This window comes from Coturnix japonica, unplaced genomic scaffold (assembly GCF_054131305.1).
Source record: "Coturnix japonica strain WE unplaced genomic scaffold, WE-NBRP24 Scf078, whole genome shotgun sequence".
In the NCBI taxonomy this organism is placed as follows: domain Eukaryota; kingdom Metazoa; phylum Chordata; class Aves; order Galliformes; family Phasianidae; genus Coturnix; species Coturnix japonica.
This window is the reverse complement of record NW_028188981.1, coordinates 68,559-305,170: the sequence shown is the minus strand read 5'-3', so window position 1 is coordinate 305,170 and position 236,612 is coordinate 68,559. Positions and strand designations below refer to the sequence as shown.

Genomic DNA, 236,612 nt, shown 5'->3' with positions numbered 1-236,612 from the left:
TTTGTGGGCTGGCCTGACAATCTGAAAGCGGAGAGAGACAGTGCTGTAAACCTCATACACCTGCTGTCACTGCTCACTCTGTGACAGCAGTCACTTTATCAGAGCTCCTCGCTCTCCTGTGCTGCACAGTAAAAGCTTGGGTGAAGCACCCATGGGGGATATGGGGTGGGGATGGAGGTGATTGGCCACAGGGGTCCCTGATGCCAGCGTCTTTCTCACTCCCTCTCCTACTCCTCTCCCCACAGCCACCTGTGCAAGTGCCGGACTTGGAAGTTGTTGTGGTGAGTGCCTGGGCAGCCACACTGATTGTGCCCAAGAGTGGCTCTGTAGAGAGCTCCACAGGGGCAGCTGGGGTCTGTCCCTGCCCATTAGAGGCCACCCCTCAACTTGGCATATCCAGATTTCCCACATTTGCACTCTAGTAATCTTTTCTTTGGGTCCCCCAAATCCCTTCTCTTTGTGGCTCCAAATGCCCTCTCTTTGGGTCTCCATATCCCATCCTTTTGGAACCAACAGGTCTCCTTTCTTTGGCAGCCCGATTCTCATCTCTTTAGGTGCCTAACCCCCTGTGTTTAATTTTCCCCCATTCTCTTCCTTTTCAGATCCCCCTTCCTCTCTATTTGGCACCCACCAGTCTCTGGGCACACCTATTCCCCTCTGGGCCACACAAACCCCTGCTCTGTCCCTATGTCCAACGCCAACCCAGTGTGTCCTACTGTCCCTAGCGTGTCCCACTGTCTCAGTACATTTGGTGTGTCCCTAACAGCCCCTTTCTCCCCAGGATGTGCTCAGCAGAACAGAGGAGAATCCCCTGCGCCTGAGGTGTGTGGCCCTGGATCTGCATGTCCAGGTGAGCAGCACAGGGACACCTACAGCCCCACAGGGCACTTGGGGGACCCTGGGTGTCTCCACAGCCCTGAGGACCAGGCATCAGGAGCTGGGAATTAATTGATGGCATGGAGGGAACTGTCCGTGGAGTGTTCCAGGGAGACCTGGGCACTGTCACCTCCAGCCCTTCCCTTGCGCTCTATGGGGCCGTGCAGAGGAACGGATATGGAGGGGGCAGTGCCCTATGGATGGGCCAGAGCCACCATGCAGCTGGGACAGAGGCTGTGGCTTCTGTCCCCAGGGGACTCAATGTCCTGCCCCGGGTCTCTTGGCTGATGCCTGTCCTTCTCCTGCCCTGAGTCCTTGGGACAAACCATGCAGGGGCAAGGCTCCTCCTTGCCAGTGCTGCTTTCTGACATCCTCTGATGACCAGTGCTGCCCTCTGGTGCCCAGTGAAAATCCCGATGATCAGTGACACCCTCTGATGATCAATTAATCCCTCAGCAAAGTTACACTCTGTGTGTCTGTGTCCTTGTTCTCATGCTCAGCAGGGACTGCTGGGATCTGTCCCTGACTGGCAGTGGCTATCTCAAAGTGTTGGGAGGCTTCCCCAGCTCCATGCCATGCACACCATGTCCTGAATCCCTGTGGGCTTCCCCACCCTCTCTCATTATCTGCTCCAGAGTCCTAAAGGATGGAGCTTCTCATGCTGCCAAGCAGCCCCAGTAAGTACAGGTAGGAGCTGGAAGCCATTGTGCGTGAGGCAAACTAGGACTTAGCTGCCATTAACGAGACACTGTGGGACAATTCTCATGGCTGTATTTCTGCAGGGAAGGGCTATAAACTCTTCAGAAGGGAGAGGCAAGGAAGAAGGGGCAGACTTGGACTTCCCTGATCTATGCTGGAAATACAGCAGAGTGCAGAAGCAGCAACCTAGGAGGTTTCTTGAGTGTGTGGAAGATGTGTGCCCCAGAAGGGGGCTGCAGCTGCCAGTCTGGACTCCTCCATGTTGTGCGTTGGAAACACTGCACCCCGCTGGAGTCAGGGCCAGAACCCAGCTCAGCCTGAACCGGGCTGTGCGGAGGAAGGAATGGGTTGGGTGCTGGGGAAGGGAAGCCCTTGGATCCAGGCCCTAAAGCTGCCCACCTCGGGAAAGGCAGAGAAGAACTAAACTGACAGTGGCATGAAGGAATTAAGTTTTCTTGGGATGGATTTGGATGACATTGGATAGGAAGTTAACATCACCAGCCGTCCCTCCTACAGCATGAGTAGGGCCGGCTGGTGATGTTAACTGATATATAGGAACAGCTGAAACATTGCTAACTGTCTATCACAGAGTGCTTTTGGCCATGGGTTTTGCTTATTGCACTTGGTGGGCGGAAGCGCCTGGAGCAACCCCGGCCTTTACACTGCATGGTACTACTGACACTGCGAGTGATTTGTAACAAAGCAAAACATGACACAGAAATAGGGTGGGGAAGTTTATTAGGTAATATAATAAATAAATATATAAAAATAAGATATAACTAAATAATATTATAAAATATTATAAAGTAAAAAATATACATAAATAATATAATAATATATGGAAACAGCTGAAACATTGCTGTCTATCACAGAGTGCTATTTGTCATGCGTTTTGCTTATCGCACTCGGTGTCACAGCTGTTGAGATGGTCAGAATCATGAAGGCTGGAAAAGGCCACTGAGGTGTCAGGTCCAATGGTCCACGCGGGCGCTGGCCTGTGAGAACTCTCAGTGAATGGTGCTGGACTCTGAGGATCGGTGCCAGCATGTAGGTTGCACGCTGCTACTCCCGCGGCATCAGCAGGGCCGGCTGGTGATGTGCCGGGCCCGACGTGGTACCCGGGAGCGGCTCCGCCCCTGGGCTGGCCCTCGCCGCCTGGACCGGCTCGTGCGGCGTCTTGGGGGCCGGCTGTTGGTCTCGGCAGCCCGACGATGGAGAGGCGAGCGGCTTCGAGTCCTGGCCCGCCCTGGATGTATGGACAGTGGCTCAGGTACCTGGGAACTGGGATCTGGACCCGATGGTGCCTGGCTGGTGCTGCCGGAGCTGCTGCTCTCTGTTGTCATAGAGCTTTGAGATGCCTGCAGCCCGTGCTGGCTGGTGGTGTTGGGGCCAGCGCTGTCCAAGTTGGTGCTGGGAGCTGTAAGGAGAGACAGAAGGTGAATGGGACAGATCTTCAACCACGGGGTGGGACAGGTTCCCATCTGTCCCGGGCCAAAGGGACTTGAGCAAGGCCTCGCCTGGCCCCAGCCCGGCAGCACGAGGCTGTTTGCCTCTTACCGGTGCCCTCTCCAGCACAGCTGTCGCACTCCCAGCTGGTTGTGACCTGACTCAAGTTGGAGCAGAGTCGGTGCGTGCCTTGTGCAGCACAGGAGCTGCAGAGGAGCAGCTGCCAGGGCCTGTGGAAAGCAACGGGTTGTGGCCGTGAGGACAAAGTGCCCTGAGCCAGGGAGTGCCCGGCACAGCTCTGGTGCTCAGTCTGTGCTCCCCCAGCCCGTGGTGAGGCTGCGATGCCACGCAGAGCCCCAGAGGGCAGCTGAGGTCACTCACCCCTCTCCTGACTGCTCCCTGCCTTGGGGGTAAAGGCAGCTGCTGGCATCGCAGCGTTGGTGCCGATCTCCCAGTGCTGCATAGGCATTGTTGTCCTCCCATGTTGGTTTTCTGCCAGAGAAGAGAGGGAATGGGATGAGCACTCACTGGCCCAGGACTAAAAGTAACCCATGAAATCCATCCATCCCCATCCACCTTATCCCTGGTTCCAGCTTCCCAATGATGCTGAGGCCCATGTGAATGGCTGCCAAGGGCCAGGCATCTCAAGAGCTGTCTGAAGGACACCAACCTGAATGGGATTCGGATCCCCATAGTGAGCATATCTGTAACAAACCAGTCCCTGTCTCTGCAGAGGGGGCACTGGAAGCAGTAAATCCCTGCACGCAGGGCCTGTTCCTGCAGCAGAAACACAAGCAGTGTGGGTGTGAGCCGGGCCTGGTGCTGCTGAGCGCCTGCAGTGCCCGTGGGGCAAGAGGAGGGCTCCTACCTGGATGCAGGCCCGGTGGAACCAGGCGTGTTGGCAGGCTGGACATGACATGGTGGTATACGACCTGCTGTCATCCATGGGCTCCATGCAAATGATGCAGGTCGTGTCCTGCGCTGATGCTGGTTCCAGTGCTTGATGTGGACGATGGACCCAGCAGTAGGACCTGGGGGAAGATGGAAGGGATGGTCCAGGTGAGAAGGGCTGCGAGGGGGGCAGAGGAACGGGAAGGAGCCCCAGGCCTTGGCTCTGGCTCTGTCAGGCTGCAGGGAGGTGTCACAGCACGTTCCTCACTGCTTTGGCTGATGCTGACAGCAGGGTTGGAGGCCCACAGGACACACCTGGCAGCTCTTACCTGAACTCTCCAAAGTATTGGGTGACACATTCACCCCCAGAGGTGCAGGACAGGTGGAAACTCCTCTCACATCCCGGCTCTGCACAGGTGATGCTGGCCCCCAGTTTGCCACAGACGAAGCAGAGCTGGAAAAAGCAGAACAGCCCCCATCAGCTGCAGGCTCAGGGCCTATGCAGCGGGTGCTACGCAGGGCGCAGGATGCAGGCAGGGCTGGGTGGCACTCTGCAGAGCTGCCTGGTGAACAGGGCTGGTCTGCAAGAGCAGGGATTTCTCCTGGAGCTGGGAGGAGGGGCTGGGATTGCTTTCTTGGGGCCAGGCTCAGCTCTCCTGGCACCAAGCTCCCTGTTCCGGTCCAGTGCTCACCGTCTGCTCTGCCTGCCTGATTGCGCGTATCAGGTCTTCTTCAAAGCAACCTGCATTTCCAGGTTGACAAAGACCAGTGGAAAAGATCTGTATGAGAAGTAAAACCATGACCTTGTTAGGGCAGAAAGGAGGCAACCATTCCTTGGATGAAGATGGCAGCAGCCATGAGGGAACTCACCACACAAAAAGTATGGAAGCTGAACCCAAGTTTCTCATGTTTGTGCCCATATATGCTCAAGTCCTCCTCCACTTGACCACAGAGCACACATGCTGGAGAGGAGAGAGGAACAGCAGTGAGCACCTTGCAGGGCCAGGTGCCCCAGAAGCCATGGAGGGGAAGGGACACCGTAGGCCCAGCAGTGCCAGCAGTCAGCCACAGCCCAACTGCAGCCCCCCTGGCCAAGGAACACAGGGGCCCTGCATGGAGCAGATGTGAGCCTCTATGTTCCCCCAGCTCCCCTCTCCACCACAGGCAGAACCCCAGCACCTCTCTGCCCAGTGTCGGGGAGCTGCGTGCAGGAATACTTTGCTCTCACCTGGCTCTCTTGAGCCGGTGGCCTCCTGTGTCCCCTCGGACATCATGTGCTTCACGGTGAGCTCTCGCAGAGTGTCTATCCCAGCAATACCAGGCTTCGTCCTCTGCGTGTCAACCTATGGGAGAAGCAGGACGAGGCTGAGTTGGCAGCTCAGGCCCCCAAGTGCTGGGGAACCCTCCTCCCTCAGTAGCCTCAGGCAGCCCCTTCCTCCCTGCTCACCTCACAAGTCGCACTGAGCTGGGCCTGAGCCCCGCAGCCTCAGCTCTGCTCCACACCCTGCAAGTCACAATGGCCGCTCTGTGCCACCCCCTGTGGAACCATCACACCTCACAGGGCTGGGGGCACCCAAGCAGGGGGGAGGCAGCTCTTGCAGCAGCGCACAGTCAGGGTCCCGGTGCCGGACACAGCCCTGCTGGAACCCGGCGTGTTGCTGCTGCCGAAGGCACTGGGCGACACATCCACCATCCTGGCCCCACCTGAACGCTGCGGGGCCTGTGGCTCCAGCAGTTTCCCAGTCGAGCGTTTACGTGTTGCCATCATGTTCTCCAGGCTCTGCTTGTGGGCTGTTGGCCGCTGATAGTGTACCTCTCATTCCAATAAATGACTCTAAACGACTCACATAATCACAGAATCTCAATGCTTGGCAAAGACCTCTGAGATCACCAAGTCCCACCCCCCAGCTTCCCACTGCCCACGTCCCTCAGGGCCACATCCCCACGCTTCTGGAGCACCTCCATGGATGCTGACCCCCCCAGCTCCCCAGGCAGCACATTTTCTGCTAAAGTTGACAGATTTTGCAGACTAGAATATATGCTGGTTTATTTCCAAATCAACTTTTATTGTGGCTCAAAGCCGCAGGTGAATCAGTTTATGAAGGTTTTGGGAGTTTATGAGGCTGTTCTGAGATCTAACAGGTCCTTGCTGCCCTTTAGGGGTCAGTCTTAACCTGCATTTGGTTGACATAGCAGAAAACTGAAAATCCTCAGGAACTCCCTCAAGCTTTCCTTCAAAACACCCATGTTAATTTTGGGTGAGCTCTGCTCCTTTGGGTCAGAGTTGCTCCAGGGAAGGGGCTGCAGAGAGGAGCTCACATCCATGAGTGTGGTGGGTTTTCAGTCCCAGGATATGGGCTCTCTGTGATGACAGAGGTTCATGGTGGCAGCAGTCAGCTTGGAGCCATTCACCATAAGTGTGGCATCCAGACTGCATTGCTGCCTTGAGCACCTCTGCATTATTCTTTGCTTATTCCAGCACCAGCCCTACTTTTGCAAAACACCACTGTGCAGAGGCTGGGGAGGCCCAGGAACGTGGATCCCACAGGGACTTGTGCCAAAGCTCAGAAACCTAGAAGCAAAGCTTTCCCCCATTCCACCACAAAGCCTTTGCTTCTCACATCTGAGAGGGGAGACGTGATGCCTCTGCAGTATTTTCTTCTGCAGCTTCTGCTTCTTGTGCTATAAAAATAATAAAAACATATTAAAAAAGAAACAGCAGAAGAGGATCGCATTAAGTCCTTCCTTGGAAAAGATACTTCTTGGTGTGTCAGAGACAGTTTGATGGCAAATCTGATTGCTACTTCCCTGGAATCAGTGAGCAAGTGAGCTGCTGGGAGCCAGTCACTACTGCATGAGGGCTATTATGAACTCAGACCAGATCCGAACCTTTGACACCAAGCTGGTCCTGGTGTATCTACTGAGATGGAGGCAAGAGTGCTGCCTCCTAGCACTTGGGGAATGATGGATGGGATTTGAGGCACTGCATGGGGCTGGGAAAAAATTCTGTATAATATGGCATTAGGTAGGTATTACCTCCTCGCTTAGCCCCAGCCAGGTAACAATCTGGCTTCTTGGGAACAATACAATAAACCAGAGTGAGAACCACAGCAAAGCTGCTGTGCATTCCCAGATCCTCAGTTTGGGGCCTTGTTAGAACTTCAAATGAAATCATCTGACATCCAGATAACAGGGAAATAAGGCACCATGTCCTGGCTGGGAAGGCAGGCTGCCTTGATGCTTAATTGCTGTCACATGCCTTCCAGTCTGAGGCAGCACTTCTCACTCCATTTTTCTGAGGCCTAAAGAGTGAATACGTGCAGCTCACAAGAACTGGATCTGAACTGTATTTCTGAAGGTAGAAAGGCTGCACCAAAGCATCTCCCAGCAGATAGCAGGAAAAGCTGAATTTAGCAACATCACAAAAGCTTCTGACTCAGAACCCGTCCTGCCCGGCCATGCACACTGCCACATGTCCCAGCCCACACTTTGCCACCAGCAGCCAGCAAGCAGCATCATGTGAAGAAATCATTTTTCCTTCAGGGTTGGAATTAAGCCACACTTTGTGCCCCTGCTGCTGGCCAGGGCGGGAAGGCTGCAGATCAGCTTGGGGTTCTGCTTCAAAACACTCCACACCGGCTCGAGCTGACCTCAGAGCAATCCATCCCAGGTTTTCCCTCATAATGAAGAGTTGAAGACCCCGCTGCCAAAATATTCCCCCTGCAACCACCTTCTCGGGCCTCCTGCTCCCTGTCCCCGCAGACTGGTTGCTGGGGTTTTGCACTGTATTGGCACACAAATCATGCCTAGAGGTAGCCAAGACGCACTGTGCACTTTCAGGCCAGCATCCACCTGTTGCAAATTAAGACTGACGCTATCTCTGGGAGGGCCACCAGCAAGCAAGCTGGGCTCTGCTTGCCAAGGCAGGCTGTGGTGAGCTGGCAGCTCCTTCCTCTGTCACACAGCACCTAAAGCAGCCTAGGATCTGAACGGGTCTCACTTGGGACAGAGGACATTACATGTTTTCTCTCATCTTTCCACATCTCCAGCATGGTTTCCCAGAAGCACACAGATGCCCAGGAGCCCCCAGCCCAGCACACTGGCAGCAGAGCATGGCCAGCACACCCTTCCCCTTGCAGTGGTGCCAGCACACTCCAGCCCCCCCACTCAGCTCCTCCACAGATGTGTCTCTCACAATAAACCCCTCGATGGAACTCTTCCAAGTGTTTGCAGGAAAAGAGATCAGATAATCTTACTCTGAATCACACCAAATGTTAATTTGAAATACCACACTGTACAGCTGAAATCTTCTCTTTATATTCTACACCTGGATGCTTTGCAAAGCATTAAAAGATTCCTCTGTAGCAGCAACGTTGCAGGATCCCCTGAAAAACCTTGACCTGCTTTTTGTATGCCCTGCTCCAAGCAAAGAGCCAAAGTTCTGGATAAAAGCTGCCTTTGTGCATCAACTGAACTCCGCCGGTCTCACCTGCTGCCTGTAGATTCTTCTGATAGGGTTTTTCATGTGATTAATTCTCTTCACATATGCCACAAGGTACAACTTGCTCACTTCCACTGCATTTTCCTGCCCTAGCTGTTCCCATGAACCCAAAGGCAGCAGAATATCACGTGCAAGCTTAAAGCAAAGGCTCTATGTAGGTGTGAAAGGAGCTGCATAATCATAAATTGTCATTCAAAGCAGCTTCCCACCGAGGTGTGAGTGAAAAGGGTTGTGCGGAAAAGCAAATCACACGCAACAAAATGAGAGTGATATTTATGGAAGGGGTTTCAGAACTGCCCTGCAAACCCTCTGCTGAGCACCGCAGCTCGCCCCCGCCTGGAGGACAGCGGTGCTGACCCCCACAGCGCTGTGGGCCCATTGCAAGCTGCTCAGCTGCAGAGAGGTGCAGGTGGGCTCAGGGCTGCAGTCAGCCCACAGAAGAATGTGAAGGGATGGGCCCTTGAGGCGGCTGCTTCCTTCACAGCATCAGACAGGCAGCTTGCTTTCCCGGTATCTGGGACAGGCGCAGGGATGAAGTTTGCTGCACTTGGCCTAACTGCTGTGTTTCCTGGGAGAGAGGAAGGAGGATGTCCTAGATGGGAGAAATAGACCACATCTTGGTTTGGACTCTGCTTCTTTCATGGGTTTTCATGTTGGGTACATTGGGAGAGTTCCCATTTGCAACACGGGAGGTCCCCGTTGGATGTTAGGAAGAAGATGTGTGCTGAAAGAGCGGTCGGGCACTGGCACAGCTGCCCAGGGAGCTGGGGAGTCAGCGTCCATGGAGGTGCTCCAGAAGTGTGGGGATGTGGCCCTGAGGGACGTGGGCAGTGGGCAGCTGGGGGGTGGTTGGTGGGACTCAGTGATCTTAGCCTGGTCTTGGCCAACCATAGAGATTCTGTGATTCTGTGAGTCGTTTATTGGAAGGAAAGGTAATCAGAGGCCAATAGCCCACAAGCAGAGCCTGAAGAACATGACAGCAACACGTAAACGCTCGACTGGGATAGTGCTGGAGCCACAGGCCCCGCAGCGTTCAGGTGGGGCCAGGAGGGTGGATGTGCCGCCCAGTGCCTTCAGCAGCAGCAACACACAGAATCACACAGAATCACACAGAATGACCCGGGTTGGAAGGGACCTCAAGGATCATGTAGTTCCAACCCCCCTGCCTAGCAGGGCCACCAAACAGACACATTTACTAGATCAGGTTGCCCAGGGCCCCGTCCAACCTGGTCTTGAACACCTCCAAGGACGGGGCATCCACAACATCCCTGGGCAGCCTGTGCCAGGGCCTAACCATTCTCCTAGTAAAGAACTTCCCCCTAACATCCAAGGAGGCTCCAGCCCCCTGATCATCTTCCTGTCCCTCCTCTGGACCCTTTCCAAAATCTCCATGTCTTTTTTGTACTGAGGGCTCCACACCTGGACACAGTACTCCAGATGGGGCCTCACAAGAGCCGAGTAGAGAGGGACAATCACCTCCCTATCCCTGCTGACCACCCCTCTCCTGATGGAGCCCAGGATCCCATTTGCTTTCTGGGCTGCCAGAGCGCACTGCTGGCTCATGTTGAGTCTTTCGTCCATCAGGACCCCCAGGTCCTTCTCTGCCGAGCTGCTCTCAAGGACCACTCCTCCCAGCCTGTACAGGTGCCTGGGGTTCTTCCGGCCCAAGTGCAAAACCTTGCACTTTGCTGTGTTGAACCTCATTAGGTTCACCCGAGCCCAGCTTTCCAGCCTGTTGAGGTCCCTCTGAATGGCATCCCTTCCTTCCACCGTATCGACCGCACCACTCAGCTTGGTGTCGTCAGCAAACTTGCTGAGGGTGCACTCCATTCCCTCATTGATGTCATTAATAAAGATGTTAAAGAGCACCGGTCCCAAGACAGGTTCGGCACCGGGCCCCTGACTGTGCGCTGCTGCAAGAGCTGCCTCCCCCCTGCAGCCCCTCCATCTACAGCTGCAGCACCATTCCCTCATGGCCAAGGGCATCTAGAAATGGTGCCTGCCACACCCACACCGGCCTGAAGTGACCTTGGTGCTGCTGCACACTGAGGGGCAGGAAGACCCCAACAAGGTGAGTGCAGCAGAGGGGGGTGTCTGGGACACCCCATAGAAGCAGAGTCCCCAGTAACCAGATCTGTGTGCAGGATGATGAACACAGAGAAGACTGGAAAGGCAGAGAAGAACTAAACTGACAGTGGCATGAAGGAATTAAGTTTTCTTGGGATGGATTCGGATGACATTGGTTAGGAAGTTCACATCATCAGCCGGCCCTCCTACAGCAACAGTAGGGCCAGCTGGTGATGTTGACTGATATACAGGAACAGCTGAAACATTGCTAACTGTCTATCACAGTCTGTGCATGCGGGGTGCAAGGCTGAGCTGGGCCTGCCCGTAATGGTGGCAGTCAGCAGAGCTCGACCAGGCGACGCAGAGCGGAGCCTGCAGCTGTGCTGCTGTTACCGACAGCCTCTGCAGCACACTTTGCCTCTACTAACACTGCCATCTCCTGGGCAGCACTCTGCTGTCTGCTTCAGCCTTCCCCATGAGCAGGGCTGGTGCTTCCTGCCAGGCCTTGAGCCGTCTCTGCGGCAGCGCCTGGAGCAGCCCCGGCCTTTACACTGCATGGTACTACTGACACTGCGAGTGATCTGTAACAAACCAAAACATGACACAGAAATAGGGTGGGGAAGTTTATTAAGGGATATAATAAATAAATATATAAACATAAGATATAACTAAATAATATTATAAAATATTATAAAGTAAAATATATACATAAATAATATAATAATATATGGAAACAGCTGAAACATTGCTGTCTATCACAGAGTGCTTTTTGCCATGCGTTTTGCTTATCGCACTCGGTGTCACAGCTGTTGAGATGGTCAGAATCATGAAGGCTGGAAAAGGCCACTGAGGTGTCAGGTCCAATGGTCCACGCGGGCGCTGGCCTGTGAGAACTCTCAGTGAATGGTGCTGGACTCTGAGGATCGGTGCCAGCATATAGGTTGCACGCTGCTACTCCCGCGGCATCAGCAGGGCCGGCTGGTGATGTGCCGGGCCCGACGTGGTACCCGGGAGCGGCTCCGCCCCTGGGCTGGCCCTCGCCGCCTGGACCGGCTCGTGCGGCGTCTTGGGGGCCGGCTGTTGGTCTCGGCAGCCCGACGATGGAGAGGCGAGCGGCTTCGAGTCCGGGCCCGCCCTGGATGTATGGATGGGCTTCCGTCGGCTGTTGTGGAAGCCCTGGAGGACCCCGGTGCTGCCGGTGTGGTGTAGCTGCAGCTCTGAGCACCTGGGCTTGCTGTCTGCCTGCTCCCAAGGTGTCTCTGGGGCCGGCTCGGAAATTCTGGGGCCCGGCGCTGCAACGGAGAGCGGCTTCTTGTCCGGGCCCGCTGTCCCTGCCTGCACCTGAGGTTGTAGCCCAGTGCAGCATTGCGGTGGAATGGCCGGCAAGGTCTCCTCCGTTCTGGCCTGTTCTGGCTGGACAGGCCACTGCTCTCAGGCACGCTGGAACTGGGAGCTGGCTCCGATGGTGCCTGGCTGGTGGTGCCGGAGCTGCTGCTCTCAGGTGTCACATACGATAGAATCGGCTGCAGTCCCTGCTGGCTGGTGGTGCTGAAGCCAGCAAGACTGGAGCTGGTGCTGGAGGCTGTAAGGGGAGGCAGGAAGGTGAGCAGGATGGAATTCCAGCCATGGGGTGGAACTGGCTCCTGTTTGTCTCGGGCTGGAGGGACTGGAGCAGGGCTGCTCTGAACAGCCGCTGCCAGGCCTAGCCTGGCCCCAGCCCAGCAGCACGAGGCTGTTTGCCTCTTACCGGTGCCCTCTCCAGCACAGGCGTTGCACTCCCAGCTGGTTGTGCCGTTACTCAAGAAGGAACAACGCCGGTGCGTGCCTCGTGCAGCACAGGAGCTGCAGAGGAGCAGCTGCCATGGCCTGTGGAAAGCAATGGGTTGTGGCCATGAGAACAGAGCACCTGAGCCAGGGAGTGCCCGGCACAGCTCTGGTGCTCACTCTGTGCTCCCCCAGCCCGTGGTGAGGCTGCGATGCCACGCAGAGCCCCAGAGGGCAGCTGAGGTCACTCACCCCTCTCCTGACTGTGCTCTGCCACGGGGATAAAGGCAGTTGCTGGCATGGCAGCGTCGGTGCCAAACTGCCAGTCCTTCATAGGCGTTGTTTTCCCACCATAATGAAGTGCTGCCAGAGAAGGGTGGGAATGTGATGAGCACTCACTGGCCCAGGACTAAAAGTAACCTGTGAAATCCATCCATCCCCATCCACTTTATCCCTGGTTCCAGATTCTCAGTGACACTGAGGCCCATGTGAATGGCTGCCAAGGGCCAGGCCTGCCGGGGCAGTCCTTGGGCAGGCACAGCTCTTGTTCCCTCACACCTCAGGAGCTGGCTGAAAGACACCAACCTGTTTGAGATTCGGATCCCCACAGTCAGCATCTCTTGTAGAAATGTCTGTTGGTCTCTACATTGGGGGCACTGGAAGTTGTGAAGCCCAGAGCACAGGGCCATTCTCTGCAGCAGAAACACAAGCAGTGTGGGTGTGAGCCGTGCCTGGTGCTGCTGAGCGCCTGCAGTGCCCGTGGGGCAAGGGGAGGGCTCCTACCTGGATGCAGGCCCGGTGGAACCAGGCGTGTTGGCAGGCTGGACATGACATGGTGGTATACGACCTGCTGTCATCCATGGGCTCCATGCAAATGATGCAGGTCGTGTCCTGCGCTGATGCTGGCTCCAGTGCTTGATGTGGACGATGGACCCAGCAGTAGGACCTGGGGGAAGATGGAAGGGATGGTCCAGGTGAGAAGGGCTGTGAGGAGGGCAGAGGAACGGGAAGGAGCCCCAGGCCTTGGCTCTGGCTCTGTCAGGCTGCTGGGAGGTGTCACAGTGCATTCCTCACTGCTTTGGCTGGAGCTGACAGCAGGGTTGGAGGCCCACAGGACACACCTGGCAGCCCTTACCTGAACTCTCCGAAGTACTGGGTGATGCATTGGCCCTGATAAGCGCAGGGGAGATGGAAGCTCCGCTCACATCCCGGCTCTGCGCAGGTGATGCTGGCCCCCGAAATGCCACAGACGAAGCAGAGCTGAAAAAGCAGAGCAGCCCCATCAGCTGCAGGCTCAGGGCCTACGCAGCAGGCCCCGCACCTCTGGGCAGGGCACAGGATGCGGGCAGGGCTGGGTGGCACTCTGCAGAGCTGCCTGGTGAACAGGGCTGGTCTGCAAGAGCAGAGATTTCTCCTTGAGCTGGGAGGAAGGGCTGGGATTGCTTTCTTGGGGCCAGGCTCAGCTCTCCTGGCACCAAGCTCCCTGTTCCGGTCCAGTGCTCACCGTCTGCTCTGCCTCCCTCACTGTGCGTGTCAGGTCTTCAAAACCAAAACGTGCCTCGTTGGTACCTTGCACTTGTTCACAAAGACCACTGGCAAATCTCTGTACAGGAGGAAAGAGCACAGTCTAGTTAGGGCAGAAAGGAGGGAATCACTGATTGGAGGAAGGTGGCAGGAGACACGAGGGAACTCACCGCACAAAATTCATGGAAATACAATCCGTGAATGCTCTGTTTGTGCCCAAGGATGCCCGAGTCCTCATCCACTAGGCCACAGAGCACACATGCTGGAGAGGAGAGAGGAACAGCAGTGAGCACCTTGCGGGGCCAGGTGCCCCAGAAGCCATGGAGGGGAAGGGGCACTGTAGGCCCAGCAGTGCCAGCAGGCAGCCACAGCCCAACTGCAGCCCCCCTGGCCAAGGAATAGAGGGGCCCTGCATGGAGCAGATGTGAGCCTCTATGTTCCCCCAGCTCCCCTCTCCACCACAGGCAGAACCCCAGCACCTCTCCCAGTGTCGGGGAGCTGTGTGCAGGAATACTTTGCTCTCACCTGGCTCTCTCGAGCCGGTGGCCTCCTGTGTCCCCTCGGACATCATGTGCTTCACGGTGAGCTCTCGCAGAGTGTCTATCCCAGCAATACCAGGCTTCGTCCTCTGCGTGCCAACCTATGGGAGAAGCAGAACGAGGCTGAGTTGGCAGCTCAGGCCCCCAAGTGTTGGGGAACCCTCCTCCCTCAGTAGCCTCAGGCAGCCCCTTCCTCCCTGCTCACCTCACAAGTGCCCTGTGAGGTGTGATGGTGTCACAGAGGGTGTCACGGAACGCCCATTGTGATGCGCAGGCTGTGGAGCAGAGCTGAGGCTGCGGGGCTCAGGCCCAGCTCAGTGCGACTTGTGAGGTGAGCAGGGAGGAAGGGAGGGAGGGATGGAGGAGGGTTCCCCAGTTCTCGCTCGGGGGCCTGAGCGGCCAACTCAGCCTGGTCCCGTTTCTCACATAGGTTGGCACGCAGAGGACAAAGCCCAGCAGTGATGGGACAGACACTCTGCACTTGGTTGCGGTCGATGCGCACGGCGTGTGCAGAGACACAGGAGGCTGCCAGCTCGGGAGAGCTGCCAGGTGAGAGCCAAGTATCCCTCCATCCACGGCCTGTGGCCCTGCCCCCCAGCTGGCACAAACGGCACATAGCAGCCCCAGGGACACCCCCCGGGGGCACCTGGCCCCGCAAGGCGCTCACTGCTGTTCCTCTCTCCTCTCCAGCATGTGTGCTCTGTGGCCTAGTGGATGAGGACTCGGGCATCCTTGGGTGGAAACAGAGCATTCGCGGATTGAATTACCATGAATTTTGTGCGGTGAGTTCCCTTGTGTCTCCTGCCACCTTCCTCCAATCAGTGATTCCCTCCTTTCTGCCCTAACTAGACTGTGCTCTTTCCTCCTGTACAGAGATTTGCCAACGGTCTTTGTGAACACGTGCAAGACAACAACGAGGCACGTTTTGGTTTCAAAGACCTGACACGCACAGTGAGGGAGGCAGAGCAGACGGTGAGCACTGGACCGGAACAGGGAGCTTGGTGCCAGGAGAGCTGAGCCTGGCCCCAAGAAAGCAATCCCAGCCCTTCCTCCCAGCTCAAGGAAAAATCCCTGCTCTTGCAGACTAGCCCTGTTCACCAGGCAGCTCTGCAGAGTGCCACCCAGCCCAGCCCGCATCCTGTGCCCTGCGTAGCACCCGCTGCGTAGGCCCTGAGCCTGCAGCTGATGGGGGCTGTTCTGCTTTTTCAGCTCTGCTTCGTCTGTGGCATTTCGGGGGCCAGCATCACCTGTGCAGAGCCGGGATGTGAGCGGAGCTTCCATCTCCCCTGCGCTTATCAGGGCCAATGCGTCACCCAATATTTCAGAGAGTTCAGGTAAGGGCTGCCAGGTGTGTCCTGTGGGCCTCCAACCCTGCTGTCGGCTCCAGCCAAAGCAGTGAGGAACGCGCTGTTACACCTCCCTGCAGCCTGACAGAGCCAGAGCCAAGGCCTGGGGCTCCTTCCCATTCCTCTGCCCTCCTGGCAGCCCTTCTCACCTGGCCCATCCCTTCCATCTTCCCCCAGGTCCTTCTGCTGGGAGCACTGCCCGCAGCAGGCAGTGCAGGCAGAACCGGCGGCGAACACGACCTGCGTCATGTGCATGGAGCCCGTAGGTGACAGCAGGTCGTACAGCACCATGGTGTGCCCAGCCTGCCAACACGCCTGGTTCCACCGGGCCTGCATCCAGGTAGGAGCCCTCCCCTTGCCCCGCGGGCACCACAGGCGCTCAGCAGCACCAGGCCCGGCTCACACCCACACTGCTTGTGTTTCTGCTGCAGAGAATGGCCCTGTGCTCTAGGTATCACAACTTCCAGTGCCCCCAATGTAGAGACCAACAGACGTTCCAACCAGAGATGCTGACTGTGGGGATCCGAATCTCAAACAGGTTGGTGTCTTTCAGCCAGCTCTTGAGGTGTGAGGGAACAAGAGCTGTGCCTGCCCAAGGACTGCCCCGGCAGGCCTGGCCCTTGGCAACCGTTCACATGGACCTCAGCGCCATTGGGAAGCTGGAACCAGGGATAAAGTGGATGGGGATGGGTGGATTTCATGGGTTACTTTTAGTCCTGGGCCAGTGAGTGCTCATCCCATTCCCACCCTTCTCTGGCAGGATTTCTTTATGGTGGGAAAACAACGCCTATGAAGGACTGGCAGTTTGGCACCGACGCTGCCATGCCAGCAACTGCCTTTATCCCCGTGGCAGAGCACAGTCAGGAGAGGGGTGAGTGACCTCAGCTGCCCTCTGGGGCTCTGCGTGGCATCGCAGCCTCACCACGGGCTGGGGGAGCACAGACTGAGCACCAGAGCTGTGCCGGGCACTCCCTGGCTCAGGTTCTCTGTTCTCATGGCCACAACCCATTGCTTTCCACAGGCCATGGCAGCTGCTCCTCTGCAGCTCCTGTGCTGCACGAGGCACGCACCGGCGTTGTTCCTTCTTGAGTAACGGCACAACCAGCTGGGAGTGCAACGCCTGTGCTGGAGAGGGCACCGGTAAGAGGCAAACAGCCGCGTGCTGCTGGGCTGGGGCCAGGCCAGGCCTGGCAGCGGCTGTTCAGAGCAGCCCTGCTCCAGTCCCTCCAGCCCGAGACAAACAGGAGCCAGTTCCACCCCATGGCTGGAATTCCATCCTGCTCACCTTCCTGCCTCCCCTTACAGCCTCCAGCACCAGCTCCAGTCTTGCTGGCTTCAGCACCACCAGCCAGCAGGGACTGCAGCCGATTCCATCGTATGTGACAACTGAGAGCAGCAGCTCCGGCACCACCAGTGAGCACGGACTGCCGCCACCCCAAGGCTCAACAGCACCAGAGAGCAGCAGCTCCGGCACCACCAGTGAGCACGGACTGCCGCCACCCCAAGGCTCAACAGCACCAGAGAGCAGCAGCTCCAGCACCACCAGCCAGGCACCATCGGAGCCAGCTCCCAGTTCCAGCGTGCCTGAGAGCAGTGGCCTGTCCAGCCAGAACAGGCCAGAACGGAGGAGACCTTGCCGGCCATTCCACCGCAATGCTGCACTTGGCTACAACCTCAGGTGCAGGCAGGGACAGCGGGCCCGGACAAGAAGCCGCTCTCCGTTGCAGCGCCGGGCCCCAGAATCTCCGAGCCGGCCCCAGAGACACCTTGGGAGCAGGCAGACAGCAAGCCCAGGTGCTCAGAGCTGCAGCTACACCACACCGGCAGCACCGGGGTCCTCCAGGGCTTCCACAACAGCCGACGGAAGCCCATCCATACATCCAGGGCGGGCCAGGACTCGAAGCCGCTCGCCTCTCCATCGTCGGGCTGCCGAGACCAACAGCCGGCCCCCAAGACGCCGCACGAGCCGGTCCAGGCGGCGAGGGCCAGCCCAGGGGCGGAGCCGCTCCCGGGTACCACGTCGGGCCCGGCACATCACCAGCCGGCCCTGCTGATGCCGCGGGAGTAGCAGCGTGCAACCTACATGCTGGCACCGATCCTCAGAGTCCAGCACCATTCACTGAGAGTTCTCACACGCCAGCGCCCGCGTGGACCATTGGACCTGACACCTCAGTGGCCTTTTCCAGCCTTCATGATTCTGACCATCTCAACAGCTGTGACACCGAGTGCGATAAGCAAAACCCATGGCAAAAAGCACTCTGTGATAGACAGCAATGTTTCAGCTGTTTCCATATATTATTATATTATTTATGTATATTTTTTACTTTATAATATTTTATAATATTATTTAGTTATATCCTATGTTTATATATTTATTTATTATATCCCTTAATAAACTTCCCCACCCTATTTCTGTGTCATGTTTTGGTTTGTTACAGATCACTCGCAGTGTCAGTAGTACCATGCAGTGTAAAGGCCGGGGCTGCTCCAGGCGCTGCCGCAGAGACGGCTCAAGGCCTGGCAGGAAGCACCAGCCCTGCTCATGGGGAAGGCTGAAGCAGACAGCAGAGCGCTGCCCAGGAGATGGCAGTGTTAGTAGAGGCAAAGTGTGCTGCAGAGGCTGTCGGTAACAGCAGCACAGCTGCAGGCTCCGCTCTGCGTCGCCTGGTCGAGCTCTGCTGACTGCCACCATTACGGGCAGGCCCAGCTCAGCCTTGCACCCCGCATGCACAGACTGTGATAGACAGTTAGCAATGTTTCAGCTGTTCCTGTATATCAGTCAACATCACCAGCTGGCCCTACTGTTGCCGTAGGAGGGCCGGCTGATGATGTGAACTTCCTAACCAATGTCATCCGAATCCATCCCAAGAAAACTTAATTCCTTCATGCCACTGTCAGTTTAGTTCTTCTCTGCCTTTCCAGTCTTCTCTGTGTTCATCATCCTGCACACAGATCTGGTTACTGGGGACTCTGCTTCTATGGGGTGTCCCAGACACCCCCCTCTGCTGCACTCACCTTGTTGGGGTCTTCCTGCCCCTCAGTGTGCAGCAGCACCAAGGTCACTTCGGGCCGGTGTGGGTGTGGCAGGCACCATTTCTAGATGCCCTTGGCCATGAGGGAATGGTGCTGCAGCTGTAGATGGAGGGGCTGCAGGGGGGAGGCAGCTCTTGCAGCAGCGCACAGTCAGGGGCCCGGTGCCGAACCTGTCTTGGGACCGGTGCTCTTTAACATCTTTATTAATGACATCAATGAGGGAATGGAGTGCACCCTCAGCAAGTTTGCTGACGACACCAAGCTGAGTGGTGCGGTCGATACGGTGGAAGGAAGGGATGCCATTCAGAGGGACCTCAACAGGCTGGAAAGCTGGGCTCGGGTGAACCTAATGAGGTTCAACACAGCAAAGTGCAAGGTTTTGCACTTGGGCCGGAAGAACCCCAGGCACCTGTACAGGCTGGGAGGAGTGGTCCTTGAGAGCAGCTCGGCAGAGAAGGACCTGGGGGTCCTGATGGACGAAAGACTCAACATGAGCCAGCAGTGCGCTCTGGCAGCCCGGAAAGCAAATGGGATCCTGGGCTCCATCAGGAGAGGGGTGGTCAGCAGGGATAGGGAGGTGATTGTCCCTCTCTACTCTGCTCTTGTGAAGCCCCATCTGTTGTACCGTGTCCAGGTGTGGAGCCCTCAGTACAAAAAAGACATGGAGATTTTGGAAAGGGTCCAGAGGAGGGCCACGAAGATGATCAGGGGGCTGGAGCCTCCTTGGATGTTAGGGGGAAGTTCTTTACTAGGAGAATGGTTAGGCCCTGGCACAGGCTGCCCAGGGATGTTGTGGATGCCCCGTCCTTGGAGGTGTTCAAGACCAGGTTGGACGGGGCCCTGGGCAACCTGATCTAGTAAATGTGTCTGTTTGGTGGCCCTGCTAGGCAGGGGGGTTGGAACTACATGATCCTTGAGGTCCCTTCCAACCCGGGTCATTCTGTGTGATTCTGTGTGATTCTGTGTGTTGCTGCTGCCGAAGGCACTGGGCGGCACATCCACCCTCCTGGCCCCACCTGAACGCTGCGGGGCCTGTGGCTCCAGCACTATCCCAGTCGAGCGTTTACGTGTTGCTGTCATGTTCTTCAGGCTCTGCTTGTGGGCTATTGGCCTCTGATTACCTTTCCTTCCAATAAACGACTCACAGAATCACAGAATCTCTATGGTTGGCCAAGACCAGGCTAAGATCACTGAGTCCCACCGACCACCCCCCAGCTGCCCACTGCCCACGTCCCTCAGGGCCACATCCCCACACTTCTGGAGCACCTCCATGGACGCTGACTCCCCAGCTCCCTGGGCAGCTGTGCCAGTGCCCGACCGCTCTTTCAGCACACATCTTCTTCCTAACATCCAACGGGGACCTCCCGTGTTGCAAATGGGAACTCTCCCAATGTACCCAACATGAAAACCCATGAAAGAAGCAGAGTCCAAACCAAGATGTGGTCTATTTCTCCCATCTAGGACATCCTCCTTCCTCTCTCCCAGGAAACACAGCATTTAGGCCAAGTGCAGCAAACTTCATCCCTGCGCCTGTCCCAGATACCGGGAAAGCAAGCTGCCTGTCTGATGCTGTGAAGGAAGCAGCCGCCACAAGGGCCCATCCCTTCACATTCTTCTGTGGGCTGACTGCAGCCCTGAGCCCACCTGCACCTCTCTGCAGCTGAGCAGCTTGCAATGGGCCCACAGCGCTGTGGGGGTCAGCACCGCTGTCCTCCAGGCGGGGGCGAGCTGCGGTGCTCAGCAGAGGGTTTGCAGGGCAGTTCTGAAACCCCTTCCATAAATATCACTCTCATTTTGTTGCGTGTGATTTGCTTTTCCGCACAACCCTTTTCACTCACACCTCGGTGGGAAGCTGCATTGAATGACAATTTATGATTATGCAGCTCCTTTCACACCTACATAGAGCCTTTGCTTTAAGCTTGCACGTGATATTCTGCTGCCTTTGGGAACAGCTAGGGCAGGAAAATGCAGTGGAAGTGAGCAAGTTGTACCTTGTGGCATATGTGAAGAGAATTAATCACATGAAAAACCCTATCAGAAGAATCTACAGGCAGCAGGTGAGACCGGCGGAGTTCAGTTGATGCACAAAGGCAGCTTTTATCCAGAACTTTGGCTCTTTGCTTGGAGCAGGGCATACAAAAAGCAGGTCGAGGTTTTTCAGGGGATCCTGCAACGTTGCTACTACAGAGGAATCTTTTAATGCTTTGCAAAGCATCCAGGTGTAGAATATAAAGAGAAGATTTCAGCTGTACAGTGTGGTATTTCAAATTAACATTTGGTGTGATTCAGAGTAAGATTATCTGATCTCTTTTCCTGCAAACACTTGGAAGAGTTCCATCGAGGGGTTTATTGTGAGAGACACATCTGTGGAGGAGCTGAGTGGGGGGGCTGGAGTGTGCTGGCACCACTGCAAGGGGAAGGGTGTGCTGGCCATGCTCTGCTGCCAGTGTGCTGGGCTGGGGGCTCCTGGGCATCTGTGTGCTTCTGGGAAACCATGCTGGAGATGTGGAAAGATGAGAGAAAACATGTAATGTCCTCTGTCCCAAGTGAGACCCGTTCAGATCCTAGGCTGCTTTAGGTGCTGTGTGACAGAGGAAGGAGCTGCCAGCTCACCACAGCCTGCCTTGGCAAGCAGAGCCCAGCTTGCTTGCTGGTGGCCCTCCCAGAGATAGCGTCAGTCTTAATTTGCAACAGGTGGATGCTGGCCTGAAAGTGCACAGTGCGTCTTGGCTACCTCTAGGCATGATTTGTGTGCCAATACAGTGCAAAACCCCAGCAACCAGTCTGCGGGGACAGGGAGCAGGAGGCCCGAGAAGGTGGTTGCAGGGGGAATATTTTGGCAGCGGGGTCTTCAACTCTTCATTATGAGGGAAAACCTGGGATGGATTGCTCTGAGGTCAGCTCGAGCCGGTGTGGAGTGTTTTGAAGCAGAACCCCAAGCTGATCTGCAGCCTTCCCGCCCTGGCCAGCAGCAGGGGCACAAAGTGTGGCTTAATTCCAACCCTGAAGGAAAAATGATTTCTTCACATGATGCTGCTTGCTGGCTGCTGGTGGCAAAGTGTGGGCTGGGACATGTGGCAGTGTGCATGGCCGGGCAGGACGGGTTCTGAGTCAGAAGCTTTTGTGATGTTGCTAAATTCAGCTTTTCCTGCTATCTGCTGGGAGATGCTTTGGTGCAGCCTTTCTACCTTCAGAAATACAGTTCAGATCCAGTTCTTGTGAGCTGCACGTATTCACTCTTTAGGCCTCAGAAAAATGGAGTGAGAAGTGCTGCCTCAGACTGGAAGGCATGTGACAGCAATTAAGCATCAAGGCAGCCTGCCTTCCCAGCCAGGACATGGTGCCTTATTTCCCTGTTATCTGGATGTCAGATGATTTCATTTGAAGTTCTAACAAGGCCCCAAACTGAGGATCTGGGAATGCACAGCAGCTTTGCTGTGGTTCTCACTCTGGTTTATTGTATTGTTCCCAAGAAGCCAGATTGTTACCTGGCTGGGGCTAAGCGAGGAGGTAATACCTACCTAATGCCATATTATACAGAATTTTTTCCCAGCCCCATGCAGTGCCTCAAATCCCATCCATCATTCCCCAAGTGCTAGGAGGCAGCACTCTTGCCTCCATCTCAGTAGATACACCAGGACCAGCTTGGTGTCAAAGGTTCGGATCTGGTCTGAGTTCATAATAGCCCTCATGCAGTAGTGACTGGCTCCCAGCAGCTCACTTGATCACTGATTCCAGGAAAGTAGCAATCAGATTTGCCATCAAACTGTCTCTGACACACCAAGAAGTATCTTTTCCAAGGAAGGACTTAATGCGATCCTCTTCTGCTGTTTCTTTTTTAATATGTTTTTATTATTTTTATAGCACAAGAAGCAGAAGCTGCAGAAGAAAATACTGCAGAGGCATCACGTCTCCCCTCTCAGATGTGAGAAGCAAAGGCTTTGTGGTGGAATGGGGGAAAGCTTTGCTTCTAGGTTTCTGAGCTTTGGCACAAGTCCCTGTGGGATCCACGTTCCTGGGCCTCCCCAGCCTCTGCACAGTGGTGTTTTGCAAAAGTAGGGCTGGTGCTGGAGTAAGCAAAGAATAATGCAGAGGTGCTCAAGGCAGCAATGCAGTCTGGATGCCACACTTATGGTGAATGGCTCCAAGTTGACTGCTGCCACCATGAACCTCTGTCATCACAGAGAGCCCATATCCTGGGGCTGAAAACCCACCAGACTCATGGATGTGAGCTCCTCTCTGCAGCCCTTTCCCTGGAGCAACTCTGACCCAAAGGAGCAGGGCTCACCCAAAATTAACATGGGTGTTTTGCTGGAAAGCTTGAGGGAGTTCCTGAGGATTTTCAGTTTTCTGCTATGTCAACCAAATGCAGGTTAAGACTGACCCCTAAAGGGCAGCAAGGACCTGTTAGATCTCAGAACAGCCACATAAACTCCCAAAACCTTCATAAACTGATTCACCTGCGGCTTTGAGCCACAATAAAAGTTGATTTGGAAATAAACCAGCATATATTCTAGTCTGCAAAATCTGTCAACTTTAGCAGAAAATGTGCTGCCTGGGGAGCTGGGGGGGTCAGCATCCATGGAGGTGCTCCAGAAGCGTGGGGATGTGGCCCTGAGGGACGTGGGCAGTGGGAAGCTGGGGGGTGGGACTTGGTGATCTCAGAGGTCTTTGCCAAGCATAGAGATTCTGTGATTCTGTGAGTCGTTTAGAGTCATTTATTGGAATGAGAGGTACACTATCAGCGGCCAACAGACCACAAGCAGAGCCTGGAGAACATGATGGCAACACGTAAACGCTCGACTGGGAAACTGCTGGAGCCACAGGCCCCGCAGCGTCCAGGTGGGGCCAGGAGGGTGGATGTGTCGCCCAGTGCCTTCGGCAGCAGCAACACGCCGGGTTCCAGCAGGGCTGTGTCCGGCACCGGGACCCTGACTGTGCGCTGCTGCAAGAGCTGCCTCCCCCCTGCTTGGGTGCCCCCAGCCCTGTGAGGTGTGATGGTTCCACAGGGGGTGGCACAGAGCGGCCATTGTGACTTGCAGGGTGTGGAGCAGAGCTGAGGCTGCGGGGCTCAGGCCCAGCTCAGTGCGACTTGTGAGGTGAGCAGGGAGGAAGGGGCTGCCTGAGGCTACTGAGGGAGGAGGGTTCCCCAGCACTTGGGGGCCTGACCTGCCAACTCAGCCTCGTTCTGCTTCTCCCATAGGTTGGCACGCAGAGGACGAAGCCTGGTATTGCTGGGATAGACACTCTGCGAGAGCTCACCGTGAAGCACATGATGTCCGAGGGGACACAGGAGGCCACCGGCTCAAGAGAGCCAGGTGAGAGCAAAGTATTCCTGCACGCAGCTCCCCGACACTGGGCAGAGAGGTGCTGGGGTTCTGCCTGTGGTGGAGAGGGGAGCTGGGGGAACATAGAGGCTCACATCTGCTCCATGCAGGGCCCCTCTGTTCCTTGGCCAGGGGGGCTGCAGTTGGGCTGTGGCTGACTGCTGGCACTGCTGGGCCTACGGTGTCCCTTCCCCTCCATGGCTTCTGGGGCACCTGGCCCTGCAAGGTGCTCACTGCTGTTCCTCTCTCCTCTCCAGCATGTGTGCTCTGTGGTCAAGTGGAGGAGGACTTGAGCATATATGGGCACAAACATGAGAAACTTGGGTTCAGCTTCCATACTTTTTGTGTGGTGAGTTCCCTCATGGCTGCTGCCATCTTCATCCAAGGAATGGTTGCCTCCTTTCTGCCCTAACAAGGTCATGGTTTTACTTCTCATACAGATATTTTCCACTGATCTTTGTCAACCTGGAAATGCAGGTTGCTTTGAAGAAGACCTGATACGCGCAATCAGGCAGGCAGAGCAGACGGTGAGCACTGGACCGGAACAGGGAGCTTGGTGCCAGGAGAGCTGAGCCTGGCCCCAAGAAAGCAATCCCAGCCCCTCCTCCCAGCTCCAGGAGAAATCCCTGCCCTTGCAGACCAGCCCTGTTCACCAGGCAGCTCTGCAGAGTGCCACCCAGCCCTGCCCGCATCCTGCGCCCTGCGTAGCACCCGCTGCGTAGGCCCTGAGCCTGCAGCTGATGGGGGCTGTTCTGCTTTTTCCAGCTCTGCTTCGTCTGTGGCAAACTGGGGGCCAGCATCACCTGTGCAGAGCCGGGATGTGAGAGGAGCTTCCACCTGTCCTGCGCCTCTGGGGGTGAATGCGTCACCCAATACTTCGGAGAGTTCAGGTAAGAGCTGCCAGGTGTGTCCTGTGGGCCTCCAACCCTGCTGTCAGCATCAGCCAAAGCAGTGAGGAACGTGCTGTGACACCTCCCTGCAGCCTGACAGAGCCAGAGCCAAGGCCTGGGGCTCCTTCCCGTTCCTCTGCCCTCCTCACAGCCCTTCTCACCTGGACCATCCCTTCCATCTTCCCCCAGGTCCTACTGCTGGGTCCATCGTCCACATCAAGCACTGGAACCAGCATCAGCGCAGGACACGACCTGCATCATTTGCATGGAGCCCATGGATGACAGCAGGTCGTATACCACCATGTCATGTCCAGCCTGCCAACACGCCTGGTTCCACCGGGCCTGCATCCAGGTAGGAGCCCTCCTCTTGCCCCACAGGCACCACAGGCGCTCAGCAGCACCAGGCCCGGCTCACACCCACACTGCTTGTGTTTCTGCTGCAGGAACAGGCCCTGCGTGCAGGGATTTACTGCTTCCAGTGCCCCCTCTGCAGAGACAGGGACTGGTTTGTTACAGATATGCTCACTATGGGGATCCGAATCCCATTCAGGTTGGTGTCCTTCAGACAGCTCTTGAGATGCCTGGCCCTTGGCAGCCATTCACATGGGCCTCAGCATCATTGGGAAGCTGGAACCAGGGATAAGGTGGATGGGGATGGATGGATTTCATGGGTTACTTTTAGTCCTGGGCCAGTGAGTGCTCATCCCATTCCCTCTCTTCTCTGGCAGAAAACCAACATGGGAGGACAACAATGCCTATGCAGCACTGGGAGATCGGCACCAACGCTGCGATGCCAGCAGCTGCCTTTACCCCCACGGCAGGGAGCAGTCAGGAGAGGGGTGAGTGACCTCAGCTGCCCTCTGGGGCTCTGCGTGGCATCGCAGCCTCACCACGGGCTGGGGGAGCACAGACTGAGCACCAGAGCTGTGCCGGGCACTCCCTGGCTCAGGTGCTCTGTTCTCATGGCCACAACCCATTGCTTTCCACAGGCCATGGCAGCTGCTCCTCTGCAGCTCCTGTGCTGCACAAGGCACGCACCGACTCTGCTCCAACTTGAGTCAGGTCACAACCAGCTGGGAGTGCGACAGCTGTGCTGGAGAGGGCACCGGTAAGAGGCAAACAGCCACGTGCTGCCGGGCTGGGGCCAGGCGAGGCCTTGCTCAAGTCCCTTTGGCCCGGGACAGATGGGAAGCTGTCCCACCCCGTGGTTGAAGATCTGTCCCATTCACCTTCTGTCTCTCCTTACAGCTCCCAGCACCAACTTGGACAGCGCTGGCCCCAACACCACCAGCCAGCACGGGCTGCAGGCATCTCAAAGCTCTATGACAACAGAGAGCAGCAGCTCCGGCAGCAGCAGCCAGGCACCATCGGGTCCAGATCCCAGTTCCCAGGTGCCTGAGCCACTGTCCAGACATCCAGGGCGGGCCAGGACTCGAAGCCGCTCGCCTCTCCATCGTCGGGCTGCCGAGACCAACAGCCGGCCCCCAAGACGCCGCACGAGCCGGTCCAGGCGGCGAGGGCCAGCCCAGGGGCGGAGCCGCTCCCGGGTACCACGTCGGGCCCGGCACATCACCAGCCGGCCCTGCTGATGCCGCGGGAGTAGCAGCGTGCAACCTACATGCTGGCACCGATCCTCAGAGTCCAGCACCATTCACTGAGAGTTCTCACAGGCCAGCGCCCGCGTGGACCATTGGACCTGACACCTCAGTGGCCTTTTCCAGCCTTCATGATTCTGACCATCTCAACAGCTGTGACACTGAGTGCGATAAGCAAAACGCATGACAAATAGCACTCTGTGATAGACAGCAATGTTTCAGCTGTTTCCATATATTATTATATTATTTATGTATAAATTTTATTGTATAATATTATATAATATTATTTAGTTATATATTATTTTTATATATTTATTTATTATATCCTTTAATAAACTTCCCCACCCTATTTCTGTGTCATGTTTTGCTTTGTTACAAATCACTCGCAGTGTCAATAGTAACGTGCAGTGTAAAGGCTGGGGTTGCTCCAGGCGCTGCCGCACACCAAGTACGATAAGCAAAACCCATGGCAAAAAGCACTCTGTGATAGACAGTTAGGGACGATGGCTTCCAGCTCCTCCTGCTTGTTGCCCATCCTTTGTGCTTTGGTGTAGATGACTCAGCTGAGTCATTGGCCTCCCCCAAACCCATCCTTACTCTGGCTTCAAGATGTTTTTCCTCCTGCGTAGCTTTGGCCATCTCGATAGCTTTTTCAGCTCTCATATGCTGCTGTTCACAATCCCCTCTTTGTGGTGCTAGTCTGGACCTGCTCCAACAGGTCCATGTTTTCCCTGTGATGGCTTTCCCAGGCCTGGGCACAGTGTACCAGATGGAGCCTTCAAAAGGCAGAGTAGCATGGTGCAATCACCTCCCTCTCATTGCTGGACACCCCTCTGTTGGTGCAGCCCAGGATACCATTGGCCATCCAGGCTCCAAGAGCACAGTGCTGGCTCATGGCCGGCTCTTCATCCACCAGGGCCCTCAGTTGCATCCACTTTCCACAATGGAGAACCTCTGAGCAATAGAAAAGATCTTCTCATTGTGTAAAACACTGATTTCCAGACCCTCCAAAACACTCACTGCCCACGTCCTTCTTGGCTGCTATTTCATCTGAGACACGATGAAGCTGTGGTGGTGTTGTGATTCCTGTTGTGGCTATTCCACATCAGAACATCATGAAGGACAGTGGCAGTTAAAGAGTTCGTGTCCTGGTTCCATGTTACCGCTATTGTAGGCGTTTTGGGTTCCTGGAGGGTCACGGACTGACATCCCGGGGTAACCCCGTGACAGAAGCATATGCTGAAATCACAAGCTGCCTAGAAAGAAGGAGGGAAAGGAGCACTGTTAAAGGATTTGAGGGGAACAGAGGAAACACAAGGAGTTAGAAAACACTGAAGAATTAAAGTGCATTAAAGAAAAAAACATGCTAAAGGAAAACAACAGAGCACAAGCCTGGAGTGGGATACATTAGACGTCACCTGGGGAGAGAGATGGAATCAATGAATCCTTACTGCTGTGTAATCTGTGAATGCAATGATGACACGATTAAGAACGTACAGAAGAGTTAGGCTAAGTTGTGTGGTTTTCAAAGGAATAGATGGTGCTTACACCTATCCTGGGCTCACTGAAAGCCTCCACAAAGAGCAACCTCCAAAAGAGATCCTTTCCCAGTGATAATCAGCTCAAAAATGGGATCTAGGAGAGGTGGAGCCGGGCTCCACCCCTTCTGGTAGCACAGGAGATTGCCTTCACCTGTACTGCTAGTGCTGACTTACTGCTTGCCTCATGGGGTTTATCAGAGGTTCAGGCCATGATTCAGCAGTTCCCATACAACTAAAAACATCCTTACTAACAGTTTCCAAATGGCGTCCTTCAGTGCCTGGTTTTACACTGTAGATTATTGGGTTCACTGCTGGAGGCACCACCAAGTACAGAACTGCTACCAACACATCCATGGCTGGGGAGGAGAAGGACTGGGGCTTCAGATAGCTAAAGGAGCCAGTGCTGATAAAGAGGGAGACCACAGCCAGGTGAGGGAGGCACGTGGAAAAGGCTTTGTGCCGTCCCTGCACAGAGGGCATCCTCAGCACAGACCTGAAGATCTGCACATAAGAAAGCAGAATGAACACAAATCACCCAAAAAACAAAGATGTGCTGAATGTCATAAACCTGAGATTCCCGTGGCAGGGGTACGAACAAGAGAGTCTGAGAATATGCAGGTTCTCGCAGAAGAACTGGTCCAGAGCATTGACTCGGCAGAGAGGTGGTGAAAATGTATTGGTAGTGTGCAAAAGAGCATTGAGCAGCCCAGTGCCCCAGGCAGCTGCTGCCATCCAGGAGGGTCCCGTAGTGCAGGGGCTTGCAGATGGCAACGTAGCGATTGTAGAACATGATGGTGAGAAGGGAACACTCAGCAGAGAGGAAGAAGATAAAGAAAAAGAGCTGTGTAGCACATCCTGCGTAGGAGATGGCCCTGGTGTCCCAGAGGGCGTTGGCCATGGCTTTGGGGAGAGTGGTGGAGATGCAGCCCAGGTCGAGGAGGGCCAGGTTGAGAAGGAAGAAGTACATGGGGCTGTGCAGGCGGCGGTCGCAGGCTACGGCTGTGCTGATGAGGCCGTTGCCCAGGAGGGCAGCCAGGCAGATGCCCAGGAAGAGCCAGAAGTGCAGGAGCTGCAGCTGCCGCGTGTCTGCCAACGGCAGCAGGAGGAACTCGCTGATGGAGCTGCTGTTGGACATGGGTAATCAACCCAGGAGAAAGAAAGGCAAGTTAGATGCGACTTCTCTTGGCACAAACCTGTACCATTCCTTGCTGACCTTCCTCCTGCTGTATAACCCAGTCCTTTTTCTTTCTGTGAGGGAAATGTTGGTTCAGATCCATGGCCTAAGACTGTTGTCATGAGTTGGAATATGAATGGAAGAGGAGAGGTCTCTCCCTGTGGGCTCTGGAGAAGGCGATCCTGACCCTCCCAGCTGGGTCCACTGTAAAGTAGCAAGAGTGCTCAGTTTTACTTATACATGCTATCCCCATGCTGGCTGTACCTCCCTCTCCCTGACAGAGCCACCATCTGTGTCACAAGGGCTGTGCTGCACTCGGTGACATCTCTGACACCACAGCACAACTATTGCAGGTTAGTTAGGGTTAGGGTTAGGATTAGGGTTAAGGTTAGGGATAGAGTTAAGGTTAGGGATAGGGTTAAGGTATCATTAGCGTTAGGATTATCGTTATGGTTAGTGGTAGGATTAGGTTTAGGTTGCGGTTAGGGTTAGGTAAGGTTTTGGGTTAGGTTTAGGGTTTAGTGTTAGGGTTATGGTTTGGGTTTTGTCTTAGGGTAGGTGTTAGTTTTAGGGTTAAGGTTCAAGTTAGGGTTAGGATTTATGGTTAGGGTTATGGTTAAGGTTAGGGTTATATTTAAGGGTTAGGTTAGTGTTAGACTTTGGTTTTGGGTTATGGTTAGGGTTAGATTTATGGGTTATGGTTAGGGTTAGATTTATGGGTTATCGTTAGTGTTAGAGTTTGGTTTTATTTTTATAGTTAGGGATAGGGTTAGTGTTAGGCTTAGGGTTAGGGTTAGGGTTAGGATTAGGGTTGGGGTTAGGATTAGTGTTAGGGTTTGGGTTAGGGTTAGGATTAGGGTGAGGGTTAGAGTGAGGGTGAGGGTGAGGGTGAGGGTGAGGGTGAGGGTGAGGGTGAGGGTGAGGGTTCGAGTTAGGATAAGGTTAGTGTTAGGCTTAGGGTTAGGGTTGGGGTTATGGAATCATTAGGGTTAGGTTTATCGTTACAATTAGGGTTAGGGTGAGGGTTAGGGTTAGGTGTCGCCATACAGCATTTCAAAAGTGAAGTTATGCAGGTCGCTGTTGTTGGGTGTCCCTCATTCCTGCTGAAAATTTCACCACGTCCGGGCTCTCAGAATCCTCCTCATCGATTGCCTCCTTCATGCCTAATTATTGAATATAGTTTTGCAAGTCCTCCATAAGTACCATAGGCCAGTATTTAATGATATATCACTCTTGTTTGTCCATGTTGCACAACATTAATCATGTAATCAAGGAATAACTTTTGTCATTATGTTGGATGGCTGCATATTCTCAAGTACTGTGTACATCTCTGTTTAGACTATTGAAATACTCATCCAGGTGGGCTGGGGACTCCTGAACATTTCCTCTGTCCCGCAGGCGGCCCCATTTTTCAATGATAGAAGCGATCCTGTGATATGGGAATCCAAGGAATCAGTGCCAAGCTGCGGGATGGACACCAAGGGACAAACCAAGGCAACTGGACCAATCAAATGAACTGATGCCCAAGAAAACTGCTACCATGCTGGCATACATGAGCTGCACAGGCAGTGACCTCTAGCTGCTGCTATGGATCTCTGCACTGGAGCACCCCCTACTGCTTTCCCAAGTCCTCATATTCCTCCCAGCCCACCCAGTGCATGTCAGTGACACTCAGACCCCTTTGGGGCCCACCAGTGCCTCCCAGTGCTCCTCAGAGACCCCCAGGGCTCACAAGGGCCCCTCAGTTCACCCCAGTGAGCCTCAGAGCTCACCAGTGCCCTACAAAGCTTCCTGGTGCCCCTCAGAGCACCCCAGAGCCCCTAAACGCTCTCCAGTGACCTTCAGAGCCCTGCGTGGACCCCCAGAGCCCACTAGTGCCCCCTGTGCTTTTCAGATACCCCCAGGGCTTTCTAATGCCCCCTGTGCCCCTCAGAGCCTTCAGGTGCCACCTAGAGATCCCCAGTGCATCCCAACTCCCCTCAGAGCCTTGCTCTGGACTCCAGTCTTCCTCAGAGCCCCCTAAAGACCCCAAATGCCCCCATGCTCTCCCCAGGGCACCCCAGTGCCCTTGAGAGTGACTCAGTGCTCCTCAGAGCCCTACTGAGTCCCCAGTGCCCGTCAGTTCCCCGCAGAGCCCAGCAGTGCCTACCAGTGTACTCCAGGGCCTTTCAGAGCCACCCAGATCCCTCTAGCTCCCCTCAGACCACCCCTCACCTTTCCAGTGCACTCCAGTGCCTTGCAAGGCATCACAGAACCCCTGAGTGCTCCTCAGAGCCCCTCTGGGCTTCCCAGGGCCCCTAAGACCCAACCACTGCCCCTTACTGCTCTTTAGAATTCCTTAGTGCTCCCCAGTGCCTCCCTGAGCCCATCAAACTCACCTTGGTCACTCCAGTGCTTTCCAGTGGTCCGCAGTGCTCCTCAGAGCCCCAATGGGCTCCCCAGGGTTTCTTAAGACACAATCAGTGCCCTCCAGAATCCCCCTGTGACACCCAGTGCCCCTCTGACCCCCCATCTCAAGGACCCCCAATGCTCACTGTAGCTCCTCAGAGCCATCCAGTGCCACCCACTGCTCCTCAGGGGTGCCCAGAGCAACTCAGCACCCCCAGTGCCTCTCAGTGCCCCCCAGTGACCCTCAGAGCACCGCATGACACCCCAGTGCCCTCCAGTGTCCCCCTGAGATCTGCAGTGCTTTTCAATGACCCCAGTTCCAGCCCGGGCAGCGCAGAGCCCCTTTGAGTGCTGCAGGATCCCCCAGTGCCCATCAGAGCCCCTCAGCTCCCCCCAGAGTCCAGCAGTGTCTCCCAGTGCCCCCCAGGGCCTTTCAGAGCAGCTGTCACAGAGTCATCTAGATCAATGTCTGTGACAGGGGGGGACAATAGGCCTGTGGGCCCCCCCGGCTTCCCATAACGGGAAGGGAAAAGGGAAAAGGGGTAGGGAGATGGAGGCTGGGCTCAAGGAAACAAACAGAGAAGTGGCAACGATCTAAGGAGGAAAAGTTATTTTACTAACTATGATATCGGAATACAACATAACACAATATAATACAATCTAATTGAAATTGAGGCCAATAATTCAAGTAAAATAAGAGAGAGAGTTTTCCGCAAACCAATAAGCCTACATTGAAACTGAAGGCGCCACGGCTTGGAAGCACACCCACATCTGCTGCCAGGAGTGAGAGAGAAATTCACTTCCATGTCATGTTTCCCATTCTCTTCCCTTCCCATCCATTCTCCTCCATTCTCTTTCCATCCCTTCCCTTCCCCTCCTTCCCTTCCAATTCCTACTTTTCCTATTCCATTTCCTATTCCATTTCCTATTCCTTTTACTTTCCCGTTTCCTTTTCCCTTCCCTTCCCTTCCCTTCCCTTCCCTTCCCTTCCCTTCCCTTCCCTTCCCTTCCCTTCCCTTCCCTTCCCTTCCCTTCCCTTCCCTTCCCTTCCCTTCCTTTCCCTTCCCTTCCCTTCCCTTCCCTTCCCTTCCCTTCCCTTCCCTTCCCTTCCCTTCCCTTCCTCTCTTTTCCCTCAGCTGCTCTTAGGTGCCTTGCATGGCACTGATGGGCTCTAAATGGCACTGGAGGGTCCTGGGGGACTCTGAGGGACACTGGGGGGCTCTGAGGGTCACTGAAGGTTCCTGATAAGGCTCTGGGGGAATCTAAGGTTCACTGGAGGTCACTGGGTGCCCTGGGATGCTCTTCGGGGCACTGGGGGGCTCTGGCAGCATGGGGGTGCTCTGAGGTACACTGGGACTCACTAGGAGGCTCTGAGTGGCACTGGGGGGCACTGGGAGGCTCTAAGGGCTCTGGGGGGCTCTGAGGGGCACTGAGTTGCTCTGAGGAGCACCGAGGGCCATCAGGGGGCTCTCAGGTACACTGAGGGTCTCTGTGATGCACTGGGGTGCACTAGGAGGCTCTGGGGGGCCCTTGGGAGGTTCTGAGGGGAACTGGGGAGAACTGGAAGACACTGGGAGGCTCTGGGGGTTCTGGGGGGCACTGGGTGGCACTTTGGGGCTCTAAAAGGCACTGGGGATCTCTGAGGTGCACTTTGGGGCTCTGGAAGGTTCTGGGGGGATCTAAGGTTCACTGGAGGGCACTGGTTGGCCCTGAGGAACACTAGGGTGCTCTAAGGGCACTGGGAGACTCTAGGGGACACTGGTGGGCACTGGGGTGCTCTGAGGGTTACTGGGATGCTCTGCAGGGCTCTAAGGGGCTCTGAGGGATCTGGGGGCCATTGGGAGGCCTTGGGGTTCTCTGAGGGGCACTTGGGAACTCTGGGGTGCTCTGGAGTGCTTTGAGGGTCACTGGGGAGCACTGGGGGGCTCTGGGGGACTCTGGGGAGTACTGGAAGGCACTGGTGGGTTCTGGGGGGCCCTGAGGGGAACTGAAATGGGCTGAGGGGGGTTGGGGAGCTCTGTAGGGTTCTGGGGGGCTCTAGAGGGTACAGGGGTGCTTTGGGGGGCTCTGAGGGGCACTGGGGCACACTGGAGGGCACTGAGGTCCCTGAGGGGCTCTGGGGTTTCTGAGGAGCTTCAGTGAGCCCTGGGGTGCACTGGAAGGCATGGAGGGCCCTGGGGGAGTCAGAGGTGCTGTGGGATCACTGAGCGGCTCTGTGGGAATCTGGGGGCTGCAGGGGGCTCTCCTGAGCACTGGAGCGCACTGCAAGGCTCTGGAGGGCTCTGAGGGACACTGTGGGGCCGTGGGTGACTCAGGGTGACTCTGAGGGGCTATGGGGGGCCCTGGGGGACAATGGGGGACAATGGGGGTCTCTGAGGGGCACTGGGAATATGGGGGGACCCTGGGGGGGGTGGATCTCAGGGAGTCTGAGAGCTCTGAGGGGCTCTGGGGGAACTGGAGGGCATTGGGGGGCACTGGGAGGCTGTGCAGGGCTCTGTGAGTCACTGTGGGGCACTGTGGAATGCTGGGGGTCTCTGAGGGGCACTGGGGGGCTCTAAGGGGCTCTGAAAGGCACTGGGAGGCCTTGGGGGGCACTGAGGGACCAGCAGCAGTGGGGTCTGCCTGCCTGGCAAGGGGAGGTTTAGTGATGGATGAGCTACAGCAGCCCAAACATTTTGATCCCAGGCTGTTCTCAAAGTTAACAGGTGACATTTCTAATAGGCAGCGGAGCACAGGTTCAATACTAACAGCAGGATGCTGAGCTGTGTGCGCAGCCTGGGCAGCAGCGCCTTTAGGTGACCAGGGTGAAGGAAGCTGGGGGCAGCTCATGGCTCCCAGTGAGAAGAGGGTTTTACCTCCTGGCTTTGCAATTAAAGACCCGGGTGAAAATATTGCAGGGTTTGGTGTCTGCAGTGGGTGAAACTGGCCACCTGCCCGTATGGCAACGTGTGGCCTTTGGGCTCCAGCATCAGTCGAAAGGAGACGGAGGGGCTGAATTAGCTGAATTACCTGTTTTGTACCCAGCCGTAAGATAAATCCTGCTTATTATCAAGACTTGTAATGGAACTTGCTTTGCAGCCAGTGGATCGTTAGTGGAAACGTACTGTTAGAATACAGAAGACTTGCTTAGAAGAATAAGCGACACATTCAGAGTCACAGCAGGTTCGGAGCAAAGGCGGATCAGCGAGAGGAGGCGATAACCATCAATTGACGCTCCGTTACCGGTGCCTGGACGCTCACAGCCCCGCCGGGCGCCGCTGTCCCAACCGCAGCCGTAGGTGTAACAGGGACCTTCCTTATGGTTCCCTGCAGGAGGAGGATCAAGGACGGTTCTTTCAGCTGGAGGGACTCACGCGTTTCTCGGACCTCGCGGGGCGCAGACGCTCCCCACTGTCGCTCCCGCTGCACGGACCGAACTTTGACGGGCGGTTTTTCACCGCCTCGGGTCGAGAAACTGCAGCGCTGAGGATCCAACGGGACGAGCCGCCCCGAGGAGCCGGGGCTGCGAGTTACGAGTCCGGGGGTTTATGGGGAGCCGGGGCCGTGACGTCCTGCGGGGACGGGGGGAGCAGCGCGGGGGGTCAGCGGGGCGTCCCCATGAGGGGACGGTGAAGGGGGAGGGGCCATAGGGCAGGTCCGACCCCTCCCTCCCGTTTCCTCCCCCTCCCGGGCGCTTCGGACGGGAAACGGCGGCAGCGGGCGGAGCGCGGCCCCCCCCCCCCGGACAAATCGCCTCCCGAGAGCCGAGCGTGGCACCGCCATGAACCCACGCGGGGCCGTAGGGAGTCTCCTGCGGGTCTTGGGGCGGAGGGAACCCCAACCGGTACGGGGCAGAGAGGGGGGGAGCGTGGGGAGGGAGGGGGGCGGGGACACGAGAGTTTGGAGAGTGGGGTGGGGGTACGGGGAGGGTAAAGGAGTGAGGGGTCGGAGGGGGTGAATCGCACGGGGGTTGGGGACACGTGTCGGGTGGGAGCGCCCCGTGGAGGGAAGTGGAGACACGCGTGGGTGTGGGGCGGTTGCGGGTGGGCTGCGGTGGGGCGGATCTGCGGGGTTTGGGGTCAGGAATGGGATGGGGAGCGGGGCCGCAGGTTGGGGCCGTGGGTGAAGGGGGATGGGTGACTCTTCGGATCGGGGCTCCCCGGGGGGTCGGGACACGCGTGGGGTGGGGCGGGTTGGGTGAACATTTGCGATCGGGGTGTCCCCACTGGGAGGAGCGCGCGTGGGGCGCTCGCCCCTATTGCTGAGTTCCCGCTTGCGAGGCAGACCCAGACCCATAGCGGGCACGGGGAGAACGACCCACTCACCCCACCCGGCCCGTGTCCTCCCCACCAGTGTCCCATGTCCCCCCCCCTCTCCCCCCCCCCGGCTGTTTCCCACGCCCGCCCCCCCCCCCTCCACGGCCATTTCCTGGGTTGTGCCCGAATCTCTTCCTGCGGCGGGACGCTGCGCGGGGGGGTCGTGGGTGGGAGACACGGGGACAGCGCGCGGGTGGAGGGGTGTGGACGGGACGGGACGACATGACATCCCCATAAGCCGCATCCCCGTCGTGTCCCCGCGTTTCACGCCGTCCCTCCCTCCCCCCCACAGCCCCCAGCGGCGCCGCCCCACACGTTCCAGGAGAAATCGTTCCGGAAGAGGTCGAGATGCTGCGCCGTCTGTCACGACAGTGTGGGCGCCCAGGGGCTTCTCTGTCGAGGTGACGCAGCCCCACGTCCCTCTGTCCCCACATCCCTCTGTCACCGCATCCCCCTGGCCCCATGGCATCCCCATGTCCCCACTGTCCCCGTGTCTCCATGTCACTGTATCCCCATGTCTCCCTATTTCCGTCCCCACATCCCCATGTCCATAGGTCCCCATAACCCAATGTCCCCATGTCCCCAAACTCCAGTGTCCTGGTGTCCCCATAGATCCACAGTCTCACGTCCCCATATCCCAGCATCCCCAAATTTCCCTGTCCCCACATCCCAACATCCCCCTCCTCACTGCCACCCTCCGGCCGTGGGGTCTGGTGGGGTCTGGGGGCAGCAGAGGTGACCCCCTGATGTCCCACTGTGTCCCCACAGTCTGTAAGATGGTCTCCCACAAGCGCTGCGAAGCCAAGGTGAGGCTCTGGGGGGGGGAACACGTGGTGGCCCGTGGGGTGAAATTTGATGGCCTCCCCCACACCGTCCTCTTCTGACCCCCAGAGTCACAGGGACGTGGTGGGGAGGGACCAAGCCCATGTCTCCGTATCCCCACATCCCCATCATGTCCCTCTGCCCCCCCCCCGCATGCAGTGCTTGGCTGCGGCCCAGGGGCTGCAGCTGAACAAACAGCAGAGGGACGGATGTGGGGGGGAGGAGGGGGGTAGTAGGGTCAGTACTGCCCCATGCCTCTGTTTCCCTCTGGGGGGTTGGGATGGAGGACACGGGGGGAACATTAGTGGGGCTGGGTTCTTTCTATGGGGCCTTGGTCCCACTTATGGAGCTGGGATCCCACTTATGGGGCTGGAGTCCCTCTGGGTGCTGGGGTCCTGCACCCCCCATGGGCCAGGTTTTCTCTTTGGAGCCACAGTGACTGCTCTGCCCCGGCAGGTGACATCCCCATGCCACCCTCCACCCCCTCCTGAGCTGGTAAGTTATGGGGCTGGGACCCACCCCTGCCCCACAGCAATGCTGGGGTACCCAACAGCACCCCCTCAACTCTGTGTGCCCCACAGCGGAGGAACACTGCCCCAGTGAGGCACGTCGAGAAGATGGTGAGGGGAGGGGCAGGTGGGATTGGGATTGGATTGGGGTCGGGGTTGGGGCTGGGATTGGGATGGGGTTGGAGTGGGGATGGGGTGGGGATGGGGTTGGGGTGTGAGATGCAGTTGGGATGGGGATGGAGTTGGGATGGAATTGGGATGGGGATGGGATGGGGATGGAGTTGAGGTGTGAGATGGGGTTGGGATGGGGATGGGGTTGGGGTGGGGTGGGGATGGGGATGGGGTTGGGGTGGGTTCATGGTGTGGACTGGAGCTGTGTGCCCCCAGGATGGCAGCCTGCCCTTCAGCACAGTCCGGCAGCACCGCTCCCTGCCCAGGTATCACGGGGAGGGGGGACATGGGGGGGGCTCTGTAAGTGCTGTCCCTCTGTCCCCATCCCCAGCTCCCCACATCCCCTGCCCTCCCCACCCGGAGCTGGACCCCACGTCCCTGTCACCCCATAACCTTGTGATCCCCTGACCCCACATGTGTTCCCACACCCCCCAGGCTGCCCCCCCCGACCCCCCCCGCGGAGCTGAGCTACGTGACGGAGCGGATCATCGCCGTGCGCTTCCCGGGAGGGGGTGATGAGCGGCGCTTCCGCGGCCACCTCCGGGATGTGGCAGCGCTGCTCCGCGCCCGGCACCACGACGGGTACACGGTGAGTGGGGACAGTGTGGGGGTGTGGGGCAGCACGGGGGTGATGGGGCTGGGGGGAGAATGCGGGGTGTGGGGGAGCTACAGGGGCTGAAGGGAGGATACAGGGTGCTGGGGGGTACAGGGCACTCATGGGGGGTCTGGGTGGGCGCGGGGGTGGCTCAATGAGGTGTGTTGAGTGGGAGCACTTTTAGGATGCTATGGGGGGGAGGGAGGGGAAGAGGGGAGTGGTGGGGTGATGGAGGCTGTGGGGTGATGGAGGATATGGGGTAACAGGATGGGGGCTGCAGAGGGGGATGATGGAGGGGGGCTGGAGCGTGGGCAGAATAGAGCGTCCGTGGGTCAGGATGGGGGCCTGGATATGGGGACTCTGGGGGACAGGATGGAGATGGGACAGATGGGGGCAGGACACGGGACATGGACCCTGGGATGAGATGGGGACAGGACGTGGGGTCCTTGGGGACAGGAGTGGGGATGTGGGGGCAGAGTGGGGACACGATGCAGGCGTACGAAGGGACAAAGCGGGGGGGGGGGGGGGGGGGACCAGACGTGGGGGATCCGCTGGGGCAGCACGTGGGGTCCTTGGGCTGGGGCAGGACGTGTGGGGGGCAGGGCACTGTGCCATAGGGCTGTGTCTGAGCTTCCCCCCCCCAACTGCAGCTCTTCAACCTCTCAGAGAAGCGTCACGACCTCGTCCGCCTGCACCCCACGGTCAGTGCAGGGGGGATCAGGGCTGTGGGGTTGGGCCATGGGAACGGGACCGGGGGGTCCTGGGCCGGGGGGGGGTGTGGGGTCCCATGCGGGGCAAAGTGTGGGGTTGGGATGTGGGGCCATGGGGGCTTAGGACTGTGGGTTCAGGGGGGTGGGGTCCTGGTGTGGAATCCTGGGGGGGTCAGGGCTGTGGGGTTGGGGCCATGAGAATAGGACCGGGGGGTCCTGGGGCAGGTGGGGCGTGGGGTCCCGCATGGGGCAAAGTGTGGGGTTGGGATGTGGGGTTCCAGTGGGGTTGGGGATGTGGGGCCCTGGGGGCTTGGGGCCGTGGGTTCGGGGGGGCAGGGTCCTGGTGTGGGATCCTGGGGGGTTCGTGGCTGTGGGTCACACGGTGGCTGCCCACAGGTGCAGGAGTTCGGCTGGCCGGACCTGCTGGCCCCCCCCCTGGACACGCTGTGCGCCATCTGCAAAGCCCTGGAGCGCTGCCTGCGGGCGCTGCCCCCCCGCGTGGCCGTGCTGCACTGCCGGGTGTGTGTGTGGGGGGGGGCGTGGGGTCACAGGGCAGTGTGGGGTTGGGGGCGGTTGTAGGGTTGGGGGTGTTCGTAGGGTTGGGGGGGTTATGGGGTCTTGGGGCTGGGGGGTCTCAGGGGGGCAGGGGGAGGGTCACAGGGGGTTGTGAGGTTGGGGGGCTGAGGAGTGTGACCCTCAACTCCCTCAGGGCAACAAGGGGAAGGTGGGCGTCGTGGTGGCAGCGTACATGCATTACAGCCGCGTCTGTGCCAGGTATTGGGGGGGGGGGGGGGCTATGGGTTGGGAGGTACCGCAGGGGGGAGGCTGTGGGGGGCTGTGGGGTGTGGGGGGCTATGGGGTGGGGTGAGGTGTGGGGTGAGGGTTCTATGAGGTGCAGGGGCTCTGATGTATGGGAAGGTGGGATAATGGGTCACAGCGAGATTACAGGGGAGCTGTCAGTGTGGGGGTTGTGGGGAGTTATGGGGTGATGGGGCTGTGGGTGGTGTTAGGGCAGTTATGGGGTCTGGGGGCTACAGGAGGCTGTGGCTGATGGGGAAAGGGAGAGCTCTGCAGCAAGGGGCTGTGGGGGTCTGTGGGGGGTTATGGAATCTGTGGGGATCTATGGGGCTGTGAGGATCTGTGGGGCTATGGGGGGTTATGGGATCTGTGGGGATCTATGGGGCTGTGGGGATTTGTGGGGCTGTGTGGATCTATGGGGCTGTGCTGACCCTGCAGCGCCGAGCAGGCTCTGGGCACCGCCACCATGCAGCAGTTCTGCGAAGAGAGAGTGGGGGGCGACGTGCAGCCATCACAGCGCAGGTAAAGGGGGGGCAGAGGGGGGAGATGGGGGGTGCCCGGGGGGGGAGGGGGGGGATTTTGGGGCGGGATTTAGGTGTTTGTGGCTGCGGTTGGTGCCGCTGCTGAGGATGCTGCCCCCCCAGGTACATGTTGTACTTTGGGGCGCTGCTGTCGGGCACCGCGCGGGTCAACAGCCGTCCTGTGTTCCTGCACCATGTGCTGCTGCCAGCGCTGCCCCGATTCCAGCCTGGTGAGCGACACACGCTGCCCCCAAACCCCGACCCCACACCCCGACCCCACACCCAGACCCCACACCCCGACCCCACACCCCGACCCCACACCCAGACCCCACACCCAGACCCCACACCCTGAGCCCACACCCCGACCCCACACCCCGACCCCACACCCTGCCCATCACACCATTGGGAACCCAAATCCCCTCATTTCTGACTCTGTGCCCCCCCAGACTTCCAGCCCTTCCTGAAGCTGTACCAGGCTCTGCAGCTGGTTCACACATCAGGCGTTTAGTGAGTGCCCCCCCACCCCAACGGGGGGATCCGACCCCCGACCCCTCCCAACCTCCATCCCACTCTGGGCTTCACAACCCCCCCCCCTCCCAGCTCCCCCGGACCACACAGTGTCTGCATCAGCCTGGAGCCAGCACTGCTGCTGAAGGGCGACGTCCTGGTGAGTGTGTGAGGGGTGAGTGTGCAAGGGGGGAGCATGCAAGGGGTGAGTGTGTAAGGGAGGAGTGTGCAAGGGGGGGGAGCGTGCAAGGCAGGAGTGCAGCAGGGCGTGCAGTGCTCCCGGTGGCGCAGTCCCCTCGGGATGTTGCACACTCGCCATGTGTGACGCGTGGACACGCGGATGCCGCGTGCTCCAGTTGTGTGACCCGTTGCACACCCACGTGCAGGTGCAGTGCTACCAGCGCTGTGGCTCCGGCCGTCGCTCCGTGTTCCGGGCGCAGTTCCACACGGGGGCGCTGCAGGGGGAGCGGCTGCGGCTCGGCAAGGAGGAGCTGGACCTGGCGAGTGGGGGTGGGGGCTCCAGGGGGGTCCGGGGGTGTTTATGGGGGTTGGGGGCTGGGGGGGGTCATGGGGTGGTTGTTGTTGTCATGGGGTCGTTGGGGGTCAGAGCGGGTTGGGGGGTTGGGGGGCTTGGTGGGGGTTGAGGTTTGGGGGGGTCAGAGGGTATGGGGGGGTCAGGGGGCGTCCCATGGTGTTGGGGTCCATGGGAGGGGGGGGCTCGGCGGGGGGTGGTGCGCCCCCCATTTCCCACCACCCCCCATTTCCCCCCCCCCCAGATGAGCGCTTCCCCCCCGACGCCACCGTGGAGCTGCTGTTCTCCTCTGGCCCTGACAAGGTGGAAGGTGAGGGGGAGGCGACCCCACAGCCGATAATAACCCCACAGCCCACCCCCATAACCCCCCCATAACCCCCCATAACCCCACACCCCACACGTCCCCCCCAGGCTGGGCCCCCCCTGGCGGCGCTGTCTGTGTTGATCTGTGCACGTGGGACCCCGCGGTGCGACGTGATTCCTTCCACGGCTTCAACCTGCGGCACCAGGACAGCAACGACGGTGAGGAGGGGGCAGCCCCAAATGGACCCCAGACCCCATTGCGACCCCAACCCCACAGGGCTCCTCCCCAACGCTGCTGTATTCCCACAGACCTGACGCAGGTGGGGGGGCCACAGGACAAGAGTCCCCACCCCCCCGTGCAGGACAGGGGGGCTCCCGGGGGCACCCCATGGGAAGAGGAGCCCCCCACGGCACCGCAGAGCCCCCCCGGGCACCGCCCCCCCCCCACAGCCACCGAGCGCTGGGAGCTGGAGCAGCTGCTGGGGGGCTGCGGGCTGGGGGGGGGGCAGGAGGACAGCCCCCCCGGCGCCCCACAGGGAGCCCCCGTGCCCCATAGCTGCCCTGTGCCCCATCGCACCCTGACACCCCACAGCGACACAGAGCCACACAGAGACTCTGTGCCCCATAGCATCATGGCACCCCACAGTAGCCCTGCGCCCCATAGCAGCCCTGTGGCCCACAGAGACCCTGTGCCCTATAGCACCACGCCGCCCCATGGAGGTTCTGCACCCTATAGAGATCCCGTCCCCCATAGTAGCTCTGCGTCCCATAGCACCACAGCATCCTATTGCAGCATGGTGCCCCATAGCGGCGCTGTGCCCCATTACGCTGCCCCACCCTATGGCACTCTGCCGCCCCACAGAGACTCCGCGACCCACAGCTGCCCCGTGCACCACAGCGCTGCAGCGCCCTATAGCACCGTGCCACCTCGTAGCGGCCCCGTGTCCCACAGCTGCTTTGTGCCCTATAGCACCCTGCCGCCCCACGGCGACCCTGTGCCCCATAGCACTGCCGCACCCTGTTGCTCCCTGGTGCCCCATAGCACCCCAACACCCCACAGCCACTCGGTGCTTCATAGTGCCACAGCACCCCATAGCAACCCCACAGCCTACAGCACCCCGAGCACACCCCACAGCCCCCCAACATCCTATACCCCCCCAACGTCCTATACTCCCCCAACATCCTATACCTCCCCCGCATCCCATACCCCCCCTGCATCCTATAGCCCCCCCGCACCTTACAGCCCCTCCCCACCCTACAGCACCCCCACACCCTATAGTACCCCGATGACCTGCAGCCCCACAGCATCCTACAGCCCCCCGTCACCCCACAGCCCCCCGACACCCTATAGCCCCCCACCTCCCAGCCCCCCAACCTACAGACCCACAGCATCCTATAGCCCTCCCATGCCCTATGGTACTCTGACGACCTGTAGCAGTACTCTGGCACCCCATAGCTCCTATAGCACCCACAGCACCTATAGCACTCCCGTGCCCCATAGCCACTCAACCCCCCACATCACCCCGGCACCCTATAGCAGTCCATCACCCCACAGCACACTGACACCCCACGGCCGCACCGTGACGCCCCATAGCACCCAGACCCCCATGGCACCCTATAGCACCCAGACCCTCACGGTGCCCCATAGTGCCCAGACCCCCATGGCACCCTATAGCACCCAGACCCCCATGGCGCCCCATAGCACCCAGACCCCCATGGCACCCTATAGCACCCAGACCCCCATGGCGCCCCATGGCCACGGCCACGCCCACTTCGGCCACGCCCTGCAGCGCCGCCCCAGTTTGGCCCCGCCCCCTCATTGTCTGTGCCCGGGGGGCGGGGTCGAGGCGGGGGGGCGGCGGCGCGCGCAGCGGTCATTGTCTGAAGGGGCGGGGTCTGCGCTGCCCACGCCCCCATGTCCCCTCTGCGGGCCACGCCCCTTCATCATTGGACCCCCCCCAAAAAATGGAACCCCCGGGAGCCCCGGAGAGGACGCGGAGGGTGAGTGGGGGGTGATGGTAAGGGGAGGTAGGGGGCAATGGGGCTGGGGGGGGATACGGGGTGTGGGGGAGGTACGAGGGGCTGGGGAGGGGATATGGGGGGCTGGGTGGGTGCGGGGGCGGCTCTGATGGGGTGAGTGTTGAGTGGGAGCACTTATAGGATGCTATGGGGGGAAGGGGTGTAAAGAGGGGAGTGGTGGGGTGATGAGCGATATGGGGTGATGGGGGATATGGGGTGATGGAGGATATGGGGTGATGGGGGATATGGGGTGATGGAGGATATGGGGGCTGTGGGGTGATGGAGGATATGGGTTCATGGGGGATATGGGGTGATGGACACTGTGGGGTAACAGGCTGAGGGGCTGCAGAGGGGGATGATGACGGGTCGCTGGGGGTTCTTATGGGGGGATCAGATGTAGGATGGTCTCAGTCTCTCACTGCCCCCCCTCCCCCCCCCAGAGCCCGGCAGCGCCCATGACCCCCTGGCTCAGGACCCCCCCCAGGGGGAGCCCCCCCATCCCCCCCCCTCCTTCCCCCCACTCTCCTCTTACTCCCCCCCCGCCGCCTCGGGACCCCCCCGAGAGGAGCGCAGTGAAACCCCCCCTCCCCACCTGACGCCCCCCGCGGCGGAGCCCCCCACGTTCGCCCAGGACACGTCCAGGTTCTGGTACAAACCGGGGATGTCTCGGGAACAAGGTACGGGGGGGTCATTGGGGGGGGGGAGGTCATTGGAAGGGGGCGTTAATGAGCGTTACACCCCCGTGACACTCTGTGTCCCCCCCAGCCGTGGCGCTGCTGAAGGGCTGCGAGCCGGGCTCGTTCCTCATCCGGGACAGCACCTCGTTCCGGGGGGGTTACGGGCTGGCGCTGCGTGTGGCACAGCCCCCCCCCGGCTGCCCCCCCGCGGGGAAAGGTACGGGACCCCCACCCAAAACGTACAGAACACGGAGCGACCCCGGGAGGGGTGAAATCACAGACACCCCCCCCCCGTCCTCCCATGCCACTAAATTGATGTGGCCGCCCCAAGTGACTGGGATCCCCCCCCATAAGTTACCAGGGTCATTCTCCCTACCCAGGGGACCCCTCTATGTTGTACAGCACAGCCCCCCCCTCCCAGTCCCACCAAATCATTGTGGGCCCCCCCCCCAAATAAATCACAGCCCTCAATCACAAGGACACCCCCCCCCCCAACAATGCCACCAAATCACTGCGACCCCCCCCCATAAATTGCTGGACAACCCTGAATATCCCATATTGACCCACTACCACCACTGCGCCCCCCCCCATCACGGCATCCCGGCCGCATTTTGCCCCCCCCAGGGGACCCCCGTGAGCAGCTCGTCCGCCACTTCCTGATCGAGACCGGCCCGAGGGGCGTGAAAATCCGGGGGGGGGCGGAGGAGCCGCACTTCGGTGAGGAGGGGTCGGGGGGGGGTCCTGGGGGGGATTGGTTCCATTGAAGGATGGGGGTCGGTGCGGGAGGGGGCGTTGATTGGAGGGGCTGATGGGGGGCGGTCCTTGAGGGTGGGGGGATCCATGTGATGGGAGAAGGGGTCCGCCGGGGGGGGGGCGGTTAGTAAGTGATGGGGGATACTGGGGAGGGGAGGGGGGGCTTCTTTTGGGGTCCGTGGATGGGGGCGCGGGGGGGTCCGTGTCTGTAGTTGTCGCTGTGCCCCCCCCAGGCAGCCTCCCCGCGCTGGTGCTGCAGCATTCCATCCGGCCCATGTCGCTGCCCTGCGCGCTGCGCATCCCCTGCCACGGTGCGTGACCCCCCCACCCCGCCACGAGTGTCGCTTCCCCCGTGAGGGGGGGGGGGCACCCACGGCCTCACCCCGCGTCTATTCCAGACCCACTGGAGGAGGGGGGGAGCACCGGGACCCCCAACGTCAGCACCGCCGCGGAACTGCTGCGGCAGGGAGCAGGTGGGGGCAATGGGGAGGGCAATGGGGGCGGTGTGACGGGGGGGCAATGGGATGGGGGGGGTCCTGGGGACAGGGGTGGTGGTGGGGGAGGTAGTGGGGTGGGGGGGGGGGTCAGTGAGAGGAGGGCAGTGGGGGGGCAGTGGGTCATGGGGGCAGGGGGGCAAGTATTGGGATGCGGAGTCAGTGCGAGGGGGGCAGTGGGGGGCGGTGTGGGGTGCCGTGTCGTTGCGGTGTGGTACCGGTGCCGCCGTCCCGCAGGCTGCTCGGTGCGGTACCTGGGCTCGGTGCTGACCGAGGCGCTGACGGGGCCCCGCGCGGTGGCGATGGCTGCGGCCGCGGTGCTGGGAGCGCCGCCCCCCCCGCCCTGCACCGCGCACTTCCACGTGTCCGCCCGCGGCATCACCCTGACTGACAGACAGCGCAGGTGGGACCCCCCCCATTGACACCCCCCCCACGACCCCCCACACACACACACACGCTCTCATCGCTCTGCCCCCCCGCTGCCCCCCCAGGCTGTTCTTCCGCCGCCATTACCCCGTGGCCAGTGTCACCTACTGCAGCACGGACCCCGAGGAGCGAAGGTGACAATTTGGGGGGGGGGGGGGGGGCACACATTCCTGGTGGGGGGGGCATTAAACAGCCCAACACGGCTCTGTGCACACAGGTGGGAGAACGCAGACGGCAGCACCTCCACGTGAGTAACGGGGTGGGGGGGAGCACACCCGACCCCCCCCTCACATTGCCCCCCCCTGAGCACTCTGTGCCCCCCCCCCCCCCCCCCCCCGCAGGATCTTTGGGTTCGTGGCCAAGCAGGCGGGGGGGGCGGGGGGCAACGCGTGTCACGTGTTTGCTGAGCTGGACCCCGAGCAGCCGGCGGGAGCCATCGTCAGCTTCATCACCAAAGTGATGCTGCGCGCCCCCCCCCACTGAAAGACCCCCAAAAAGGAACAGCACCTGGTGAAGGAACACCCCGAGACACAGAACAGCCCCCCCAAAGGGAGCAGCGTTATGGCCGGGGGGGCAGCACCCCACAATGGAAATCTTGCTATACCGGGGGCAGCATTATTGGGGGGGGGCAGCATTACTGAGGGGGGGGGGGCACTGAAGCAGTTTCTATCTTTGCAGCAAAGGAGCGAGAACAGCAGTTTCAATATAGAGAAATGTTTTATATTGGGGGGGCATAGAGCTGTACATTGGTATGGGGGGGGGGGCAGTCTCCCATCTCCATGGGGAGACACCCCCCCACCCCCACCTTCCAGGTGTTTTACATTCAGCAGAACAGGGACAGTAACAGTGGGGGGGGCTGAGGGCAGAATAACGTGCCCCCCTCCCCAAGGGGCTGGGGTAGCAGGCAGGTGGGGGAGAGGCAGAACAGGGAACCCAGCCAACATGGGGGGGGGCATCCCAACATGCTGGGGGGGGAGGGGGGATGTTAAAGTGCGTGAGGGGTGGGGGGACCCCCCCTAACCCCCCCTTACCCACTGAGGGGGTGCAGGTCCACCTTCACCTTCTCACCACTGCTCAGCATCCCCACGGTGGGGAAGTACCCCCCCGGCGGCACCCGCGCCTCCTTCTTGCCGATGATCTGCCCGTTGCGTGTGAAGAACACCTGGGGGGGGCAGGGGGGGCTGAGGGCACCCAGAACCCGGCACTGTGCCCCGTGGATGGGGGCAGTGTCAGTGCAATGGGATGGATGCGGTGCCCCCACCCCCCCCAGGGAAATAAAAGGGGTTATGCCATCCAACTCACTGTGCCTTTAAGGAGTTCATGGCTGGGGTGGGGGGGGTATGGCTAGGGGCTCTACAAGGGGCACAACCACTTCCCCACCCCCACACACCCCACACCCCACAGCTGGGGGGCAGCATGCTGCCGTGGGACTGATGTCACTGCCCCCCACCCAAGCGATAACTAACTAAAGGCGGGTGCTTCTCCCCCCAGCCCTCACCACCACTTTGGTGCCACTGCGCTCCTGCTCCGTGCCCCCCCCCTCGTCTTCTTCCTCCTCCTCCTCCTCTTCCTCCTCCTCGTCCTCAGGGGACACGTAGGTGAAGTTGCGCAGCCGCCTGGCGGGCAGTGCTGTGTCACACGGCTCATCACTGTCCCCTGGGGGAGGAGGGCAGAGAATGGGGGGGGGGGTAACCCCAAACTTCCCCTGCCAGCACCCCCCACCCACCTTCACTGTCCAGGCTGTAGTCGCGGGGGAACATGATGCCACAGCCCATCGTGTCCCCTTTGTAGCAGCGAGGGCCGAATGGGTCCCCCACCCCACTGCCATGGAAGATCTTCCCATCATCTGTGGGGTGACAGACACAGAGCCCTGTGTGACACAGGAACCCCACGTGCTGTGGGACCCCCTTGTGGGCCACATCCCCCCCCACCAACTTGGGGCTTTTGGGGTGGGGGCAGTGAGGGGCACTGACCCGCATGGTAGGCCACCGACCCCCTGCTCCAGCCAGGATGGCGGTTCTTGGGGTAATCCTAGGAGAGGACACAGACCCCTCAGTGCTGGGAAAGGGGGGGGGCACATGGTGGGACCCCCAGCTCCCCCACCCCTCACCTTGCGCGCCAGCCCCAGCGCAATGTAGCACTTCTCACCCGGGTCCACGATCTCCACCTCGAAGTAATGGCTGCGGGTGCTGAGTGGGCGCCGCGCCTGCGCCAGCCCCACATCCACGATGCTCTTCCCCTTACCTACGTACTCCAGCAGCTGCAGGTCGGGGGGAGAGGGGATGGAGGGCAAAGGGAGCAGTGAGTTCAGTGGGGGGGATCCTAAAGGAAGGAGAGGGCACCCCCACGGCTCCCCCAGAGCCCCGCTCTAGGGCTGAGAATGCTATGGGGCCAGGCATGCTCAGCTATGGGGCTGGGCATCCCCCACTAGGGGTCCTCACCGTGCCGCAGGCGCGCACGTCGTGCAGGCGGCCCCACTCCTCCTCGTGGCTGTCCACCATCATGGCACTGTCATCCTCCAGCGCAGCGCGGAGGTGCAGCCGAACCTCCTCCCCCAGTGAGTGCAGCCCCACGGCCGGGAACAGCCCCTCGGGGGACAGCGGCATGGCCGAGCAGCCCACCTGGGGGGGCAGAGACACGAGGGGTCAGGGAGGATGGGTGGGGGGGGACAGAGGGGGAGTGATGGGGGTCTGGCAGGACGCAGCAGGGAGGGGAACGATGGTGGGGGTCTGGGCAGCAGACGGAGCTGGGGCTGGGGGGTCTCTCACCCTCTTCCCGTTCTTGGTGAAGAAGACCTGAGCCGTCTGCACCTCGAAGGAGACGCGCTCGATGCCGCAGCCGATGCGATCACCAGAGCTGCACTTGGTGCCGAACTGCCGCCCCTTGGCGCGGCCACTGTACAGCCTGGGGGGGGGGCACAATGGCACCGGGTCCCTCCATCTCCCCACCCCACCAACCCCTCACTCACTTGCCGTCATCAGCGTGATACGCCACCGAGCCGGGCAGCCAGCCAGGGGGGTGCTCCAGGCTGTAGTGCTGCGGCACCAGCCCCACCGCGATGGCACCGCGCACCCCACTGTCCACTATGGAAACCTGCGGGGAAACGGGGACACGCTGTGGGATGGGGACAGCAGGGAACAAAAGGACGAGGACACCTGGGAATGGTGGGACCCCAAATGGCAAGAACAGCACCGAGGATGGGGACAGCAGCAGGAATGGGGATCCCCATGTGATACCACAATGGTTGGGAACCCCAGTGAGGATCCCATGACAACAGGGATCTGAAATAAGGACGGGGACCCCCAAAGGACCCTGAGTGACACCAGGGATCCCAGTTGAGGCCAGTGCCCCCGAGCAGCAGCACAGCCCCCACCCGCTCCCTGCTCACCTCAAAGTAGTTGTTGTCCCGTGTCAGCGGCCGCGGTGCCACGTAGCAGCCGACCTCCCCCGAGTCCCCGTGGTAACTGCGGGACACAGGAGCCCCGTGTCACTCTATGTCACCCTTCAGCCCCCCCCCCCAAAGCCCCCCCCCAACCTGAGCGTGTCCCCGTCCACCAGCACGTGCTTGGCGCGCTCCTGGTACCGCACGGCGCGAACCTCCCGGATCTCCCGGATCCGCCGCCGCCAGCTCAGGAAGCGGTAATGGAGCCGCAGGTCATCCATGGCGAGCGAGCACCTGCGGGACAGCCCACACTGCGCCCCACGGCCCCATGGGGGACCGGAGCCCACCCCATAATAACACCCCACAACAACAACACCCCACAGCAACACCCCACACCAACAACACCCCACACCAACAACACCCCACACCAACAACACCCCACAACAACAACACCCCACACCAACAACACCCCACACCAACACAACACCCCACACCAACACAACACCCCACAACAACAACACCCCATAACACCCCACAACAACACCCAACACCCCACAACACCCCACAACACCCCACAACAACACCCAACACCCCACAACACCCCACAACAACACAACACCCCACACCAACACAACACCCCACACCAACACAACACCCCACAACAACAACACCCCACAACAACAACACCCCATAACACCCCACAACAACACCCAACACCCCACAACACCCCACAACAACACAACACCCCACAACAACACAACACCCCACAACACAACACCCCACACCAACACCTCATAATAACACCCCGCAACAACACTCCATAACACCCCACACCAACACCCCACAACATTAACACCCCACACCCCCCCCGCCCCCATCCCGGCCATGCTGGCGCCCCACGCCCCCCCCTCGTGCCCCGACCTCTCCTTCCCCACCCCGTTCCCGGTGGCCGCCCCACATGGGACCCCCGGCAGCCCCACAGCCACCCCTACAAGGCCCCATTGACCACCGCGGCCGCCCCTCACAGCACAGCACAGCACAGCACGCCCCGCCCCATGCCGTGCTCCTGCCCCCCCCGCTCTCCTCACCGCCTCCGCCGCCATGGACTCCACCATAGACTCCGCCGCGGCCGCCCCCGGCCCCGCCGCCCCGCTCACACCCGGAACTCCGCTCCGCACTTCCGCATCCTCAGCCCTCCTCTTCCGGCCCCGCCTCCTCATCTTCGCCAATCGCGGAAGCGTCTTACCGATGGACGTGAGGCTGAGCCAATCGGAATCGGGAGGCGGGGCCGGGATGGGGGGCGTGAGCGACGTACAGAGAGCGCGCTTGACCCCGCCTCGAGCGGCTGCAGCGCCCCCTGGCGGCGGGGCGGGGAACTGCGCCTCGATGGGGGGCGGGGGGGTGTGAGATAGAGCGGGCCCCGCCCCCTTCCACCCACAAGCCCCGCCCCCGTCGCCATGGTAACCACGGGCTGATCTCGGCGGGAAACTCGCGGTTCCGACCCGCGCGGTGAGCGGGACCGGGGGGAGGGAGGGGGGACACACCGGGAACCGGGCGGCACGTGGCGCTGGGTGGGACCCCCCGCGGTCGGGCCGGGTCGGTTGGGGTCGCCGTGTGCTCATCCCGACGTGCACCGACCCGTGACCCGCCCCCGTTCAGCCCCATGTCCGTCCCGGAGCGCGAGGTGCTGCTGTCGGTGCAGCGGGCGCTGCCCGAGGAGCAGTTCGAGACGTTCAAGTATTTCCTGGAGGAGCAGCTGCCGTTGTACCGGCTGCGCGCGGCCACGCGGCCCGAGCTGTGCGCGATGCTGCTGCAGCACTTCCCGGGCCGGGCGCTGCACGTGGCCGCCGATGTGCTGCGCAAACTGCCCCGCCACGACCTGATCCAGCGCTACCGGCTGCCCGGAGCCGGACACGAGCAGGTGCGTGGCGCTGCGGGGTCACGGCGGGTGGCGCTGCGGGGCCGGCGGTCGCCAGCGAGTTGCTGCCGGTGACGCTCCGTGGCACGTTACCGGTGCAGTCCCGCACGTTACCGGTGCTGTCCCGCATGTTACCGGCACTGTCCCGCATGTTACCGGTGCTGTCCCGCATGTTACCGGTGCTGTCCCGAATGTTACCGGTGCTGTCCCGCACGTTACCGGTGCTGTCCCGCATGTTACCGGCGCTGTCCCGCACGTTACCGGTGCTGTCCCGCATGTTACCGGTGCTGTCCCGAATGTTACCGGTGCTGTCCCGCATGTTACCGGTGCTGTCCCGAATGTTACCGGTGCTGTCCCACACGTTACCGGTGCTGTCCCGCACGTTACCGGTGCTGTCCTGCATGTTACCGGTGTTGTCCTGCATGTTACCGGCGCTGTCCCACATGTTACCGGTGCTGTCTCGCATGTTACCGGCGCTGTCCCGCACGTTACCGGTGCTGTCCCGCACGTTACCGGTGCTGTCCTGCATGTTACTGGTGTTGTCCTGCACGTTACCGGCGCTGTCCCACACGTTACCGGTGCTGTCCCGCACGTTACCGGTGCTGTCCCGCATGTTACCGGTGCTGTCCCGCACGTTACCAGTGCTGTCCCGCATGTTACTGGTGTTGTCCTGCATGTTACCGGTGTTGTCCTGCATGTTACCGGTGCTGTCTCGCATGTTACCGGTGCTGTCCCGCACGTTACCGGTGCTGTCCCGCACGTTACCGGTGCTGTCCCGCATGTTACTGGTGTTGTCCTGCACGTTACCGGTGCTGTCCTGCACGTTACTGGTGCTGTCCCGCATGTTACCGGTGCTGTCCTGCACGTCACCGGCGCTGTCCTGCATGTTACCGGTGCTGTCCCGCACGTTACCGGTATTGTCCTACACGTTACCGGTGTTGTCCTGCATGTTACTGGTGTTGTCCTGCACGTTACCGGTGCTGTCCTGCACGTTACCGGTGCTGTCCCGCATGCTACCGGCGCTGTCCCACACGTTACCGGTGCTGTCCCACATGTTACCAGTGCTGTCCTGCACGTTACCGGTGCTGTCCCACATGTTACCGGTGCTGTCCCGCATGTTACCGGTGCTGTCCCGCACGTTACCGGTGTTGTCCTACACGTTACCGGTGCTGTCCTGCATGTTACCGGTGTTGTCCTGCATGTTACCTGCGCTGTCCCACATGTTACCAGTGTTGTCCTGCATGTTACCTGCGCTGTCCCGCACGTTACCGGTGCTGTCCCGCATGTTACCGGTGTTGTCCTACACGTTACCGGTGTTGTCCCGCATGTTACCGGCGCTGTCCCGCATGTTACCGGTGCTGTCCCGCATGTTACCGGTGTTGTCCTACACGTTACCGGCACTGTCCTGCATGTTACCAGTGTTGTCCCGCATGTTACCGGTGCTGTCCCGCATGTTACCGGTGTTGTCCTACACGTTACCGGCACTGTCCTGCATGTTACCGGTGTTGTCCTGCACCTTACCAGTGCTGTCCCGCACGTTACCGCTGCTGTCCCACACGTTACTGCTGCTGTCCCGCAGGTTACCGGTGCTGGTGCTCAGGATGCTGGTGTCCCTCAGCACGTCGTCGTTGACCCTCCAGAATCTGCCGCGGACCCGCCCGGATGCGGTGAGGGCGCTTTGGGACGCGCTGAGCTTTAGGGTCGGGTCGGGACACTCGCTCGGAGCCGCGTCTCCCCGCTGACGTCCCCCCGTGTCCCCAGGTGGCGGCCGGCTGCTGTCGGAGCGGGACCTGCTGCGGGTGGCGCAGCTGCTGGGCCACGAGTGGCAGGAGGTGGGAGTGCTGTGCCTGGGGCTGCCGCGCTGCCGCCTGGAGCAGATCCGAGAGAACAACCCGCACCGCACCGCGCTCTGCAGCTTCGAGATGCTGCGGGACTGGAGGCGGAGGGAGGGGGCTGCGGCCACGGCCCCGCGGCTGAGAGACTGTCTGCAACACGCACAGCTCGACCCCGAGGTGTTCGATCTGCTGCAACAAATGTAGGACGGGACTGTGAGGGAGTTGGGATGGGATGGGAATAGGAATGGGATGGGATGGGGGGAGCGGGGATGGGATGGGAGTAGGAATGGGATGGGATGGGATGGGATGCCATGGCATGGCATGGCATGGCATGGCATGGCATGGCATGGGAATAGGAATGGGATGGGGGGGTAAGACCAGATTGGGATGGGGATAGCGGTGGGAATAGGAACAGGATGGGATTGTGGTGGGGTCGGGGTGGGAATGTGCTGGTTAAACAGCCTGTTTTTTTGGGGGTTGTTTTATGTTAAAAAAAAACAAACAGCAACAACGCAGTAAAGTTGTATTTGTTCCACCCACTGGGGTGTTTCTGGAGCTGCAGGGTGTGGAAGGGTTCCTGGTGGGTGGGGTCACCTAGTGATGCCCAGGGCTGCAGAGGGTCCGGTGGGATATGGAGGGATTCTGGGATCCTGAGGGGCTCCTAGTGGGGTTCTGAGGAGCACGGAGGGGGTCTGGAGGAGTGAGAGGGCCTCTAAGGGTCCCATGGGAGTCTGTGCAGTGGGTGATGGCTGGAGCGCAGCCATGGGGCTCTGCACGTCCCCTCTGTGTGCAGGGCTGGGACACTATGGGGCTGCAGATCACCCCCAGAGGGCCTGCAAGGACCCTCAGTCTTCCATTTCAGGTCCCACAGGTCCCCCATTCCCACTATTCACCACATTTAGGGCTGCGGGGACCCCCACACAATGGGGTACAGCGCTGCACACCCAGCACTGACGTTCCTGGTGCTTTGGGCAGTAATGAGCAACGTCTGCACTGCCATGAGGTCACCCCCCCCGCAACAAACACTCTGGGGGGGGGGGGGCACACGTGTGACCCCAGGCAGCAGGGGGGCACCCACCCTGTACATGGGCACTCATTGAGGGCCTGGGGGCTGCAATGCCCCATTGTGGTGCTGAACGTGGATGGCATGAAAACATGGTGCCAAACAGCAAATGTCAAATGCCACCTTATTCCCTCCCCCTCAGAAAAGGTGGGGGATCTACGGAAACACTTTATTTCCTTTACAGAGCATAAATAGCTGCAGAGGTATGCACTGCTCCCACTGTGCCATACTTCCCCACCACCACCAGCACCACCCTCACAGCTCAGGGCTCTCGGGGGGTCCCTGGGGGGGCGGCAGCCGCAGCTCTGGGTCATGGCGGCCAACAGTGAAGAGGCGGCCAACAGCGAGCAGCGCCAGCAGCATCAGCGCAGCACACAGAGCGAAGATGCTGCGTGTACCGCTGCGATGGTCACTGCCGTGCAGCAGCAGCAGCCCCAGGCAGGCCAGCAGGTTGAGCGGCACTCGGAACCAGTGCAGCACGCCGGCACGCTCCTTCTCAGGGATCACTTTGCGTCGCAGGAAACCCATGGAGGGGAAGTAGAGCCCGCAGGCCAGCTCCAGCAGCAGAAAGGCCAGGAAGGACTCGGACGGTCTCTCCTGCCCGGGCACGGTTGAAAACGTGAGCATGAAGAGCGAGAGGAAGGCCAGCAGCACGGCCAGCGCCAGCAGGTGCACGGGCTGCAGGCGGTACCGCGCCGATACGGCCACGCGCTGCAGCGCCGAGCCCAGCATGCTGGCTGCCATGAAGCTGGAGAAGACGATGCCCAGCGGCGGCCCGTGCGGGTCCAGCACTGGTGTCCAGAGGAAGATGAAGATGTAGACGACGCTCTCGAACAGCGCCTGCACGGTGCCCAGCAGCAGCACGCGCCCATCGGCCAGCAGGCAGCGCAGCCCGTCCCCGCACGTCTTGGCCAGCGCGCGCGGCGGCCCGTGGTTCTCCTCCCAGTCCTTCAGTGCCAGCACGGCCGCCATCGCCAGCAGCGGGATGGCCGCCACGAACGGAGCCACCGGGCCCATCCCCAGCCACTCAGCCAGGGCCGTGGCCACCACGCCAGCCCCCACGGCCAGCGCATTGTTCCAGAACGCCACCCGCGCGAAGGTGCCGGCCAGCCACTCAGCGGGGAAGTCGTGCCGCTCCATGTGCTCATGCACGTACCATGCCTCATAGGCGGAGAAGAGCAGCGCGGTGGCCAGCCCGCCCAGCACGCGGCCGGCAGCCAGCACCAGGTAGTCCCGGGACAGCTTGGTGAGGCAGCAGGCAGCGCAGCTCAGCGAGAACAGCACGCAGGACGCGCGTCGGCCCAGGCGATCCACCAGCGAGACGGCGGGGGGGCCCAGCAGCACGGCTGAGGCGAAGCCGCAGACATAGAGGATGGCGATCTGCCCCTCCACGAAGTGGTAGTGGTGGTACAGCTTGTACAGGTAGGGGCCCTGCAGCCAGTCGGCCGCCAGCGCGGGCAGGTAGGCGCGCAGGAAGCGCTGCTGGAAGCGGGCGAAGGCCGGGTTGGTGGCGGGGCTGGACGTGCGGCGGGAGAACAGCTCCAGGCCCAGCGCGGCCGCCAGCAGCACGGCCAGGGATGTGTAGGCAGCGAGCAGCATGGCGTGGGGCCGGGCATCACGGGGCTGTGGGACACGGGCGGGGGGTCAGCAGACAGAGGGAGCAGGGCCGGGGAGATGGAGGGCAGGGCGGCCCTGTGGGTTCCACAGCCCACAGAGACCCCACGTTGCCCTTGTCATCCCTGCAGCTTGCCCCACACATCCCCCTCCCCACACACACCCAGCCCTGACTCCCACCACAGCCCCAACCATCCCCTGCACTGATCCCCAACACTGCAGCCCTACACGTTGCCCTCGTTGACCCCACATACCAGCCACCAGCTCAGCCCTACGTGTCCCCTGTGCAGGTTCCCAACCTGGTCCCTACATTTACCCCTCAACCCCCAGCTCAGCCCTACACGCCTCACACACTGACCCAGCCCGGCCCCACTCTCAGCCCCACGTATCCCTAGAACCTCTCTCCTATTCCTGCCCCACAGAGGGGCCGCTCCCACAGCGCTGCTCCCACCCATCCGGCCCCTCCTGGCCCCACAGACGCTCCTCACCCCTCAGTGCCATATACAGCCCCACAGAGCGCCCAAAACCCAAAGCACATCAAAGAGACCCTAAAAGAGACACCCCCCCTCCCCGCCCGCACACACAGCATCTCCCCGCACCCCCACAGAGACACCCCCCCAAACCCTCATAGCGCCTCACAGAGCCCCATATATCGCCCCATATACCGCCCCATATATCGCCCCATATACCGCCCCATATACCGCCCAACAGCCCCCCCAGCCCCACCTGCTCCTCAATGGGGGAAGCGGCGGCGCGCCCCGCCGCCTCCGCACACCCACTTCCGCACGCCCACTTCCGCTTCCGCCCATCGCCGCCATGGGCGCCGCCATCTTGGCGCACGTCACGTGAAGGGGCCTTGCCCGGCGCCGTGCAATTGCCCCGGTCCTCGTGCAAATACCCCAGCCCGGGGCAAATACCTCGTGCATCTGCCCCGGCCCTCGTACAAATGCGCATCCTGAACCAAACGCCCCGGTTCTCGTTCAAATCCCCCCCCTCCGCCCCGTGCTTCGGTTTCCCTCACTCACCTGCCCACGGGGTGGGGTTGGGGGGGGGCGTCACTTGATGCTGGGCCGGGGGCGGCGGGGCGGGGGGGGGCACTGGGGGCAGAACCCCGAGGGGGAACAGCACCGGGACGGACGGGGGGGGGGGGCACAGGGAGAACGGCAGCGGGGGGGGGGACAACAGGGAGGGGGGCAGCAGCCGCAGGGGGGGCAGCACGGGAGGGGACAGGGGAGGGGGGCGCAGCAGGGGGGGGGGCAGCAGGAAGAGGGGCAGTAAGGGGCGGCACAATATGGGGTGTGACAGAAGGGGGGGGAACAACAGGGAGGGGGACCCGAGGGGGGGCAGCAGGGGTGGGGGCAGCAGGGGAGGGGACCCGGGGGGGGGCAGCAGGAGGAGGGGCAATAGGGGGCAGCGCAATATGGGGTGTGACAGAAGGGGGGGGAACAACAGGGAGGTGGACCCGAGGGGAGGCAGCAAGGGAGGGGGCAACAGGGGGGGAGGCAATATGGGGGGTGGCAGCAGGGGGGGACCTCTGGGGGAGCGCACAGGGGACAGGGGGGGTTGTGCAGCCGCTGTCCATGCCACGCCAGCCCCATGGTGCTGCCTCCCACCCCCCCCCGCGTGCCCCGCCGGTATTTATGTATTTATAGCCCAAAGCCGGCTCAGTGGGGGGGGCTCAGTATTGGGGGGGGGGGGGGTGATAGCAGCGCGGGGGGGTTCACGTGGGTGTGCCCACGCGTGCACGCGGCCGGGCAGGGAGGCTGCTGTCCCCACCCCCTTCATCCCATCCTCCACCCCATCGTCCTCGTGTGACCCCTCCACGCGGGGCGCCCCTGGGAGGGGGAGCGGGACGTGGGGAGAATAAAGTGTGGAGTGATGGAGACGGGGGGATACGGGGGGATATGGGGGGATACGGGGGGATATGGAGGATATGGGGGGATATGAAGGATATGGGGGGATATGAAGGGCCGTGGGGACTTCAGGTATAATTGGAGACACGGAAGACGGGGACATGGAGAGACACGGGGACACCACGGGGGATATGGGGACAGAAGGAACATTGAGGACATGGGGCAGAGACATGAGGGAAGGGGACACAGGGGCCATAGGGGTGGGTGGGCACGGGGGGGGGGTGAAACACTGGACGCGGGGCAGCCCCGCACAACCGCGTCCGTGCCAATGCGGGCACACGTGTGCAAGCAGAGCACCAGCCCCGTGCAGGCGTGAGCACACACGTGTGTGAGGCACGCATGGGGCGCCCCTCCCTGCACACCCCCCCCCCCTTCCCCAGGCGGGGGGTGAGGGGGGAATGCGATCATGGAAAAAAATTGGGGTGGAAACGCCTGAGCTCAATGGGGGCTTTGTTCTGCGCTGCAGCAGCGGGGCCCCAGCACAGCCCCCCCCCATCCCGCCACACCCCGGGGCTGGGGGTGTGCACAGGCGTGCCACGCTGTGCAAAACCGTGTGACGGCCGCGATGGAGGCGTGCACTGCAACGCTGCACGGAGCTGTGCAAAGCAACGCCGTGCAACGCCGTGCAACGCAGTGCAAACCGCGGACTGCAGGACGCCGCGTCCAGCCTGGAGCTGTGAGACCGCACGGCAAGGTGTGAGTGCCGTGCAACGCCGTGCAGCATCATGTAACATCACGCAGTGACACGGGAAGCCGTGCGGTGCACCGGGACACGCGGGGGACGCGCACCGAGGGCAGCGGGCAGCAGGAGGACACGAGTGGGACTCAGCGCTGTGCACCGCATCCGTGCCCTCCTCCGTGCCCGCGTGTCCCCACGTCACAGCGCGTCTGATGGTCCTTTCCCGTGTCCTCCCCTTGTGTCCCCGTGTCACACCGCGCATCCCTACAGCCGTGTCACACCGTGTCCGTGATGTCCCCACGCCCCCCGTGCCGGCGTCCCCGCGTGTCCCCAAACCTTCGTTCCACGCTGTGCCCCCCTGTCCGTGTCCCCCCACGTTCCCTCCTCTCCGTGTCCCACATTGTGTCCCCGCAATCCGCGTCCCCCCGTGGCCACGTCGCTGCCACCCGCGTCCCTTTCCCCTCGTCCCCGTGTCCCTGCTTATCCCCGCGTCTCCCCGTCCCCACGTCCACGTCCCTGAGTCCCTCTGTCGTCGTCCCGATGTCCCCATAGCCTCACGTCCCCCCGTCCCCATCTCCATCTCCATCCCCATCCCATCCCCATCCCACCCCAACGTCCCCCCGTTCCCATCCCCATCCCCATCCCCATCCCCATTCTATCCCAATCCCAATCCCAATCTCCGTCCCCGACCCCATCCCATCCCCATCCCCGTCCCCATCCCCGTCCCCGTCCCCGTCCCCGACCCGACGCCCCCCGCTCCCCGTCCCATCGTGTCCCGCTCCGTCCGTCCCCGCCCCCCTCTTCCTCCCGCCCCCTCCCCGTCCCCACCCCCCCGTCCCCGTATCCCCACCCCGGGGCGGTTCTCTCCGCGGCTCCGCCGTGGCGGGGCCGTGCCCGGTTGGGGCCGCAGCCGCCGCGGGCCCGTCCCGCGCCGCGTGGCTCCGGTGGTTCCGCGGGACGATGTTCGACTGCGTGGAGGCGCTGCCGGTCCCGCGGCGGCTGCACGACGTGACCAACCGCGGGGCCTGCGCGCCGCGCAAAGCGGGCTGCGCGCCGGGCTGCGCGCCGCGCTACGGGCCGCGCTGCGGGGCTCTGCCGTGCGCCTGGACCGGAACCGCCACGCACGGTGCGAACCGGGAACGGGACGGGACGGGACGGGACGGGGCGGGGAGGGGGGCAGAGCGGGGAGCGGAGCGGCGGAGATGGATGGGGCCGGGTCGGGACCCGACGGGAGGGACGGGGCGGAGGGAGCTGCGATGGAGGGGGGCGGCCGCGGGGTTCGGGGCTGAGCCGAACCGGGTCGGGGTTGAGCCGGGTCGGGGCTTTGAGCCGCGGGTTCGAGACCCGGGCGGTGCGGGTCGCGCAGATTTGGGGGGTCTGAGCGCCGTGGGTTCGGGCAGCGGTTATAGAGGGGGGGTGTGGGGGACGGGTCCGACCCGTGGGGGTCGTAGCGGGAGCCGTCCTGTCCCGTCCCGTCCCGTCGCGTTGGTGCGGGGCCGCCCGGGCCCGCGGGGCCGCCCGGGGCCGTGATTCAGAGCTGGGGCGGGGCGGGGTGAGTCAGTGCGGGGGGAGAGTGTGAGAGCGTGAGTGTGTGAGAGCCTGAGTGTGTGAGAGCCTGAGTGTGTGAGAACGGGAGTGTGAGTGTGTGAGAATGGGAGTGTGAGTGAGGGACAGATGTGAGTGTGAGCGGCGCTGTGTGCCCGTCAGTGTGTGTGTGTGAGTGTGAGAGTTGTGTGTGTGTGTGTAACACTGCGCAGTGTGTGAGTGTGAGCTGCGGGTGTGCCAGGGGTGAGTGTGTGTGAAGTGTGAGCGCTGTGAGGGGTGACCTGAGTGTGAGTAGTTGTGTGTCCACAACGGGGCTGTGTGTGCAATGAGTGTGAGCTGCTGCTCAGTGTGTGTGTTGTGTGCATGAGACTCGTGTCACATGTGTGTGTGTGTGAGGGGCTGTGTGTCACCGTGAGGGTGACAGTGATGGGGTGTGAGTGAGGCTGTGACACTGAGTGTGTGTGTGTGTGTGTGTGTGACCGGGTCTGACGTGACGTGGGGGGGGTGTGGAAACCGGTTGTGTGTGTGTGTGATGTGGGAGGGTGTGGAAATGTGGGGTGTGCGAGTGGGGGTGTGTGGGGCGGGGTGGGGGGGTGTGGGCTGTGAGCACACCCATATGGGACACACACCCGTCCATTGGGATGGGGGTGCAGGGGGTGCAGAGCCCCTTTTGGGGCCTGCTGTTGGGGAGGGGGCCCCATTGCCACCCTGCAGGCTGTGCTGGTGATGGGGGGGATCCCGGTGGTCCCGTATGACATTGAGCCCTGTATGGTGTTAACTCCTATGGGGCTGCCCCCCACCTCGCCTGCACCTGAAGTGGGGGGAGAGGGGAGAGACGATGTGGGGACTGCCTGGAATAAAGGGGGGAAACTGAGGCACGAAGAGCCCAGCGCTCTGTGCCACCTCTGTACGCTGTCCGAGATGGGGAGGATGCCCATAGAGAGCCCCCCCCTCTTGAAGCAGAACCCCATGGAGTGTAAGACCTGTACAGAAGTAGGAGACCTTGGAAATGCCCCCCCAGGAGTCAGGATTCCCCCGCCAAGAAACAGAACCGCCCCCCCCCCCCCCCCGGAATCAGACGCCCCTCCCTCCAGCCCCCCCCCCCCCCCCCCCCAGTGGTGCCCCTCCTCGGAATCCCCCCCCCAATGCAGGACCCCCCTGGAGGCACCCCCCGCCCCCGGCCTTGCGGCCCCCCCGTGGGCACAGCGCCTGCGCGGGGGTGCAGCAGGGTGTGGTGCGTGCCTGCGGCTGCGGCTGGGTTTCGGGATGGGGGGGTGGGGGGGGGTGGCTGTTTGTTGTCGGGCAACATGGCAGGGTGGGGGCGGGGGCAGGAGGTTCCCCCCCCCCCCCATGGACTTGAATTGTGCCCCCCAAAAGTGAAGGTCTGGGGGGGGGGGCGGCGCACAGCAGGAATGTGGGGGGGGCCAAGACCGAAGCCAGGCTGAGCTGTGTCTGCTTCGGCAGTTCCGGCCCTTCCTTTTCTTAATGCGCACACTCAGCATTACACACACACACACACACACACACACACACACACACGTGCTGAAAAACACACGCACACAACTCCCCCCCCCAAAGCACTTCCTGCCCAGGACTCAGATGGCTGCGGGGGGCACAGGGGGGTCTCTGGACCCCCAGGTCTGTCCGTGGTTGGCACTGTAGGGTTGGCACTGCTGCATCCCTCAGTGTGTCCCATCCCCCCTGACTTCCTGACCTGCTGCGCCGTGGGGCTGGGGGGGGCTCTCTGGGGTGGGGGTGCTGTATGGGGAGGGGCATCACGTTGTGCCCCCCCCCAGGTGCTGAGACGCAGAGCAGCAGCTCGGAGGAGATGGTGCCCAATTCTCCGTCGCCGCCACCACCACCGCGTGTCTACAAACCCTGCTTCGTCTGCAGCGACAAGTCCTCGGGGTACCACTATGGTGTCAGCTCCTGCGAGGGCTGCAAGGTGGGCACTGCAGGGGGGCATGGCCTTATCCCATGTACCTGCTGCCATGTACCTGCTCCCATGCACCTCCTTCCCACCCCCTCATCACATCACCCTGTTTCTCTGCCCCCCCTGGTCGCAGGGTTTCTTCCGCCGCAGCATCCAGAAGAACATGGTGTACACGTGTCACCGCGACAAGAACTGCCAGATCAACAAGGTGACGCGCAACCGCTGCCAGTTCTGCCGCCTGCAGAAGTGCTTCGACGTCGGCATGTCCAAGGAAGGTGTGTGTGTGTTGGGGGGCTCTGCCTCTGCCCTTACGATGCCACTTACAATGGGGGGCTGCAGCCTCATCCATGTGCCCTCTGTGCTGTCCCCTGCCACCCTCAGCACCTCCAGGCTGTGCCCAGCTGTGAGCATTGGATGGGGAGCTTTGGGATGGCTGTCCCCACTCTATTTGGGTGTCCCCAATCTCAGACACTTTGGGGCCGTCCAGGTGTCCCCACACTCCCTGGGGATGGGGCAGCGTGTGCTCAACCCCTCGTTGTGGTTGGAGGGCAGCGCGGGGCCACCCCCTGTGTGTCTCCCCATCACACTGTGCTATATGTGGATATCCTGCTGCTGCCGTATCCTGTCCCTGCGCCCCGGGGGGGAGGAAGCACCGCCTGGGGAAGGGATGGGAGCAGGGGGCACTACTGGAGCACCCCCAGCATGGAGCTGTGACTTGGGGGTGGCAGCAGCACCGACATGGGGAGCCCTATGGGAGGGATGCTGAGGGGTCCCACTGGATGCTGCTGCCCCACGGTGTCCCCCCCCACAGCCGTGCGCAATGACCGCAATAAGAAGAAGAAGGAGGTAAAGGAGGAGGCAGCTGATGGCCCCGAGCTGAGCCCGGCACTGGAGGAGCTGATCCAGAAGGTCAGCAGGGCGCACCAGGAGACATTCCCATCTCTATGTCAGCTGGGCAAATACACCATGGTGAGTGCAGGGGGGAACCGGGGGGGCTGTGGGGCACGCTGTGAGGCTGTGGGGCACGCTGTGAGGCTGTGGGTCACACTGTGAGGCTGTGGGTCTCACTGTGGGGCTGTGGGTCACGCTGTGGGTCTGACAGTCCACCCCCACCCCCCACCCCGCAGAGCTCGAGCGCTCAGCACCGCGTGCAGTTGGACCCGGGGCTGTGGGACAAGTTCAGTGAATTGGCCACCAAATGCATCATCAAGATCGTGGAGTTCGCCAAGCGCCTGCCCGGCTTCACCGCGCTCAGCATCGCCGACCAGATCACGCTGCTCAAAGCCGCCTGCCTGGACATCCTGGTGCGCTGGGAGGAGATGTGGGGCGCGATGTGGGGTGCACAGAGCTCAGTGCTGAGCCCCCCCCCCGTTGTCTCCCCATAGATGCTGCGGATCTGCACGCGCTACACCCCCGAGCAGGACACCATGACCTTCTCGGACGGGCTGACACTGAACCGCACGCAGATGCACAACGCCGGCTTCGGGCCGCTCACAGACCTGGTGTTCGCCTTCGCGGGGCAGCTGCTGCCGCTGGAAATGGACGACACCGAGACGGGGCTGCTCAGCGCCATCTGCCTCATCTGCGGGGGTGGGGGCAGCGGGACGGGATTGGGGGGGTGGGAGCTGGGGGGGAGAAGGCGGGGCTATGGGGGCTGGGGGCGTTGTGGGGCTGCCGAATGTGGGGCTGGCTGTGACCCCCCCTCTGCCCCCCCCCCAGACCGGCAGGACCTGGAGGAGCCGGAGCAGGTGGAGCGGCTGCAGGAGCCGCTGCTGGAGGCGCTGCGGGTTTACGCGAGGCGGCGGCGGCCGTCGAAGCCGCACATGTTCCCCCGGATGCTGATGAAGATCACGGACCTGCGCGGCATCAGCACCAAGGGTGCGGGGGGACCTGGGGGGCGGGGGGGGCGATGGAAGGAGGGATGGGGGGGATCCTGGCAGCGGGGACCTGAGGGGGGAATCATCATAGGGCTGGGGGGTGGGGAACTTACAGGTGGCCACCCCCCCCCCCCCCCAGCCCGGGGTTCCTCACGTTGCTGCTTGTAGAGGGAGGGGGAGAGGGGGGGAAGGCTGCATGGGGGTCCTGGGTGGGGGAGGAGGTTCATTTTATGGGGAGGAATGAAAATCTTACGGGGAGAGCGTACAGGGACAGGGCGGGGATGGAGCTCGAGGGTTGGGGATGGGTTTTGGGGGGGTGATGTGAGGTGACCGGAGCCCCCGCACCCCCCAGGCGCAGAACGTGCCATCACGCTGAAGATGGAGATCCCGGGCCCGATGCCGCCGCTGATCCGGGAGATGCTGGAGAACCCCGAGATGTTCGAGGAGGAATCCCCCCCCCCGGACCCCTCCGCAGCCCCCGCTTCGCCCTAGGCCAGGGGAGGACCCCCCCCCCTCGGCTGCCTTCCAGCCCCCCCCCCCAACTCCCGCAGCGCTCTGCTTATGGGGGGGCTCCGCAGACTGATGGAGCTGCCCGGGGCGGGGGATGGTCCCCGCGATGCCGCTGATGCCTTAAGCTGGGCCCCCCCCCGTGTGCTCCCACCTCAGCTTCATGCCAAAGTGCTTCGGGAGGGGGGGGCAGCGATGGACAGAAATCGCCCCCCGCAACTGAACGCCCGCTGGGGGCACCCCCTGCCCTTATTTATTCGAGATGAGGTGGAGGGAGGGGGGGTGTATCCCGCTCAGCCCCCCCCCAGTTTGGGGCTGTTCGGGGGATGCAGGTTGGACTGCCCCCCTGCCCCCCCCCAATCGCTGTACGAGGTGGGGCCGCATTTTTATTGCTGGGTGATTTTATATAGATATAAAGTGGGGGGTCGTGGGGGGGGGGCTCCTGGGTTCTGCTTTTCTATGCTGGTGGGGTGGAGGGGGTGGCACAACTCCTCCCCGTCTCCCGTTCCTCCCACCACCCCTCTCCCCCTCGGGCACAGAACACTATAGAGACCAAAGAGGGGGGAGCATGCGATGCTCCCCCCACTACCACTCCCCCATTCGTGGGGGGGTCCTAAGCCATAGGATAACGCAATGCGGAGGGGGCCCTGTCGTCTGTCCCCCTGTCTTCCTTCCCAGGGCAACTTACAATGGGGGGCGCCGCAGTTGCCCCCGGGACCAGATTGCCCCCTCCCCCCCCCCCTCCTATCTGTTACCTACAGCCCCTCTGGGTTTGGGTGGGTGGGTCTTTTTGCCTCCCCCCCCGCCCAGTGCTGGAGCAACCCCTCCCACCCCCCCATTTTGGGGCTCGGGGGGCCAGTCTGTTACACTACACCCGGGAGTGCCCCCACGGGGCAGCACTTCCCCCTCCCCCCCCCCCCCGTTATTTATTCCTTTGCGTTTACATCTCCCCTGCCGCCTCCTCCCCCCCATTGTGCCCGAGCTGCCTCCCCCTCCGGGGGGGGGCCCCGCCGCCATGTTTACAGCCCCCCCATCCCGGGGGGGGGGGTCGGGGCTTTTCTATTTTTGCAAAATAAAGTGATGGAAACAAAGGGGGAACGCGTGGTGCTCGGGGACAGGGCAGCCCCCCCCGAATAATGGCGGACAGGGGGCACCCCCGGGGCATTGGGGATAATGGGGGAGTGGGGAAACCTCCCTGGAGACAACGGGATCATCGGGGGGGGGGCACATGGAGCTACTCCGTGGGGTCACGGGGGCAGGAGGGGGTGGCCTATGACCCCCCCCCGACATCGTGGGGTCACCCCGGGGGTCACCCCTTAAGGGCGAGTGGCCGCGAGGGGGCGCTCCGGGTCAGCGCCGCTCCTCCCCGACCTCGGGACCCCGCAGCGCTCCGCGTCCTCCCCCCCCGCCTGCACCCCCCCATCCCTGTCCCGCACCCCGTTATGTCCCTCGCAGCCCCCGCGGCCCTGTGCCCCCATCCCCACATACCTTCTGTGCCCCCCCCGCCCATGCCCCCTATAGCCCCACACCCCGCCCTACTCCCCCCACGTGCCCACCGTGCCCCTCATCTCCCCCCACACCACCTGTACCCCTCATTGTCCTCCCGGGCCTCCCCGTGGGCTCCCCACAGCCCCCAATACTCCTCTACGTCCCCCCATGCCTTTCTATAATCCCCCATATCTCCCCGCGCCCCATTCCGCCCTAAACCACCTAGACACCCCGTGTCCCCCCCCCGCCCCGTACTTCCCTATTCGGCCCCGCCCCGCCCGGGGTGCCCCATAACCGCCTCCTCCATCGGGCAGCGCTGGGCGATGGGCCGGGGGGGGCTCCTGCTGATGATGATGATGATGATGCGGGCGGCCCCGACGGGGGCAGAAGGTGAGGGGTGGGAATAGAGGGGGATAATGGGGTCCCCCCCCATGGACATCCTGACCCCCCACCCCCTCACTCCCGGCAGGGTCGTGCCGCCCGCAGGCGTCCTGCGAGGAGTGCATCAGCTCCCACCCGCGGTGCGCGTGGTGCGAGGAGCCGGTGAGTGCGGGGGGCTGAGGGGGGGGTGCGGGACTCCCCCGTGGGACACCCTCTGGGACCCCCCCCGTCCTGGGACACCCCCGGCTCCTTCCCCAGGGACCTTCCCATGAGCTCCCCCCTGGGAATCCTTTTGAGACCTCCCCACGGGTCACCCTCGTGACCACCCCGGGACCACCACCCAGATCTTCCCGTGGGACCCCCAGCACTCCCCCCCCCAGGGACACCCTTCTGGCCCATCCCATGGGACCCCTCTCTCCCCACCTCTCCATCCCCCTTTGCCTTCCTCAGCACCACCCCGGGGACCATCCCAGAATCTTCTCTGAGATCCCCCCAGAATCACCCTCTGGGACCCCCCCGAGGACTCGAGACCCCTTTGGGACCCTCCGGGACCTCCCCAGAGTCCAGGACCCCCCCCCCGGGGCCCACAGGAATCCCAGTCTCTTTAGGAACACCCCCAGGACCCTCTCTGGGATCTTCTCCCATCACTCCCCTTTTCCCCCCTCAGGACTGCCATAGGTTCCCCCCCCGGACCCCTCCTGTGTCTCCCCCCCAACCCGTGACCCCCGCAGGACCCTCTCTTAGAGCTCCCAAGACCCCCCCCCACCACCCACCCCCCTTCCTGCGCTCTCCCAGAACCTTCCCCTGGGATCCCAACTGTGAGAGGGGTTCACATCCACCCCATCCAGTGGGGGCAGATGAAGCCCCCCCCCGTGTCCCAGGGGCAACCCTTTGATTTGGGGGGTGGGGGGCAGTGCTGAGGTGTGGGGTCACACGGTGACATGGGGGTGGATGCTGGAGGTGCCGGGGGGGTTCACCACGTCCTGTGGGACACTCAGCATCCATGGGGACCTCACTGTTCCATTGACCCCACTGTGCCACGGGGCCCCCACTGTCCCCAGGGGTCACCGTAGGTCCCATAGTGCCCCCTGCCCCCATAATCCCCATTGCCCCCATCCCGTGGGAGCCCCCGGCCTGGGCTGCCCCCCCACCGCACCCCCTCCCCGACACTGCTGGTGTCACCAGGAAGCAGCGAAACCACAGAGACAAACAGCACCGGGGTTGGGTGGGGGGGCTGCAGCTGGGGGACACGAGGCCCCACAGGGATGGGAGGGTGTGGGGCGATGGGTGCGGTGTGCAGGGAATGGATGGAGTAGGGGCGTGGGGTTTGGGGGCAGGAGGTTGGGGGGGTGTGGGGCTCCTGCCGGGTTTGGGGCACAGGGTGACAGGCGCTGGCCCCCCCCCCCCGTGCCGGTTCCGTTCCTGCAGGAATTCCCAGGGGGGGCACAGATAGAGACGTCGCGCTGTGCCCCACGGGAAGCCCTGGAGCGCGCCGGGTGCCCCCCCGGAGCCATCGTGGATCCCCATGGGAGTCTGCGGGTCCTGAGGGACACAGAGAGGGGGGACGGCGGGGGGCAGCTGAGGCCCCACAGTGTGGAGATGGAGCTGAGGGCTGGTGAGGGGGGGAGAGGCAGAGGGGAGGGATGGAGGGGAGATGGGGATGGAGGGATAGTGGGGAGATGGGGAGGAAATGGGGATGGGGGAGTGGTTGGGGAGAGTGGGAAGGAGGAAGGGAGGGGGTGGAGGAATGGATGGGGATGAAGGGAGGAGAGATGGAGGGGAGATGGGGGAGTGGGTGGGGAAAGGTGAAGGGAGTGGGGGGGAGATGGGGAGAACATGGGGAGGTGGTGAGACGGAAAGAGGGAGAGATGGAGAGATGGAGGAAGGGATGAATGGGGAGAGGGAGGGGTAGGAGGGGGAACACACTGAGATGGAGTGAGGGAATGGGGGGAGAGAGCAGCAGAGGGGAGAGGGGATGGATGAAAATGGGGAGGGGGGGGGTCGTGAGGGACTCTGACACTGTCCTGCAGGCGAGGAGCTGAGCTTTGCTGTGCGGTTCCGGCGGGCGCGGGCGGTACCGGTGGACCTTTACTTCCTGCTGGACCTGTCCTACTCCATGCGCGATGACCTGCAGCTGCTGCAGCGCCTGGGCACCGAGCTGCTGCACGCCCTGCACAACGCGTCCAGCGCCGCGCGCATCGGTGCCACGCTCAGCCCACCCCCACCCCCTGACCCCACCCCAACACCCACCCCAATGCCCCACACTGCCCCCAGCATCCCACCCACGACCCTGATACCCACCGCTAACTCCAACTCCTGACCCCCAACGCCCAGCCCCAATACCCCACACTGCCCCCAACGTCCCATCCACGATCCCAACTCCTGACCCCCAACCCCGTCCCCAGGCTTCGGCTCCTTCGTGGACAAACCCCTGCTGCCCTTCTCAGCCGTGACCCCCCAGCGCAGCCCCTGTCCCGCTGCGGAGCCCTGCGCCCCCCCCGCTGCTTTCCGCCACCTGCTGCCCCTCACCAACGACAGCGCCGAGTTCCAGCGCCGCGTGCGCAGCCAGCGCGTCTCAGCCAACATGGATGCACCCGAGGGCGGCTTCGATGCCATTGTGCAGGTGGCGGTGTGCCAGGTGGGTGTGCGAGGGACGGGGGGTGTGCAAGGGAGCAGGGCTGTGCAAAGGGAACGGGTGTGCGAGGGGCTGAGTACGGGTGTACGTGAGAGCTGGGTTGTGCAAGAGATGGTGCATGCAAGAGGGTGGATGTGTCCTCAAGAGTGTGTGTGTGTGTGTGTGTGTGCAAGAGAGTGTGTGCAGGGAGCGGGGCTGTGCAAAGGGAACAGGTGTGCAAAGGGAAGGGGTGTGTGCAAAGGGAAGAGGTGTGTGCAAGGAGCTGAGTGCGAGTGTGTGCCAGAGCAGGGTTGTGCGAGAGATGGTGCGTGCAAGAGGGTGGGTGTGTCCTCAAGAGTGTGTGTGTGCAAGAGGGTGCATGCAGGGAGCAGAGCTGTGTAAGGGGAGGGGGCGTGCCAGGGGTTGTGCAAGTGCAAAAGGATGAATACGTGCAAGGGATCAGGAGGGTGCAGGGAGGTGTGCGAGGGATTGTGCAGGTGCAAGAGACAAGGTGGGTGCAAGAGGATGGGTGTGTGCACATGTGTGTGCAAGAGATGGGGCAGAGTGGGGGCACTGGGGGATGTGGGGGGACATGGGGGTCACTGAGGACATGGAGGGATGTTGGAATCCCAGCGGATATTGGGGTGGCGGATGTTTGTGATGTGGGGGCAGAGCAGGCTGCAGGTTGCGGTGACACGGGGGGGCGGTGGGATGTGTTGGTTATGTGGGGTAATCCCCCCCCTCTCCCCACCCAGGAGCACATCGGGTGGCGCCCCGTGAGGCGGCTGCTTCTCTTTGCGTCAGACGACACGTTCCACACTGCGGGGGACGGGCGCCTGGGGGGCATCGCGCGACCCTGTGACGGCCGCTGCCACCTGGACGTGCACGGCGAGTACAGCAGCAGCCACCTCTATGTGGGTCTGGGGTCTGCGGGGGTGTGGGGCTCAGGCAGGGCTGCGGTTTGCAATGGGGCTGCGATGCTCACCCCATAGGATTACCCGTCAGTGGGACACCTGGCCCAGGTGCTGTCGGCCGCCGACATTCTGCCCATCTTCGCCGTCACTGCGCCCGTGGTGCCTGTGTACAGGGTGAGGGGGGCAGGGGGGAAGGTTATGGGGCCATGGCGGGTAGGGGGGGTGACGTTGTGTTGTCCCCCACCCAGGAGTTGAGCCGTCTCATCCCCGGAGCCGTGGTGGGGGAACTGCGGGAGGACTCCAGCAACGTGGTGCAGCTCATCACTGACGCCTACGAGGTGGGGGGACATGGGAGGGGGACTGAGGGACTTTGGGGGCATGAGGGGCATTGGGAATGTTGGGGACATGGGGTGTGGAAGGGAGTGGGGGTCTGAGGGTCGCTGGGGACGTTGGGGGCATTAGGGATGTCGGGGATGCAGTCAAATGAGGGAGGCATTGAGAACATGGGCGCAGGGGGCCGTGGGGGGCACTGGGGGTGGTGGGGGTGGGACACAGACGGGCTGTGGGGTCCATGGGGCCGTGGGGAGGTGACTGTTGTGGTGACGCAGTGGTGGGTATCCCCAGAGCCTGACCTCCACGGTGGAACTGCGGCACTCAGCGCTGCCCCCCGGGCTCAGCCTCAGCATCCAGCCCCACTGCGGCGACCTCCCCGGCCCCCCACAGCCCCACAGCGCCCACTGCACCGGAGTGGGCATCAATCAGGAGGTGGGGATGGGGGGCGTGGGGGCGGGGGGGAGTCCCTGTGGTCCCGTTGGTCGTGGATGTCCCCAAACCTCAAATGTCCCCACATTGCGGGTGCCCCCTTACTGAGGGTACCCCCACTCCACACGTGTTCTCCTTTCCCCCCCCCCCGTGTCCCCAGGTAACCTTCACAGTGCGGGTGAGGGCAGACAAGTGCCTGGGCCCCCCCCAGCGCGTGGGGCTGCGGGTGGTGGGGGTCCCCGAGGAGCTGACCCTGCTGCTGAACGCCCCCTGCTCCTGTCCCTGCGCCCAGCGGCGGGGGGGGGCCGCCCTCTGCAGGGGAGGGGACCTGGAGTGTGGCGTCTGCAGGTGGGGAGGGGGGGGTAGGGGGAAATGGGGTGAGATAGGGAAAGTGGGTGGAGGATGAATGGTGGGGTGGGGGGGGAAAGGGGGTGGGCAAAGGGTGGGGTGGGGGAAATGGGGTGGAGGAAGTGGGGTAGGGGGCAATATGGGGTGTAACAGGGCTTATGGAGTAGGATGATGAAACGAGGGTGGGGGGAGCGGTGCGGTGGGCTGCGGCTCTGGGGAGTTATATGGGGGTCGACAAGATGGGGGGCTTAAGGACTGGGCTTAAGGTGGGGTGACCCTCAAATCCCCCAGGTGCCCCAGCGGCCGCCGTGGTCGCCGCTGTGAGTGCGAAGGGCCGGAGGAGGCGGGGGGGGGCTGCCGGCCCCAGAACAGCACGGCCCCCCCCTGCAGTGGGAGGGGGCGCTGCGTCTGTGGCTCCTGTCTGTGCCCCCCCGGGCTGAGCGGCCGCTACTGCCAGTGCGAGGAGGGGGCGTGCGAGCGGCACGACGGGCTGCCGTGCGGAGGTGGGGAGGGGCGCAAGGGGAGTTGGGGGGGTGGCTGCCGTCCCGTGGGGTGTCCCGCCTGTGGGGTCCTGTCCCCACTGTCACTGTCCCATCCCGTGGGTTACACCAGTGTCGCAGGTCCCATCCCATCCCTTTGAGTCCCATCCCCCGGGTCCCGTCCCCGTCCCCACCCCATTGGTCCCGTTCTTTAGCTCCAATTCGGGTTTCACGCCGTGGATCCTTTCCCGCACCTTCTGGGTCGCGTTTTCTGGGTCCCGCCCCCTCCCCTGGATCCCGTCCCACCCTTCGGGTCCCGTCTCTCCCCCCCCCCACACACACACAAATCTCCTCGTGCCCCCCTCGCTGTCCCCCGCCCCATCCCCACGCGTTGTCCCTCCGCCCCCAGGAGAGCAGCGGGGTCAGTGCGTGTGCGGGCGCTGCCGGTGCCGGCCCGGGTTCGGCGGCCGCGGCTGCGGGTGTCCCATGGCGCGGGACGGCTGCGTGCGGGACGGCACCGAGTGCAGCGGGAACGGACGGTGCGAGTGCGGGCGCTGCCGCTGCCAGAGCGGGTTCGTCGGGGCGTTGTGCGAGCGATGCCCGAACTGCGCCGGGCGGTGCGAGAGGATGCGGTGAGCGGGGCAGGGGGGCGTTGGGATGGGTCGGGGTCTCACGGGGTGCGGGGCGGCTGTAGGGGTGGGGTTACACGGGAGGGCAGCGCGGATGGGGTGGGATATGGGCTCGGGACGCTGCGGGGATGCGGTGCCCTGACGGGGGTCCCTCCGTCCCAGGGACTGCGCGGACTGCGCCGCGTTCGGGCGGGGGAACTGCAGCCAGGCGTGTAACGGGACGGCGCTGCGGGTGCTGCCCCCGCCCGCGCCCCACGGAGCCGCGCTGTGCCGGGAGCTGAGCCCCGACGGCCGCGTCCTCGTGTTCATGGTGGGGAGCGGGGACGGCGGTGAGGACGAGGAGGGGGCGGACACCGTCATCACCGTGTGGGCTGAGGAGGGTGAGTGTGTGTGTGGGGGGGAGCCCACACCCCGCAGGGACCCCAAACCACAGTGATCCCGTGAGACCCCCAACAATAAAGCACCTCACGGCCGGGGGTCTCTGCACCCCAAGGGACCCTGGGACCCAAAAGACCCCACGGATGGGTGGAGGGACTCCTGGCAGCCAAGAGACCCTAAGGGGTGGGAGGGGTGGGTCTCCGTGCCTATGGGACCTCTGGCACTCGTGGGACCCCAATAGGGTGGGACCCCATAGAGTGGACTGGGGGGCTCCTGGTCCCCGTGGGTTGGGTCCCGGTGCCCCCCGGTCAGGTGATGGGGGAGGGTCTGGCGTCGCACTGACCGCATCCCGCAGCTCCATTGCGGCAGACCCCGCTGCTGGTGGCGGTGGTGGCGGCGGCGGTGGCCGCGGGGCTGCTGCTGGTGGCCGCGTGGGGCCGCGTCTCCGTGGAGCTCCACGACCGCCGCGAGTTCCGGCGCTTCGAACGGGAGCGGCTCCGCGCCAAGTGGGATCAGGTGAGCGCCCAACCCCGGGGCGGAGCGGAGGGATACGGGGAACCGGGACACGGTACAACCCCATCTGTGTGTCCCCCCCCTCCCCAGGACAACCCTTTGTTCAGGAGCGCGACCACCACCACCGTCAACCCCAACTACCTCGGGGCTGACAGTGCAGCCGGGAGCCTGCAGTGAATCCACAACGTCCCCACGGTGCTGGGAGAGGTGGGGGGGGGTGCACACCAGTGGAGACCCCCCCCCAAACCGAGAAGCAGAGCCAAGGGTAGAAAAGGAGAATGACATTTATTTAAATACCCTAACGAACACCACCAAGGACCGACACCACTACTGGTAAAAAGAGACGATTTTATGACATCTTATAAAAACTACAGCTTAAAAGTGACGCCCCCCCCCTCACCTCCCGGCCCCAACTCCCCACCCCAAGTCCTTCCCCTTTCCCCATAGCAAAATAAGTATATTAAAAACAAAACAAATCCCCCAAAACAAAACAAAAATAACAGAAAAGTGAAGCTGTGGGGCTTTCCAGGCAGCGTGGAGGGGGGGTGTCGGTGTGGGCAGGGGGCTTCACTCCCCTTTCGTGTCTCCCCTGCAGTTCATGAAGCCCCCGAGGGGCCTGGGGTGACCCTGCCCCACACCGACCGACTCTATGGCTGCACCAGGGGGGGTTCCCGTGTCCCCAGAGGGCCCCCCCAGCCCCCAGCAGTGCCAGGGTACAATAACAGGGTCACCGCAGTGGACACTAGTGGGGCTGTGGGCCCCTTCCCACCCCCACCCGTGGGAACGCGGCTCCTCCTGCTGTGAGGTTTCAGTTTGGGGTGAAGTTTCCGCTGCCCCCCCCCGGCCCCCCCTGGCCATTTCCAGCAGTTCCGTTTGCTTTTAGGGGCAGGTGGGAGACAAACAGGGAGTGGGGAGGGGCTACAGTGACACTGCTGGACTCCTTCACAGAGGGGTGGACTCTCTAAGTTCTCAGCTGTAGGGCTGCCAGGCTCTCCCTGGCCCCACTGCGATGGTTTTTGGGCCCCCAGTCAGGATGGGTTTGGGGCTCCCATCCCCCCAGAGGCAGAGGTGACCGTGGTGAAATGGCGCAGAAAAGGGCAAAAAGAACAACTGCAACGAGAAGGAAAAGCACCACAGCCCCAAGAGCCTGGGGAGGGGAAAAGGGGGAGTTCTGCCTTCTGCTTCTCTTTTCTTGCCAAATGGGGGGGGTTGGGTGGAAGGGGGGGGTTCCACCCCACCCCATGTCCTTCCTGCGGGCTGAGGGCCGCTCTGGAGGTGCTCAGAGCCGACCCTGAGGCAATGGCGGCGGTGGGAAGGGGCTGAGGGGGTCTGGAGGCAGGGGGTGGGCAGAGCCTCCCCCACTGCTGCCGCTGCACGGGAGAAAGGTTCCAGCTCATCCTCAGCCTCCTATGTACAGTGTCGGGACCTGGTCGGGAAGTCCGGGGGCGGCGTGGGGGGACACGGCCACCTCCCAGCACTCGGCCCTACAGCAGCAGCTGCGCCTCGGGGCCTTTGGTCTGGCAGCCTTGGCACATGCGTTTGTGTCGCAGCAGCCGGTCTGTGCGGGAGAAGCTCTGGGGTGGGGGGGGGGGGAGGTGGGGCGGTGAGGAGCGTGGCAGGGTGGGCGCCGTGCCCAGCCCATGCCCCCACACGTACCTGCATGCAGCGCTCACACTGGTAGGGCTTCTCGCCGCTGTGCACGCGCTTGTGGCGCTCCAGGTGGTACTTCTGGATGAAGCGCATGTCGCACACGTCGCACTCGAAGGGCTTCTCACCTGGGGGAGCACAAGGATGGCGTCACCAGGAGCAGCCCGTGGCCCCCATGCCCCATCCCCATACCTGCCCCACATGCCCTGCTGCTCCACCTCCCCAGTTTCCCTTCTCCACCCCATATCCCGCGTTCTGTCACTGCCTCACATCCCGTGTCACCCCGCGTCCCCCCGCCCCACATCTCCCCCTGCTGGGAGCTCTGCTGCTCCTACTCAGGCTCCTCCACCCCCTAACGAGCTGCGGGACGTAATTAAGGTGGCACAGAGCTGGGTACTGAGTGGCCTGCAGCAACGTGAGGGGGTTTTCTGGGCTGCCCCATCTGGGTGACTCAGGGAACACATCCCCAGAGAGAGCACGTTTCGGGCACCCAGAGCAGTGTGGAGGTTTCAGCGCAATGAGAGCGACTGCGGGATTCCAGCTTGTGCTTTTGGGAAGCCCATCACCACTGCAGGCATCTCTTTGGGTGCCCTTTACCCCAACAAGGTTGTGCTTTTAGGCACCCCCTCACCACAGGGTACTCATTGACCACAGCAGATGGTGCCTCTCACCACTGGGGGTACTTTTGGGTGCTCCCTGCTCCTCTCAGATATTTCAGGGTGTCCCTCACTGCTGCAGATGACCTGGGGTGCCCCCAAGCAGCAGGTGCTGTGCTGCTGCCCCCCGAGCACAGGGGATCATTTTGGGGTGCCCCCACCCCACCGACGATGACCCGGGGGCTCCCCTTACCGGTGTGGATGAGGATGTGCCTCTTGAGGTGGTAACTGCTGCGGAACGCCCCGCAGCACTGCTCACAGATGAAGTTCTTGTGGATCCTCAGCTGGAAGGAGCAGTTCTGCTTGATCACCACCACCTGCAGGGTGGGGGGCGGCCCCGTCAGCCCCCCTGTCCCACAGCCCCTCACCCAGGGGCGCGCCACCCTCCCCCCCAACCCCAACCTGCCTTTTTAATGGACTTTTTGGGCTGTGACGCCTCCGCCGTCTCCTCCTCCTTTCGGCTGCGGGATTTCTCCCCATCCTGACGCAGTGCCTTGGCCCGCAAAACCAAAACCCCACAGTGAGCCGCCCCCCACCCTGAGAGGGACCGGTAGGGGGTCGCACCGCCCGACCCACTCCCCCCACATCATACCAGCACATCAGGGCTGCTGCCCCGCTCCCTGCCCTCCGCCTGCTTCGAGCTCTGCTTCGGCATCATCTTCTTGCTGGCCACCGTGGGCACTAGGCAGACACCGGAGAGCCCCTCGCATGCCAGCAGGCTCGCCTGGATTTGGGGGGGGGGATGAGGAGGGGGAGGTGGGGGATAGAGAAGAAAGCAGAACAACACACGAGGCCGGCGAGCTGCAGGAGCCGTCCCGCTGCACCCCAAGCCCGATCCCAAAGTGGAGATCAATTAACCGAGGACCTAATCGCTAATGGGTGGGTGGCGGTGGAGATGGGGGGGCGAAAATGGGGACGTCGGGGGCCCCGGGGGCTGCAGTGGTCTTGGGGTATGGGTGTGAGCAGTGGGGCTCATTACCTGAGCCATCTTGGGTCTGTCTGTCTGTCCTCGACAAAGGGATTGTAACAATCCTTTGGCCTTAACGCTCTCCCAGGGAAGGATTTTACCGTTAGAAAGCCGGGATTTATATAACTTTGGTTTCAGTTAATCATTTTTTTTTGGCCGGCCTTGCCCAGTACCCTCCACTTCGCCGACATCACGGGATCGGGGTGCCCGGTGGCTGCAGTCCTCCAAGGTCGCCCCCTGGCTGTGGGGGGGGCAGCGGCAGCGGGCGGGAGGGGATGGCGTTGTCCTCAGTGAGGGGACATCCCCAGTCCCCCCCCACCCAACTCTGGGAGGAAGATGCTGCTGCGGGTCTTGGCCTGGGGGGAGGAAACGCTGCTGTGTCCTCGGCTTGGGGGGGGCAGGGGGGGCAGAGGGACCCCCCGGTAGGAGGTGAAAGGCAAAAGGGAGACGGCACAGGGCGATGCAGGGTATGACAAGGGGTGGGAGGATGGGGGGTGAGTATTGGGGCGGTATGAGGTGGGGGGGTTATATGGGGTATGGGGGGATGATACGGGGTGTGGAGGTGACCGGGGAGGGGACAATGTAGCAATGGAGAAGGGTGTCAGAGTGACAGGTGATAAAGCAGAGGGGGGGACTTCATGGGAGTGACCATGGAGAGAGGGGACACTGGGGGGGTCTGAGAGGAGACATGGGGACATGGGGACAGTGCGGGGGGGTCCTGAGGGGGGAGGTGACACGGGGACAACGTGAAGGGGGCACCTGGGGGGGGGAGGGGACACGTTTTGTATGGAGAGGTACAGGGGAGCGTTGGGGGGTGGGGAAACAGACGGGGACGTTGCGGGGGGGTGACACGGGGACACAGCGGGGGGGGGATGGATGAAGCGGGACGGACGGGGCGGGATCCCGTTACTGGGGGGATGGGCCCGGCCGGTGGGGGAGGGGCGCGCGGTGCGGCCCATCATTGCGGGGCTGAGGGACGGGCCCGCCCCGCCCCGCCCCCATTTCGGTGCCCCTCCCCCCTCCCCGTCCCGGTGCCGCCCGGTGGGTGGGGGCGGGGCCGACGGAGGCTCCCCCCGATCCGCCGCTTCCCCCCGCCCCGCCCCGCAGCCGGTATCTCCGGGGCCGCCCGTGGCTCCGCGGGGCCTGTACCTGCGGCGGGCCGTCCCCGTGCCGCTCCGCGCCGCCCCGGCACTGCACCAACAGCCGCGGCCCCCCTGCTCCGGCCGCAGCCGCTGACCCGGAACCGGAAACGCCCGTCCCTCCCCCTCCCCGGTCCGCCTCCTCCGGCACTTCCGGCGAGCGGGGCGGTATTGCGCATGCGCAGGAGCGCTGCGTGAGGCGGAGCGCGGAGCCGCCATCTTAACGCCGGGCGGGAGTTGCCCGACAGACCGAGGGCGGGTGGGAGCGAGTTGGAACGGGGCGGGCCCGCACCCCATTACTGTGTTCGTTCCCCGGTTCCCCCTGCGGGCTCCTCTCACAGCCGCGGCCCATCGGGGCCTTGTCGCCCCTCCCGGTCCCTCGGAACCGTCCCGGTCTCTCGGTGACCCCGCAGCCCCCGCCGGCGTTGTGTCCCGCCCCGGTTCCTCGTGTCCCCGTCCACGTCCCCGTGGCTTTTCGGTTCTATTTGGGGTCGGGGCCGGCCGGCCGTTGCCCGCTGTCCGCCATGGGGCGATGCCGCATCCGACCCCCCCCTTCAGTCACACACACGCCCCGACCCCCCCGGCAGCGGTTCCCGACCCGCCGTCACCCGGTGCCGGCCGCGCCGCGGACTTTGTCCCCGTGTGAGCAGAGCGCGGCTGGGAGCGGCACGGAGCTGCCAGGGGTCGGTGAGACGGGATTAAAAAGGGGTGGGGGCTCCGAGCACTTGAGCTGAGCCCGACCCGGGTGAGCGGGGCCGGGCCGTGATGGAGCGGTGGGGCGACCTGGAGCGGCCGGCGATGGACAGAGCGGCCGGGGAGCAGTTCCTGAGTGCGGCATTCCAGGTGCTGCTGGAGGAGGCGGTCAGGAAGGGCACGGACGTGGCTCAGAAGGTGGGAGCGGGGCGTGGGGGGGCTGGGGGCGGCTCTCGGGTGGGGGCTGAGGGCCGCGTGCCGCCCGCAGGTCTGCGAGTGGAAGGAGCCCCACGAGCTGCGGGAGCTGCTGGACCTGGAGCTGCGGAGCCGCGGGGAAACCGAAAGCCGCCTGCTGGAGCGCTGCCGGGATGTCATCCGCTACAGCGTCAAGACCTGTGAGAGCCGGGAGACGCCCCGACCCCCACCCCGACCCCGAGACCGCAAACCCCAAAGCCCTGATCGCGTCCCTGCGCGCCCAAAGGTCACAACGGCTGCACTGTGTGTCCCCACCACCCGCACAGCTCCCAGCAGCTCTGCTCGAGTCCCTGCCCCCCCTACAGGTCCCAGCTGCCCCATTTGTGTCCCTGTCAGTGCCCCTGCCACCCCAATAGACCCCAGCAGCCCCCCTCATGTACCTGCTATCCACACAGGGGCTGGCTCCCCTCCCAGGTGATCTTCTTCCTCTGGCAGCTGTGTCCCCATGTCCCCAGGGCCCTGCTGGGGCTGTGTCACCATCTCCACTGCCATGGTGTGCATGGTGCCTCTCAGCCCCTCCACCAACTGACACCCCTGTCAACCCCCTTCATCCCCCCAGGCCACCCCCGCTTCTTCAACCAGCTCTTCTCGGGCCTGGACCACCACGCGCTGGTGGGACGCCTGCTCACCGAGACCCTCAACACCAGCCAGTATGTGCGTGGGGGTGCGGGTGGGGGTCTCGTTCCAAGGGGTGGCTTCATTCCCCCCCACTGTGCCCCCAGGTACACCTATGAGATCGCCCCGGTGTTTGTGCTGATGGAGGAGGTGGTGCTGGCCAAGCTGCGCGAGCTGGTGGGCTGGAAGAGTGGTGATGGCATCTTCTGCCCTGGTGAGGAGGGAGGGGGGGCTGCTGTGGGACCCCCAGCTTCTGGCCCGTCCTTGGTGTTAGTGCTGCTGTCCTTGTGCCTGGGCAGGGGGCTCCATCTCCAACATGTACGCCATGAACGTGGCCCGCTTCCAGCGCTTCCCTGAGAGCCGTCAGCTGGGCAGCCGGGCGCTGCCACGCCTGGTGCTCTTTGCCTCAGAGGAGGTGGGCACAGTGATGGGCACGGGGGGGGGTGGCAGTGGGAGCAGCACTCTGAGCCTGTTGCTCCCACAGTGCCACTACTCCATCCAGAAAGGAGCCGCCTTCCTGGGCATCGGCACCGACAACGTCGTCCTGGTGCGTGCAGATGAGAGGTGGGAGCACTGGGATTGCACCAGGTTAATGCTGGGGTTGTGCTGGGACCCCCGGCCCCGCTGCTGACCCCGGCCCCGCTGCATCCCTCAGGGGGAAGATGATCCCCGAGGAGCTGGAGAAGGAGATCAAAAGGGTGAAAAGTGAGGTGAGGCCAGGGCAGGAATAACTGCCAGGGGAGCCCTATCCCCACATGCTATCCACTGACCTTGATTTATGTCCCCCCCCCCGTGCTGTCATGTCTCAGGGTGCTGTGCCATTCTTTGTCAGTGCCACCTGTGGCACCACCGTGCTGGGCGCCTTTGACCCACTGGGCCCGGTGGCGGACGTGTGCCAACGTCACGGCCTCTGGCTGCATGTGGATGTGAGTGCCTGGGGGGGCCCTGCTGCACACCCCCAGGCCCCCTTCCCCACATCCACCCTGCTCTGCCCCACAGGCTGCCTGGGGTGGGAGTGCTCTGCTTTCCAGGAAGCATCGGCAACTCCTCGCCGGCATCGAGAGGTACCAGCAAATGGGAGAAGGACGTGTTTTGTGGGGACATGGGACCGTATCCCTTGGAGTCCCCCAACCTTCTCCTCACTGTAGGGCTGACTCGGTGGCCTGGAACCCTCACAAGATGCTGACGGTGGGGCTGCAGTGCTCGGCCTTCCTGCTCCGAGATGACTCTGTGAGTCCAGCGGCTGCTGGGATCCCACGGGGACCCCCTTCTTACCCCTTGGGACTCTTCAGGACCCCACGGGGAACCCCTTGGAACTTTCTCTAGTCCCTTAGATCCTACAGAAACCCCCTTGGAACCCTCCAGAACTCAATAGGAACTTCTTGGGGTGCCCTGAGACCCCTCAGAACTCGCTGTAACTTCCTGGGGCCATCTCTGACCTTCCCAGAATACCACCAGGATCCCCTTGGGACCCCAACAGCAACTCATCAGAGCCCCTCTAGACCCCAATGGGACCCCCCTGGGACACCCTGGCACTCCTTGAAGGCCCTCAGAACCCAACTGGGAACCCCTGGAACTCTCCAGTTCCCCCTCGGAACCTTCCAGTGCCCCAACAGGACCCACACAGAACCCCTAGGACCCCAGATATCCTCCAGGATCCCCTGTCACTCCCTGCACTCCACTCGGACCCCCCTGGGAACCCCTTGCATCCCTCTGAGCCCCTGCTGGGACCCCTGAGGAACGCCCACAGCCACACTTGGACCCCTGTCTCCCACAGGGGCTGCTGCAGCGATGCCACGGGGCGGGTGCCACGTACCTCTTCCAGCCTGACAAGTTCTACGATGTGACCTTGGACACCGGGGACAAGACGGTGCAGTGCGGCCGCCGCGTCGACTGCCTCAAGCTCTGGCTGCTCTGGAAGGCGGTGGGGACCGAAGGGCTGGAGCAGCGTGTGGACAGAGCCTTCGCCTGCACCCGGTGAGCGCAGCAGCCACCGCTGGGTGTCACCACCAGGTGCCACCACTGGGTGCTCACACTGCTCTCCATCCGCAGCTACTTGGCTGCCGAGGTGAAGAGACGGCCCGGCTTCCAGCTGGTGTTGGAGGTACGCTACGATGCGCTGGGTGGGCATTGAGCCCCGTGGGGGATACAGCGGGGAGCATCACCCCGTGATGTACACAGCAGCTCCCAGAACGGAGCCCCAGTGCTGTTCCCCATTCTCCTTTCTCCACAGCCCGAATTCCTCAACCTCTGCTTCTGGTTTGTGCCCCCCAGCCTGCGGGGCCAACAGGGCCGTGCTGATTTCGAGCAGCTTTTGGGGAAGGTGAGCACAGGCTCCGGTGTGTCCCCCACCTTCTGCTCAGTGCCAACCCGCACACAGACCCCCAGCGCCTGTTTCCCCGCAGGTGGCCCCTGCCATCAAGGAGAGGATGATGAAGGAGGGCTCCATGATGGTGGGCTACCAGCCCCACGGCACCAAGCCCAACTTCTTCCGGCAGATCGTCACCAGCCCCGCTGTCACCAGGGCTGACCTTGACTTCTTCCTGGATGAGATTGAGCGGCTCGGACATGACCTGTAGGGTCCTCCCTGCCCCCCCCAGCACTGTGGGGACACCAGGGATTAAAGACACTCCCACGTGCTGCACACTGCAGCTCAATAAACACTGAAATGGGTAAAACACGTAATGTTTTACTGTGTTGTTTTAGTATGAAATAACCCCCAAATTTGGGATGTCCCATCAGAGCGTCCCCATCCTGAGTGCTGCCACCACCATTTCGAGCATCCTGAACACCACCATGGGCAACCCGAGAGCTGCCAGCAGCAGAAATGGAGCAGAACTGGCAGGAGCCCTGCAGGGAGTGCTGCTCCTTGTGTCGTGCTGGGTCCGGCCTCCTTCAACGTCTTCATCAGTGCCCTGGAGGAAAGGGTAAAGGCTGCCCTCAGTGAGACTAGTGATGGCACAAAGCCGGGAGCAGCGGCTGCTGCAATGGAACGCCGTGCTGGTATTCTGGTGGGCAGGGAGGAACCTGGTGAGGTTCAGTGTGGGCAGTTGTAGGACCCTACAGCTGGGGAAGAGCAACTGCACGTGTCAGTGCAGGTAAGGCTGAGCTGCTGGAAGGGAGCTCTGGGGTCCCGGTAGCCACCAGGTGACTGTGAGCCAGCAGTGGCCAGGAAGGTTGCTGGTGTAATGGTTGAGCCACGGTCCCGTTTTGGGACCATTCTGGGGCACTTTGGAGATGGTGTCACAGCCCCCTTGGGTCCCTATGCGATCCCAATGGCACTTTGGGCCCCCTCGTGTCAGTGTCACAGAGTCCCCAAGAAACTCTCAGTGTCCGTATGTGATCCTGTGGCCCCGTCCTCCATGTCCCCGCTGCACCCCCACATTTTCCCCATGTTATCTCCATGGGAGAGGTGAACCCTCTCCATCCATCCCATAGAGGCATGGCCTGAGATACCCCCACCCCTCACACTTCAATGATCCCCGGTGGGTTGGAGCCTTTCTGTGTCACTGCTGTCATCACATAACAACTGTCATCATGTCACTTGTCACAGTTTTAATTGTCTCACAATTATCACCATGTCCAATTACCTCCCCCCCCACACACACACTCTCTGTGTTTCCCCAGAGCACCCCATAAACTGACAGCACCTGTGCAGCGTCACTGAATTTATTGCAGCAGTGGGGGCTGGGAGGGGCTGCTCCAATGCTTCCAGGAGTACCTTTATGTGGCATTCTTCACCATGCTGTCCAATATTCTCAGGATGGGAATGACCACGCCTAGGAATTTCAAGAGCCTGGAGCGCCAGGAGGGCTCCACCCACTGCAGCGCTGCCGCCTCGCGCCCATGGCCCTCCTGCAGCTGTGCCTCCAGCTCCTGTATGATGAGGAGCCGTACAGACAAGCTGTGCTGGTGCTACAGCAGAGCATCCCCATGCACCGTTGTGGCACCATCCCTGCGCTCACCTCCCGGTGCTGAGACAGCACTTGGTTCTGCTCCTCCCGCAGCTGCTGCGCCCACTGCTGCCAGCACTCCTCCAGCTGTGCCACGGTCACGTATGGGGTGGCTGTTACCTCGGCCAGGGCCACCCGCTGCTGCTGCTGCCGCTGCTCCTCCAGCTGCTTCTCCATTGCTTCCTTGACTGCTGTCACCTCAGCCAACACCACCTGCTGCTGCTGCCGCTGCTCCTCCAGCTGCTTCTCCATTGCCTCCTTGACTGCTGTCACCTCAGCCAACACCACCCGCTGCTGCCGCCGCTGCTCCTCCAGCTGTGCCTCTGCTGCCTCTTGTGCAGCTGTCACCATGTCCAGGGCTGCCTGCTGCTGCTGCTGCTCCTCCACCGCCATTTTGGCCGCTGGCACCTCAGCCAACATCACCTCCTGCTGCTTCTCTAGGATGCAGATCCGCAGCTCCACCGCCTCCTTCAGCTCCCTCAGCTTCATCAGCTCAGCCCTCTGCTGCTGTCTGTGCTCCTCCAGCCGCTCCTCCAGCCGCTCCTCCATCACCTGTGCTGTGGCTGTCGCCTCAGCCAGCACCGCCTTACACTGCTGGTCCACCCGATCCAGCCACATCTCCATCATCTCCATTCTCTTCACCCGCAGGAACTTCTCCAGCACCGCCTCCGCCTGACGGTACCACCGTGAGGCACGGCCATTGCCCCGCACCCACTGCCCCCACCCCCTGCTCACCTTGACACCCTTGTCAGGCATCTGCTCGAACTCCTCCACCACACGCTTCAGCTCCTCCTGGAACAGCCGCATGCCCCCTGGCACCGCGTAGTGCCCACACTGCATGTGGATCTCCCCGCCCCTCCACAGCTCCTGCAGCACCGCGTGGCACCGCTGCTCTGACGCCTCCTCGTTGCGCCGGCAGAACTCCTCCTTGACTGCCTCCAGCTTGTCCTGTGCCGAAAGGCAGCACTCAGTGCACAGCAATCACCCCCAGCCCCACGCGGTGACGGTGACGTACCATCAGCAGTGCCTGGTAACACCGCCTGGTGTCGGTAAAGGCGTGGGACAGGAAGAAGGTGCCGGCATGTTGCTTCCAGTCCTGATGCATGGCCACCAGCGTAGCGTGCGAGGCCGTGGGCAGCACCAGGCCCTGCTCCATGCCCCGCTGATATTCAGCCACCGCCTCCTCCACTGCTGTGCTGTTCTCAGTGTCTGCCACCACCATGAGCGCGCTCTCCACGCAGAGCACGGAGCCGCTGGTGATGGCGGTCACGTACGTCTCCACCAGACACGCCAGCACTGAGGTGACAGTCACCGCACACGTCACCCCCATGCATGTCCCCCACATCCCACCCATCCTCATGGTACCTGCTCACCTCTGCCTGTCACCTGGCTCCTGTTCAGCAGCACCTTCACTGGTGCCTCCTTCCAGATGTGCTGGCAGAAATCCTCCTCGTGTTGGCGGAATTGTGGCCGTAGCTGATCCTCCCGCAGCGCCTCCAGCCGAGCCAGGTCTCTGTCAGCCGCCGGCTCCTCCAGCATGAAAAGCTTGCGGTGGGGGAAGAAGCTGTACAGGTAGTCCCGCAGGTTTCTGTGCTTCATCTTAAAGATCCCTACAAGTTTGAGGGGGTGTGGAAGAAGACACTGAGAACAGAGGCTGCGTCCAGGGGCGTATAACCCCCATGGGATGATGACCCTGACTGGAGAAGAAGCAAGAGTAGAAACAATGTGTGGCTCTGAGTGTATGAGCATTTGCACGAGCAGTTATTGCCTGGACATAAAGGAGACAGTGTTCTGTCGGCAGGTTGCGGGGATGGCAAATTACAGGAGGGTGCTTGGAGCTGCATATAAGGGATGTTAGAATCTGCAATAAAGGATTTGGATCGCTCATATCCAAATCTGTGCCTCGGGTGCTGCATGTCAGCACAGTGCCGCTGCTCTTAGGGACACACAGTGGCAGATGGGGACGCACAGTGACTGCCTTACCAAGACCTGAGTGCAGGATCTGCCGCAGGTACTCATCCCCACTGATGGGCTGCTGTCCCTCCTGCAGCCTAAAGTCACGCACGACCCACACAAAGCCAGGGAAGATGCGGGCGAACTCATCGGCTGGCTCAGCTTTGTTCGCCTTCACTCGCACACGCACGTGGTGTGTCAGATCCATCAGCAGCCTGTTGGACATGTCATTGTGTCACTGCTCACACTGTCACCACCAGCAGCATATCACCATCATCAGCACATCACCACCCTCCCAGCCATCCCCATACCACAGCTTCTGCAGCATCGAGTCGTTGGTGCTTTGCTTGCAGTTGAACACGAAGGTGCTGGAAAGGAGCAGCGCCAACGTGAAGATCCAGATGTCGCTGTGGCTGTCACCCTGAACCCACAGCTGTGTTAGGGGGGAGGTAAGAGAGCATGGGGGGAGGTTTGGAGCCACCCCCCCACACTCACCTTGTTGGCCTCTCCCAGCCCCTCAGTGTCCAGCAGCACCAGTGCCACGCCAGGTTTGCAGGGATGGGGCAGACACCACATCCAGATGCCCTTTGTTTGTGTCTGCGCCGCACTGCCTAGCGGGGAGCCTGTGGGCACAGAGCCATCAGAAACCCCCCCAAATGCCCCCAGAAGGGACGGGATGCCCCCCCCCCCCAAACACACACTTTACCTGTGCACTTCTGTGCCAGTCGCTTCATCAGGAAGGACTTCCCAGAGCCTAAAGGCCCAACCATGGCCACCACCACCACGGGCTGCGTGACACCACGCAGAACTGCCAGCGCTGCGGGGTTGAGGGACAGCTTGCAGTCTTTGTTGTGCACCAGGCAGAGCGGAGCTGCCATTGGGGGCACCGCAGCCTCCATGGTTTTACTGCTGTCTACAGCAGCACAGGAAACCTTCCCCCACACCCCACGGCCCGTCCTCAGCTGCTGCTTCCTGTGCTTCCCAGAAAACCCCGCGCTGCCCCAAATTGACAACGCCTGGCTGCTATCATGGGATGTACTGCGTGAGCCCTGATAGGAAACGAGCTGCAGCGTGATGCTGCTGGGTGATGGTCCCCACCACCTTGATGGCCACACCGGGCAAGAACAGCATCCACTGCTCTGGGGGGCAGGGAGTGGGTTGGGGCAGCCGCCATCACGGCCGGCTTTTGGTTTTACTTTCGGTTTCGCCGAGTCCCGCCCACCTCCTCGTAACTCGCTGCTGATTGGCTCCGAGGGGGGACAGGAAGAGCAACGCCGCCTCCCATTGGACGAGCCACTCGTGGCAGGTGAAAGACGCGCTGCGATTGGTCCTAGGGTGGCATCAACTCTGATCGCTGCATCTCGGTTGGGATGAAGTTCGGAGCTCAGTGACCTCGAGATCAGGCATTTCCAAGCGGGACAAGAGTTCGGCCGGTTGTCTGTCAGATCATTGTCTGTCAGATCATTGTCTGTCAAATCATTGTCTGTCAGCCCATTGTCGGCCCATTTTCAGCCCATTGTCAGCCCATTGCCGGCCCATTGTCAGCCCATTGCCGGCCCACTGTTGCTCCTCCACCATCACCCCCAACACCTTATTCCGAACCCTCTGATCCCCCACAACGGCTCCTCTTGTCCCAAAGAGAGCCGTGACAGCCAGAGAAGCTCTTAAGGACATAGAAGGGGAACGTGCCGGTGCCCCCTATTAACGTGTGGGTGCCCTCTGTCAGCCTCTAGTCCAGTTCTGCCCGCTGTGTGGATCCCATCTCACGGGCTCCACCAAATCAGTGCAGTTTTCCTGTTGTTCGTGTTTCTTTTCATAGAATCATAGAATTTCCCAGGTTGGAAAAGACCTCGAAGATCATCACGTCCAACCTCCGCCTAATCATAGCACCATAACTAACAACCCTCTGCTAAATCATATCCCTGAGCACCACATCCAAACGGCTCTTAAACACATCCAGGGATGGCGATTCAACCACCTCTCTGTTTAGCCTATTCCAGTGCTTAACTACCCTTTCTATGAAGAAGTTCTTCCTAACATCCAACCTAAACTTGCCCTGGCACAACTTGAGGCCATTTCCCCTCATCCCGTCACTTGTTGCTAGTGAGAAGAGACCAGCCCCACTCTCACTGTAAGCACCTTTCAGATACTGGAAGAGGGTGATAATGTCTCCCCTCAACCTTCTTTTCCCCAGCACAAACAGCCCCATCTCCCTCAGCCTCTGCTCATAGGGCTGATTCTCCAAGCCCTTCCCCAGCCCTGCTGCCCTTCTCAGGACCTTCTCCAGCACCTCCATGTCCTTTTTGTACTGAGGTGCCCAAAACTGAACACAGCACTCGAGGTGAGGCCTCACCAATGCTGAATACAGGGCAGGATGACTTCCCTGGTCCTGCTCACCATTCCTGGTACAAGCCAGGATGCCATTGGCCCTTTTGGCTCATATTCAGCCCACTGTCCATCAGCACAACAAGGTCCCTTTCCATCTGGGAGCTTTCCAGCCACAACACCTCAACCCTGTAGGGCTGCCAGGGGTTGTTATGACCAAAATGCAGGACCCGACATTGGTCCTATTGAAACTCGTGCCGTTAACCTTGGCCCATCCAGTTCCCTCTGCAGTGGATACAGCAGCACACGCTGATAAGGACACGTTATCACACGTTGTGTGCCCGTTCCTCCCGTCCGGGCTGTGTGGGCAGCGCTGAGCAGCGACAACATCCCAAGGACGGAGCAGCGCAGGGGAGGGACGGGGCGGCAGCGCAGCCCCATAACGGCGGAGCTCCGTTCCGTTCTATTCCATTCCGGTCCGTTCTGTTCCGGTCCGTTCCGCAGCTCCAGCCTCACACAGCCCCTCCTGCCGGGCCCGACCCGCTCCGCTTTCCTCGGTCCCTGTCCCGGTCTCGGTCTCGGTCTCGGTCTCGGTCCCGGTCCCGGTCCCGGTCTCGGTCGCGGTCCCGGTCCCGGTCCCGGTCCCGGTCCCGGTCCCGGTCCCGGTCTCGGTCTCGGTCTCGGTCTCGGTCCCAGTCCCGGTTCCGGTCCCGGGGCGGAGCTCAGGACTACAAGTCCCGGCGTCCCCCCGTTGCGCGCTGATTGGCTGCGGGACAGACTTGAATGGGGCGCGTGGCGGGGCTGGAGCTCAGTTAGAGGCGGCGGCGGCGGGGACGGAGTGAGTCCGAACCGGGGGGAGCGGGGGGTTTGGGTCCCTATAGGGGGGGTGGGGGGAGAGGAGGGATGGGGGAGAAGGGATGGAGGAGCCTGCGGGGCCCTGGGGGCTGGGAACGAGGAGTTGGAGGGAGCGGGTGCGGGGGGAGTTTAAGGAGGCCCCGGGGTGGGGGTGGGGGGGGGCAGTGGGAGTCTGGGGCGTTAGGATGCGGGTGGTGTAAGAGTGGGGCTGGGTGTGGGGCTGCGGTCAATGAAACGGGGAGCTGATGGCACAGAGGGGGCTTCAGTCCTTGGGGAGGCTGAGGATTGGGAATGGGGGGGATTGGCGAACCTTGGGGGGGAGAGAAGAGCCTGCTGGGTGGATTGATGTGGGGGGGATGGATGTGTGCCCTAAGGAATGGCTTTTGGGGGCGAGAGGGGGGTCTGATACCTGAGGGCCGCTGGGGGGCTGTGGGGTGGTGGAGAGGGGGGGTGGGAGAGAGGGGAGAATGGGGCTCAGGGGGTCCCTGAGCACTGAGAGGGCGGCCCTTGAGTGGTGGGAAATGGGAGCTCAGGCTGGGGGGGTTTCACGCAGTGGGGCATCTCTGCCCCCCCCTTCCCCTTCCTTCTCACCTCACCCCCCCACCTCTGTCCCCCCAGTGCTGCCATGAAACGCCTCAAAGGTGCCAACTTCGTGTCCCGCACCGCCAGCCTGGAGAGCACAGAGGAGCTGCTGACTGAGCTGCTGGTGAGCTGAGGGGGGTTGGGGGGGGTCCCACCTCTTTGCTGAGCGACCCCTGATTGCACACTCGTTCCCTCTTTCTGCTCCCCTACAGCAATGCCTCTCCAGCAGCACAGCAGTGCAGGGCAGTGCACAGAGCACAGTGTGCGACCGCATCCTGCGGGCCTGCGTGCAGCGCGTGGGGGAGCCCAGCTGCGACCTCACACACACCAACGCAGTGATGGCCTTGGCCGAGGCAGCCTGCAGGGGCTTTGTCAGCAGCAGCACTGCCCCGCCGACCCCTCTGTACCTGGAGAAGATCCTCTTCCACCTGCTGAAGAACATGGCTGCCCATGGCTATCGTGACGCCTGCAGGAGGGCAGCGGAGCTCATCCTCGCTCAGCTCCGTGCTCACCAGCAGCACCACGCGCCGTCACCCAACTTCAGTGCTATTGCCCACAGCTGCTTCTCCACGCTGTGGGGCACCAAGGGGACGCTGCGGGACCGCCTGCAGGCCCTGCGCTTCGTGCTGCTGCTGGAGGATGAGGAGGGGGCCGCGCTGCCCCTGGTGCCGCCCTTCTTCACCTCACAGGTTGCCCGGCAGCTGGTGGCTGTGGCCTCCACTCTCTCCAAAGCCTCCCAGGCTCCGTCCTTGTCTTGCCTTGGCCGTGAGCTGCAGGGTGTCCTGACCTCCCTGCGTGAGGACATGGCGCGGCCGCCCTCTCTGCCGCAGGCCCTTTGCTTGTTGGAGCTGCTGTTGGAGCAGTGCCGGCAGCTCTGCAGGGGTGGCTGCTATGGGGAGGCGGAGGCGGCTGTGAGAGATGCACGAGGATTCCTGGGGGGCTCCAAGGTGTGCAGCGAGGCCCTGGCCCTGCTGGAAGCTGGCGTGCAGCTGAGCCGGGTGCTGGCCCAGAAGGTGGGCTCAGCAGGGCCGGCCCTGGCGCAGGCAGCGGCAGCGCTGGGTGGTGCAGGGAAGGTCTCGGGGCGCATCCTCAGGGTGCTGGCTGAGGGCTGCCAACTTGTCACCATGTCCCTCAGTGAACGTGCCAGGAGCAGCCAGCAGCAGCCGCTGCCTCCGGAGGATGTGTTGCAGCTCTGTGCCTTCGTGGAAGGGCACTGCCGTGTCCTTGGCCTGCTGCTGGCCATGGTAAGGCTTTGGGGGTTAATGAGAGCTCTCCTGTTAATTAGGAGCGCTGGAGGCCTTGTAGCCCCGCCAGCAGTGTCCTGCTCCCCAATGGTCATGCTGCTGTTGTGGCCTCGCAGTTGACTTTCTCCTTCCTCCTTCAGGTTCCTCCTGATGGCACAAAGCAGCGGCTTGTGCTGAAGCAGCTGCTGCACCGCAGCCTCCAGCTCTTCACGAGCTTTGCCTGCGATACCTTCCGCTCCTCCCAGGTACTGCTGGTGATGGGGGCAGCATCCAATGAGGCTCACAGAAGCTCCTGGAGCTGCCCCAGAGATGTGCCCTCAGTCCCTGCAGGGCTCTTCATGGGACCCCCATCCCTCTGACTGCATCCCTTTCAGGTGTCTGGGTGGTCGGGGCAGCAGCAGCTGACATCAGGCTGCCGGGACACCGTGATGCAGATGCTGGATGTTCCGGAGGGGCTTCCTCAGGGGGAGCAAGTCAAATACCTCGACCTTACCGGTCAGTGTCCTCGTGGCACCAAGCCTGCTTCCTTGGCATTGGGTTGGGGCAAACACTGCACGCAGCTCAACATCTTCCCCTGCTTGTTTGCTGTGGAGCACCAAAGGAGAAGAGTCCTCCTGCCTCCCAACACGTGTGGCTGCGGGGCTGGTCTGCAGCTGGGAGAGGAGCAAGTGGGGTAGTCCCTTCCCAACACATCTTCAATTGTTCATATTTTCCCCTCAACAGCATCGTGCGTGTTTAAGCTGACGTACATCTTCTACAGCCAGAACCTTCATAAGGAAGCCAGCTCCATCTCTGAGCTCATCTGCAAGAGGCTGAAGAAAATAGATGCCTTCAGGTTTCCAGAGATACCCCCCGAAAAGGTGGGCAGTTCCGTGCCAAAGGGTTTGAGCTGCAATAGGAGCAATGGAGAGGATGGGAACCAACTGCTTCCCCCAGGAAGGGGAGCAGCCACAGGGCTTGCTGGACATGCAGGGCTCTGAAGCTTCTCCCCTGTGCTCTCCCTGCAGCTGCACAGATGCTTCAGGCTGCAGGTGGAAAGCTACCGCAAGCTGGGGCAGCTGCAGAACGCGTTGGCATCCTGTGTGCTGTGGCTGACATCGCTGCGGGGCCGCATCGGGGAGCTGCTGGCGGAGCCCATCAGCTTCTGGGCCAAAGTGAAAGTGGACAGTGTGAAGCAGGGAGGAGCGGAGGACTTGAGGCTGAGGTGAGGAGCGGATCAGTGGGCTGCACTGTGTGTGGGGGGGCCACGCTGTGCTGAGCATCCTGTGCGTTTAAAGGCTGAGGGAGCTGAGGTTGGGCAGCCTGGAGAAGGCTCTGGGGACACCCGAGGGTGGCCTTTAAGTGTTAAAGTGGGGCTGTGAGGAGGAAGGGCACAGTCTGGCTTTGAGGTCTCTTCCAGCCCAAACCGTGCTGTGATTCTGTGATTAAAGTGATACAGTGGAGCTCTGTACCACATCCCCATGCAGCTCTGCTCCCCAGGACCCTGAAGGAAGAGCTGTCTGCTCAGCACCTGGACACAGACACCTTGGTAGCCGTGCTCTTTGCTGAGCTGAGGGCCTACAAGAGCATCCGTGCGGACACGGGGCAGGAACGCTACGACGTGCTGTGCGACCTGCTGGAGATCTGCTCCGAGGACAGCGGCCGCCTGCAGGAGCGCGCTGCCAGCCTGGTGGAGCTGGCTCAGGTCCTGTGCTACCACAACTATGCCCAGCAGATCAACTGGTGGGTGCCACGGGCGTGCAGGGTGCCTGTGTCCTGTGTCCCTGTAAAACCCTTTGGGAGCTTTGGAGGGATCTCAGTGGGACTGAAGGGGTTGGAGTATTAAGGGATGGGAGTAGTGTTGCTCTGGTGCTTGCTGCTTTTGGGGTGGTTTGGGTGTAGTGTGTCATTTCTGGGGGCAGAAGGCGATGTTTCAGCTCTCTTCTCCAACAGCTCTGCGTTGGACTCTGTCCATGAAGCACTGCGGCTGTTGGACTTGGTGCCCAGGAATGATGAGAACCAGGAGCAGCTCCTCGATGACCGGGCGCAGGCTTTGCTCTGGCTCTACATCTGTACCCTGGAGTCCAAGCTGGAGGAGGTGTGTGGGGAGGCTGCCCAAACGTGTCCCCATGTTTCGCAGGGGGTCTGCAGTGCCCCTTAACTTGCATCATTGCTGCCTGTAACCCGCTGTAGGGCATAGCAAGGGAGCAGAGAGTCAAAGCTCTGGGACAGAGGATCCTGGAAGACTTTGAGCCCAATGACCTGAACTATGAAAGCAAGCTGCAGGAGGACGCCTTCCTGAACAGTGGAATCTCCTTCAACCTGGTCACAGAGTTGGGTGAGAGCGCAGTGGGTTTGGGTCACTTGTGCTGTATGGAGGGCACCTCTGGGGTGCCTGGATTTAGGCTGGGAGTGAGGTTAACCCCCTGAGGAAGGGGAGGCAGTGGGATAGATGTGGGCGGGGAGGAGTGTGCCAGGAGGTGCTCTATGGTGAGCAGGGAAGGGTGCTCTGGGTGGTGGTGGCATTGCTGGAAGTGCCTTCCTCCTGCACACAGCGGCGGTGCTGGTGGTGGCTTAGTGCTGTGGCAAAGCTGCTCAACTCCATACTGTGCCCACAGCTCAGTCCAAGAACCTGGACGATGCCTTAGCCCTATGGAAGCAGCTGCTGGCATCTCAGGGTGTCCCAGCTGTGCGCAGCCTAGAGCAGACCGTGGCCTCTCTTTGTGTCACAGCAGCTCTCTACAGGCTGATGGACAAGGTAATGCTGCTGGGGCTGTGGAGGCACAGGGTCAGCAGTACAGCAGCATTGTCCCTGTTCATACTGTGGGTTTTTCCTGCCTCCAGCCCCTGCAAGCCATGGAGAGCTACCTGCTGGTACGAGCCCTGTGCACAGCACTCGGGGACGATTTGGGCACAGCCAGAGCTCTCTGCCAGGTCACCAAACTGCTCCTCCAGCTGGAGTGCCCCGGCTACGCCAAGGCAAGCACCATAGGGAGGATGACAGGGGGGCAGCTGGGCTTGTTCCTGCAGCCCCAGCCCTCATACTGACCCCTTGGCTTCCAGCTTTTCCTGGAAGAGGCAGAGTCCTGCTTGCAGAGAGCAGATAGGGACAGCGACTTCTACCTGCTGCTGCAGCAGACCTGTCTCGTGCTCCGCAGCCAGCTGTACTGCGCCAGCCACCGCGTGAGTCTCCCCAAAGCCCTTTTTTGTCTTGTCTGCAAAAGGAGACCTCGGCAACTTTGCCTGGTAGTCGGTGCTTCTTGCTGCTGACCTGGGTCAGCCTTAGGCCACGGAGGATCCCTGGACCACAAACAGTGACTTTCTCCTTCCACTGCCTCCTGCAGATCAAAGATGGCACTGCCCTCTTGCTGGAGGTGCTCCAGAACCCAGCTCTGCAAAAGACTTCCAAGGTCTGGTACATGCTTCAAGCACAAGCCCTGCAGCTGACCGCCACCTACCTGAGCCTGCCACCCACCCAGCTCTTGCCAGAGTTCAGGCAGCACATCTTCGAGCAGGGTGAGCCTCCGAGGTGCTGGGAATCCTCTGGGACTGGGAAGGAGAGCTGGGTTTTGTGGCAGGTAATTGGTGCCAGTGCCCACAGCAGCTCTCATTGCAGGCTGGAAAACGCCCGAGACAGCTCTGAGCGAAGCCTACAAGTTGTTACGTGGCATCACCCTCCTCCTGATGGGCAGCAACATGCTGGGCTCCCACAAGTCAATAACAGACATCCCGTTCATAGACTGTGGTGAGTGGATGGGTGCTGTGGGCCACGGAACAGCTGGAAGGACACGTGTGCTCCTTCTGCATCACTGGGAGGAGCAGCTTTGTCAGCAGCGTGTCCCTCCTGTCAGGGGAGAACGTACTGCAGAAGTGGCAGGTGCTGGCTGACCTGCTGGACTGCTCCGAGCGCCTGGTGGTCCTCCTCAGCAGGGTGGAGGTGATGTGCAAAGCCAAAACCTTCTGCTTGGAGGCCTTCAAGCTGGCTGTGAAACTGCAAGCGGTCCGATGGTGAGTGACTGTGGATGGGGGCAGCCCCATCCCTGGGCATGGGGGGTACCCTTGGGTGAGGGGTTGGTCCCTTTGCAGTTGGATCTGGAGCAAGCAGCTCCTCTAATGTTTGCCCTGGGGCCAGTTGAAACTGAACAGCACTGGGAATTGAGCTGTGGCTTCCTGGGGCTCTGAGGGCTGTTTTTCCCCCCTCTAGGTGTGCTTCCTTTCTGGTGCTGAAGGCTCAGCTGGAGCTGCAGCAGAACGAGCTGGAGCTGAGCCGCTGGAACCTGCAGCAGGCTCTGTTCCTCCTGGAGTCCGGCACCAGTGAGTCCCTGCTCTGGGCTGAGGCAAAGAGAAGGAGGGCTGCTACTGGGGCTTAGGTGAATGGGGGGCTGCTGGAGCATCTCCCCAAATCACCCTCATCTCTGTCTGCAGAGTTCGAGGCTGATGAGAAGCTGCGAGGCCCTCTGAAGATCTTGCCCAGGAAGGGCAAACTGGAGGGTAGGAAGCAGCAGGATGAGGGCTCTGAGCAACCTGCGGAAGATGAGGGCTTTCTGAAGGGCCCTGCGCTGGAGTTTGTGGCCACGGTGAGTGGCCTGGAGAAAGCAGATGAGCTCAGCTCCTCACCGCAACTGAAACCCAAGAAGAAGAAAAGACCTGCATTCCTCACCCACCCCACCGCCTGCCCCTGCTGCCTCTGCTCTGACCTGACCCTGTCATCCCTCTGCCTCCGCTGGCTGCTCTGCTGTGCGCGGGTCGAGCTGGCGGCCGGCAGTGCAGCAGAAGGGCTGGGGCTGATCCAGGTCACCTTGCAGCGCTGCGGCACCGTGGGCCCTCGCTTTGCTGTCCTGCTGCAGGACAAGCTGGGCAGCAGTCACGAGGCACCTGCACTGAAGCTGTTAGATGATCTGGTGGCCACTAGTTATGCCACGCTGGCACTTCACAGCCTGTCTGGTGCCTGGCCCGAGGAGAAGCTGCAGGAGCACCTGAAAGCCGCTCTGTCTTTCCTGGCATCCTGCAGCCCCCACCTGCCCAGTCTGGGGGTCTCCAGGGCCAGTCTGCTGCTTGCCAAAGCCACGGCTGCCGTTTGCTGCTTGGCTGCCAAGCACAAAGGCTCCGTGGATAGTGTCTTTGCCTCTGCTTGGGCTTGGCAGCCGGCCCTGCTGAGCCCCACCGAGCCCAAAGCAGCAGCGGCCGTGCCCAAGATGGACAAAGCTCAATCAAAGAAGCTTAAAAGCAAAGCAGCAACCACAGCAGCCCCTGTGCTTAAACCCAAAACCAAGAAGACCCAGAGAGAGAAGCCCCCCTCGGTGGGAGATATCAATGATGCCTTTCTTGCGAGCAATTCCGACACAGAACTGCCCGCTGCTGCTGCTAAGGCAGTGACAACGTCCTGCACCCTGCACCCCAGTGCCAGTCCCCGCAGCAAAGCACGTGCACGGGGCTCTGTGGCATCCCCTGCATGTAAACGCAGAGGGAAGAAGAGCCAGAAAGCCAAGACCACAGGCAACAAGGATGTCTTTGCTGTGGGTGACTTGGACAGTGAGGTGCCTCCCATTGTGATCCGGCCGGCAGTGGAGCCCAGCACCCTGCGCCACAAGCCATCCTGTCCTCCAGCCAAGACGTGCACCCAGGGGGCTGTGATGCCCCTCCGCCCCAGGGCTCCCTTCACTGTGTTCAGCGAGACCTCGCTGCCACCCAGCAAGTCACAGCTCCTGAAAGCACCCAAAGCCCGTGGGAAAACCAGATCCCGGCTGCCAGTAAGTGGGGCAGGAGGAGGCCGGGTAGCCTCGAGTGCAGCCCTGCCACCTCCTTGTCTCCCTCCTGCAGGTGACGTTTGGTGATGACAGCGATGAGGGTCTCAAATCAGTGCTGAGCCCCATTGCCAGCAAAGCACCTGTAACCAGCTGCAAGATGCCACGGTCAGTGAGCTGCTCACAGAGAGCTCTGCGCACACGGGCTGTGGAGGTGGGGGGCTCCCAGCTGGGATCCTCCATGGGCAGAGGCAGCAGGAGCAGCACCCGGCCCCAGCGGAGGCGCAGAGTTGAGGGCACAGAGAAGAAGGAGCAGGTGGCACACAGGGCTCCGAGTGGGAAAGGAGACGAGGAACAGGAGCTGCTGAGTGCCATCAAAGAGGAGGAGAAGGTGGAGGAGCAGATCAGCGTCAGCTCTCTCCAAGCCTCTGAGGATGGAGCCAAGGGTGAGCTGGGGAAAGGGGGTGGGATTGCTGGGAGCCTTCACTGCACCCCGAGCTGCATGTTGTCCCTGCTGGCCCCAGCAAGGGGACCAAGCATCTGCTTTATCCCACAGGCAGAATCCAATGCAGGCAGGAGGGCATGGACACGGAGCTCGAGGGGCTGCGGCAGGAGGCTGGTGAACAGGTCCTGGCACAGCCGAGGCCGGGCAGTACAGAGCCCCTGTGTCTCAGCTCCCTGCACGAAGTGCTGCCAACTGTGGATGGTGAGCAAACATGGGGCTGCAGGGTCGGGTTTTGGGAGCTCTGGGTGCACTGTGAGGTGGGTGATGTGGCACTGAGAATGCCAGGGTCGCTATGGGGCTCGCTGCCTGATCCCAGATTTGCTGCTCTGTCCCTTCCAGACACCTCCTCACTGGACACAGCCCGTGGGTTCCTGAAATCTGCCTTCAGCTGCATCAGCCACTGCCCTCCTGGCACACTGTACAGCCAGCTCTGCCAGCTCCTGGCTCTGGCCACGGGTGATCAGGACCCCATCACCACTGCCTACCTGCTGGCTGAGTCCGTCTCTGTCACCACACGCCATCAGCTGCTCACCATCATCCACAAGAAGCTTAAGTAGGTCCCACAACTCCCTGCCATCATCCCCAGGGCATGAGTGGGAAGGGGCTCAGCAAGGAGGGGTGGTTTACGGGGTGGCATTCCTCCCTATTGCCTTTGCAGCAAGGAGAAGAAATCAGTAGCAGAGATGGCCGAGCAGCTCCAAGGGCTGACCCTGCAGGATGAGGACACTACTTCACGTCACCACCACCTCACTGAGCTCCAGGACCTCTTCAGCTTCAGCCCCACAGGTCTGGGGCCCCAGGCGTGCACCAGCTTCAGTGAGCAGCTGCAGCAGATCCCAGCTGGTGAGGATTGATGCAAACAGAGCCCCAGACGGTGCTGCCTCCTGCCTCGAAACCTTAGCGCTGACCTGAAGGTTTGTGGGTGACTTTTTCAGGGGTGACTGTGTGTGTGTTGACCCTGGTGAGCATCCAGCCCACCTCTGTGGGGGACACGCTGCTGCTGACACGGCTGGAAAGGGGCAGCGCTCCCATCACTGTCCGCATCTCAACTGCACACAACAAGGTGAGGGAAGGGCTGGATGAGAAGCAGTGGGGATGAGCCCAGGGGTGAGATCACAGCTCCTGTCCTCTTCCAGACCACACTGAGCTCAGTGCTGAGAGACTTCGACTCCATCCAGAAGAAGCAAAAGGAAGCCAGCAGCTACACTGACAAGCGGGACTGGTGGCTGTGCCGCTACAACCTGGATCAGAGGATGAAGGCAGGCAGAACCATAACATCACAGTATAGTTGGGTTGGAAGAGACCTTAACGCCCACCCAGCCCCTGCAGTGGGATGGTTGACACCCACCAGATCAGGTTGCCCAGGACCCCCCACCCATGGCCCTGAGCACTGAACTTCCTTGTGCTGCAGTGCTGGGGCCTCGCTGCCCTCTGGGAACAGAATTTCCTCCTCGCATCCAACCTGAATCTCCATTATTTTAGTTTAAAGATACTCTCCCTTGTTCTGTGACTATTTACTTGTGGTAAAAGTTGTTCTCCTCCTGTTTATAACCTCCCATTAAATACTGAAAGGTTGCAGTGAGGTTTCCCTGGAGCCTTCTCCAGGCTGAGCAAACCCACCTCCCTCAGCATTTCCTTGTAGGAAGGGTGTTTCAGCCCTCTGAGCATCAAAATGCACCCCATGCCCACACCCCTGGGGGGCTCAGGCTGCCCATGACTCCATGTGTTCTCTTGCAGAACCTCATTGAGACGCTGGAAATGCAGGTGCTGGGCTGCTGGAAGGCTGCACTGCTCCCTGCAGCCCAGGATCCCCTGCTGGCTGAGGAAGCTGCCCATTTAAGTGCTCAGCTGCAGCAGTGTGGCTGGAGGGGCAAAGATCCGAACCTGCTCAAGGTATGGAGCTCCTAGGGCTCAGGGCTGGGATGGAAGATGGGCTTCCATCCCCTCTCACACCCATCCCTTGCTGCAGGTTGTGCTGAATGCTGCTGCCCTCCTCAGCCCTGCTGATGTGCAAGCCCTGGCTGTGGGGTTGTGCCCAGCTCAGCCCAGCAGAGCCCAGCTCCTCTTGCAGGAGGCTCTGGACAAGCGGAAAAACATCAAACGGGAGCCTGGCGGTTCTGTCATCCTGGTGCTGGACAAGGTGAGATCCCAGCGCTGCTGCTGCTCACGTGGCTCTGCTGCTTGCTGCATTGCTCTTACCTTCCTTCTCCTCCTGCAGCACATGCAGAAACTGCCCTGGGAGAGCATAAAGTGCCTGAAGGACCTGCCCATCACCCGGCTCCCATCCCTGCGCTTCCTCCTCAGCTATGCCCTGGCACAGAAGGTGAGAGACGTTGACCCAGTTCTGCATGAGGCTCAGTGTCCCCTGGCTGGGCTGGGGCTGACTTTTCTTTCTCCATCCTTTCTGTTCCTCCTCTCCCTCCCTGGAGCAGCGGACAAACTCTGTGCTGTGCCGCGGTGTTGACCCCAGCAAGACCTTCTACGTCCTCAACCCTCAGAATAACCTGTCGAGCACTGAGCAGTCCTTCCGCAGCTGGTTTGAGAGGTGAGGAACCGGGGGGTGAGGGAGGGCTGGGGACATCTGCACTCCCACCTTTCTCACCTCCTGTCTCACAGTGAACCAGGCTGGAAAGGGGTGACAGGCTCAGTCCCCAGCCAGGAGCAGATGCAAGCAGCGCTGCTGGAGCATGATCTCTACATGTGAGTGCTGGGGGTGCCAGGGGGTGGCGTTGGGTGCTGGAAGTCTGTGTTGGGTGTTGGGGTTGGGTGTTGGGGTTGGCTTAGGTGTCATTCTGCCTTGCTCACCCCGCTCTGTTCCCTCACAGTTATGCAGGACATGGAGCAGGTGCCCGCCTGCTGGACGGGCAGACCATTGCCCAGCTGCAGTGCCGTGCTGTTGCTCTGCTCTTTGGCTGCAGCAGCGCCGCGCTCGCTGTGCGGGGCAGCCTGGAGGGTACAGGCATCGTGCTGAAGTACATCATGGCTGGCTGGTGAGTAGCGGGGAGCTCCATCAGCAGCAGCTCCACCTGCCCCAATCCCACTTAGCGTTGCTGTAGTGGTGTATAATCACATATGCAGGGTGGTGTGGTTAGGCTGGTACCTGCAGATCGTATAACTAGGAAGATTATCAGGGTAGAAAGGGATAATAAAAAAAATAAATGAGAATGCTCATCTGTGTGTGTAGGATCCAGAAAGAGATCCTTCCTCGGTGGTAGTCAGCCCTTAAATGGGGTTTAGGAGAGGTGCAGCCAGCCTGAATTGCCTTCACCTGTGCTCCCATGGCTGGCTCCGTGCTCAGCTCAGGTGGTCAGTCAGAGGCTCAGGCTGTGATTCAACAGTTCCTGTACAGGTGGAAAGCCATGAGAAATCTCCTCCCTGTTATCTCAACCCACAAGCGTTTCCAACTTGGTCTCTCCTGGTTTTGGGTCATAGGTGACGAAGGAAAGGTATTTTTTAACTGGCAGTAACTCAGTCTTCCCTAATTCTGCTGTTTTGCCCAAGGCAGTAAGCAGCACTAAGAGACCTTCTTTACCCACAACCATTTTCTCTTTGCTGTGAACTCGACTCACAGTGTTTTCTTCTCATTCCCTTCCTGGTTTGGGTCTCAGAGTGATTGAGGAGAAATGGGCCCATTAGCAATAACTCAGTCTTTCCCTGTTCCTCATTGCTTTGCTCATTCTATTGCTGACAGATCTCATCACTGTCTCATCCCACACCATTTTCTTCCTGGTTTCTCCCCATTTTTGGGTCAGGAGCAGCCCAAGGAAGGGCAGTTTTTATCTCAGTCATCCCCTGTTGCACCGTTCTGTCCATGATGGTGCATGGCAGGAGATGCTGTGGTTATCTCAACCCACGGGTGTGTTTTCATCTCCTTTTCTCCCAATTCTGTGTTGTGAGAGAGGCTGAGAGGTGGTTCTTAATTGCCAATAACGCTCTTTAACTCTGCTCTGTGTTGCCTGTTCCAGTCAGCACAAAGCACTCACTGTGCAGCATTGAGACCAGATATTTTCAGCTGCTTTTCTCCCCATTTTGGGGTCAGAGTGGTGCCAGCTGCCCCTCACCCCTATTCTAACACTGTGCTCCCTGCAGCCCCCTCATCCTGGGCACCCTATGGGACGTCACCGACCGCGACATTGACCGCTATGCCGAGTCCTTGCTGCGGGCCTGGCTGGGGGCTCCTCGCCCCGGGGCTCCCCTCCTCCGCTACGTGGCTGAAGCCCGCAATGCCCCCCGCCTCCAACACCTCACTGGGGCTGCCCCCGTGGCCTATGGGCTCCCTGTGGCCCTGCAGTGACATGGCGGGTGGTGCCCGACTCCTATTGCTAATTGCTGTGTTCTTATGGTCAGAGGTAATAAAGCTGTTCTTTACTGAACGTGGCCTTCCTGTGCCTGCTTGGGGCAGGGTGGGCTCGACCTCCCCACTCCCTCTTTTTTCCTCTTTCATATCCCTCATTCTTCTGCTGTGCCTCCTCCTTTGGGGCTGTGGCTTTCCCCTATTGGGCTTTCCCCCTAGTGGGCTGTGGATTTCCCCTTATTGGGCTGTGGATTTCCCCCATTGGCGCAGCATCAATGAGAAATAATGGGGTTCCTGCTCCCCTTTTTGGGGAGGGGGCGATACACGATGCTGGTGGCGGTGGTGGCGTCCTCCTGCCGCCAGGGGGCGCTATACGGAGATCACGGAGTCCTCCTGCCGCCAGGGGGCGCTGTACAGAGATACGGCGTGCCGGAGCGCCGCGGCGTCCCAAGATGGCGCAGACCGTGAATGTGGCGGAGCTGTCGTTGCCGCAGCTCGAGGTGCTGAAGAACCAGCTGGACCAGGTGGGGGCTGCGGAGGGGGGGCTGGGTGGGCCTCGGGTGGTGAGAGGGGTGTCACGGGAGCGTGGGGCCGTGCTGGGGTGGGAAGAGTTAGGGGGGTGCGTTAGTGAGGCCTAGGGACGGCAGGTGGGGCCTGTCTGTGGTGGGCGATGTGCGGGGGGAGGTTCGGGCCTTGGGGGGGGGGGGGGGCTTTGAAGCGACACCAGTTGGACTGTGAGGAGCTGGAGCTGGAGCTGGAAAGTGATGGAGCAGCTGGTGCTGGGTGTCAGCTCCAGACAGGGGGAAGAAAAGGGGGTTGTCAGGAGTGGGCAGCGGGGGGTCACCGAGGGGAGGTCGTGCTCGATCAACCTGGAGGCTTTCTATGATGCTGTCACATCCTGGTGGATGGGGGGAGGGCAGTGGATGTCGTCTGCCTTGATTTCAGCACGGCATTTGATGCTGTCTCCCATGACATCCTTATAACAAAGCTGAGGAAGTGTGGGATAGATGAGTGGACAGTGAGGTGGGCTGAGAACTGGCTGCCTCACAGAGCACAGAGGGTCGTCGTTGGCGGTGCGGTGTCTGGCTGGAGGCCTGTAACTAGCGGCGTCCCCCAGGGGTCTGTGCTGGGTCCGGTCTTGTTCAACATCTTCATTAACAACCTTGATGAGGGGATAGTGACCACCCTCAGCAAGTTTGTGATGACACGAAGTTGGGAGGATTGGCTGATACACCTGAAGGCTGTGCTGCCATTCAGCGAGACCTGGACAGGCTGGAGAGCTGGGCAGTAAGAAACCAGATGAGGTTTAACAAAAGCAAGTGTAGAGTCTTGCATGTAGGGAGGAATAATTGCATGCACCGGTACAGGCTGGGGGAAGAGCTTTCAGTGCAGCCTTTCAGTACCTGAAGGGAACTTACTCCCAGGAGGGGAGTAAACTCTTCGAAAGGGCTGATAATAGCAGGACACGGGGAAATGGTTTTAAGTTGAAGGAGGGAAGATTTAGGTTGGATGTTAGGGGAAAGTTCTTTACTAGAAGAGTGGTTAGGCCCTGGAACAGGCTGCCCAGTGAGGTTGTGGATGCCCCGTCCTTGGAGGTGTTCAAGACCAGGTTGGACGGGGCCCTGGGCAACCTGATCTAGTAAAAGCGTATGTTTGGTGGCCCTGCTAGGCAGGGGGGTTGGAACTACATGATCCTTGAGGTCCCTTCCAACCCGTGTCATTCTGTGATTCTGTGATTCTGTGAAGAGCTGCTGGAGAGGAGCTCTGCTGAGAGGGACCTGGGCGTCCTTGTGGATGATAGATTGACCATGAGCCAGCAGTGTGCCCTTGTAACCAAAAAGGCCAATGGCATACTGGGGTGTATTAAAAAGAGCGTGTCCAGCAGGTCGAAGGAGGTGATCCTCCCCCTCTACTCTGCCCTGGTGAGGCCTCATCTGGAATACTGTGTCCAGTTCTGGGCTCCCCAGTACAAAAAAGACAGGGATCTCTTGGAGAGAATTCAATGAAGGGCCACAAAGATGGTGAAGGGCCTGGAGCATCTCCCCTATGAGGAGAGACTTAAGTGAGCTGGGTCTGTTCAGCCTTGAGAAAAGAAGGCTGAGAAGGGGATTGGATCCAGGTCTGTAAATATCTGAGGTGTGGGGGCAAAGTGGTGAGGCCAGACTCTTTTCAGCAGTGTGTGGAGACAGGACAAGGGGAAACAGACAGAAACTGGAGCATAGGAAGCTCTGCACGAATGTGCAGAAGAACTTATTTACGGTGAGGGTGACGGAGCACTGGAGCAGGCTGCACAGGGAGGTGGTGGAGTCCCCTTCTCTGGAGATATTCAAGACCTGCCTGGATGCTGAACTGTGCGACCTGGTGTAGGGAACCTGCTTTGGCAGGGGGGTTGGACTCGTAGGGGTTGGAAGGGACCTCCAGAGACCATTGATTCTGTGAGATGGGGGTCTTTGTGTGGGTCCGGGCTGGTCCATAGGCTGCTCTGTGGCAGGAACAGTGCATAGACTGGGGTGTTGTGGTGGGACTGGCCAGGTGATGCACCCCATCTCAGCCTGGATCACTCAGCAACACTCACAGCTCTGTGCCTTCACACGGCTGTTTCCTGCTGTTCCCCCATCACACACCCTATGTCTGCCCCCCAGGGGCTGCAGGGCTCACTTCTTGCTCTTCCTACATAAAATCTGGGGCCATTCCACATCCCATACTGCGTACTGTAGGGACCACCCCAATCAGGGTCCGCTTGGTCCTGGGGTCCCCTCTACCCATTCCCCCTGATGTGGGGCTGCGCTCTTTCCCCAGGAGGTGGAATTCCTCTCGTCTTCCATCACCCAGCTCAAGGTGGTGCAGACCAAGTATGTGGAAGCCAAGGACTGCCTCAACGTGCTCAACAAAAGCAACGAAGGCAAGTGAGACTTCTGAGAAGCTGCAGGTTCTGCTTCCCTCCTTCCTGGCTTTGCTGCCCAAAATTACCTGGGAGTGAGGCGTGCCACCCCCTGCTTTTGGGTGGGTGACTGTGAGCTCCACCTCCTGCCCCTCTCAATTCTTTGGGGCTCTGGTTCCCTTTCCCTTGGGGTGGAGGAGCTGGCCAGGTACATTGCACATCTGGAGGAACAGCTGTGGCTGTTAACGCCATCCCCGGATGCTTTGAGTTGTGTTTTGGCCCTGGGGGCTCCCCTTGCTCCAGTACTCACACATCTCTGCTGGCTCTTCCACAGGGAAGGACCTGCTGGTGCCGCTCACCAGCTCTGTATCCTTTGCCATCTCCATGTTATTAAGACCTCCAGGGCCTTTAGGGTTGGTCATTGCAGCCCTTGGTGCCTTTGGTCCATCACAGACCCACACCAGCAGTGTGGTGTAGCCTTGCTGACACCCGGGCTCTGCCCCAGCTCCCAGAGCTGTGTAACCATCCCCGCGCCCCACTTTCCCTGACCACCCCTGCCAGATGTACGTCCCTGGGAAGCTCTCGGATGTTGAGCGTGTGCTGATTGATGTTGGAACCGGCTACTACGTGGAGAAGGTGAGGGCTGTGAGCCCGCATTGCTGCGGGGCAGCTTGGCAAAGGCAGCGTGTTCCCTTTGGAACCGCTCCTCCTGTTGGTGCCGCAGGGCGCAGGCAGGGCTGCTGCTGCTGCTGCTGCTCCTCCTTCCTGATGGCGCACCCAGGGCGCAGCTTTTGAGCCCCGGGAGGGGAATGCAGCTCCCAGGGCTGCTCTCTGCCTTTTTGCACCCGGGGGCTGCGCTGTGGTTTGCAGACAGTGCGGGCTGACCCCAGAACAGCAGCCTGTTGGCACTGGGTGACAAACAGAGCTGCCTCCAGTCGGGCCTGCAGGGACTCTGCACCGCTTTTGCCCTTTATCCGCTCAGACTGCAGACGATGCCCGAGAGTTTTTCAAGCGGAAGATCGACTTCCTGACCAAGCAGATGGAGAAGATCCAGCCTGCATTGCAGGAGAAGCATGCCATGAAGCAAGGTAAGGGCTGGCACCGCTGTGGCTCCACACTCGGGGCTGTCAGTGGCCCCTCACCACCCCCCTGTGCCTCTTCCCACAGCTGTGGTGGAGATGATGAGCCAGAAGATCCAGCAGCTGACGGCGATGGGGGCAGCACAAGGGGCCACCACCAAGGCGTGACCTTCAGCCTCAGCACCTGCCTTCCTCATCCTGCTAGGGAGTGAACCAGAGAGCACTGCAGGGACACAGAGGGTTCTTCTCCATGTTGTCTTCACATGGTCACTCCAGTCTGAAGTTGTGTGGCACCACGATGTGAAGCGTGGGCCAAACCTTTCCTTATTGTTAAACTGCACTGTTGCCAGCACACAGAATAAACACAACATGGGCACAGCCAGCCACCCTCTGTGCTGCTTCTCCAACTATGGGACTCGGGGTCCTGCTCCCTCAAAAAATACTTTGCTATGAGGCCATGTGATCCGAGCCATCGCTCCCAGCCCCTCCACCTCCCTGGGCAATGGGGTGAGGACATGGCGGAGCCCCCCAACCCCGACACAACTCACCCACGTCCCCCAGACAGAAGTGCTTTATTCTACAGCTGTCCATCGCGCCCCACATCCCAGCCCTTTGCATTGCTGGTGGCGCGGCACTGCTTCTACTCTGCACACCCCCACCCCACGCTATATACACCTATAGGGTCCAACCCTACACGTTCACCATGGGCTCATGGTCTGGGGCTCGTATCCTGAGCCACTCCGTCCCTGGGGGGGGGTGAACCCCCCACCACCCCCAGCTCAGTGCATGAAGACCGGCTTGTGGACGCGCTTGTGGCGTTTGAGCGTGGCGCTCTTGGCGAAGCTGTCCCCGCACTCCACGCAGATGTAGGGCTCGTGGCCGTGCTCCTGCGCCCGGTGCAGCTCCAGCTCGGCCCTGTCGCAGCAGCTCAGCCCGCACTCGGGGCAGGCTGTTTGCTGGCTGCAGGCCGCGTGCACCCGCTGGTGCTTCAGCAGGTTGGTGCTCTGCGCGAAGCCGCGGCCGCACTGCCCGCAGCGATGGGGCCGGGCCCCTGAGTGGGTGCGTTGGTGTTTGATGAGGTTTTTGCTCTGCGTGAAGCTCTTCCCGCACTGCCCGCAGCTGTAGGGCTTCTCCCCGGTGTGGATGCGCTGGTGCTGGATGAGGTTGGAGCTCCAGCTGAAGCTCTTCCCGCAGTCCCCGCAGCGATACGGCTTCTCCCCGGTGTGTGTCCGGCGGTGCTGCACCAGGTGTGAGTTCTGGCTGAAGCTCTTCCCACACTCCCCACACGTACTCGGCCGCTCCCCGGTGTGAGTCCGCTGGTGTCGCAGCAGTTTGGACCAGTGGCTGAAGCTCTTCCCGCACTCGTTGCAGATAAAAGGCCGCTGCCGCCCCCCCCGCAGCCGCCCCCCGCTGCCCTCCTGCTCCTCCTCGTAGCCCCCCATGGCCGACCCCCCGGCGCCGCAGTCCCCCTCTGCCCCCCGCTTCTTGCCCTTGGGGGTCAGGGGGAGGGGAGGGATGACGGTCTGGATGATGTCCTGGGGCAGCACCTCCTCCTCCTTGCAGTCGCTCACGATGCCGTCGTCGACTGTGGGGCGGATGGAGAGAAGCTGGGGAGGGGGCTAGGACCCCCGGATGCCATTTGTCCTTCCTTGGTGCTCTCTGGCCCCCCCGGGGCTGTTACCCCCCCATCAAGACTCTCTCTTTGGGGCTGATTGATGGCCCCCACATCGAATCCCTGCCCCTTCCCCCATCACCCCCCCCACCCTTGGGGCTGTTTGCCTCCCACTCCAGCATCCCCCACACCCCATCCTCACCAATGCAGACCCTCCGCACCATGCCCGCCTCCTCCGGGTCATGCAGCTCCACCACGCAGGGCTCATCCTGCTCCATGGGGACAGCTGGGGGGGCCTGGGGGGCACACAGACCTCAGTTGAACACAACGCTCCCCACTCCTCCCTTTATAACAACACAGGTCCCGTTGTGCCACCTCAAATCCCACTGCTCCACCAAACCCCCCACATCCCTCCCCAGAATCCCCTTGTGCCCCCCCCCAAACTCCTTTGGGACACCCAAAAGATGCCTTCCTGTCCCCCCCCACCCCAAATCCCCTTATGATGCCCCATATCCCTTTGTGCTGCAGATCCCAATGTGCCACCACCTTCCATCTCCTCATGCAACACTATGGTCCCTTTGTGCCCCCTGTGTCCCTTTGTGCCCCCCCACCCCTTCACGTCCCCCTACTCACCTCTGCTCTGGGGAGGTCAGTGGCTCTAAGCAGACAGATCTGGGGACTGGGGGGGGGAGGACACAGGTGGTGGCAGCCTGGGGACCAAAGGGGGGGGGTGTTATGTCCTTGAACCCCCTCCTTCCATTGATGTACCAGACCACGACTGGGAGGGGGAGACACGATCCTGGGTGTTGGTGGGCAGAGCAGTGGGAGAGGCAGATCCGAGGGGGATGGGACTGAATCCGATGGGGGGGGTGGGTAACCGGATGGGGGGGGGGGGGGGGGCGGCGTATCCCGTGGTATTGGGGGGGGGATGGATCTGGATCTGGAGGGGGATGAAGGGGGTTCGCTGAAACTGGGGGGGGACCGGATACTGGGAGGAGGAACCGGATCTTAGCGGAGAAGAAACGGATCCCGGGAGGGGGGTCGGGGGTGGGGCGGACCCCGGGTGGGAAACGCACGGGGCGGGAGGGGGGACAGCGATGCGACAGAGGTGGGGGGGGGGGCAGCACTGCGGGCGGCGGTCGGGGCCATTTTGACGGAGCGGCAGCGCCGGGGGATGTTGGGGGGGGGGGCACAGCGCGGCACTACATCCCCGCCGCCCCCCCCCCTTCCCCGTCCCGCTTTCCCTCCCCCGCTCACCGGGCTCCGACGCGGAGCCACCGCCGTCGCTTCCGCCGCTTCCGCCGCCCGGCCCGGCCCGACCCGAGGGGGCGGCGGCGAATCCGCGCCGGCGCCGGGGGAGAGAGGGGCGGGGGCGGCCCGGAGCCCCCCACCCCCATCGCCCCCCCCCCCACCGAGCGCGGCCCGGAGCTGCGGGAGCGGAGACGGACGGACGGGGAGGGGGTCGTGGGGCAGCGCAGAGCGACCGCACAGCGCCCAGTGCGGCTCCCAGTGCGCCCAGCGCATCCCATTGCGCCCGGTGCTCCCGCAGCGCTTATCAGCGCAGTTCGCTCAGCTCACCCCAGAACCGCTCCGTTTCCCCCCATTTTCCCAGTGCCGCCCCCCATGGATCCCCACCCCCCCATGGATCCCCGCTGTATCCTCCAGTTTCCCCATTGCACCCCAGAGCTGCCGTTCCCAGTTTGCCCAATGCCCCCCCATAGCGCTCCCCCCGGTTTCGCAGTGTACCCCAACACTGCCCAGCACCACCCTCCCCCCAGGCTCCCCCCAGTCTGGGGGCAGCAGGAGCCCGGGGGGGGCGGCGGAGGCCTCTCATATAATGGAGAAACTGAGGCAGGGCGCGACCCCCCCCTCCCCAAACAAACCCGGAGCCCCAAACCGGGCCCAGCGCCCCCAAACCGGGGACCGGGGCTGCGGGAGGTGGGTGGGGGTCAGCCCAGGGCTGGGAATACCCCAATGCCGCCCCCCCCACCCCTCTCTGTGCCTCAGTTTCCTCCCCCACACGCGTTTATTATGGGGGGGGGGGCGGTGGCCGCGAGGCACAAAGGAAAACCAACTCGCTCGCCCCCCATCGTGTCACCCCCATTCTATCGAGCGAGAAAAAATGGAGGGGTCCCTAAAGAGCATCCCCCCCCCCCCGCATCGCTTACCTCTGGGGATCGCAGCACGGCTGGAAAGGGGGAGGGGGAGCTGGAAGAGGGGTGGGGGGGGCGAGCGTTTTTGGGGCGTTTTCCAGCGGTTTCAGGGCTTCGGGGGAAGGCGGCGGCGAAGCGGCGGTGGCGGCGATGGGGGGGGGGGGGGAGGGGGGCGTTGGGGGGGGCCGGGAACAGGAAGATCTCAGGCGCAGCCCGGACCCCCCCCGGCCCCGGGGAGAGGCGGGCGGATGCGGCGGGGCCGGGAGATGAAGGGGGGGGGGGCACGAGGCGGTGGGGGGGGGGCAGCTGCTCATATCCCCGACCCCTCGCAGTCATTGGGCAGAGAATACCGCTGCCCCCTCTCCCCCCCCCCCCCCCCCCCGGCATTTTTCCACATTTATTTATTTATAATTTATTTCTCCAAAGCTGCCATAGGCTGAGAGTTGAGGTTTCTTTCCCTTTTCCCTCTTATTGTTATTTCTTTTTCTAGGGGCTGCCGCACCGTTTTGGATGGGGATGGGGGAAAAACACGCAGCCCTTCCCCCCAGCCCCACGTTCCAGCTTTGTGTAACGGCTCCGGATCTGACCCCAAGCACTTCCCCGTCCCATTAATTCGTGGCTGGAAATGATGCAATGAGGGCAGCGCCTGCTGAGCACTCAGCGAGGCCTTAATCCCCCCCTGACCCGGGGCCCTATGTCCCCATCCTATCCCCATCCCCATCCCACCCCCATCCCTATTTGAGCCCATCCCATCCCCATCCCATCTCTATTTGAGCCCATCCCATCCCCACCCCATCCCCATCCCTATTTGAGCCCATCCTGTCCACATCCCCATCCCTATCTGAGCCCATCCCATTCCCATCCCATCCCAATTTGAGCCCATCCCATCCCCATCCTGTCCACATCCCCATCCCTATTTGAGCCCATACCATTCTCATCCCCATCCCATCCCAACTTGAGCCCATCCCATCCCCATCCTGTCCACATCCCCATCCCTATTTGAGCCCATCCCATTCTCATCCCCATCCCATCCCTATTTGAGCCCATCCCATTCTCATCCCCATCCCATCCCTATTTGAGCCCATCCCATTCTCATCCCCATCCCATCCCTATTTGAGCCCATCCCATCCCCATCTTGTCCCCATCCCCATCCCTATTTGAGCTCATCCCATTCTCATCCCCATCCCATCCCTACTTGAGCCCATCCCATCCCCATCCCATCCCCATCCCTACTTGAGCCCATGCCATCCTCATCCTTATTCTCATCCTCATCCCCATCCTGTCCCATCCCCATCCCTAAACCCAACCCATATCATCCCCACCCAATTCCCATCCCAAACCCATTCCACTCCATCCCCATCCCGCAATGCCAGCCACACATGCAGGCTCATGCCAACCAGTGCAGGTGTTATTCCTGCCAGCACCACACTCTAACTGGGAGAACTGGAAAATCCATCCCTATTGATCCATCCCATACAAAGTGCAGCCCCATCAGCTGCCCTACAGCACGACCCCGGCCGGGCAGTGCAGCTCCAGCACCTTTTATTGCTTTGGGCTGTAGATCCCACCACCCTCATTGCGCTCCATGACCGCATCCCACCTTCCACCCATCAGCTTTTGGGGTCTCTGGGTGATGGGCTGAGCACCCCACAGTCCCCATGCTGGGAACACAGATAAAGGGACCGGGACCAACGCTGCTCCCCACCCGTAAAGCCACGTCCCCACTATGTTGAGTGCAGCTTCTGGTGCCGGCGCAGCTGGGATTTGTGGCGAAACCCCTCCCCACACTCCACGCAGATATAGGGCTTCTCGTCGCTGTGGGTTCGCCGGTGCCGGATGAGGTTGGAGCTGACGCTGAAGCGCTTCCCGCACTCCCCGCAGCAATAGGGTTTCTCTCCGGTGTGGGTCCGCTGGTGCTGGATGAGCGCCGAGCTCTCGCTGAAGCGCTTCCCGCAGGTCCCACAGCTGTAGGGTTTCTCCCCGGTGTGGATGCGTTGGTGGGTGACCAGGTTGGAGTTCTGGCTGAAGCCCTTCCCGCAGGCCCCACAAGTGTAGGGCTTCTCCCCGGTGTGGGTGATGCGGTGTCTCACCAGGTCTGAGCTGCGGCTGAAGCCCTTCCCGCACTCCCCGCAGATGGTGGGGCGCAGGCGGCCGCCCCGTAACCCCAACAGCTCCTCCAGTGGCCCCATAGCATGTGGGTGCCCCAAAGCTCTGCCATGGGGCTGTGCTGCTGCTGCTGCTGCTTTGCGACGCCGCTTTGCAGGGCGAGCTGGTGCCTCACTGCCAGGATGGGCTACAAGGAGAGCACGGCTGGGCTCCGAGATGTGGGGCTGTGACTCCTTCACCCCTTCCCCATCCCCTTCATGCCTCCTTTGTCCCCTTTACACCTTCTTCGTCCCCTTTGTGCCTTTCCCACCCCTTCTGAGCCTTCCCTGTTCCCTTTGCTCCTTCCCTGTGCCCTTTGCATCCCCTCCATCCCTACTCCCCCATTTCCATCACCCTCTCCATGTCCTCTTCCCCTTCTCTATCCCCTTTGCACTGTCCCAATCCCTTTTCCACCCCATTTCCATCCCCCCTCTCCCCATCACCTCCACCACCTCTGCCCCCTCTCCATCCCTTTTCCACCCCTTCCACCTGCACTTCCCCACTCTTATCCCACTCTTCATCCCCTTTGTGTTTTCCCACCCCCTCTGCTCAATCCCTGTCCCTTTTCCACCCCCTCCCCCCTTCTTTCCCCTTCTCCATCCTCCCCACCCCAATTCCCAATTCCTCCACTCCATTCCCATCCCTTTATCCACATTTTCTCCACCCCCTCTGCCCCTTCCTCATCCCCTCCCTGCTTTGGGGACACCCCCGCACCCTAACATTGGTGTCTCCCCACACTGTGGGACATCCTCACTTTATGGGATCAGGGCATCTTCCCGCTGTGCTATTGAGATACTGCCATATTATGGGATGCGGGCACCCCCCGGCACCGGGACACTCCCACACTGTGTGATCAGAGCACTCCAGGACCCCCACCCCAAGATCGGGTCAACCCCTCACCCCCACGCGTGGGACCCCCCTCAGCTTCCCGGCCCGGTCCTGCTGGGGGGATGGGGGAGTGGGGGGGCTCACCTGTGGCAGCGCTCTCCGAGTCCCGAGGGGGGTCCGGGCCGGAGGGCCCCCCCTCTGCGTCCATCACGCTCCGACGGGAAAACGCTGTTGGGGGGCGGAGGGCGGCGGGGGTGGATAAAACAAAGCAAAGAAATTGGGTGAGACGGAGGGGGGGGGGGGGTTACAAACACCGGCCGCGGCACCAGGACCCCCCCCCGCCCTCCCGCACTCGCACCGCAGCTTTGCCCCCTCCCCTCCCCGAGCTCATCGGGGCTGGCAGTGGGGGCTGCAGTGATGGCGCAGCTCTTGTCCCCCTCCCCCCCCCAAACAAATACAACCCACCCGCAGTAGGGATGGGATGGGGACGGGACCCCCCCGGCCGGGGGTTGCGGGGGACCCCGGCGCGCGGCCCCGCGTGGTGCTGGGGGGGGGGGGGGAGCAGAGGGGGGAGCGCGGGGGGTCCCTATTCGTGAATGGTGAGAGTGGGGGGGGGGGGGGGGTTGATTTCAGAGGGGGTTATGGGGAATTGGAGCCCCCCCTAACACACTGTGTTGTGTGTGGGATGGAGGGGGCACAGGGGGGTCCTTTCTGCCCCCATCCATGTTTACAGCTGATGGGGCTGAGAGGGGAGGGGGCGGGGGGGGGGGCGGCACGGGGGCATCCCAGCACTTCCCACCACATCCCATTATATCCCAGTATGTCCCAGTGCACCCAGCACTTCCACTGCATCCCATTATATCCCAGCACTTCCCACCGCATCCCATTATATCCCAGTACGTCCCAGTGCACCCAGCGCTTTCCATTGCATCCCATTATATCCCAGTACATCCCAGTGCACCCAGCACTTCCAGAGCATCCCATTGCATCCCATTATATCCCAGAGCACCCAGCACTTCCATTGCATCCCACTGCATCCCATTATATCACAGCACTTCCCATTGCATCCCATTATATCCCAGTACGTCCCAATGCACCCAGCACTTCCCATTGCATCCCACTGCATCCCATTATATCCCAGTATGTTTCAGTGCACCCAGCACTTTCCATTACATCCCATAGCATCCCCCTGTAACCTATTGCATCCCAGTACATCCCATTACATCCCATTGCATCCCATTACATCCCATTGCATCCCATTACATCCCAGTACATCCCATTACATCCCATTGCATCCCATTGCATCCCATTGCATCCCATTACATCCCAGTACATCCCATTGCATCCCATTACATCCCATTACATCCCATTACACCCCATTGCCCCCCACGGTTGCTCGCTGTCCGGGTGCCCCCCGGTTGCCCCCATCTGTTGCTCCGCCCCACTCTGCCCTGCAGTAATGGCGATACTGGAGCCACTGGTGTGAACTGGTCCCAGTGTCACCCAGCACAGGGACAACAACGTCACCCCACAGGTGACACCCGGTGTTACCCCAATCCCCAGCCCCACGGGGACATGGTGTCACCCCTGTGGGAACACGGGGACACCCCGGTGTCACCCTATGGGAACACAGGGACACCCCGGTGTCACCCCTATGGGAACACGGGGACACCCCGGTGTCACCCTATGGGAACACAGGGACACCCCGGTGTCACCCCTATGGGAACACGGGGACACTCCGGTGTCACCCTATGGGAACACGGGGACACTCCGGTGTCACCCCATACCCAGACCCGCAGTCACCCACCGCCCAGCGCCGCCCCGCACCCCCGAACCCCCCCATTGGGGCCCCCGGCACCCGCTGGGAGAGCAGAGGGAGCGCTGATTGGTGGAGAGCCGGCTGGGGGGCGGGGATTACGCGGGGCGGCGCCTGGCGATTGGAGGAACTCGGATCGTGGGGGCGGGGCTGATGAGAAGGCGGGACTTAGCGGGGCTCCGCGCGCTGATTGGTCGAGAGGGTAGAGGAGAGAGGTTAGGAGTCCGCCGCGCATGCGCGCCTTCTTTCGCCTTTCACTTCCGTGTTTCGGCGGCTACTTCCGCCTTCAGCTGGGCCTGGCGGGGCCTGCGCCGGTTCCGGGCTCCGGGTCCGTTCCCGGTTCCGGTCCGTCGCCGTGTCCGGGCCGCACACCCTCCTTACAGCCCCCTCCCTCCTCTGGTTCCCGCTTCTCGTCGTCCCGCCCCGCCTCGACGCCGCTCGGGGCTGGTGGGCCGGACCGGGCCGGGCCTGGCGGGGCGGTGCCGGTAGCGGGATGTGGTACATCATGCAGAGCGTGCAGAGCAAGTACTCGCTGTCAGAGCGGCTGATCCGAACCATCGCCGCCATCCGCTCCTTCCCCAGGGACAACGTGGAGGATCTGATCGGGAGGGTGAGAGGACGGAGAGCCGAGCGGTGCCGTTATAAAGGGGGGAGGATGGGGATCAATGTGTTATTGATGAGCGGGGTGGGGGCAGCGAGTGCAGCCGCAGTATGGTCTGAGATGGCACCGAATTGACTGGGAGTGTGGGTCAACAAATGGGATCCTGGGCTCCATCAGGAGAGGGGTGGTCAGCAGGGATAGGGAGGTGATTGTCCCTCTCTACTTGGCTCTTGTGAGGCCCCATCTGGAGTACTGTGTCCAGGTGTGGAGCCCTCAGTACAAAAAAGACATGGAGATTTTGGAAAGGGTCCAGAGGAGGGCCACGAAGATGATCAGGGGGCTGGAGCACCTCCCCTATGAGGACAGGCTGAGGGAGTTGGGCTTGTTCAGCCTGGAGAAGAGAAGGTTGCGGGGTGACCTCACTGCAGCCTTTCAATACCTGAAGGGAACCTACACCCAGGAGGGGAGTAAACTCTTGGAAAGGGCTGACAATAGCAGGACACGGGGAAATGGTTTTAAGCTAAAAGAGGGAAGATTTAGGTTGGATGTTAGGGGGAAGTTCTTCACTAGGAGAGTGGTTAGGCCCTGGAACAGGCTGCTCAGGGAGGTTGCGGATGCCTCATCCTTGGAGGTGTTCAAGGCCAGGTTGGACGGGGCTCTGGGCAACCTGATGTAGTAAAGGGGTATGTTTGGTGGCCCTGCCAGGCAGGGGGGTTGGAACTACATGATCCTTGAGGTCCCTTCCAACCCGGGTCATTCTGTGATTCTGTGTGAGGCCCTGCAGATGGATCTGGATAGGATGGAGAGCTGGGCTGAAGCCAATGGGATGAGGTGCAATAAGACCAAATGGCAGGTCCTGCACTTTGGCCACAGCATCCCCAGGCAACACCAGAGGGCGGAGTGGCTGGAAGGCTGCATAGAGGAAATGGACCTGGGGGTACTGATTGATGCTCGGCTGAACATGAGCCAACAGTGTGCCCGGGTGGCCAAGAAGGCCAACGGCATCTTGGCTTGCATCAGAAACAGCATTGCCAGCAGGAGCAGAGAGGTGATTGTCCCTCTGTACTCAGCTCTGGTGAGGCCACTTCTCAAGTGCTGTGTCCAATTTTGGGCCCCTCACTGCAAGAATGACACTGAGGCCCTGGAACGTGTTCAGAGGAGGGCTACGAAGCTGGTGAGGGGTCTGGAGCACAATGGGGCTGTATGAGGAACAGCTAAAGGAGTTGGGAGTGTTCAACCTGGAGAAGAGGAGGCTCAGGGGAGACCTCATTGCTCTCTATAACTTCTTGAAAGGAGAAGCTACGGCAGGGAAGATTCAGGATGGACATTAGGAAATATTACTTCTCAGAAAGAGTGGTCAGGCACTGGAATGGACTGCACAGGGAGGTGGTGGAGTCACCGACTATGGGGGTGTTCAAGGAACAGCAGGATGTGTTGAGGGACATGGTTTAGTGGGAGCTATTGGTAACAGGTGAACGGTTGGACTGGATGATCTTTTAGGTCTTTTCCAACCTTGGTGATTCTATTATTCTATGATTCATGTCGGCCTGCAGCTCCTCACAGGGCAGCCAAGGGGTGGGTGCTGAGCTCTGCTCTCTGGTGTCAGCAGCGGAGCCTGAGGGAATGGCATGGAAATGGCATGGAAATGGCATGGAAATGGGATGGAGCTGCATCAGAGGAAAGTCAGGGTGGGGGAGAAGGGGTTAGGATAATGATTCTCCACCAGAAGGGGGTGGGCACACAACTGAGTAGCTGTGAGCCAGGACTGTGCCCTGGTGGCCAACAGGACCAATTGGTTTTGGCCATCTGGGGATGTGACTTATGGATGCCCATATTCTAACCCTTTGTACTCGCCGTATTTCTGCAGGGTGCGGATGTGAACTGCATGCACGGCACTCTGAAGCCACTGCACTGTGCCTGTATGGTAGCTGATGCTGACTGTGTGGAGCTGCTGCTGCAGAAGGGAGCAGAGGTAAGCACAGCTTTGGAATGGGACCATAGTGTGGTGGTGCTGGAGGCTTTGTTTCCCTATCAAGATGGAACCGTCAATTTTGAGTGCTGCCTGACTTGTGCTTTGACTTGTTGGCAGCTGCTCTGCTCTCTTTTAGTGCAGATTGGATTGGGTGAAAGTGTATTGCACAAGCATGGGGGTAGTTCCAGTATTTCAATTGTGTTCTTGCCTGAGATCTTGAGTGTACCTGATTGAAAACAGACTTTTGGTGAAGGCTTGAAAGAGGCATTAAATGCTGTAGGTTTCCTGCTGGAATTTTGGCAGCTGGTAGATTGCACCCCCCCACACACACACACCTTGAGTGGCAGGGAGGAACATGACCAGAGTCCAGAGGAGGGCCATAAAGATGCTTGGGGGCTGGAGTGCCTCTTATGAGGAAAGGCTGCAGGAGCTGTGGGTGTTCAGCTTTGAGAAGAGAAGGAGAAGGAGTTTCTCTGGGGAGACCTGCAGTGCTTAAAAGGAGCTTAGAAACAGGGGGGAGACTTCTTACGTGGGCAGGTAGCAGCAATAGGAAAGGGGGGAATGGCTTTAAATTAAAGGAGAGGAGATTTAGCTTAGATGTCAGCGAGAAGTTCTTAACTGAGAGGGCGGTGAGGTCCTGGAACTGCTGCCCAGAGCCATGAGTGCCCCATCCTTGGAGATGCTCAGAGCTATGGATGGGGCCTGGGTGTCTGATGGAGTGATAAGAGCAGTCCAGGGCAGGGGGTGGAGCTGGGGGGGCTTCAAGTTTCCTGACCCAGCCATCCCATGCAGTGTGGGTCGGGCTTTGTGTCCACTGGTATCAGTCACTGTGCGTCATCACACTCTGTGCAGGTCAACGCCTTGGATGGCTACAACCGCACGGCTCTGCACTACGCGGCCGAGAAGGACGAGACGTGCGTGGAGATCCTGCTGGAGTACGGGGCTGACCCCAACGCTCTGGATGGCAACAAGGACACGCCGCTGCACTGGGCAGCCTTCAAGAACACAGCGGAGTGTGTGCGCTCACTGCTGGAGAACGGCGCCCTGGTGAACGCCCGCGACTACAATGATGACACGCCGCTCAGCTGGGCCGCCATGAAGGGCAACCTGGAGAGTGTCAGCATCCTGCTCGACTTCGGGGCCGAGGTGAGGGTGGTCAATTTAAAAGGGCAGACCCCCATCTCACGACTGGTAGCGCTGCTGGTGCGGGGACTGGGCACAGAGCGCGAGGATTCCTGCTTCGACCTCCTGCACCGCGCCATCGGACACTTTGAGCTGCGCAAGAACGGCAGCATGCCCTGGGAGGTGACCAGGGACCAGCAGCTCTGTCAGAAGCTCACACTGCTCTGCTCAGCACCTGGCACGCTGCAGACGCTGTCGCGCTACGCTGTGCGCCGCAGCCTGGGCGTGCGCTTCCTGCCCGAGGCCGTGGAGCAGCTGCCCCTGCCAACCTGCCTGAAGGAATACGTGCTGCTCCTCAGCTAGGCACAGGGCAGCATGAATTCACTGCTTGATGTGTGACCGGCGGGTGCTGGATGGACAGCGGGACCCACCGACGGGCGCCATGTCCTCTCCTTGCCTGCAGCGCTTGCTCTTTGCGAGCTCCTTTTTTGTGTTTTCAGCCTCGTCCAATGAACAGTCCCTCCCTTTAACAAATGGCAAATTCCATCCTACCTGCTGGATTAACCTGTTCTTTCCGTTGGGGTAGTCCTTGGGGAAAGCAAGGCATTCTGGGTGAGAACGGAGAAACATCCCCTTTCTGAAGGATTCAAGGCGCTGCAGGATGTGGAGAGGCCCATGTGAGTCCATTCCTTGGAGTGAGCGCTCACACCCTCCTCACTGCACACAGCATCAAGGCAGACATGGGAGCCCCCTGCTGGCACGCAGGAGAGCTTTGTTCACCCCCATATCTGTGACTTTTTTGGATGTATTCAGGGACAATCAGCACTTTAGGGAAAGAGTGAAAGGGGGGAAGCCCTAGCGATCGCAGTACTTGCAGGAGAAAAACCCCCGTGGCATTGATTGTATGGGGCCTGGGGGGTGAGGAAGTGCCCTGTCGGATGCCTGAGCAGTGAGCAGGGCCCTGCACTCACTGCCCCCTCACCAGAAATTTGGCCACAACTCCTGCAAAAGGAGGAAACCATTCCCTGCTGCCCCAGGTGGCTTTGTCCTGAGCTCAGGATGGTTCTGAGGAGGAGCTTCGCCTCTGATCTGCCGTCCAGGAACCCAGCGAAGTTCAGAATTTGGTTTTGCACTGCCAGCTCACTGCACCAGGGCTGCTTTTATTCATATGTGTGTGTAACACGTGTGTTTGGAGGCAGGGGCTACTCGCATGACAGAAGGACTCAGGGCTGCAGGTGAGGGTGCAGAGGCGCTACCTGCCCCGTGCCTCATCCATCCCCAGCTTCTGTCCACAGAAATAAATGGCTCCTTGCAAGCCACGCTCTGGAAGGTTTGTGTTGCACGGCCAGTGGGAGCTGAACTGTGCCCTGTTCTCATCTGTCACCAGAGAATCCTCTGGGACAGCTGCCTTGAGCTCCCAAAGGAGCAGTGAGAAGGGTAAATGTGGATAATGACTCTGGGGGAGAATTGGAGGTTGCACTCATATGGCTGTACATGTGTGGCAGCCACGTGTGTTACTGCTGATGGGCAAGAGTGGAGAGTGCAAGCACAGTTTGTGTTTGTCACCACCACGGAGCAGTGCTGCTTTATTGAAGCGTCACAATTCTGAGTTTCAAACTAAAGTGATGCCCTAGAGACTCGGCCCTTCCTGTTAGGTCAATGCAACGTCCTGCCACAATGCGAGCCGCTTGCGGAACGCTTTTCTCTTTAAAAAGCCCATAAAACACCCAGCTGGATCTAAACCAGCCCAAAATTACCCTGAGGAAACCCTCAGCTTCGGCAAAACTGCTCTTTCAAAAGTGAAGATGCTGCGGGGGATTTTGGGGGGTCGTTCAGAGGGTCCTCCCTCACATGCCGGACTCCTGTGAGATCCTCTTCTGCCTGACGTGCTCCATGTGCGCCTTCTCCGAGGTGTCCAGCTCGATGTTGTACTTGGCCAGGATCTTCAGGATGGGGCGCAGCTTCAGCCACCACTGCTCCTTGGGGATGCGGTGCCTGGGGAGGTGGGGGAGGACAGTGTGAGCCTGACACCGGGCTCCCATGGCAGTGCTGGGGGGGATGGTGGGCACCTACTTGAAGTCTGTCTGATCCTTGAGCTCGGTGACAGGCTGGAAGACCAGGCTGCGCTTGCGCATGCCCAGCAGACACGCTGAGTCGGCTGTGTTGGCAAAGATGCGACCTGCAAGGAAGGTCCAGAGTGGGCTCAGCATCACAGCCCCTCTGAGGGGAGGGCAGCAGAACACAAGCCCACATTGCATAGCAGTGCTTTGCTTTGAAATAGAGGAGCAGGAAGCGTGAGCGTGCTTGCATAGCCTGGGCTATCCTTTGCTTTTGATCTGCAGTGTAGCTGCAGGAAGGGGAAGGGGCTTTGCATACACAGATGGGACCCCCCCGCTCTGCCCCCACAGGACTCACCGTGCCGGGAGCACTCCTTGATCTTGCCAGTGATCCAAGCCACCGCCTTAGCGCCCATTTTAGTGCCGAAATTCCTGTCAAAGGGGGTTGGGGCGCCGCCCTGCAGGGGGAGATGGCAGCAAGTGGTGGGGGAGCCGTGCCCGAGGGGCTCCTGCCCGCTGCTGGGGGCTCACGGCACGGCTGTACCTGCTGCATGTGCCCCAGCACGTTCTTGCGGCAGTCGAAGATGCCTTTGCCCTCCTCCGTGTAGAGGTTGTAGATGAAATCAGTGGTGTAGTTCTCGTTGCAGTTCTCGTTTCTGTGTGGGGCAGAGGGAGCTCAGGGCAGCTCGAGTGTGTGGGGCTCAGCCGATGGGCCCTTCCAGCCCCAACTCTGTGTTCCCATCCTTACCTGAGCACCAGCCCGCGCTTCACCGTTGTCTTCATCTTCTCAGTTAAATGCTCCACATTGACCTAGGGTTGAGAAAAATAGGTATTTGAGGTTTGGCTTTTGGAAGTGCTGGGGGAATAAATGCAACACCCCCATCCCTGCAGTGATGGTTGGTTGGGGGGGATGCAAGTAGGAATAAATAAACACAGCCCCCCAGCCCCGTGGCGATGCTGCTGGGTCCTCACCTGCAGGTCATGGATGTTGAAGTGCTCCTCAAAGATGTAGGCAGCATCAGCACCGGCCGCCAGCCCCGCCATGGTGGCCAGGTACCCGCAGTAGCCACCCATCGTCTCGATGATGAAGACGCGCCGCTTGGTCCCCGCCGCCGACTGCTTGATGCGGTCACAGGTCTGTGGGGCAGGAGGAAGGGGGTTGGGTTGGGGGGTGCTTAATTTTATGCAGGGATCAGAGGCTGTGTGCCATGGGGGGTGCAGGAGCCGCACCGTGGTGATGGTGTTGAGAGCGGTGTCAGCACCAATGCTGAAGTCGGAGCCGGGAACGTTGTTGGAGACGGTGGCGGGGATGACACAGACAGGGATGCAGAGCTCCTCAAACTTGGATCTCCCTTCCACCAGCTCCAGGGTGCCGATGAAGGCCTGGAGGAATGGAGGGGGGGTAAGGGGCACAGCACCGGGAGCTGCCCCCAGCCCCATGTCATCCCACTCACCTCAAAGCCCCCAATGATGATCAGCCCGTGGATGCCAAAGTTGCTGATGGTGGCGCTGATTTCCTCAAAGAATTTCTTGGGCAAGGTCCTGGCCGAAGCGTGGGAGGGTAAAGCCTCTGGGGGTGGGCTTTGCCTGGGCCCCCACACCCAGATTTCCATGGGACAGCGTTACCTCTTTGTCCCCAGTTTGGATCCCCCCAGACCCGTCCAGGATCCAACCCTCTCCCAGCTGATATCTTCCACCTGGCAGGAGGGGGGTGGGGAGAAACAGCGATGAGAAAGTTGGGTTGGGGAGAAGAGGAGGGTTTTGATGTGCACCACCCTCAACACACAGCACACCGCTATCACAGTGCCCCCCTGTATGCAAGGCTGTGGGGTGAGCAATGGGTGGGGAGCACTTCCCTGGGGGCTGCAGCTTTTAGGGCTGCAACATTCCCTGTGTGCTCCCTTTCTCTGTGCACCCCCAGCCCCATCCCATTCCTGTGCCTCCTCTTCCTCTATGTGCTCCCATCCCCATGCATCTCCCTTTCCATGTACCCCATCCATACACACTCCCTGTCCCCATGTATTCACTTTCCCCACATATCCGTTTCCCCAGACCCCGTGCACCCCCTTGCCCTCTCACATTCCCAAGGGCGAGCCCCTCGAAGCCGTCGTGCACCGCCATCATCCTGTGCCCGTGGATGAGTCCGATCCTCACGGTGGAGCGCACAGCCGCGTTCATACCAGCAGCTGGGGCGCCCACATTGAGCACAGCCAACGTGTAACCACTCTGTGGGGTGAGGACACAGCGTGAGGGGGGGATCTTGGTGTGCCCCATCCACACCCCATCCCACCTCCTCACCTTGGTGGAGGGCGGGCGGATGTGTGCCAGCAGCTTGTAGACATTCCAGTTATTCTGGAAACTCCTGGAAAAGTGGGGAGGGAAAATGAGGGGATGAGGGGGAGCTGGGGATGGTGCAGCCCCGTGACCCCAATGGGGGACGTGCTGGGGGTGCTCACCGGCCCCGCAGCTTCACAGCATCATCGAAGCGTTTCTCATTCATCGCTGTTGTCACATCTTTGGTCTGTGGGGAGCAGAGATGAACAGGTTTGCACTGAACGAGTTTGCACTGCACTGGCTGTGTTTGCACCACACTGGCTGTATTTGCATTGCACTGGCTGTATTTGCATTGCACTGGCTGTGTTTGCAGCGCACTGGCTGTATTTGCACTGCACTGGCTGTGTTTGCACCGCACTGGCTGTGTTTGCACCGCACTGGCTGTATTTGCATTGCACTGGCTGTGTTTGCACCGCACTGGCTGTGTTTGCACCGCACTGGCTGTATTTGCATTGCACTGGCTGTGTTTGCACCGCACTGGCTGTGTTTGCAGCGCACTGGCTGTATTTGCACCGCACTGGCTGTATTTGCATTGCACTGGCTGTGTTTGCTCCGCACTGGCTGTGTTTGCACCGCACTGGCTGTATTTGCATTGCACTGGCTGTATTTGCATTGCACTGGCTGTGTTTGCAGCGCACTGGCTGTATTTGCACCGCACTGGCTGCGTTTGCTCTGCACTGGCTGTGTTTGCACCGCACTGGCTGTGTTTGCATCACACTGGCTGTGTTTGCACCGCACTGGCTGTATTTGCATCACACTGGCTGTGTTTGCACCGCACTGGCTGTGTTTGCATCGCACTGGCTGTGTTTGCACTGCAGCTCCACGTGCAGCCCAGGCTGCTCCGTGCCCCCCACCCTGCACTCACCACCTGCACGCACTCCATGAGGGGCAGGCGCACGGCCTGGTTCCCTGAGAGGCTGACGACGCAGGCGGGGGTATCGGGGGTCCCTTCCAGCAAGGCCATGACGGCTTCAACTCCCATCCTGCTGCCCTGCAGGGACAGGGACAGGGATGTCACCATGGCCTGGCTCAGCTGTGGACAGGCACAGGAAGGATGGAGCTGCCTACCAGGATGCGGTCGAAGGCGGAGGGCGTCCCACCGCGCTGCACGTGGCCCAGGATGGTGACACGGGTGTCGTAGCCCAAACGTTTCACCACCAGCTGCAAGACAGCAGGATTGGCATGGGGATGGGCTGCTCAAAGTCTGCTGGGACCAACAATGAGGACAGAAATGGGGGTTCCCACATCCCGCTCACGTCTTTGACATCATCAGCGGTGATGGCTTTGCCGTGTCTGTCGATGGCGCCCTCGGCCACGATGATGATGTTCAGCCTTGAGCCACCCAAACGGGTCTGGGGGAGAAGGGGGTGACAGTGGGGACAGGGATGTGGATCAGGATATGGATAGGGACAGAGACAGGGTTGGTGACAGAGATGGGGACAGAACAGGGAGAGGAAAGGAGATGTGGACAGTGATAGGAACAGAGATGGGGACAAAAAAGGGACAGGGAAGGAAATGGGGATGGTGTCCAAGATGGGGACAAAACAGTGATGGGGATGGAGATGAGGATGGGGACAAGGACAGGGCCAGGTACAGGGATGTAGGTGGAGATGGGGGTGGGCACAGGGCACCCTGCTGCAGACTGCCCCACCTCTGTGAGCCTTCGGCACAAGTGGTCTTCCCAGCCATCCTCAGGGGGGGACTCGGGGATGAAGACCCAGTCGGCACCACAGGCCAGAGAGGTGATGAGAGCCAGATAACTGGGGGTGCAGAAAAAGAGGCCGTGTTTGGCTTTTCCCCTTCCTGTTTCATCAGGAGACAGACCCTGATGGCAGAATGGGGGACGTACCCACAGTGACGACCCATCACTTCCAGCACAAAGGTCCGCTGGTGGCTGCAGGAGACGTGGAGCTGGGTTACACCCCATGGACAGAGCAGGGATGCGGGTGCCTAGTTCCCTGAGGTGTGGGGTGGGGGTGTCTCTGTGTCACCTCTGGGCCGTGGTGGTGATGGCGTCCACAATCTCTATGATGCGGTGCAGCGCTGAGTCGGTGCCGATGGTCATGTCTGTGCCACAGAAGTCGTTGTCGATAGAGCCCACCATGCCCACGATGTTCAGGTAGCTCGACTTCTTCGCCTCCTCTGCCGTGATCCCCCCTAGAAGAGGGCGAGTGGGGTGAGTAGGGTGGGGACCTCATCATGTCCCCCCACCAAACATCCTTTTGGGACAAAACCACCCAAAACCTGCTATTCCCAAAGGCAAAAACCCACGTTTTGGTGCAGAACGTGCTTAAAGCAAGGCACTACAAGCTCGATAGGGGGGAAATTTGAGCGGGTGGAAGGAGGGGACCATACCTGTTTTCATCAGCTCTGCCAGGAGGCTGCTCCATTCGGCACGGAAGGTGTCAGCTCCGGTGAGGCTGCCGTCGCCGCCGATGACGCAGAGGTTGGTGATGCCGCGCTTCACCAGATTGCGGGCGGCTTTCAGGCGTCCTTCGCGGGTCCGGAAATCCTGGCAGCGGGCGCTGCCGATGACAGTCCCACCCTGTGGGTAAAGCCCCCCCCCAAATAAAATGAGCACCCACAACCCCAAAACAGGCGCCGTGCCCCCGCCAGCAGGTGGCTCCGGTTTCGGGTTATTTTCAGGCTCAGCCCTTTGCCCCCACGGCGTTGGGTTACAACGGAGAAGGTCAGGGTGGCAGCACCCTGTGCCCTCTTGGTGTCAACAACCCCCCCTCCCCACCAGGCTCACCAGCTGCAGCATCATGGAGACGCTCTCCCACGTGGCCTCTTTGATGTTGTCCCCGCCGTCCACCAGCCCCTGGTAGCCCTGTTAAGGGGGAGAAGATGGTGGTGATACCAGGTCCCTGTGGGTCCCCTGTGGGGGGGGGGTCCAGGTGGGAGGCACCAACCTCATGCACAAAGTAGACTTTGGCACCGGTGTAAATGCCCACTCGCACCACAGCGCGGACAGCTGCATTCATCCCTGCAGGAAGGGGAGAGCGTCACCAGTGTCCCCAAGCCATAGTGAACCCCAAAAGCCATCATGTTCCCCCCCACCCCCCCTACTCCAAGCTTGCACAACACCCAGTGTGTTGACCCCCCCCCACCCCAGCCCCCACCACCGGCCCCGCAGCTGCGAGTTATTTTTGCCCCGCTGACATTTAGGGCACTGAGGCCGCGTGATGCCGTGATGGGGACAGCTGGTGGCGCGGCGTGGTGGCAGTGAAGCAAAACAGAGCCCCCGTCCCCAGGGCATGCAGGCAGAAAGCAAGGATTGGGCTCAGTTTGGTTGTTCTGGGGCCAAACCTTGAAGCTTTTTAGTGCTTTCCTTTAATGCTGCCTAAAGGCCCCAACATTTTGTCTTCCTTCCCCCTACCCTCCGCCCCCATTTACAGCAGATACTTTCTGGGATCAATCACTGCACGTCATTATTGCAAATCATTAATGGAAAAATCAGGATTGCACATAAATAAAATCCCTCCTGGCCCCCACACAACACCACAAGGAGCCCCCCCCCCCCAATAAAAAACACATGGGACAGACAAACCTTGCAAGGAAACACAACTAGCAACAAGCAGCAAGACTCAAGAACTTGCACAGCCCCATTTTTTGCTTGTTTTACCCCCAAAGCGACCCCACGGGGTGGGTTTTGGGGGACGGGACGCTCCTTACCCTGTGCGTCCCCCCCCGAGGTGAGGACAGCGATGGCTTTTCCAGCACCCATTTGCTCAGCGCTCCCGCAATGCTTCGGGGGCTGCGCCATCTTCTTGGCTGAAAAAGAGGGATATGGGGCAAAAAATGAAACAATGGGGGGGGGGAGGGCGGAGTGGCACCGAGCACAACCCCGGTGTCACACCGCAAAGTGACACTGAGCGCTGCGTCAGCCCCTAAATCAGGCTCCGGGAGGGAGGGGCGGCCCCGGGGGTGGCCCCTGCTCAGCCCTGGAAGGTGTCAGGGGAAGGAGGGAGGGACACGGCCCTGGTGATACCCAGCCCACCCCCCCAGTGCCAGCTCTGGGGCTGTTTCGATGGGAAATGGGGGGGGAAGGAGGGGAAGTGCAGCGTGGAGGTGGGACCCCTCGTGGGGATGGAGGCTGGGGGGGATGGCGGGGACAGCTGTGTCCACGGGGAGGTGGGTCCTGTCTGTATTCCCACATCATCATCCTTATGATCCCAGTCAGTTTTCCCCTAATGGTCTCAGACTGGCTCCTCACTGGTCCCAGTCCCTGTTCCCTACTGCTTCCAGTCTGCACTCACTCCTTACTGATCCCAGCCCCTATTCCTTTCTTTGTTCCAATCCCTATTCCTTTCCAGTCCCAGTGTCTATGTCTATTCTCTTACTGCTCCAAGTCTTATTCCCTCACTGATCCCAGTCCCTACTTCCCACTGACCCCAGTCTGCATTCCCTAATGGATCCAGTTCCAATCTCTTCTCCCTTACTGCTCCCTGTCCCTACTCCTGTCGGTCCCATTCAGCATCCCCTACTGGTCCCATACTCAGTCTCTATTCCCACACCGGTCCCGGGCTCTATCCCGTTACTGGTCCCAGTCTGTGCTCCTTACTGGTCCGTCTGTTCCCTCACTGCTCCCCGCCCGTTCCCGTGTCCCAGCCGCAGGCGCTGACCTGGCGGCAGGAGGGTGATGAGGACCAGGAGGGCGGCGAGGCCGAGCGCGGCCGAAGCCAGGAGGGAGAGCTCGGGGAGAGCCCCCATGGCCGCGGGGCTGTAAGGGGATCACCTGTAATGGGATCGGCCGGGACGGGAGCGGCTGTAACGGGATCGGCTGTTGGGATCAGCTATAACGGGGCGGCTCTGAGCGGATCAGCTATAACGGGACTGACCGCGCACGGCCCTCCCTATCGCCATGTGATGATCCGTGCCCCATAGCGGGACACCCCATAGCGGGACAGACACCCCATAGCGGGACACCCCATAGCGGGACAGACACCCCATAGCGGGACACCCCATAGCGGGATGACACTGCCCCACACAGAGCTCCCCATCGGCGGGTACAGCCGCAGGGTCGCACCGTGGAGCGGCACTGCCCCGCACGGTGCTCTCCATAGGCCAACACCGCCCCACAGCGTCCCCCATGGGGTGCCCCCTCCATGGGCTCCCCCCACACCCGCTGCCCCCATAGCCGCTCTCCCTCCATAGGGCGATGTCACAGCTCCTCCCCGCCGCCAGGGGGCGCTCACAGCCGCCAGACAGCGAGCGCACGAGCGGCTTCCGCCACATCATGGCGTCACTTCCGGCGGCGCCAACTTCCTCTTCCGTCCGCCTCGTTGCCGGTTGCCGCCGTTGCCGCCGTTGCCGCCAAAGCCGGGAAACGCGCGCGCTCTGGGGCCACTTCCGGTACGAGCTGGTCGGGGACCGGCCCCGTTCTGCAGCACCCGGACGCTTCACCGCCCCCCAATGACCGCACGGAGCCGATGAGGATGGACAGCCGGGACTCTACCGGCCGCGACCCGGGGTTCAAGGCCTTCCCCGTGTCGCCGTGGGCCGGGCTGCGGGATGTGCTGGGCCCAACCGACACCAAGGTCGGCATCGATCCGTGCCACAACGAGGTCTCTATGGGTCTCTATGGGGATCTATGGGGTCTATTAAGTCTCTATGGGGTCTCTATGGGGTCTCTATGTGGTCTATGGGGATCTATGGTGTCTATGAAGTCTCTATGGGGTCTCTGTGGGGATCTATGGGGTCTCTATGGGGATCTATGGGGTCTCTATGGGGATCTATGGGGTCTCTATGGGGATCTATAGGGATCTATGGGGTCTTTATGGGGATCTATGGGGTCTCTATGGGGATCTATGGGGTCTATGGGGTCTCTATAGGGATCTATGGTGTCTATGAAGTCTCTATGGGTTCTCTATGGATCTATGGGGTCTCTATGAGGATCTATGGGGTCTTCTGGGCAACCTGATCTAGTAAAGGCATATGTTTGGTGGCCCTGCTAGGCAATGGGGTTGGAACTACATGATCCTTGAGGTCCCTTCCAACCTGGGTCATTCTGTGAAGTGTCCGAAGGGTGGTAACGGTGCAGGAGTTAAGTTGTAAGAGGTTAAACGTGGTCTGTAATGATGCTGGGGTTGTGTAGAGTGGATGGGATGGGGCTGAGGGGGGGGACTTCAATGCTCTGTGCTGTACCCTGAGGAGGGGAATGGGGTGGCAGACACGCACATCAGTTCTGGTGAGCTGGGAGAAAACATGGGGGGCTGCACAGGGCTGTGCAACTGTATTGTGTTCCAACTGTATGGAAGGAAAAGCTCTTTACTACGAGGGTGGTCAAATAAGCTGCACAGGGAGGTGAGTGGTGGCCCAGGGAGGTGAGTGATGCCCTGTCTCTGCTGCTGCTTGGGACATGTTTGTACAGTGCACTCAGTCATATGTCTGAACTTCAGGTTAGTTCTGAAGGAGCCTCACAGCCGTGCTCTCATTTTTGTAGCTCCCTTCCTGCAGGGCCCTTTTGTTTTATTCAAAAGCATTGGGGCATTTCAAGCTGCAGTCACATCAGCTGCCTGGTGTGCCTGACACTGGATGCCTCCTGAGCAGTGGTGTGCTGCAGGTGCCCTGTTTGCACTGTTAATTGCTGATTAGAATCCTCAGCAAGGATTGAAGTTTGTTGGTGACATCTGCATTGTCTCTATATGTACCTGTGAGCTGTTGTGCCTCCATGAGTTGACCAGAGGCAGCAGAGCCCTGAGGTTGTTCATTTTTTTTGCCTGTAGTGAGGTGGAAACGATGTTTGTTTTTTCTCTTATTGTTGGAAATCAGATGGCAGGAGGCAGAGGGGATTTTAGAGGGGGAAGGGAGGCTCGTTAGCACCTTTCCTGTGTTGTCAGGCTGACACTGTTGCCTTCTGGCACCTTACTATCAGCAACTGCCAATGATAAGTATGTAGTGAAGGGGCAGTAACTGCACGGGGTTTAACTTCTGAATTGTGTGCTTTTCTAATGAAAACCTGCAATCTTTCCCCACAGTTTTTACCAAACAAAACCAGCAGCTTCGCTTGCCCAGCTGGAAATGCCTCATGCGCTCTCAATTACAGCCAAGGTAAGATGCTCTCTTTTTCCCTTTGGAGTGTGGTTTTTATTTATCTATTTTTTTTCCTGTTTTCTTCCCACATCATCACAGGGAGGGAGATGTTCCCCTTTATGAAGCACTGCCTCATTTCTTACTTGCAGAAATCCCGTGTCCTGAGACCTACCGGACAACAGGAGAACCACAGGGGTTTGGGTGCAGCACCAATGGGCAGTGGAGGGGTCTGGTGCCCACCCCAAGTTCTGCGCTGCCGAAGCTGAGGCTGAGTCGTGGCTCTTACCTCGAGGCTCGTAAAAACCCCAGGTGTGTGTGGGGCCATTCTGCATTCCCCTTCACCTGCAGTGGGGATGGCGGAGAAATTACAGGTGTTATTACAGAGAAAATTCAGGGTGGAAATGGCTGGGGGGTTGTTTTTTGTGGGTCAAGGCTGGCCCAGTGTCTGGATTTCTTTGAGTGTTTATAGCCTGCCTTTGACATATGTGTTTCATAAAGGGTGTGATGATTTTGAGAGCAGAAAGATTATGTGATGGATCCTGTTTCTCAAGGAAGATAATAGTGCAAAGGACTGGTGTTGAGTCTGCAAAAGTGCAGGTGTCTTCTAAGCACCCTGATGGGGAGAGTGAAGGTGGAGGAAGGTGGGGTAGCATGGCAAACATGATGGGTTGTGCTTTAACCAACCATGGAAGCCTCTTCTGACCTGACTGCTCAGCAGGAGGTGTTTGCTGCAGATCAGAAGCAGCACAGAGGCTCAGACCTTTGTGAAGCTCTTCCCAGCAGTGGGTGGGTGTGATGGAAGAGGGAAGTGGTGGTTTTGAGAGTAACCTTAGTGAACCAAAAGAGGTTATACTGCCAGGAAGCCAGGAGAGATATGGGATGGTGTGGTTCTGTCCTGGTTAGTGCATGTGATGCCTTGTGTGCAGCTGCCTGTAAAGCAGTGTTTCCCCAGTTGGTCAGTGCCTTTCCAGACCGGTGCAAATCTTATTCCTCTGGAAAATCCCTGTCATGGAGAACATTTGTTTGCAATTTATAACATGAATTTCAATGGGATAAATTCCAAATCAACCCAGAGATCTTGAATGGGCTGTGAGGTGAGCTTGACCTTTGGGAGTGGGGAGAACCGAGGTGAGAGGAGAGCATCTGCTTTGTAAGAGAGAACGCAGAGGTTGTTCCTCAAGGCGAGGTTCAGCCATTTTGTGGATGTGGATGGGAAGAGGGGGAGCTGTTGGATCTGGCGGGAAGGTCTGGCTCGGGGTTTCCAGGCTGTGCTTCCTCGGCCTCGCAGTGCCACCTGCTGGCATCTGCCTGCCCGCACAAGCTCTGCTGGCTGTGGTTTTGGACCGAGCTGATGGAGAGCCAGGCTTCAGCACCGAGATAGCTTTAAAAACACAAATAAAGCAGTAATATCTGATCAGAGTTGGATAGTAGCTCAGTTTGATTTGAGGGATGGGAGAGAATGAGGGTACAGCCTCGAGCAGGCATAAACCAAAGGAACCTGTTTTGTTTCTCCTCACAGTGGGACCTCCAACAGTTTTGTGGGCAAGTCCAACCACCACTGCCATGGGTCGGCGTTCCCCATCAAACCTGCCCAGAGCCCTTCCTGGAGTGGGCCGTGCCGCCGCAGCCTGCTCAGCCCAAAGAAAACCCCACGGCGGCTCATCAGCACTGCAGAGGAGGTAAAAGCAAAGGCTGGGAGTCCCTGTACTGGGTGGTTCCATTTGAGCGCGGTCACTTCTGAGCACCACAAAGTGCTCGAGGCAGGTCTGCCTTGTCCTGGATTCTCTCCTGTTTGATGGAACAATAGTATTTCTACTTTCACGTGCATCTGCTCGTGCTTACTCAGTGTGTGTGGTATCTTTGTTTAAACCACGATAGCTGGACTGGTCCGCTTGTTTCTCTGCAGACTGTTCGAGAGGAAGAGCGGGAGATCTACAGGCAGTTACTTCAGATGGTCACAGGAAAGCAGTTCTCCACATCCAAGCCCTCTTCTCTATTCCCTTTCCATCTGTGAGTTACATAAAGCGCTCATTTCCATCGCAGGGTTTGTATTGTGTTTATTCTCTGGGAACTCATTTTTTTATTGTTCCCAGATCCAGGTGCTCAAATTCCAGCAAAACTTTACTGAACGAAACTCCCAGCAAGAACTCAAAGCTGTTTGAAGCTCACAGCATTGCACCAACCAGCTCAGCAACCAGCGTCCTCGGGACACAGGAGCAGCCATCGCACAAACCTCCACTCTACTCCACGCCCAGCTATTCCTCCAGTATCTTTGAGTCCCATAACTCCACAGCCCAGCATCAGCAAGAAAATCCACCAGCATCCAACGCTCAGTCTGAAGGTAAAAACCAAAAGCAAACAAGATGTATGTGGCAAAATCACTCATTCACTCCCCCCTCTGCGCTTGGACTTCAGTAGTTTGGTGACTCAATAGTCATTGTAAGAATAACAGTATTCCTCAATTTTGTTCTCTGTAGGATCAGACTCGGTCATTTTGCTCAAAGTAAAGGATTCCAGAACCCCAGCTCCAAGGTGAGAGGCTGTAAATTGCATGTAGAGCAAGCAAGGGCAGGGGGAAGTTCATGCTATCTTTTTTGGTTTCACTGAGAGGTGAGATCGTAGATAAAAAGTGACTGTGACTTTGTGAGTGCTTCACAAAGAGAGAGCAGTTTGCCATAGATACCAGCACTGGAGAGCAATGCATCAACCTCCTTCTGGAGACCTGGATGCAAATCACTGTCAGATCTGTCTGCAGCTCTTATCACTCTTAGAATAAAGATGTCCTCAGATATTACTCACGAGTCACTTTTCAGACAATTACTTTCTGTGCAAAAGAGAATGCTGACACATGTCCTTCTCTCCTTTTTAGCCTCCCCTTCTTCCAGGCAGAACTATGGATCAAGGAATTGTAAGTGGATGTTTTCTGCTTTGTTTTCTTGCCGCAGGTGCTCGTGTATTTCTAAATACTGTTATTGTTCAAACTGTGCTTTTCAGGACCAGCGTTTATGACTCACGAGCTCGGGAGAGGTGGCGGCAGATTGAGGAGCAGAAAGCTCTGGCCTTACAGCTGCAGAGCCAGGTGAGAGGACAGCTACTGAACGAGCACTCTCTGAGTTGGAACTTCAGCCCACAGAGTAGGAGGCTGCAAAGAGAGTGGCAAAAATCTGCTCTCTCACAGCCAGTGGCTTTGTTACTTCTTGCTGTGGTACAGCACTCAGGAGCACCGTGGCCAGGCTGAACACTGCCCCTTTCTGCATCACCTGGAACAATTGGCTCCATGAGGCTTCCTCAAAGGCCCTGTGGAGGTGGCTCCTTTGTCACTGTGTAATCCAGAGGTCTCTCCTTCAGCGGTTGCAGGAGCAGGAGCACTCAGTGCAGGACCTGGTTGATCTGAACCTTCGTGTACCTCTGGAGAAGGAGATCCCGGTCACGGTGGTCCCAGAAAAGGAGGGTGCCAAGTCAGCTGATGGCGAAGAGGAGTTCCCTGAAATCACAGAGGTAAATCTCCTGGTCTGGTGGACAGTCAGACATCTGCGTGGATGCTGCTTCTAAATAGGAACATCGTTTCCTGTGATCAGTGTGCAGGCGCTGATAGCTGCAACCTTTTGTTGTGCGTGTTTTATAGCAGGTTTATCCTTCAAGAAGCAAAGACCAAACATGGATTTAAATGTAGCCTTTTTTTGAATACAGTAGAAGCTCTCCCTTCCAATGTTGTTCATGTTCTCCCTCTAGGAAATGGAAAAGGAAATAAAGAATGTATTCCGAGGAGGAAATCAGGACGAGGTTCTCAGTGAAGCTTTTCGGTTAACGATCACCCGGAAAGACATTCAGACCCTCAATAACCTGAACTGGCTCAATGATGAGGTGAGTGGTCTGTGCTGTGCCATTGGGACTTCATTCTATGGCAGAAGTGAACGGATGTCTGCCCTCTCCTTGCCCAAGGAAGTCAGAATGGGACACGTGTGCTGTTCTGTGCTCTGAGTTGGTTGACGAGGAGAAATCCCTGTGTAGAGCAGGTGCTTGGAAAAGTAATAATACTGGGATGAGAGGAACTGGCAATGGATGCTATCAGGGCAGAACATGTAAAGCTTAATCTTAAAGGGAGCGAGGGCTTCAATATTTCTAGATTAATTCATTTTTGAAAGGTTTGAGCTGCTGTAAATCCTGGCAGAGGCAGTTCAACGGGGTGGCGGGGAGGTGAAAATAATTCCTTTTTTCTTTCCCCCCCCCCAGATAATTAATTTCTATATGAATTTGCTGATGGAGCGGAGCAAAGAAAAGGGTTTACCAACAGTTCACGCGTTCAATACTTTCTTCTTCACCAAATTAAAAACAGCAGGGTACCAAGCTGTGAAAAGATGGACTAAAAAAGTGGATATCTTCTCAGTGGATCTCCTCTTGGTGCCGATTCATCTGGGAGTGCATTGGTGCCTAGCAGTGAGTGCTTTTGTTATGGAGCTGAGCATCCTATAAACTCACCTGTGACTGAAATCACATTTCATGGCTCTGGAGGGAGGTTTTGGAGTGTGGGGAGGGGGGAGGTTCATGGCTGAAAGCAGGACGTGAAGGAAGTGAGAAGGGAGCTGTAGGTTTGCTGTCTGTCTTGTCTTTGAATAGTCCTCACAGCTTTTTGTTGTTGTTTTGCAGTTCACATCAGGTTAGAGGCTGCTCTCTGGGGAAGGATCTCATTTCCACATTCCCACAAGTTTGCCTTTAGAGGCGCTGCTGTGGGATTGTTTAAAACGATGCAGACCAGTGATAGGCACAGCTCTCTGCGCCTCCTGCCCTGCTGCATTACGTCCCTTCTCATGGCACCTGGGCAGTGGTGGTGGCTCACACCTGGCCTCTCACATTCCTTCTGCTTCATCCCTTCGATTCTCAGAGCACTGTTCACTGCCCAGCGGATGGGTTCACGTGTTGGGCTGGGTGTGAAAATGGAGCGTGGGGCCACAAAGCACAGAGCTCAGCACGCAGACGTCAGGTGGGGCAGAGCCTTCTGTAAGCAGATCTGTTGTTCTGCTGCTGGGACAATACAGATAACAGTGCTCTTGTGTTTGACTGGGTTGCTCAGAGGAGAGCCTGATGGAGAGATTGGAGTGCTTAAATAACGTGGTAGCGCAGGGAGGTTTGGGGGGGCTGTGGTCTGCCAAGGAAGTTAGAAATCCTTCGCTGCTCTGAAGTGGTTTAAACTCCCTGTTAAACAAAGGCTTTGGCTCACAAAGCACCTGTCCTGGCATAGGAGTGAGCTCCATGTCTTCTGCATTGCTAATGCTGTAATGAATCTCTCTGTGTAGGTTGTTGACTTCAGGAAAAAGACCATCACCTACTATGACTCCATGGGTGGAATAAACAGTGAAGCCTGCAGGATACTGTTGTGAGTAGCACTTGAGTTGTACCTGTTAAAATCCAGATGGCTCCTTTGGTGTGCACAGGTTGCAGAGCGATGGCTGTTGTGTGGGAAAAGACTGTCTGGGCCCTGAGGGGGGAGTGAGGAGCGTTCTGGTTCTTATACTTTGTTTTACCACACGTTGCTGGCGTGGTCCCTGTTACAGAGTTGGTCTGCAAGAGAGTCCTGTGCAAGATTCTGTCTTCTCTTTGCAGAAAATCCCTCAGTGACTCTGCTGTTCCCTGTGCAGGTATAATCAGGTTTCAGACCTGTTCTGTTAGAGGTGTCAAGCACAGTCAGTCTTCTCGGTATCATCTTTAGATGGAAGCCAACATCTCAGACCCTGAGGATCACAGGGGTCCTGCAGCTGCTGGAAGAAATGGCATCTCGTGGCCATTTCACAGATGGAGGTTTTTCTTCTCTGTGGCAAAGAACAGCTCAGTAGTTAAACCCTTTGTTTCAAGGAGCTCCTGAAGAAGCACAGTGGTGTTGTAGAGCGCGGGAGAGTCTTGGAGCAGAAAGTGAATGAAGGTTTGTGCAGATCTGAGCTCCACCAGGACATTCTGTGCCTCCAAATGGGGCTGGATGGAAGCTGCTCTCCTTGAGTTCAGACCCTCGGGGTCTTGCTCTCACCCTCTCAAGCAGTTCTGTGGGTGAAAGTGAGGCAGAGCTCCTGGCTCTGCTGACCTCTCATAGAGAAGAGGTGCTTGCCTGAATGATCCAGAATTGGGCAGCTCGGTGCTGTGTTTTCCATCTTTGGAAGCAGTTGTTGGGAGTGCGATAAAAATGAGCTTCTCCCAGGGGAGGAGAACCGCCTTTTCCCTCCGGCACGTTGTCATGCAGGGCCTTCAGGCTGATGCAAATCAGATTCCAAAGTGACTGAATGAAATGCAGTTGCCGGCCCCTCTGTTTTTGCAGTGCTGACCCTGGGTCGTCCTTGGGTTCTGTTTCTCATCTCAGCTCTGATGCTGATTGGGAATCTGATGCTGAGCTGCGGCGTCTTCTGGTGCGAGGTTGAGTGTGTCAGCAGAGGTGTCACTCATTCAGTCCAAGAATGTTAACGATGATAAAGGCAGACAGGAGACAAATGCCATTTAATCATTTCCAATCCATTTGGTGCCTTTTCCAGTTCAGGTGTTCTGCAGTCTGCATGTACTGGGCTCATTTAAATTACAGTAAAAATAGCTGTTTCCCGTTTTCTGCAGTGTTGTGTTGGTTTAAAGAGAGGAAATAGAAAGGAAACGTATTAAACTTTTAGGAATGGCTCAGAGCGGTGTCTCCTAGCTTTGCTATGTTGCTCGTGCCTCTGTCTTCAGCATTTGTCTGAGCATTGACCTGCCCTGGGGCTGGTCTGGGTGAAATTAGCTCTTTTCAGCCTGAATTTCTTTGATTCTGAGGAACAAAGCACAGACATCTGGTGAGGAGAAGCACCTGGGAGGTGAGAGGGGGACACGGGAGTCCCATCTGCAGTTCATTTAGGGGCCTGGGGTGAGGAGGCAGGTCTCTGAGCTGCCTGTAGTGAGCACCAGAGGATACAAGGTGTACGGTCCCATGCAGGATTAGCGGTAGAGACCCAGGATTTTGGGTCGCTGTTGCCCTGGACGTAATTGTTTTCCCTCTGTTTCCTTTTAGGAGGCTTTTATTGGTTGAATGCAGTGGGAGGATCACTCCGGGAAGAAGGGACGGAGGTCCTATTCATGGTTAGTGACCCTTTCATGCTTTCAATCTTTAGAGCTTCCTAAAGGTGGTGAGTGTCTTCCAGTTAGCCAGGCCTTACAGAGGGAAATGGATGCGATGCCTGCTGGCCAGGCTGGGTGCTGCAGGGGCTGCAGTCTGGTAGCTGGGCCTTGCTGCTGTGCTCGGTTTGGCATCTGGGTTTTCACACAGCTTTGGCTGTGAGTCCTGGTGAGGTTTTCCAGGAAGCTGCCCCTGCTTTGTCAGGGTTTTTCCTCGAGAAAAGCAGTGCTTTGGTTCTCCTGGAAGGTCGTGCTTTGGAGCAGACGTAAGCCAACCTGTTACAGTCAGTTACTTGATTCTGGTGTAAGGAAGGCTTCAGGGTTAGAGCACACAAAGCTGGTCATGTCTGTGAAATCTTCTTATCTCCTACTAGCAGCAGCACTGGAAGTGCTCACCTTTGTGTGCCATTTTCTTTGAGGCTTTTAGATGTTTGCAGTTGTTGATTTCAATAATTCCTCGAGACACCTGCTGGGGATTCTGTGTGTGAGCTGCAGAGGGCAAAAATCCTTTTTCAGGTTTAGGAAAATGATTTGGCAAGTTAATTATGTTTAAAAACCTTGTGTCAGACTTCTCTCCTCGAGGTGTTCACCTGGCACAGTGAAGTCCTGCCTCCCAGAGCAATCTGGCTGCTTGAAGCTGAGGCATTTTCCTTGTTACCTCCTTAGGAAGTTGTTGAAGTCCTCACCCAGGCAGGATCTGTGCCGTGTGGTGCTGCTCTCTGCTCTGTGCGCCTGCTGGGTTGTTGCAGATTGCTTCTGGGAAGCAGCGGAGGTGATGGTCACAAGTAACTGTGAGCTGAGCTTGGCCAGTTATTGCCTTCTTCTTCAGGAAGACAGGCTGGAATCTCCTGCTGCTGTGTGTGTGCGTTGGCAGCGGAGCTGTGGGTTGTGAGAGCTGCAGATAAAGCAGAAGGGGATGCAGAAACCCCACTGGATTTCCAACCCAGACTATTGAAATCTCTCAGTTTTCTTCCCTCTGTGCCAGACGGAGTCTCACACTCAGATCCACCCCGCTCTGTGCTGAGCATCACGCGGTGCTCATCCTGGATCCCTGTGGGGTTCAGCCCTCCCCTGGGCTCTGCGATTTGCTCCCTGCTTCCCACCTGCAGAGCACAGTGAGCTGTGCTGCTCTTTGCTTCAACTGAAGATTCAAGTGTGTTCTGGTGGCAGGCAGTAATTACCAGGATTTTGTTCTTGGCGGTTGAAGCGCGGCTGTTAATTAATATTTGCGCCGTGTTTGTGTTGTGGTTGCAGATATTCAGCTCACCCTTACTTTGAACTTGCTGCGAGGAGCTTCCTTTCCATCCACGAGGGTGTTTTTTGGGTGTGAGATATGGAGACTTGTAATGCTCAATGAAAGTTTTTCAGCTCTGGGATTTACCCCCTGCTGATGTTTTGTCTTGTCCAAACTGCAGCAGTCAAAGCAGCCCTGCAGAGCTTCCCCAGAGCAATTACAGCAGCTGCTGGCAGCCAGCAGCCTCTGTGCTGGGAAACTGGGTTCTGAGCATGTGTCCAGCTAATGAGGGCTGATAGAAAACGCTTGTCTGGGCCTGATGGGTCTCAGGGGATTGCCGGAAGGGAGGCTTCTCTTCTTGTCGTTTTTACACCCAGCAAAACCTATTTCTGGCTGTTTTGTACAGACGTGGTGGTGAGAAAGGGGCTCTCTGTGCTGTGTGGTTCTTTCTGTTGCTTCCTTCAGTGGCTCTGATATCCCACCCTGCAGAGGGATGGTGGTCCTGAGCAGGTGTCAGCTCTGACCTTCAGGAATGGGACTTCCCCAGCAGCTGCATTAGCTCTGGATTTAAGTTGAAGGCTTTGGATTTAAGTTGAAAGAGGGTAGATTTAGGTTGGATGTTAGGGGGAAGTTCTTCACTAGGAGAGTGGTGAGGTCCTGGAACAGGCTGCCCAGGGAGGTTGTGGATGCCCCGTCCTTGGAGGTGTTTGAGGACAGCTTGAATGGGGCCCTGGGCACCGTGATCTAGTAAAACGTGGAGGTTTGGTGACCCTGCCAGGCAGGGGGTTGGAGGTTCATGATCCATGAGGTCCCTTCCAACCCACAGGTGATTCTGTGATCCTATGATTCTTTGGAAGGGCCCATCCCAGGGCACTTCAGGCCTTCAGAGTTCTGCCCCGTCTATGCAGCTTTTCCTCTAACTTGCCTGAAGTTTGCTTTGAGCCACATGTGTATTCTTTTCCCTTTTGATTCGGAGCCCCAACTGGCAGCATGTGCCCAGCTTGCCCCCACATCTCTTGGGCTCATCTGTGGGCTGCGTGTCCCTGTTCTCCTATCTCCATTTGGAGTTTATTCTTAGTGAGATGTTTTACAGCCGAGTCTTTGGGGATCACATTTCCAAAATGTGGCACATCTCCCCTCACTGGTGATCAAAGCCGATCCATGCCAGGTGCTTTGCTGACTCCTCTGCCCAAACCAGCAGTGTGGAACCCTCTGCTCCTTTCCGAGCTGATCAGAGCTGCTACAGTGAGAAGACTCCACAAGTTGTTTTGAGATGCCAGATGAGAAACAGGTGGTTTCTGTACATCATCTCAGTCCTTAACCAAGATGAAATGAGCGCATCTAGAAACCTGAAAGCCGCTTGATGACAATGGCAGCCAACAGAGTGGGGCTCCTTTAGGCTCTGAAGAACATCTTGGGCCCATCACTGTTGTCTCCTTGGGCGACCTCAAGAGAACATTTGTGCCAGTGCCCTTCTTGAGCTCCCCTTCCATCCATCCCAGTAAAAGAAATGGGACAAAGTGTTTGTGTCTACATGGTAAGGAGCAGAGCAGTCACCTGAGTGTGTGTGTGCAGGGGCTGTCTCAGAGCTGGCTGTGGGGGGTGGATTTCCCTGTGGCTGCATCCCCTCTACCTCCGTTCTTGGACCTAGTTTGAGGAAAATTGGTGCTTCTGGGCTCATTTTTTGTCTCTCAGCTCATGATTTGTCTCTTCTTGAAAGCGCTCTCAGTTTGTCCCACCGTAGTGAGGAAAACCTCAGATCAGTGTTGGAAGGAAAACCAGGAGGAAGAGCTCTGGAAGAACATCTGCCAGCGTGTCCGACCTGCTGCCAGCCTGCAGAGCAGCTCCGTGCTGTGCTTTGGTGCTTCACACACAGGGCGATTGTTGCAGAGCTGCTGGGATGCTGTTACGGCTCTGACACATCTGCTGCCATCTCCATTTCTGCTAAGCAAGAGCCTCAAAAGATGAGAGGCAGCGACTCAGGCCGTGTCGGAAGCCGTCCCAGACGTCTCCTTGAGCACAAGGCCCCATTTGCAGGGTGCTGAGGCAGCCCAGTGGCTGCTGAGCTTTGCTCTGCTCTGAGTCACGCTGCAATGAATTAGATTTGTGCTCCCAGGTTTATTTGTGGTTTTGACTCTCTGCTTGGCAGGTACTTGTTTTGGATGAGGTTTTTGGGTTCTGCTCGGTCCTTCTTTGGACTGCCTCAAAGTCTGGGTCTACAGAGCCCTTTTCAAAATGGCCAATACCGAGAAGAAAATATTGGACTTCCATTTTGCATTAATTCTGCAAACATGGCAGAGGACACTTTAGGTAAACTGCCATACAGTGTACTGGCCAGTTCTCCCCGTTCCTCTAAATAAGCTTTTTTTTTCTCTTCTCATTCTTTCATTTCTACAGGCAGTACTTAAAACAGGAAAGCCTTGACAAGAAAAGGAAGGAATTTGACACCAACGGGTGGTCATTGCTGAGTAAGAAGAGCCAGGTGGGTTCATGCAGTCAAGGTGTGCAGGAGGGGTCTGGGTCGGTCCTTGCTTTTGTCCTTGGCCCAGATGCAGCTTTGGCTGCTTTTCCTGGCAGATGTTTGTGCTCGTGGTAACTGTAGGGGGTGAGCAAATCACAGGGCTTGGGTGGCAGGCTGCTCTGCTGCAGTTTCCCATCCAGCCCTGCGGGGGAGACCTTGGATGGGAGCCCCAGTGCCCCTCCATTCCTGCTGCATGGGGCTCGCTCACCCTCTTGTCCCCATCTCCCCTTTGCTGTGCTGCTCCCACCTGCTCTTCATTCAGGGTCGTTTGGGAGAGGCCCTTTGCTGGGAGCTGCTGGTTCTCCCAGCTGACAGAAGGGGTCTGACTTGTGGATGCGATGCTCAGCTCTGTGTCCTCTCATTCCAGGAGATCCCACAGCAGATGAACGGCAGCGACTGTGGGATGTTTGCCTGCAAATACGCCGACTGCATTACCAAAGACAAACCCATCAACTTCACTCAGGTAATCCCCCCCAACCCCAACGTGTGCTGCGTGCTCAGGGTACGTATTTATATCCATTCTGATACTTCCAAAGGCCTCTTGCTCCCTTCTCCATTGGTTTAAAGTCCCCAGTGGGGATCCTTGGGGCAGAGCTGACACAGGCCTTGGGGCAGTTCTTCCATGTCAAATTCCTTGAGAGTCATCCTCATGTCTTCTATTAAAACACACAGGCGTGTCACCGACGTCAGCCCATAATGAGTCCCAGTCATAGCTGTAATGAAAGCAGAGCATTGTAGCCTGAATCCAAAGGAATTTGGGATTACCTGATGTCAGCCCATCCCGTGCACAAGTGTTACGTTATTAGGGAATGCCATTGAAGAGGGGTTATTTCTATGTTCCCATTCGCTGCTTTGCTTTTGATAACCTGATAGTCTGCCTCCAGCCCCACAGGAAAGGCCGCCCCTACAGAAGCTGCCCCAGGAGATGCTGGGGACACACTAATGTTTGTTTTCTTTGTCTTCTCTCCCCCCATAAAGCAACACATGCCGTATTTCCGGAAGCGAATGGCCTGGGAGATCCTGCACCGTAAGCTGCTCTGATGCCCGGCGCTGCCGGTGAGGCTGTCCCAGAAGTGCCCCGATGTGCTTTGCTCAGAGAAAAACAGCAAATGAACTCTGTTATTTTTGATAAAAACCACCATCCACGGACCAATGCGCAATAGAAACGTTCAGAAGCACACTTGCCTTTTTTTTTTTTTTTTTTTTTTTTTTTTTTTTGTATTTCAAGACCTATTTTTACAAGCATTTTCAGGTGCTGAGATTTGAGGGGGGGGGTTTGGGTGCAGCTTTGGCCAAGGGAGGAACTTTTATTTCTCTGCTTTTTCAGCTCTGTTTGAGGCCAGCCTTGGGCTGATGGCGTGACTTGAGGGGGGGTTGTACTTGGGGGGGGGGGAGTCTTAGGGGAGGGGAAAGCACTTATGTGGGTCTGGGTGCTCCGTGCGCTCAGAGGGCTCTGCTCCCTTTGGAGCAATGTGGGCAAAAGTTACTTGGGAGTGGATGCAAGGAGGGTTTGCTTTTCAAATCCAGTGTGGAGAGAGCAGCTTGGATCTCCTGATAAAGCAGGGAAGGGTTCAGCCCCTTTTTGCCAATGGAGGCAGCTCCGATCCGGAGCGTTTCTGCTGTGTCTTCTGTCCTCCCTGCTCTGTTCTCACAGCAGCGTTTTATGGGGCAGCTCTGGGGGTGTCCTGGTGAGCTCTGCGTGTCACTTCATTCTTTGCAGAGCCACTTTTCTACCCCCACCTCCCCACTGTTGAGCATGGACTGTTTGGCAGAGGTTTCAGGTACACGCGTGGCTGCACCACCGGATGGTTCTGTGCTTATTTGTGTTGCAGGGCGTCTTTCAGAGCAGCAAAGAACAAAATCTGTGTGCGTTCGCTTCTCCTCCTGGCGGGGGTTGGGGCTTTGCCACCTTTTGTCCTCATGCAGCAGCAGAATGAATGGCTCCTCTCTCCGTTGATATTTTGCACATGTTTCACCCGGGGTTGGGGGCGGTTTTGGGGGGGGGCTGGATGCTGACAGCAGAGCAGAGGCTGCAGCGTTCAGCTCAGAAGTGCTTCCAAAGGGATCTGCAGCGCTCGGGGTGTCTGGGTGATGGGAGCTCTGTGTCCCCATCCGCTGGTAGAAGGGAACCATTCAGAAGCACTGAAAGCAGCAGTTGGGGTCGGGGGCCTTGGAGGCTCTTGGGGGGGCTTTGCTCTGATGAGGCTGTGCTGCTCCTTTCCCCTGTTTTAATTTATTCTCAATGGCGATGTGGGAGGAAGCTGGTGTGCGCCAGCAGCTGACCCTGGTTCTGTTCTCTGGTGTACATAACCTTTATAAGCTTAAGGAAAGGATGGAAATAACGTCCACTTTTGTATTTTTTTTTGTCTCCAGATGTTGGTGGGAGGGGGAATGTGAACATTTTATACATTTTCTGTACCTGTAAGCAGTAGTTTTGTACAAAACTTCGCCCTCCTGCCCCTTGGCGCCTGCCAGGTTGTGTTCTTTGTAATGCTGGTTGGGATCCTCCCTCTGTGTGTTTTGTACTGAGTTCCATTTATTACCTTTTTCTATCTTTCACAGCAAGTAAAGACCTGAGAGCAGAAAGAAAAATAGAGCACAACTGGTTTCTTTCCTTTACGTGCGTCCGTGGTGCTGCTGCCTTGTGTGCCCAACCTTGTGTGCCCAACCTCCATCTCCTGCTGCAGGATGGGCTGTGAGTGAGCCTTGCTTTTGGGTAGGGGGGGGTGGGATGCTTTGCATCATTCACTTCTAGTTCAAATAAACCCCTCTCAGCAGGTCGGGGCTCTGTGCAGACAGAGGCGGTTCAGTGCTCAGCAGCACAGAGGGAGGAAACAGCCACGGCTTTCTCAGCCCTAAGGCTGCACTGGGTGGGAGCTGAAGGGCCGTCACAGCGTGTGCTGGGCTCCCTCTGCTCTGATTTTGGAGGCTCTCAGCTCAACCCCCCCGCCCCAAAGTGCAGTTTGTGGCCTGAGCTCAACGCCGCCCTTACTTTTCCTTCCCAAAAAGCCACAGAGGGGAGCTCTCCATCTAAAGGGGTCTGTGCCCACCGCGTCCCGCTGCTGCCCCAGCCTCTGTGGCTACCAAAAATGCATTCAGCATTTATCCCTGCCTTATTAATAGAATAAATCACATCTCCCGCCCGGCCCCAGCTGGGGATTTTCAGGTCATATTGACTTTTTCCTTCTTCCTCCATCCTTGTTCCTAGACATGGTACTTTTTTTTTTCCCCCCTGATCCTTGCAAAGAGCCGCTTATGAGCGCTGCTCACATTCCTCACCAGCTCACACGTGGCTTCTGCAAATACCCCCCAGCCCCCCCTGCACTGCAGCCTCAATGCTGCATTCATCACAGAGCTCTGCCTGGAGGTGGGGACCTGACATGGGCTGCGGGTTGGCGGGATGCTCCGTCATCCAGTTCTGCACGAAATAGCCCCAAAATCCATGTCTGAAACTCTCCCATCCCTCTGCCCACAGCTGTGCACCAGCTAGAAACCTTGCATGGTTAAATGGATCCGTTTTGTTTGGGTTTTATCACAAAGGTTCCCTCCTGCACCAGCGTGCCCGGGGAGCCTTCTCCACCTGCTCCTCCCTGCGCTTTGCTTGTGGCTCCCAAGAGGTTGCACTGTGTGGTCCTTGTAGATGCCTTCCACTTTGGGATCACTGGGGCTCTTAGGATGTTCCCTGCTGTGCCACACGGGCAGGACGTTGCCGTTCCATGTTTAATCCTCACCTGGATTTGGTGGGATGAGCTGCTTTCCCTTCCCCTGCAGTGAGGCTGTGCACCACACAGAGCTGCAGCTCTGGGCTCTGCTGCCCCTTGAGCTGTGGGGCGGCCCTGGAGGACATTTGGGTCCTTCAAGGTGTCCATGGGCTGCATCCCCTCCTATGGCTGGTGAGGAGTGACCTCAAGTCTTTGTGCATGCTGTGGGCAATGCATGCCCTGCACACGAGGGTCCCCAGCACTGCCCTGAGCTCCATGGGCTCCTCCAGGGCCTCTGGGTGAGTCAGTGTGTGAGGGGGGGGCTGCAAAGTGTCGTGGGGGCACCTCAGCTCAGCATGGGGCACCTTGGTTTGTCAGTGGGGCACCTCAGTCATGGGAGCACTGTGATGTGGGATGGGGACACCTCAACACAGTGTGGGGATGTTTTGGAGCATCAATGGGGCACCTCGATCATGGGGACACCTGAAAACACCACAGGGGCACCATAGCACACCATAGGCACAACTCTACACGCTATGAGGGCACCATGATGTGCTGTGGGGACACCAATAAGTCAACACGTGACCACGATGCCACAGTGTACAATGGGGACACCAGAACACACCATGGTGACACCACAACACTGTGGGGACACCAGAACACACCATAGGGACACCACAAGGCCCTATGGGGACACTGGAATGCTCTATGGGGACACCACAACACACCATGTAAACACGGCAACACTCTATGGGGACACCAGATCACACCATGGGGAAACCACAACACTATGGGGGCACCAGAACACACCATGGAGACACCACAGCACTCTATGGGGACACCACAATGCCCTATGGGGAAACCAGAGCACACCATGGGGACACCACAGTGTCCTATGGGAACACAACACACCATGGGGACACCACAATGCCCTATGGGGAAACCAGAAAGCTCTATGGGGACACCAGAACACACCATGGGCCCAACTCAACCCAACACCCCACCTGTCCCAACCTAACAATGATGCCACCCCCCGGTCGCCTTTCCCCCCACCTTCATTTCCGTCATCAGCTCGGCCAAGGGGATGCAGCATTAATTAAAAAGAAGCTGTTCTGGACAGAAATGCCCTTTGTGGGCTGCAGCGCGGCTGCGTGTTGCGATTGGCATCCGTATTGTTGGGTAAACTTTGTTGGGAACATCAGCCTTTCCGGGCTTCTTCCCGGCACTGCAGCTCAGTCATTAGCCCAGATTTATGGCATGTGTGGACAGAGGGGCCCTTATGCATGGGAAGGGCTGGGGGGGGGGCACCCCAAATAAGTGCCCATGGGAGTTTTTGGGGTCTTGTGATGTGGGGATGAACCATTGGGGGTTCATTTGTGGTGGTCAGAGCCTGAAACAATCCCTGCATCCCATTCGTATCCCCCAGCGCTCCCATGGAGGAGGTGGAAACTCAACCCCTGCATCCCACTCAGACCCAGTGGTGACATCTGGGGATGCTGTGTGACATCTGGGGGGTCCTATGGGACCAAAACCCCATCACCCCCCCAGCCACCACCCTCCCCATCATGGGGACAGGGGCTGCAGATGGAGCTTTGTGGGAGGGAGGGATGGATGGGATGGACAGAGGGATGGATGCACGTCACACCATCAGGTTGCATTGAGAAACCCACCCCAGCTCTGGGGGCCGTGACTCAGTTTCCCTTCTCAATGAATCAAAGGGGGGGGGGAGGTGGCACCTCTAGATGTCACTGTGCCCCCACAAATGCCACCAAAGCCTCGTCTCACACACACCCCCCCTCCCCAAATCAGGTAATCTGGGGTCATGCCCAACGTGTGGGGCACCCTAAAGGCACCCCCCAAAAAGCAGCTGGAGGGCTGCACACTCCATGACACTCCTGATTGTAATTCCAGCTAACGATGTGCCCCCCCACCACCACCCCCAGCCTCCTCCCAACGGGGTCCCCCACTAATCCCTCATTAGGCCCCACAACTGCACTGCGTGGGGTTGGGGCTGCCAAAAAGCAGCCAAAATCCACCTCCCCCCCCCCAAAATATAACCAACAACCCAACACCCACCCATGCTCCTGAGGTGCAGCGTGGAGCCCTTCCTCCATGCAAACCCCTTGCAAATTAAAACATAAAAAGGAAAAAAAAAATGCCACTTTTATGGGTTGTTTCTTCCCTTTAATTTAATTATTATTCTTATTATTATATATGTGTGTATATATACATCTATATTTCTCTTTCCCTTTCTTTTTTTCCAGCATCCTCCTGACACAGAGGGTGGCTTTGTGTGGCTGCAGGGCAGAGCTTCAGGCTGAGCCCTGGCTGCGTTCCACCCCAAATAGGTGGCTTTGGGGGGGGGGGGGGTGGAACAGTGATTCAAAGAGGGTTTTTTTTTTTGGGGGGGGGGGGCTGGTCTGAATCGCTCCTTGGATGGGGAAAAATCATCAATTAAAAGGTAAAATGTATCCCCAGGTCTCCTGCTGCCTCTCAGCTCTGCGCTGTGGGTTGGTGGGGTGGGTGCCCCTGTGTGTATATAGGGGGATGCTGGGGGGGGGGTGTTATGGGGGGGGGGGGCCTGTGCTCCCATAATGGGGCATTTCTCCCTCATCTGGCCCTTTTCTGAAGGGATATTCTGCCTGATGTTTTTGGGGGGGGGTCGGCTGTGGGGCTGCACCCATCCAGATGACATCACCTATTATAGGGGACACCCTGAAAAGCACCGCCCCCCCCCCTTCCTCCCCTCCCCCCCTCAGACTCGCAGCCCCCTCCCAGGACATCAAAGCTGATTCCATCCTTCCAATAACAAAAATGGCACTTTTTGCACCACCTGCCCCCAATCAGGAGGGATTTCTCCCCAAACCCACGAGCCAGGAGCTATGGGGCAGAGGGGAGAGCTCAGCGCCCCCCCCCCCAATGCCGTCACCCTCCCCCTCCCCACCAACGCTGCCTGCCTCCCTCCAGCCCTCATTAATTAAGGATAATCGCTGCTCTCATTAGTGGGGTGCCCGACCCCACAGCGCTCCCTGGCACTGCTGCTGTCTTCCCATTTTCCTTCTTTATTCTTTGGGGGGGAAAGATTCAGTAGCCATGGGATGAAGGGATCCATCCTTTAGGGTCTGGGCTTCATCCCTATGGGACAGCCATGCAGAAACTCCGAAGCCATACAGCTCTGGGGGTTCTCTGCTGTCTGCTATGGGGTTGTGCCCCCCCCACCCCATGGATCTGTTGGGAGCAGGGATAGCAGGGATTTGGGGGTGCTTCCCCCATCCCCCACAATAAAACCCTTTCTGAAAGGTGAGAGCAGAGCTTGGCATAAGCTGGGGCAAGATACCCCATTTGGGGGGGGTAAACAAGGCATGGCCCCCCAGTTTTGGCCCCAACCACCCACCCTCATCCCAGTGTGTCATTGCAGGAGGTAGAATTTCCCCACAAAGACCCCCAAATCACCACTTTTTGCTCCCAAATCCTCCCCCTCCTCCGAGAGGCAGCAGGACAGCGCTGGCGTCTGTGGGCCTCAAAAGGGCCCTTTGTACCAGGATCCCAAAAAAGTTCCCTTTTCATCAGCACCTCCGATGGAGGAAGAGGAGGAGAGGAGGAAGAGGCCACGTTGGGGGCAGAGAGACGGCTGCTGCTCTTTGACATCATCCCATAAGAATGCCATAGCGGGACCCCCCTCCCATCGTATGGGGTTGGGGCAGAAGGAATTTGGGGTTGGAGGGGGGTTTGGGGTGGGCAGTGAGAAAAAGGTGATATAAAGAAATGTTGGGGGTGGGGATATGGGGTGGGGTGTTATTTAAGGTTTAGGTGCATTCATGGCTGTGGGGTTGGATCCCAACTCAATGGGGGTAGGGGGTGCGGATGGGATGCCGGTAATAGGGGTATAATGCAGCAATAGAGTTTTTATGGGGGGGGATTCTGATCATTGGGGTTTTGGGGGCACAATACAACAATTGGGATTTGAAGGGCTATTCCAGCAGTTGGGATTAGAGAGATTGATTGCAAAGGTTGGGATTTGGGGGCTGATAAAATAATGGGGATAATGGAGGGATGACGACAGAAATTGGGATTTTCTGGGGGGTAATGCATCAATTGGAATCTTTTTGGGGGGTTAATTCTGGCAATTGTGATTTTGAGGTTAATTGCAGTGATTTGGGGGATCAAACAGCAGCTGAAGTTTAGGGGGACGGTTCCAACAGGAGGTATGGATGTTTCTGATCAGCCCACCCAGAAGCAGAATTCAATGCTGGATTTGCTCTGCTTGGACCCCAAAACACCCACGAGGATCTCAGAGGGGTGAAACTGCACAAAATGGGCTGTTTGAGGGGGGTAAAGTTACCCAAAATGAGGTAAACTCACCCAACCGGGGGTCTATGCGTGGCATGCGCCCCTTTGTGCCATTAAGGAGGTGTTGGATCCCAATAACTATTGGGATCACCCCATTTTTTTTGGGGGGGGGGATCATCGCAGCATCTTTGAGAAGAAGGACTAAATAAATAGATAACTAAAAGAGCGCCTTGCAAAGGACTGAAATGGCCTTTTTTTGGCCCAAACTCGCACCCAGGGGACGGAGGGGACAAAGCTCCTTTCTGCTCCCCGTTCCCATGGTGGAACCAGGGGAAATATTTGGGGGAAGGGCTGAGGTTAATGGGATCTGCCAGGTTGGACTCGAGCTGCACCGGGGAGAAAAGTAGACTCTTTTTTTTTGCCTTTTTTTTTCTTTTTTTTTGGCCTTTTACTGAAAAATGCTCTTTTTATAGGGAAAAAAAAGGCTCCTTGGGGGGGGGAAGGGGGGGGTCACCCCCTCCTTGCCCATAAAACCAAACAACCAAGCGTGTGTTCGAGGAAGTGCCACAATTTGGAGGCTATATTTATGGATGGCCCTGCTGGGGGTGAATGTATTTTGGGAGGTGTGAGGAGTGTGGTGAGAAATGGGGAGAAATGAGGCTGAAATGGGATTGAAATGAGGCCAAATTGGAGCTGAAGTGGGATCAAAATGGGGCCAAAATGGGGCCAAAACACAGCCCAGATCCCGCTGTCTGAACATCCCCAAAGCCTCCTTTGGGAGTTAAAAGTTCCCTTCAGGGGATGATGCTGGGAAGTCCCTGTGGGGCACCCAATGGAGACCCCAACCCCAATGGAGACCTCCAACCCCACTGAGATCACCCCAATGGAAAACCCAAAAAGAGCTGCTTGTTTTGGGGCTGTTTTGTGCACAAAACAAAGGCTTTGTGTGGGGTAAGAGGAGGGGGTGGGGGGTATCCATTCACCTGGAAGTTTGTCCCCAAACCTCCAAAGTGAGAGCAGCTACATGGGGATGAATGATGCTCCTGGGGGTGGCAGTGGGGCAGGGACATTTAACAAGGCTGCTGGCATCAAAGTGCTCCTGGATGGTGACATCAGGATGGGGAGAACATCCCTGTTGGTGGCACTGGGATGGGGACATCCTCATGGGAAGCAGCACAGGGCAGGGACAGACACAACCAGAGTGTGTCCCTGGCAATGGGGAACCTGTGGGGCTGTGGGCTGCTGGGGGTGGAGGTGATGGGGATGGTGGTTGTGATGATGGTGATGGTGGTGATGGTGATGGTGGTGGTGGTGACAGTGACAGCAGTGGCGCAGCCCTGGGATGGGCAGAGTTAAGGCCACTCTCATTCCTTCCACCCAAATTCCTGAGCTGACTTGGATGCATCCCTGCTCGGCCCTGATTGCCTTTCCAGAGCCCTCCTCTCCCGTGGAAATGGGGAAAAAAGCAGCAAATTGCCCCAAAGTGGGTGATAGGATCGAGGCAGGGGGCAGCACAACTGGGGGCGGGTGGGAATAATGATTCCACTGTGCTCAATTGGGAGCATCGCGGGGAGGGGGGGAGTCGGGGGTGTGGACCACGGCAGGAGTGGGTGACACCATCCCGGTGCTGGGTTAAAGCGCAGCAGATCTGAGCTCCTTGCAGCCCCCGTGCTGCCCTGCGTCCCCATTCCCACCGCAAGGTTTGGAGGCAGCAGGAGCTGCAGGTGACAGCGGTGCCCCCCGACAAAGGGTTGTGGGGTGGAGGGGGCCGGGAGGGGGCAGCCGGCTCGTCGCTGTTGACTGCCGGCCCTTTTTTTTTCCACTGGAAAGTCCCGCCCGCAGCCAACCCCTGGCCCCAATCCCGGCCCATAATGCAGCCAAGGGCCGGGATGGTCCACCTGCTGCGTAGAGGGCCGGGGGCTGCGTGGCGGTGCTGCTCCCCCCTCCCACTTAACCCCCCCCCTGTTACCACCTGGGGAAACTGAGGCACGGGATGGGGCTGTGTCGGACCGACGCCACATCCCCATTGCACATAAGAGTGGGGTTATATGGTTATATACTACCTGCAGGGTGGTTTATTTGGGGGGAAAGTCGTCCCAGAGAGGGGTCGGGGGGGGTGGGGGGGGTCACCTTTATGGCTGCATCTCCCAAAGGTGGGTGGGTTTTGGCTGAGGGGGGTGGGGAACCCACGGCGGGGCGGGGCGGAGGTCGGGGAGGATGGGGGGGCGGCATTCAGGATGCTGCAAAAGGCAGTGTGAATGTTAAGGGGGTCGGGGAGATCGTGAAGGTCTGAGGGCTCAGGGCGCAATAGAGAAGATGGGGGTGGGCTGGAGGATGAGCACAGCTGTGCCCCCCCCCCAGGCTCCATCCCTCCCGGATCATTCCTCCCTTCTGTCCATCCCTCCCTGGTTCTGCTCTTCTGCTGCTCCGTCCTTCCACATCTCCTTCCTTCCAATTTCCATCTCTTCCCATCTTCATCCCTTCCCATTTCCACCCTTCCTCATCTCCACCCCTACCCTGCATCCGTCCCTTCCCATTTCCTTCCCCATCTCCATCCCTCCCCGGTCCCATCCTTTCCTGCATCCATCCCCAACCCTCCCCACCACCCCCATCCCCATATCCCATATGCCATATGCCATATCCCATATCCCATATCCCATATCCCATATCCTATATCCCATATCCCATATCCCATATCCCATATCCCATATCCCATATCCCATATCCTATATCCCATATCCCATATCCCGTATCCCATCCCTCCCCGGACAACGGGAGCAGAAGGGATGGGGTGAGCCCCCTCCCCACACACAGCCCCCAGATCTCAACCTGCTCCCCCCATCTCTATGCATTTATTTCTATGGCTGGAGGGGCACAACTGGGGACTCCCCCCCTCACACTTGTTGGGAACTCCTTTATTGGAGACTCTCTTCCTGCAGCCCGGGACTGCTCGAAGAACCCCCACGTTCTTTTAAACCCGGGGGGGCGGTCCCTGTTATCACCTGACAGCCCCCAGTGCCCTCCCCTTGGCTGGGGGGGGGGGGGGGGGGGGGGGGTTACCTGTCTGGGATGGGGACCACAGATGTCCTGGGGAGGCTCATCCCCCTCCCCACCTCCCCCCCCCCCAGTGCAGAGCTGGGGTGCAGACGTTGCAGAGAGAGTGGGGGGGGTGTTGAAGAGTCCATCGTCCCTCCCCTCTCCTTTTTGGAGCTTGATATGATCTGCAAAATGTCCCCCCCCCCCAAACACCACACACAGCCTTGGGGTGAAGGGACCCCCACCATGATCCTGAACCACTTCCTTGCAGGGGGGGCACATTTATAAGACTGTGAAGGCTGGAAATAGTCATGCTGTGTACTGTCCCCCCCAGAGGCAGAGGAATGGTCGGGGGGAGGGGGCTGTGCTGAGCTGGGGGGGTGGTCCTGTAGTGGGGTTCAAACGCCTCAATAGGGGTCTTTAGGAAACCCCCGGGTGGAATGAGATGGGATAGGATGGGATGGAGGGAGTCAGCTCCGTAAGAGCCCCCAAGGTGTGATGAAACGAAGGGGGGGGAACTTCATCCCTTTGGGACCCTCAGGATGTGATGGGGTGGGACTGGGAAATCGCAGCCCCTTAGGCCCCCCCGGAACGGCATGGGATGGAGGGATGGATCTCAGCCCCTCGGGATCCACAGGATGTGATGTGATGGGGGTTGAGTGAGGGGGCAGCTGAGCACCCTGAGACCCCGAGGGTGGCACTGGCGGGGTCTCAGCCCTCTGGGACACCCAGGATGGGATGAGATGGGGGGGGATCTCAACTCCTCGAGAATCCCAGGGTGTGATGGGGGGGGTGGGGATCTCAGCCCAGTGGGACCCCGAGCTTGGAACATGACTGAGGGGGTCTCAACTTCCCTGGAGCTCTGGAATGTGGTGGGAGAGGGTCTCAGCCCCCTGCCCCCCATCCCTCCCGATGGGATGAGACTGGGGAACATCAACGGATCACCGTGAGCACGGCCGTGTCCGTGTGTGCGTGCGGGCATGTGTTTGCGGGGGGGGGGCACTCACCCTGACCCCCCCCCCTCTACACCTCCCCTCTCCCTCCCTCCCTCCCTCTCTACCCGCCGGTGCCGTCCCGGAGGAGGGTCGGGGGGGCCGTCCCGGCTCGGGTTACAGAGCCCGGGGGGCCGCGCCGGGACATATACGCGGCGTCGGGGCGGTGCGGCACTGCTCGGCCCGACGGACGGTGAGAGGGGCTCCGCCGCCCGCCATGCACGGCCGCCGCCCGCCCCGCTCCGCCGCGATCCTCCTCCTCCTCCTCCTCCTCACGGCCGCCGCAGCCGCGCAGGACCGCGACCTCCGTGAGTACCACCCGCCGCCCCCCCCAGATCCAACCCCCCACCCCAACCCCGCTCCACCCCGACGGGACGCGGAGCTGCGGGATCCCTGCGGTGCGGTGGGGGTGCGGGATGGGGGGAGAGTGGAAGTTGTGTGTGTGTGGGGGGGGGGGACAGCGTGGCGTTGAGGGAGGTTGTGGGGGGAAAAAGGGGAAGGAGGACGTGAGATGGGGGGGCGGCGTAGGGGTATGTGGGGAAAGTGATGGAGAGTGTGAGGATGGGGGGGGAAATGGGGTAAAGAGTGAGGATGGGGGGGGACGGTGTGGGGCAGAGGGAATGTGTGGGGTGGGGGGGACAGTGAGGGATGTGTGGGGAAAGTTTGGGATAAGTGGGGAAAGTGATGGGGACGGCGTGGGGGGGGCAGGTGGGACTGTATAGAGATAGTGGGGGAACAGCAGGAAGGGGGGGGACAGTGTGGGATGTGTGGGGACTGTGTGAGGATGGGGGGGACAGGTGGGAAAGGGTGAGGATAATGGAGGGAAGTGGGGGGAGCTGTGGGGTACGTGGGGACAGTGTGGGATAAATGGGGACAGTGTGAGGGTGGTGAGGGGGAGACACAGCAGGGAACGGTGCGGGGCTGAAGGGGAATGTATGGGGACAAAGGGGGGACAGTGTGGGGAGGGGGGGGACACATTGAGACGAAGTGGGGTGATGTGACGGGGGTGGGGTGAGGACAGCGAGGGACAGTGCAGGCTGTGTAAGGACAGGGGGAGATTGTGTGGGATGGGGGGGCGGGACAGCCTGGGAATGGGGTTTGGGCAGCATGGGGACCATAGTGTACAGATGGGACAGTGGGGTGCAGTGTGGGGACAGAGAGCTGTGGTGTGGGGCAGTGGGGGACAGCTGGGGATATGACATGGGGTCCCACTGTGGACATGGGGTCCAGCCTTTGGGCCCCTCCTGGCCACCCCGGGGGGGCTCTGGGGACACTGCAGCACTTTGTGGGGACACCGGGACACATCCCTGAGGCACAGGGACACCTCCTGGGGGGGGTCACAGGGACGGCTTCTGGCCATACAGGGGTACCTTGTGGTGGGGACACATCCCAGGGAGCCTGGGGTACACCCTGAGCACACGGGGATGCCTTTGGGACCTTGGGGTGTAGCATGATGGGGGATCCCCAAGGGGGACACAACACAGTGACTTTGAGCCGCCTGTGGGGGACCCCAGTTAGGGACACTTCTTGGGGACCCCAAGGCACCACATGGGGACTTCAAGGCCCCTTTTGGGGTCGCTGGGACATATTCTGGGGACACTTCATGGGGTCCCCAAGGAACAACGTGGAGTCGTTGGGGCCCCTCATGTGGTTCCTGGGGCCTCTTTTGGGGACATCAGGGGATCACCTGGGGATGCTGAGGCTCAATGTGGGGACAGTGGAGACACCTCGGGGACAACACTTGGGGATCTGAGGCACAACTGGGGACCCCGGGGCACCACCTGAGATTTTGGGACCTTTGAACACTTCTTGGGGACACCCCGCAGACCCCATGTCCCCTCTGGGCTCCCTAGGAGTACTGGGAACTGCCCCCCCCTCCCCGTTATCCCCCCCACCAGGTTCAATCCCGTCTAAAAGCGCTGATTGTCCCCGTGATGCGCAGTGACACCGAGTGTCTCCGGGGTTGGGACACTCCGGGGGGAGGTCTCCTCACTTATCCCCCCCCATCCCCACCCCTCACACCCCGCTGCGCACCGCCTCGCTGCTTGGGGAGCCTTCCTCCTCCTCCTCCTCCTCCTCTGGATGGGATGGGGGGCATCACATCCAGCCCATCACATCCACCTCCCCCCTTCGCTGCCAAATACCCGCGTTTCACTCCATCCCATGAATCGCTCCATTCATTGCGCACGGGGAAGGCGAACCGGGAGGGGAAGGAGGGTGGGCTCGGGGAGGGGGAGGGTGGGGGGTTCCCCATGCCACCACGGTGCGGGGGTGATGCCGTGCCCCCCCCCTCCCCACTCCTTCCCCCCCTTTCCCCACCCCATCACCCCCGCAGCGGAGGCCTCCGGGGGCTGCGTGCAGGACGGGCAGATTTACAGCGACAAAGACGTTTGGAAACCGGAGCCGTGCCGGATCTGCGTGTGCGATACGGGAACCGTTCTGTGCGACGAGATCATCTGCGAGGAGCCTCGGGATTGTCCCAACCCCGAAATCCCCTTCGGAGAGTGCTGCCCCGTCTGCTCCGCTGAGCCGCCCGCCGCCGCCCGTAATTTATTTATGAGCCCCCCCCCCCTCCAATAATCACTTTAATTACCCCCCCCCCCCTCCCCAAATCCCTGCACCGATAAATAAATTACCGTGCGCTTCTTGCCCCATGGATGGGGGCTGATCCATGGGGACGGCGGGGAAAAGGCAACTTGGGACCCTCCTCCCTAATAGGGCCCCCCCCTCCCCATAGGGAACCCCCCCCGGGATCTCCTCTCACCCCCAGAGAGCTGCTTTTCCACTTCTTTTGGCCCCCTCCTGCCTTTTTAGGGGCCCCTTTTGGCCTTTTATTACCCATTTTTGCCTCTATTTGCCCTATTTTGCCTTATTGGAGTCCTTTTTATTGCCCCCTTTCTCCTCCATTTCCCCCCCACCTTCTTTTTTTGCCCTTATTTGCCCCCTTTTTTGACCCCTCTTCATCCTTCTATTACCTTTTTTAGACACTCTTTCCCCCATTCTTGGCACTATTTGCCCCTTTGGGGTCTTTAATTCCCTCTTTTCCCATTTTTGCCCAATTTTTGCCTCCATTTGTCACTTTTTTTTTGCCATTTTGGGCTCCTCATGGGACTTTTATTGCCCCCTTTTCCCTTTCTTGCCCCTTATTTGCCTTTATTGGCCCTTTATTCTCACTTCTTCCTTCTTTTAGCCTCGTTATTCCCCCTTCCTTACCCCCTTTTCTCCTGTGTCCTCTCCCCTTTTTTTGCCCTTATTGTCATTTTTTGGCCCTTTTGGGGCCTTCTTGGGACTTTTTCCCCTTTATTTAACTTTTAGGCCACACTTGGCCATTTTTGCTTCTTTTTATTGCCATTTTGGAGCCCCTCTTGTGCCTTGTTTCCCCTTTCCCCACTTATTGCCCCTTTTTGTCTCCATTTGCCCATTATTCTCCTATTTTAGCAATTTTCAGCCCTTTTTTTGCCCCCTTTCCCCCCCTTTTCTCCTCTTTTCCTACATTTTGGCCTTCCCCTCCACCCCTTTTTGCTTTATTTTCCCTTTTATTGTTGATTTTTTTGCCCCATTTTGACCTTCTTGGCCATTTTATTCCCTTTTTGCTTCTTTCTTTGCTGCCTTTTAATCCATTTCTGCCCCCACACTCCCCACCCCACTATTTTTTACCTTAATTTACCTCTTTTTAGTCCCTATTTACCCCTTTATTGGCCTTCTTACCTCTTTTTATCCCCCCCCCCCTTAATTTTTGCCTTTTTTCCCCCTTCTCCCACTTTTTTTGTTCCCCCTTTTGCACTTTTCCCCTCCTTTTTGTCCTCTTTTCCCCCCAGTTGTGACCATTTTCTGCCCATTTTATTCATTCTCAGTGCACCCCCCCCCAGTTTTGCACTACCCCACGGGGGGGGTCACAGCCCCTGCTTGGATTTGGGTTTGTTTCTCCTCCCCACATTGTTATGGCCGCCCTAAATCTCCCATTATTCACCCAAACCCCATTTCCCAATCCCCAAGTGATGGGGAAGAGGCGCTGACCTCAGTTTTCCCACATCACCCCAACCCTCACCCCCCAATTTCAACCACCCCAAAGCCCCCAAAGTTGCCTTTTTTTAACCCTTTCCTGCCCCCAGCCATGGAGGGCTGAAGGGTTGAGCATCCCCCCCCTCCGCAGCCCTAAGCGTGTGGCTCCGCTTCAGCGTGCTTCGCTTCTTGGGGGACCCCAAACTCACCCCCCCAGTGCCTCCCAGTTCAATCAGCCCCCCCACCCCCAATCCTTGTTCTAATTTCTCATTGTTTCTTTCCCTTCCCAACAGGAAAACCTGGCCCCAAGGTGAGGCTGTTCCCCCCTCCCACCTCATTTCCAACATAATCCCCAATTCAGGGGGTTTTCACTTTATTAAGAGGGGGGGGGGAGAGGTATGAAAGGGGTGGGGGCTTGGATATGTGTGTGGGGATTTGGGTTTGTCCCTTCCTGGGAGGGGTGATTCAGTTCATGTGGGGGGGGTTAGTCACTTCTTGGGGGGGTGGGGGGGGTCAGAAATATGGGGGTGGGCACAAGAGGGGCAGCCCCACTTTCTCTCACCCCCATCTTTGCTTTGCAGGGTCAGAAGGGAGAACCCGGAGATATTAAAGATGTAAGTGATGGAGAGCGGGCAGGGGGGCGGGGGTCCCAAAATGGGGTGTTGGGGGGGATTGTTACCATGGGGGTCTGTATCCATGTGCCTTCCTCTCACCCTCCCATTATTCCACCCCCCCTCCCCATACAGGTTGTAGGACCCCGAGGGCCTCCAGGACCACAGGTGGGAGCTCGTGTCTCCAGGCACCACATTGCTGGAATATTTGTGGGAGGGGGTGGGAGCTTTTTAAGGGGGGGGGGGGTGGTGCTGGGGAGAGCTGACCCCCCCTCACCTCTTTAGGGCCCAGCAGGAGAGCAGGGACAGCGAGGGGACCGTGGTGAGAAGGGGGAGAAGGTGAGTGCACCCCCAGAAGTGGGGGAAGGGGCACAAAGTTCCCCCCCCCCCCCATCAACACAGAGTGTTTTGGGGTACAACAGTGCTGTGTCCCCCCCATAGGGTGCTCCTGGCCCCCGTGGAAGGGATGGAGAACCCGGCACCCCTGGGAACCCTGGCCCCCCTGGGCCCCCCGGACCTGCTGGCCCCCCTGGACTTAGTGGAGTGAGTATTATGGGGTGGAGGGGGGGGGAGCATTTTGGGCTGAAAAATGGCCGTTTTAGGGCTGAGCACTTTTCTGTTTGCAGAACTTCGCGGCACAGATGGCGGGCGGCTTCGATGAGAAGGCGGGTGGAGCACAGATGGGCGTCATGCAGGGACCCATGGTAAAGCCTCCCCCTCCCCAAACCCCCTACCACCCCAAAACCAGGACTCCCTCCACAACTCAAACCCCTCTCCCCCAAAAATCTCAAACCCAAACCCACACTCAGGACCTCAACTCCGCAGCCCCATTGTGGGGCAATGGGTGACCCCACAGCACAGCCACCATTCTGGGGAGGGGTACCCTCTGTTTTTGCAGTCTGGGGTGTGATGGTGCTGACAGCCACCCCCCCCCATCTCACCTATAAAACACCCCAAACCCGCACCTGGGTGTCCCATAAGGGACCCTGTACCATCACCAGTGTTTTCAGGGGGCACCCTCTGTTTTTTTTTGGGGGGGAGGTGCTGATGGTGATGACCACTTTGCTTCCCCCCAACCCAAATAAGCCCACAACCCAACAACACAACCCTGGGGGTCTCATCCCTATAGTGGGACACAGGGGGTGTCTCATCCCCGCAGCCCCACTGTGGGACATGGAAGACCTGCAACATCACCACCACTCGGGGGGGAGCACCCTCTGTTTTGGGTGGGGGGGGATGATGGTGGTGACAGCCACCTCTTCCCCTCCCCCATAGTGACACTGTCCCTCATCTCTCTCCTTACAGGGCCCCATGGGACCCCGTGGCCCCCCTGGCCCCACTGGTGCACCTGTAAGTACCTGCAGCCCCTTGGGCTCTGGGGGGGGCTCTGGTTGGGTGTCCCACACCCCCCCCCCCCCAATGCCACCCTCTATGCCCTCTCCCCACTTTAGGGTCCTCAAGGATTTCAAGGCAGCCCCGGTGAACCCGGCGAACCCGGCACTGCTGTGAGTGTCCCCTCCTTGTCCCCACTTCTGCCCCCCTTTGTGTCCCTCCTCAACTTGGGGACATGCCTCCTGCCCCCCCATCCCCCCTTGACCTCACCTCTGTCTCTTTGTCCCTCATAGGGCCCAATGGGTCCCCGGGGACCTCCAGGACCACCTGGGAAACCCGGTGATGATGTGAGTCCCCCCGTACCAGCAGTGCTGAGCATGGGCAGCTCGGTACACTGATGCTCCCATTTTGAGCGCTGCTTCCTCTCCATTAAAACCCCATTATTTCCCTGCAGGGTGAGGCAGGCAAACCTGGCAAATCTGGTGAACGTGGCCCCCCCGGCCCCCAGGTGAGGCAGCACTGGACTGAAAGCTGCCCCCATCGCTGCCCCCAACCCTTTTTCTCCCCTTCCCACCTCAAGTTCACCCTAACCCTATTTCTCCCCACAGGGCGCTCGTGGCTTCCCTGGGACTCCTGGTCTCCCTGGAGTGAAAGGACACAGAGTGAGTGCCCCCCACCCCACACTGTCCCCCCATCACTTATATCCTACTATGCCCCCCCATGACATTGTTCTGACCTCTCTCCTTTCCCCAAAACCAGGGCTACCCCGGTTTGGACGGTGCCAAAGGAGAGGCGGGGGCACCTGGAGCCAAGGTGAGTGGGGGGCAACCACCTCCATGCTGTGGGGATGTGGGGCTGTGTACCTCAACCCGGGGCTCATCCTTTCTTGACTCTTTTTTCCATATAGGGTGAATCTGGTTCACCGGGTGAGAACGGCTCCCCTGGCCCCATGGTGAGTGCAAGGGGTGGGCATAGGGGAAACTGAGGCACAGAATGGGAGGATGGACCCCATAACCTCTGCACTGAGCCTGACCCAACACTGTGCCCCCTCCACCCCCACAGGGACCCCGTGGGCTGCCTGGAGAGCGAGGACGTCCCGGCCCCTCTGGTGCTGCGGTGAGTGTGACAGTGGCCCTATAGCACAGGGCTGTGTGGGGGGGTATCAGGGTGCTGTGACCCCTCCCATGACTGCTGTCTCCCCCCAGGGTGCTCGTGGCAATGATGGTCTCCCCGGCCCTGCTGGACCCCCTGTAAGTATAGGGCTGCTTTGACCCTGCACCCCAACATTCTGCTGAGCCCCATAGGGGTTCTCTGGGAGCCCCCCCAGCCTGAGCAGCCCCCCCACACTCTCCTGTCCCCCCCAGGGACCCGTCGGCCCTGCTGGAGCCCCCGGCTTCCCTGGAGCCCCTGGTTCAAAGGTAAGGGGTGAACCAAGGGACGTGGGGAGGATTGGGGGTGGGAAACTGAGGCGTGATGCCCCATCTCACCCCACTTCTCTCCCCCCAGGGTGAAGCTGGCCCCACTGGTGCAAGGGGTCCCGAGGGTGCCCAAGGACCCCGCGGCGAATCTGGTACCCCCGGCTCTCCTGGCCCTGCTGGCGCACCTGTAAGTGTCCCAACTGCATATCACATCCATGGCATGTCCCATCCTTGTGGCATCTGCCTTGGCTCAGGAGCTGTGGGGTTGGGGACATGGTGGGGAGTGGGAGGGAGGTTGAATCTGAGCAGCAGGGGGGTTTATCCTGTGCTTGGGGATGGGGAAACAGAGGCACAGGGTGAGAGATATCTCACTGTTCTTCTTTAGGGCAACCCAGGGACTGATGGCATCCCCGGTGCCAAGGGCTCAGCGGTGAGTATGGACCAGGGTGGGAAGTGGGGAGGGGTCCCAGAACCTTTGGGGTGAAGCTGGTGGGGCATGTGTGGATGCTGGGAATCAACTGTGCTGGGAGATGGGGGAGGGTTGGAGGATGCTGGGGGTTATGGGGGATATGGGGGAGATGCTGGGAACACTGAAGGTGTTTGGGGGGCTGTGAGGGTGGGAAGTTGCTGGGGGGTGTGTAATGTATTGTGGGATGTGGGGACATTGAGGGGTTGTGGGTGTCACTGTGACACGTTGGGGGCCATGGGGAGATGATGAGGGCTGAGGGATGATGGGGGATGGGTGGGATGATGGGGGTACTGGGAGTACTGGGGGTACTGGGGGCCATGGAGTCATGGGCAGAGTGCTGTGGGATGCTGAGGGACATGGGTACACTGGGGGCCATGGGGCCATGCTGTGCCCCCTCTGATGACTGCTGTCTGCCTGCAGGGTGCCCCAGGCATTGCAGGAGCTCCAGGATTCCCCGGCCCACGAGGCCCCCCCGGACCCCAAGGTGCCACCGGACCACTGGGACCCAAAGGACAGATGGTAAGAGACCCCATGAGACCCCACATGGGGACCGCGGCTATGACCCCGCCCACTGCCCGGAGACCCCGCCCACAATTGAAATAGCACCGCCCACCTTGTCATAGGCCCCTCCCACCGTGCCGCAGGACACGCCCCCATGTAGGACCCCGCTGTGGGTCACTCTCTGTCCCCTCCCCATGTGCCCCATGGTCACTCCCAGGAGACCCTCATCAGGTCCCCAAAGGGGCCAATGGGGATGGGATGGGGTGGGGTGGAAATAGGGTGGGTGACGAGATTGGAGTGGGATGGAATGGGGATGGGATGGGCACGTGGGTAGGTATAGGGACAGGAAGGAGGATGAGGATGAGGATGAGGATGAGGATGAGGATGAGGATGAGGATGAGGATGAGGATGAGGATGAGGATGAGGATGAGGATGAGGACGAGGATGAGGAGAGGGTGGGGGACACAGATGGTGATAGGGGGGAGGATAGGGTTGAGGATATGGAAAATGTGGGATGGGAAAGGGCATGGGGCTGAAGGATAAGATGGAGATTAAGAAGGGGCAGCCATGGTTAGGGATTGAGATGGGGATGGGGACACAGCTGGGAGCAGATGGAGACAGGAGTGAGAGGAAAAGGAATGGAGACAGAGATACAGATGGGGATGAATTGGGAACAGTGACGGAGTGGGAATAGAGATGGGAGCAGGAAAGGGGATGGGGGGCAGTGACAGTGTGGGGACAGAGAAGGAATGGAGACGGGGATGGAGAAAGCATGGGGACAGGGATTTGCTGGGGATAGGGATAGGGACAAGGATGCAGATAGGGTGAAGATAGGGGTAGGGGCAGGAAAAGTGCTGGAGAGATGGAGATGGAATAGGGATAGAAATGGGGATGGGATGGAATAGGGATAGAAATGGGGGTGGGATGGAATAGGGATAGAAATGGGGGTGGGATGGGATGGAATAAGGATAGAAATGGGGATGGGATGGAATAGGGATAGAAATGGGGATGGGATGGAATAGGGATAGAAATGGGGATATGATGGAATAGGGATAGAAGTGGGGATGGGATGGAATAGGGATAGAAATGGGGATGGGATGGAATAGGGATAGAAGTGGGGATATGATGGAATAGGGATAGAAGTGGGGATATGATGGAATAGGGATAGAAGTGGGGATGGGATGGAATAGGGATAGAAATGGGGGTGGGATGGAATAGGGATAGAAATGGGGATGGAATAGGGATAGAAATGGGGATGGAATAGGGATAGAAATGGGGATTGGATGAAATGGGGGGTAGAAATGGGGATGGATTGGATGGGAATGAGGCCAGGAATGGGAGTAGGAATTGAGATGGGAACAGGGCTGGGGCTGGGATGCTGTCTGTGATGGTGGCACTGAGAGCCCATTGCCCACCGCCCTCTCTTCCCCCAGGGCGAACCCGGCATCGCAGGCTTCAAGGGTGAGCAGGGACCGAAGGGTGAGACGGTGAGTTATGGGGGGGCTCATCCAGCCCCCTCCATCCGGGAGGACCCCGCTGCGGGGCCGTGTCTCTAACGAACCTCTTCCCCTAACGAGGCCCCTCGAGGGGCAGCGTCCCCCCTCCTGCAGCGGGGGGTGGAGGGGGAACAATAGACTCTGTGTTAGGGCCGCGCTGTGCCCCCCCTCAGCCCCGGGGCCGGGGACATTCCCCCATCGCTTCATTAACCAACCTCAATGCGTGGGGCCGCTTCCCGCTGTGGGGGCCGCTGAGCCCCGGCGCCGTCGTGACATGCAGCGCCGTGTGGACCCCCAGAGATGGGGGGTGGTTTATTGGGGAGGGGGGAGCTGAACCCCAACCCCCAACCCGTCCTGGTTTGCTGCTCTGACCCCTTTTCCTCCTCTTCCTCAGGGCCCCGCAGGACCCCAAGGTGCCCCCGGGCCGGCTGGTGAGGAAGGCAAGAGAGGAGCTCGTGGTGAACCTGGTGCTGCTGGCCCTGTGGGCCCCCCCGGAGAGAGGGTGTGTGCAGGGGGCTGCCCCCCACCTTGAGAAAAACCCAGCAAACAGCCCTGACTTTGCCCCTCTTCTTCCTCCATAGGGCGCTCCTGGCAATCGTGGATTCCCCGGGCAGGACGGGCTGGCCGGACCCAAGGTGGGACATCGGGGTTATGGGGTGGTCCTATAGGGAGTGCCAGCTCCCTGGGTCCCTCCCCAACCTGTGCCCCCCTCCTGCCCCACACAGGGTGCTCCAGGTGAACGTGGCCCCGCTGGTCTCGCTGGTCCCAAAGGTGCCACCGGTGACCCCGGACGTCCTGGAGAGCCCGGGCTGCCTGGAGCAAGGGTGAGAGCTGGGGGGGAACAGCATCCTCCCTATAGTGGATGTGGGGGTGCTGGGTGGGTTCAGGTGGGGCAGAGGGGTGTGGGGTGGTGGTGGGGGCTGCTGAGTGTGAGGTCAGCAAGGTGGGGTTTGGGGGCAGTACAGGGGGTTTTGGTGAAGGGGTGTTTGGGGTTTGTTAAGGAGCGTTTGTGTTGATTCAGGAGCATTTGGGGTTGGTTAGGGGATGTTTGAGGTTTGTTACAGAACATTTGGGGTTTGTTAATGAGCTTTTGGGGTTGATTGATTCTTTTGGGGTTGATTCTTCTGAGGTTGATTCTTTTGGTTTTAGCCAAGATGTGCTTTGTCATGAAGCTGCTCTTTGGGGTTGGCTCTGTTGCTTTTGACTCTAATCAGGATGCACTTTGGCATCAGCTAAGATGCACTTAGGGGTAGTGATGGTGCAGGTGGAGTTTCTCACAGTGCATTTGGGGTGAAAGTGCTCTTTGGTACTAATTAAGGTTCTCTGTGGGATGAGTTAGGATGCATTTGGGATGAGTTCAGTTGCTTTTGGGGTTACCAAAGATGCTCCATGGGGTTTATAAAGATGCTCTTTAGGGGCATGCGGTCCCCTGTGCCCTCATCCCAGCCCCATTTCAGCCCTGGAGCTGGGCAGGAAAAGGGCTCCTTGTGTGTCCCCCTCCCAACTGGGGGCCACTCACTGCAGCCCCCATTGCTTCCTTCCCCCGCAGGGTCTCACCGGTCGCCCCGGTGATGCGGGACCTCAAGGCAAAGTTGGTCCAACTGTAAGTGATGCTCCGTGGGGTGGGGGAAGGACTGTTGGGGGTGGCTGTTGTGATCCACGCTGATGTCCCTCTCCCCATATAGGGTGCTCCTGGAGAGGATGGCCGCCCCGGCCCCCCCGGCCCTCAGGGTGCTCGTGGGCAGCCCGGTGTGATGGGTTTCCCAGGTCCTAAAGGTGCTAATGTGAGTATTGACCATTTTCTGCCCCAAAACGGAGCTGCTAAGCTCAGTGCAGGTGTGATCCCATCCTCTGTGTGATCCCATCCTCTGTCCTCCCTGTAGGGTGAGCCTGGAAAAGCCGGAGAGAAAGGACTGCCTGGTGCCCCAGGGCTGCGGGTGAGCTCCTTCTGCCACTCTGACCCCATCACATCACCTTGTGGGGTTCCCTTGCACTGTGCCCTGTGTGTGGATGGGGGAACTGAGGCACAGGGCTGAGTGCTGGGGATTTCTCCTCTGTAGGGTCTTCCTGGCAAGGATGGGGAAACAGGAGCTGCCGGCCCCCCTGGACCCGCTGTGAGTGTCACTGCTTCTCCTTTTGGGGCCAGATGGTTGAAATATGGGGTTGGGGGCTGTAGCCCCCGGATCTGGGTGGAAAAACACCCCAGGCATGTTGGGGATAAGGGGTGGGCAAAACCCCCAGTGATGGAGTGTGGGGATTTTGTGTCCCAGCTGCCTCAGCCCGGTGTGATATGGATTTTGTCCATAATCTTGGGGTGGGTGAGGGGCTGCAAAGGAGGGGATGTCTCAGAGCTGTCACTGCTGTCCTTCCTTTAGGGTCCTGTGGGTGAGAGAGGAGAGCAAGGAGCCCCCGGTCCTTCTGGCTTCCAGGTAAGTGGGGACACATGGCGGGGATTGGGGTGATGCAGGTGGACACCCCCCTAATGCCACTTCTTGTCCCCAAACAGGGACTGCCTGGACCACCAGGTCCCCCTGGGGAGGGCGGCAAACCCGGAGACCAGGTGAGCCCATTCATCCCTGGGCTGTGAGTAGGGGCTTAGCCCTCTCTGTCCCCCCCCAATGCTGACCCCCTAGTGCTGACCCCCCCAGTGCTGACTCTTGGCTCTTCGCTCCTCTCTGCAGGGTATTCCCGGAGAAGCTGGTGCCCCCGGTCTTGTTGGTCCCAGAGTGAGTATTGCTTGTCCCCCCTCTTGGGGACAGGACTCCTCCTGTCTCATGGAAGGTTTTGGGGGCCCAGGGGGGAGCAGAATCCAACCACCCCCACCAAAGCCATCAGAACCCCACAGTTCCAGTGGCTCGGTGTCCCCTCTCCTCCCAGTTCACCCCAATCCCAACTGGGATGGATGAGCTGCCCTCTGTACTGTGGACAATGCCATAGTGTCCCTCACCGCAGCCTCAGGGGGCTTCTCTCTAACTGTCCTCCCCCACCACAGGGCGAACGTGGATTCCCTGGTGAACGTGGCTCTCCTGGTGCCCAAGGGCTGCAGGGTCCCCGTGGGCTGCCTGGAACACCCGGCACTGACGGACCCAAGGTGGGTGACAGAGGGTGTGTGGCACTGCCACCACCACAGACCCGTGATGCCATCGGAGCCCCAGTGACCGCATCCCTGTTCTGCTTTTAGGGTGCAACCGGTCCAGCCGGCCCCAATGGCGCCCAAGGTCCTCCAGGGCTGCAGGGAATGCCTGGTGAGAGAGGAGCAGCTGGCATTGCTGGCCCCAAGGGTGACCGGGTAAGGTGATGCATCCCATAAGTGTCCTGAGTGACATCAGGTCTCAGCTCGGCTCACGTTCATCCCATCCCACAGGGAGATGTTGGGGAGAAAGGACCCGAGGGAGCTCCAGGCAAGGACGGCGCACGTGTAAGTGGGACATGGCCATGGGGTGGGCTGGCAGAGGATGCTCACAGGGACCACGTCCTCATCTCTCTCTCTCCTGTAGGGTCTGACGGGTCCCATTGGTCCCCCTGGTCCCGCTGGTCCCAACGGTGAGAAGGTGAGAGCAGCATCACAGCCCCCCACAGTGCGCCCCATGGAATGACCGCAGTGCCTCCACCTCTCCATCCTTTCTTTTCCAGGGTGAATCTGGCCCTCCTGGTCCATCTGGTGCTGCCGGTGCCCGTGGTGCCCCTGTAAGCACAATGTCTGCAGCCCCTGGGTGCCCCTAACCATCACCCTAAGCCCCCCATTAACTCCCTTATTTATCAGCCTCCCCCTTCTCTCCCCATTAGGGTGAGCGTGGTGAGACTGGTCCTCCTGGTCCTGCTGGATTTGCTGGTCCCCCGGTGAGTGTTTGACCCCAAAGCCCCCGTCACACACTCACGTCCTCACCCCACATCCTCACCCCACTCATGGTGGCTGCTGTCCCCATCAGGGCGCCGATGGACAACCCGGTGCCAAAGGCGAGCAGGGAGAGCCCGGGCAGAAGGGTGATGCTGGTGCTCCTGGTCCCCAAGGTCCCTCTGGCGCTCCTGGACCCCAGGTACAGCCCCAAAATGGGGCAGACCCCAAAATTCAGGACATCACGGCCCCAGTGCAGGCACACTGCAGCTCCCATTCATATTTGTAACCTGTTCTTCTTTCCAGGGTCCAACTGGTGTCACTGGTCCCAAAGGAGCTCGCGGGGCTCAGGGTCCCCCTGTGAGTACTGGGGTGTGGGCTGTGGGATGGGGAAGGAGCAGCTGTGGGGCTGAGCTGTGTCTGAGCCATGTTTCTCCTCTCCATCTCTTCTCTGATTTCCTCATTCCCTCCGCAGGGAGCCACAGGATTTCCTGGAGCTGCTGGACGTGTGGGACCACCTGGCCCTAATGTGAGTCTGGGGAGGTTCTGGGGTTGCCCCCACCTGGGGTTTGGGTGCTGCTTCCCTGTTCTGTGTGCTGGAGGGAGCACTGTGTCCCTACATGGACATTTGGGGCTTTCCTGCTCGTGTCTCTGATGTTGGCTTTTGGCCTTTCCAATGATAGAAAAGGACTTTTCTAAGGTCCTAACTCCTCAACCAAGCAGCACTGGGATGTGGGTGATGAAGATTGGTCACTTCTGGTTTTCTTTCTTTCCCATTAGGGTAACCCAGGCCCCCCCGGACCTCCTGGCGCTGCTGGCAAAGATGGCCCCAAGGGTGTTCGTGGTGATGCTGGCCCCCCTGGCCGTGCTGGTGACCCTGGCCTCCAAGGCCCCGCTGGCCCCCCTGGCGAGAAGGGTGCACCCGGCGATGACGGCCCCGCGGTGAGGATTTTGGGGTCTCCTTCCTCTGTGCACCCCCTGGCTGCACGGTGCTGTTGTTCTGGGTCTGATCCCCCTCTCTGCCTCCATGCAGGGTCCCGACGGCCCCCCCGGCCCTCAAGGTCTGGCAGGACAACGTGGTATCGTGGGTCTCCCAGGACAGCGTGGTGAGAGAGGCTTCCCTGGGCTGCCAGGTCCATCGGTGAGTGGGTCACTCTCATTTGGTGCATTGAATCCTATAGGGTGTGGAAATGTGGGGGGGCTGTGATGCTCTGGAACCCATCTCAGGGGTCTCCAGCCCCTTTTTGCAGCCTGTGGGAATACCATTTCCAGGTGGTTTGGGGTTTTGCAAAGCTCCTTTTCCCCACCTTGCCGCTGGTGCAAGGCTTAAAGCCGGGGCAGGAAAACCATCAGTGGTTATTTGTTGCAGAGGGGTCTGGGAGCCATAAAAAACAGGGAAGGGGCTGCACTGGGGTCTCTCCCATTCATGCACTTTTTTCCCCTCTTGCAGGGAGAACCTGGCAAGCAAGGAGCACCTGGCTCTGCAGGTGACCGAGGTCCCCCTGGCCCTGTGGGCCCCCCTGGGCTGACAGGTCCCGCTGGAGAACCCGGGCGTGAGGTAAGCAAAACCCAAACAGCATCACATTAACATCAGGCATCACCAACCCCATGGCACAACTTGGCTCCTGGAGCTCCCTGGTGTCTTTTCTCCAGCACTGAAAGGAGATTTTGCACAAATCCTGCTCCACCCCAGGGTTATAACGTCCTGTTTTCCTCATAGGGCAGCCCCGGTGCTGATGGACCCCCAGGCAGGGATGGTGCAGCTGGTGTGAAGGTGAGCTTGCCGTGTGCTCCCCATTGACTCTCACTGTCCCCATGCCAAAGGCTGGAGGGTTTTGCACAGATCTGACCTCTGCTCCATCTGCTCACAGGGTGAACGTGGTGAGACCGGACCTGTGGGTGCCCCCGGTGCTCCTGGAGCCCCTGGCGCTCCCGGCCCTGTTGGTCCCACTGGAAAACAAGGAGACAGAGGCGAGGCGGTGAGTGGCGGAGCGAGGGTTTAGGGTTTAGGGTCTCATTATGGCTGAAAATCTGCAGGGGTTCCCCTCAAGGTTTGTTCCTTGCACCAGTGCTCCAGCTGAGAGCATTTAAAGATGCTGTGTGGCACCAACAGCTGTTGGTTCTGGAGTGGGGTGCAGAGCATGGAGCTGTTTCAGACACCCCTGAAATCCCAAATTCATGACTTCAAGGTGGTGTTTCTGGTCCCTGGCACTTTTTGATGTCCTTTTTTCTCCCCACAGGGTGCACAGGGGCCCATGGGTCCCTCTGGTCCTGCTGGAGCTCGAGGAATGCCGGTGAGTGGTGCTGAGCACATCAGCACATCCCATGTGCCAGGCAGGGGTCTGCCACCCTGAGCCCGACACGGCCCTGTCCCCACTTCAGGGTCCCCAAGGGCCTCGTGGTGACAAAGGTGAAACAGGAGAGGCTGGAGAGAGAGGACTGAAGGGCCACCGCGGCTTCACCGGTCTGCAGGGTCTGCCCGGACCACCCGTAAGTTGGTTTGGGGAGCGCTGAGCCCCCCCATAGGATGCGGCTCCTTTGGGGTCTCTGTGGCCACCAAGGCTCTGCCAAGGTTAACGTGCTGACTACAGAGCTGTGACCACCCCGGCTTCCTCCTTAGGGTCCTTCTGGAGATCAAGGTGCTGCTGGTCCCGCTGGTCCCTCCGGTCCCAGAGTAAGTCCTGACAGTGGTGTTGAAAGGGGAAGGAGCAGCACTGCCCTCCCTGGGCACCTGCAGCCTCTGTTCACTCCTGATTGCTCATTAGTACCACGAGTTAATGGCTCTCCATCTCCTTCCCTGCCCTGAGGCCTCACAATGCCTTTTCCCCCCATTTTGGGGCTCTCTCTTAGGGTCCCCCCGGTCCTGTTGGCCCCTCTGGCAAAGATGGCTCCAATGGCATGCCTGGCCCCATTGGTCCTCCCGGTCCCCGCGGACGGAGTGGTGAACCCGGCCCTGCGGTGAGTCCTGGTGTGGGGAGGCAGGGAATGGGGTCCAGCTCCCAGAGCAGCCCATCAGCATCACTTCTTTCTCCCATAGGGTCCTCCTGGAAACCCCGGTCCTCCCGGTCCTCCCGGCCCCCCAGGCACTGGCATCGACATGTCTGCTTTTGCTGGTCTGGGTCAAACAGAGAAGGGTCCCGACCCCATCCGCTACATGAGGGCAGATGAGGCGGCCGGAGGGCTGCGGCAGCACGACGTGGAGGTGGACGCCACACTCAAATCCCTCAACAACCAGATTGAGAGCATCCGCAGCCCTGAGGGTTCCAAGAAGAACCCGGCCAGGACCTGCCGTGACATCAAGCTGTGCCATCCCGAATGGAAGAGCGGTAAGAGTTCCATGCCTGACTCTCCTGGCCTCCCTTCTTCCTCAAAGAAGAGTATCCGCAGCATCCTTGTACCAATCTGCAGTCAGGTTGGGTGTTAGGAAAGATTCCTTCTCCAAAAAAGTGGTTGAGAACCAGAATGGGCTGCCCAAGGAGGTGGAAGATGGGAACATGGCCTAGTGGGGATGAGGCAGCAGTTGGGTCTGTCTTAGAGGTCTTCTCCAATCTTAATGACTCTGTGCTTCTATCATGGGCATGGTGGAGATGGGTGGACATTTAGATGTGGTGATCATTGAGGTCTTTTCCAATCTTAATGACTCCTAGACCTCCCTGACCCCATGAGCATTCTGTTTGTCCTCCCCACTGCAGGCGATTACTGGATTGACCCGAACCAGGGCTGCACCTTGGATGCCATCAAAGTCTTCTGCAACATGGAGACCGGCGAGACCTGCGTCTACCCAACCCCCAGCAGCATCCCCAAGAAGAACTGGTGGACCAGCAAGACAAAAGACAAGAAGCACGTCTGGTTTGCAGAGACCATCAATGGTGGTTTCCACGTAAGTGTCCCCCTGGTGTCCTTTTGAAGGACTGATCCCACCTGGATCCTTCCTTGTAGTTACAGTGATGGATTTCAATGAAGTTTTAGGGATATTTTGAAGGTGTAGAGTTGGGTCAGTTTAGCTCCACAAATCAAAGGAAAAGGATGGGTTGGAGCAACTGAGCTCCCTCTGTTTGTTTGGCCTGGAAAAGATGAGGATGTGGGGAGGCCTCATGGCCCTACAGCCCCTTATGGCCCTACAGTGGTGCTAGGAAAAAGTTCTGCACCAGAGGGTGTTGGGCACAGCACAGCCCCAAGATGACGGAGCTCAGGGAGTGTTGGGACAGTGCTCTCAGACATCAGGTTTGGGTTTTGGGTCAGATCCTGGGTAATGTGATGTACAGGGGGCAACCAGCCCATGGGTGGGCATTAAGGACCCTTCCAACCCAGCCATTCCATGGTTCTGTGATCTTTAAGGACCCTTCCAACCCAACCATTCCGTGGTTCTGTGATCTTTAAGGATCCTTCCAACTCAGCCATTCCATGGTTCTGTGATCTTTAAGGACCCTTCCAACCCAGCCATTCCATGGTTCTGTGATCTTTAAGGATCCTTCCAAACCAACCATTCCACGGTTCTGTGATCTTTAAGGACCCTTCCAACCCAGCCATTCCATGGTTCTGTGGTCTTTAAGGTCCCTTCTAACGCAGCTATTCTGCGATTCTGTTGGTGTTATGATCTTTAAAGACCCTTCCAATCCAAACCACTCTGTGATTTTTTCAGCCATCCAGGAACCAGAAGCATGGAAGCCTTCCCAAAAAGCTCCTGAGAGTAAGGTGGTTGTGATGCCCACAGGCTTTAACTCCTCACCTCTTCCCTCCAGTTTAGCTACGGCGATGAGAACCTGTCCCCCAACACTGCCAGCATCCAGATGACCTTCCTGCGTCTCCTGTCCACTGAGGGCTCCCAGAACGTCACCTACCACTGCAAGAACAGCATCGCCTACATGGACGAGGAGACGGGCAACCTGAAGAAAGCCATCCTCATCCAGGGATCCAATGACGTGGAGATCAGAGCTGAGGGCAACAGCAGGTTCACCTACAGCGTCTTGGAGGACGGCTGCACGGTAGGTTGCATGCAAAAGAAAGGTGTAGATGGGGAGGTGGGGTTGAAGTTGTGGGGCTGGAGCTGCTGACGACATCCCTGCCCTCCTTTTCTCCCCAGAAACACACTGGCAAATGGGGCAAGACGGTCATCGAGTACCGGTCGCAGAAGACCTCGCGCCTGCCCATTGTAGATATTGCACCTATGGACATTGGCGGAGCCGATCAGGAGTTTGGCGTGGATATTGGCCCAGTCTGCTTCTTGTAAAAAGAGTTTGTTTTATTTGTGTGTTTGTTTGTTTGTTTGTTTGATGTTGTTTTTTAAAGAGAAAAAGGAATCCAGCCCAATACCATAAAATCCAACCAATCCCACCCCTGAGGACCCGAACGTTTCCCATCACAACTTCTGCACTGAACGGATGGCACGATCCCGCGCTCCCCTTTGGGACCCTCCAGCGCTGTCACTGGGCAGACTGAGACATAAAACCACGGGCTTATTTATTTATTGCCTTCCTGGAAGGCCTATTTTGTGAGGTCGGGCGGAGGGTGGGAATCGATCTGGCAGGTCTGAAGCCCCCTCCCCATAAAGGGAGCTGGCAAACGCAGGTATCGCGAATCCCCTCCCCTCCCCGCGTTATCACCAGCAGGAGTGCTAATGTATCATACAACAGAAATGGTGCTATTCTTGTAAAACGAGTCTGTATTTTTTAACATCAGTTGATATAAAAACAACAAAAAAAAAAGAACACAATACTTTTGGTGGAAAGTAAAAGCGGTTGTGTTTGTCCTTCTTGGTTCCCTCCTATTGTGGACATCAAGTCCAGCCCCTTCCCTGCGCTCCACTTTAAGGGGTCAAATCTCAGCTTCATGGGTTTGAGATATGGAAAGGGATAGAGATATGTAAACCACAACTGATATCAGACCCCTTTGGCCCCTTCTGTGCACCCACAAATAGCATTTAGGGTTAGAACTGACAATGGAAGGGTTCAGGGCTGCAGGGCGCACACCCACCCTTGTAATAAAGCAGCTCTGCCTTTAAGCTTTATTAAAGCACAACATCTGTAAATGCTGCGCTTAAGCAGCTTGTTAATTAGAGGGAAAACCCCAGTAGTTTAATTGCTTCAAGAAAATTAGCCCGGTGACCCCATGAGATCTGCTGGCCCACAGGCTTCACTTCAACACTGCTGTTACAGGGCCAGCCTTTTGCACCAGCTGATAGCAGCCCTTCATTAAGAGAAATTATGACTTGAAAGGATTAAAAACCCCCTTTAAATAAAGGCTACTTTGGGGCCCTGCTCTCAGTTTTAAGTGCTGGCAATGCTGCAGCCGAAGCACCTGAGGCAGCTTTCCAGGGTTGGGAGCTGCAAGAAAAAGTTGGCAGAAGAAATTCATTAAAAAGGATTGGAGGATTAAGAAGGGTTTTCCAAAATAAACACCCCCTATGAGGCCAAGTGCCACATGACCCGGAGGGCACCCCCAATTAACAGGGCTCTCCATGCCCCACCAGCTGTTTCCCTGCTCAGCCAAGCAGCAGGACAGGGGGGATCCTGCAGGCAGCCCCCCAAGCTCTCCCCCACATTGGGTTAAAGCAGAATTGCTTTAGGACCACGAGAGCATCAGTTCTCTGCAGCCAAAGCATCACAGCACAGGGTTGGGGACCATCAGGGGACACAGAGTCACCCCATGCTGAGGGCTGCAGGACGAGGAAGGGCTGAGCGTGTGACTCCTGCAGCTTCCTCACTGAAAGCTCCACTCAGCAGTTAGAAGCTGATGGGGGTTTACCAGCACTGTGTGAGGAGCTCGTGATGAGCTGAGGTCCATGAACCCAAACCCTGCAGCTTGCATGGGAATGGATGTGCTGGAGCGCTGCAATATTGGTGAGGATTTCAGCCCTCATTCCCCTATATCAGCAGTGAGAGACAAGGGGCATTCAGGCAAAGGGTGACACGGTGCCAACCCCAACACTGAGCACCCCCTGTGGGATAAAGGCTGGTTGGAACAGGACATGGATGCAGCATTGCCTCAGTTTCCATGTAAAGACACAGGGTCCTGCTTCACTCAGCAACCTTCAGCTCTGCTGGGAAGACACTCCACCTCTTAACAAAGGGCATTTTTATTTCACACTTAACAAGAGAAAGCATCCTTCATTGAAAAAACAACACCAGAGCTATTTCCATGCAGCCTTTGGGCACTTTGTTTCCATACCCAGATGGATAGAGAGCAGCACAGGGGAAACAGGGGAGGCTGCAGTGATGTGGTTGCAGAAGAAGCAGAAAGGGAGAAAGCAGAACAAAGTTTTAATTCCTCCAAACTGCAAACACAGCAAACAGCCCCATAGAACTGCAGCAGGATGAACTGCAGCAGCAGGTTTGTTTGCTTTGCCATCCTTTGGGAACGGTCAGCTCCGAAATACAAAACTCCCCTTTTATCTTCAAGGAAATCAGTTCAGGTCTGCGCTCAGCTGCAGAGGGCACAAATACAAAGCAGCACTGAGCTGCAGCTCCTCTGGCTTCAACACCAGGGGATTCACAGCTGCTGAATGCCACGCACACCGAGCAGCAGCTTCAGAGCCACGCATAGATCAGGGGGTCAAAGCCACAGGGACCCTTCCCACACCAGCAGCACCCTGCTTAATGAGGCTGTCCTCATTAAGACTGGTGTTTTGGTATCGGGTCGCTCTGGAAACAATCTCAGCTGCCAGCGAAGGAGAAAGCATTCTGGTGGTTTCAATTCCCTTTCCTCCTCTTAGTGCAAGTTATACAGGTAAGAAAAGTTACACAGCTTTCACCATCTCAGTGCATTCCTGGCACAGAATGATCCCTTTTTATCAAGTCTTGCTCTGAAAGATGCCAGCGACAGGCTGCCATCAAACAGAACTGGGATAAATCACACAGGACTCAAGTTTGCCCTGGAAGGAGCAGACACAGCGTTAAACTCCAAGACTGAGATCTAAGCCTTTGAGATCCTTGGAGCCCAAAGCACAGAGTTCGAGTCCCATCCTTGGACCCCAAAGCACAGAGTTTGAGTCCCCAGTTCCCCTACACAAAACAGTGGTCAAAGAACTCGAGAGGAAGGCAGGCCTCTCGCTCTGGAGCTGGTGGCTTGTACATGGACAACAAGGATGTCAGGGACAAGCCAGCAGTGCAGCCCAGCTGCAGGAAACAAAGTGTAAAAGGGACCCAGAGCCTTTAAGTCTCCTAAAGTCGCTCGCAATCCTTCTGCTTCCATCTGAAAGTCCCTTTTTCACAGCTACACGTTTCATATTTCACCATATTGCACCATCACCACCCCCAGAGCACAGCAGGGAGCTCAGGGTTTGCTCAGAGCCACGCCGTGCAGGGAGGGGGCTGGCAGAGGGGGAGGGTCGGCCGTGTTGTTGGTGCTGCAGTCGATGTAGTGATACGTTTCCACAGAGCTCTGCGTCCTGCGGCCCATGTAGGAGAGCTTCACTGACGTCCTGAGGGAAGGGAGAGCAGCTTAGTGGGGACAGGAGCAGGGGTGGATCCCTCCATTCAATGCAAACTATCTCTGTGGTCATAAGTGCCCCTTCTAAAGTTGGGGATCAGGTTTTCAGCCAACATCCCCAAGAGAGCTCAGTGCAGGGAGCTCATCCCCAACCGCAGAACACAGCACCCATCATGTAGAAGCTCCATTCAGAGCCATCTGATGTCCTCTCCATCTTACATTTTACCTGCCTGTGTCATCTAGACTGGATTAAAGCTGACACAGTGAACCAGTTTTCTTTGTGTGCCCCAGACTTGCTGCAGCACCAGTTCCATTCTGAGTCAGGAGCAGAGCTAAACCTACCTCATGAAGATGACTATATTATGCACATTCACCTTGGGAAACGTGCAAAAGAAACTGGAAGAGATCAAAAGAGAGAAAGTGGTCAGCACAGGCTAAGCAGCCCAGCAGAAATGACTGCATTTCTTGGAATCTACTGATGTTGTTTTACCTCTGGTGCTAACTCAACATCCAAAACCCCATCACAACATCCTGACAAAGCAGCCTTTCAAGTCATTTCTAGCAAATGGTTGTTTTCCAGAAAGTTAGCAGAAAGCAAGTCATTTCCAGAGCAAGCAATAACTAAAGCAGCTCAAACCTACTATACACAAAGAACAGTAAATCCTTACTACACATAGGAGAAAGGTCCTCCCATCTCTGCCTTCACTGTGAAATTCACCTGTAAGACAGAAACACATTCACTTGCAGTTTGATTATTCACTCCAAAACACCCCTGTCAGAGTATTTCTTGCATTCCAATGCATTTCAGCTGTGCAAAAAGCATAGCCAGGAGATAAAGCAAAACTTCAAGGCACAGATGCAGTGCCTTCAAGTTAGCTTGAGATACCACACCAGTTCCACACTTGATTTAGTGATGCTTACAATACACATTGCAAGTGCAATTAAAGACACATACCAGCTTGTCGCTTAGGGGCTGGATGCTGGAGATGTTGGTGATCTGCTGGCTGCCCACCACAGTGTTCATGTACTGCACCTGACTGGTCAGACTGTCCACTGTCACTGAGTAGAAGTTGGAGTTCCTGATCCGTAAAGTGGCCTGGAAGAACAGCAGGGTGACACAGGTAGCACTGAAACTCCTGTCACATTTTGGCCCCTAACTCCCTTTCTCCCCACTCTGATGTTCACAGAGAGAGGGGAGAAAGGAAGAGATGGGGATGTGGGGGGGTGAGGAACTCAAAATACATGTCGGGAAATTCCCCCCCTTCCCCCTCTCCTGAATTATAATTAATGAATTGATGAACTGATTTAGGAAAAGGGGGAGGAGGGGCTCAGCATAGGATTTATTCCCTCAAGAACAGAGATGCACAAAGACTTTACCGTGATGGCAAGAAGGACAACAGAGTTCTTCCTGTCGAACCAGACTTGAACCACTTTAATGCCACCATCATCCACCAGGACTGAGTGTGGAAAGAGGAAAAAAACCACCAGCCCTGAGATGAGAAGGCAGAGCAGCACCGACAGGAGGACATAGAGCTTCCTGGAAGAGACAGGAAATGGGTCACAGCCTTTGCATTAGCAGCATCTGCAACTGCAAGAAATCTTGTGCCTGAAACCTAAAGTCGTCAGCAAAACCAAACCTATCTGCTCTTCCCTGAAAGAGACACTGAAGTGCTGCTCTAACCATTTTCATATCTGAGATTGCTTTAAACAGCCACCCTTTACACAGTTCACTTTTCGGTAATGAGTAACCAAACAATCCTTCTTTTCCCCCCAAAGCATTCTCAGAATCTAGGGATGGTGCTGTTGGGAAAGCAGTTTCTTTCTCTTCTGTAAAGAGCACAAAAACAACGTGTGTGAGTGGGTTGACTGTTTCCACGTTCTCCCCTATGGAGGAACTTAACAGGAAATATTTAAAGTGAAAGTTTAAGCTGTATTTGTTGGCACAGGGAAGGCTGCAGACTGCATGGAGCTCCGAGTTGTGGCACTCAGTGATAGAGGAGCACTGTCTGCTTCTTGCATAGGTTGAATTATGCTCCTATTAAGGACTTACGTTCTCTGTGGACGGAGCCTCTGGTCGCTGTAGGGTATCAAAGCCACCAACTCATTTACCTGTTCTGGAAAGCAGAAGGAACACAGTGACCGACTCCAGACAATGGCAAAACCTTTTAAGTACATAAAGAACATTGCAGCACCAAACTGCTAAGGACAAAAGGAGAGCTCACCTGTGGGAATACAGCCAGTGCCTTGACAAGTGGGGCAGGTGATGCTGTCCTGACCCGTGAATTCAACGTATGGAAACTTGGCAATGTCCTCATTGCGGTCTTGGCTATCGAGTAAATCATCATCACCATCAGCAGCACCGTCAGCCTTCCTCCTCTGCCTGGAAGCTGGGTTGGTAGCCGAGAGGGAAAGTGCGGAACCCATTGCAGCTATGGGGGGAGAGCTGCACAGACAGCAGCAGAGACAGCAGCCACTCAGTGTGATTTGGGGCAGAGAAACCCCACCGTGTACCACAAACAGGAAGGGAATAACCCCCCTTATAGCCCCCACCTCACAGCACAGATAGGAGGTGAATAACCCCCCTTACAGCCCCCCTCCCCAACACCCCTTGCACACCCCTAACACACAGCCCCCTGCTTTCTCATCCCTCTCCTATCTGAAAAACACCCAATTGAGGCTCCCACCCCCCACCACAGGGTACCCCCCCCCAGCACACAGCCAGGGGATCCCCCCCCATGAACAGCCCCATAGAGACCCCACAGAGTCCCATAGAGACCCCACAGAGCCCCATAGAGACCCCACAGAACAGAGACAGCCCTACAGAGGCCTCAGATCCCCTTTGGAGCCCCACAGACACACACAAACGGTTCCTAAAAAGCCAAACGTCCTTAAATACCCCCCCCCACCTCAAAACCAAACCCAAACCAAAACCCAAAGCCCTCCCCCATAAAGGCCTACCCATAAAGGCCTACCCATAAGGGCCTACCCATAAGGGCCTACCCATAAGGGCCTACCCATAAGGGCCTACCCATAAGGGCCCTCCCACAAGGGCCCACCAACGGGCAGCCCCCTCAAAGACAACCCCCCCCCTTCACAAACATCCACAACAAACACTTCTACCCTCAAAGGACCCCAAAAGACCCCCAGGCCCCCACCCCCCATGGAACTACGGCCTAGCGCTGCCCCCTGCACCCACCACAGCCGAAGCTCCTCACAGCCGCGCAGCCGCCGTCGCTATGACGACGACGCCGGGCGGCGATAGGCGGAACCTCCCCCTGGCCCCGCCCCCACACTTCCGTTGTAGGAGATGGGGGAGGTGCCCTCAAGCCCCGCCCACTTTTGATTGACACCCCGCCCACTGGTAGTGGGTGCGTGTGGTGGGAGGGGGCAGCTGCTGACCACGCCCCCTCAATGACGTCACACCGCCCCGCCTGGGTGTGCCGCTCCCTCAGTGCGCATGCGCCGCACAGGGCGTTGCGCACGGCCCAACCTTTGGGTGGGGCTGAGGGGCGTGGTCCGCACTGCGCATGCGCCGCAAGCACGCGGGTGTTCGGCACGTGAGAGGGGGCGGGGCGTGCCCCGAAGGCACGTGTCCCGTGTGCGCATGCGCCTTCCTTAGCAGGGAAGGCCCTCCTCGCGCATGCGTACGATGGAGGGAGCGTGGGGGCGGAGTGCGCATGCGCTGTGGGGGAATGGGCTTTATTATGGGGGAAACGGGCTTTATTATGGGGGGGTCCTTGTAGCTCTTCAGTGTGGATGGCAGCTGTATGGATGCGCTCAGCCACCACGTGGGGCTACATCCCAGTATGGGACCATCACCAGAATGGGGACATCATGTCAGTGTGGAGCCTCTGTGCTCCGCTATGGGGGCTCCCAACGCAATATGGGGGCTCCCAACGCAATATGGAGTTTCCCATCCCAGTATGGGGGCTCCCATCGCAGTATGGAGGTTCCCATCCCAGTATGGGGGCTCCCATCGCAATATGGGGGCTCCCAGCCCAGTATGGGGGCTCCCATCGCAATATGGGGGCTCCCATCCCAGTATGGGGGCTCCCATCGCAGTATGGACCCCTATGGGTGCCCCCATCCCATTCTGAGCCCCCCGCACTGCTGTGGGATCAGGGGAGGAGATGCAAAACCAAAAGGCTGCGTGCACTCGTGCGATGCTGTGCACGCTCGTGCAAGGCCGTGCATCCTAGTGCAAGGTCGTGCATGCTCGGGCGTGCTCGTGCAATGCTCTGGGCGTGCCACGGGGCCGTGCAAGCCCTGCTCGCTTTGTCCTGGCGCTGCCGGCTCGCTAGATGTCGCCTTGCAGCTCCTCCACCGCTCTATGCACACACACGCAGAGCTGTTAACCTCTACTCCAGGCTTCACCCCCCGTCAGAGCTCAGAGCTGATGCTCCCAACGCGGGGATTTGTTTGGAGGGGAAAAGCTCCACAAATGACCCCAAAACGCATCGTTTAAGGGTCGTTTAAGCCTCTCTCGTTGGCAGCCGTTAGGTTCATAGTCGTTAGGTTCATAGGGTTTCTCGTGCTAAATTCACGTTTCCTAACTGTCCCTTCCTTCTCCTGCACTGTCCCTTAGGGTTTCTTTCCACACTGCTGGGGGTGCTGATCCACCTGCATCCATTTATTGGGATTTTAGGGGCTTTGCAAAGGGTTAAAATCCAACCTCCTCCCTTCTCCCCACTGCTCCCCAGTTACAGATGGGTGCAGAGGAAGCAGAAATGCACTTTTTTGGGGGGAAATATAATAGAGGAAAGAATGAAACCAGCTCATTCATCCCCCTCACCCCAAACCCTGTATCTGTGGGACAGAAGCACAAATAGCAAAACGGACATTTGGGGTCAGCTCATGTAACCCCGCAGAGCCTTCAGGTGTGATCTCCCATGTTTTTTGCTGCCCCAATAAATGCAAGAGTTCAGTGGAAAACTGAATTCCTTCCCTTCGTAATCACTTAAACCATAAACCATTGAATTGATGATAAGAAATATGTCTGCAGCAGCTCAGTGTTTGCTGGTGGAAGCTTAATGGATCGTTTGTTCTCTTCCTCCTGAGAGCAGAACATCTGCACAAGGGAGGCTCCCTGCCTTGCGGTCTGCACTAATTGCTCCCCTAATTGGATGAGCTGCTCATATCCCACCACCCTCAGGTGAACAGAGGATGGATGGGCTTCGCACGGGGTATTTTGGGGAGGGGATGGGGAGAGGGAAGCCTTTGCTGAGCCACTAAGGGTGGGCTGAAGGGTCAGCTCAGCCCTGTAGCAGACAACAGAGAATCCATGCGGGGGGAAAGAAGCTGCACCCAAAGCTATGGATGAGAAACTCCAATGCAAGGTCCTGTCCAGGAGGTGCCACTCATTGTGAAGCCATTTTAGGGGCCAGAAGTCATGGTTTAATCCCTTTTGTTCCAGTTTTAAAGGCATTTTCCCTTCAAGGCCAGTCAGGGTGTCTATCCCAATAGCACGAGAGCCACCCTCGTCCTTGTCTCTACCTCTGTCTCAGTACCAATCCTTGTCCCCACCCGTATCACCATCCCTAACACATCCCCATCCCTATCCCCATGCCCACCCCTATCTCTATCCTTATCTCTACCCCTATCCCTATCTCCATCCCTATCCATTTCCCTTTCCCCATCCCTATCACCATCCCCGTCTGTCTCCTCTGCCACATCACGCTCCTCACTCCCTGTAAAAGTTCTGGATGACCCAATTGTTTCTAATGAACTCTCATTTCTTCCCAGATTTTTTCTTTCTTTCTTTTTTTTTTCACCGATTGGTCTCATTAAATCAATTTGAAAACACTCAGCAAAACACTTTTCCCCACACAAATTAAAGCTGCTGAACTCGGTGAGCGCAGCTGAATGGCGGCGATTGCTGTCTGCTGTGACGCCCACACTTGGGTTCATTTTCCTCTGGGGATTTTGAGTTTAGGGGACACTTGGTAAACCCTGGATCATCAGGAAGGGACTTTCTCGAAGCCTTTCTTGTTGCTTTATAAAATGTTGCTGGACGGGTTTTGGAGGATGGAAAAGGGAGAAGCTGACAAATATCTGGAGGTTTTCAGAGCAGGGCTGTGAGGTGACCAGAACATTGAGAGGTTTGGGTTGGGGCTGCAGTGTGAACTGAAAGGGCTCAGCTCGAATCCCCGAGCTCTGGGTTTGATTTGTATCACCAATAAGGGGACTTGGGGTGGCTGAGATCAGCACTTATGCTGACCTGGCTGTCCCTGATCCCAAAACAAGTGAGGGCTTTACACAGGCTCAGCTCATGAGCAGGATGTGGAGTCATGATGGGGGTGAGCAGAGTCCAAGCAGACTGAGGGCTGCAAACAGCCCCGACTGCCAGGAGCACACATAGATCCTTGTGCTTGGAGTCGTGCTTGGGCACTTGTAGGTGCTGAGAGGGAGTAAAACTGCACACCCCAATGCACCTCCTAGAGGGTCTGTGTCCCCAAAAATGCCAAGCAGCAGCACCCCAAAAACTCAAAGCAGAACCAGCAGCAGCTGCCCAGAAGCCCCTGGTAGAGCACAGGGCACCCCACAGGGCTCAGAAACGGGAAGAAGCTGGGCTGAAAGGAATGACCTGGGCTGAAAGGAATAACCTGGGCTGAAAGAGGGGGGGGTGCAGCGCTGCCGCCTTCTGGGGTCCCCGGGCCGGGCAGCCACGTGCAATCTCCCGCCAGCCCAAGCCACGCCCACAATGGGCGGGGCTTAGTGTAAACCGCGCCTAATATGGTAATGTTGGGCGGGATCTAGATGGCTCCACCCCTTTGGGGGCGTGGTCAAGGAGACGCAGCGTTTTCATTGGTGGGATGAGGGTGGGCGTGGCCGGGGAGGGGGCGTGGTTGGGGGAGGGGGCGGGACGCGGAGCCGGCGGTTCCCGTCAAAAGGCGGCACCGGGGCGGGGGGGGAGGGAGGGGGTGGAAGCGTTGGGAGAGCAGGTAACGGGCCATGGGGGGCCATGGGGGGCCATGGGGGGCCATGGGGGGCCATGGGGGGCCATGGGGGGCCATGGGGGGCCATGGTCTTTAAGTACTGTGTGTGGTGGGAGCAGCCTCAGGTTGTGGGGGGGGGGAGGTCACAGTTCTGGTGGTCGTTGGGGAACAGGTGGTGGGGGAGGTTTCTATGGGGGCTTCTTCAGTGTGGAGGGGTCCCCTATTCTGTTCCCGATGGTCATAGTGGTTTGGAGTCACCCCATAGCACTCCTACAGCTTGGGGGTGCTGTGCTGGCTGTGTGTTGTCTCACTGCCCCCCCCCGCTCTTGCTTTGGGGGTGATCTGTCCCCCTGAAACACTGCACCCCTGCCCAGTTTGGGGTCCTGTGTGAGCCCCCTTTACCTCCTCGCTGTGAGCAATACCCCACTCTCTTTTAAGGGGATGCTAAGGGTTTCCCTGTGTCCCAGTTAGGCTGGGGGGGGGGTCCTGCCCCTTTTAGCCACCCCTCTGGGTGTTGTTTTAACTAGAAGTGTGGGTCTGAGTCCCCCCACTGTTGGGGGAGAAGCTGGATCCCCTCCTATATCCCATGCTCACATAAAGCCCCTTCCCCAGCTTTGCATTACTCTCAGTGTCCCTGTTGTGTGTGGTCACTCCAGTCCCTCCTTCCTGTCCCCAATGTCCCCTTCTCTCTGGGTACCTGTTTGGTGTTTTACATCAACATGCTGCTCTCTGACTCGGCTCAGAGCCTGATTAATGATCAGCCTTAAAGAGCTCCTTCATTTTAATTGGGCAAAAAATGGGTGTTTTTTGATGTTTTTGGTTATTTGTTGGAGGGATGTGAGACCATCTCTACCAGGTGGGATCTTAAGCACAGTAATTGTGATGGGTTGTAATTCCCCAGTGATTTGGGGCTGCCCATGTTGGTTGTGACAGCTGTGACCCTTCAAGATCCTAATGCAAGGTATAGCAAAGTACTGGGGGGTTATGTGAGGAAGAGGAAGGACAGCAAGCCATCCCTACAGCAAGTAGGGCCAGGGCACCTGAAAGAGTGGGGAGGGGGAAGGAGTAGTTGCTGCTATAGGGCACCTGGAAGTAGGGCAGGGGGTCGGGGCTGCTGTAGGGCATCTGAAGGGACCTAAAGGGGAGGTCGGTCCTTGTAAGACGCCCAAAGGGATCTGGGTGGAGGAGGGGGGACTACAGAGGAGCTGAGCTTTTCCTTCCCCTTCTTCACCCCATTTTGAGCCCGGAGCTGCTCGGGGCACTCGGCAGAATTTCCCCAGAAGCCGCTCTGTGGCAGCAGCCGCCCCTCGGTGCTGCCTCCCACGCCGGGCTCTGACTCATCTTCCTCCCAGCGTTCAGCGATGTCGGGACGGGGCGGCTGTGCGGTCGGGGCAGGAGCCCACCGCTGCCTCCTCTGCTGCGCTGAGGGGGGGTTGAGTTGTCACTGCTCCTCAAACCTCTTTTCGCACTTGGATCGTTGGGTTTCTGGCTGCTTTTGGATGGGTTTTTACCCCCCGAGGTGCAGGGGTAGGGTGAGAACCACGTGAGGTTCGGTGGGTCCCATCGAGGTTCTGCTTCTCATCGGGTGCCGCCGTCTGTGTGACATCTTGTGTCAGATTCCCACCCAGCATCAAAGGCACAAGGCACAGAAATGGGTTTATCATTAGTCAGGAACTCGTTAGCTTCACCCTCGGTGTCCTCTCCCCAAATCTCGCTGTCCTCAAGGCAAAAACAAGTGGATGATCTGAGCTCTTAATGTGTAACTCTGGGAAGTGCCTCTCCCCTGAGCACACCTCCAGCCCCAGAGAATAATGTTTAACCCACGGAGCTGAACGGAGCCCGTCCAGCCCAGACTTCCTGTGGCTTTGTGAGGGGGAAACGCTGAGATATCACCGGGAGAGAAATAGAAGTGGTGGTAAACGGGCACCGTCAGAGTGGGGAGGGATGGAGGGAGGGCTGGGGGTTGGCACTGAGTGCTGCCCCTCCCTGGGTTGGGTGGGCGCTGCCCAGAGGGGCTGTGCTGAAGGACTTCGTATCGGAGGGGCCAAATCTCAGTTTCTATGTGGGTCTGTCCGGGTGCTGCCTTTCCTTATCAGAGAGGGATGCAAGGATGAGGGAAAGCAGCATCTCAGCACTGTGCTGCTGGAAGCAAAGCTGCCTCTTTGGACAGCAGGTGGGAGTCGTTGCAAGCCATTGCTCCTTGTCTTGCAGCCCTTGGCGAGCAGGACCTGGCTTGATTTAGTCATTTATTTTGCTGGTTTTTGACCCAAAAGAATGCTTTGGGGGGCTGGAGTGGTCTCATATGTCACAGCTCCTCTTTAAGCATTCCCTCTATGGCTGCTGAGATGCGACAGTGCTGTTGTGCAGCAGGTTGTGGGGGGAGGTGGTAGCACGAATTCAGAGCAGACCTGCAAGGTTGAAATATAACACCCCAATGAGAGAAAGGCAAGAAAACCTGAAAATAGACCCTGAGCCATTAGAGGGAGAGCTGCAGCTCGGAGCTGTGTGTTCTGCTGCAGCTCGGAGCTGTGTGTTCTGCTGCAGCTGTGCAGTGTCCCTTTAATTGAGGCTCTGTATGAAGGTGTGTGCCCCATTGCAGAGAGGGCACCAAAGCACCAGGTAGAAAGGAAGAATACTATTATTACTTTTTTAAAGTAGCTGTGGGTCTTGTTTATAAGGACACTCTGTCCAAATAGGACACCCAACCATGGTTGGGAGGTTAGTGAGTGTGGGCATTGCAGGCTGTGAGAGCCCAGGGCAGGCCCTGTCTGCAAGCAATGCTTCCCCTCCTGCTTAGCCCTTGCTGTGCTGAGGGCTGTGAGAGCATCTGGCAACTGGCATTGGAGATGGGAGGGGAAAGGAGTGTGTGCTGGAGCAGGGCATGAGGGGTGTAAATGACAAGGGGAGCAAAGGTCTGAGAGATAAGGGAAGGCAGTGACTCCATAAGCTTTAATGTAGGGCTTCAGTGACCTGAAGGAGAAAGATGCTGTGGCCAAGGAGTGGGTTTTGTATGGCCAGGAGAGCTCGGCACAGCTTCACCATTGAGGCAGTGGGGTGAACAACCAGTGCAGCTCCTGCATGTGTCTGCCTTCCCTTTGAGCTGAATCAAACTGTGAGGCACAACTTTCTCACCTGTGGTTCAACCATCTCACACATGGAAGTGACTTTTGCCTGCTAATTATTGGAAACGAGGTGTAGGAGTGATTAAAAGAAACCAATACCCAGAACCTGTGCATCTCAAGGCCAGGAACACACACTGGGAGCTGCTGACCCGACCCCGTCTGTGGTTCTCCAACAGTCAGATGCTGTGAGTGCCTCCATTCATGGAGACTTCTGGCTGAGATGTGGTTGAAGGAGCTGTTCTGGCTGCTCCTAGTCCTTATTGCTGAGGAGTCCATGCGTTTTCATGGTGCTGTGCCCCATCCTGCTCGGTGCCTTTTGGTTTCTCAACCCACGGCTGCAACACGACAGCACCTCTTGCTTTATCAGTGTTTCCACCCCGCTGCCTCCTCCTGTTTGGGCAGGAAGAGATGGGTGCTGAGCTGAGGCTGTGCCCTGTGGTGCAGGGCATGTATTATAGGATGGGGCTTTGGGGGCATCACATCGAGGCTGGCAAAGGCTCCTCTCCCTTCCCCTGCTGTGGGGACGTGGATAGTGCTGACTTGGAAGGTTTCTCATAAATAAACACTTATAGCCTCACGCAAACGCCCGTTTAACAGAAAGTAGATAAGATACAAGTGGGATCTATATTTAGACTTGCTTAGTTTTGCAGAACAAGTTGTGTCCTTGGTTGGAGCTGTGTGTGTGTGTTGGTTCACCTTCAGGACTGAGGGTGGGCACAATGCTGGGTGTTGTGTGGCACCCACAGCCGTTCCATGGCTCTGTGATCATTGAGGACCCTTCCAATCCAAGCCATGTTATGGCCCTGTGATTTGATAGCTCTGTGTTACGCTGTATGGGAAGGTGGTGCTGAGCAGTTGTGGATGCTGAGCTTCTGTCCCCTCTTGGGAGCTGTGCCCTTCAGCCTTGTGCCCTGGGATCTGAGTGCAGAGCATCCCCCTGGCTGTCAGGCTCTTGGAGCTGTGCTCAAAGGGGAGGAAATGGCTTTCTGAGCATCTCTGCATTGTGCTCAGATGTTTGAGTGCTGCCCTGGTCTGCTCAGTGGTGGACAGTGCTTCTGTTGGGTGGCTTCACTTTGCTGCTGCCTCCCTTTTCTGATGTCCTGTGATGATCCTGTGCTGTCCTGATGGTGTTTTAATGGGGGACGACCCAAAAAGCAGCGTGGTTGAGCCGCCTGCTCTTCAAATAGCAATTATATCTACAGGTAGGAGACCCTCTATCTGCACCAGAACTGCTGCAAGAGGCCATTTATTCCATGCCTGCATCCATGGGTGATGTGAACCTGCTCATACCTGGCATGTGGGGATGATGCCTCACGGCCTCTCTGCTCTCACCCTGTTTACCAGCTCTAATAACCCACGTACCTGCTTGGATCATTCGAACTTGAGGGTGAAGTGAACTGAAATTGGCCGACGTGGGGTAATGGGATCATTGCGGCTCATCTCTGGGAAGGAGAAATCTGTGGGTAATTCTGCTCTTCTGAGTAGAGGGGAACAATTTTCACCCTGCTCACCCACTCACTTCCTTGAGCTGCAGTCAAATTGCTGGAGAAGGAACTGGCAGTGGAGGGCAGGGCACGGCTGTCACGTGCTGTGCTCGGTGCTGTGTTCGCCCGGACAGGCAGAGCCCCAGGAGCAGCACTTTGCAGCCACGTTCCTACTGCAGGTAAGGAGCCACCCAGCCCAGGGAGCTGCAGGAGCTCCGTGAGTGTGTTGGGTCTGCTCCCTTCCTCAGGGATCTGCAGCAGTAGGTTGCAATTTGGGCATGTGCTATAGGGAGGAATAACCATCCGTGCTGATGTGCAGTGGTCACTTTGCTATGTCTTCTCTTTGGTGAGAGGTCTGACTCGGTTTTGCTTCTTGCTCTGATTTTTTTCCTTCCCTTCTGGCTTGAACCTGTGGCTGTTGGGTTTTTCATTGTCCTCAATGTGGCTGATAGAGATCTGCTGAGAAAATGCTGCTCTGTGTGTGGGGTTTGTTGGGCTGGATAGAGAGAAGGAGGGGGGTGTGCAGGCTGGGATCCAGCTTGGGTAGATCACAGTTGCCCTCAGGTCAGCCCATGAGTGTGAAGCTGCCGAGGTGCTCCAACAAGCTGAGCCCCATCACGTTGATCGGTCTGTGCAGGGCAGAGATCTATCCTGAAGGACTGGGGAGGGCTGGAAGGTTTTGCCTTGGAGATGATCATTTGCAGCTTCTATCCTATTATCCCATGCAAATAGTCCTGGCTGCAGGATGGCCTTGGGGGTGATGTGGGTCACTTTTCTGCTCTCATAAATGGAAATATCCCACTGAAATGCACCAGCTGTGTATTTTCAGCCCAGGGCTGCCCTGACTCCAGGTCCCACCTTACCCTAAGGCTGCTGTGACCAGTGAGGGTTTTGGTTCTGTTACTTGTTATTAGGGGAGATGACAGTAGGGCTCATGGTGGCCCGTGCTGTCTGCTGCAAGGTCATGCTAATGGGAAATGGGCTCAGTGGTGACTCTGGATCTGTTTTACACCACGGAGGAAGCCTGGAGAGTTTATATGTGCCTTGTAAGGAGGGCTGGTCAAGGCTTATGTTTCTGAGGAGCTGATTGAGGTGATTAATCCAACTCGGATCAGCGCCCATCGCTCAGCTTCTCCAAATCTGGTTGTTTCTGCATCGCTTCTTCCCCACCCTGGTAAAATAAATGGCTTAAAATGCAGCTGGGTGGGAAGTCTGTGATCACAGCAGAGCCAGACAAGCCAGAGATGTTGTTGTACAAAAGGGTTTTACTTGCCATAGGGAAGATGCATGAGCATGGCTGGGGGTTGTAGGCACCCCCCTCCCATTGAGCTCCAACCATTGCAGCAGGAGTTGACCAAAGCTGCGAGCTCTCCTCTCCTGGGAGCGGCTTCAGATGTTGTCCTCTATCTACTGGTATCTTAATAAATGAGTTTATTATTTCAAAGGCCACCGGAGTGGGTTGGCAGCCTCTGAGGGCTCTATCTCTGCTCCTTGTGTTATGATTTTGTCAATGCTGAGACCTTTGAGTTCTGGACTCTTCTTGCAGAGCTCAGAGTTGGCACTCAAAGAGGAGCTGCTCTCCTCCAGCCTTTGATTCCCAGCTCTGTGTGTTTGTTCCGAGCAGTTGGAGGTATGGTTGTGTTGTAACACCTGACCTGCTTTCATTGCATCCTCCACTGCTGCACCCACTGCCCTGAAATGGGAGCCCTCCCTGCCCTGAGCCCCCCAGAGCAGCATCTCCTGGTCCTTGCTCTGTGCCAGGGGGTGAAGGCTCCATTTCTCTTCATATGATCTCACAAATCCAAGTGATGCCTTCAGCAGATGTTATTTCTCTGCCTGTTTGTTTGCTGACACTTTTCCTCTGCTTCTAGCAGGAAAAAAACCCCAAACCAAAACAACTCAACAGCAGCAAAAATACCCGACGAGCTTCATGTTAAACATGCTCCCAGAGTTTCCTTCAGAGTCTCTGGAGGTGTCACATATTCTTAATGTGACTTTTTTCCTCCCTTTGGACAGGGATGGCTATTTGCATTCTTCCCCAGAACCTGTTTGCATACCTTTAGAAATAGGGGAAGAGCCCTTTGCTGCATTCCCCGCGTGCAGGGACAGCTCCTGTCTGTCTGTCTGTCCGTCCTTCCTGGATTCTTGCACTGTGAGAGCCAGGATTCCTTGTCTGCTCGTGCTTTGGAAACAGTGATTGGGAAATGAAGGCGTGGATGAGGCACGCAGTCAGTTTAGATCAAGGGGGAAATGGGTGACTTGGGGAGGTTCAGGTGATGCTGCTGGGGTGGCAGTAAGTGCTGCTGTGCTTTCCTTGGCACACAGTGTTCCCTCGGCCCTGTCCTCTCCATGCCCTGCAGTGCTGTGCTATTACTCGGAGCAGTGCAGCACAGCAGTGATATCAGCACGGAGATCACGGTGACGCTGCTTGGAGGCAGAGTTTCCATTGGAAAACATGAGCTTGGAGAAATTGCTCCTGGAGATAAGAATGGCAATGTGGGACAAGAAAACAGCCTGAGTGGGGCAGGGTCACAGTACCTTGATGCTACACAGTGTGGTGCAGCTGTTTGGGTGCATTTCTGGATGCATTTCTGGCTGCATTCATGTCCTGCTGCTGCAGCACTTTGTGCTCTGACAGCTCTTCCCACCTGCAGTGCCCAGCAGAGGTGAAGCCCTATGGGAGGATGGGGGTACATTGCTGGGGCTGCTTGGAGGGAGGCTGTGCTTGCAGGCACGTTTGCTCGTTAAATGGGTATGGAAAGCAAACAAAGCGCCGTGGCACTGCAGCACTCACAGCCCGAGGTGCCTTCAGAGCTCGGCTGAGTTTGTTCTGATGCCTTTGAGCAGCTTCCCGTGCACGGCTTCGTTCCGTGGCTGCTAAGAACCTCCACAGCTGGAGCTCAGGCTGAGCATGAGCTGCTTCCACAGCCTGTGCTGTCACAGGAGACCCAGAGGAGTAAAATCCTGCAGCAGGACCGCCTGGATACTGAACTTTGTCCCTTTTTTCCCCTGACCTCGTGGATTCTTAGTGCCGGGGTGATGCCGCCCGTCGCTCCCGAGCGGCGGCTCTTCCCGTTGCTGCTCCTCGCGGGTCCCGGTGCCCGGCTGGGATCGGGCTCTTCCACCGAATCTGGGCAGAGCACTTTGTGGGCTGTGCTGAGTCACAGGGGAAGTTGGACGGGGCTGAATCCTTCCTGCGAACCGCCGCTCTCGCACCGCCTCCCTCTGACTTCAGAGCCGGGAGGTCCCGAGTGGCTCCTCCGGATCCGATCCGGTTTTAACCACAAAAGGATGAGAAATGGGGTTTATGCGGAGGGAGTCGGTAGCAGCAGCCTGAATGATGGGGAAGCGTGAGCCTTTCAGACGCAGCAGAGCGTTTGGGGGCAGATATAAGGGAGCACGGAGCAAAGCCTTCGCTCTCACCCAACAGCTGCAGTGCTGGGGACCATCCATGTGTTTTTGGGGTGCCCACGGGCACGGAGGTGCTGCTGCTTTGGTAGGTCCAAAAGCTGCCACCTTAAGCAGTGTTATATTTACTGCAGCTACTTTGGGTGCTCAGAGCTGTGAGCTGGCGCTGCTGCTGGGCACACCTGGGGTGAAACCAACCTGTTTTTCAGCTCCAACACGTCACCTTTTTTTGTGTCATGTCTCAGACAAGCCAACAAAGCAGCGTCCCAGCTGCTGCCAGGCAGGGTGCAGGGGAAGGTCTGGGTGCAGGCAGGGCTGGAGCAGCACAGTGCTGACTTTGGGTTGCTCAGCAATTTGTGGTTCTGTTCTGGATGCACCATAACTGGGTTGGGACACCAGCAAGGTGCTGGTTCAGGCAGTGCAGAGCAGCAGCTGTACCAGAGCCGTAAATCATTGTGCTCTAAGTTCAGCACTACAAAAGCCCAAATTATTTCAGAGATAATCCTGTTTACCACCTCACAGCTGCCTTCCCTCCTTAAACAAACTGCAAACCTGTGGAGCAGATTCCTTTTGCTCCCAGATTTCCATTGCACGGACCTGATGTTGTTTCTCTCACCCGAGCATCCTGGTCTGTCAGGGTCTGCCACTGGCTGGTGATTAACATCCTCCCACAGCTCTGCTCGGGAAGTGAGGCATCCTGCAGCTCACCACCACGGTGCTCTCCCTGCTCTGATCAGCGCTGAGCTGTTTTATAGGTCAGAAGGAAGGATGTAAATCTATCAGGGAGCATCCGAAGGAGGGGATATGAAAATAGGGAAGGGTCTGGAGGGCAAAAAGTGTCAGGAGGAGCAGCTGAGGTCCCTTAGTTTGCTAAGCCCAGAGGAGAGGAGAATGAGAAGAGCCCCCTCCCCATGGCAGCCCTATAGTCTACCCATGGCACACAGCCCCTCGGTGGGGGCAGAGGGGCAGGTGCTGATCTCTTCTTCCTGGGAACAACGTGGCCCTGTTTGATCTGTGCCCGCTGTTGGCATCGTCTGTTGGCAGACTTTTACCCTTCCCTCTGCTTGTTGTTTCCCTACCTGTGGTGGTTGGAGCTGCTGCAAATGCTGTCCTGTCCACCCCCCCTCCCCCCCCTCCCCTCCAGGTCGGGCTGTTCTTCCTGCTGTATTTCTCTGAAGTTTAGTGCTGAGAAAGGAAAAGGACTCAGACGGGGCTGGAAGAGGCGGCTCCTGTTTTCCTGTTCCCCTTAGAAGCACTCATCTCCTGTCCCTTCCCACAGAGGGAAATGGGGATAATTTGCCCCATTCCTGGAATCAGCTGTTGAGACCTGCAGAGCAATTGGTGTTCAGTACCTTATTGTTAAATGGGAGCCACAGGGCTGGCAGCAGCATTTACTGGAGGACTATTTTTGGCCCGTTAGTGGACTGAGAGCCAAAGCTGCCCAGGAAACTCAATTCATAAAGGCAGCCGATGTGTCTGAGGGCTTAAATGTGTGTGAAGCTCTTGGGACCACTCAGTGTGATGGTGGCACTGAATCACTGCTCCACGTTTTCTTTGAAGCCGGTGAGATCAGTGCTTTGCTGGATGCTGTTCCTGACTAAAACCTTTTTGGTTTTGGACTTCCTTTACCCAAGAAATGCCTCTGAATCTCTATGTGAATCAATGCAGCAGATAGGAAACTCTAAAATGGAACAGCTCCTTCAGCCTGCAGTGAAGATCTGAGCATCTTCAGGTCTCAGTGCTCCATGGAAAGCCCTGATCCTTGTGGGTCCCTTCCAATGTGACTTATTCTGATCCTATGGTTGAGGAGGGGGCACCAGGACCTGGCTGGAGCAGACAGAGGGCTCCAAGTGAAGAGGAAGAGCCCTATATCTGGAGATGCTTTGCTGCATCCTTCCCTCAATCCTTCAATCCCATTCCTGTGCCCCGCTGCTGCAGCACCAGCACTGAGCTGTGAGGTGCTCATCTCACACCCAACCCCTGGGGTGGGGACGGGGGGTCTGTGGGCGCACTGGTGATGCTGTAACCCATTGCTCCTCTGTCATTACCCTTATCAGCAGCTGAGGGCACGGAGGGGTGTGCCAGGTTTCCTCATCCGGGCTGGCAGACGGTGCAGGGAGCTGCCTCTGTCTGTGGGCTCTTGCAGCAAGTTGTGTGCTCATGGTTGGGGTGAGGGCAGAACCTGAGCGAGGTGGACTGCAAAACAAACCTCTGTCTGCCCACCAATAGTGCCACAAAGCCATAATACGGATGCGAGGAGGGGGAAAATAAGAGGAACTCCGCTGGCTTTGCCAAGTGCAAAGCTCTGCTCAACTCTTTGCTTAAAGAGGGCTGGAGGAAGGCCATGGTGCTCACAAAAACCCCGTGTTAAAGCAATGCAACCTTTGGTGGTGCCCTCTGGATCTCCAGCATCATTGCTGATTTCCTGTGGCTGCAATGACAGCTCAGCCAGGACTCAGGTTGGAGGTGTTCCTGCTGTGGTGGCCCAGCAGTAATCTGGCAATCTGTTTACTTCATTCCTCCCCATCAGGAGAACGGTGCTTAGAAATACCTTCTGCTTTTACCTGCGTTTGTAAGGATTTATTGCCTAATTGCGATGGGAGATCCCATAAAGATACTTGGCTAATGTGGCAAAAGAGCTCGTCTATGGCTGGGAAAGTTGCTGAGGGTTTGTTTTGCACCACGATGCTCATCTCTGGCTGTGGGGTTCCTCTGCTCCTCTCTGTGTTGTTGATGCCTTTTCATCTGGACTGCAGCCCCTCTGCTCTGCAGTGGGTGTGAAGTGGGACAGGAGGGAACACATCCATGATCCTTGGAGCTGCTCTGTGCACATTGAGGCTGTTTGCTGCACTGTGGGTGAGGGAGTCTGGACATTTGTGTGCTCCCTTGTGCTTGAGAGGTCTCCCAGCCCCACTCTTGGGGGGGATTTGGGCTCCTATGACCCCTTGGGGAAGCAACCAGCCCTCCCTGAAGAGCTGGGAAGGATGGTGTTGTTCTCTATGGGCAGGTGTCAATGCTGTACGTGGGGCTGCATCCATGGAGTGATGCTGAGCTCCAAGGGTGCACGTGGGGGCTGTGCTTCGTCTTCTGCCAGTCAGCTGCCTAATAAATCTCCTGGAAAGCAACGGGGCTCCCTGGAGCTACAGAAGGAAATGATTTAATTGTCTCTTTAATAGAGAAAGGGGTTTGCCTGCGTGCTGCGACTGGATGCTTTGAATAGGCTGATTTGTACTGGAAAAGCTTCTTGGGATGCAAGTGCATCGCCAGAGGCTCAGGGAGCATCGCTTTGTTTTGACGTGTTACAGAGGTGTTAATTGAGCGTGAGAGCCAGGAAAATAGTGAAGCGGCCCAGAGAGTGAATGGGTCTCTCCAAGGCTCAGCAAAGCATCGCTCAGAGCAGCGCTGGGCTGAGGATTTATGGAGGTTTCAGCAGCCATCGTGCTCCTTCCAGGCTGAATGGAGGAAAGCTTTTGTTTTCCTTGGCAAAGAAATGAACCCAACAATGCGAAACGAAGATACCGAGAACTTGACAAATGCTTTCGTGGCATCGCCGTGGTTTGTTTCCTGCATCTTGGAGTCGTTTGAGGATGTCGGTCTCCAAACGCTCGAAACCCTCTGAGCTGAGATGTCCCCCCATATGGGGATATGTATGTATGGGGATGCTGTATGGGGAGGGTTCAGCTCTTCCCTAAGTGTCTTTGCTCCCCTCCAAGTCCCAGAACGGAGGCAAGTTCTTCACCTCTGTGCTCGTCTGGACAAATTCCTGCTCTCTCTTTTAGATGTAAATGTATTCAGTGCAAGATATGAGGGCTCCGACCCCACCACATATGGCCCATAGGCTCCCACTGGCACCCAACCATTGCAATCTGTTTTCCCCCAAGTTAAGGGCTGCTGCTTTCAGCACGCTGTGTTTTGCATGCATGCAAAGCCACAGACCGTAACTGTGAAGGTTTTTCTATCGTGGGGTTTTGCATTAAGTTTATTTCTGGCTCTGTGCAGTGTTTGAGTGTGGGGCAGCTGAGCTGTGTCCCTCGGTGGGGTTTTGCTTTGGCCTTTGCTTTGCAGCTGATGCAGAAACGTGCTGTCAGAAGGGAGCGTTTCAGCATCGTGATGCTGGGAAGGAAACCTGCTGCTGTGCAGCTGACTCAGGCTGTCAGTGGGAGCAGTCCTTCTCCAGAGCCTTTTTCCCCTCTGCTGAGTCTGGAGGAGCCGGGAGTCTGGGTTTTGCAATGGCCAGTTGGCAAAGGAAAAAGGAAAGTGACAAAGCATGAGGAAATACTTCAGCAAAACGCTGCCTATCAGAGCCCAAGTTGTTACTGAGGGGGCTCAGAAATAGCTCTGATAACACCAAGCCCGAAGGAGGGTCCTTTGCTTTTAAAGAGGAGGAAGAGGAGCAGATGCTGTGTGTGCTTCGCAGTAGAACAGCTAGCTCCTGCACTCAGCTGCACCCCCAGCAGGGGTCCCAGCTCTGATCTGTGCCTTCACTCAGTTTCCTTTGCAATAACCCTTTCCTTTGGGTTATATTTGTAGAGCACTGAACCCCTCCTGAATTGCTCTCCTGCTTGTGCAAATGTTCTGCTCCCCAATTCAGCTCCCCAATTGCTCCCTCGGCCCACCGGCCATGCACAGCTGGGGCTCACATTGCAGCCCGGTGCAGCACAGAGCCGTGCAGAGGAAGGACCGTGTCGCTTTGCTTGCACGCAGGTGAGACGTCAGCGCTGCAATGACTCAGCCCCGGGGGTGAGACAGGGAGCGGTGGGGCGGGCAGCCCTGAGCCAGCCTTGCCACATCCTCCCTGCCCATGTCTGCGGGATCCATCCCAGCCCCGTCCCAAACAGGGCTCTGTTGCAGCACTGTCCCAAATAACTCATTGCTGAGGAGGTGGCTGGAGCGGAGCTGCAGCTCTTGGCCAATTTGCTGCTTTTCCCACCTGCTCCGACCTCGGCTTTGCGCTGCTTTTTCCCCCTGGCTGCATCCCAAGCCGGGGTGCCACTGAGAGCATCCCTCCCTGCTTCTCTTCGAGCTGCAGAGCAGCAAAAAGCAGCGTCAGAAACGTGATGATTCCTGCCCTGCTGCGCCTCGGGAAGGAGGAGGGTGTGAAACCTTTTGGGGCAGACCCCTGTGCTTTGCTGGGGCAGAACCTGCTGTGGTTTTACTGTAACCGGCTGCAAAACGAGTTTGACCTTTCACGTTGCCCGAGTGGAAGAAGTCGGAGCTTTTACAACAAACGATTTGGCTCCTTCCAAGAGGCGAAGGCTGAATGTCCCGTTTGATGAATGAACGACCTTTCGGGGGGGGGGGGCGGAGGGAAACTCCTGCGTGTGCTCCACCCCACAGCGACGTCATTTCCACGATGGGGCTGAGTAACGTTTCCTAAGAAGCCGGAGATGGCAGCTCGGAGCTGCATCCCACGGGGAGCTGCCTGGCATTGGCGTATTGCTCCCTAATGAGCTGCTGACCTCATTGCTGCGTGCTGTCCTTTAACTGAGGGCTGGCAGAGAGCAGGAGGGGTTTGGAGGATCCCTTTGGTGGTGGCTTTATGCCATCAGTGCCTCTTTATCCCATCCTGGAGGTGTCAGCATCCACACGTGCTGCCCTGGGAAGTGATGGCAGAGTGAGGAGTATTAAGGGATGCGTCAGTGCTGTGGTTATTTTGTGATGCTTTCATCACTTTGCGCTCTGAGTTTGTACTGGTGATGACCATCCAACCCGCCCTCCCTGCTTTAAGAAAGCAGAACTTCAGGGATGTAAAGAGACTTAAAACCTCCTCTTGGTTCTGTCCTGACCTGGTGTTGGTCCGGTGCCGTTGTGGTGCTTCCCCTTTGCAGGCTGAAAGAACAAAGTGATGTGAGCTGGGAGTAAAATCCCCATCCTCTGCTCCAAGTGCCGCAGTGATCCCATTGACTTTGAGGATCTGTGCGAGGCCCCACATTAATAGCAGCCATTCAGCTCTGCTTTATGCCATCCCACGCCGCCGTTGGGTCGCACAGCGCTGAACGCCTGACAGGTGGAATGGAGGGGCTGAGATTTATAGGGAAATATTACCGGGGTGAGCCGTGCGTGTTGTGCATCTCCCTCCATCTCCTTCCCTCCCCGTGCCCTTGTGCTGCGCTCCCCGTTCCTTTAGCAACGTGTCTGCATGCAGAGCTGTGGCACCTCCTGGCTCTGTGCTGTGTGGGGCCCTATGGGGATGCAGAGGGGGCTGTGGGGTGGGGTGGGTGCTCTCCCTTGGGGTCATGTCACTGCACACTGTGCTTCCTTGTAGGTGTCTCCATGTCTGAGCTCTGCAGCTCCTGGGACTCACAGCAGCAGGGCATGGCATACCCCCTCGATGCAGGTAACCACTGACCCCCCCATGCAGGATTCTCCTTGTGTTTCTCTCTCTCCAAGCTTAGCAGATTAGATTTCCTCTCTAAAGGCTCTCAGGGTGTTGTTTGTGCTGAGTTCCCATTAAAGCAGGTGTGGAACCAAGAACTGAGAGCTCCTGGAGCAGCTCTGGGTTCCAGGTGCCCCATGACCTCAATGGGGCTGAGAAGAGCCCAGGCCGCCCTGGGATGAAGCCATAGCAGTTGGGTACACTCAAACCGTGGCTTAAATTGCAGAGCTGTGCTCTCAGTTCTCGATTTGTTTGGGGTTTTTTAACTCACTTTTGTTCCAGACTTGGTTTTCTGCTGGTGTTTTGCACAGGAAATCCCCAGCATCAGCTGAGAGGCTCAAGAAAGCAGCGTGGAACCAAAGAGCTGGTGGCTGTTTGCGGTGCCTCTCGAGAAAGCATTTAGTGGCCTTTAAAATAATAGAAGATGATATAGAAGGGGAAATAGAAAGAAAAAGTGGGGAGAAGGAGAAAAGAAGCAGCCAGGAAAATAACCCATCGCTGCAGTATTCAGCTTCATGTGCTCTGTGCTGGGAGCCCCATTTCCTTCCTTCCTTCTGTCTGTCCCTTTAGGAACAATGCTCATTCAATCTGTGTTTGGGATTTGTCTGAGTTACGGGAGCTGGTGGGAGTGCTGGTGCTGCTTCCTGTGCCTGAGCATGGGGGAAATTCTGCTCTGGTTGTGACCTTCTTCCCTGTGGTTTTGCATCTCTGCTTTGGGTGAATTTGGGTTCTTTTAAGGCTCATTTAGTTTGCCAAGGAGTGGGGGAGGAAAGACGGGGGTTTGGAGTGACCTGTTGGAGTCTTATTGAAGTACTGCAAATAAATGTGAGCGTGTTCTGCTGGGGGCATGGCCTGGGGGTCTGTCCTGTTCTCCATACACGTGTGCTGTGAACCAGCTGTAGGCCACTTCTTGTGAAGCTGAATGTGAGCAAAGCAAAAAAACCCCAAACAAATACAAAATCCCTTATTTGCATCTGATTTGCTTTCTGTCAAGATGTGACAGCTGCACATCAACGCTGCTTTCCTCTCCCCCCCCTTCCAGAGATGGAGACCATGGCTGCCAGCACATCCCTCCCCGACCCGGCCGGTGAATTCGACCGCAACGTGCCCCGAATCTGTGGGGTCTGTGGGGACAGAGCCACTGGATTCCACTTCAACGCCATGACCTGCGAGGGCTGCAAGGGCTTCTTCAGGTGAGCTGAGCTTCGGGGTGAAGGATTCCCATCCCACAGCCAGAGAGCTGCTGGTGCTCAAGGTGCAGCCCTGCAGAGCTTTGCTGGACCTGTGCCTGCATTGCAGACAGCTGATGTGTCCGCACACCTCAATAATTCAGACCTCACGAGGTGTTTCCCTGTAATTCCCTTCCTCTGACTGTCTGTCTGTTAGGAGCCTTGCAGACTTCACATGCTGTGTACATAGGAGCGTACCAGCCTCTAGCAAGCACCTGGGCTGGGAAAAGCACAGCTGGTCTTTAAAAGATGCTGTGATGGCCACGAGCTTCTGCAGAGCAACCTGCTTTATATCCTCTCTGAAGCTCTGCTCACCTCCGGAGTGGGAGATGGGGAAGCCCAGCCACCCACTGAGCAACCCTCCACCCCCAGCTTTGTTCCTTGGGGAGTTTAAAGCAGCTGTAGGTTCTGTTTGCAGCTGACTTGAGGCTTTTTCCAGCCATCAGGTGAGTGTCTTGTAGTCTCCAGCTGCTCCTAATGAAGGTAAAACCATCCCAGGGCCTGGTGAGCTGGAAGCTGGTGGGTGTTTTAGTGGCTCACTCACCCCAATGGTGTCAAACCATTCATGTGGGAGTTGAGGTCACTTGCACCAGGTGAGAGAATGACTAAGAGAGACAAGGAGAGATAATATCTGGTGTGGGACTGGCAGGGAGAGCCTTGCTCAAGCACTGTGCGCTGCAATGAGATGGAGGCAGCAGGATGCAGACACCGGAGCACATCAGGGCTGTTACAGCAACCAGGGCACAGGTCTGCACAGCAAAGTCACAGCTCCTCCCCTTGCAGGAATTTTGGGGCTAGATGGAGGTTTTCACATACCACAGTCCTGCAGCCTGGCCAACCTGAGCGACGACATTTTCCTCTATTACTGCTGCTCAATAAGTAACTCCACTTCCATGTGCTGCCCTTCATGCTCTGGTTTGATGGCACCAGCCTCCCCCGTCCCCTCCGTGGCTGTGGGGTGAATGGGGCTGGTCCTTAACAGGCTGCAATGCAGCTGCTAACACTGTGAGCCCTCCCTTACACTCTGCTGCTTCCCCATCTCTATTACCACACTGGTGTAATCATGTACAACACGCAGCTGTATTTCTGAGCAGACATGTTAATGGTGTGAAAAGCTGGAGCCAGCCCTTCATGCCCCATATAAGGCCTTTATTTTCAATTTAAGGCTCTGCTTTTCCTTCATCTTGCTTTCCAGGCACACTGTCCCTATGCTGGGTCATGGTGTGTTCTTTCTTGCCTAACCAGGCTTGTTTACAAGCTCATTTGAACCAATGGATTGAGTAATTCTCATTGCCTCTGCAATATCCAGGTGCTTTCTGCCTGCAAACACCACAGCGTTGCTATGGGGGAAGCTGGACCCCCTAAAACTCACCCAGGAAATCCACGCATCCCTTTCCAGGCACCTTTGTAACACTTTGTGCTTATGGTTTTTGTGGGTTTTGGGTTTTGGAAGAACCACTGCACAGATACCAATCCCTGGTGGCTGTTAACCTGCCTTGGAAGTCAGAATTGAGCTTGGAAGGAGCAAAAAGGGCGAGGGAATATGAGGCTGTAGTGGCAAAACCTGCAGTGAAGGGCTTCCCAGTCGGTCCCATCTGCTTGGGGTCGTATCTATGCGGATGATTCCCCAGCATGAAACCAGGACCTGGCTTTAATGGCTCTATAAAAAGGCGTTAGGAATTTACTGGCACCTCTGGGTGCTCGAACGTGTCCATAACCTGCAGCACAAACAGGCACGAGGCAACCTTTTGTCACTTGCTTCAAAGTCCACTGTTCATTAATGATGCCAACGGCAACAGTCGCCTTTTATTGAGCTCTGCTGTTTGCTCTGGGGCTCTTAAAACGCATCGAAGCCAGAGTGATTTATTCTGCTGCAACTTGGCTGAAGCACCCACAGTTTCTCTGGTTCATTCTGAAGTTCCAACACAATGACAGTGGGCTTTAATAGCAGAGCTGCTTGGAATGGCAATGGGTATTTCAACACCCAACAGCTCCCCACCCATCCTGTCTGCATCACTGCATCTCCTGCTCCCGTAATCCTCCCCAGTGGGTCTTTGTCCTGTTCTATGGGGAAGTGGGAGATTAATTATTGTTTTCTTTTGAGATAAATCCCCAGGGCCATGAGTTGTTCGGCTTTAAATCTCCATCCTGCTGCATTGTCCTCCTCTGGAAGGGGGACAACCATTGATCCTGATGCTTGGTGCTGAGTTGATGGTGTGGTGGTGATGGCTTGATGGTTGGACTAGGTGATCTTAGTGGTCTTTTCCAACCTTTATTACTCCATGCCTGGGGGAAAGGAGGCTAAAATCCAGGTAATGCAGAGTCCAGGAGTGATCCCAGACCTTGGGGAGTCGGGTTGTGTATTCAGCATGAGATGTGCACGTGGCCAAGGTGAGAAGGGTGCCAAAATGGTGATTTAAGTGGTAGAAAGTGAGCAGCAGAAAGCAGGCACAGCAGCCTTACTCTTCAGCTTGCCTCGGGGGCTCATCCTAAAGTCTATTTCCCAACAAGAATATTCCAAGGGGTCTCTAAAGAGGTTGGAGTAAGGGGTGGCTGATAGCTCCCAGATGGAGCAGGCGGGATTTGGGGGAGAAAATGTGAATGGTGCCAGAGGACCAAAGCGCTGACTGGATGCTGGGCTTCCCTGGGGGCTGTGTAGGTGCAATGAGGAAGAAATAAGAATTATCCAACCCCAAAGAGTGATGGCTTCACCCTGTTTCATGAGTAAAAGCAGTGCCAAAATGAATCCCTCATTCCAGCTGTGCTTACAGGGCTGGAGACTGAAATGTGGAGCTGGGGAGGCTGCAGAGGGGTTTGGTTATGGGTAGGGCTGCTTTTGGGATCTGCAGCATTGTATGGGCTCCGTAAGTGTGAGAGCTGTGTGTGCTGAGATCTCACTTTATTCATACAAAGATCATCACCATGGGGCACAGCACAGCCAGGAGGGCTCTATCCATCCCCATGGGTTGGGTGTCCCATTGCCATGCTTTGCAGTGCTCCATCCCTCCTGCAGGCACCGAGCTGCTGTTTTGGGAATGCTGCTGGATGTTCTCTCCCCATCTCCCCATCACAACATGGGCAGAGCTTGGGGTGATTTGGGTGATCCCAAACTCACTGCAGCCTTCCTTCCCCCCACCCTGGGCTGATGCCTTGTTTACTGCTGCCCATGGGCCGGCTCTGTGCAGGGAGGGAATGTTATTTTTACCATCCAGCAGCCTGCCTGGGACAGGGCTGTAAATGAGCCTTGAAATGGCCACTTGTGGGGCTGGACAAAAATACACCGGAGCCAGACAGCTGTGCTCTCTCTGCTGATGTAAGGCTGGGAGCTGTGGGGCCGCCGACCCCTAAGGCAGGGAAGAGCTGCTCAGAAACCCTCCATTGTGCCCCGCCGCCCTGGGTTCAAATAAACTGCAATTTTCATACCAAAACCATAATGTTGGCTTGCACACAGCACAGCTTTCCCTGCCCCAGGGCCTCGTGTTCCTCTTGTTTGTGCCCTCCCCAGCCTTGCCCTGGGCTGTGGGGCAGAAGGCGCTGCTCCAGATACCCAAAATACAGAGATTTGTTCACTGAAACTGGAGCACTGTGGGGTGTTTGGTTCCAAATCCTGCTTTGCCCCCAGGCTGGGCAGAGCTTGTCCTTGTTTCTGGGACCACGAAGGCCCCATTGGTTTTAGTGAAAGGGGAAAACCCAGAGAAAAGTGATAAAAGCAGGACCCAGGGCAGAATGCAGGTTTAGGGCTGTGGAGGAGGCTCTGCCATCAGCTTCTCCCGCATTGATGCATCCACCTGCAAATGGCTTCACTGCAAATCTGCTGCTGCAGGGGCAGTTCTGCTTCCCCCACATCTTCAACACCACTCCCTGGGGATGGAAGGAAACCAACCATGGGGCTTTTTGGGGCTGCGAGGTGTCCCAATGTCCAGCTGAAATGATGATCCCCAGATGCATTTATTCACCTATGAGGTGAGAGGAGAGTAAAAGCTCGCTGTTTACATCTCTGTTTTGAAAGCAGCCTCTAATTGCACACTATGTGCTGCTTGGGTCTGCAGCCCAGGAACAGTTTATATTTATACCCTATAGGCACAACCAGGCTCTGTTCCTGGGCTGGAGATCCCTGTCCTGTGCCCGCAGAGCTCAGGACTGCTCCCTGTTCACTTGGCATTGCAAGAGGATTTTATTATTGCTCCTCCTTGCAGACCTTCATCTGGGGGCTCTGATTTCATATGCAGTTGTGTTTGGTTTCTCACTGCTGTACTCCAGCTGTGTCTCTTCCCATCTGCTTTTCTGCTGCATTTGCCCTTCTAAGCTCCCTCACTTTGATTTCCAGCCCTGGGGTTTGGTTTACCTCCATTCAAACTCATTTAAAACGAGCACATAAAGATAAGCTTTGCTCACCGTTGCAAGATCCTTGACTAACTTTCTCCCAAGCAAAGATGTGTCATCGCCAAAACCACCCTTAATGGGCAAACTCAGCTGTGCCTGCAATGTGTCATTAGTGGATATCACACAGAAAGGAGTTCATAGCTGGGAGCTGTGGCTTTGACCCTTTGTACTTGGAAGGTTTACAGTCCTGATTGTAGCAGTGGATTAACGTGGCACGGTGTGGTTTGGGTGGAAAAGAGGTTATTATGTTAAGTGCTCTTTCTCTCGTGTCCTGCAGTGAGGTTTTTGTTGTGCACATGCAAGCATGCACTCCAGCCAGTTATTCTAGCAAAGCCAGGCTTTAAAGGCTGGTAAATGTTTAATGTTGCTGCTTTAGCACATGCTGCTCAGTCCTCTGTTTTCTTTGTGGCTGATGGACATTTCTCTACAGTCCAACCTCCTCCTGTTGGGCTTCAAAGCAATGTGGAACCAGAAAGCTGTTCCAGTAGTGTTAAGCCCACATCCTTTTGAGAGGGCACCTTTTCCATGCTGCCCAGACCTGGAAGATCAACCCTCAATGCGCACACACAGCTGTGGCCTTCCAAGTTGAAGAGCCCTATCCAAGAGCCCAGCTGAGCTGATGGGTCGGTCAATCCCAATGTGTCTCAGCAGTCCATAGAGTTGGGGAGAGCTGCATCTCCCCCTCCTACTGCTTGGAGCAGCCCTGATGCATTGAAAACAGCACTGTGTGACCCATGGTGGTTTTATTCCCCTCTGCAGGAGAAGCATGAAGAGGAAAGCCATGTTCACGTGTCCGTTCAGCGGGGACTGCAAAATCACCAAGGACAACCGGCGGCACTGCCAGGCCTGCAGGCTGAAACGCTGCGTGGACATTGGGATGATGAAGGAGTGTGAGTACACCATATGTGTGTGGGGTGAGGGTTCAGCCTCATGCCCCCGTGCTCTTTTTTCTCCTTCTCAATTAAAACGCTTGCACTCAAAGCTCTAAAACCTTCACAAGGATTCTGAGGGGATGCAAAGGGCAGGGGACAGTGTGGGTAATGATTGCGCCAAGCTCGTGTAATGATTGAGGCATTAATGAGCTGTGTTGCTGTCTGCCATGCAGGCACGCTGGCTTTGCTGGCAGTCGGGGGCAGCCACACGGTGAGCACATCCGGAGCTGTTGCTGATTAACTCATTGATGGAGCCCATTCATGTCCTCTCTGTGCAAAGTCATCGTCCTCCCCCAGCACGTGGCAGGGAGAGCAGTGAGCCTCCCTGCATGCTGGCGTGGGATGGGGGGCTGCATTCACAGCCAGTCGTTCCCCCTTTTGCTCTGCAATAACTTTATTTCAGGCCCTTGCTCTCGCAGCTTGGGTCCATCCATCCCGCCACGTGCACCGCGGAGACTTAAACAAATAGCAGGGGGAAGCAAAGTACTTTTTAACCCAATCCAAACAGGCTAATGTTTGTCCAAATATTTATTTTCTTCAACTATATTTATAGATAAGCAGCTTTTAAAAATAAAAAGCTGCTTGGCACATTTCCTCCTACACGCGCCGGCTTTCTACGCCCCGAGTCTTCAGGAGTTCACGTAGTGTTTAAGCCAAAATAACAGCCCTGTGCTAGGAGACTGCAAACAGGGCAGCCTGTCCTATGATTGATGGGCTTGAAAATTTGGAGCTGGCTTGGAAAATGGAAGTGGTGACGGTTTCCTTATGCGCTGAGCAGGAGAACAAACAGCGCCTGATGGCACGGGGCGCAAAGCAACACATCAGGACTTGTAAAGAACTTGTAAAGAAGAAAATGCCTGAATGCCTCCAGGAGTCCCAGAGATCAAACAGATCCTGAAGAACTGGAGCCCCCTGAATGCTGTAAACTGGCAGCTGTGCTCTCTAGAGCGGTAGGAAAGCAAAGAGCAGGTAATGCAGCAGGTGAATCCTCCAGCAGGAACATCCGCTCCCTTTGGTTTAATGCTTGGACGGAGCAAAGAGCCAGTCCTGCTCTCTGTAGTTGGCTGAGCAGCGTGGAAAGCATTGCACAAAGCACAGTTCTGGTGTTGTGCTGCTTTGGCATTTGTTGTCACATCTCATTGCTTGGTTGAACAGCCCCGTTCTGCACTTTCTGCTTCAAAACCCGGCTCTGAGGTGCTCCCGAGCAGTAGAGACCCGTGTTTATATTGAGGGCCTTATCTCATAATCACTCAGGAGAAAACGCACTGTGCTGATTGAAAAGGAGAGCACTGCAATGCCCCATTGCATGAGGCTGCCTGGCTGGGAGCCTTCAGCCCTGGTTACTGCGGCTCGTTTGGCATCACCGTTGCTAACGAGGGAAATGTGTTGACTTGTAGCAGTTAATTACCCAGGAAGGGCCAGACAATGCAGCCAGGGATCCGCCTGCCCTCCTCGGAGTTAACTTGTAAGCGACCCCCCCCTTAGCAAACGGTTTCTGTATTAATGAAACCTAACTGAGGAGCCTAAAAATAGCCTTAAATGAATGGGAACAAGGTGTGCTGCTGTTATTTTTAGGTGGCATCGTGGATCTTTGAACTCTTGGGGTGGACTCTCATCTTCCCCAGGCTGCGGTTGCTGGCACGGGTAGGAATGGGATTGGTTTGCTCCGCTGCTGGTGGGTCTGAAGCAGAAATGAAAGCAAAATGGGATAAGGTGGAGCAGGCAGATGTGGACACTCTTTGTGCTTGCATCAATTTCAGGTCTGGTGCAGGCAGCTCCATCTCTTCCTCCTGTCCTAAATATTGGGTGGCTTTTAGCATTGTCCTCGGCCATGTCTGCAGGACATCACCTCCAGGCTCGATGCTGCAGTGAGGGGCTCATAGAGAGGTGCAGGAAGATGAAGGCTTTGTGTGTGTTGAAATTCACGCGGAGCAGAAGGTCTGGCCTGCTGCACTCCCTGGGGAGCTGAGGACAGCCACTGTCCCCACGAGGAACCAAGGAGGGGATGAGTTGCAGCCATAGGAACACGCTGAGCCCAGCAGTGAGGGTCAGGGCCGGGGGCTGATCCACAGCTGCAATCTGCAAAGCAGCGTTAGCAAATATTTGTGGTTTTCCACCCATCTTATCTGCGTGGGGTAAAGCACAGGGCAGGCTTATGGGACAGCGTCAGGCCATCGGCGGAGGCGAAAGCCGCGTCGTTTGGAAATGTTCTGGGGATGTTTCCCTTCGTGTGGCCCAAGCAGAGCTGAGGTCATCCCTTCCATCCTGCAGAACTGCCTCCTGCCAGCTCCCTGGTGCTCCTGAAGGGGCACCCAACCCTCCAGGGCTGTGCATTACCTGTGGGTAATTCACCTCTCTTGGCCTCGCTGCCCTCTTTTCCCCTGCCTTTATCAGCTCTTGCAGTCATTACAGCACACACGGGCAGGGGATGTGCTTCCCATTGGCTGCCCTGTGCTGTGTGGTCTAAAGGTGTTGGTGCAAAGCAGGGAGGCAAATAACATGGTGCTCAATTGAGCGGCTGCAGCAGCCTCACTGCATCCCTCCTTTCCCTGCTGTGCTATTGCTGGGGGATTTTGGGTGCCTGTCACAGTGCCAGGATCCAGGAATCTCCTTGGGAAGGATCCAGCTGTGCTTGCAGCGTCCTGCTGCAGTTTGTCTGTCTGTTCATGGGTTTCAGAGCATTATATGGGAGCTGAAGTGAAGGCACAGCTGTGGGAGAGGCAGTGGGAAGGAATTAGGTTTACTCCCTTGGCTGTGAAAGTTGCATCTTGTTGTGAGAAGGGCTGCAGGGCGATCCTGTGTGCTTTTGGCAATGGAGTGGGGTCACAACGCCCCACAAGGCTCTTTGGGGATGATTCCTGCCCTGATGTGAATGCCTTGTGGCACATTAAACACACACAGTGCTGCCCAGCTCTCATCCACCTGCAAATCGCTGCATGGAATCACTGCAGAGGGGCAGTTCTGCTTCCCCCCATCTTCAACGCCACTCCCTGGGGATGGAAGGAAACCCATGGGGTGTTTTGGGGCTGCAAGGTGTCCCTGTGTCTAGCTGAAATGCCACTTACCAGGCTTCAATACAATGCCTGAGTGCTCTCTGCTGAGCAGTCTCACACTGATATTTGCTCCCTTTCATTTTGGTTGCTGTTTGGCTGCCCTTTGCTCTCCCAATGGAGCACACCTCCCTCCATGCCATCCCCCAGCGCCTCCAGCTCCTGCTTTGGCCAAGGCTGCGTGGTCGGATCCTCACCCACCAGCTGTGTCCTCGTGTTCTCAGTAACCTCAGTGCAGCCCTCGGTGTCGGCTGCGGCTTTCCCTGCTGTCCCTGTGGTGTCTGCAGAGGCCCATTCTGTGTCTGCACAGAAGGGATGTGCAGATGTGCCACTGCCTGTGCTTTGGGTCAGGGCAGCCCACAACCACTCCACTGCAGCTCTGTTTGTGCCAGGAGCTCTGAGCACGGCTCTGGCTCAGCACAGGGGAAGGGAGCAGTTGAAGATGCAGGCTGGGGCGTGTTGGCCCCATCCATCCTTCTGTGTGCATGAAGTGAGTGCAGGTGAAGCCTTTTTTCCCAGGAATTTGATGGAGCCCATCAGTCCTGCACTGACGTTGTGCTGTTACCATCTCTCCCTCCCCAAAGCTTCAGCTTTGCTGCTCCCCGTTGGCTGAGCTGGTGCTGGGCTCTGTTGGGGCTCGCACAGCATTGCCTCTGTTTGCAAGATGAGCTGGAAGGGAATTGCGATCGCATTTATCATCTTGATCTGATCTTTAAAACACCTTCGATCTGCCTGCGGGGCTTCCTTCGGGATTTAGTCTCCTGTAGGCTCTGGCAAGTCCCATCAGAGCATCCAGCACCGACCCAAATCCCTGGTGGTGGTTTTGCAATGGATTCAGAGCAACGTGCAGCCCACACCACGGTCTGCCAGGCCTCAATGCACCGAAATCCCAGGACAAATAGGGAAACGATGCTTTGTTGCACAGATCTCATACAAGGAAATCCATTTGCCTTAGGGGACGGGACAAGGGGTCGGTGCACACCTTCTTCCTCCCATCCCAACTCCTCTTCCTCACTTTCTTCCATGCTAGGGTAGGTGAGGAGCTGCTGATCCCATCTGAGCTCTGTCCCCCTTCCAGCCCCACATGGTGCTTCCCAATGCTGCTACATTGCTCAGTGATTTCCCTCTTTTCATGCAGCACCCAGATGGATCCCAAACCTTCCTAATGCGATGGGAGGTGGTAAATCCCTGCTTTGTCCAGGCTGTCCCCTGCAGCACTGACCGTACCATGCCGGTCACGGGAGCGTCCTTTTGACCTCAGCTATTCATTCAGTGCCTCCAGATCCTTCAATCCCCCTCAAGGTTGTTGTGCAAGTTTGAAAACGTATTGGAAAAACGCTGCAGGCGAAGGGGCCAAGAAGTGCAAATGGCTCCTTGAGTCCCGCTGCCTTCGTCAGCCTCTCCTTCCAGATTCCACCCAGAGCCGCCTGCCATCAGATAACACGCTCGGCTGTTCAGCTAATAACTGGTTCTGGGGCTAATGGCATCTCCATGAAGGGGCACTGCTATTTATAGGACCCTCCAGTGGATGTGCTTTGCTGATTGGGAGCGTTAACGAGCCATTGGGTGCAAGGGTGGGTGCTGGCTGTTGCTTTTCCAACCCTGTGAGGCTCTTCAGTTCTTTAGGTTCTTTGTAAGGGTCACATTGGAGCCCGAATTGCCTTTGGATGCTCCCACATCCCTAATAATTGGGTGAAACTTTGCTCATCACCTTCGGACCCGACCCATGGCTGCTGCTGAAAGCTGTCACCCATAATACAAGCAATAAATTGGTGTATTATAAAATAATTAAGGTTGGAAGAGGCCTCTAAGATCATCCATTCTAACCACCAACCATCACCACCATGTTGGTGCGTCCCCTCCCTTAAAAACAGCTGTGATGCTGCAGCCCACCGCATCGGCTCCCTCTGCTGTCAGATCTGAGAGCAGAGCGGATGAACCCATTGCCCACACCTCGAGATTTCTTTCACCCGAAAGCACAGAGCAAACAGTGAGACCTGGAGCAAACCCGTGTCGGTGCTGATGTGACCTCACTGCACCCGACAGCACCCAAATGGGCCATAAACAGTGCATGGCAGGGAGCCGTGACACAGCAGACAGGGAGCGGGTTCAATAATAGGGTCGATGCAGGTTCAATAACTCATGAGCAATCCTGGTTTCTCAGTGCCTATTCCTGAGCCTTTGCTTTTTCCTTCCATCCCTGCAGTCATCCTGACGGATGAGGAGGTGCAGAGGAAGCGTGAGATGATCCTGAAGCGCAAAGAGGAGGAAGCTCTGAAGGAGAGCCTGAAGCCCAAGCTGTCAGAGGAGCAGCAGAAAGTCATCAACATCCTCCTCGAGGCCCATCACAAAACCTTCGACACCACATACTCCGACTTCAACAAGTTTCGGGTACGTTTGGGGCACAACAGCCCCGATTCCCACCTCAGCACCAGCAGCTCCAGCACTTCATTGGTTTCATTCCAATAAAACCCATGGCAAATAGCTCAGTGCTCCCCCCAGGCTGCTCCCCCAGCCCCATTCCTCACCCCCTGCTCTCTCTTCCAGCCCCCTGTGAGAAGCAAATTCAGCAGCAGTACAGCAACGCACTCCTCCTCCGTCGTGTCCCAGGACTTCTCCTCGGAAGACTCCAATGATGTTTTTGGTTCCGATGCCTTCGGTGCATTCCCAGGTATCACACTCAGCTCTCTATGTGGCATTTCAGGCATCCACGTGCCATGGGAGCAGAAGGGGAAGAGATTTTTCTAAGCCTGGCCAAGGACAAAACAGTTCTCAGTTCTCTTGGGGAATGCATTTAACTCTAAGAGCCTCCTGAGGGTATTTAGAGGGCGTCTGGTGAGCTGAGAGCATTAAGTGCTTGGCTGGACTGGGACCATGAGCTGTTGTTGCTGCTGCTCTGCCTGCAGTTAGATTTAAACTAAAAATCCCTCTGCAAAAGTCCTACAGCTGATAGGACGAAATTGCTCTCCCAGCCCAACACAAAGACCTCCCAGCACAACAGGCCCCATCCCTGCTTCAGGCTGACACCCTGTAACCCCCCAATCCCTGTAACATCTCACCCTCACGGACCACCCCCCTCTTTCCAGAGCCCATGGAGCCCCAAATGTTTTCCAACCTGGACCTCTCCGAGGAGAGCGATGAGAGCCCCTCCATGAACATCGAGCTGCCCCACCTCCCCATGCTCCCACACCTGGCTGACCTGGTCAGTTACAGCATACAGAAAGTGATCGGCTTTGCCAAAATGATCCCTGGATTCAGGTGAGATGTTGATCCCACATCGGGTGCCCGCGATGGTTTTCTGCTCCCAGGAATTGAGTCATTTTCCTCCACTCTCAGGGCTCCATCCCCTTCCCAGGTCTGTTCCTACCTTCTTGTTCTCCTTCCATCTCCCTTCCTGGGGTTATTCCTCTTTAATCTTAAGCTGAATTCACCCTGGCCGTGTAAACAGAATACCCGAGCTCCTGAGAAAGATGCTGTGTGAGTGGTGCTCATCCTGCTTGTGCATCCTGAGATCCCATTTAATACCAGCCCAGTAGGAGTCAGCCTGGAGCCCAGGGCACTGGGTGCCGCCACTCAATGCATGGAGCTGCAAAAAAACCCATGGCTTAATCACCCAGAAATTCAAGGTGAGGGAGAAGCTGGATCGTGCCTCTGGTTGTGGACATTGCCTTATTCCCACCTGCAGGGATCTGACTGCAGAGGACCAGATTGCCCTGCTGAAATCCAGCGCCATCGAGGTGATCATGCTGCGCTCCAACCAGTCCTTCACCATGGAGGACATGTCGTGGACCTGCGGAAGCAATGACTTCAAGTACAAAGTCAGTGATGTCACCCAAGGTAAAGGTGCTGCTGGGCATCCTTCTGCTGGTAGGGGCTAAAAGTTGGAACCCCAGCCTGAAATTCAGCTGTAGAAAAGCCATACTGGATACACTGCAGATAGTCAGGTGGATTTTGAGCCTCTCCCAGCACTGGGATGAGCCTTGGAGGAACTGATGATGCCGAGATCCTTGGTGCAAGGGCAGAGATCCCCCAGTGAGATCCCAAGGGAAGCAGGCAGAGCAAACAACCCACTGAGGGCAGGGATGGATGGGATCCACTTGCAGCATGATGTGGGCACACAAAGTGTGTTTGTGGTGTTCCTGCAGTGTGGGAGTGATAAGGAGGCAAACTGCCTGTAGGATAATTGCCTTTCTAAAGTCATCTGCTCCATAATCTCCTGCCTTAAAGTTGCTGCTGGGGAGGAAAGGTTGAAAGAATGTTTTTAAAGCTCTATCAGAAATCATCCTCTGGTGTCACCCTGTGATTCTGTGATCCTGGCACTCTGCTGCATTGAAGGAGGAGGTGCTGAGCTCCGCACTCACCACTCAGCTGCAGATCCGAGGTCCCATCCCAGTGCTAACAGCTCCTCTCTGTCCCCAGCTGGTCACAGCATGGACCTCCTTGAGCCACTCGTGAAGTTCCAGGTGGGCTTGAAGAAGCTGAACCTTCATGAAGAAGAGCATGTGCTCCTCATGGCCATCTGTATCCTGTCCCCAGGTAGGAGGATGCTCATCCCCAAACCCTGCCAGGCTTTGGCAGCATGAAGGCTCCACAGGTGGAGCAATACCAGGCTAATGGCTGGACTCAAAGGTCTGATCTGTTGTTGGTGCTGTTCCTTAGATCGACCCGGCGTTCAGGACACGTCTCTGGTGGAGTCCATCCAGGACCGTCTCTCTGACACCCTCCAGACCTACATCCGCTGCAGACACCCCCCTCCTGGCAGCCGCCTGCTGTATGCCAAGATGATCCAGAAGCTGGCCGACCTACGCAGCCTGAACGAGGAGCACTCCAAGCAGTACCGCTGCCTCTCCTTCCAGCCCGAGCACAGCATGCAGCTCACCCCTTTAGTGCTCGAGGTCTTTGGCAACGAGATCTCCTGATTGCAGCCGTGGGTTCTGAGCACCCACGTGTAAAGGGATAAGTCAGCCTTGGCCCTATGGAGGCACTGAGGAGGGCTGTGACCCTGGGAGGAGGTTGTATGTTTAGTTTCACACTACTGCAGGTCCTGCTTTGTTTTCTTAGCCACAATGGCCGAGTTTTGCTCACTGCAGACCCAGATCTGTGCATTTTTCCCCCCTTCACGAGTGGTTTTTTTCCACTTAGAGCTGACTTATCCCTTTATGGGTGTTTTGAGGCTGGGCTGCCTTGAACTACTTCTTTCTGACCAGAAACTGAGGCTGCTTGGGAAGGAGAGGCTCAGGTTCTGCAGATTCATGGCACTGGGGAATGAATCATCAATGGCATATATTGAACCTGAGGGACCCCTACACAAATCCCCAGATTGGGAAGGGTAACACTGATGGAATTGCACACCCAAAATCCCTGCAGGAAAATGCTGAAGCTGCTCCTTCAATCCCTACAGACAATGGTGAGAGTTTGGAGAGGGGAACCACAGCCAGGAACAGCCGGCTGGGCTGTGAGGTGTGTTCCCAGCACCGCTGCCATCCCATATCCAACATCAGCCCCATTGCTGACAGCATCCTGTGAGGGTGTTGTTACCTTAGTAAGGCCGGCCAGAGCTAATTGGGCACGGTGAGCTGTGCAATGCTGGAGCTCTGGGGGTGCCCCAAAACTGCTGACCCCACTGAAAGCCACCTCTGCAGGGGGACGGCCCTTCAGGAGGGGACAAATGGGAGCAGCACCATCATGAGGACAGAGATGGGACCATGAAACGCAGAGGAGCAATGGGGGCTGAAAGCCTCAATGGGGCTGAGTGCATCAATGGGGGCTGAGTGCCTCAATGGGGCTGAGTGCCTCAATGGGGGCTGAGTGCATCAATGGGGCTGAGTGCCTCAATGGGGCTGAGTACATCAATGGGAGCTGAGTGCATCAATGGGGCTGAGTGCCTCAATGGGGCTGAGTGCCTCAATGGGGCTGAGTGCCTCAATGGGGCTGAGTGCCTCAATGGGGCTGAGAGCCTCAATGGGGCTGAGTGCATCAATGGGGCTGAGTGCATCAATGGGGCTGAGTGCCTCAATGGGACCCCAGGCAGCACCGTGTGCGGGACAAGAAGAGCTCACAGTCCCTGCGTGGACAGCGGGGGGTGGGGACCCTGCAGGCAGCCTGACCTGGGGGGAATACTGCGTGGGGAAGGACCGTGCGTGGGCATGGGGGTCACCCGCGGCAATGGGGCTCCATCTCCGTGCAAATAAAGGTGGCACCGGCTGCATTGCGGGGCCGTGTCGCTCTGTCCCGTCCCCTCAGCCCGGTCTCAGCGCTCCGTTCTCTCGTACCCACGCGTGCTCCAGCGTCGCGGCCCGTCCACGTGTCCGCAGCTCCGCGCCGTGCGCATGCGCCAGTGGGTGGGGGGCGGTGCTGAACCGCACATGCGCAGTGGTGAAGGGCGGGGCGGGCTGAGACTGCGCATGCGTGGAGGAGACTTAAAGGGGCGGTGCCGCAGCGCGCATGCGCAGGGGGGATGTTGTTGTGGAGGCGGTGCTGCGCATGCGCAGTGATGCGAGGCCCTCTGCGTGCCATCCCCATCATGGCGGCCGCCATCACCGGGAGCGGAACCGGCCCCAAACGGGCCCGAACGGAGCCGGTTCTGCGCATCGGGACCCACGACGGCACCTTCCACTGCGACGAGGCGCTGGCCTGTTACCTGCTGCGCCTGCTGCCGCGATACCGGGTACGGTATCGGCCTCTTCGGCCCTCCAGCACCGCCGGGGCCTACAGCCTCAGCGCCGCCCCATTGGGGCCCGCAGTGTCACTGGGCACTTAATGGGACCCCAGACCCATTTACAGCTTCACGCCATTTATTGAGGCCGCACTGCGACCCTCAGCCCCATAATGGGCTCCTCGGTCTCTGCTGGGCTCCGTCCTGCTGCCTTCATTTACCTGGTCATGTCTCTGGTCTCTTGTATCCCCAGCCCAACGCTGCAGTCCCCAGTGTCACTTAAGGGTCGCCCTGTGGTCCCCATGCTCAGCCCTTGGTCCCATCTTGGGGGGCACTTTTAGGTCCCCCAATCATTGGGGACACACTGAGCTCCCCAGCTCCTCTTTGGGGACACACTGAGCTCCCCAGCTCCTCTTTGGGTTACTCAGTTCCACCCGTTGGCCTCCCCTATGTCCCCATTTCCCCCTTAAGGTCCCTACCCTCCCCCCCAACCTCACCCCATTCCTCAGTAGGATGCGGAGGTGGTTCGGACCCGGGACCCCCAGCGCCTGGCCCAGTGCGATGTGGTGGTGGATGTGGGGGGTGAATATGACCCCGAGAGGCACCGCTATGACCATCACCAGAGGTGAGACACTGCACCCACACCGGGCTCACCACATAAGGGGGTTCCCCCCCCCCCAGGGCTGACCCTGCAACCCCACAGGTCTTTCACCCAGTCCATGCGGAGCCTCCAGCCCAGCAAGCCCTGGACCACCAAGCTGAGCAGCGCTGGGTTGGTTTATTGTCACTTTGGCTCTCAAATCCTTGCTGGGCTCCTGGGGCAGCCAGAGGACAGCCCTGTAGTGACTGCACTCTACGATAAGGTACCGGGGATTTCTGACCCACCAGCACAGCTTTCTATTGAGGAAACTACCCTATGAAAGAAGGGTTAGGTTCCATGTGTTCTGACCCCACCATATCCATAAGCTCTATGAGAACTTTGTGGAGGAGATCGACGCCATCGACAACGGCATTGCCCAGACGGACGGGGAGCCCCGCTACGCCCTCACCACCAACCTCAGCTCCCGTGTGGGGCACCTGAACCCCCGCTGGAATGACCCCGACCAGGACACTGAGGTGGGGACATGTGGGAAAGGGGGGACATAGGTCTGTGTTCTTTGGGGTCACCTCTGACCTGCTGTATCCACAGGCAGGGTTTAAGCGGGCAATGGAGCTGGTGGGCAGTGAGTTCATGGACAGGCTGGACTACTATCACCGTGCCTGGCTGCCTGCGCGGGTCCTCGTGGAGGACGCCATCCGGCGCCGCTTTGAGGTGCTCCCCACGCTTATTTTGGGGGGTGGGTGGAACCCTGGGGCAGGGGGAGGCTGGGTCCCCTTGGTATTAACCTCCTCACACAGCTCAGGGCATGACTGTGCACCCCATCATGCTTCCTCATAGCCACATGCATTCCCCTTTATGCACCCCTGTAGCACTGCATGCTGTCATGTTCCTTCCCACGTTCCACCACCACTCTCCATGCACCCTGAGCAGATGGTGGTGCATCCCCACAACGCAGGGTCTGATCTGGAAGGGGGCTGTGCTATTCAGATGGAAAAATGCACATGAAGGGGGGAGAAGCTGGGACACAGGGCAGTGCTGGGGCACAGGGCCGGACCCCACACAGCCACATCATGTTCCCTCTCCAGGTGGACGCAAGCGGGGTGATGCTGGAGCTCCCGCAGGGCGGCTGCCCCTGGAAGGAGCATCTCTTCAGCCTGGAGAAGGAGCTGGAGCTGCACAACCTGCTCCTGTTGGTGCTTTTCCCCGACCGCAGCGGGCAGTGGCGGCTGCAGAGTGTCCCGGTGGGACCACGCAGCTTCGAGAGCCGGTGAGCCCCATCCCCAGAGCATGCCCTGCCAGGAGGGGACAGGATCTCACCCCCTGCCCCTTTTCCCACCACTGCAGCCTTCCTCTCCCCGAGCCGTGGCGGGGTGTTCGTGACGAGGCGCTGTCTCAGCTCACCGGGATCCCGGGTTGTGTCTTTGTGCACTCAAGCGGCTTCATCGGAGGCAACCGCACGCGGGAGGGGGCGTTGGAGATGGCCCGGAGGACACTGGCACTGCAGGGGGGGGGAGCACAAAGCGGATGAGGCCCCCAGCCCTGCAGGGGCCATCCCCAATGAGACGCCCATGCTGGGACTTCCCATGGACTGTTGCTGGGAACAGCTGAGACCATTCCTACTTGGCACGATCACAATGCTGTGAGCTGGGGGAGCCACTGGTCCCAGTTACAGCATTGGACTGATGTGAGAGCACAGAACAGACTTGAGAGGCTTTTAGGATTCAGTGCCCGGCCTGTTATGTATTGGCTGCCAACACCAGTAAAAACCAGTGCATTCTCAACGCGTCTGCTGGTCAGGCAGTGGGAGCTGCTTTGGGGGTGTCCGTGGGGCACATGGGGTTGCAAAATGTCCCACACTGGGGTGCAGAATCAGGTGCAGCCTCACCACCCCCATTCCCCCCATCCCAGCTGCCCCTGGGAGGGGAACGTCACCAGCCCAGCTGTCCTGGGGAGGACATAGACCCCCCCCTCCCGCTGCAGGGCAATGTGGGCAGCCTGGCTGTTCCTGCTGCTGCTGGTGCTGCCCTGCTGCCCCCGAGGCTGCCGCTGTCCTTGGGGGGGTCCCCAGGGCCTTCCCCCCACTGCTGGCAGCCACAATGAGACCCTGGCACAGAGCGGGCAGCCCCGGGTGCCAGATGTGGCCATGCTGGTGGCTGTGGGGGGGTGGCTCGGTGCCGTCCTCGCCTACGTGGGACACTACGTGAGGAGGAGCCGCGCTGAAACCCGGCTGCACCTCGAGTACCTGCGGGCACTGCCCTGCCAGCAGCACAGCCCCGAGGAGGAGGAGACGCTCAGCACCATCCTGTGACACCACAGCAGCAGATCCAAACTGGGGATCCTCACAGGTGAAGCATCTCTAAACATCTCTGCTGTGAGTTGTTTACCCCGTGTCCTCGCGGCTCTCCCAGCACAGCCCCATTGCAGGGTGGGTTGCTGCCGTCCTTTCCGTGGGGTGGAGGAGCAGTTTCCATGCCTTGTTTTGGGGTTTGGCTTTCAGGAGGGTTTTGTGGGTCCTGGTGGTGCTGGCAGTGTGGGCTGAGCGGGGCCCTCCCCATCTCCACCGCAGGGCGATTACAGCGTAATCCCAGGGATTAACCACTTGTAATCCTGGGGTTTAAGCACTGCCCGCCCTCAGCCTCCCCATAATCCCACTGCAGCCCATCTGCTCCCCCAGTGCTGTCCAGGCTCACATGGGCTGGCACGGGGCTGCAGCAGCACTCATCAATAGGGCTGGGAGGGAAAGGTCTGTTCTGTGCTGGGTCTCACTGAGCTGCAGCACTTCTGGTGGTTCCTTACGCCCTCAAGGTGAAGCCCAAAGGCTGTTTTTAGGGCCGAGGAGCCCTCAGTGCAGCCATTTAACCACAGAGCAAAGCCCCCACACTCACCTGGGGGCTCCCACCCACCAGTGCTGCACACAAACGTTGTGTCAGGAGCCTTCAATCTGCTTTAATTTAAGCACTGAATGGTTCTTCTCTTGCAGGTGCACTCCAGACTACGGCCTGGCAGCACAGAGCAGCACCAGAGCCCCAGAAGCAAACCCGAGGGGCTTCGAGAACTCATCCCCCAACAAACTTACAGGGAAAGTTTCCTTGTTTCCATGGGCAAGGAGCAGAGCGAGGAGCAGAGCGAGGTGTGGGGGATGAGGAGTCGCCTTTAATCTGCACGGCGCTGAGCCCCATCTTCCACAGGATGAGCACACGGAGCTGTACAGATACAGAACCCATGGGGGGACAGGAAGGGACCACAGCCCTGCGGTGTCCTGAGACCCTGAACGTCCTGGTTCCATACGCTGCTGTCAGAGCTCAGAGAAGAGGGGCTGCTCCCGCACGCTGCTGCTGGCCGTCACCACGGCAGGGCTGCGGCCGGGGCTGCCATAGGGCACGCAGGCACTCAGGAAGAAGAAGGGGATGTGGCTGATGGTCCCCGTGGACCAGCACTGGAGAGGACAACGGTACAAAGATCAGCACTGGGCACCGCCGTCCCACATTGCAATGGGTCACCACTGCCCTCCCTGCTCCGCTGGGACAATTCCACCCCCCGAGCTGCAGCAAAGACCCCCCGGAGCCGAAGCTGCACTCACCACGGTCAGCAGCGCTCCCTTCTGGAAGCAGGGATGGAAGGCAATGAGCTGCGGCTCCGCGTTCTGCTCCCCCCGCAGGAACCCGCTGGAAGGGAAAGGAGAGCTGCAGGGAGAGGTGGCACAGCCCAGGCACAGCGGTGACACAAAGGGGTTAATTGGGATCTGTGCTGTGCCAAATGAGAACCACAAAAGGTCTTCAGGATAACGGACAACGTGTCCAAAATGTGACCACGGTGTTCAACCAACCCCACACCAGCACCAGAAGCCCCCAGACCATCTGCTACGCACCATGGCAGGAGCTCAAACACGGGACTGTTGCGGGTACGGAACACAGCCACCACCGTCTGATCTCCTGCAGGGGAAGGGAAGCAGCTGTGAGCTGTGCTGGGGGTGAGGGGCAGCAATGGGGGCAGCAAAGCAGGAGTGATGTGGGGAGTGCAGCCAGCTCTGCATGTAGTGCTCCTGCCCTTCCAAATGGGATCCCCCACTGCAGGATGGGGGCAGCCCAACTGCCCTGCAGCTTTTCCCTCCCCGTTTCCTCCCCTCCAGCTTTATAAGCATGACAAAACCAAATGGCTGAGCTCAGGTCCAACACAGCATCCCCAGCGCTGCTGCACCTCGGGGCTGTCAAAGCTGTGCTTTGTCTGCAGCCAGGAGGGCCTCAATGGCTCAATTATCCTAAGGCTGCTCCTCCAATAGGGCCGGGGGGGGGGCACAGGGTGCAATGTGGGCACTGGGGGAACGCAGAGAGCTGGTGGTGGGGCTGGGAGAGGTGATTCATGTGTCATGAGTGAGGAAGGAACAGTGCTGTGTCCTCAGGGGATAACCAGGAGCAGACACTGCACAGCGTCACCGTGGGGGTTTGGGGTGGGGGGGGGATGCTTTGAACAGAGGGGCAAAGTCACAGTGAGGAAGAGTGGAGATGGGTGCTGCCCCCCCCAGCCCCAAGGATTCCCCCTGCAGGACGGGTGGATTTGGGGCATCACAGCTCTGACCTCGGATGATCACCGCCAGCCGCTCCCCGGTGGGGTCCCACACCATGGACTGCACAGCTCCTCCGACCCTGCAGCACAGCACTGTGAGCGCCCACCCATATGCACAGGGCTGGGAGGGGGGCACGGAGCCCATCCACCTCCCAGCATCGCACACAGACCCACCTCTCCTCCCCATAGTGCGTCTCAAAGGTGGTCTCCGACAGATCCGCCACGATGGAAGCTGTTTTGGAACCTCCCACCTGCCCCTGCATGTCCCCTGGAATGAAGACACAAAGAGAGAACTCACTTCTGCTCTCCTGCTCTGTGCAGGTCGTCTCATTGCCCTGAATCTGCACTTCTCTTCTTAAAATGATGTGGAATTTCTGCCTCTTTGAGCTGTGGAGCCTCCTGCTGTCCTGCCTTTGCTACACCACAGCAGGTAGGAAGCTCTCCCAGATGGATACAGAGCCTCTCTTGGCCACAAGCACCCACAGCTGAAAGCAAAACGACGGCTGGGGGAGCAAATGGGGCTCTATGGGGGTCACTCACCCCTGTATTCAGAGAAGGACAAGGAGTAGATGACGGACTCTCCCAGCACCGTGAAGAGCAGCCGGCTGCCATCCGGGCTCCAACACCCCGTCTGTGGGGCACAAGGGGGGGTGTCAGAACGCCCTGTATACCCCCATGGGGTGGGCAATGCCCCTCCCCACTGCGCCCACCCCACCTGGCAGCGCCCTTTGATGGTTGGCCACTTCTCACACGTCCACATCTGAGCTTCCCAAACTCTGTAAGAGAGAGAGAATGACGTGAGAGGGATAATCTGCCCCAATTCAGCCCCTTCTGAGAGACATCAGACCTGATTTACCCCCATATCTGACCCGGGGGGAAGGGAAGGAGCAAAGGACACAAAGCAGGCAGGCACACTTCGATGGGAGGCAGATGAAAATGGTAATAGAGTGACTAAAAAGGAGGAAGGAGCGGGGCCAGGAGCTCACTTGAACACGGCTGAAGGGGTGGCTGCCAGGACCTTGCTGCCATCAGGGGACCACGCCAGGAAGGTGACCCCACCGCCCCCAAACCACTGCAGCTGGACGCAGTTCTCAGTGGACACATCCCACACCTAGAGGGGACAGAGGGGTTTGGGACATCGCACAGCTCCCACCATCAGTCAGAGCTCAGACGTGGTCACTGCTTCACATCTCAGTGCTCCATGTGTCCTTGGAGGAGGTGCTGCCCCCCAAGTGTCCCAGCAGTGGGGTGACAACCCTGGACCCCCCCCAAACACGGCCCCACACTCACCAGCATGGCCGTGTCCACGGGTGAGGCTGAGAGCAGCAGCTTCCCGCTGGGTGCCCACGCCAGGCTGGTGACGGGGCTGTGCCCGGGGTAGGACAGCACCTGGGCACAGCCAGACGAGGGTCTGCAGGGACAGAAACCACAGCTGATACGGGGACAGGAGGGACACCAAGGGCTGGTGATGCACCACAGCTCCTTCTGTACCCACAGAGGGGACGGACACCAGCCTGGATTTAACCTGAAGCCCAGTGAAATGGGATGGACAGCCCTCAAAACAGGATGGATGGCCCTCAAAAGGGGATGGATGGCCCTCAAAATGGGATGGACTGCCCTCAAAATGGGATGGACGGCCCTTAATACAGGATGGACGGCCCTTGAAACGGGATGGATGGCCCTAGACAGCCCTCGAAATGGGATGGATGGCCCTAGACAGCCCTCGAAATGGGATGGATGACCCTCAATATGGGATGGACGACCCTCAAAAGGGGATGGACGGCCCTCAAAATGGGTTGGACGGCCCTGGACAGCCCTCAAAATGGGATGGATGACCCTCAATATGGGATGGACAGCCCTCAAAATGGGATGGACGGCCCTCAAAATGGGATGGACGGCCCTGGACAGCCCTCGAAATGGGATGGATGACCCTCAAAATGGGATGGACGACCCTCAAAATGGGATGGATGGCCCTCAAAAGGGGATGGACGGCCCTCAATACGGGATGCACGGCCCTGGACAGCCCTCAAAATGGGATGAATGACCCTCAAAATGGGATGGACGGCCCTCGTTGTGCAGTGTGGGGTCAGGGCCACGAGTTGTGGGTCTGTCCCCATGTGGGAACATCACCTGGTGGACAGGGATGTGGGGTCCAGGTGCCACAGGAGGACGCAGCTCTGGCAGGCGACAGCCAGGATGGAGGCACACAGCGGCTTCCAGGCCACGGCGGCCACGTTCCTCTGCAGCCGATGCTTCAGCGACGGGATGGTGGCACTGCGGGGAGGAAGGAGCGTGACAGGAGGCCAACAGCAACGTGGGACCTCAGTGCAGCCCTGACCACGGTGGGAGCCTAAAGCCTATATGGGATGGGGGACCCCCCTTAGTGGGGACAGAGGGGACCCAGGTGGGTGATGGCGGCGCTGCTGGAGCACACCTGGTGTGATTATTCAGCTCCTGCAGCCCGGGGGGAGAGCTGGCACTTGTTGGCTTGAAATCCCAACTGGGGGAGAGCGGCTCAGCGGGGCAGCGCTGCGTGGGGCGCAGCAAGAGCAGGGAGAGTCTTCTCTTAAGGAGAGCTTTATACGCCTGCCGGGACCCGCCGGGGGAGCAGGGAGACCTAGGGGAGAAAGGAGGCTGAAGGGCGAGAGAAAGCCCAGCTGGGGGTGTGGGGGAAGGGGCCTAACAGAGCTATGGGAGCAGTGAGAGCGCAAGGGGGAGTCCTGGGTGCTCAGGGTGGGTTTGGATTTGGGGTGGTGGGTCTGGGGCTGCCCCCCTCCTCACCTGCTGGAGTTGTAGACCCGCACTGAGTCATCCAGCAGAGCCACGGCAAATTTGCTGGTGTGTGGATGCCAGGCGAAGGCACGGATACTGCAGCCAGCCCTAAGGGAGGAAAGGAAGGAGGGAGGGGGCACAGGGAGCAGCCCGGACCCACATCTGCCCCCCCCCCCCCCAGTTCCAAGTCCCAAAGCCACCCACCCCCAAATAAACCTCAGTGAGATGGTGATTTCTCACCGGCTGCTCAACAAACTGACACTGCTCTATTTAACCAAGCCCTGGTTGGGTTTAATGCTGCTCCTCCTGTGTGCACAGCACAGCACCAAGGCACCAAACAGCCCCAGGTGATGGGATTCCCCTCAATATCCCTGTGCTGGAGGCTGAGCATTGAAGATGGGGGTGATGCCATCCCCTCCCTGTGCTCCATAGCACCGTTCTATAGGTGTGGAGGTACCATCCTATAGGTGTGGGGATACCATCCTATAGGTGTGGGGATACCATCCTATAGGTGTGGGGATACCACTGGATGGGGTGACAACACACACAAGGTCTCTCAGCACTCACCAGTCAACTGCCTGGGAGAAGGCATTGATCATATCCTCGCTGCTCAGCTGCAGGGGAAGGGGCAGACGTGGGTTAGTGCTGAGCAGGCAGGAAGCCCCTCCTGCTCCCCCCCCCTCCAGCCCTTTGCTGCCCCATTTCAGAGCTGTTTCTCCCCCCATCACAGAAGGGAACCCTGCAGCGTTGTGGAACCCACCGAGAGGTGTGGGAGGAGGGAGCCGTGCAGGGCTGAGAGCCCCCGGCACACGGTCAGGACGCAGCTCAGGGCCGTCCTCAACCACTGCAGCCCTGCAGGGAACACAGAACGTCAACCAGGAGGGGACCCCCAGGAGTGGGGTGGCATGGAACAGTGATGGGGGGCTGCAGGGATGGAATGTGGGGCTGCGGGGATGGGGGGCTGCAGGGATGGGATGTGGGGATGATGGGGGGCTGCGGCGATGGGATGATGGGGGGCTGCAGGGATGGGATGATGGGGGGCTGCAGGGATGGGATGATGGGGGGCTGCGGGGATGATGGGGGGCTGCAGGGATGGGATGATATGGGGCTGCAGGGATGGGATGATATGGGGCTGCAGGGATGGGATGGGGGGCTGCAGGGATGGGATGGGGGGCCGCAGGGATGATTGGTGGCTGTGGGGCTGCGGGGATGATGGGGGGCTGTGGGGATGGGATGGGGGGCTGCGGGGATGATGGGGGGCTACAGGGATGATTGGTGGCCGCAGGGATGATGGGGGGCTGCAGGGCCCTCCTGGCCCCACTCACCCTCCTCCTCGGAGCTGACAATCTCCTTCAGCAGCCCATAGAGCCCCCCGTCCCTCCTGCAGACAAAGCCCCATCAATGTGGTTATGGGGACCCCAAACCTTCCCCCACCTGCAGAGCAGTAACTAACGGGGCTGTGCAGGGCTCAGCACCAGCACTATTATGGGGGGGGGGGGGGGGGCTCACCATGCACAGAGGACCCTCTTCCAAAGGGCCTCACGGTGGTGCAGGAAGGGCTGAACCCCCGACTCGGGGCGGCCGGGACCTTTCAAACCATCCTCAGGCAGAGTGAGTGCGGGCAGCGCTGCCAGCTGGGGGGATATGGGGGGTGTAAGGAGGAAATACAGCGTGGGATGGATTTGAGTGGAGAACGGGGGGGGTTCTGCTTCCTGGGGGGGGGGGGGGGTTGAGTGGGGGGGTGGGGGGTCCCACTGAGAGCTCTGAAGGAAAGAATTAGGGGAGGGTAGAAGGGGGGGGGTTCAAGCACAGTCTTAGGGCAAAATGGGGAGGGGGTGGTCTCAGCTTTTAGAGGAACGTTGGAGGGTCCCAAACACACTTTGGGGGGGGGGGGGGGGGGAATGGGGTGATCCCGAGCCCATTTTGGAGGGGAAATGAGGGGGGTCCCCAGTATAACCAGAGGGGGGAGGGGGCAGGAATGGGGGTTCGGGGGTCCCTGTGGGGGTTGGGGGTCCCGAACCCGCTCCGTTCTCTGGGGGGGGGGGGGTGGTTCCTCACCAGACTCTGGAAGTCGAGCGGTAGCGGCTCCCCGCGCTGCCCGCACAGCAACGCGTTGTTAAACTCACAGAGAGTAACGGAGCCCGGGGGGGGCGGGGGGGGGAACAGCGCCAGGGAGCACATGGCGACCGGAACCGGAACCGGAACCGGGACCAGGACCAGAACCGGGACCGGCACCGACCGCGGCTCCGTTCAACCGCCAACGGAACCTCGCGAGGGACAAACCGCGCCGCGTTCCGCTCCGTGTGGGGGGGGCGTTAAAGGGGCCGCACCGCAGGACTCCCAACACCCCCCCCCTCGTGTGGCTGTTCTCGCTGTAACGGGAGCTGATCGCTTGGTGGGCCCACCCCCAAGGAGCGTTGCCTCTTTAAGAGAACTCGGCGCGCCCTCTCGGGGGCGGGAAAAAGGCGCGTGTCATTATTGGCGCGCGGGGTTCGGTTCGGTCCCGGTTCGGTCCCGGTTCGGTGTCGGTTCGGTCTCGGTTGTGGGGTCCGGTGGGTGCCCTATGGGCAGCCCCTTTATTGGGGTCCCACGAGGAGCCGCATCCCCACGTGTCGGGGTCCCACGGGTGTCCCACGTGGGGACTGGTCTCTATTGGGGTCCCATGGGTGTCTATACGCCCCTTTATTGGGGTCCCCAAGGTCCCCATATCCCCCTTTATTGGGGTCTCCGATGTCCCCACATCCCCCTATTGGGGTCCCATGGGTTCCCCTGTTCTGGGGTCTCATGGCTGCCTGCATCCCTGTGTTCCCCTATGGGCATCCTCCTGCATTGGGGTCCCTGGGTGCCATATAGGAACACCCCCCTATTGGGGTCCCTTCACCCCTCTCCCCCATCCCATCCCATTTGGATCCCCCCTAATTTCTCCTCCCAGTCTCATCTCCCCCCCATCCCACTTTCGCTTCCCTTTATGACATTTATCTCCGTGTTTTCCTTTCGGTGGCCGCAGGAGTTATTTTAATTTCTTCAGGATATTAAATAAACTCTCTGTATGGGGGGGGGGGGGCTGCGGTGGGGGGCCCTGCATTCCTGACCCGTTACGGAGCGAGCAGGGTTTGATAGGAGACAACGATTTGGACGGCGCCGATCGCTGCGAGACATCAGAGCCACCGCAGCGCTGGCGTGGCCGCCCCCCCCCCCCGACATTATATCCCTAAAGCCGGGAGGGATGGGGAGGATATGGGGGGGGGGGGCGATGGTGGCTTTGGGACCGGAGCGGTTTTGGGGAGGCTCCCGTTTGGGGTTTGGCTCCGGGATGTGGGCGGATGAGTTCGGAGCCCTTTGGCAGCCGCCCACCCACAGCGAGCAGCGTTTTGGGGGGGGGGGGGAAACCCTCAAATCCAAATCCATCCTTTTGGGGGGGGGGGGCTGGGAGGGAGGAGGGGGGTGACGATGCAAACTGGAACCCCCCACCCTTAATCCCACCCTTGTGGTGGTGACTGCGTGGAGACAGCGGGGCTGGGGGTGTCCCCGTGCCTCAGTTTCCCCTTATGGGTTGTGTTGTGTCCCCCCCCCCCCCCAGCCCTACGGTGGTGACTCAGCGCGGTGGCACAACGTGGCACCACCCGGGGGTGGCACTTTCCACGCTGGCACGAGGACACAGCGCTGTCCCTATGGGCGCCGCAACCGACCCGTTCTGACCCCCCCCCAAAAAGCCCCATAGTGGAGCTCAGCCCAAAGGCCGGAGCGATGCGGGTGTCCCATATGGGGTCACACGTACAGACCCACGTGCGATGGGGGGAGCTGAGGTGTGGGGTGAAGCTGGAGGAGGGACACTGTGTTGTGGGCACAGCCGTGTCTGTGGGGTCCCCTCTATGGGGGTTTGTGGGCACACAGTGATAGGGACACGGGTCTGTGGGGTCGGGGTGGTTTGTGGGGTCACTGAGACACGGGGGGATGGAAATGGAGGGACACGAGAGCACAGGGATGAGGGTCCATAAGGCGCGGGGGGGCGGGGGGGGGCAAAGCAGAATCACCCCCATAGTGTGGGGTGTGGGGACCCCAAGTGGGGACACCCCATAGTGGGGCACCGTGTGGGGCTGTGTCTGCACTGCACCCCCCTGTGCCTCAGTTTCCCCTCTTGTGAGATGGGGGGGGGGGGGGGTCGCGTGTCGCTGCTGCTCCTGGTGAATCCCTTTATTGCATTTATCGTTTATTTCTTTATTGGGGGGAGGGGGCAGCCAGCTAAAAAGGGGGGGGGGCACATCAGCGCCTGACGACACGGGCAGGTTAATGGGTGGAGGAGGAGGGGGGGGGAACCCGGTCCCTGAGCTCTGTGCGGGGTGAGAAAACTTGGGGGGGGGAAGAAAACAATATGGGGGGGGGACACAAAGGAGGTGCCCACCTGGAACCCCCCCCCGCAGCACGACCCCACGCTATAATTTAAGCCATAAATTATAATGGATATCGCGGGGCCTGTGGGTCAGCGAGGGGGGGGTAAAGGGGGGATTGTTTTTTTTGGGGGGGGGCACCCCGAAATAAATACCGAGGGGGGGAGAAGGGGGGAAAAGGGGGGTCAGATCTCCAACAAACTGCCCCCCTCGGGGCTGCCCGCGTCCCCCCGCGGCGACGGAGCGATGGGGCGGCGGGGAGAAGCGGCCGGAGCCGGGGGAGGGGGCGGGTTGTTCTGGGGGGTCGGGGGGGCCGATGGGGGCGGCTCGGCCGGAGCTTTGGGGGTGGCGGGGTCGGCGTGAGTCTTCTGGTGTTTGCTGAGGTGGTCGGAGCGGGTGAAGCGTTTGCTGCACAACACGCAGGTGAATTTCTTCTCCCTCGTGTGGGTGCGGACGTGACGCTCCAGCTCGTCGGATCGGGTGAAGCGCTTCCCGCAGAACAACCAGTTGCAGACGAAGGGCCGCTCCCCCGTGTGCCACCTGAGATGCGCCTTCAGGTGCGACGCTTTGCCGTACACCTTCCCGCAGCCCGGGATGTGGCAGCTGTGCACCGCTTTCTTCCTCAGCCCCCCCCCCCGCCGCCCCCCCCATCCGCTCCATCTCTTGGCAGTTGGGGCAGTCACACGATGCTCGCCCCCCCGGCGACCCCCCCCCTCCCCCGGCTCCGCCTCGCAGCGCTTTGCCCCCCCCCACCCCCCCAACCACCGCGACCCCCCCCACCCCGGCTTCGCTTTTCGGGGGCGCCGCCGTCGGTGACACCCCCGGAGCTCCGCCGTACGGGGGGGGGTTGAGCGGCCCGAAGTCGGAGCCGTAAGCGGGCAGGGGGGGGCTGAGAGCGGGCTGAGCCTGCAGGGAGCCCTGCAGCCCCTCGGCACCCCCGGGACCCCCCAACCAACCCCCGTTGGGATGCACGTCCCACCAAGCGGGGGTCGCCGGCCCCGACCCCCCCGGCAGCCCCCCCCCGAGGCCGCCCTTGTACAACGAGCCGTAGGGATGCGGCATCTCCAGCGGCGGGTAGACCCCCGGCAGGCAGTCACCGGACGGGTGGCCTTTAGCAGCCACCACCACCGGAGCGCCCAGCACCTCCTGCGTGGGGCCGCCCGTGGGGAACGGGCCGAACGGGCCGTAATCGGGGCCGTAGGGGCCGGGGGACGCCTGGGGGCTGACGGACGGGGACAGCAGCCCCGCGGCGCTGGGGAAGGCGGCGGTGTAGGAATCCCCCATAGTGAGCGATGGGGCGGCGGTCAGCGGGGACACGGAGCCATGGGGTCTGTGGGGAGAGGAGAAAGTGGGGGGGGGTTAGAAAGAGGGGTCGGGGGTCCGCGGTGCGATGGGGCAGCGTTGGGTGCAGCTGAGCGCCGCGGGGAGGCGCCCCCCGCCCCACACATGGGGCTGCTCGGAGGGCTCATAGAGGGGCTCAGAGCCGGGCTGTGCTGCGACCCCCCCCCCCAATCTCTGCTCCCTTTATGCCCTTTTAATCAAATTACGCTGCGGCCTCCAACCCCCCCACGGCGACTTCCTCTCCTTTATTCCCTGCAGCCCCACGGCAGCGGGCTGAGACCCCCCCCCAAACAACCCCAATCACCCCCCAACAACCCCAATCACCCCCCAACCCCAATCATCCCCCTTTTACTCTGTTTCCTTTCACCCTCTGTCCGGCTTTTTTCAGCTTTATATATATATCCATCTATATAAACATACATATAACCTCCCCCCCCCCCTCCTCTTTGGTTATTGCTCCTATTTTTAAGCCGTGGCCGCAGCTCTCGCGTCCCTCCAAGGATAACAAGGGCAGGCTGTGCCCCGGGAACGCTGCCCCGCCGCCGCAGCCTTAATTAAAACCAGCGCCCGACGATGGAGGGGCTGAAAATAGTGCGCGGAGATCAGGGCTGAGAACGGCGGCAGCTCAGTGCACGGGTGGGAGGGGGCGGCTCCGGGTTCCCCCCTTGGAGCCCCTCAACCCCGAGCAGAGCCGCTATTGGGGTCCCTCCATCCCCAATTCCCCGTCCCTGGGGTCCGGTCTGTGGTCCCCAATGCTGCTCATCCCCCCCCCTTCCCCTTGTTCCTTATCTCACCTTCCCAACCCCTGATCCCAAACCCTCACCCCATTATCCCAAGTCCCCGATCTCTGCTCCCTTGTCCCTAAGTTCCATTTCTGACCCATCATTCTCACTCCTCTGCTCCTTGGCCCACGTTCCCAAACCCATTTCCAGGTCCCCCCATCCTGTGTCCCCAAACCCCATCCCTTGTCCCCATTCCCTTGTCCCCATCCACAGTCCCAAATCACCCCATTCCTGGTCTATACTCCACACCAAGCCCTTGATTCCTTGTCCCCTCTCCCACGTCCTCAAATCCCATCCCATACCCTGGATCCCCAGCCCCATTTCCATGGCCCCATCCCGCAGCCCTCTGCCCCCATTCCCTGTCCCCAAAGCTGCTGCTGTCCCCAACCCCAGCGCCCACCTCACCCCCTGCCTCAGTTTCCCCATCCCTGCTGCTCCCTTCAACCCATAGTCACCATGGGGGCCCTGTCTGTCCCTCACAGGGTGGGTCTGGTTTGGGGTCAGCACAGGATGGAGGTGGGACCTGGGACCCTGCAGGGGTGGAGGGCAGCAAGGGGGAGGATGAGACCCTGACGTGTGTGTCCCCATCTCCTGGTCCCCGCGGCTCCCAGGGGCCGCGTTGTGTCATCGTGGCTGTCCCTGGTGGCCCCGTGCCAGGGGAGACGTGGCCCCATTGCCAGGTCCAGGATGACACCACAGCCCTGGGGACAGACGTGGCCCCATTGCACATTGTGGGGCACCAGGAGTCACGGGGGTCGTCAGCTCTGGGTTCAGACACGTCCCCATCGCCAGGTCAGGGGCACGGAGCTGCTGGGGATGGTGCTGCATCACAGGGCTCCCATATCCCAAGGGTCCCATATCCCAATAGTCCCATATCCCAAGGGTCCCATATCCCAATGATCCCATATCCCAATGATCCCATATCTCAAGGGTCCCATATCCCAAGGGTCCCATATCCCAAGGGTCCCATATCCCAAGGATCCCATATCCCAAGGGTCCCATATCCCAAGGATCCCGTATCCCAAGGATCCCATATCCCAAGGGTCCCATATCCCAATGATCCCATATCCCAGTGGTCCTATATCCCAATGATCCCATATCCCAAGGGTCCCATATCCCAATGATCCCATATCTCAAGGGTCCCATATCCCAAGGGTCCCATATCCCAAGGATCCCATATCCCAATGATCCCATATCCCAAGGATCCCATATGCCAAGGATCCCATATCCCAAGGATCCCATATCCCAATAGTCCCAGATCGCAATGATCCCATATCCCAAGGGTCCCGTATCCCAAGGGTCCCGTATCCCAATGATCCCATATCCCAGGGATCCCATATCCCAAGGATCCCATATCCCAATAGTCCCAGATCCTAAGGGGTCTCTGCACTGAGGTCCCATATCCTTTGATTCCTATATCCTGGGAATCCCGTATCCCAGAGGTTCTGTATCCCCATGGGGGGATTCCTGTATCCTGATGGTCCCCATACCCCATTGGTCCCATTTCCTAATGGGGAGAATGGGATTTCCCCTGTCTTGTAGGTCCCTGTCCCCAGATGTCCCCCCTCCAGCTCTAGAGACCCCCACAATGCTGAGGCTGTCCCCATAACCCCATAGTGTCCTCATGTCCCCGTATCCTGATGTTGTCCCCATACCCCGATGGTATCCCCATGTACCCACTGTGTCCCCATATCCCCACGGTGTTCCCATATCCCCATTGCGTCCCCATATCCCCACGGTATCCCCATATCCCCATCACGTCCCCATATCTCCATAGCATCCCCTTATCCCCATCATGTCCCCTTATCCCTATTGTCCCATTGTGTCACTATATCCCCATGGTATCCCTGTGTCCCTATATCCTCATTGTGTCCCCATATCCCTTTGGTGTCCCTGTGTCCCTATTGTGTCCCCTTATCCCCATGGTGTCCCCATGTCCCCATATCCCCATGGTGTCCCCATGTCCACATATCCCCATCATGTCCCTATATCCCCATTGTGTCCCCATATCCCCATTGCATCCCCATATCCCCACTGTATCTGCATGTCCCCATAACCCCATTGTGTCCCCATATCCTTACAGTGTCCCCACGTCCCCATATCCCTACGGTGTCCCCATATCCCCACGGTGTCCCCATATCCCTACGGTGTCCCTATTGTGTCCCCTTATCCCCATGCTGTCCCCATGTCCACATATCCCCATGGTGTCCCCTTATCCCCATTGCATCCCCATATCCCCACTGTATCCCCGTGTCCCCATAACCCCATTGTGTCCCCTTATCCCCATTGCATCCCCATATCCCCACTGTATCCCCGTGTCCCCATAACCCCATTGTGTCCCCATATCCTTACAGTGTCCCCACGTTGTCCCCATATCCCCGTGGTGTCTCCCCGTCCTTACCGCACTCCGTGCTCTGGCTGCGCTCAGGTTCGGTGTGAATGGACGGGAGGTACCGGAGGGGCCGGAGCTGCCGGTACCGGGATGCCGAGGTCGGGGATGCCGGTACCGGGTCCGCTGGCGGAGCAGCACCGCCGCCGCCCGCCCCGCTGTGCCGCTGCGTCGGGGTTGGGCCGGGCCGGGACCGGGGCCGGGAGCCCTCCCCGAACCGCCCCTATAGGGCGGGGGGCGGCGGGGATGGGGCGGGAGGGGACGGGGAAGGGGGAAGGAAAAGAGGGGAGGGGGGAGGAGGGGGAAGGAGGAGGGAAATGGGAAGAAATGAGGATGAAAGTGGGAAAAGGTGAAAGAGGAGGAAAAAGGGGGGAGGAAGGAGGAAAAAAGGGGGAAAAGAAGGAAAAAGTGAGAAAAGTATTAAAAAAAGAGAGGAAAGAAGGGGAAAATAAGAAAGAAAAGGGGGGAAAAGAATGGGAAGGAGAAAGGGAAAGGGCCAAAAAGGAGCAAACGGGAAGGAAAAGGGGAAAAGGGGGAAAGGAAAAGAGAAGGGCTGGGGAGAGAAAGGGAAATGGGAGGGAAAAGTGATGGAGGGAAAGGAAAAGGTAACAGGGAAAGAGGGACAGGAGGAGGGAATGGGGGCGATGGGGGGATAGAGGGGTGGGGGGGATGGAGGGGATGGGGGCGATGGGGGGGATAGAGGGGTGGGGGGGATGGAGGGGATGGGGGAGATGGGGGGATGGGGAACCCAGCGGCCTCTGGGGGGTGAAAGCAGCCCCAAATGGTGCCTGGGGGACACAGAGGGGACGGGGACAGAGCCGGGATCGGGGTGGGAATGGGGATGGGGTTGTATTGGGGTGGGGATATGGATGGAGCACGGCTGGGGTTGGGGGTGTCAGGAGTGGGGTGTGGGGGCAGCGGGGATGGGGACAGAAAGGGGACGGGGGAGAAGAGGAACCAATGATGGGAATGGGGGGGGAATGGGATGGGGAGGGGGATGGAGGGGAGCAGCAGGGGGGTCCTGGGGATGGGGATCTCTGTTTCCGTATGAGCACCCGAACCACGTTAAAAAATCCATATAAACATATGAACATATAGATGGATTTGGGCCTTTTTTTCTCCCTCTCTCCCTCTCTGTGTCTATTTTTTCCCTTCTTTTTCCCCCAAATGTCCCATTCTGGAGCCAGCGGGGCCTTTTCCCAACCCTGACTCAGGGCTTTCCGCTCCGCAGCCGCTGAATAACGGCCCCAACCACCGGCGCCGCTCAACACCACAACCACGGCCCCCCCCCATTGAACACCACAACCAACCACTGCCCTCTCCCCCCCACAACCTCCCCCTTCACATCAATGGGGCGCCCACTGATCCCCACCACCCATAGTGGGACACACGGCTGGACCCCGGGGTGGGGATCAACCAGATGGGGGGATAAACCCTGTGGGGGTTTTATTTCGGGGGGGGGACCCAACGAGCCCTGGGGCAGTGGGGGGCTGAGGGGGGCAGAGCTGTGCTGGGTGGGGGGGTCAGTGCTGCCCCATTGCACAGCACGACCCCATATCCCTCCTGCACCGCTTCCTCCATCTCCCCTTCCCCGACTCCCCCCCCACCTCCCCATCTCTCCCTCCCTTCCTCCATCCTTCCCTTCACCTTCCAGCCATCCCTCCATCCCTTCCATCTCCCCAGCTGTCCTTCCACCCCCATCTCCCCATCCCTCCATCTCCCCATCCTTCCCTCCACCCTCCTAACCCCTCTCCCCTCCTTCCATCCTCCCATCCCTCCCTCCATCACTTCCTCCCCCTCCATCTCCCCATCACCCCCACACCTCCTCCCTCCCTCTTTATCTCCCTCCCTCCCTCTTTATCTCCCTCCCTCCCTATTGCTCCCTCTCCCCTCTCTCCTTTCTGACCCTCTCTCCCATTCCCCCCATCCCCACCTTCCCTTTACCTGGCTCAGGATGTGAGATGAGTTTGGGGGGGGGGGGGGTTGATATGCTTCTGGCCCTATGACATGAAACTGGGGGTTCCCAGACCCCATTACATCATTTGGGGGGGGGGTCTCACACCCCATTACTTCAACCTGGGGGCTCTCACCCACTCAATGAGTCTGGGGGTTCTCAGACCTTTTGCCATGAGCTTTAAGGGGGTTCTCTGCTCCCACACCATGAGTTTGGGGGGGGGGGACACAGAGGTTGCAGCTCATTGAGCCCAAGATGGAAACGTCCCCATCCCAGGGTGGGGGACAACCCCGGCCCCCCCCGACCCCCCACACCCTGCGGTCACCACGCAGCAGTGGGGCCGGGGGCTGCGCAGCCCTTCAAAGGGAGAGAACCGTCCACAAATGGTTTCCATGTGTGTGGGGGGAGTGGGGGCACTGGGAGGGGGGGGGGGGGGGAGTGCTGGGAACGTGGCACTGGGGATGGAGACTGGGAATAGTGGGGATGGAGACTGGGAATAGTGGGGATGGAGACTGGGAATAGTGGGGATGGAGAATGGGAGCAGCCAGAATGGGAACTGGGAGGGCTGGAGCTGGGGATTGGAAATAGTGGGAATGGACAATGGGAGAAGACAGAGTGGGGACTGGGAGCACTGGGAATGGGAGCACAGCAAACACAGCGCTGGAGCTGCTTCCCCTGACCCCAAGCCCCCAGCCCAGCGTCCCCAATGGCACCGTGTACCCAACCCCTCTCACCCCATAGCATCCCCCTCCCACCCCACTGCATCCCCCCTCTCACCCCATAGCATCCCCCCTCCAACCCCATAGCATCCCCACTTTCAACCCATAGCATCCCCCCTCCCACCCCATAGCATCCCACCTCCCACCCCATAGCATCCCCCTTCTCACCTCATAGCAGCCCCCCTCCCACCCCATAGCATCCCCCTCCCAACCCATAGCATCCACCTCCCACCCCATAGCATATCCCCTCTCACCCCACAGCATCTCCCTTCCCACCCCATAGCAGCCCCCCTCCCACCCCACAGCATCCCCCCTCTCACCCCATAGCATCCACCTCCCACTCCACAGCATCCCCCCTCTCACCCCATAGCATCTCCCCTCTCACCCCATAGCATCCCCCCTCCAACCCCATAGCATTCCCCTCTCACCCCATAGCATCCCCCCTCTCACCCCATAGCATCCCCCCTCCTGCTGTCCCCACTCCCCCCAACCACCATCCCATTGACCCCAACCCCTCCACCCCACACCGTTCCCCCTCTCTCTGTCCCTACACCCTCCCCCCCCCCCCATCCCAGTGTCCCCAGTGTCCCCGTGTCCCCTCCACCCCACAATGGATTGGGATCACGGTCTCTAAGCCCCCTCCCCTATCTGGCTGTGGGACCCCACAGCTTTTGGGGTGGCAGCGGCCAGCTCCCCGTCTCCCCCCGTCCCCCATCCCCCCCCCCATCATCCCCGTCCCCTCGCGGCCCCCCCCGGATGTTTCTTTTGCGGTCGGAGGCCCCAAAATAGCGGCGGCCCCATTACGTGTGGGTGCGCCGGGCACTGCTGCCAGCGCCCACGGGCTCCGGGCGGCCGCGGGCCGGGGGGGGGCTATGGGGACGGGGGGGGCTGTGGGGCCGGGGGGGTTGTGGGGCCGGGGGGGAATATGGGGCCGGGGGGCTGTGGGGCCGGGGGGGCTATGGGGACAGGGGGGGCTATGGGGACAAGGGGGGCTATGGAGACGGGGGGGCTATGGAGCCGGGGGGGTGCTATGTAGGGAATTTGAGGGGACCCAGTAAGACCTGCGGGGGTTTGGGGTTTCTATGAGGGTCTGGGGGGAATTTGGGATGACTGGTGTGGATATGGGGTTCCCCACGTCACTATGGGATTTGAGGGGACTTATGGAGATCTAGGGGGACCCTATAGGGTTTGGGGGAACTTATGGGGACCTGGGAGGACCCTGTGGGATCTGAGGGTCCTATGGGGACTGGAAGGGAATGATGGGGACCTGGGGAGGACCCATGAAGTTTGGGTGGACCTACGGAGTTTGGGGAACCTGGGGGGGATTTATGGGTTTTGGGGGAACCTTTGGGGCTTGGGGAACCTATGGGCACCTGGGGAGGGATCTATGGGGTTTGTGGGTCCTATGGGGACCTGGGGGGACTCAGAGGGACCCAGGGGTGTGGGGGGGGGACCCGGGGATGCCGGGGCAGAGGTTACCGCGGGGCCGAGAGCTGCCCACGCCCCGGGCGCTTCCTCCCCCCCCCTGTAATTATCCCCCACCCGCGGCTATAAATAAATACCTGCGGTGACCGCCTGGTCCCAACCCACAGGGACACCGGCTGTGGGGGGGCAGGGGACCCCCCAGCATCGACCCCCGGGACCGGTGAGACCCCCGCTCCAACCCCCACCCCCTCATCTGCCTGGGTGCCCCTCGGTCTCCCCCAGCCCCTGTGACCCCCCCAGAGCTTTGGGTCCCCACTTGGACTCAGTGACCCCCTCTATGACCTCTCGAGTCCCCCCAAAATGCCCAAGACCCCCACGGACCCCCCCCAATAATGGCCTGGGGACCCTCCTACGGTGATGACCCCCCCCCAGTGGATTGGGTCCTCCCCGCGACTGCCAAGAGACCCCCCCCCCCCAGAGCTCTGGGTCCCCTCAATGACCCTAAATGGGCCCGGAGCCCCCTCCTTACGACCCCTCATATCCCCCATATCCCAGAGCTCTGCATGGGGAGCCCCCTCAGAGTCCCAAGAGCCCCCAGGGTGAAAACAAAGCCCCCCCCAACACACACACACACAGTGTTTTGGGTCACCCCATCGTCCCCATGAACCCCCCTTTAGACCCTTTGTGTCCTCGCAGACGTCCCAGTCCTCCCATAGGGTTCCCCCTCGGGATGCCCAAGACCCCCCCCCGTGTCCCCCCGTGTCCCCCCCCCCTCCATGCGCTGTCCCCGTCCCCGCGGTCGCTCTCGGCAGCTCCTCGCACATTCTGCGGTTCCCCGCCCCAAATTGCCGGGAGCCGCCCGGCGTCGCCCTCATTCCTCCGCGGCCGCGACCCGTCGGAAAAGGGGGGGGGGGGGGGAAAGGGGCGGTCCCGGGGGGGGACACGAGGCTGTGGGGACCCCCAGGAAACACTCCAGGGCTCAGAGCGGCCTTAGTGCCCCGTTATCCATCCCAGTGCCCCATTCCCATAGGCTGATCCCACTGCCCTATTCCCCATCCCAGTGCCCCATACCCCATAGGCTGATCCCACTGCCCCATTCCCCATCCCAGTGCCCCCTTACCCCTGCCCGGAATGGTCCCTGTGCCCCATTAACCATCCCAGTGCCTCCCATTCCTCATCCCAGTACATCCCCCCAGCACCCAGACTGGTCCCCGTGCCCCCAGTGCACTCTATGGTCCCTGTGACCCTAATAGTGATGTGGGATAGGGGCAGGGATGAGGATGGGGATGTGGGTAAGGGTGGAAATGGGGTCTAGGGACAGGGATGGGACAGGAGCAGGACAATAATGGGACAATAATGGGACAATAATGGGACAGCACAGGGATGGGACACAGGATGTAGCAGTACCAGCAGTGGCCGCCAGGCGGCAGCAGTGAACCACAACGGGGGGGGCATCGACCACCGGAGGGCGCTGAGGGGGGGTGGTTTATTGAGGGGTATTGGGGGGGAACTGGGGGGTTACTGGGGGATACTGGGCGGGGTAATGGGGATAATGGTGTGCCACATGAGGGGGTGCTATTAGGGGTAACGGGGTGCTGATGGATGGGGAGCAATAAGGGGGTGAATGGGGTGGGGGGAAATGGGGGTGGGGGTGAATGGGGAGTAATAGGGTGGGGGGGATGGGGAGGGGAAAAAGAGGGTAATGGGGGGAGTGGGGATGGGGTCCGAATGAGTGTTAATGAGAGTGGGAAAAGGCACTCAAAGGAAGATGCTGGTGGGGGTTATGGGCTGCTGGTGGGGTGGAATCGAATGGGGGGGTTCTATCTATACCCCCCATAATGGGGCAGGAGGAGGATTCCCCCCCCCCCCATAACGCAGCATGGCCAGCAGCCTGCAGGCAGAGCAGCCTTTGCCCCAGGGATGGGGCAGAACCAACCTCCAACCTTCGCCCCACACGGCGCTGGCTGGGACCCAGTTTAGGGCCAGCACTGTGCCCCCACCCACATGTGTGGGGAGGAGATAAAGCCCCACAGCCCCCCCCCAGCACCAGGGAACCTCACCGACCATGGGGACACGGCAGCACTAAGGATCAGCCCTTCACCATTGGCGCTGCCTGCAAAGCAAAGGGGAAACTGAGGCACAGCAGGGATGCAAGGGCCACTGCTCAGTGTCCTGGGATGCCACCACCAATGGGAACAGTGGGGGGCAATGCTGTTGGGGGGGGTCCATAGAGCACAATGGGGTAAGGTGGTGCTATTCCACCCCTATGGGGCTGCCCCCCCCCCCTACACACACCCCCTCCCACCCCCCCCCCCGTGGTGTTATTTCAGTTACTCAGGGGTTCGCCATCCGCCAGGGATGGAAAGCAAAAATAAAACAGTTCCGCTGGAAGAGCGGTGAGGTCATGGCGGGCGACGGGAGAACTTTCCAGCTGTGAGGGGAGGGGGGGGCTGGGGGGGGGGAAGGATGGAGGAGGGAGGGGGGGTTTGGGGGGAGATAGAGGGGGGAAGTTGAGGGGGGTTGGGGGGAGGATGGAGGGGTTGGAGGGTTGATGGGGGGGGTTGGGGGGCTGGAGGATGAGGGGGTTGAGGGGGGGATGGAGGAGGGGGGGGGATGGAGAGGGGGGCTTGGGGGGGGGAGATGGAGGAGGGGAGGGTTGTGGGGGGGAAGATGGGGGGGTTGGGGGGAGGAGGGAGGGGGTTTGATGGGGGGGTTGGGGGGGATGGAGGAGGGGGGGGTATGGGAGGGAGAGGATGGAGGGGGGGCTTGGGGAGGAGGATGGAGGGGGAGATTGGGGGGCTGGAGGAGGGGGAGGTTGGGGGGGGGAAATGGAGGAGGGAAGGGGGTTTGGGGGGAGGGAATGGAGGGGGAGGTTGGGGGGGATGGAGGAGTGAGGGGGGCCTGGGGGGGGAGTATGGATGGGGGGCCTGGGGGGGGAGGGTGGGGGAGGGAGGGGGGGCTGGGGGGGATAGGGGAGGGAGGGGGGGGTTGGGGGGGAGGAAGAAGGAGGGGGGGGGGAGGATGGAGGAGGGGGGGGGTTGGGTGGGGTTAAAGAGGGAGGAAAATAAAACAGAAAATAAAACAGAAAATAGAACAGAAAATAGAACAGCAAAAGAGCCCCAGGAAATGGGGGAAGTGGTGATGGGGGGGGCTTCAAAACAGGGTTGAAGTGGGGGGGGTTGAAGGGGCTGGGGGTCAGCGCAGTGCTTCAATGCTCCACAGCAGTGGGATGGAGGCTGTGCCGGGTGGGACGTTGCTGGGGGGGCTTTGATGAGAGTCCAGGAGCTGTGAGAGCAACAAAAAGGGAGAGAAAGGAATTATTACAGGAGGGATGGAGGGTTGGACCCCCCCCCCAGAACCCCATAAACACACACAGCACCACAGTGCAAACACAGCCCTTGTTGTGATAGGAACCGAGGCTTTAAGGCCTTAATGGCCTGTTTGGGTTCTTGTTCCCTTTGATAAACAGGGGGGGTCCCAGCCCCCTCCCACCACTGGTGGCCATTGGGATCCCCCCCTTGGAGCTGCTGCTTCACACTCATCAATGGGGGCTTAAAACCAGGTTGGATTTTATTCTTTTAATCCATTTTGGGCTCAAATCCCCACACGCTGCAGCAGCCTTCCCTGTAGGCCCATGTGCTGCTGCTCGCCAAGAAAACCCCTTTTTTATCCATAAAACTCATTTAAATGGCTTTAATTATTTCTATACACAAGCCGTGAGCTCCAACCCCCCTTTTTTTTCATTGTTTTTTTGCTATTATTGGTTAAAATGAGGGACTTTCTTCCACCTCCAGCCCCCCCAGCATCGCACACCTCCCAGCCCGGCTGTGGGGGCAGCGCTGCCATGTCGTGACAGGCCAAGGCTCCATGTCGTGACAGGGCCAAGGCTCCATGTCGTGACAGGCCAAGGGCTCCATGTCGTGACAGGCCGAGGCTCCATGTCGTGACAGGCCGAGGCTCCATGTCGTGACAGGCCAAGGGCTCCATGTCGTGACAGGGCCGAGGCTCCATGTCGTGACAGGGCCAGGGCTCCATGTCGTGACAGGGCCAAGGCTCCATGTCATGACAGGCCCGAGGCTCCATGTCGTGACAGGCCGAGGCTCCATGTCGTGACAGGCCCGAGGCTCCATGTCGTGACAGGCCCGAGGCTCCATGTTGTGACAGGGCTGAGGCTCCATGTCGTGACAGACCAAGGGCTCCATGTCGTGACAGGGCCAAGGGCTCCATGTCGTGACAGGGCCAAGGCTCCATGTCGTGACAGGGCCAGGGCTCCATGTCGTGACAGGGCCGAGGCTCCATGTCGTGACAGGGCCGAGGCTCCATGTCATACAGGGCCAAGGGCTCCATGTCGTGACAGGGCCAAGGCTCCATGTCGTGACAGGCCGAGGCTCCATGTCGTGACAGGGCCGAGGCTCCATGTCGTGACAGGGCCAATGCTCCATGTCGTGACAGGGCCAAGGCTCCATGTCGTGACAGGGCCGAGGCTCCATGTCGTGACAGACCGAGGGCTCCATGTTGTGACAGGCCGAGGCTCCATGTCGTGACAGACCGAGGGCTCCATGTCGTGACAGGCCCGAGGCTCCATGTCGTGACAGGGCCGAGGCTCCATGTCGTGACAGGGCCAAGGGCTCCATGTCGTGACAGGCCGAGGCTCCATGTTGTGACAGACCGAGGGCTCCATGTCGTGACAGGCCCAAGGCTCCATGTCGTGACAGGGCCAAGGGCTCCATGTCGTGACAGACCGAGGCTCCATGTCGTGACAGGGCCGAGGGCTCCATGTCGTGACAGGGCCAAGGCTCCATGTCGTGACAGGGCCGAGGCTCCATGTCGTGACAGGGCCGAGGCTCCATGTCATACAGGGCCAAGGGCTCCATGTCGTGACAGGGCCAAGGCTCCATGTCGTGACAGGCCGAGGCTCCATGTCGTGACAGGGCCGAGGCTCCATGTCGTGACAGGGCCAATGCTCCATGTCGTGACAGGGCCAAGGCTCCATGTCGTGACAGGGCCGAGGCTCCATGTCGTGACAGGCCCGAGGCTCCATGTCGTGACAGAGCTCGGTGTCGTGACGAGGCCTAACGCTACGACACGGCAGCTGAGGCGGCCGGCGGTGCCAGGCCGTGGCTGCGGAGGGCACAGCGCTGCTATCGCGATACGCTCCGCGTTGTGGCGGCTCAGGGGCTGTGCGGGTCGGTGGATCGCACCGGGGCGGAGCCACAGACAAGATGGCGCCGGGTCCGCCACCTTCGCGGCGCCGCCGAGCCGTCCCTCCAAGGGCGCAGCCCAGCGGCTCGCCCCGCCTCCCCGCGGTGCCCATTGGACAGTTTGAGACGGAGCGCCGCTCTCATTGGCGCGGAGCACCATCGTGGCCGACGCCTCCGAGCCGCGATTGGTCCGCGCGCCCGTCACTTTGCCTGTCCGCCTTCCCCGGTGGCGCGACCCGCGCGGCTGATTGGTGAATCCAGCTGTCCGTCACTCCGCAGCCCCACCTCCCTCACGAAGCCGGCGCGCTATTGGCCGCGCGCAACGCCCATCACTCCGCAGGGCGGGCCTCCGCGGCCGCTCCCATACGGG

The 236,612-nt window shown here is 58.9% G+C and overlaps 24 protein-coding genes and 1 long non-coding RNA gene across 57 annotated transcripts; 12 read left to right on the top strand and 13 right to left on the bottom strand.

The window, feature by feature from the left end:
• Positions 1 to 2,465: 2,465 nt before the first annotated feature.
• On the bottom strand, positions 2,466 to 4,077 carry LOC146751540 (E3 ubiquitin-protein ligase PHF7-like). The gene is made up of 5 exons (XM_085534205.1): positions 3,890 to 4,077; positions 3,692 to 3,798; positions 3,403 to 3,513; positions 3,133 to 3,251; positions 2,466 to 2,992 (listed from the first exon to the last, which is right to left on the bottom strand). The coding sequence occupies exons 1-5, from the start codon at positions 3,974 to 3,976 to the stop codon at positions 2,652 to 2,654; spliced, it is 765 nt and encodes a 254-aa protein (XP_085390331.1). The 5' UTR covers positions 3,977 to 4,077; the 3' UTR covers positions 2,466 to 2,651.
• A 7,342-nt stretch (positions 4,078 to 11,419) lies between these two features.
• LOC146751539 (uncharacterized) lies at positions 11,420 to 15,058 on the bottom strand. Its single transcript, XM_085534209.1, has 10 exons — positions 14,564 to 15,058; positions 14,294 to 14,408; positions 13,939 to 14,177; positions 13,749 to 13,847; positions 13,380 to 13,504; positions 13,028 to 13,190; positions 12,665 to 12,936; positions 12,497 to 12,607; positions 12,228 to 12,346; positions 11,420 to 12,062 (listed from the first exon to the last, which is right to left on the bottom strand). Exons 1-10 carry the CDS (start codon positions 15,056 to 15,058, stop codon positions 11,446 to 11,448), a joined length of 2,355 nt encoding a protein of 784 aa, XP_085390335.1. The 3' UTR covers positions 11,420 to 11,445.
• A 19,578-nt stretch (positions 15,059 to 34,636) lies between these two features.
• TNS2 (tensin 2) lies at positions 34,637 to 47,030 on the top strand. Of its 2 annotated transcripts, XM_085534160.1 has the most exons (27): positions 34,637 to 35,424; positions 36,189 to 36,297; positions 36,665 to 36,702; positions 37,175 to 37,213; positions 37,300 to 37,338; positions 37,615 to 37,664; positions 37,834 to 37,987; positions 38,644 to 38,694; positions 39,100 to 39,222; positions 39,413 to 39,477; positions 39,940 to 40,023; positions 40,146 to 40,252; positions 40,469 to 40,529; positions 40,623 to 40,689; positions 40,916 to 41,039; positions 41,306 to 41,371; positions 41,473 to 41,583; positions 41,674 to 43,365; positions 43,824 to 44,060; positions 44,149 to 44,277; positions 44,685 to 44,777; positions 45,047 to 45,124; positions 45,212 to 45,286; positions 45,545 to 45,710; positions 45,799 to 45,867; positions 45,951 to 45,980; positions 46,075 to 47,030. In XM_085534160.1, the coding sequence occupies exons 1-27, from the start codon at positions 35,362 to 35,364 to the stop codon at positions 46,214 to 46,216; spliced, it is 4,062 nt and encodes a 1,353-aa protein (XP_085390286.1). In that variant the 5' UTR covers positions 34,637 to 35,361; the 3' UTR covers positions 46,217 to 47,030. The 2 variants fall into 2 exon arrangements, with proteins under 2 accessions (XP_085390286.1, XP_085390287.1); XM_085534161.1 differs by lacking the exon at positions 39,100 to 39,222.
• On the bottom strand, positions 46,432 to 50,299 carry SPRYD3 (SPRY domain containing 3). Of its 2 annotated transcripts, XM_015850398.3 has the most exons (11): positions 50,204 to 50,299; positions 49,269 to 49,409; positions 49,122 to 49,197; positions 48,702 to 48,826; positions 48,502 to 48,637; positions 48,175 to 48,354; positions 47,844 to 47,993; positions 47,707 to 47,764; positions 47,460 to 47,579; positions 47,232 to 47,389; positions 46,432 to 46,895 (listed from the first exon to the last, which is right to left on the bottom strand). In XM_015850398.3, the coding sequence occupies exons 2-11, from the start codon at positions 49,394 to 49,396 to the stop codon at positions 46,761 to 46,763; spliced, it is 1,266 nt and encodes a 421-aa protein (XP_015705884.1). In that variant the 5' UTR covers positions 49,397 to 49,409; positions 50,204 to 50,299; the 3' UTR covers positions 46,432 to 46,760. The 2 variants fall into 2 exon arrangements, with proteins under 2 accessions (XP_015705884.1, XP_085390312.1); XM_085534186.1 differs by lacking the exon at positions 47,707 to 47,764 and having other exon boundaries at positions 47,882 to 47,993.
• Positions 50,300 to 50,464: 165 nt separating this feature from the next.
• Positions 50,465 to 53,773, top strand: LOC107306971 (uncharacterized). Of its 2 annotated transcripts, XM_032441637.2 has the most exons (4): positions 50,465 to 50,624; positions 50,775 to 51,036; positions 52,613 to 52,700; positions 52,795 to 53,773. In XM_032441637.2, the coding sequence occupies exons 2-4, from the start codon at positions 50,779 to 50,781 to the stop codon at positions 53,070 to 53,072; spliced, it is 624 nt and encodes a 207-aa protein (XP_032297528.2). In that variant the 5' UTR covers positions 50,465 to 50,624; positions 50,775 to 50,778; the 3' UTR covers positions 53,073 to 53,773. The 2 variants fall into 2 exon arrangements, with proteins under 2 accessions (XP_032297528.2, XP_085390322.1); XM_085534196.1 differs by lacking the exon at positions 50,465 to 50,624 and having other exon boundaries at positions 50,631 to 51,036.
• Positions 53,774 to 54,043: 270 nt separating this feature from the next.
• On the bottom strand, positions 54,044 to 59,119 carry SLC61A1 (solute carrier family 61 member 1). Of its 2 annotated transcripts, none has more exons than XM_085534183.1 (2): positions 58,988 to 59,119; positions 54,044 to 55,554 (listed from the first exon to the last, which is right to left on the bottom strand). In XM_085534183.1, the coding sequence occupies exon 2, from the start codon at positions 55,528 to 55,530 to the stop codon at positions 54,187 to 54,189; it is 1,344 nt and encodes a 447-aa protein (XP_085390309.1). In that variant the 5' UTR covers positions 55,531 to 55,554; positions 58,988 to 59,119; the 3' UTR covers positions 54,044 to 54,186. The 2 variants fall into 2 exon arrangements, with proteins under 2 accessions (XP_085390309.1, XP_015705889.2); XM_015850403.3 differs by lacking the exon at positions 58,988 to 59,119 and adding an exon at positions 56,272 to 56,318.
• Positions 59,014 to 65,090, top strand: RARG (retinoic acid receptor gamma). Its single transcript, XM_015850402.3, has 8 exons — positions 59,014 to 59,263; positions 61,479 to 61,627; positions 61,749 to 61,890; positions 62,427 to 62,584; positions 62,743 to 62,919; positions 63,001 to 63,205; positions 63,335 to 63,493; positions 63,845 to 65,090. Exons 1-8 carry the CDS (start codon positions 59,098 to 59,100, stop codon positions 63,982 to 63,984), a joined length of 1,296 nt encoding a protein of 431 aa, XP_015705888.2. The 5' UTR covers positions 59,014 to 59,097; the 3' UTR covers positions 63,985 to 65,090.
• Positions 65,091 to 65,743: 653 nt separating this feature from the next.
• ITGB7 (integrin subunit beta 7) lies at positions 65,744 to 72,899 on the top strand. Its single transcript, XM_015850358.3, has 15 exons — positions 65,744 to 65,877; positions 65,957 to 66,030; positions 67,297 to 67,483; positions 67,899 to 68,069; positions 68,274 to 68,506; positions 69,238 to 69,396; positions 69,475 to 69,570; positions 69,645 to 69,734; positions 70,021 to 70,161; positions 70,319 to 70,506; positions 70,798 to 71,009; positions 71,395 to 71,617; positions 71,777 to 71,994; positions 72,348 to 72,508; positions 72,596 to 72,899. The coding sequence occupies exons 1-15, from the start codon at positions 65,811 to 65,813 to the stop codon at positions 72,680 to 72,682; spliced, it is 2,307 nt and encodes a 768-aa protein (XP_015705844.2). The 5' UTR covers positions 65,744 to 65,810; the 3' UTR covers positions 72,683 to 72,899.
• On the bottom strand, positions 72,772 to 76,996 carry ZNF740 (zinc finger protein 740). Of its 7 annotated transcripts, none has more exons than XM_085534201.1 (7): positions 76,925 to 76,996; positions 75,788 to 76,131; positions 75,401 to 75,532; positions 75,215 to 75,301; positions 75,002 to 75,125; positions 74,162 to 74,280; positions 72,772 to 74,079 (listed from the first exon to the last, which is right to left on the bottom strand). In XM_085534201.1, exons 2-7 carry the CDS (start codon positions 75,794 to 75,796, stop codon positions 73,990 to 73,992), a joined length of 561 nt encoding a protein of 186 aa, XP_085390327.1. In that variant the 5' UTR covers positions 75,797 to 76,131; positions 76,925 to 76,996; the 3' UTR covers positions 72,772 to 73,989. The 7 variants fall into 7 exon arrangements, with proteins under 7 accessions (XP_085390327.1, XP_085390330.1, XP_085390326.1 ...); XM_085534204.1 differs by having other exon boundaries at positions 75,002 to 75,092; XM_085534200.1 differs by having other exon boundaries at positions 75,215 to 75,308; positions 75,402 to 75,532.
• Positions 76,997 to 77,077: 81 nt separating this feature from the next.
• CSAD (cysteine sulfinic acid decarboxylase) lies at positions 77,078 to 81,157 on the top strand. Of its 5 annotated transcripts, none has more exons than XR_014941387.1 (14): positions 77,078 to 77,805; positions 77,876 to 78,002; positions 78,422 to 78,512; positions 78,585 to 78,691; positions 78,777 to 78,892; positions 78,962 to 79,041; positions 79,133 to 79,187; positions 79,287 to 79,403; positions 79,477 to 79,541; positions 79,626 to 79,707; positions 79,804 to 80,454; positions 80,530 to 80,581; positions 80,711 to 80,800; positions 80,883 to 81,157. XR_014941387.1 is itself a non-coding variant. In XM_015850365.3 (14 exons), the coding sequence occupies exons 1-14, from the start codon at positions 77,680 to 77,682 to the stop codon at positions 81,054 to 81,056; spliced, it is 1,482 nt and encodes a 493-aa protein (XP_015705851.2). In that variant the 5' UTR covers positions 77,090 to 77,679; the 3' UTR covers positions 81,057 to 81,157. The 5 variants fall into 5 exon arrangements, 4 of the variants coding, with proteins under 4 accessions (XP_085390310.1, XP_015705851.2, XP_085390311.1 ...); XM_015850365.3 differs by having other exon boundaries at positions 77,090 to 77,805; positions 80,255 to 80,454; XM_085534184.1 differs by having other exon boundaries at positions 77,087 to 77,805; positions 78,777 to 79,041; positions 80,255 to 80,454.
• On the bottom strand, positions 81,151 to 85,882 carry LOC107306942 (guanylate-binding protein 1-like). 6 transcript variants are annotated; one of them, XM_085534172.1, is made up of 10 exons: positions 85,090 to 85,882; positions 84,879 to 85,006; positions 84,695 to 84,804; positions 84,414 to 84,598; positions 83,804 to 84,127; positions 83,446 to 83,726; positions 83,166 to 83,378; positions 82,443 to 83,102; positions 82,199 to 82,353; positions 81,151 to 81,392 (listed from the first exon to the last, which is right to left on the bottom strand). In XM_085534172.1, exons 1-9 carry the CDS (start codon positions 85,280 to 85,282, stop codon positions 82,201 to 82,203), a joined length of 2,247 nt encoding a protein of 748 aa, XP_085390298.1. In that variant the 5' UTR covers positions 85,283 to 85,882; the 3' UTR covers positions 81,151 to 81,392; positions 82,199 to 82,200. The 6 variants fall into 6 exon arrangements, with proteins under 6 accessions (XP_085390298.1, XP_085390300.1, XP_085390297.1 ...); XM_085534174.1 differs by having other exon boundaries at positions 83,804 to 84,040; positions 85,090 to 85,881; XM_085534171.1 differs by lacking the exon at positions 81,151 to 81,392 and having other exon boundaries at positions 82,018 to 82,353.
• A 1,271-nt stretch (positions 85,883 to 87,153) lies between these two features.
• Positions 87,154 to 99,990, top strand: ESPL1 (extra spindle pole bodies like 1, separase). Its single transcript, XM_015850357.3, has 31 exons — positions 87,154 to 87,546; positions 88,182 to 88,269; positions 88,358 to 89,389; positions 89,530 to 89,634; positions 89,764 to 89,884; positions 90,113 to 90,249; positions 90,397 to 90,593; positions 90,869 to 91,111; positions 91,322 to 91,466; positions 91,562 to 91,706; positions 91,987 to 92,126; positions 92,213 to 92,347; positions 92,432 to 92,551; positions 92,713 to 92,884; positions 92,985 to 93,113; positions 93,220 to 93,376; positions 93,573 to 93,682; positions 93,794 to 95,118; positions 95,189 to 95,558; positions 95,669 to 95,818; positions 95,957 to 96,170; positions 96,276 to 96,460; positions 96,553 to 96,680; positions 96,754 to 96,876; positions 97,355 to 97,510; positions 97,587 to 97,757; positions 97,836 to 97,940; positions 98,050 to 98,162; positions 98,234 to 98,317; positions 98,443 to 98,607; positions 99,707 to 99,990. The coding sequence occupies exons 2-31, from the start codon at positions 88,189 to 88,191 to the stop codon at positions 99,909 to 99,911; spliced, it is 6,663 nt and encodes a 2,220-aa protein (XP_015705843.2). The 5' UTR covers positions 87,154 to 87,546; positions 88,182 to 88,188; the 3' UTR covers positions 99,912 to 99,990.
• A 347-nt stretch (positions 99,991 to 100,337) lies between these two features.
• PFDN5 (prefoldin subunit 5) lies at positions 100,338 to 104,253 on the top strand. The gene is made up of 6 exons (XM_015850383.3): positions 100,338 to 100,435; positions 102,711 to 102,813; positions 103,127 to 103,158; positions 103,354 to 103,428; positions 103,775 to 103,880; positions 103,960 to 104,253. The coding sequence occupies exons 1-6, from the start codon at positions 100,364 to 100,366 to the stop codon at positions 104,037 to 104,039; spliced, it is 468 nt and encodes a 155-aa protein (XP_015705869.1). The 5' UTR covers positions 100,338 to 100,363; the 3' UTR covers positions 104,040 to 104,253.
• Positions 104,254 to 104,424: 171 nt separating this feature from the next.
• Positions 104,425 to 108,484, bottom strand: LOC146751538 (uncharacterized). Of its 2 annotated transcripts, none has more exons than XM_085534191.1 (4): positions 107,652 to 108,484; positions 106,117 to 106,193; positions 105,686 to 105,779; positions 104,425 to 105,456 (listed from the first exon to the last, which is right to left on the bottom strand). In XM_085534191.1, exons 3-4 carry the CDS (start codon positions 105,759 to 105,761, stop codon positions 104,651 to 104,653), a joined length of 882 nt encoding a protein of 293 aa, XP_085390317.1. In that variant the 5' UTR covers positions 105,762 to 105,779; positions 106,117 to 106,193; positions 107,652 to 108,484; the 3' UTR covers positions 104,425 to 104,650. The 2 variants fall into 2 exon arrangements, with proteins under 2 accessions (XP_085390317.1, XP_085390318.1); XM_085534192.1 differs by lacking the exon at positions 107,652 to 108,484 and adding an exon at positions 106,741 to 107,523.
• Positions 108,485 to 109,161: 677 nt separating this feature from the next.
• LOC107306957 (uncharacterized) lies at positions 109,162 to 111,348 on the bottom strand. 2 transcript variants are annotated; one of them, XM_085534190.1, is made up of 3 exons: positions 111,280 to 111,348; positions 110,754 to 110,837; positions 109,162 to 109,929 (listed from the first exon to the last, which is right to left on the bottom strand). In XM_085534190.1, the coding sequence occupies exons 1-3, from the start codon at positions 111,332 to 111,334 to the stop codon at positions 109,361 to 109,363; spliced, it is 708 nt and encodes a 235-aa protein (XP_085390316.1). In that variant the 5' UTR covers positions 111,335 to 111,348; the 3' UTR covers positions 109,162 to 109,360. The 2 variants fall into 2 exon arrangements, with proteins under 2 accessions (XP_085390316.1, XP_015705860.3); XM_015850374.3 differs by lacking the exon at positions 111,280 to 111,348 and adding an exon at positions 111,075 to 111,185.
• A 1,339-nt stretch (positions 111,349 to 112,687) lies between these two features.
• Positions 112,688 to 117,439, top strand: ASB8 (ankyrin repeat and SOCS box containing 8). Its single transcript, XM_015850372.3, has 3 exons — positions 112,688 to 113,035; positions 114,894 to 114,998; positions 115,851 to 117,439. Exons 1-3 carry the CDS (start codon positions 112,919 to 112,921, stop codon positions 116,481 to 116,483), a joined length of 855 nt encoding a protein of 284 aa, XP_015705858.1. The 5' UTR covers positions 112,688 to 112,918; the 3' UTR covers positions 116,484 to 117,439.
• A 233-nt stretch (positions 117,440 to 117,672) lies between these two features.
• On the bottom strand, positions 117,673 to 124,393 carry PFKM (phosphofructokinase, muscle). 2 transcript variants are annotated; one of them, XM_015850363.3, is made up of 22 exons: positions 124,187 to 124,393; positions 123,424 to 123,497; positions 123,264 to 123,341; positions 122,867 to 123,056; positions 122,503 to 122,668; positions 122,361 to 122,405; positions 122,163 to 122,271; positions 121,768 to 121,863; positions 121,580 to 121,672; positions 121,377 to 121,502; positions 120,634 to 120,698; positions 120,476 to 120,539; positions 120,257 to 120,403; positions 119,804 to 119,874; positions 119,632 to 119,719; positions 119,408 to 119,560; positions 119,150 to 119,314; positions 118,926 to 118,987; positions 118,722 to 118,833; positions 118,536 to 118,635; positions 118,194 to 118,299; positions 117,673 to 118,115 (listed from the first exon to the last, which is right to left on the bottom strand). In XM_015850363.3, the coding sequence occupies exons 1-22, from the start codon at positions 124,275 to 124,277 to the stop codon at positions 117,968 to 117,970; spliced, it is 2,349 nt and encodes a 782-aa protein (XP_015705849.2). In that variant the 5' UTR covers positions 124,278 to 124,393; the 3' UTR covers positions 117,673 to 117,967. The 2 variants fall into 2 exon arrangements, with proteins under 2 accessions (XP_015705849.2, XP_085390295.1); XM_085534169.1 differs by having other exon boundaries at positions 119,150 to 119,560.
• A 1,343-nt stretch (positions 124,394 to 125,736) lies between these two features.
• Positions 125,737 to 141,015, top strand: SENP1 (SUMO specific peptidase 1). Of its 6 annotated transcripts, XR_014941383.1 has the most exons (17): positions 125,737 to 126,078; positions 127,492 to 127,564; positions 127,696 to 127,855; positions 129,066 to 129,225; positions 129,453 to 129,556; positions 129,640 to 129,887; positions 130,024 to 130,078; positions 130,416 to 130,454; positions 130,541 to 130,625; positions 130,895 to 131,044; positions 131,279 to 131,410; positions 131,780 to 131,983; positions 132,841 to 132,920; positions 134,565 to 134,632; positions 138,300 to 138,384; positions 138,791 to 138,886; positions 139,402 to 141,015. XR_014941383.1 is itself a non-coding variant. In XM_015850364.3 (16 exons), exons 1-16 carry the CDS (start codon positions 125,944 to 125,946, stop codon positions 139,462 to 139,464), a joined length of 1,842 nt encoding a protein of 613 aa, XP_015705850.3. In that variant the 5' UTR covers positions 125,738 to 125,943; the 3' UTR covers positions 139,465 to 141,015. The 6 variants fall into 6 exon arrangements, 2 of the variants coding, with proteins under 2 accessions (XP_015705850.3, XP_085390303.1); XR_014941386.1 differs by lacking the exon at positions 139,402 to 141,015 and having other exon boundaries at positions 125,737 to 126,051; positions 138,791 to 138,862; XR_014941384.1 differs by lacking the exons at positions 134,565 to 134,632; positions 139,402 to 141,015 and adding an exon at positions 136,996 to 137,439 and having other exon boundaries at positions 138,791 to 138,862.
• Positions 141,016 to 150,615: 9,600 nt separating this feature from the next.
• COL2A1 (collagen type II alpha 1 chain) lies at positions 150,616 to 169,840 on the top strand. Of its 3 annotated transcripts, XM_015850384.3 has the most exons (54): positions 150,616 to 150,750; positions 152,778 to 152,987; positions 154,738 to 154,754; positions 155,026 to 155,058; positions 155,191 to 155,223; positions 155,341 to 155,394; positions 155,497 to 155,598; positions 155,682 to 155,759; positions 156,361 to 156,405; positions 156,507 to 156,560; positions 156,681 to 156,734; positions 156,842 to 156,895; positions 156,996 to 157,049; positions 157,147 to 157,200; positions 157,295 to 157,339; positions 157,450 to 157,503; positions 157,593 to 157,637; positions 157,752 to 157,805; positions 157,894 to 157,992; positions 158,191 to 158,235; positions 158,695 to 158,793; positions 160,209 to 160,262; positions 160,666 to 160,773; positions 160,853 to 160,906; positions 160,997 to 161,095; positions 161,821 to 161,874; positions 161,957 to 162,055; positions 162,155 to 162,208; positions 162,332 to 162,385; positions 162,647 to 162,700; positions 162,778 to 162,831; positions 162,953 to 162,997; positions 163,264 to 163,362; positions 163,453 to 163,560; positions 163,636 to 163,689; positions 163,769 to 163,822; positions 163,905 to 163,958; positions 164,058 to 164,111; positions 164,201 to 164,308; positions 164,413 to 164,466; positions 164,582 to 164,635; positions 164,887 to 165,048; positions 165,140 to 165,247; positions 165,557 to 165,664; positions 165,827 to 165,880; positions 165,978 to 166,085; positions 166,347 to 166,400; positions 166,489 to 166,596; positions 166,727 to 166,780; positions 166,957 to 167,064; positions 167,144 to 167,432; positions 167,799 to 167,986; positions 168,849 to 169,091; positions 169,190 to 169,840. In XM_015850384.3, the coding sequence occupies exons 1-54, from the start codon at positions 150,660 to 150,662 to the stop codon at positions 169,334 to 169,336; spliced, it is 4,473 nt and encodes a 1,490-aa protein (XP_015705870.2). In that variant the 5' UTR covers positions 150,616 to 150,659; the 3' UTR covers positions 169,337 to 169,840. The 3 variants fall into 3 exon arrangements, with proteins under 3 accessions (XP_015705870.2, XP_015705871.2, XP_085390285.1); XM_015850385.3 differs by lacking the exon at positions 152,778 to 152,987; XM_085534159.1 differs by lacking the exons at positions 156,507 to 156,560; positions 156,681 to 156,734; positions 156,842 to 156,895; ... (1 more) ...; positions 157,147 to 157,200; positions 157,295 to 157,339 and having other exon boundaries at positions 156,361 to 156,380; positions 157,461 to 157,503.
• Positions 169,841 to 171,167: 1,327 nt separating this feature from the next.
• TMEM106C (transmembrane protein 106C) lies at positions 171,168 to 175,771 on the bottom strand. 2 transcript variants are annotated; one of them, XM_015850375.3, is made up of 8 exons: positions 175,730 to 175,771; positions 174,756 to 174,976; positions 174,584 to 174,647; positions 173,911 to 174,070; positions 173,489 to 173,629; positions 173,202 to 173,251; positions 172,876 to 172,929; positions 171,168 to 172,525 (listed from the first exon to the last, which is right to left on the bottom strand). In XM_015850375.3, exons 2-8 carry the CDS (start codon positions 174,955 to 174,957, stop codon positions 172,378 to 172,380), a joined length of 819 nt encoding a protein of 272 aa, XP_015705861.2. In that variant the 5' UTR covers positions 174,958 to 174,976; positions 175,730 to 175,771; the 3' UTR covers positions 171,168 to 172,377. The 2 variants fall into 2 exon arrangements, with proteins under 2 accessions (XP_015705861.2, XP_085390319.1); XM_085534193.1 differs by lacking the exon at positions 172,876 to 172,929.
• A 19,176-nt stretch (positions 175,772 to 194,947) lies between these two features.
• VDR (vitamin D receptor) lies at positions 194,948 to 208,715 on the top strand (the record flags this gene model as incomplete). The annotated part of the gene is given in 8 exon segments (NM_001323241.1): positions 194,948 to 195,051; positions 200,230 to 200,360; positions 205,659 to 205,843; positions 206,000 to 206,123; positions 206,539 to 206,710; positions 207,138 to 207,289; positions 207,872 to 207,988; positions 208,112 to 208,715. Coding segments are annotated over 8 exon segments (1,245 nt in total), but the record flags the coding sequence as incomplete, so codon positions are not given.
• On the bottom strand, positions 200,913 to 209,793 carry LOC116652602 (uncharacterized). The gene is made up of 2 exons (XR_004305762.2): positions 209,725 to 209,793; positions 200,913 to 202,481 (listed from the first exon to the last, which is right to left on the bottom strand). It is a non-coding gene; the product is annotated as an uncharacterized LOC116652602 (long non-coding RNA).
• Positions 209,794 to 209,935: 142 nt separating this feature from the next.
• Positions 209,936 to 212,489, top strand: MYG1 (MYG1 exonuclease). Of its 2 annotated transcripts, none has more exons than XM_015850368.3 (7): positions 209,936 to 210,119; positions 210,620 to 210,732; positions 210,811 to 210,970; positions 211,074 to 211,223; positions 211,297 to 211,419; positions 211,794 to 211,975; positions 212,053 to 212,489. In XM_015850368.3, the coding sequence occupies exons 1-7, from the start codon at positions 209,946 to 209,948 to the stop codon at positions 212,234 to 212,236; spliced, it is 1,086 nt and encodes a 361-aa protein (XP_015705854.2). In that variant the 5' UTR covers positions 209,936 to 209,945; the 3' UTR covers positions 212,237 to 212,489. The 2 variants fall into 2 exon arrangements, with proteins under 2 accessions (XP_015705854.2, XP_085390314.1); XM_085534188.1 differs by having other exon boundaries at positions 210,617 to 210,732.
• A 1,140-nt stretch (positions 212,490 to 213,629) lies between these two features.
• AAAS (aladin WD repeat nucleoporin) lies at positions 213,630 to 220,319 on the bottom strand. 2 transcript variants are annotated; one of them, XM_085534181.1, is made up of 17 exons: positions 220,102 to 220,319; positions 219,553 to 219,677; positions 219,369 to 219,424; positions 218,804 to 218,895; positions 218,611 to 218,657; positions 218,053 to 218,151; positions 217,706 to 217,888; positions 217,402 to 217,545; positions 216,562 to 216,682; positions 216,258 to 216,382; positions 215,987 to 216,047; positions 215,812 to 215,902; positions 215,446 to 215,539; positions 215,284 to 215,351; positions 214,577 to 214,640; positions 214,289 to 214,373; positions 213,630 to 214,144 (listed from the first exon to the last, which is right to left on the bottom strand). In XM_085534181.1, the coding sequence occupies exons 1-17, from the start codon at positions 220,222 to 220,224 to the stop codon at positions 214,004 to 214,006; spliced, it is 1,719 nt and encodes a 572-aa protein (XP_085390307.1). In that variant the 5' UTR covers positions 220,225 to 220,319; the 3' UTR covers positions 213,630 to 214,003. The 2 variants fall into 2 exon arrangements, with proteins under 2 accessions (XP_085390307.1, XP_085390308.1); XM_085534182.1 differs by lacking the exon at positions 217,706 to 217,888.
• A 1,913-nt stretch (positions 220,320 to 222,232) lies between these two features.
• SP7 (Sp7 transcription factor) lies at positions 222,233 to 227,095 on the bottom strand. Its single transcript, XM_085534189.1, is given in 3 exon segments — positions 222,233 to 223,064; positions 223,066 to 223,761; positions 226,956 to 227,095. Coding segments are annotated over 2 exon segments (1,098 nt in total). The 5' UTR covers positions 223,716 to 223,761; positions 226,956 to 227,095; the 3' UTR covers positions 222,233 to 222,616.
• Between the last annotated feature and the right edge of the window lie 9,517 nt (positions 227,096 to 236,612).

What these genes read in the sequence shown, in the direction of transcription:
- TNS2 (XM_085534160.1), top strand. Translation starts at nt 35,362, where the DNA reads ATGAACCCACGCGGGGCCGTAGGGAGTCTCCTGCGGGTCTTGGGGCGG. An exon ending in CAGCACCGCTCCCTGCCCAG is followed by an intron (nt 37,665 to 37,833) that starts GTATCACGGGGA and finishes CACACCCCCCAG; the next exon opens with GCTGCCCCCCCCGACCCCCC. An exon ending in GTTCACACATCAGGCGTTTA is followed by an intron (nt 40,530 to 40,622) that starts GTGAGTGCCCCC and finishes CCCCCCTCCCAG; the next exon opens with CTCCCCCGGACCACACAGTG.
- SPRYD3 (XM_015850398.3), bottom strand. Translation starts at nt 49,396, where the DNA reads ATGGATGACCTGCGGCTCCATTACCGCTTCCTGAGCTGGCGGCGGCGG. An exon ending in GTGGACGGGGACACGCTCAG is followed by an intron (nt 49,198 to 49,268) that starts GTTGGGGGGGGG and finishes TGTGTCCCGCAG; the next exon opens with TTACCACGGGGACTCGGGGG. An exon ending in CTACAGCCTGGACAGTGAAG is followed by an intron (nt 47,390 to 47,459) that starts GTGGGTGGGGGG and finishes CTCCTCCCCCAG; the next exon opens with GGGACAGTGATGAGCCGTGT.
- SLC61A1 (XM_085534183.1), bottom strand. Translation starts at nt 55,530, where the DNA reads ATGCTGCTCGCTGCCTACACATCCCTGGCCGTGCTGCTGGCGGCCGCG.
- TMEM106C (XM_015850375.3), bottom strand. Translation starts at nt 174,957, where the DNA reads ATGGGTTCCGCACTTTCCCTCTCGGCTACCAACCCAGCTTCCAGGCAG. An exon ending in AGGCTCCGTCCACAGAGAAC is followed by an intron (nt 174,071 to 174,583) that starts GTAAGTCCTTAA and finishes TGTCTCTTCCAG; the next exon opens with GAAGCTCTATGTCCTCCTGT. An exon ending in AGCCCCTAAGCGACAAGCTG is followed by an intron (nt 173,252 to 173,488) that starts GTATGTGTCTTT and finishes TCTGTCTTACAG; the next exon opens with GTGAATTTCACAGTGAAGGC.
- SENP1 (XM_085534177.1), top strand. Translation starts at nt 125,944, where the DNA reads ATGAGGATGGACAGCCGGGACTCTACCGGCCGCGACCCGGGGTTCAAG. An exon ending in TCATCAGCACTGCAGAGGAG is followed by an intron (nt 129,226 to 129,452) that starts GTAAAAGCAAAG and finishes GTTTCTCTGCAG; the next exon opens with ACTGTTCGAGAGGAAGAGCG. An exon ending in TGAACTGGCTCAATGATGAG is followed by an intron (nt 131,411 to 131,779) that starts GTGAGTGGTCTG and finishes CCCCCCCCCCAG; the next exon opens with ATAATTAATTTCTATATGAA.
- LOC107306957 (XM_085534190.1), bottom strand. Translation starts at nt 111,334, where the DNA reads ATGGATGGGGGCAGAAAGGACCCCCCTGTGCCCCCTCCATCCCACACA. An exon ending in TCCATCCCACACACAACACA is followed by an intron (nt 110,838 to 111,279) that starts GTGTGTTAGGGG and finishes GCCCCCCAACAG; the next exon opens with CGTTTTCCCGTCGGAGCGTG. An exon ending in CTCGGAGAGCGCTGCCACAG is followed by an intron (nt 109,930 to 110,753) that starts GTGAGCCCCCCC and finishes CTCTCCTTGTAG; the next exon opens with CCCATCCTGGCAGTGAGGCA.
- AAAS (XM_085534181.1), bottom strand. Translation starts at nt 220,224, where the DNA reads ATGTGCTCCCTGGCGCTGTTCCCCCCCCCGCCCCCCCCGGGCTCCGTT. An exon ending in CGGGTCTACAACTCCAGCAG is followed by an intron (nt 217,889 to 218,052) that starts GTGAGGAGGGGG and finishes TTTCTCCCCTAG; the next exon opens with GTCTCCCTGCTCCCCCGGCG. An exon ending in CCGTGGACACGGCCATGCTG is followed by an intron (nt 216,383 to 216,561) that starts GTGAGTGTGGGG and finishes TGTCCCCTCTAG; the next exon opens with GTGTGGGATGTGTCCACTGA.
- ESPL1 (XM_015850357.3), top strand. Translation starts at nt 88,189, where the DNA reads ATGAAACGCCTCAAAGGTGCCAACTTCGTGTCCCGCACCGCCAGCCTG. An exon ending in AAGATCCGAACCTGCTCAAG is followed by an intron (nt 97,511 to 97,586) that starts GTATGGAGCTCC and finishes CCCTTGCTGCAG; the next exon opens with GTTGTGCTGAATGCTGCTGC. An exon ending in TCATCCTGGTGCTGGACAAG is followed by an intron (nt 97,758 to 97,835) that starts GTGAGATCCCAG and finishes CTCCTCCTGCAG; the next exon opens with CACATGCAGAAACTGCCCTG.
- RARG (XM_015850402.3), top strand. Translation starts at nt 59,098, where the DNA reads ATGTTCGACTGCGTGGAGGCGCTGCCGGTCCCGCGGCGGCTGCACGAC. An exon ending in CGTCGGCATGTCCAAGGAAG is followed by an intron (nt 61,891 to 62,426) that starts GTGTGTGTGTGT and finishes CCCCCCCCACAG; the next exon opens with CCGTGCGCAATGACCGCAAT. An exon ending in CCGCCTGCCTGGACATCCTG is followed by an intron (nt 62,920 to 63,000) that starts GTGCGCTGGGAG and finishes GTCTCCCCATAG; the next exon opens with ATGCTGCGGATCTGCACGCG.
- PFKM (XM_085534169.1), bottom strand. Translation starts at nt 124,277, where the DNA reads ATGGCGCAGCCCCCGAAGCATTGCGGGAGCGCTGAGCAAATGGGTGCT. An exon ending in AAGTCTACTTTGTGCATGAG is followed by an intron (nt 123,342 to 123,423) that starts GTTGGTGCCTCC and finishes CCCCCTTAACAG; the next exon opens with GGCTACCAGGGGCTGGTGGA. An exon ending in TCCAAACTGGGGACAAAGAG is followed by an intron (nt 119,720 to 119,803) that starts GTAACGCTGTCC and finishes CGCTTCGGCCAG; the next exon opens with GACCTTGCCCAAGAAATTCT.
- LOC146751540 (XM_085534205.1), bottom strand. Translation starts at nt 3,976, where the DNA reads ATGGAGCCCATGGATGACAGCAGGTCGTATACCACCATGTCATGTCCA. An exon ending in TCCACCGGGCCTGCATCCAG is followed by an intron (nt 3,799 to 3,889) that starts GTAGGAGCCCTC and finishes TTTCTGCTGCAG; the next exon opens with GAACAGGCCCTGCGTGCAGG. An exon ending in CTGTGCTGGAGAGGGCACCG is followed by an intron (nt 2,993 to 3,132) that starts GTAAGAGGCAAA and finishes CTCTCCTTACAG; the next exon opens with CTCCCAGCACCAACTTGGAC.
- MYG1 (XM_015850368.3), top strand. Translation starts at nt 209,946, where the DNA reads ATGCGAGGCCCTCTGCGTGCCATCCCCATCATGGCGGCCGCCATCACC. An exon ending in TGACTGCACTCTACGATAAG is followed by an intron (nt 210,971 to 211,073) that starts GTACCGGGGATT and finishes CATATCCATAAG; the next exon opens with CTCTATGAGAACTTTGTGGA. An exon ending in CCACGCAGCTTCGAGAGCCG is followed by an intron (nt 211,976 to 212,052) that starts GTGAGCCCCATC and finishes CCACCACTGCAG; the next exon opens with CCTTCCTCTCCCCGAGCCGT.
- COL2A1 (XM_015850384.3), top strand. Translation starts at nt 150,660, where the DNA reads ATGCACGGCCGCCGCCCGCCCCGCTCCGCCGCGATCCTCCTCCTCCTC. An exon ending in CTGGGAAACCCGGTGATGAT is followed by an intron (nt 156,735 to 156,841) that starts GTGAGTCCCCCC and finishes ATTTCCCTGCAG; the next exon opens with GGTGAGGCAGGCAAACCTGG. An exon ending in CAGGCAAGGACGGCGCACGT is followed by an intron (nt 163,690 to 163,768) that starts GTAAGTGGGACA and finishes TCTCTCCTGTAG; the next exon opens with GGTCTGACGGGTCCCATTGG.
- LOC146751539 (XM_085534209.1), bottom strand. Translation starts at nt 15,058, where the DNA reads ATGCTCTGTTTCCACCCAAGGATGCCCGAGTCCTCATCCACTAGGCCA. An exon ending in CAGTACTTCGGAGAGTTCAG is followed by an intron (nt 13,191 to 13,379) that starts GTAAGGGCTGCC and finishes ATCTTCCCCCAG; the next exon opens with GTCCTACTGCTGGGTCCATC. An exon ending in GGGATGGATGGATTTCACAG is followed by an intron (nt 12,608 to 12,664) that starts GTTACTTTTAGT and finishes CTTCTCTGGCAG; the next exon opens with CACTTCATTATGGTGGGAAA.
- LOC146751538 (XM_085534191.1), bottom strand. Translation starts at nt 105,761, where the DNA reads ATGGAGCAGGATGAGCCCTGCGTGGTGGAGCTGCATGACCCGGAGGAG. An exon ending in GGTGCGGAGGGTCTGCATTG is followed by an intron (nt 105,457 to 105,685) that starts GTGAGGATGGGG and finishes TCCGCCCCACAG; the next exon opens with TCGACGACGGCATCGTGAGC.
- PFDN5 (XM_015850383.3), top strand. Translation starts at nt 100,364, where the DNA reads ATGGCGCAGACCGTGAATGTGGCGGAGCTGTCGTTGCCGCAGCTCGAG. An exon ending in TGGTGCCGCTCACCAGCTCT is followed by an intron (nt 103,159 to 103,353) that starts GTATCCTTTGCC and finishes CACCCCTGCCAG; the next exon opens with ATGTACGTCCCTGGGAAGCT. An exon ending in CCGGCTACTACGTGGAGAAG is followed by an intron (nt 103,429 to 103,774) that starts GTGAGGGCTGTG and finishes TTATCCGCTCAG; the next exon opens with ACTGCAGACGATGCCCGAGA.
- CSAD (XM_085534184.1), top strand. Translation starts at nt 77,680, where the DNA reads ATGGAGCGGTGGGGCGACCTGGAGCGGCCGGCGATGGACAGAGCGGCC. An exon ending in TGATGGCATCTTCTGCCCTG is followed by an intron (nt 78,692 to 78,776) that starts GTGAGGAGGGAG and finishes GTGCCTGGGCAG; the next exon opens with GGGGCTCCATCTCCAACATG. An exon ending in TCCTGCTCCGAGATGACTCT is followed by an intron (nt 79,708 to 80,254) that starts GTGAGTCCAGCG and finishes TGTCTCCCACAG; the next exon opens with GGGCTGCTGCAGCGATGCCA.
- ASB8 (XM_015850372.3), top strand. Translation starts at nt 112,919, where the DNA reads ATGTGGTACATCATGCAGAGCGTGCAGAGCAAGTACTCGCTGTCAGAG. An exon ending in TGGAGGATCTGATCGGGAGG is followed by an intron (nt 113,036 to 114,893) that starts GTGAGAGGACGG and finishes GTATTTCTGCAG; the next exon opens with GGTGCGGATGTGAACTGCAT. An exon ending in TGCTGCAGAAGGGAGCAGAG is followed by an intron (nt 114,999 to 115,850) that starts GTAAGCACAGCT and finishes CACTCTGTGCAG; the next exon opens with GTCAACGCCTTGGATGGCTA.
- ZNF740 (XM_085534198.1), bottom strand. An exon ending in CCAAAAAGTCCATTAAAAAG is followed by an intron (nt 75,126 to 75,214) that starts GCAGGTTGGGGT and finishes CCCACCCTGCAG; the next exon opens with GTGGTGGTGATCAAGCAGAA. An exon ending in AGTGTGAGCGCTGCATGCAG is followed by an intron (nt 74,080 to 74,161) that starts GTACGTGTGGGG and finishes CCCCCACCCCAG; the next exon opens with AGCTTCTCCCGCACAGACCG.
- LOC107306971 (XM_032441637.2), top strand. Translation starts at nt 50,779, where the DNA reads ATGTCCGTCCCGGAGCGCGAGGTGCTGCTGTCGGTGCAGCGGGCGCTG. An exon ending in CCGGAGCCGGACACGAGCAG is followed by an intron (nt 51,037 to 52,612) that starts GTGCGTGGCGCT and finishes GCTGTCCCGCAG; the next exon opens with GTTACCGGTGCTGGTGCTCA. An exon ending in CGCGGACCCGCCCGGATGCG is followed by an intron (nt 52,701 to 52,794) that starts GTGAGGGCGCTT and finishes CCGTGTCCCCAG; the next exon opens with GTGGCGGCCGGCTGCTGTCG.
- ITGB7 (XM_015850358.3), top strand. Translation starts at nt 65,811, where the DNA reads ATGGGCCGGGGGGGGCTCCTGCTGATGATGATGATGATGATGCGGGCG. An exon ending in GGAGATGGAGCTGAGGGCTG is followed by an intron (nt 67,484 to 67,898) that starts GTGAGGGGGGGA and finishes ACTGTCCTGCAG; the next exon opens with GCGAGGAGCTGAGCTTTGCT. An exon ending in TGCAGGTGGCGGTGTGCCAG is followed by an intron (nt 68,507 to 69,237) that starts GTGGGTGTGCGA and finishes CTCCCCACCCAG; the next exon opens with GAGCACATCGGGTGGCGCCC.
- LOC107306942 (XM_085534172.1), bottom strand. Translation starts at nt 85,282, where the DNA reads ATGGAGGCTGCGGTGCCCCCAATGGCAGCTCCGCTCTGCCTGGTGCAC. An exon ending in TCGATGCTGCAGAAGCTGTG is followed by an intron (nt 84,599 to 84,694) that starts GTATGGGGATGG and finishes CATGTCCAACAG; the next exon opens with GCTGCTGATGGATCTGACAC. An exon ending in GAGCCAGGTGACAGGCAGAG is followed by an intron (nt 83,727 to 83,803) that starts GTGAGCAGGTAC and finishes CTGTCACCTCAG; the next exon opens with TGCTGGCGTGTCTGGTGGAG.